General features: G+C 40.1%; 4 protein-coding genes, 1 long non-coding RNA gene and 1 other non-coding gene across 9 annotated transcripts; 2 read left to right on the forward strand and 4 right to left on the reverse strand.

Moving 5' to 3' along the window:
• Positions 1 to 24,404: 24,404 nt before the first annotated feature.
• DCT (dopachrome tautomerase) lies at positions 24,405 to 105,170 on the reverse strand. Of its 2 annotated transcripts, XM_070579060.1 has the most exons (9): positions 105,058 to 105,170; positions 65,998 to 66,164; positions 51,841 to 52,140; positions 49,469 to 49,569; positions 49,167 to 49,333; positions 46,176 to 46,355; positions 44,447 to 44,582; positions 32,803 to 33,004; positions 24,405 to 28,729 (listed from the first exon to the last, which is right to left on the reverse strand). In XM_070579060.1, the coding sequence occupies exons 5-9, from the start codon at positions 49,217 to 49,219 to the stop codon at positions 28,560 to 28,562; spliced, it is 741 nt and encodes a 246-aa protein (XP_070435161.1). In that variant the 5' UTR covers positions 49,220 to 49,333; positions 49,469 to 49,569; positions 51,841 to 52,140; positions 65,998 to 66,164; positions 105,058 to 105,170; the 3' UTR covers positions 24,405 to 28,559. The 2 variants fall into 2 exon arrangements, with proteins under 2 accessions (XP_070435161.1, XP_008531131.2); XM_008532909.2 differs by lacking the exons at positions 65,998 to 66,164; positions 105,058 to 105,170 and adding an exon at positions 60,158 to 60,995.
• On the forward strand, positions 80,696 to 98,738 carry LOC139076505 (uncharacterized). The gene is made up of 2 exons (XR_011528202.1): positions 80,696 to 81,088; positions 97,184 to 98,738. It is a non-coding gene; the product is annotated as an uncharacterized lncRNA (long non-coding RNA).
• Positions 105,171 to 105,366: 196 nt separating the features above from the next.
• TRNAF-GAA (transfer RNA phenylalanine (anticodon GAA)) lies at positions 105,367 to 105,439 on the reverse strand. The gene has a single exon. It is a non-coding gene; the product is annotated as a tRNA-Phe (tRNA).
• Positions 105,440 to 125,093: 19,654 nt separating this feature from the next.
• Positions 125,094 to 144,595, reverse strand: TGDS (TDP-glucose 4,6-dehydratase). Its single transcript, XM_008532905.2, has 12 exons — positions 144,181 to 144,595; positions 141,246 to 141,312; positions 139,917 to 139,985; positions 138,640 to 138,730; positions 134,204 to 134,346; positions 132,975 to 133,073; positions 131,918 to 131,977; positions 130,678 to 130,721; positions 129,922 to 130,087; positions 128,425 to 128,483; positions 127,681 to 127,778; positions 125,094 to 126,556 (listed from the first exon to the last, which is right to left on the reverse strand). The coding sequence occupies exons 1-12, from the start codon at positions 144,441 to 144,443 to the stop codon at positions 126,471 to 126,473; spliced, it is 1,245 nt and encodes a 414-aa protein (XP_008531127.2). The 5' UTR covers positions 144,444 to 144,595; the 3' UTR covers positions 125,094 to 126,470.
• A 2,528-nt stretch (positions 144,596 to 147,123) lies between these two features.
• Positions 147,124 to 175,468, forward strand: GPR180 (G protein-coupled receptor 180). Of its 2 annotated transcripts, XM_070579061.1 has the most exons (9): positions 147,124 to 147,616; positions 150,300 to 150,458; positions 156,991 to 157,191; positions 164,141 to 164,321; positions 164,464 to 164,513; positions 167,247 to 167,404; positions 170,248 to 170,439; positions 172,257 to 172,334; positions 173,318 to 175,468. In XM_070579061.1, the coding sequence occupies exons 1-9, from the start codon at positions 147,472 to 147,474 to the stop codon at positions 173,474 to 173,476; spliced, it is 1,323 nt and encodes a 440-aa protein (XP_070435162.1). In that variant the 5' UTR covers positions 147,124 to 147,471; the 3' UTR covers positions 173,477 to 175,468. The 2 variants fall into 2 exon arrangements, with proteins under 2 accessions (XP_070435162.1, XP_070435163.1); XM_070579062.1 differs by lacking the exons at positions 172,257 to 172,334; positions 173,318 to 175,468 and adding an exon at positions 171,069 to 171,397 and having other exon boundaries at positions 147,333 to 147,616.
• A 65,206-nt stretch (positions 175,469 to 240,674) lies between these two features.
• On the reverse strand, positions 240,675 to 254,105 carry SOX21 (SRY-box transcription factor 21). Of its 2 annotated transcripts, none has more exons than XM_070579064.1 (2): positions 253,222 to 254,105; positions 240,675 to 241,854 (listed from the first exon to the last, which is right to left on the reverse strand). In XM_070579064.1, the coding sequence occupies exon 1, from the start codon at positions 254,103 to 254,105 to the stop codon at positions 253,275 to 253,277; it is 831 nt and encodes a 276-aa protein (XP_070435165.1). In that variant the 3' UTR covers positions 240,675 to 241,854; positions 253,222 to 253,274. The 2 variants fall into 2 exon arrangements, with proteins under 2 accessions (XP_070435165.1, XP_070435164.1); XM_070579063.1 differs by having other exon boundaries at positions 240,675 to 241,858.
• Positions 254,106 to 288,358: the final 34,253 nt, after the last annotated feature.

Consider the following 288,358-nt stretch of genomic DNA (forward strand, 5'->3'; position numbering starts at 1 on the left):
GACATGGAGTGTTGTTTCATGTCTTGAGAGCTAGAAAGATCTAGACACACATTTGTCTATTCAAATATATATTCACAATTCATTTAGTGCAGATACATTTCCACTCCACAGGCACAGTTTATTTGCTGATATAAATATGTGGCCAAACATACACTGTCAGCTCATAAATGGGCCACACAGCAAAGCCAGGAGGATAGAGGCCTGCCTTGGTAGCCTGCTTAGAGGGCTCATGCTCTTGCACACGTTGAAACATAAAGCAGAGCAAGAAAATGGAAATCTTACCCTGTGAGAGCTCGAGTTTGGAGAGAAACAGAAAGAAGACTATCAAACTGGATTCAAGGCAAATGGAAGAATAATTACCCTGAATAAAGTCGTCTGCTCTTCCATAAGAACAGGCGTCCGTGAATCTTTTTAATGAAAGAAAAAATTGGCCTAGGCAATAATAGTTATTCATTCTTACAAAAGATACGTAATGAGAAATTAATCATATCCCCGCCACAATTCTGGGTGCCAGAGCAAGACAACGAGATTCCTGCTCTCAGACCACTTACATCCTAGCAGTGGAGAGACAGACAACACACAAGGAGCTAATAAACGAGATGACTTTAGAAAGTGGGAGGTGCCAGGAAGGAACTCAAACAGGAATGGAATAGTGACTAAGGAGGAGACTCTCCCTTACATTCGTGGTCCAGGAGAGCCTCCCCAGTGAAACTTGAGCTGTGATCTCAGGAAGGAGACAGCCAAGTACAGACCTGGGGACAGAGATTTCCAGGCAGGGCAAAACCAATGCAAAGATGTCAGCCCAGGAAAGATCTTCATGTACTCCAGTGTGGCTGGGGACTGGGAAGTGAGCTGTCGGGTGGTGGGAGATGGCTGAAGAGCTAAATGGGGAAAGCCATGTTGAGCTTAACGGCCAAAGTCATGGTCTTTTACCATCTGGTGAAGCCAAAGCTCTGAAAAGACCCATCTCTAAGCAGCAACCCTGCTGGTGGTACTTGCTGCATTTTAAAGCACATTTTAGCAAGGAACTATGCTAAGATCTGTATGCGCTTCATCTTTATAGAATCTCTATGATGTAGGAATAATAATGCCCAGTTTTATACTGAATAAAATGAAGCACAGTGAGATTAATTAGCTTGCCCAGTCACGCAGGCGAGGCCATGATATGAACTGAGATCTGTGACAACCAAGCAGAAAAGTGGCTGTATGTAAGGGTAATTTGGGCTTTGTATTACAAAAGGCAGTTGAATTATCCAAGAGTGTTCTGAGAATTGGCAACAAGTGTGTGAACAGGAATCCGGAGAAGTCTACTTGCACAGAGGGTGTATATTAAAAGTTTATGTTGAGTTGTAATGCCACTTAGTATCTTTCTGTTTTAATTTTTTTTCAAAATTAAAATCCTGAGTAAATAAACTACTGGTTCTGGATTCTTGCATAGTCTTGAAATTAAAGCCACTGTGAACCAAAGTTTGATGCCTAGGACAGGAACGTGTGCGTTAAATCTGCTTTCCCCTTACTTCTCAATTTAATATTTAATTTCTTTTCTGTGTGTGTGTTTTTTTTCTTTGAGGAAGATTAGCCCTGAGCTAATGTCTGCTGCCAATCCTCCTCTTTTTTGCTGAGGAAGACTGGCCCTGAGCTAACATCCGTGCCCATCTTCCTCTCCTTTATATGTGGGACGCCTGCCACAGCATGGCTTGCCAAGGGGTGCATAGGTCCAAACTTGGGATCCGAACCAGACGGAACCTGCGAACTTAACGGCTGTGCCAAGGAACTGGCCCCTCCCTTCTGTGAATATTTACACATCATATTCACAGAAAGGAAATCACCCACAGCACTTAGCCCAACTCTCAGTGGCTCTTCCCATACATTAGCCATGTCTATAATTTATCCATTCAGGTGGTCAACTTGACCCAAAATATAAATCAAAACAATACAATTAGTCAATTCAAACAGACAACTAGTTTGGCTGCTTTGTTAACTAATTTGACCGTTGCAACAACTTGCGAAGTCTGTGACATAGAAGACCCAGCCAGTCGAAGTCCTGGGGATGTTTTTCTCTGTTAAAATGCAGACCAGAGTGTGGGGCACTCCTGTGCCTTTCTTCTTCGTGGAATTAAGGCTCCTTTTATTGCCGTATTTCACCTCATGCCCCATTGAAAGGCATGGGCCATTTCCCTCCTCACCTGAGAGAACCGGGTTATTGATTACAGGTTTATCCCTCTTAAAAAGGTTCTCTTTAGACACTTCCTAAAGATAGGCGAATATCAAGTTATGGAAAGCTTTATCTACAAAACTCTATTTATTCTCTTTCTTGATATAAAATGCCTTATATTTACATAACGCATTTCACCTTCAAGGGGGCTTTCAAATTCACTTATAATCTTCACCACACCTTCATGAAGTAGGCAGGCATTACTGTGCCTATTGTACAGATCAGAGATGCTACCTGGTGGAGCCAAATTCTTCTATGTTTATTCTCTGCTTTTCTTCTTTTTGTCCTCCTTATCCCCAGCCCCCCCAAATCTTGAGGATTTTAATGGAAATCATTCTGGTTCCTATCAACTCCTCACTAATTTATAGAACGAGCCTGCTAGCTCGGCCACAGAAACTCAGAAGCAAATTTTCCAAGCTGAGTCTGGTGGAATGATGCCGCTACAGTCTTCTGGTTATCTCCGGTCCTGAACTGCATACTGTGAATTAGCATATTCTGAGTTCGTGCGTATGAAAAATTAGATGTTCACGAATTATACTAAGCCAAAGAAGTTTTGCCCAAACAACTTTATTAAAAGCATATTAGTGGCATAGTAAATTTTTCATTGGTCTTTGTTTGTTTGAAACATTGCCTATGAATTAGCATGTTAAGGCTATTTTTCTACAGCCAAACACAAGCCCAGAATCTATGCATGTGTTTGTTTTTGAGCTTGAGGGTCTTTTCTTTTAATGGAATAGGAAACACTTTACATGGAGTCGTGTGTTATCGGACAGAGAGCCTGAGCCATGAGAAATGTGCATGCAAAATGGATTTCTCTGGGAAAGAATCAAACAGACTTCCCCTACAACCCAAACCTTTCTTCCTCTGGAGCAGTCCTCTGGTCCTTCCCCGTCTTGGGCCTTATTAGCAGGGAGGGTGACGTAGGATGGCAGGGAGGAGGTAAAGTGACAAAAGAAAAGACTAGCAATCCAGTACTGTTTGAAACACATGATGTTTCCTACATTTATTTGACCTTTTCTGACCCTTCTTTGTGCAAGCCTCCTCTCAAAGAGAAGACTCCCTGCAGACAATCTAAAATAACGACACTGCACAAGAACGCAAAAAGAAATCGCAGAGCATGGCCAACGAGCACACACAAAGGTTGTCAGCGTCTCTAATCATCAGGGACATGCAAATCAAAACCACCATGAGCTAGCACCTCACACCCAGCAGGGTGGTCACTATCAAAAAAACACAAAAAAAAAACCAGAAAATAACAGATGTCAGTGAGGATGCAGAGAAATCAGAACACTGGTGGTGAGAAGGTAAAATGGTGCAGCCATTGTGGAAAACAGTATGGAAGTTTCTCAAAAACCTAAACATAGAAATGCCATGTGATCCAGTCATATCACTTCTGAGTATATTTCCAAAAGAATTGAAAACAGGATCTGCAAGAAATATTAGCACTCTTATGTTCATTGCAGCACTATTCACAGTAACGTAGAGTCAGAACCAACATAATTGTCCGTCAACAGATGAATGAATGAAGAAAATGTGGGAGGCCGGCCCTACGACCGAGTGATTAAGTGCGTGTGCTCCACTTCGGCAACCCAGGATTTGCAGATTCGGATCCTGGGCAAAGACCTACACACTGCTCTTCAAGCCATGCGGTGGCAGCATCCCACATAGAATAACTAGAACGACTTAAAACTAGGATATACAGCTATGTACTGGGGCTCTGAGAAGAGAAAAGAAAAAGAGGAAGATTGGTGACAGATGTTAGCTCAGGGCCAATCTTCCTCAAAAACAAAAAAGAAAGAAAAGAAAATGTGGTATATACATAAAAGAAATACTATTCAACCTTAAAAAAGAAGGAAATCCTGTCAAATGCTAAAACGTGGATGAACCTTAAGGACATTATATTAAGTGATATAGGCCAGTCACAAAAAGACAAATACTGCATGATTCCACTTATATGAGGTATCTAAAATTGTCAGGTTCTAAGAAACAGAAAGTAGAGTAGCAGTTGCCAGGGCCTAGGGGGAGGAGGAGAAAGGGGAGTTGCTGTTCAGTGAGTATAGAGTTTCATTTTTCAAGATGAGAAAGTTCTAGAGATCTGTTATACAACGATGTGCAGATAATTAACACTACTGTACTGTACACTTCAAATGATTAAGATGGTAAATTTTATGTGTTTTTACCACAATATAAATAAATAAGAGTACATATGCTTTGTTCCCAACAAGCCCAGGGTTTAGTGTAAGTGGGGGACTACAGAACAAATTCGTGAACAGCTGACTATGTAATTGCTGTGATCAGCATTGTGACAAAGGCTTCCACCAAGCACCATGGGAGTAAGGAGAGAGGCAAAGGGGAGCTGTGGGGAAAAGAACTGGTTAAAAACAGAAAAGAAAGGAGATCACAGAGGAACTACAATCATTTTCTTTTGTTTTTTGAGTCACATGCAGGCTCAATTTCTTGACCACTGTTGCAAGGTTGGCCATCTATTTCAGAGTTCTTTACCTTTCTCCTGCTCCAGCATGCAGGACACGTGATGTTCATATCAAGTGGTACTGGTAATTTCCCATGCATTAAATGTAACCCCTCCCCTTTCTCTCCCACTCAAATGAGCATGCCAGAATGTAAGAAAGCAATGGGTATGAAGTTATCAGAGAGCTGAAGATGAATTCACTCCCACTTACAGATAGATAGTTACTCACAAATTCTCCTCATTATTATTTCTAACAAACTATTTGCAGTACTTTCCAATTGATTCCTAGATTAGATTTATAAAACTGCATGCTGTTCCACTTCCCATCTGGGAGAACATATTCCAAAGAGAACAAAGTGTTAAAAGATGCCTCTTCGATTGAAGGCTACCAGCAGGAAGGAACTTACTCCTTGACTAAGTCACTCAGCCCCTCAAGGGTATGTCAGGCTCCTTTTTGCAGGAACACCTATTCCTAAAGATGTTCTTTAAGGATGTTGGGCATGAATGTGTAGATTTACTTTGTCTACAGAATAGAGATGAAGGTTTCTACTGGAATTAAAAATGTTATACGAGACTTGCAAAATCTAGTCAGTGACCTAAATTCAATTCACATATTTATACTATGATATATGTTTGGGAAGATATATAATTGATCAAGAAACATTTGTTTTCTCAAGGAGAAAACAATAAACAAAGCCTAGGAATTGTTCCAAGCCCTTTTCATATAGTAATTAATTTTATTCTAAAAGTAAAATATCAAAAAAAAAAGGTAGGTACTATTATTTTCTTAATTAGACAGATGAGGAAACTGATACACAGACAATTTGACTTGCCCAAGGTCCCATATAGCTAGAAATCAGCAGATATAGAAAAGCACTGAAATCATTACACGCAATAACCAAGATATGGAAACAACCTGTCTCCATCAATGGAGGAATGATAAAGAAGATGTGGTATATATATACACAATGGAATATTATTCAGCTATGAGAAAGAAGGAAATCCTGTCATTTACACTAACATGGATGGGCCTTGAGGACATCATGCTAAGTGAAATAAGCCAGACAGAAAAAGACAAATACTGAATGATATCACAAATGTGGAATCTAAAAGTATTGAACTCATAACAACAGAGAGTAGAATGGTGGTTGCCAAGGACAAAGGGAGGGACCACAAATGGGGAGATGTTAGTCAAAGGGTACAAACTTCCAGTTATAAGATAAATAAGTTCTGGGGCTCTAATGTACAACATAGTGATTATAGTTAATAATATTGTGTTATATACTTGAAAGTTGCTAAGAGAGTAGATCTTAAACATTCTTACCGCAAAAACGAAATGCTAACTACGTGACATGATGGAGATGTCAGCTAAGGCTATGGTGGTAGCCAGTTTGCAATATCCAAGTGTATCAGATCAGCACGTTGTACACCTTAAACTTACGCAATGTTATATGTCAATTATAGCTCAGTAAAGCTGGGGAAAAAAGAAAATAAAAATGCTGAAATCACCAGAGCTGGAAACGCAGCGTGGTTATTTGAAGAGGTGCACGACTCCGCGTAAATGGAGGCAGTGCTCTCCCTGCTATGCAGTAGCTTAAAGGAAGGAGGAAGGCTACCTTTTGGAAATAATGATCTAGTGTGGGCTCCACTGCAGGCAAAGCACATGAAAAATCGTCAATGATCATCTCATTTCCATATATGCTTTTACTCTGCCAAGATTTTAAAAATTGTGTTTCCTGTACATACCCCGGGGTATGGAGAGAATGCTTAGCTCTAGGAGGATATACATAAAGCCATATGTATATGCACATAAATATATATGGGTTAGAGTAATTGATCAAATGGAGACCTAGGGGTTTTTTTCCCCCAACTCCCTATACTCCAAAGAAATAAACAAGGCAAAATATTGACTAGCAAAGTTCTCATTCAATCTTAAGGTCTTGATGACTTCAAGACAAACCACAGTGGCTTTGTGCTGTTTATGAGATCATCTAACCTCTCGACTGAATTACCGCTCTATAATCATAGTCTCCTATTTATTACCCTGTGTACGGCACTCCATTATCTAGAGTGCTGTCAGAAAATACCTTCCCAACTGCTGAATTACCCTAATCACAATTCTTGTCTAACGCAGCCCTGCTCTGGGCTGTGGGGATGGGAGAAGGAGCACAGGGGAGAGGAGAGTTCTGATGTTGCAGTGACAACTAGAAGAAGGTGCTTGACGTTTCCTCCATGCCCTCAGTCAGCGTGACTGCCCATTCACTCTTCCCTTCGCCCTAAGCCTGTATTAACCCAGTGTGGAATATGGCAATTTCCTAAGCCATGGCCATTAAAGTAAATACCATTTCTTCCCATCAGGCTCCGTTTAGCTGCTGTGCTCCTAATGCTTGTTCAGCTCATATTTCATGCCGAATATTTTAAAGATGGTGCTCAGAAATTGCCAAGAAGTGAGACTGTGAGATGCAGCGTTCCCATCCATCAAGGGAAGGAGTAGGCTGCAGGGATGTTGTGTTTTGTATTTGCTTTACATCCATTATGTGTTTCTTGCTGAGTCTGCCTTTTCTACAAATATTGAAGACTGAGCTGACTAATGACTCTCTATGAACACCAACTCACGTTGGTGATTATGCATCTTTGGAAAGTACTTAATAAATACTACTAAAAGACTTTGCTTTACAGTGACAGTAATCATGCCAAATGCGATATTGTGCTATTAGACTACGGCAATCTTGATTAGGTTTCAAGGTAACATCGAAAAGGTAATCCTATATTAGGTTGCCTAGAAAGATGCCCCATAAGCACTTAAAACACATAAGAGGTTTGAGTTCAAATAAAAACTGTGCTACCAGATGGTGACAGTAATTACTCTGTCCCCAAACTCAAATTGTATTTACCCTGCCTTTTGCCTAAGAAGTTGCCGATACAATATCCGGCTTTTCCACTGGAGCGCGCTGCTGCATATTTCCAGCTAGTACACATACATTAATGAATGAGTGATTTTATTAACAGTGGAAGACAAGAATATTTAAGTCATGATATTACACCTACTGCCTAATATAGATCATAAAGGACAAGGATAAAATTTAATTTGCAATAACTCTTTGGAGCCAGAGTAATAGTCGCCCAAGAGTTCTTTGTCAGAGCATCTTGGCTGTTCATTAAATACTCAGCCACTAAATTCTTTTCAACTCTGGCAGCAGCAGCCAGGGAACACTTTGGGAGCTCGATAAAAAGCATTCTCCTAATCTTCAAATTGTTGGAAAGACTCTTTAGCATCTGTTAAAATATTTTTTCCTTCTAATCTGCCTGAAACTAATAGGGAGAAGATTCTGAGATGTTTCTTAATTAAGCAATAAGAAATAGTGAGTGTGGTCTGTGCTGTGTTAATCACAGTTATAAAGCACAAAGAAAGGAAGAGTTAAGTACCCCCAAATCCTCAGGCATCTAATTTCCCTCTGAATATGTCTTACTGCTATTATTAAGAAATCTTTCTTATTTCAAAAGAGAAAGCTCCAAATGTGGAAGAGCCCAAATGCAAGGGTGGGTCAAGACTGTGAGGAATGCGGGAAAAAGCAGCAAATTCCTCCCTTTGGCCTGGAAAGAGGAGGGGGGACCGAGGCAGGTGGCAGTGTAGGGGCAAAGTGCCTCTTGCTTAGGCCCATTGTAATTTAGCCCTATGGCTGGATCTTATGGTAGCTCTATTCTGTTGAGGAATCTCCATACTGTTTTCCATAGTGGCTGCACAGTTTGCATTCCCACCAGCAGTGTGTGAGGGTCCCCTTTTCTCCACATCCTCTCCAACACTTCTTATTTCTTATCTTGCTAATTATAGCCATTCTGACTGGCGTGAGGTGATATCTCATTGTAGTTTTGATTTGCATTTTCCTAATAATTAGTGTTGTTGAAGATCTCTTCATGTGCCTGTTGGCCATCTGTATATCTTCTTTGGAAAAAATGTCTGTTCAGATGCTCTGCCCATTTTTCAATTGGGTTGCTTGTTTCTTTGTTGTTGATTTGTATGAGTTCTTCAAATATTTTAGATATTAACCTCTTATCAGATATATGGTTTGCAAATATCTTCTCCCAATTGTTAGGCTGTCTTTTCGTTTTGTTGGTGATTTGCTTTGCTGTGCAGAAGCATTTAGAACTATCACATAATCCAGCTATTCCACTTCTGGGTATCTATCCAAAGGACACAAAAACACTAATGCATAAAATATTTGCACTCGTACCTTCATTGCAGCATTATTCACAATAACCAAGACTTGGAAACAACCTAACTACCCATCAATGGATGAATGGATAAAGAAGATATACTAGCTATACACAATAGAATACTACTCGGCTATAAAAAAAAGATTAAATCTTGCCATTTGCAACAACATGGATGGACTTTGAGGGCACTATGCTGAGCAAAATAAGTCAGACGGAGAAAGTCAAATAGCGTATGATTTATCTCATAAGTAGAAGATAAAAACCACCAAAAAGCCCATAGACACAGAGATTGGAATGATGGTTACCAGAGGGGAAGGGGGGAGGAAGGAGGGTGAAAGCAATGATTAGGCACATGTGTGTGGTGATAGATGGTAATTAGTCTTTGGGTGGTGAACATGATGTACTCTACACAGAAATTGAAATATAATGATGCACTCCTGAAATTTATATAATGTTATAAACAATGTTACCTCAATAAAAAAAGAAGCAAATTCAGTTCATTTTATTTACAATTTTTAGAAATTTAGTAGAGAATCATTTCTTAATATAGAATCCTGCAAATGGTATGTATTTTTTTAAATATTTGCTATATATTGAGTACTTAAGCTGTGTAATCTATGTTAATGCAAAAACATGTACAGAATGGCTAAAATAGTGATAATACCAACAAAATAAGAAAAAGAAAATAATTTAGGCCCATGGCTTCTGGGCGTGGTCCGGAGAACTGCCTCCTTGCCCAAGCGGGAAGCACAATCATAGAGCTCCGAGATAGAAGGCACCAGGAGGCGGCGGCCCTAACCAAGGGGCGGCTTCACCCAAAGGCATTCCTTGTGACTCCGAGGTCCTCATTCAGCACACAGCTGGTAAACAAAGCAGATCTCAGAGCAGAAATCTCCTTCCCCAAAGCCAGTTTGTGACCCCTCTTTAAAATCACCAAAAAGGTAAGCACCTAGACCCTTAAACCTGCTTTCTCATCCCCTTTCTAAAACAAGGATTCAGAATTACCATGAACTCCTTACTGGCAAACCTGGGGCTTCCAGATAAGCCACGCAACTCCAGCTTGCCATCTCTTCGGGCCATCGACCCAGGAGTTCTTACTACACTTATTCAACGCTGAGATGAACACCAGGAGTTAACTCTGGAACAGTCTTCTATGCTGTTGTATCTCTTTTCTCACTTATGTGAAAAATTTACTCACGCCTTAGTTGACCTAATTTTATGGAATGATTTGTTAACAGTAGCTACCATAGCAGCGACAACAACAAAAACCTTTATCTGCTCCATCGTAATTGTGATTTTCATCCTCATAACAATTGGACGGAATAGGTGTACCATGCCACCCAGACACTGCATATTGTTTATGTTTTCACTTTCATTTGACATTTTATTCCACAAAGAGACCAATATCTATTGGTTTCAAACTCTACATGAAATATTAGAATCAAGTATACAGCTGGTGCTTTTGAACTTTCTCCTCCGTATAGTCAGTCCTCATGATTTGCGGATTCCATCTTTGCAAATTTGCCTACCTGCTAAAATTTATTTGTAATTCCAAAGTCAATACACAGGCACTTCTGAAGTCGTTCACAGACACGCATAAGCACAGAGCAGTGAGAACTTTGAGTTGCTTAATGTGCACATCCCGGCTGAGGTCAAACACAGTGATGCTGTGCCTTCTCATTTCAGTTCTTCCACCGTAAATGAATATGCTTTTCGCAGTCTATTTAGTGTCATGTTTTTCACATTTTTGTGCTTCTTGTTGGTGATTTTGCTGTTTAAATGGCCCCTGAGCATAGTGCTGAAGCACTGTGTAGCATTCCTAAGCTCAAGGAGTCTGTGATGTTTCTTACAGAGAAAAGACATATGTTAGATAAGCTTTGTTCAGGCATGTTGCATTGTTCTTGGCTGTGAGTTCAATGTCAATGAACTGACAATATATATTAAATAAGATGTCTTTAAACAGAAACACACATAAAACAAAATATTTGTATGTTGATGAAAATATTGTGGCCAGGGGCATGCAGGAACCTAACCCAGGGACAATGATTCAGTATTCGCTAATTCAGGGTTTGCTGAGACTCCATAGGACACAACTACCGTAAACAACAAGAATCAACTGCATCATCAAAATTGTTTACTTCATGTGCTCCCCTACTCATCTGGCTTTAACCAAAACTGACAGCTTCTGGGGTGGTCTTGAGGTTCAGGCACGTCCATTTGAAAGAAGATGTTTTCTTCCAGTCTCCTCTCCAGGATCTTAGATTATAGATTTTTTTAAAGTCTTTTGATCTCAGCCACAACTGAAGTTCTCTAAGGCAATTTTCCCCAACCTTCCCCTCCATATACGTGGCCTTGTGTTGTCAGTGGATGAGGCTCCTTGAGTCCAGGGGAACCCTGCCTGAGGGTTTTGACCAGCTTTGGCCCTGCCCACAGCACTGAGGGCTGAGAAAATCAGTATCTTGGGCTGCCTACAACTCGGTTCTAAGGACTAAGAGCAACTGAAATGAGCTATCACAAGGAATACTTGGAAACCTTCTAAAATTTTTCTGGCCTGGGGCCATATGTCTTCGTAGAACAAAGGGAATTGCTCTCCCACCTCAGTCAGTACCCAGAGCTACACAATTTACCAGGCCCACTGAAAAATGAAAATGTTGGGTGCCTTGTGCTGGGAAAAAAGTCCAGTTAGGGGTACCAAAATATAAACCTTTTTCCTTTCTTCTGTTGTCTTTCCCAACTTGTCACGGTGTTTTTTAATTTGCTATTTAATGTTCTAATGGAAAAATATTTACTATAGCATGAATTTTATTAGTCATCTTTATATTGTGTGCTGACAGTTTTACATGAAAATTTAAGAATATTTAACTCGTATGCGGAAATCACAAAAATGACACAATCTGTATTTCATAGCTTGTATGTGCATATATATTTTGTTCTTACCAGAATAGTAAAAATGCTGCACTAAACTAACTGTTTTCATTTCACTTCCTGATGGTCACACATTCTACCAACACTCTCTACCTTCTGAAGGACTGAGAGGAAAAGGAACTATGGGCCGCTTTATTTTTCCTTTCCTTCTGTGTCATGATTTTCAGGGTGAGTGGTTGACTTAACAGGAAAGTAACACGAGTAAGAAAAGATATGCTAAGCTTCTTTGGTCATTTTGTCACTTAGAACATTATCATCTTCTTTCTGCATTTGAAAAAGTTCTCATTCAAATGGAAACACTGTCCCTTGGAGCTATCAGCACCCCCACTTACCAGTCATAGGTGCAACAGGCTTACTGGTACTTGCTTTGGGTCTTGCTGAACTCTCTCACAAATCTTGGGGCCACCAGAATTTTGTGCTCAAGGAACATCACAAATGCTATGCGTGAAAGGAGTGGAGAGGGACAGCAGGATGCATGTTATGCACTTCTCCTCTGCTCATTATGCATATCACATCTGCCGACATGACGTGTTGCATAGTCCCATCAGACTTTACATACAAGCACAAGTTCAAAGATAAAATTATTAAGAATTTAAAGTGATGACAAAAGAGGATTAAAGCGACCATGGGGCCCTTTTGAACATGGGAGCCTGTGCAACTGTACAGGTCCCACCCCCATGAGGCTGGCCCTGGCACCAACCTGGCCTGGGCCATGAACCTGGAGCCCATGTCTGGCTTCTCAAATTACTCATGAAAAGTGTTTGCCAACCTAGACGGTCCAGTCTTGAAAATAAGGACACACTTCCTGGAGAATAATGAACCCTTAAAACAGTTAGTGAGGATGTTCAGCCTGAGTGCGTGCCAGTTATCAAAAAGAAAGCTCTGGGCCTTAACTTGCAGCTCACTGAGCAAATTGCAGAGAGTCACTTAAAAAGGCACTGAGATGATCTTGTGTACAAAAACGAAAACCTGCGATCTGGATCTGAATGAGATGCCACACAGGTGAGCTCAGCTCTGGAGAATACGTACACCTTTAGAAAGAAATGAATATCAGCAAGTTTTTCAAAACCAATGGTGCTTAGAGGGAATGATTTGAAGAAAAGAGGGCATCTCCAATGTCTAAATCTTCCTATTCAAAACAAGATTGAAGTGGGGGTGTTGGTAAGTAGAACAAGAGAAGGAAGAAGGAAAAGATCCTGTTTTAGGGGCAGCCACATGAGTACCTTTGAGAAGGAGGGAAGGTAGAAGATTTCACGTGAGGTGCTGTTATTTGAACTCCAGAGATGAGAGTCAGAGTTTAAACTTCAGAAAATGAGAGGAAGCAGTTGCCAGAAACTGGGAACGCAGGTAGTGAGGGGAGAACAGAAGAAAGGGAGGCTAACGTTGGCAGGAGGCTCTGCAGGGTGGGTGACAGGGGGAGGGATGAGGCGGAGGCCACAAATGGATACTAATTGATGCTTGGCTTTGCAGATTTGATTGTCCATCCAAAACCATTTGTGTATCTTTTATTTGGAATTGATTGCAACACACGTTACATATTTTGTGTATAGTAGTGAACAGATTCTAAGATGGTCCCCGTGACCCCCACCTCCTCGTTTCATGCCACTGTGTCTTTCCTCTACTTGAGTGTGGGTGGTGTCCGCAACTTGCTTTTAATTGAAAACAACAAAGGTGATAGGAAATATGTGACTACACATATCGGATTACATTACTTGAGATTGAAATGCCTGTCTTGGTGAAGGTGTCCCTCCCTTGGTGGCTTTAGGAAGCAAGCAGCCATGTTTGCGGGGCCCAAGGAGCAAGCAAGTGAGGACAGCAGAAGGAAGCCAACCTTTCACCGGTTGAGTGTCAGATGAGACCTCAGCCCTGGCTGAGACCTTGATTGCAGCCCTGTGAGCAGCAGTAGATAACTAATGCATGTATAGAGAACTTTATGAAGCTTACATTGACTTTGACAGGTCATTTCATATTCCTCCTAATTTTATCTTTTCTTCAAACTCTGCTGTCTTTTCCCTGCATGGATAACAAAGTTTTTTTTTTTTTTTTTTCTTTTTCTCCCCAAATGCCCCCAGTACATAGTTGTATGTTGTAGTTGTGGGTCCTTCTAGTTGTGGTATGTGGGATGCCACCTCAACACAGCCTGATGAGTGGTGCCATGTCCATGCCCAGGATCCAAACTGGCAAAACCCTGGGCCGCCGAAGTGGAGCGTGCAAACCCAATCACTCGGCCACAGTGCCAGCCCCAAACAATGTCTTAAATCATCTTTCCTTAACGTTTGAAACAAAATCGTAATATCTTTCCTTTTTTTTTTTTTCTAATTCTATCATAGTGTATGGAGGAGAAGGGACAGGCTCTGTTAAGTCTTTTCAGGGACAAAAATGGAGAAGACAACTCACTTCTGTATAGAAAGCATTCAAGTTGTGTAGAGTCATTATTCTGTAAGTAAATTTTTTCTGTTTTCACACTAGGATAAATGAAATTTGCATAATTTAAAATGAACGGGGGGGGCAAAATCTAGTTGGTTCACTTAAAAATGTAAATTGGGTGCTAAACAATAGAGACTGTTCTTTGTTCAAAAGTGATATCAGGGGTAGCCAAAGGCTAAGGAGGGCGAGGGGGGGTACTTTTGATTTCGTTCTTTTCCCTATATTCCTTGATGCCAATGCTAGTTTCTTATCATTCTATTTTGAAGCCAATCTGATTTTCCCATCTTCTGAACCTAAAAACAAAGCAGACAAGCAAACAAAAAGCTTTACCCCATCTTTGTGTCTTTTAATTCAGAATAAATTGCAAATCAAAGATGAAGAAGACACCGTCCAAGGTTATCAGTGTCCCTCTGTAATGATATAGTGGCTGGCATGATCAACTATCCATCACAGACAAGACTTCTCTACATGTGAGCGGGCAAGCTTTCTCGCAGGCTCGAGTGCTAATTAGAAGAGCTGATGTATTCTTAGGTTTCATTTAGCTGCTGAGAAACAGTGCTAGATTTAGTGTCCCGTTCTGTAACTAAATTATGTCAGGAACAAGTTATTATCAATTCCTCTGCTCCTTTTGCTTCATCTCTGTCCTTTTGATTTTTAATTGTCCTCTGTTTTAGCTTTTATTTACCTTAGTCAGCCAAAGTTTCTGAAGATAAGGGAAAAATCCTTGGAAAATGAGGTGGTCCTCCAATCCTTTTTATAATCACGAAATATGAATTTTAGATTCATTAGTTGAGGTTCAGTGAACGATTACTGAACAACTTCGATGTGCCAGCACCATGGTTAGTGTCTTCATACGTGTTACCTAACGTAGTCCTTTCTACCGACCCGTGAAGGAGGCATTACCACCCTTTATGAAAGGACCTTGAAGTTCAGAGAACATGTATAATTTGTCCAAGTTCCAGAACTAGCAAATGTTAGGAAAAGAACTTAGACCCAGCTTTCTGCTTTTGACTTCAGTGTTCTTTCTGTTATACCACACAGTTTTTCCTCTTTAGCTTAGAGGAGTCTTGAAGATGATTTAATTTCAATGCCCCAGTTTCACAGATGGGCAAAATGAGGCTCGGAGAGGCCCGGTTGGTTATCCAGGTTCACCCTGCCAGCAGATGGAAGACTTGGGGTTAGATCCCCCAGCCTCCTGTTCAGGGCGCGCAGTTCGGGCTCTCCCTATGCTTGCTTTCTTTATGGCCCTCTTGTGGTTTAACCCTTCGCATCTCCCTGATCTCTAGGGCCGTGTTGCAGATCTCGTCACTGGCAACATTTTGATGATCTCTTCCTACAGATGAGTTCCTAAACCTGACATTCCAGCTCTGAACTACCTCCTGAGTGCCAGTTTGCATCTTTAATTTCCTAAATGTCACTAATTCAAATAGTCAAAACTGTAATTTATTCATTCAATTATTTAACCAATATTTCCTAAGTGACTTCTATATGCCAGGCACTATTCTGGGCACTGGAAATGAACAAACATCCCTGCCTCTATGACACTCACTTTCTAGTATGGGGACAGGCAATAAACAAGATGAATAAAAAAGTGACAGTATGTTAGATAATGTTAAGCACTAAAGAGAAAAAATAAATCAGAGAGAAGGATATAAAGTGCCCCTGTGGGGAGTTGAATTTTTTGCAGGGTAGTCAGGAAAGGCCCCTCCAAGAAGGTGACTTTGGGGTAAAAACATGCAAGTAAGAGAGCAAGCCACGCATGTGTCAAGGAGGAGAGTACTCCAGAGAGGGAACAGCAAGTGCAAAGGACCTGAGGCAGAACGTACTATTTGAGGAACAGCCTGGAAACTGGTATGGCTGGCACAGAGTGAGCAAGATAGGGAAAGTGATAGGAAATGAATTCAGAGAGAGAAGGAAAGGGGCAGATTTTGTGGGTCTTTTAAGTCATTGTAAGTTTTTGACTCTGAGGTGTGATTTGAGGATTTTGAGTGGGTAGTGACATGATGACTATGCTGATGTGATTGACAGTATAAGGATAGGCTGAAGGGGGACAAGGGCAGAAACAGGACTTGCTTATTCACTTCTAGAAAAGTGTCGGACACATGGTCAATGCTCAAAAAATAAATTTTTAACACTTGAATGTTGTCAAATCTATTGGTCTTTTACTTTACAATTTTCTAAATGAATGCTGTCTAAATCTAAAAAGATTCTTTCTAAATTTAATGTGGTAATTAGAAATGGCCTTTCCTACCATTACATTATAAAGATATTAACTTATATTTCCTTCTGTTACTCTCATAATTTCATTTCTTAAATTTGAATTTTCATCCATCTGCAGTCTATTTTGGTGGGAGGAATAAAGTCGGGAAGCCAGCTTTATAATTTCCAAAATGGCTAGCTGTTCATCCAAGCTCCATATATTATATAATCCCACTTCCTCCTACTGAAAACCTGGTGAGACTTAGTTCCTATTCTGATATAATTACGAGCTATTAATAAAAACCATTCCTTATGCCTACTTTACATTGATAGCTATACCCAAAAGCAGAGGCATCTATGTACCATATTAGGTGGTCGATTAAAGATCACTAACTAACTTACCCACTAGCACAGTGACTGACCGTTATGTCCTTTAGTTTTCACAACCAACAGTTACTCCTTTCTGATTTAAAAACTGGGAGGAAGAAACAGGGACAGACAAGACAGAAAGAGTCACAAAATTTCCTACAATCTACGTAGCGACAAACTTAAAGGATTAGTCTCACTTCTGCCTTTTTTGTTCCTCAAAATAAAAAAGCAAACAAGACATTAGCAACAAGGAAAACCTTTTTCTTTCCCTCCACCTTCCCACCCTGTGAAATATTTCCATTTTAATTGAAAATGAGAGATGGAAAAAATGATGTAAATAACTCTTTAGGAAAGAAAGCCTATTGTAGTAGTCAAACAAATTTTGCTAAAAGGTTAATAATCAGTATTTACAAAGTTCAGAAGGCTGTGACAATCCTGGAAGAGATTTAGGATCCAAAATTTCAGTTGAATTATATAACCAGATGGTCCACGAGAGGCTGAAATTGTCTTACTGCGTTAGGTTGATTTCTTTTTCTCTGCTCTGAAGAGAAGGATGCCTGAATGTCACCTGGCGCATCCTAGGGAAGGCAAGTCACTGAATGTGGGCCTCTACTGGAGTATATGTGGGGCCCCATCAAAGGTCCTAAGTTTGGTTTCTCTTAGAAATAGGAACAGGTGGTGCTATTGTCCCAGGAAAGAAATGTAACCAGACAGTGGGAGGTCTAAGGCTCCTAAGGGAAAAGTCGCCAGGGCCCGAGGGAAAACTCTCTCCTTCCTCTGCCGGGAAAGCGACAGTGAGTTGAGAAACAAGGCCAGTCCAATGCCAAACCCCATGTTCCGGGGGCAGGTGGTATCCTGAGCCATGCCTGTGTGTGGTGCTGAAAGAGCTGCGCCCCACCGCAGCCTGAGGCGGCGACATCCTGCGCGATTTGGGAAAGGGACAGCATTTTTCAAAGGGCAGCAGGGGGCAGCTCTGCACAGATCTCTTCAGTCAAGAGGGACACAGGCTGATCTGCTGAACTCTTTACAGCCAGTTTCCAAAACCCACCCTGTGGGGTCATGAGAAGTAACAGCAAGGACAATTAAACAATTACCAGTGCCCTTTTCTTCCGGGATAAAGTCAGACTGGAGCCCACAGAAACCCTGGAAGTTCTGAGTAATTCAAGGAGGGGAAAACCCTGAGACAGAAATCCTAGATTTCTTGATAGTGGGTCATATATCATTAACTGGAAATAAAGAAACGAGATTATATCTGGACCCCAAGGTTGCAATCTCAGGCTGCCTGTTACTTTTGGAAAAGGACTTTTTAGTCAGGGTCAGGAATACAATTTCTATTTGTTAATTGAATTGTTAAAAGTGATGAATGATAAAAGGGACAAGTTATATTTGCTTTTGTCTCCTTAAATTTTGTTCAATAAGTATATAAACTCTGGGCGGGGGGGATGCAGTTCACTTTGCTTTAACAGTTAAACAAATAGACATTATATTTTTAATTATTATTATTTGTTTTGAGGAATATTAGCCCTGAGGTAACTACTGCCAATCCTCCTCTTTTTGCTGAGGAAGACTGGCCCTGAGCTAACATCCATGCCCATCTTCCTCTACTTTATACGTGGGACGCCTGCCACAGCATGGCTTTTGCCAAGGGGTGCCATGTCCGCACCTGGGATCTGAACCAGCGAACCCCAGGCCGCCAAGAAGCGGAACGTGCGAACTTAACCGCTGCGCCACCGGGCCAGTCCCTAGACATTATTTTGATATGTTTAATGGCCTACTGAAAAAGAATAGTTCAGATTGGGATTGCCGATTAAAATTAGCCTCAGCCAAACACACTTTACCTGACAGCAGCCGATTCTAATCCTAATGATAGTAAATATTCAAAGATGAATTGAAAGTCTACAAGAAATATATGTTCCCAGAGAGTGAAAAAATATTCTGAAATTTGTCATTACACCTCACCATTTCCACGTAATCTCTGGTGATATGCCTTCAGGATTTTTATTATTCTTTCTATTCTTCTCCGTTGCAATTAAATCCACAGTTAACCAGCTTACATTCCATTAGGCTAAATCTACCCCGTCTTGACTTCCATCTTTGTCCCAAATGTATTAAATTTGTGAAACTTTTCATTAGTCTTTCTTTTTTTGCTTCATTCTTCACCCACTTTTCTAAAATATGAAGGAGTAAACATGAAATTAAATACTGGAATAAGAATGCAATACTGCAGGGAGAAAAACCTCACGACTCTGCAGAAGCCAAACTGTTGCCTGGCAGGCTGCACCCTGCGCAGTGTGGCCCACAATTTCCATTGGTTCGATGATAAGTGCAAATCCAATGTGCAATTTATAAGGCAGGCTAAGGGTATCAATGCTCAGTTTTTGGAAGAATATGTTCCACTATAGTCAAGTACGTGAAAGACAACAGGCAAGATATGCAAACACCAAAAACGACCTCTGGAAGGTTAAAATTATGAATCAAACCTTCGAGCATCTAGGCAAGCGCTGAGCAGCGGGGTGTGTGACTAAGCAGGTGCGGACTCTCTCCCTTTCTCTCAGCTGTTCTGTAAGGCACTGAATAGCTCAAGCTCCACACTAAGGGAGGCGGAGAGTTAGCCAACCCATTCCCTCCCTATGACCCGATCCCCGTCTGTTTCTCTCCCCCTTCAAAGCCAAACCAAAGGACGCAAACTAAGGAAAGGGCAGGCGCTGAGGATCCAAGGTCTCTCTGTGGTGAATCCAACCTGAGTCTGCCATTAAAGTTCTTCGTGTCTTAGAAAGAACTGGAAACTGAGAACATTTTCTCTGGCTTCACTAGCAGAAAAAATGAAACTGGTAATGAAGCAGAAGCACCATGTCAATTGCTTAAAGTTCACTCACATTTAACATTTCACACACCATTTACATTCCAGTTCTCTCTCTACCAAGTGAAAAAGGTAGTGGTGCCCTTTGGGGCTTAGCAGGATGGCCGGCTCCCCCTCCCTTCCCTTTTTTCTTCACTGAGTGGTGAGAGATCTTCGTGCCAACTGAAACCGTCTGTGGCTCAGTGACACTCCCGCCCCCAGCTGAGTACTGAGAAATCACTTCCATCATGAATAAAAGAGCAACGATCCTACACAGAGCCCTGACTGGTTTGTCAGATATCATCACACACTCGGCAGAGCCTACTTTTGAGTTTTGGAGCTGCGACTTCCTGTCTTGATCAATGAGATTCAACCTGCAGCATCGGTTTCACACACCATGCATTCCAAAGAGATTTGACAAATAATATCAACATTTATTGAGTGACTTCTCTGTTCCAGGCTGCTGTTATAGGCTGAATTATTTGTATGTTGACAAAAAAATCAAAAATTCGTATGTTGTACTTCAGAATGTAACCCTATTTGGAGTCAGGGCCTTCAAACAGGTGATCAAGTTAAAATAAGGCCATTACAGTGGGCCATAATCGCATCTGACTCGTGTCCTTAGAAGAAGAGGAAATTTGGGCACACAGAGAAACACCAGGGGTGCCTGTGGGCAGAGGAAAGACCATGGGAAGAGGCAGCAAGAGAGAAGTCATCTGCAAGCCGCGGAGAGAGGCCTCAGAGGAAACCAAGCCTGCCGGCACTTTGATCTTGGACGTCCAGCCTCCAGAACCGTGAGAAAATAAATTTCTCTTGTTTAGACCACCCAGTTGAATTAATGCAGGTAGTGTTCTGAAGAAGTTACATACAGTAGGCTTCCTTTTCGGCTTATCCACGGGGTTGCGTTCCAAGACCCTCAGTGGATGTCTGAAACCTGGGATAGTACGGAACCCTATATATACTATGTCTTTTCCTATGGATACATACCTACGATAAAGTTTAATTTATAAATTAGGCACAGTAAGAGATTAACAATGATAACTAATAATAAAACAGAACAGTTATAACAATATACTGTAATAAAAGTTATTGTAGATCTTAGCAACCTCAGCATAGGATTTTTTTCTCGTTCCTTATTAAGATTCAACCTGTAGCATCGGTTTCACACACCTTTCACCTTTTCACTTAAAGGAAGCGCTTTATGACTTTCTTTGGTCATATCCGAATTGCAGGCATCACTACTCCTGCACTTTGGGGCCATTATTAAGCAAAATAAGGGTTACTTGAACACAGGCACTGTGATACCACGATAGTAGGTCTGATAAGCAAGACAGCTACTAAGTGACCAACAGGCAGGTAGAGAATGGTGCACAATTTAAAACTTATGAATTGTTTATTTCTGGAATTTTCCATTTAATATTTTCGGACCTTGGTTGATCAAGGGTAACTGAATCTAAGGAACACGAAACCATGAATAAGAAGGGACTGCTATATATGAACTCAGTTCATTCTTACAACAACCTGTGTGTGTGGAGCAGGAGGAGCATTATCAATATCCTTTTGCAGATAAGGAAACTAAAGCCCAGAGCTTTTAAAAGACGAAAGTTAGAAAAAAAGATTAGGTGGCAAATAAATGATTGAGCTGGAATTTAAATGTCTGTACTTTGCCTCACAGGCCACGTACTGAACCATTACACTGTTTTGTCCCTCTACGTTCTGAGGAGCCCTTCTTTATGCACCAATATGTTTCTCTTGCAATCTTTAAGGAACAAGGAAACTTCATATTGTATGTATTTTACTATCAAAAAATAAAGTAATTTAAAAAGTAAAATAAAAATAAACTTTCTTAACACGTTTCACTTCCATGCCAGCTGAGGCCAGTTCATATTTCCTCCCCAAGTGCCCCTTTGCCTTTGCAAACAGGCCCTGGGAGCCCTCCCTAACCACTGAACCAGTGCCAGGGCCAACGGGCATGAAAAGAAGGCAGCCAGATGTCAACAGAGAGAATTACGCTCAGATTGTATTGAACACTGACTTGCAACCCGGCTCAGGAAATTCAGTGCTATTCATGGGAGCCAGAACCCTTATCTTAGACTGCCAGAGATCTCACACTGGGAGATAATTAAGGTCAAATCACTTATTGGTGGTTTGAATGGGGAAAAGTAGTGGGCTTTTTAGCTAACATTTTCTAGTGGCATTTTTAGTGTATGTACAGAGGAAGGGAATAAGTTCTAGCAGAGGGAAGCTGACAGATATAAACAGGAAATGAGCTGCAGCGTCCTTGTTTTCTCCTGTGACTATGTATAGTTGGTACATACCCAGAAGTCTCAGCAAACCCTTCCAGAGAGCAGAGTTCCTACCTTGTGACAGCTACAACAAAGGTGAGCAGATTGCTCTGTGATAAAAGCCACTCAATAGCATCATCTCTCCAACCAGCGAAAAACAGATCCAAGGCAGCCATCTAGCTGCAGGTGAGTTCACAGTAATTTGATGTTCTGAGGAACTGTTGTTGAAAAACAATGAATTTACATCCATTATGCCCAGCGTCAACTTCAGAATGATTTTATCATGCCTGCTCTTGTGTGGTTTAGCTGCAAAATGTGAGCTGTGACAGACTGAAGCAGAAAAGGAACAAATTTGCATGTTACTGGGTTGGAAGCCCTTTGATTGTTGGAGAGGCCAGATGATGCTGTCAAGCGCTTGCAGATAGCGGCACCGAGACACCCCAGATCTCTGCTCTGGGCAGCTGACAGCAAATGATTTAGAGTCAGCACGGGATCAAAGAGTTGGGACTATCTGAAGTAAAAGTGTTAAAAACACAGAGAAGCCTGCATCCTGATAAGAGGACATCACAGAAGAGAGAAATGCACAGAAAGAAAGAAAACGACCTTGAGTCTGTAAAATGTTACAAGGCTCAGAATTGTAAGATGTCTGAAATGAAAAGAAAATGTGCAGCTCTAATAAAAGCTTCAGAGCTGGAAAGCTTGGAAGTTGTATCCTTGCTACAATCAAACAAGAGAAAGGGGAGCGACAGATTACTGCACGGATTGTGATCACAATTACATTTCTGTTTTCAGGGGCTGATCATTTGCTTGCATAAGTAGGTCTGTGACTACACGTGCATTTTAGCTGAGCATGCCTCCTTGGTGTGAAATGCAAGACTTTCAAAATACAAATATTCTTTTAAGAAGAAAAAGACTGAGGCTGGCCTGGTGGCGCAGCGGTTAAGTTCACACGTTCCGCATCTCAGCGGCCTGGGGTTCGCTGGTTCAGATCCTGGGTGTGGACATGGCATCGCTTGGCGCACCATGCTGTGGTAGGCGTCCCACATATAAAGTAGAGGAAGATAGGCACCGATGTTAGCTCAGGGCCAGGCTTCCTCAGCAAAAAGGATTGGCAGTAGTTAGTTCAGGGCTAATCTTCCTCGAAAAAAAAAAAAGAGAGAGAGAAAAAGAAGAAAAAGACTACTCAGTGGCAATAGTCAAGTCAAAACTTACTATTTAAAGAAGCAAATAAAATATTGGAAATGAGACTTTAAGTAGAAACGTAAGTAATAAATTTCCTGCTTTGGAAATTGACTTTTCAGCAAAGCGTGCCACATAATAACATACTCATCAATAGGGAGTAAATTAATGACTCTCCCAAGACTGCATCTTCTGGCAGCAGTCTAAGTGTTTCGAATCTGACTCCCCAATTTCTGTTTTTTGGGTTTGGGGACGTTTTTGCCTATTCCCTACTCTCCGTGAAAACAGCTAGCTACTGCCACCAAGTCTGGAATCCCCATTCGGAGAGAAGCACAGAGAAGATGAGTAACAGGCATAGCCAGTTGGAAAATTTGAGCCCCAATTTTTTCACTTAAAACTTCTCAGAATATGCAGACAATGCCCTGCCCATGTCCCCCCTTTAATCTGTACCTGGGCATCTGTACTAGAAGGAAAAGCCTTACAAAAACTAGATAGAGATCATGTTTTCTGTATTATGCGAGTCCCTTTTTCAACCAGTGAATATAAGATAAGCCACTGTGGGCACTCATATAAATATTTGCTTTTAGCGCCATCATACCAATAGTCCAGTCTTGAAAAGTGAATTTTCCAGAGTAAAGGCCATTTTATGACACCTCTCACACTCACACTCAAATTCAGATATTTGTATCTGGTTTCGGTTCACTGATCTAGCATATTTCTAAAAACTCTTCCAAAATTTACCAGTTTCTCATTAACAGTTTTTAATTGAAAAAGAAATTTCCCCAAACTCCAGCTGGAGTATGATCATGTAAATAATATTTACCTAAATTATACCCTAATGTGTATTTGACAAGTATAAAAGAGTTTTGCCCAGCAGCCTGAAATGTTTCCCCAAATTTTTATGGCTTGCTGGTGAACACTTAACATATCAGAATATACTAAAGGAAATTCTAAAAGCCTTAATTATATGATTACTTTGCCTGCACAGGAAATCATTTCCTTCTAAATATTGTGCTTCATCTTCTCTGATTTCTGAATTCATGGCAAATCTCCCGGCATTTATTTGTTTTTTTCTTTGACCCGTGCAATTAACCACGGTAGAGAAAAATAGCTATAAGAACTTTACCACATTGTGCAATGTTCTAATAAAACACAAGAGGGCAGGTTTTGCTTTAGCGTAAGTCATTCCCCTCTGCTGTTAATCAGGATGGTCATTGTGCTCATTACAAATTCAGAAACACTCAATAACATACAAAGTGAATGAGTAATCAGAGTGTGGACTCTGGCAGGAAGTTCTGGTATTTTAATAAAGAAGGACATTCTGCAAGGTGTTATTTACAACACAGAGAACAATTACATTTGAGAAACACCTGTTTTAGCTTATGTTTATAAACCACCAAAGGAGCAGAGAATGGCAGGAAGAGAAAGGACCAAATTCAATCATGTTACATCCAAGAAGTCCGACTTGAGTCAACGTGGCAAATAACACAGGTGCGTTAATGATTTCTGCCAAATAGATATAGTCTTGGTGAGAATACAGAGTGCATATAGGCCTTGAATAGGAATCTTTTGTTTTCGTTTGTTTTGTCTCTTTGTAGAAAACTTTAACTTATCCTATTGCTCAGAATTTTCTTGTGTGTTATTTTCAAGATTTCATTAAACTACCTGCCAAGGCATAATTAAGTTCATAGAGGTTATTTTCAGCTTGAATTGCCATTAAAGATAAAGTCCTGTCATCTTTGGAGAGTTTCTGGAGAAACTCTTAGGTCCATCGGTGTAAGAAGGGCACTGGTTTGCCCGGCTGAATAATGCGCCCACTAACTCCGTCCACTGAAACAAGGCTTTTAAGACATCAGATAGTGGAAGGCTTTAAAATGATACTGTGGGGTCTTAACTTTCTATCTTTGTCCCTATAAATGGTAGAATTAAGGCCTACCAACAATGGGGGGAAGATACACTCAAGAAGAAAATAGGGCTGAAAAGTATCCCCTTGTATTGGGTTGCATAGAGTAAAATTCCACCTAGTATATGTACAACTCAGAATCTGAAAAATAGGTTGTTATTAAATTCATGGTCCAAGTTCTACTTTGAGATTAGTTTATTCATTCAAAAAATATTTATAGGGAACTCAGGATGAGCAAGGCACTGTAGAAACAGGAAGAGTTTAACCTTGGGATTTGCCATTGCATCAAGGAGAGTAATTATCTCCCAGTTGTGGGGAGGAGTGGTGAATTGGCTCTTTTATGCCCCTGTATCAGTGAACCATCAACAGTTTCTGAGTACTTAAAGTGCTTTGAAAGTATGGCAGTGGAGCTGTACAGAGAGAGGTACAATCTGACCTCTCCAAGCTTCAAGAAACTTAAAGTCTAGATGTGGAAGCGGACACGACATAGCCATTGCTTCCTTGGCTCTAACTTCCTTATTCTGAGGGTCTCCAACAAGCTGACTGACCTGGAAGCCTTTCCAGGAGGATCTGTCACTTAGCTGCTGCAGGATCCTTCCTGGTCAGTGACTTAAGTAGCCACCCAACGCCACTCCTACCATACGATCAGTCTTTAGACTAAGGGGACAGCAAAACTCTTCACCTGAAAAAAGGCTGGTGTCTGCTTTTCCCACCTGTATAACAGAATGCCAGGAAGTAGCAATTCCTTAGAAACTCAAAAGAAAGTAGAAACATCAGTTTAAGAACTTATTTTCAAAAGTGAAGTAGTTGTTACGTAGTTTTTATATATATACACATATCCAATATATGTATATTGAATGTCAAAAAGATGGAAATTTATGTCACAAATTAAAAAGCAATAGCCCCCAACAGACAAACAATAATGTGCAAAACAAGGTTTATTTTTATTTTCTCCTTTAATAAGTTTTAGACTTCTTGTTAACGTGGGATTGAAATTATTCATTAAGATTATTATAATTAACAATGTTAAATCCTAAGCAAGACACAAATTAATGTCAAAGAGTTAGAATTAGAAGAGAATTTAATTCACAAAGGAAGGATGTTAAAGGATTTCAGTTCACTTCTGAATGTTAGCTTTGTAAAAGCATTCCTTTTGAAATCAAAATTCATATACATGCAGTTTTTCTAATACTGTGCATAGAAGCATATAAAGTGATCTATTCGTTTTCTTCAAGGTTGAATTTTTTTCCCTATTAATGAGAAGTATAGCCCTACAGTGCTCGGTGATATTGCCTGAGTTTATCTGCATAATATTCAGTGTAAGTAAATACCAACTTTTTTATTCCACATGTTTGTTCTACCTTTAGATTTGTTAAAAGGTTTACTGATCATTGATTTATTATAATGTTAGAAAATGTTAGAAAATTTTATTCCTCTTATATGAACTACAAAATTAGGCAATTATTTCTCTTAGGAAGACATTATAAAACATAATATTTATAAAAAGTAGCATTGCTATATATAAAAGTAGCTAAGTATAAATGATTACTCTTTTTTTCTACCTCAGATAGATCTTGCTTCAAAAAAAATCTTATGGGAATATGATGCATAAAAATTCTGATATACCTGGAAGATAAGCTAGAGGTTGTTATGTGCTTTATAGAATTATTCGTAATAGTTCATCTATAAAAAGTAATTTCCCCTGATGCTTTTAACGCATAATTGATTTATACCTAACTTTTCAGAAACATATCTACCATGCACAATTATAGCTTCATTTTAATATATTTCTCTTTTGGTTTAAAAACAGGATGTAAAAATGTGTTCCTCAACAACCCTGAGTTCAGAGCATAAATCTTCTAGAGTGGAGCATGTTATTGAACCATTGCTGAATTTTCCACGAATAAAGGCAGGAGTTGAGATCTATGTATGTGGTTGTGGCTAAAAATGCCCAAGAGGGGCTTCACCCCCTGAAGAACTCGGGGCTATCTTGATTCTCATCCACTGAACCTACTCTCAGATATACCTGTAGGATTATGAGACTCACTCAAACTCAAATTCAGGTCACATTGGGCTTTTTCATTTTTCTGGCTTTTACAGTCTTATTCCAGCAGATAACACTATCTTAATGAATCTTGCACCTTCTAGGCCCCCCATATATAGAAGGCAGCTCCAGGAGTCTATCAACACTCATTCACTCCAATAGAGAGGGGCTGAAATGAACAGATAGATGGGCCACCTTCTAGAACTTTGGGCTCACTCCTGATGCACAGGTACCAGATAGGAGCAGATGAAATTTGCCTTGAAATCTCAATGACCATTAAGTTCTCAGCAAGCATCATCTTAATAAGTCTAAACCTCTTAGTAAAGACTACCTCATTCTTATATCTCTTGACCTAATGATTGCTTAGCAGAACATAACCATTTAATTCTGAATTGTTATATTTTGTATGGATGGTTTGCTTTTAAATGATAACACTTAATCGATGAGTATTCGTAAGTAACTGTCAGTACGGTGCGGCATTAATGAATCTGAAGTCAACTCTTAAAAATAAGCCAAATGCATTATACGTGAAAGATTTTTCATCTGAGGCTGCCTAGTAAAGGAACTGGTTCAGGATCAGCCAAAGGGAGCCTCAGAGCAATGGAACACTAGTCAAATTGCCTCATATTCAGGATTATCGCCTCGCCAGCCTTCACCAGTCAGCGTTTCCTGGAAATAGTGATTCTATGCTTGTTAAGAGGTTTGTAACAACTAGAAAGCTCTATAATTTAATCCCTCGTCTATTTATTTATCACTATAGGATCAATGTTTATCCAGCTATTGAACCTTGTGATATGCCTACTGTCAGAAATGGCAGACTTGATAAATTCTGTAAAGTCCAATTTACAAAAAAGAACTGAATTTATCATTCATTCATTCATTTATTCTCCATCCTATTTGGAAAATAAGGCCTATTTTCATCTTCAAGAACATTTTAAAAGCTGGAGAAGAAAAGACAGAGAAGACAAAGAAGAAAAACAAGCCTCAGGAAAATTATCAGTTTCGGCACCTAAAAGCATAGATGTTTATAACTAAAATGGACCTTGGAGATTCATGTAGCACCTGCCACCCCCTACCTCCAGCCCATTACAAACGAAGACCTTTGGACCAAGAAAGATGGAACCGTGATCTGGTCCAGGTCTCAAATTACACTGACCCGTAAATTAAAATGAATCCACTCTATCAGGTTTTTTTTAGTGCTCTCAGAACGTGAGGAGGCTTAATCAACATAGGGAATTATTATGTGATACCACAAACCATCAGCTCTACCTTTGTTTGATGGCAGAGATAGCCTCTAGCACTTTAGCTTGAGTTTGCCAAACAAGCAAACCAGACTATAAATAAGCATCTTCTGTCTTTGGGGTCATCGCCACATTTGGAGGAGCTATGCCAAAGATCTTCAACTAAAGGAAGGATACTAAAGTTTGTTCATTGTCAGAGTCAGAACTACAACTTGGCCAGCTTCTTCTCTAGGGTAAGTGTGAGCATCCTAGGCTTCTTCTGTGTATCTCTTGCTTAAATGTGTCTCCATTAGGGGTGTATATCCTTTTCGAAGTCTTCTATACTGAAGGAAAACCAGTAGAGCGAAAAGACCAACCAAAGCCACCAGCATTCCCATAACCACTGACAGGGTTGTGGTCCAACCTGGAGTTTGTTCAACTGAAATTAAAGCAGAAGAGAAGAGTCTATGATTAGGATTTTCATCAGCTGAATACTCTTAGAAAAGGAAAGAATAAACCAATTTGCCTTTCACATGCATTTTTGTTGATAAAGCAAAACTACACTGGGTAGAATAAAATTTATCTTCCCCTTTCTTACCAACTATTTATCATATCCACAACTGTTTTTCTTGAAGAAGTGGGAAATGGAATTCCGTTATTTAAAGACAGTTTATTGCACTTTAAAAATTTCTTATAATAAATACTTATACAGAATAAACCCTCCAAGGAAGTATATAACTACCTTCGTGAGTTAAAAACTCATTTGTAAAATTGCAGGCTAAAATGGTGTCTGGGGAACTGCAAAACACACAACTCTCAGGTAGAGGAATTCTGCCTTTGTCTCTGCCTTTGGATAGGGTGATAAATGTGTGAGAGAGATCAGATGGGCTGTTACAACAGGAGACATTCAATAACAGGAGCAGAGGAAATTTGTACCCATTCAAATAAAATCTGAATCTTCCCCATGATAGATCCAATCCTCTACTCAACTATATTTTATGAACGCTCTTCTACAAAATTAATGGATTTCATTTTTAGTATATTTATGCCTATTTGCCATGTCTTTCACAATTCTTTTATCCTTGGCCAGCTGTTCTTAAATTCACTTTCTCTGACTTGGATTTTTATTCTATACCCTACACTCATCTAGATGTAAAATTCTACCTCTAATTCTTTTCCTCCAATCCCACAGAGGGTCCTGACCCATCCTGAAGGGATTACTCCAAGAAGATTTTAATTTTTATCCTCCTGCTATAACCCAGCAGCATCTGGTGACAGTTTCATTTTCTTTTGGTTTTGGGGGGGGGGGGGGTTTGACAGTCTCATCTTTTTAAAACATAGATTTTTATTCTGCCATTTCTTTGTTTAGGAATCAAATGATTATTTTTTTTAATTGTGGTAAAATGCATATAACATATATTTTACCATCTTAACCATTTGTAAGTGTTCAGTTCTGGGGCATCTGGTGCATTCACACTGTAGTGCAATCATCACCACCATCTAGCCACAGAAACTTTTTCATCAGAACTGAGATGGTAGCTCCCCAACCTCCTACCCCCAAACCCCTGGCACCCCCCATTCTACTTTCTGTCCCTATGAATCTGACTACTCTAGGTATCTCATGTAAGTAGAATCATACAGTATTTGTCCTTTTGTGTCTGGCTAATTTCACTTAGCATAATGTCCTCAATGTTCATCCACGTTGTAATGTGTGACAGAATTTCCTGCCTTTTCGAGGCTGAATAATGTTCCATTGTATGTATACAACACAGTTTGTTTATCCATTCATCCTTCAATGGACACTTGGGTTGTGTTCACCTTTGTCTATTGTGAATAATCCTGCTATGAAAAGAGGCATAACAATATTTGAGTATTTGATTTCAATTCTTTGGGGTGTATACCTAGAAGCAGAATTGCTGGATCATATGGTAATTCAATCTTTAATGTTTTGAGAAACTGCCACACTGTTTTCCACAGCAGTTTCACCATTTTACATTCCCACCAGTAGCACACAAGGATTCCAATTTCTCCACATCCTCGTCAACACTTGTTACTTCCTGCTTCTTTGGTAGTACTTACCCTAATGGGGGCGAAGTAGTATCTCACTGGGGTTTCTGCCTAGCTTTTAAGGCCCTCTGTAATCAGGCCCTTCTCCCAGATCCACCCTTAATTCACAGTAATCTTCTACTCAAGCCTTCCACTACCCCCAGGCTTTCTTCTCACAGTCCTCTATGTAGACAACGTGTACCTTTCACATTTGTGTTCGCAGCCCTTCTTCAGTCTAAAATTCTCTCTTCTTTCTCCCTAACCTACCTAAGATCTACAATATCTTTGAATCTAGTTTAAGACCCGCCTGCCTTCCCAAACCTCTCACCCCATTCTCCAACCTTTGGTTATAGTTATGTCTCCCCAGGCAGGATTGTAAATTTCTTTGTCAAACCAATAAATGAACATGAATTTGTATCTTCTAATGAATTAACACATTCTGGGCAGACTTAGGCTCTCTGTCTATACCTATTAATTGACTGACATCAGAAGAGATGGAAGCATGTCAAAATGCACATTCCAAACTTTTGATTATTATGATATTCAATCCCAGAGAAAAGAGAAAGAGGTTGAAAGAACTATCCTCAGCTGCCCAAAGAAAGGAAACTTCAAATCAGTAAGGAGAACAAGCAGTATTCGAGGCAGAACTAGAACAAAAAGCAGAGGACAGGTTCCAGGGCCCAAAAGATGCTGAAGTCAGAGAGAGAGATGTGAGCTCTGAAACTGTTGTGGTAACTCTGTAGGCTGAGATGAAAGGAAGATGAGATAGACACAAATGAGGAAAAGCCACCAGCAGATAGGCTGTGTGTTTTTCAGCTTCTTGACAAATTAAGACATTTTTTATTGTTTGACCTTTCCTTTCCCGACCTGTCTAAAATTCCTTAAATGGCACGTGGAGCTATACTGGGGCCTAGGCAAATAGAAAAATGTGTGCCCTCATACACACTTATCAAAATATCCTCCCATATTTTGAACCAAGTGGGAAAAGTTAGTAAACAAATTTATAATTTAAAAACATGACTTAAAAAACTTTAATTAAAGATCACACACATAAAGCCTGGTGTAGCCCAAACTGTTGGCAGGCCAACATCAACCTCACAAACCCACCCAGCAGGAGTGGTCCGGGCTCGTTGGAAATAATTGGTCTTGTTACAAAATAATGCAGGGGTATAAAACAAACAGCAACAGCCTGTCTTTATCTAAAAATTTGATAGTGTATTCATCATGGATTTTTGGCATTAATTTTGATTTTTTAAAATATTGTGTTAACATTTTTACTTATCTCGGCTACTGAAGGTTTTGGCCTCCCCTTGACCTTTGTGCTCAAGGCAAATGCTGCACTTGCTCCACCCTAAATCCAGCCCCGCCTTCAAGCAAAGATCTTGAAGTCCTGCTGGTCCCTCCACACGTGGCTGATGCATTTTGATTTTATTGGCTAGACATTTCAAACCACGGCCAGTTTTCAATGAATTCAGATAGAATTGTCAAATCAGGTATAGGAGGAGATACTTCCTCTGTGGAATAAGGTCTCTTAACAACTTTCAATTTTCCAAAACAACAGTCATCTAACCAGTCCCTTTTCTGGTGTTTAACTGGTAGGTTAGAGGGTCGTTTTGCTAAATTTATATATATTCTAGAAAATTGCCAATAAACTTAATCAGATCTGCGTATATAACTTTAAGGTCTTGTTTGCATTAAAAAAAAAAAAGAAAGAAAGAAATGATGCCGGGTCGGGGAGCCAAGGAGTCGAAAGAAAGATTTCTTAGACTCTTAAGATCTGGCAGTAGTGCTCTTTTAATTAGAGAATAGTATGGAATAGCATGGGGACAGGACCCATGGGCAGTCAGAGCTTCTGCTGCCAGCGTGGGGACAGGACCCATGGGCAGTCAGGCCGCTGCATGGGGACAGGGCCCACGGACAGGAGGAGCCACTGCTGCCGCCGCTTCTGCTGCCCCCACTGGCATGGGGACAGGACCCATGGGCAGGCAGAGCTGCTGCTGGCATGTTGCTGCTGCCGCTTCTGCTGCAAACATGAGTGGAGTGTAAGGCTAATTTTCAGGCATGGGTATATGAGTCATCTCTTTACAAGACAAAGGAAAGAACATGAAAAAAAAGTTAAAATGGTATCAGTGCAGGTGGGGTCTGGTCATTGGGTGATCCCATGACTTTTAGACAAGAATCAAATCGGATTAAGTACAGGTCAGAAGCCACCACACTAAATCAGCTACATGAGATTGCCAGACAGCAACCATCCCAAGTTCGTGCCTTCCCCATTAAGAGTTTCTAGAGACAAGGTCATCTCCCTTCCTTCACAAATGCAAATGTCTCTCAAGGGCAAGCAAATTGCACACCTTGGAGCCTGCTTCTCATCTGGAGTTTTAAAAGTAACCAGCCTAAAATCCTCATCAGAAAGAACGCTCCTTTAGAAGATGCATGAATCGCCCACTTAGAAACTGTATTGGTTACCTGGCAGGTCAATGGCGTAGCTGTAGCCAAGTTGGTCTGCGGTTAAAAAGAGTTCCTCATTAGTGACTGGAGGGAAGAAAGGAACCATGTTATACATCCGATTGTGACCAATGGGCGCCAGCTCCTGAGGCCAGGCTTCAGCGGGAGGATTGAATCTTCTCATCCACTCATCGAAAATGGCATCAGTAAAGGAATGAAGGACCTGAAAGAGAGGGGACCATGGCGTTTAACATTGGTCAGTCTGTTCAGTCAGACCATCTGATTGGAGCTTTCTCTGAAATGGAATGGGGTTCTCGAAGGAGGAAGCTCCATATACCCAGTCTAATCTTAGTGACATACCCAGTGGCGTTTTTAGTTTAGTTTTCAAGGATGGATGGCATCCCTCCAAACAGCACTATAAACCCCCTTGTCAAATGAACAAATGAAATTCACGTTGCAGATTTAACATTGATTTGGGGACATCTGAGACCTTCAAAAGTGCGTGTCAATTATTGAGTTCAGAAAAAAGGCAAGTACGATGAGATACACAGTCTAGTCAATATTCAGATGCTTTGGTTTTAAAAGAAAAGAAAGAAGAGGTTGTGTTTACCAGTACTGTAATACAGATGGACTGTAAAAAAAGAGAAAATCTCCAAAATGGGTTTTTAAATTTTCCTCACCAGGAACACCATTCTATATACTCATTTCATAACCCTCTCATTTGAAATCTCAGTGGTATGCCAGCAAAACAAAGTCTAAAATGTTGTAATGTGCATAGTGCTCATTTTTATTTTCTCAAGGAAGCTGTTGAAGACCTTTTCAAATACAGCAATTATTACAAGATTTAAAAGATTAACAGCAAAATTTCCACATGTACAGCCCAATTTTGCAACAGGATGTACATGTCAGAGTCCAGCCCAGGCTCGATGCCTGGCCACTAGAGATCCTTGTTCATTCCTAGACAGTAAATTCAAGGGGCTTAGGGACAGTGGCTGCTTTGCTTTCCCTCTATGGCCCCAGCACCTGTCACCCCAGGGCCTGTAACATGCAGCCAGGGAGGTACTTTTTCAATAAATATTTGTTAAGTGAATTCATTCATCCATTCACCAACTGTACCCAAGTGATAGCACTAGTCAAATTATATATAACTTGTTATCTATTTGTCTATTTCCCCTAACAAGACCCCTAACTCCTAAATGTCAGGGAGAGGATCTTTTGACCTTTGAAGACTCAGGCTTAGCAGGCAGCCTGGACAGTCGATGCTTAGTAAGTATTTGTTGGCTGAAGATAGTGCCGTGCAAAGCGGTGTTATTTTGTCCACAATTCAACCAATCAGGCCCCTTTCTCGTGGGTGCTGTTTCCTCAGCCTGTAATGCTGTTCCCTCTGTTTTCTGGTGTCAGTCTTTCAAGGACCAGCTCAATGGTCCCTGTTCTGAGACATTGGTCCCTGCCTGAATCCATGACTCTTTGCACTTCTAAAGTCCTTTAATTGTGTTGTTCTTCTGGCTTGTATTACTCTTATTTATTTAGTAGATAACATTTTCAAATCATACCCATGGTTCCTCCCCCACTCCCTTACTTGTATGTAGTTGCCCTTATTCAGGCAACAGTGAAAACTTTCTGCCTGTATTGTCTCACGTGGCTACGCTCGGGATAGTAGAAGAAATCAAGTGATTTACTAAAGGGATTTATTTCCTGAACAGACTTTTAAAGCTCATGGCAGAGACAATCACCTTATAAACCAAAACATCAAATTATAAGACCTGGGCTTTTAGTGAGAGAAAAGATTTTTTGAATTCTAAAGCCTTGGCTTTGAGTAACAAAATTTAAGCCCAGAGGGAATAAAGGCCTAGAGTTTATCATGTAAGCAACCACTTTGGGAGAAGACATGATAGTGCAAGTGATGAGTGTTTCCCACAGTGGAGTTCAGAAAAAGTCACCTTTGAGAAGGCGCATCACGTCTGGAAAAGGAGCAAATAACTTTTGGAAAGCATCGGAATTCACCTAGTGCAAAGTGTAAATAATTAAGGAGGGGACAAGACTAAAGCAATTCATAATTTGGAGAGATAAAAGAACAGGGAAAAATAATAAGGAGAGATTATAGGTCTCAGAAGGCCTATAAAACATGATACAATGAATGCTGTAGTGGGAACTCTGTCCAGAGAACCCAGTTTATAGACTGTAGTAAAGAAGGCAAGTGCGTGCCAAGAAGATGCAAAGGATGCAATAAACAAGATGCTATGAGCAAGAACGTGTCCACGGGCTAGAAAGAGAAGTGGTGCAACCAGCAGAATGGGTATTTTTGTTAAAGTTGTGAACATTGTCCCTACACGAGATACCTTGAATCACTCTTGAGAAACTAATGGTATCCTTGTGGATACAAGTTGAAAATGAGCTCAGTTATTATCTCTGTAAAGGCCAAATGTAATTTGAGGGTAATAAAAGTAAAAGGGGACTCTTGTGGCTTTATCTGCTGTAGAGATACCTAGCTATGTGATAGTGTTAAAAATTGAGTGCTTCAGAAATGAGGTTACAAATGTTGGTATACAAACCTATTCTACCTTGTTCCCACAAAATAAACATAGGTACAGGAAGAAAAAAAAGCAACTGAATTTCAAACTGGAGGCATTATTGAAGAAAATGTGATTACATAGGCTCTGAAGGTAAAGGTTTTTTTTTTTTAAACATAGGCAGTAAGCTTCTTTTTTTTTTTTTTTAAAGATTGGCACCTGAGCTAAGAACTGTTGCCAATCTTCGTCTCCTTTTTTTTTCCCCCTGCTTTTTTCTACTCAAATCCCCCAGTACACAGTTGAATGTTTTAGTTGTGGGTCCTTCTAGTTGTGACATGTGGGACGCTGCCTCAATATGGCCTAATGAGAGGTGCCATGTCCGCGCCCAGGATCTGAACCCTGGGCCGCCGAAGCGGAGCACGTGAACTTAACCACTCAGCCATGGGGCCGGCCCCAAAGTTTTTAAATGTAACCCTTGCAGGAGAAAGCAATTAATCAACAAATATTGTGCTTATGGGCATAAATAAACTTAATAAAATATGGGGAAAGCATGCTTATCTTTCTCAAGATCATTGGAAGATAAAGTTACTATTAAACTTAACCTTAACTTAGATGGCTGCACATTCAGATTCCTGCCACACTGGTGACATGAGAAGCGTTTTTGCCCACGGAGGAGTGCCATGGAAACCTGAGGCTGTCTGCAAAGACATTTGTATGTTACGAAAGACCGGCACACTGTGGTTGTCACGAGTCGAGTTTGCATGTTACTGTCCAAGAGATGTCATTCATCATCAGAGTGGATCTTGTTGTGGTAATGTGAACGTGCTCTGGTCCTCAGAGAATTTGTATGTGATCATTTAGAAGTCACATAGTAGACGTACAGTTCCATATGAGAAGTTCCAATTTAAAACTTAAGGTAGAAGGCCAAAGTAAAAAGTTGAGTCACATTTTCTAAATGAGAGAATTCCTAAAAAACCTATTTAATCATGCTTATTATTTTGTGGTAATATTTATTTGTTCTTGCCTTGTTCTGCCAAGGATTTGAAGCAAGGTATAATCAAGATGTTGGTTTCACATTTCCCTAGATAAGCCATACGTCATAGGCAAAACATAGTTAAACAACACCCAAGCTTCTACTTAGCTGACGAAGCTCTGCCACAGGGAGCTGCTTACTCCGTACCTAGCATAGTGAGAGACGAGAAACAGTCACAGAAAAAAGGACATTGGAGCGATCATAGAGTCTTCCAGGCAGTGCTGAGGCAGGACAGTATGTTTTCTATTTTGCTCTAATTTTCTCTTCTTGTCCTTCCCTATCTATGCTCTCCTTGCATCCTAAGCAGACAGAATAGAAGATATTTTTCAGACATTTTGGAGGAGTTACATAAGGAAAGCACTATTTCTGCATAGATTTGTATAATAGCATTATTATTATTAAAATATACGTATGTATACATAAAATGTAACAATATACACTGTATACAAGATATAACAGCATGTATACAAAAAGAAATATCAAGAGCATTAGAAATTCAGTTGCTGGGGTCCAGCCCCGTGGCCAAGTGGTTAAGTGCGCGAGCTCCACTTTGGTGGCCCAGGGTTTTGCCGGTTCCGAGACTGGGCACGGACACGGCACCGCTCATCAGGCCATGCTGAGGCGGCATCCCGCATAGCACAACCAGAGGCACTCACAACCAGAATGTGCAACTATGTACTGGGGGGCTTTGGGGAGAAGACGAAGAAAAAATAAAAAAAGAAGATTGGCAGCAGATGTTAGCTCAGGTGTCAATCTTTAAAAAAGAAAAAAGAAATTCAGTTGCTAAGTCCCTGACGAAGAATGCTTGCAGTTTAAGGATTAAACTTTGAACGGATGCAAACAGATTCTGCTGTTAGTAAGTCAGCTTTAAAAGAAGTGACCAGTTCAGCATACACCTTAAGCAGACAAAACAAATCGAACAGAGAGAACCAGGGTGATGTCAGAGGAGATTCTAGATAAGAACGGAGATATTCCCAGGCTATTCGTGGCTAAGCAATAGCAAAGCTCTAGGAAAAGAGGAACTCAAATCAAAGCTAGAACTATCTTAGATTTGTATATAAATTGTAGTTTACCATTAGACTACTTAATTTCATCAATAATGAAGTATACATAGTTCATCTTTTAATATAGAGTTAGTTCTCAGTAGTGTATGTGTTTATCCCTATAAAGTCTAGAGTTGAAAAGAACACTTTCAGGTGCCATTTAGCAGCTGCCAAGTTAAAAAACCAAACCATCCCCCAGACCCAGCCTACAGAGATCCCGCCACTCTGGGAGACTCTGCCCAAGTAGGTGGCCAGCCACCTTCTCTGACAGCTCAGCTCCTATAAAATTCACCAAAAGTTTATGCTACTTAGGAGTTAGCGACTATACATGTCAGTTATTTAAAAATACATACGTTAATTAAGTGAATGTGGCATTTTAAAAACATGAATGCTTCAAAAGCCAAGCAAAATTATTCAGACCTGCCCTTCACGAATTAGTCTTAATTCCTGTTAACATGATCTAACAGGACTACATTTCCTCAGCTATAATGAAATTAATTGTGAAAGGATCAAATTAAGAATTATCTAAACTGACAAAAGGCAAAACTGGAGCTGGGAGACTTGACATGGGGACATTTTGAGTAAGAAACTGTTTTTCTTTTTTTTTTTAGAGGAAGATTAGCCTTCAGCTAACATCTGCCACCAATCCTCCACTTTTTGCAGAGGAAGACTGGCCCTGAGCTAACATCCATGCCCATCCTCCTCTACTTTATATGTGCGATGCCTGCCACAACATGGCTTGCCAAGCGGTGCATAGGTCCACATCTCAGATCCAAACCAGTGAACCCCGGGCCGCCAAAGCCAAAAGTGTGAACTTAACCACTGTGCCACAGAGCCAGCCCCAGGAAACTGTTCTTATAATCTCTGCTTGGCCACTTACCGGTTTACATCACCTTGTGTTAACCACATTTCTTAGCTTCTCTGAACTTCATTTTTCACATACTTAAAACAAGGAGAGCAGTTTAACATACAGTTTTGTGAAGTTAAAAGGTCATGTTTGCATGACATCCAGCACATTAATAGATGCTCAATAATGTAACGTTCTCCTAACAAAAGTTTAGTGAGCACCTGCTAAGTCCCAGGCACTGTTCTAGAGGTTGGATATGGTGTCAGTGATCATAGTAGCTTCTCATAAGCTAGTGAAACCTAGAAAACACATGTTTATATGAACAGAATATTGGGTTTTCAAGAAAAATAAAATATCAAAAGAGGATGTTGTATTTTGTTACTGACTACACAGACAACAGACCACTTTCACTAATTCTCTTATGAAATTTTAGGGTTTTTTCTCTTTCCAGAAGTTATTATCCTATATGAAGAGACAGATCACAGAAAAGGAAATGCAAATGGTTCTTTGAATGTATGAAAAGAAGCTGAACTTTGGGGCTGGCCCCGTGGCCGAGTGGTTAAGTTCACGCGCTCCGCTGCAGGCGGCCCAGTGTTTCGTTGGTTCGAATCCTGGGCGCAGACATGGCACTGCTCATCAAACCACGCTGAGGCAGCGTCCCACATGCCACAACTAGGACCCACAACCAAGAATATACAACTATGTACCGGGGGGGTTTGGGGAGAAAAAGGAAAAAAATAAAATCTTTAAAAAAAAAAAAAAACTCTTTAAAAAAAAAAAAAAGAAGCTGAACTTCATTTATAAGAAGAGAAATGCAGGGGCCGGTCCTGTAGCCGAGTGGTTAAGATCCCATGCTCTGCTTCGGCAGCCCAGGGTTTTGCCAGTTCAAATCCTGGGCGTGGACATGGCACCGCTCGTCAAGCCATGCTGAGGTGGCATCCCACATGCCACAACTAGAAGGACCCACACCTAAAAATACACATCTATGTACTGGGGGATTTGGGAGAAAAAAGGGAAAATAAAATCTGAAAAAAAAAGAAGAGAAACGCAAATTAAAACTCACTGAAATACCATTTTCACCTGTCAGATTGGCAAAGACGAACAGGTGTAATAACCCACTTTACCAATGAGAAAGAGTGCAGGAATTGTCACTCTGCTGCACAGCTTGTAAGAGGGAAGATGATTCAGCCTTCTGGAAGGCAATTTGGCACGTCTATCAAAATTTCAAATGCATTTATTTAACCTTTGACCCAGCGATTCTGCTCTCTCGACTTACCCTACACGTCCATTTACTGCAGCATTGTTTAAAAAGCAAAAGATTGGAAACCACTTAAATGCACATGAGTGGGAGACACGTTAAATATTTCAAGATAAAGCCACACTGTAGAATACCATAATCCTTAAAAAAGGAGTGAGAAAGTCCTGTATGAACGGATATGGAGTGATTTAGAAGAAGTTAAAAAAACATCTCAGGAGTGTCTATAGTATGCTACCCTTTGGACAAAAAAGTGAGGATAAATAAGTAAACAGGTTTGCTTCCATATTTATAAAATATATCTTCAAGAATAGGAAAAAATGATAATGGATTGCTGGAGATGCTTGATACAGGTACTTCATTTTGCGCCTTTTGCATTTGAACCTCTTCTGTGCATTATACATTTAAAAATTTTTTAACTAAAGAATTTAGGAAACTATGTAACAACCTAAAAATTAAATAAATGAAGTGAAAGTGGAATATCATGTGTAATGTGTGCATTATAATTGCAACTACATAAAACATAGAAGATATGAAAAGAAGCAGAAAAAACTGAGATGGAACTGTGGACATTTTAACATTTTTTTGCCAATATTTCTGTAATTATGTCATTAAAAACCACTAAACTGTTAAAAAATTAGAATAAAACAATGCTGTTTTAATTACTAAAAGTATTAGTCTAATTATGACTGTTCTTTTTTTAAGAAAGATAAATAAAATGGGTCCATTTTTAAGTGCTTCACTCTTGGGGAGAAAAAAGCAATGTCCTATACACTTCTTTTTAAAAATTTCAGTTAAACACATACTAACTCAGAAGTATTTTATACTTGTTACTATGACCCATTAATCTTACTAGTTGTATTGCAGCCTAGAACAGTAGAGTCAGAAGGGGTTTTACAGGATTGACATAGTGTACTTCCTCAGATCTTTGTTTTTAGAAACTCATTTTCTCTTTTCTTGCTTTTATATCCCTAAATTAATGAACCCATCTAATCCAGTTAATTGTCTTTGTTAAGAAATACCAATGGTAATAAGGCTACTTGTATGTCTTACTCCATTTGGAATTTCAGTGTATAAGGGGGAGAACAAACACACCAGCTATTCAGTGAGGATTAACCATGCAACCTATGAATCCCCCAGCCACAGAGGAATGAAAGAATTGGAACTTGCCAAATGCACCTTTCTAAAGGGATAACATCCAAATACACCCTAAGAATAGTATCTTTAGGAATTGGGGAGAAAATTACTAGTCTCTGATATGTTTCTTTCTTGGCAGTTAACTCAACTATTTAACTTTACAATCTATCCTTTTCCCTATTTTTTTCTTTTCTAGGTTATATCTAAATTTAATATTGAAGACAGCACAACTTAGCATTCCTGTGATCTGATCTTATTTTCCAGGACAAATGTGTGCATTTCCTTCAATTACCTTATTAGAATTAGGAAATATTAGAATTTCAGAGATTGGTTCAGAGTTTTTTCTGTATCTTAATGTTAAACTTTCTTTCACTCATTATTGTGATCGCTTACACTTTGTGTCTCTCTTGCTTGAAGAGATTTCATAAAAACAATTTTAATAAATGTTGTATGCAGTGTATGCAACACATTTACATGAATTGCCTCATGAACTTGAAATTTCAGAAGCTGTAACTCTAACTTAAATGCTTTAACCTAGTTCTCAATATGTGAAAAGTCATTTAAGGCTCAAATGGCTTCAACATGAAACTCTTTGTAAACAGCCTACGGTGTTTGTGGATTCTGGAATTAGCGCCAAAACATTCCACCTGTGCCTTCAAAGAAAGGCCGTGGCTTTTTGTTTATTTATACGCACATGATAACACATACCAAAGGAAAACAAAATTTTAAATGTTAAATATGTTGAAAGTAATAAAGACAAGGACAACTAAACATCTGCTATCTTTGAACTATATGTAAGTCATGGAATTCTTCGTCTATAAAGTCATGGCTTCCACCTAAATCAAGAAGAGAAATAATGACTAGAGAGATATCCCTACTGCAGAGCAGGGACATTGATCCCTTAGTGCAGGGGTTGGCAAACTAAAGCCTGTGGGTCAAATAGGCCTTACCGCCTGTTTTTATAAATAAAGTTTTGTTAGAACACCACACTCATTTGTTCATGTTTTCCCTGTGGCTGCATTCATGCTACAGTGGCAGAGTTCAGTAGCTGCAACAGAAGTCATTTGGCCTGCAAAGCCTAAAATACTTGCTATCCGGTCATTCAGAGAAAAATATTGCCAAGCCTGCACACTTAGTGGGCTTCCTCAAAAGGAGGAGATAAGACATAGCAGTCCTTGAGACAAGAGGCTGAAAATCAAATTACTAGCATCACTCTTATTTCCTTTCATAGGCAAGAAAGATTTGGCGTATAAACCTCAACTTGAAGGAGGATTATGCTGTTCTACTCATAATATTTTGGAGTACTAGATAAGGAGTACTGTTACATTTTTCTTTATGATAGATTGCGTGTACAAATTATATAATTGAAAATGTATGTTTTAAAAAAGACTTATTTAGAGACATATAGTATAGATAAATAGATGTATAGATACATAGCAGAGAAGGTAGACACCAGAAATGTTTGGCATAAGCTGATGGCTGAGATGATAGCCAGAAAAAGGAGGTGAAAGATAAAGTTAGAACCACTGAACAAGACAGGTATCCTACAGAAGAGCAAAGATGGCTGCAGAGGCCTCACAGGTAAGCCCCCACCTTATTAAAAGTTGGGACCAATAGTCCACATTTCCGACAACTCCTTCATTTATTGCTACCACACAAATAGGAGGGTAGAAACATTTTTTAGGAAGAAGGAATACCTCCACCAACTGCTCCCATCCCAGGATTTCTTATAGCTCACTCTTACCTGCTTCTACCTATCTGGGAGTCCAGAAAGCTACCGGGACCCTCACACCACCAGACAAGGTTAGAATCCTTGGAAGCTCTATCTCTACCCTTGCTCTTCATATCTCCCTTTTTTGTACCCTGGCTGGAGTGAAAATAACCATCATCTTTGAAATACGTCTGACTTTGTATTTGTCAGTAAATCACCTTAGGGCACAACTGTCTACTATGGAGCACAAGACAAGGAAACTTAACTAGGATTTGCAAATTCAAACCCAACACATAGTTCTCTAATCCGTTCCCACTCACTACCACAAGACACAGTCATATGTTTATGATGACATTTGTATTGTACTTGACAGTTGCCAGAGCAGCATCATAATATCCTAATTTATGACGAGTTGCTTTAATGAGTACAACACTTTTCCCCGAAGCCAGATCCAGCCTGTGACCCGCACTTTGCAGAGTGGGAAACAGAGGCTCCACATAGTTCAATGAGGCTCCCAAGACTGCACAAGTCAGGACTAAATAGAACTGATTTGACTTGTAATCCAGTGCTCTTTTGACTATATCATGTGGCCTCCCAGGAGTCCAGAGAAACAAACTGCTGTAAACTGATGGTTTCAGGATGCATTGTGCTGTGGACTGATTTGTGGCCCCTTCCTCCTCCAAATTCATATGTTGAAGGCCTAATCCTCAATGTGACTGTATTTGGAGATGGGGCTATAAGGTGGTAATTAAGGTTAAATGAGGTCATAAGGGTGGGGCCCTAAGAAGATGGGGTTAGTTGTCCTTATAAGAAGTACACACCAGCGAGCTCACTCCCTTGCTCTTTCTGTCATGTAAGGACACAGCAAGAAGGCAGTGGTCTGCAAGCCAGGAAGAGAACTTTCCCCAGGAACCGAATCAGCCAGCACCTTGATCTTGGACTTCCCAGTCTCCAGAACTCTGAGATATAAATTTCTGTTGTTTAAGCCACACCCAGTTTGTGTTATTTTGTCACAGCAGCCTGAGCAGACTAAGACACACTGCTAAGAGTAACATTAAGATCAGGAAAACTCGGGGAAAAAACCATACAGTGTCTGTTTGCTACAGTGTGATCCAACTGGATAAGAATGTAAACTCTAAATACTGGCAAAATAAAAAAGGGCCAGCAGTGAAATTTCTTCTTGTAATTGCTCTGAAACCATCTATCCAAGACACGACCCTGAAGACAGACGGACTGTGTTAAAATAGTGGATGGTGAGTGAAGTGTCTGTGGAGCAGATACTTTGTTGGGTTCAGCAGCTGAGAAACAAACGTTTCTGTCATCTAAAGCTTCTAAGCCAGCTTCGGTGAGCTTTACTTGAGGAAACAAAGCAGGCTCTGACATCCAGAAGCTGGCCTAGCCCTATCAGCAAGGTCTCGGTGTTCTCCTGTTGGACGTAAACAGGAATGTTACATGGAATATCAACACCAGATAAGGCCACTCTGTGACTGTGATGGATCAGGATAAAACCAAGGCAATTCCATAATCGTGTCTCATCGCAGACAAAACGTGAACATTGTCCAAACCACAAAATACCCAACATGAAGATTAGCCCTTTCTGGCTAATACAAGTGACTGCCGCTGCTTCACCAATTAGTCTGCCCACCCTAGAGAGAAGAACTATTGGGATACCCAATCAGAATTACCCCTGCTTCCTGACAGCATCCAATCCACAGCAAAGCCCTGCTTCCTTAAGCCCTCCCAAAATCACCCAGCAAGAGCCCAAATCCTTTCAGGCTTTTCTAATGCCTGAGACACTCTATTATGCTAACTTATGATACATATTATGCTAAGTTATGACCTAATTTATAATATTATTATGCTAATTTATGAATCCACTTCTGGACTGTAAACTCCTGGCTGGGGTCATTCCAAAGCTAACCATCTCTGCAGCATGGGTTTCTGATGAGGGAACTTCAGATGCTATCTAACCACCCCTATGATGCAGATTAAAGTTAATTCACATAGGCATAAATCCCATGGTTCCCACAGAGAATAAAACACATCCCAAACTTTAATCTTATTGAAAGGCAAATAAATCCAACATATTGTTTAGAAAATTTTCATCTACTCTGAGTCTTTGAACATACCACAAAAATGGGATCATTGGCCGCAGAATGTGGCAAAGCACTTGTCCCGTTCAGGAAAGAATGAACCAAATTATGAAGGCTGAGCACTTGAGAGTCCAGGGTCCCATCCGCTTTATCAAACCCTTCCAGGGCATTCCTGAGAGAAATCAGCATGTCAGCAATAAAAGTCATGGATTAATAAAAGTCTCTTTGGATTGTTTCCAGCCTAGACAACACTCTTCTCATTTGAGTTGGGTAGGAAAATGAGAAGCTCTGTCATAGCTAATTAATTAACAATTCGCCCCAACTTTTAATGATGATCTCCTCTAAGGAGATGGAACTCTTAATCAATGCTACTTCTGTACCTGCTAAGTTGGATTATATCTCTTTTGTGTACTGTATGACAATTAATTATCTTCATTTCTGTCTCCCACGCCGGACTATGAACTCCTAGAGGGCAGTGACTATATATCCTTCAGATTTTTATTGCCAGGGCTCAGTACCATGACCAGCACACAGTCTATGATCATTAAATATTTTTTGAGTTAACATATAATCCTATATTCATATTTCTCAACTAAAGAGACCTGCAGTTTGACTGTAATACATTCAGCATCCTAAATATATCCCCCAATTCCCCTTATCCTTCTCTTTTTTCCCTCTCCCCATTTTCAGGAAATTCTAATTGTCAATTGTCCATACCCTAACTCAGTGAGCTTCAAATTTAAGCATACATTGGAATCATTGGAGGAAAACACATATTTCATGCCCCACTTCCAGAATTTCTGATTCAGTAGGTGCGGGCTGGATCCCAACAATTTGGAGTTCTAACCAACTCCCAGATGGAAGTCTAGGCACTGAACATTGAGAACCACTCTCTTAACTCAAATCTATATGGATTGCACTCTGCTTCAATAACATTTTTATCACAGTGAAAACAATAATACACACTCTATTTCAAGACAGTCTTAAATGTCACCCTTTACCTCAACTTTGAAATCACTCTGAGGGCTGTGACCAACTCCAGCACAGACTCTGAGTCCTGCTACACTTAGCACAACCTCTGCACTCAAGTTCTGTCCACTCTGCCCCTGGCCCCAAATAACCCATCAGTTGTATAGTTTACACACAGTTATGAGAGAGAGAATTCGGTCTGGTAGAAGACCGTGAATCTATCTATCCACCATTCTTTTATGGAGCCCCATCTATCTTTGTTTAAAATCATTTATATCCATACATATTTCTCATACTTCTCAAAGTCTTTTTGGAGGGACAAAATTGTTAGCTGGTCTTGAAATTTCAAGCATTGTGATGTCATTGCTATGCTGTAATTTGAGCTGCATTTACTCTGTAATACTCCTCTGAGATTTTAGACCCCAATATGAAAGTCTATGGCTGACAAATTTTTTTAAGAAAATAAAAAGAAAGAGTATGAGCAAATATTCTAAATGCTGTCTTTAACGAGTTCCCTGGTCCTGAAGACTGTACCTCTATTTTTACAGAAATTAGAAATACAAAAGATGCTTTTGAATAGCTAAGTTAGGAGATGTTAAATCTACACTATTAATTATAGTGGATGGATGATGACTTTCCTAACACTGACCTCTTGTTATCCAGTCCTATCAAGCACTTCTCCATTACTTAGCTTTGTAAACGTCTCCCAAGACCTGGATTTCCTTCCAGGTCATAACAGGCATGAAAATCTGAAAGTGTCAAAAAATGCCAGTCTAGCAGAGTTCAGAGCACCAACCTGAAGCTGAAGGTAGAGTTCTGAAAAAAAGGAGGATTGTCAAACTTCTTGAGAGACAGACAATCTTGTATGTCGTGTAAGGTTGGTAATTTCTCACTGTTTCTTCCCACTTGATTTCTTCTCAACAAACCTTCGTAGGTTCCATTACACAGGGTGACCCGGCGGTTGTAGTCATCTAAGCTAAGATTTGTAAGGAGATTAAAGATAATATGTCAATTCATGGATAGAGAGTGTCATAACTTTGGGCCAAGTAACCCAATCAGGTCATGATAAAATTTTATTACAGCTACCTTACAAGGGTCAAAAATACGTGCTAAAACTACTACCTCTGAAAGTAATTATGGATTAAGGAGTTTCAAAAACCAAGATCCCATAACATATCAATATATCCATAAAGATGAAGAATAATTACCATTCCACTGGAGAGACAGTAAGAATAATTACCATTACAAGGCAAGACGGTGACTCCTGTCATGCGCATTTGAATCTGAAGTAACTGAAAAGAGACCAGGGTGCCCCGTGTTATACTGAGCTAAGCCAGTTTGGTCAGAAATGTCTGTGTAAACTGGGAAAGCGTTTTAGGCAAACGGAAGGCAGATGGAGGTGGTCAGAGTAAAATCAGATGAAACTATACAGAGGAGCGGCATTAGCAGAAACGCTGTATTAGAACATGTTCCAAGGCAGTAGGGATGGTTATGTGGCAAACATGGAGGCTGAGGAGGGGCCATGCCATGAAAGGCTATATCCTACACGTCTGTTACGGCCTGGAATTCCACCATCAGAGCATTATTTCATTGGTAGACATAAAAGTTTAAAGATGTTTCTCTGTGGCTTTTAATGGGTGAGGGCATGGTGCCAGGGATGTGAGAATGGAATCAGCACAAGCATGAGGGTGAAAGAGGCCAGTGCCTGAAAACTAGGCAAAAAAGGCCTCCAAAGCTGCATTTCCCCAGTGTGTTCCGGTGAGACGATCTGTGCAATAAAGGTGCCGGGTCAGTGAGTGCAGTGCAGGCCCCTCTTGAAGAATAGCGATACGCTTACATAAGAAAGGCTCTTTACGTTCTAAAATTAAAAAATCTTTTCAACTCAGCATTCCTTAAATTTATTGGATCATAGAAATCTCTTTTCATGTCCTACCTATTAATACCCCAAGGCACTGTGAGAAATGGTGTTTTATGAAATTACACTAAGTCATGTAAAAAGCGCCTACTACGTCCCTACATATTCTGGAGCACTGTCTGGAGGGCTGTAGGAAAATCTTAAGATGCAGAAGGTGGGACCCCTGCTAGCCAGGCCTAGACCCCTGAAAACACGCGCACACCCAGCCTGGGGGTGTTGGCAATGAAGCTCTGTGCCATGAGTAGTCGAAAGATACAGAAGAGGAAAGCTAGAGTAGTGGGGTTAAAAACAGGAGGATGTCGTAGGAAACAAATGAATAAAGGAAGCCAGAGGAGTCCCTTGAGGAAGCTTTTTCTGCATGTGTTCCGGGAAACAGAAACAAATGCAAGGGATCACTGAGGACAGAACTCTTCATGGGCTGCGGGCTGCTGGTCTGCGTGTGTGTTCTTTGGTACTTCAGAGGCCATTCTCCCCTGCCCCATGCCTGTCCTCTCAACTCACTAGCACCCGTGGCCCAGCCCTACCAGACTGCTACAACAGACTTTTCTAGCTTCAGACGTGATGTCCCCTCCATCTGGGACACACTCACCACCCTCCCCTACATCTAGCTGAGGTCTGTGCCTACTTAAAGTCCCTGGATAATCATCCCCACCTGTTAGAGACTTTTCCTGACTCTCTTCTTGGCTGTGCACATATGTCCATTAAGATACTTCTCACGTTGTTTTGTAACTTGTTTACAAGCAATTTACCTTTGTAAACACAATACGATATTCAAAAGGGAAGCTATATTTTATTCATCCTTGTATTCTCAGCACTATTACACTGATTAGAATATGATCAGTGCTTAAGAAGTGTGGGCTGAATGCAGGAACTACTTCTAATTTTGAAACAGTTGATCTCAAAATGAAGACCAAGCCCAACAGGCACATGAAAAGATGCTCAACATCACTAATCATCAGGGAAATGAAAATCAAAACTAGACTTATATACCATCTTACACCCATCAAAATGGCTATAATCACCAAGACAAAAAACAACAAATGTTGGAGAGGTTGTGGAGAAAAGGGAGCCCTCATACACCACTGGTGGGAATGCAAACTGGTGTAGCCGCTGTGGAAAACAGTGTGGAGACTCCTCAAAAAATTAAAAATAGAAATATCATATAACCCTGTTATCTCACTACTGGGTATTTACCCAAAGAACTGGAAAGCAACAATTCAAAGAGACTTATGCATGCCTATGTTGACTGCAGCATTATTCACAATAGCCAAGACATGGAAGCAACCCAAGTGCCCAGTGAAGGATGATTGGATAAAGAAGATGTGGTATAGATATATACAATGGAATACTATGCAGCCATAAAAAAGGACAAAATCATCCCATTCACAATCACATGGATGAAGCTTGAGGGCATGATGTCAAGCGAAATAAGCCAGAGAGAGAAAAACAAACACCATATGATTTCACTTATATGCAGAATATAAACAAACTCATGGACAAAGAAAATAAATTAATGGTTACCAGGGGAAGGAGGGTGGAGGGTGGGTACAAGGGGTGAAGTGGCATATATATGGTGTATGACAAACAAAACCTCACTATGTTATAAGCTATTATGAGCACAATTTAAAAAGTTAATGAAAAAAAATGATGGCCAAGCATACTTAATTCACAAATGTGGTTTCCATACCTCTATTTTTTTATTAAAGGGCTTATAATTTTTTAAACTCCCATCTTCCTCAGGAAAATCATTTTCAGAAACATCTAAACAGAACCCAACATGCATTTGAAACTTAAATATAGAGTGACTCTCCATCTCTCAGACGTAAGAAAATATGGTGTCTGGATTTCCATTGCAGGTACACGTGCCATTACCTATCACAGACAATTTCCCAGCTGGAGAATCTTGAATTCTGGCTGATCAGCATCGGATCGTCTTGTCTTGCTGCCCCAAGAAGCTGGTCGGTACACACATCACACTCATTCCTCCCAGTGGCAAAGTTCCAGTAGGGCAAAGCAAAGGACTCATTGCCAGTGAGTCGCTAGAAGCAAAGGGCATATCTAGTCATTTAATTCACGCCATCAGGTACAACAAGAAAGCGAGTAGTGCAAAGACTGATATGAGTCTCCAAAATTATAGCAAAATTAAAAGAGCCAAATGTATAGTTTTCACCAACCTGGAGATCTCTTTCCAGCCACAACAAATGGTACCGGTGCCATGTAACAAAGGCAGGTCCTTGGTGTGAGAAGTCGATGGCCTTATATGGGCGCCCTGGTCCTAAACAATTGGGAAACTAATTAAAGATCACAGAATAAAGTTTTTTAAATGTTAAACCTTACCTGGGATGTGTCTACAGAGCCAATAAGTCCATGATGTTTTAGTTGGAAAAAAGTGTTTTTGTCATTCATCTCTCTGAAAACAACATCAACAAAACAATTTCAGAAGCAACTAGCATTTTTGGGATAAATTCTCCTTTATCTCTCAAAAGTTTGATAGTTGACAGAGATCCGGAGAAATTCAGGTCACTTTCAGCTTTAAGAGCCCCGATTATAGGGGCCGACCCCCTAGCACAGCGGTTAAGTTCAAACGTTCTGCTTCTCGGTGGCCCGGGGTTCACCGGTTGGGATCCCAGGTGCAGACATGGCACCACTTGACACGCCATGCTATGGTAGGCATCCTACATATAAAGTACGGGAAGATGGGCACAGATGTTAGCTTCAGCGCCAGGCTTCCTCAGCAAAAAGAGGAGGACTGGCAGTAGTTAGGTCAGGGCTAATCTTCCTCAAAAAAAAAAGCCCCTGTTATATATTTAATTTTCAAGCAACATGTCATTAAGATGCAAGAAGAGTATCCAAAGGAGTAGATCATTGAGACCTAAATGAAATACGTTTTTAAAAGACATTTTCTAACCTAGTCCTTACAAATGCACACATTTATAAGAGAGGGATTAATAATAATAAAGTAACTTCAACTATACTTAGTCCTAATTCAGCATTTATAGAACCAAAAAGGACTTCCACAGATTTTGCCTCAGCCATCAATCAGTTGCAACTACTAGCTGACAAGCATGGCTGCCAAGACTAGACGAGAGAAAAATACATTCAAACCGATTTGGCTGGCCACTGGAACTACCAATTTGAGTGAAACACTTTGGGCAATTTAATGACCTCCTTACTGCCTGTTCCATCCTTCCTCCCTCTTTCATAACAGCTTTTGAAGGCTATGTAGAAACTTTCACTAACTTTAGTTCTTTTTGAAAGTATCTATAATAACTTCAGAGAGATGAACAGACATGAATATAAATTTAATTCCTGGATACGATCAGAAACTATAGTTTTCTTTTCCTCTTGAGAGACAACCCTCTCATAAAGCAAAAATTCCTCAGAGTGATGACAGGAAAACCATGAAGGTTTATAGCCAGAAGGGCCTCCGTAGCTATCGATAAAGAAAGACAGATGCTTACCTGTGGGGCGCATTTTAAAAAGACTCACACTGAGGAAAAAACTGTTCTCGCTGCTGTTGGCTACACAGTCCATTTAAAATGTTTTACTGTGGAACAAAGTTTAAAGTTCTCAAAACAAAATGATGAGGGGGAATCAAGTGGTGGGGAAGGAGTGATAGACATGAGGACAGAGAATTCCTGATGAGAATCCGACTGTTCAAAGGGAGCGCAAGGTCTCCATGCACCCTAACCCCAATGAGGGGCCCCAAAAGTGGAGACTTGTAGGTATAGCCAAGGCTCAGGACTGCACTGAGCAGAACCTGGAAGGGATTCAAGCCCTCCTGCAGCTAACTACTGTCTACAGCTTTCGCTTTCTGAAAATAACTGAGGATGAAGTTGGACCTACAAGATTAATGACCTTCCTAACAGATAACTCTCCATTCCAAGTGCTCCCAGGCCCAACTTTTAGGGTCTGGAAGGGCAGGGCACCATTTTCTCAAGTATCCCACATAACTGGCTCAAAGGGCTAAGCTAAGCTATATTGCTGTGGCTTAGCTTATGCTTTTCCTTGACAATACAACCCCAAAAAACTTGGGGATCCCAGCAGTGCATGGACATCATAAATGAAGGCCTGAAAGTCTGTAGACTAATACCTGTGAGTTTAATGAGCAATACCTTCCAATAAAAACACTTCAACTCTGCACAAAGAAGCTTCATGTGCTTCAGTGCATGTTCAGTTAGTGCCTCCAATTTGAAGAAAGGGTCAGAGAGGCCTTCCATGGCCAGATTTAGAAAGGTTTCCTTCTGGAATCAAAACGGATTTGCCTCCACTTCACCAACTCTTGCCTTTGAAGATTAAGAGCTTCATTGAGAAGAGTTTAGACTTTGAACCCAAAGTACAAACTGCAAATGTCTGCAGCCAACGTACAGGAAGAAACAGCTCCATTCCATCCTAGGCAGTATTTGACTGTTCCATGATTTTCCGAAGCCTAACTCTTCCTTGAGATTGTTCTCTTGTTAATTAACTTACCTGAAATGACTTCCCACCCACTCATCCCCAATCCCAAACCTGTAATAATACACCTTAAGCTAAGGAAAAAACCTACCTAATAGTGTATCTCTAACAGAATAATAATGGAGCCACACAAAGAAATCATAAATGCTGCAGTTGGCAATCTGTGGCTGGGTCCCATTTGGCCCAAGCAGCCCAAGCCAGTGTTGCGTGGTGATCACATAGTCGGGGTGTGTGGTGTTCTTCGCGAGATCTAAGGCACCCAAAAACTGCTCCCTCTCCTGAGGAGTCAAGGAATGGATATTCTGCCGAACAACTGGTGCTTTCTTCCGATCACAGTTGGGGCCGGTCCAGCCAAACTTGCAGTCTCCACAGTTATAGCCAGCAAAGTTTCCTAGTTTATTTTTTAAAAAGAGAGAGAGAGAGAAAGATGGAAAAGGAAATAAGTTTATATAGTTTGGAAGAAATTTCCAAATTTGAACTCTGGGGTAGAATGGAAGAGAAGATGAAGGTGATGACAAGAGGGCAAAGACAGTCAATTTCCTTTCCTTACCCTCCTCTTGAAAGGTTCCTATCTCCAAGGGGACTGAACACTAGAAAGTTCCCAAGAAATATTCCCAGCAAAGAAATAGGATGTGAAATGCGTTACATGCTGTTATGAGCTGAACTGTGTCCCCCTGAAATTCATATGTCGAAGTCCTAAGCCCCAATATCTCAGTATTTGATTGTATTTGGAGACAGGGTACTTAAAGGAGTAATTAAGTTAAAGTGAGGTCAATAGGGTAGGCCCTAATCCAATATGACCAAGGTCTGTATAAGAAGAGGAAATTTGGACACAGTTAGTTACAGAGGGAAGGTCATACGAAGGAAGATACAGGGAGAAGACAGCCAAACCTCCTGACACCTTGATCTGGGACTTTAGGCCTCCAGAATGTGAGAGAAGGAATTTCTGTGTGTCACCCAGTCTGACGTACTTTGTAATGGAAGCCCTAGCAAACTAATACAGGCACTGCTTGCTAGGCTTTCCTTCCTCTCACAGATCATGCTGGAGGGGGTTCTTCCTGTGTCCTCTCCATGCTCCCATCCAGGGGCTGAGCAGCAGCCTTGGATGTCAACACTGCCCCTCTTGTCCTGTGGCACACACAATAAGGCCGACACAAAACAGTTCATTGATTTAGAGAAGGAAGAGAATATACCCCAAGCTAAAGGTGGAAGCAAAATAAATAAGCTGATTTCCAGGAATTTAGGTGAAATCTAACATTAAAAAAGCTAGCTTATTTCACAAAGGAGACAGAGTTAAGACAAAATCAATGGCAGCTGGCAGGTCATAAAGCTGAATTAGCTGCCATAGTGTCAGGAAGTGTAGATCACTGCAGGGTTGCCTGTCGTCTGCACAAATGCCTTTCCTTTATTAACCCCGGCACTGAGCCCTGGTCAGCTCGAGCTCTAAGCACCTTTCTGATTAGCGTCTGAAGTTTAAGTTATTGTCGCTGCCTCTGACTTTTTCCATCTTAGGCTTGATTATTGCTTTTGGTATGATAAGCGCCTCATTACTAGGTGGCAATAAGTTAGAGAGTAAACATTTAAATATTATTGAGGGCCGGCCCCAAGGCAGAGTGGTTAAGTTCGCACGCACCAATTCGGCGGCCCTGGGTTTCTCTGGTTTGGATCCTGGGCGTGGACATGGCACCACTCATCAAGCCATGCTGAGTGGGCATCCCCCATAGCACAACCAGAAGCACTCACAACTAGAACATACAGCTATGTTACTGGGGGGCTTTGGGGGAAGAAGAAGGAAGAAAAAATAAATAAATAAATATATAAATAAGTATTATTGCAGTGAAATGTTAAAACAAAAGGGGATAATGATATTTATCTCCTAAGGGATTAGAGAGGTTATGTAAAGTATTTACAGGGAGGTGACCTGCTCCCTTGCCCTCCTCCTCCATCTGACACTCCCAGACCTTTGTACTTGCTCTTCCTTCTGTCTGCAACACTTTTCCCTCATAGTCTCCCTAAGTTCCTTTTTGCCTGGGTTACCTACTCTTCCTTTAAGGTTCAGGATGGGTCTTCTGCAACGTCTTCCTTGACTCCACATGTCAGAGTCAGATGCTCCCACGCTGTTCTCCCTGTGTTTGTAACCCCCTGTTCCCCTTTCATTGACTTGACCACACCGACTGCAATCATCTACTTGTCTCAGCTACAGGCAACTGGCGCATGCTTGGCCTTGTACAAAATGAATATTTGTTGGATGAATCAAAGAAATATAAAGCTAAATCACCACAAGGTATGCTTTAAATCTCTTACAATTTTGGTTGTCAATTCTACCTCAATAAAGCTGAAATTTAAAAATAGTTAATTAATAAAAGAAAGAAGTATAAAGCATGTAGCAGATAATTCAATAAACATAAAACTTCTTCTTTCTCTCTCTCCTATCCTTGTGGATTAGAAAGAAAAGTGGGCCCTATAAATAACTTTGATAAACTGTAGGTACCAAAATAGAGTAAGTAAAAAATACTATGACCATAGTAGAGAGAAGTTTATTTGGATTGCTAAAGGAAGAGAAAATTTTCCAATAGCATGAAAACAAAATGATTAGCACCTGTACTACGTAAAGAAAATGCACAGCATCCTTTTCTATTAACCCAATGGATTTTTGGATGGCTAAAGAAAACGTTCTTAAAAATATCATAAGTAGGAAGAATTTTTTTTAAAAAGTAGTTGATTTTTTGGGTTCTTTCCTTTTGTCATATACAAAATATTCTATCTATCCTTACATAGCTCGTTATCTGTATTTTCCTATGTTTCAACACCATACGAGAACATAAGTAAAAACTACTTAAAAGGAAAAATTCTACTGGTCTCAAGACTGAAGATCATGTTGCTGAATAGTTTGAGTTAAACATTAAATTTTATATTGATTACCAGAGTGAAGCTACTAAATACAAAATATTAAATCAATGTTTATTGAGCAGTTACTATAGTATTGAAGCTATGCAAGGTGCTTCAGGCTTCATGGAGCTTGGAGTCTATTTATTTTCCCTCAGGGTACCTACTAAAATTGTATACTATCTATTTTTAAAACATCTTTGATTAAAACATATCACCAACTCTGGCAGCTTTTACAGGAATAGTGTATTTTTTGAGGAGTAATCGAACGAAACGCACCTGAAGAATACTAACCATCCAAACTTCCAGCTGTTTGCCTATAGCCACAGCTCTATGACAGGAGAGTAATTCCTTCCTTCAAAATACTAAGAAATAGCACATCTAAATTTTGTAATAATAAATTCAATACATTTCTATATTTAAAGGCATAAAACTTATCTTTGAATTTTGGGGTCTCGTTGTGGAAATTGAGTCGTTCATACCTTAGGCCTTAGTTTTAAGATTCCTGCACTTTCTTTACCACAGTTCTTTTTGGTGGCTAGAAACAAAATTACCAATAAGCAGTTATCTCTCTCCTTCATTTACACAACAAATGATTTATTAACACCTACAACCTAAAGGGCAGACAAAACTAAGCGTGCCTTCCTCTGTTCCTACAGCTTCATGTCCATTCATACAAATTACCGCACTTGGTAACTTTGCACTTAACCTCCCAAAGCCTGTCATTTTAGGATACGAATTCTACTTTATAAGGTCCTTATGGAAAACAAGCATGTTAACATATTAGAGCACTTAGAACAGGGTCTGGTGCATAGTAAGTTCTATATGAAGTGTTATTACACTAGTATTACTAGATACCACTTCTCAAGTAGTACTGATTAGCATTTGTTTCATATCTGTCTGACTCATCCACTACACTTTGGACACATTAAAGATCAAGCTGGGCTTTTTACTTTTTGCACCCGAAGGGCCTAACATAATCAGTGCTAAATAAACATTGGTTGGGTAGGTGATGAAGGAATCCGTGAATAATTGAATAAAAGGCATTAGGCGCTAGAAGTTACAAATATAAATAAGGCACAGTGCCTTCCTCTAGTGGAGATGAATGACGGACATGTGCATGATGAAATATGGGCACAAGTCTAACTGTGGGAGAGTGAAAACAGGAATAAACCAAGCGCCATGGACAGCAGAAGACAAAATGAGCAATTCTAAGTCAGGAGACCAGAGACGCTTCACAGCTCTTTTCACATACCAGAGTTGCCCCCGCAAAGCACTGTGGACGTACTAATAAGAAAGCATTTGTCTGGATTTGAGCTCACCCAGGACCCAGAAATGTAGTCAGTAAAAAAAAATACCTTTTCCAGTGTGTCTCAGAGAAAACACGCCACAGCTCTGCAGTCAGCTCCCTTTCATTGCTGAGCTTCTAAACCTGCTCTAAAGAATTCGTCGTTTCACTGAAGACAATTGCAAAGTGCAGCAACATGAAAGCCTTGCACACAAAATGTTGATTTCTTTAATTTAGATTTTGTAGTAGTTCTTTGCATCAGATTTAACATGAGTTCATTTTTTCTGTTAATACACTAATAGCAGCAGCAAAAAATTTAAGACAGGCTTTTTAGAACAGATTGTGTTATCTTACTGGGAAATGGAGAGAGAAAAAATAAAGGATCCCTAGATGATGCCAGTCTATCATTGAGTATGTCCTTGAGCAAAAATTAAACTTAAAAAGTCAAAGTCCTCTTTCTACAGAGGACTGGGATAAAAACAGAAAGAGATGCCACAACTGGAAGGACCTGCAACTAAGATATACAGCTATGTACAGAGGGGTTTGGGAAGATAAAAAAAAAAAAAAAAAGAACTGAAAGAGGGTGAGAACAGTGCACGTTCCTACACGAGTGGCAAAAGCTCAAACTCCGAAGGCTATTAGACTAAATGAGCTTAAAGACTACCGATTAGTGAATTTACAAGGAGTTCTAAATAGCCTATTCCTTTTAATTAGAGATTCTATTATTTTAATAACAATACTTCATACTCACACAGGGCCTTTCATCTACAGAGCTCAAAAGGATTTTACAAGTGTGGTTTCACCATTATCCCCATTTCAGAGATTGGAAAATGGAGGCACTTAGTCACTTGTACAAACAAGAAGTTCTTAGACAACAGTTAACTACTTGGTGCTCACGTTTTTCAAAAGGCCAAAGACAAAGCTGCAACTGGTATATTCTCTGAAATGCCAACTGGCAGGTAACACTGTAGGGTGAATGGCGAATGCCAAAATTTCCTGAAATTCGCCTCTTTCTGACAGTTAAGTTCAGTAATTTTTTTTGTTTCTATTTATTCCCACAAAGAATAGAGACGTTCTCTCTAGAGAATTTGAGCACATAATTTAGGGTTTTTCTCCTTCAGAGTTTGTATTTATTTCTCTGTATTAGGCTAAAATCTTTTACCAGCTTCAAAATCATGGAGACTGTGGTGTGTTTATTTTCTTTAATTTTATCTTATTGTGGGAAGAACATTAACATGAGACCTGGCCTCTTCACTTATCTTTAAGTGTACAATACCTTATTCTTGACTCCACATACAATGCTGTATAGATCTCTAGAACTTATTCATCTTGCTTAACTGAAACTTTGTGCCCATTTATTAGTAACTCCCATTTCCCCCTCCCCTGGTACCTGGTAACCAGTATTCCACTCTTTGATTCTATGAATTTGACTATTTTAGATACCTCAAACTAGTGGAATTGTGCAGTATTTGTCTTTCTATGACTGGCTTACTTCACATAGTGTAATGTCCTTCAGGTTCATCCAAGTTGTCACATGTTGCAGAATTTTCTTCTTTTTTAAGGCTGAATAGTACTCACTTGTACATATATACCACTTGGCTAGGATGTGGAGAAATTGGAACCCTTATGGACTGTTGGTAAGAATGCAAAATGATGCAGCTGCTGTGGAAAACAGCATGGAGGTGTCTCAAAAAATCAAAAATAGAACTAGCATATGATCCAGCAATCCCACTTTTGGGTATTTATTCAAAAGAATTGAAATCAGGATCTCAAAGAGATATTAGCATTTCAATGTCACTAAGCACTATTCACAACAGCCAAGATGTGGAGACAACCTAAATGCCCATTGACAGATAATTGGTGTGTTTATTTTCCCACTGAATTAACAAAGTTCAGGGTTATCAACAGTCTGGTTGCCAGAAGTTAATCTACCTTTCTTCCTTAATAAATTTTGGGTGACCTCAGAAGAATCCCAAGGGTCCTATTTGCAAAAGAATTATGAAGCTACCAGAAACGAGGGCTTTGGGGCATTCAAGATCAAGTTTCAATTTGAACACTGCCTCCTAAACCATGAAAAAGCTACCCTAGGAAGGCAAGCAGCTCTCTTTTTGAGGAAGAATAAACTGAAGAGTATGTGTCTTGCTCTGGGACATATGACACATCACAGTGATTATTGTGTATACTAAGTAACTTTCCAACTCAGCCACTAAGGACTAAGTCTGGTGCCCTGAGACTGAAGGAAAAAAACCATCTAGTCAACATAAGTGGAGCCATCCAAAGTTAGGATGGGAAGAGCTATGGTCCTGAATGAGTCTAGACAGATCAAATCACTGAGGAAGGAAGGCAAGCCACAGCCCAGGAGTGGGTCTCAGGGGGTAGCCGTGGCCTTGAGAATAGTCGGAGATGGAGATTATACCCACTGAGGAAGCTCTGCTTCCAAGGACTGGCCTGTAGACATGCAATGTCCTTACAGCCTGGACTTCAGGACAGGCCCTGTTTCTGGCCCACTGCCTCTTGGGTATGTTTATCCTCCTCAGGGCAGGGATCCTTTTTATATTTTGAACGCAGGTCACTGTGACCCTAAATTCCTGTCACTTATGGAGGAATATTTATAATCATTCTCTCAGGAAAGAGAGATGGCAATTATCCCTTCTATTCTGCCACTTTCTATTTTTCCATCCCCCCCACCTGTTTTTAAAAGAAACTTGTTAGCAACGTCAAAAAAATAAAGTAGATGATGATAAGAAGAGTTAACAGTTATATCTGTTTCCTAATATCTTCTGCCAAAGGATTCTATAAAATGGACATTCTCAACCTTTGTAAGTTGTGTCACTCTATCTTTGATTGACCTGGAAATCAGTGTTCCAGAAGAATTTTTGAGTCATAGACAAAGAAGTTACTGTGTTGTGTGGTTTCCAATCACAAAGGTAATATGAAATTTACTGCTTCTCAGACTGAAAAGCCATGAGAATACAAGATAATGTCTATAGAAGCAAATGCTCGATTAGCTTAGGAAAAATGGATAACATATATTCACTATGCTATTTAAAACTTGTCACAATGAACATCCAAGGCAAAACTAACAGTTCCTCTGAATCACAGAATTAACAATGTGACTACAAAATGATGATAAAGCCAGAATGTTTTAAAAGTTAAGAAAATCTAGCATCTTTCCTCCATCAACATCACAGTCCTTTTACATTCCCTTAGTTTACTTTTTTATACCCTTATATAACTCAAATATCTCTATTTTCCTCTGTTCCAGCATCATATGAGAATATAGGTTAAAAAAAAAACTAAGAAGGAAAAATTCGTCTGCAGCTGGACATTGTAGAACGCTGCCCACCGGCTTTGGTAAAGATGCCGCTGATGTTTTTTGCATTTCAAATGCCCTCTTAGGCTTCGAGTATTTATCTCGCTGTGCATGGTTGCCGAACACTGGAGGGAGCACTACTGAGGAGGATTTGAGAAGGCTCAGAGGAGCCAGAGGAATAAGAAATGCAGAGAGATTTCAAAGAAACAGGTAATAAGAGAGACCAAGGTATAAAAGAGGAACACAGCAAATTTTGAGATGCCCACATCAAACCCAGGCAAGAGTGAAAAAGAACCTTGTTATACCTCCCTTCCCCAGCCCACTGAGAAAGCTCTGTCCTGCCACGTCTCTCCAACTTTGGCAAAGTTACAACCCAGTCATAACCTTAACGAGCAAGACGCACCCTGCTTGAGACCTGTTCAAATCGTTAGAAATGCTGAGACTAGGACTAAAGAACACCTGCCCTCGACGCCTGTCTTCCAGATGCCAAGTCTCGCCCACCCCCTTGAACTCCTTAGAATGCCCACCCCTGAGAACAAGTGCAAACTCATTCCAGAAGGAGAGGGCACAGAATTGATCTTGAAAGGACTTGCTCTGAGTTTCAAAGCTGACTCTTGAGCTCTTTAGCTTCCTCTTCCAACAAACAAGCCCATGGTATGTTGGCATGAGTTCATACCCAGGCTTGGCCCATGTGATATTTATTTAGCTTCCATAACTAGATGTATAGAGGATGTGAAGAATACACCAAGACATCAGCCTTACTCAATTCACTGCCTACAAAAAAGAAACTTGGTTGGCCTTTCAAAGCCTAGTATAATAGTGACAAGGTCTCATCTCTTCCTTAGAAGAGGCTCCTTTCCCAGCTGGGCCCTCCCTACCCAGCTTGGAGCATGCCGAGTCTGCCCACAGCGGCTCCCTCACCTGTGCACTTGCAGGTCCGGTCGAAGAACTTCCTTGGCCACCGTTCTCGGTCATCCTGGTTTCGCAAGATGTAAGGACCGCTCCAGGGCCTGGTGTCAGTTTGCACCTCTGTGCACTGGCCCCGGCCCTCCTGAGAGCCACAGACATTGGCCGGCTCCATGCCCAGTGGCGGGCAGCACTCCTTGGACAGCAGGCTGTCCACTGTCATGCAGACCCGGGGGAACTGCGCCCAGGCTCCAGGCAGGAGTCCACAGCCCAGGCAGCTGAGCAGAAGCCCCCACCGAAGGGAGCTCATGGCTTTATAACCAGGAGAACTCTCTTGCACTTTCCACTCCTTGCTTCTATCCTGCCTTTCTCCTTGTCTTCCACTCTTTGGCTCTTGAGCATTCATTCAGTTTTTGATTTTGGAGGATTGGTATATTTTGGTATATTTTTGTTTTTTGTTCTTTTCCTCTGCTCTTTAAAAAATACCCACAAAAATCATAGAACGCACGTGTGTACGTGCACATGCACAGACTATTCTATGTGATTCAAACAACTAAAACAAATTTAATTCCATCAGAAGCGCCTCTAACAGCCAGATTTAATGAGGGTAGCGCTTCTCAGCATCTTCCCCCCATTAAATCAGGCTTTATCTAATGGAGTTAATTTACGGAGCGCTCCAGTCACAGGACTTATTATGCTGGTATTTCTAAACCCCTCCTTCCCTCCTTAGCCCATGACTTTAATTGCCTTGAACTCAGTTCAAAAGCCAAACGCCGTGCTGCGGTTATTCTGTCTGGCTTGCCAAGCCACGGGGCCTTGTGGGTTTGTGTAAGGGCTGGGAGAAGCCGTCATTAGGGGGATTAGTATTGCAGAAATCCTCATCGTTAGCACATGACCCAAAGTGCACAGTGAAGTAGATAAAGTTTCTGGCTTTGTTTCAAGAGGGCAAAACCATCTTCATTATCTGGGCTCGCGTGCTCCAGCCAAGCTTGTGACCTCAGACTTCCCAGGGAGTCAATAGATGCACTGAGCTCGTTGTCAAAGGCCCTTTATAGACAAGTGCGCATTGCTAACTACATTTCACTCCTGACTGCTTCCTGACGTGCTAGAAAGACCGCTACAGGAGGTCACACAACTTCAGAAATAAAGAAACATTTATTTAGGGCTGACGTACAAACAATTGCTTTGTTCCACAATTAGGGACCCTTTTCCCTCCAAATAATAACTTACTATTCTCTTATGCAGCAGATTTTTTTAATTATACAAAGTATCACACCACCAGAAATTCAAAATTGTCACTATCTGATTGTAAGGAAGGCAGTGGGACAATTTGGGGCAAGCACTTGCAAGTGACATCTTTTGATTTATGTTAAAGTTAAGCGTTGTCAAGCTTCAATCTAGAAGGCAAAGCCTCCCCCACTGCTTCTGAGGGCAGCGAGGGGAGCATCCAGACCAGCAGTGGTGGCCACTGTCAGAGCATGCATTTACCCCTTCATGGTGGAACCAAGACTGTCTAGGCGCCAAAACGGCCTGTAGAGACAGCTGATGTAAAACTTGTTCAAACAGTTTCAGAGAATAATTTATATGGGGGCATAAAGATTCAGAATGCTATATTCTAAAGCAAAATCCTAAGGTTAAAAATATTTTTCTCTAGCTGTTCCTGTCCCATGTACTTCTGTGTCACCCCCATGATATTAAGTTGTTGTGACTAATTAAATGGCACTTCTCAACTCTGGCTGTGCACCAGTGCCAGTTGGTACCCCAAGCCCATTAAAGCAGAAGCTCTGAGGTTGTGGCCCAGACTTCAGCATTTTGTTTTGTTTTGTTTTGTTTTGTTTTGTTTGGAGGAAGATTAGCCCTCAGCTAACTACTGCCAGTCCTCCTCTTTTTGCTGAGGAAGCCTGGCTCTGAGCTAACATCCGTGCCCATCTTCCTCTAGTTTATACGTGGGACGCCTACCACAGCATGGCTGCCAAGCAGTGCCATGTCCGCACCCGGGATCCGAACCAGCGAACCCCGGGCCGCCGAGAAGCGGAACGTGCGAACTTAACCACTGCGCCACCAGGCCGGCCCCAGACGTCAGCATTTTTTGTAAGTTCTCCAGACCATTCTAATGTGCAGCCAGAGTTAAGAATCACTGGGTCAGGATAAGCCGCAGCTCCAAAAGAAATGTGGAATAGATTCAGCTAGAAGATTCCATATGTGTTAGTTTTCCCAGGCTGCCTTAACAAATTACCATAAACTGCATGGCTTAAAATAGCAGAAATTTGTTCTCTTGCAGTTCTGAAGACCAGACGTCCAAAATCTATGTGTCAGTAGGGCTATACTCTCTCTGAAAGCTCCAAGGGAAAATCCTTGACTCTTCTAGCTTCTGGTGGCTGCTGCCATTCCTGAGCTTTCTTGGTTTTGAGGTCACATCATTCCAATCTCTGCATAGCCACCCGGCCTCCTCCTCTTGTGTCTGTGTCTCTCCTCTGTGTGTCTAAGGACACTTGTCATTGGATTTAGGGCCTACCTGGATAATCCACAATGGTCTTGATAAACAAATGGCAAGCAATAGGATATATTGGAGTATATGAGGAAGCCATTTGGTGTAAACCTAATTTAGTCTAACCCTGTTTTTTTTTCCAAAAGGGCCTGACATGGCCGTTGAGCATGCATTGTATAGATGCTTTAAGCATTTGCTATGTCCCAAAGACAAGAACAAATGGCCTTAAGATAAAGATGCAACTTCTTCCACATTGGCATTTCCTTAAGGATGAGCATCTCTCCCTAGGCTAGGATTTGATTGCTGTGCCCACCCTGTGACCACTCACCTTGAGACAACAGACGGGCTACCTGCTGTGTCCACTGAGACAGCAGACCTACTACCTGCTACGTCCATCAATTGCTGTGCTGATGGGGCAATCTCATGACTATTGTAAAAGGGACATTTCAATCATGTGTGATACATGCTCTTTGATGGTATGTAACACTCTGTTCACCCCCACTTCTTTGTGCCCTTCCTTCCTTGGGGAAGGAAGTCTCCAGGCTGAGCTAGTTCTTAGATCTGGCTTATAATAAACTCACCTCAATTTTCATTTATAGATTGGTTTTGGATTATTTTTGTCAATAATCTCATCTTGAGATTCTTAATTTAATTATGTCTGCAAAGACCCTTTTACCAAATAAGGTCACATTCACAGGTTCTGGGGCATGGACATATCTTTTTGGAGGCCACATTCAACCCACCACATCATGGCTATGAATTTTGAATAATACTGAAATTGCAGTATCTCAGAATTGGAATGGTGTTTTGGAGCTCATTCAGTGATTCCACATGTATTTATCAATCCACTTCATGCCAGCATCATGACACTTTGGGATTTCCTTCTGTTTTGTGAAACCCTAGGGTTCCATAAACATTAGATTCAAATTTTTTGGATATTGACACTGATGGAGTCAACAACTCTCATGTTGGAATATCTCCAGGTCTAGATCCTGAGATTTCTTTCATAACAGCTCTTGCTACATAAATTGCCTAGTCTGGAGCTTTATATGCAGGCTATCATGATGTCCCAAAATTACAACCCTGGTCCTGACCTCAGCTGTGAGTTCTAACTTCCTACTTGACCTCTCTACTTGGAGGTCTAGACATCTCTCCCTCAACCTGTTCAAAGGAGAACTTTCAGTCTCTCCTTCCAAATTTGTTCCGCCATCAATCTTCTCCATCTTAATAAAGAGCACCCCCACTATCCTATAAGAGGCCCTTGATTCTTTTCCTTCTTGCCTCCTTCATATATGCTTCCCACTGCACTTAGAGTAAAATCCAAGGTCCTTTTCCTGCCCTACTCAAAATGTGGTCCACAGATCCATGAACATCTATTCCTGGTCTGCATCAAGATAAGTACAGTAAAGAGAGAAATTGAGCCAGCATGTAACTGTCATAGCAATTTGACATTGCTACAAGTTTCAAGCACATGATCATTGGACTCATCTCATTGAAGACAGCATGGTCCATTTGGGGAGTTGTCAAGCTTGCATAGTGATGATCTTGTCTCACAATCTGCAAACTAGTCATGTTGGATGGCATGTTGGTCTGTGACTGAAAAATTTTTTTAAAAAAAGAAAAAACTTTGAGTTCTTTACCATAGATAGTTTGAGAAGAACTGGTGTATAAGATCCTCCATGACCTTGTCCCTCTCCTGTCTCTCTTTCCCTCTGTTCTGCAATCGCAGAGCACAGCAATTACTCAGTTACTCAAATGTTTCACATTCATTTCTACCTTGGCCTTTGTACTGTTGTTCTGCCTGCCTGGAATGTTCTTGCTCAGAATCCTCCTTGTTTTCAGGTTTCAGCTCAAATGTTAGCTCCTGAGAGAAGTCGTCCAGACCCCTCACTTTACTGTGTCTACCCCCAGCCACCTACTCTCTATCACATTGCATTATTTTTCCTTCATAGCACTTATCACTATCTAAAATTCTCCTACTTAACGGTTTAGTTGCTGATAGTCTGTCTCCTCTACCCAAGTATAAATTCCAGGAGAGCAAGAACCTTAACCATGTTGTATTTCCCCGATGCCAAGTACAGTGCTTGGCAAAGAGAGGCTACTTGAGAGCAGTTAATGAGTAAATAGACCCAATTCAATTTTTTGAGTTCATCAGAAGGGCTTCACCATTATAGTGATTGGCTTTACACAAATTAAATGTTGTTAGTTTGGCTATATAAAATAAATTTAGAATAATTAATACCACCATTATGTTGGAGGTTCCATTTCATATTTTGTTATAACTGCTAAAAATGTTTGAAAATCAGTGGCCCAGTCCAACACTCTACTGTGGTCCCCACATCAACACCACCAATAAATCCCCTCCTCACTATTTCTGACAAGGTATCACCAGTGTCTGATTAAACACCTCTAGTAAGGGGGTTCCTTTAAGAAATAGTTCTAAGGATTAGGAAATTCTTCCTTTTTAATAAATATTTAACATAATTTGAATGTAAATTTAAACGCAAATATTTAGTGAAAATTTCCTCTACCAATGCTTCCACCAAAAGCCCTTGGGGACCCCTTCAGATGCCCTAGAATGGGTACAGTCCATTTTCCATAGGATTTTCATCCTTATTTTTTCTCTTTCAGAATAAATTTCCTCAGTTCCTTCCATTTTTCCTTCATATGACCTAGTTTTCAATCCTCCCATCAGCCTCGTCTCTCTTTTTTTGGAAAATTCAATTTGCTATATGACCTCTTGATGCATGTAACTTAATTCAAGATTCCTGATATGAGCTAAGAAAAGATGACTAAAACATTAGCTCATGAGCTTTGCTTAGCAGTCACATCACCCCATCAATTTTGTGTCTGTTAGCTTAGGCTAAGTCATGCTGCAGTTAAGACCTCAAAATCTTGTTGGGTTATGAAACAAATGTGAAACAGCTGTAGCTATGCTCCACAATGCCATCGTTCCACGACTCAGGGAGAAGGAGCATCTTTTCATTCCTCTTCTCATATTGTTCATCTTGTGGCAAAGAAGGCAGTCATGGGCTACTCTTGAAAGTGCAGCCCACCTCATTTACTTCTGCTCACATTCCATTGGTAAGAGCAAGTCCGTGGCCAAGATTGCTGCCTCTGTCTTTGAGAGGATCTTTAGGAGGATCCCTACAGTGAGGGTCAGCACTGTTTTATTTTTACTGCATTTAAAGTCAATTTAAATCCCTACGTTTCTTTCATATGGTTTTCACATGACTACTTTAAAGTCAAATGCTTCTCCTAGCCCCATTCCCTGTTCTTTTCTTGTGAATTGTCTTTTGGGGTCTGTATTAGTTTGCTAGGGTTGCCATAACAAAATACCATAACAAACAGAAATTTATTTTCTCACAATTCTGAAGGATGGAAGTCCAAGATCAAGGTGTCGGCAGGGTTGGTTTCACCCGAAGCCTCTCTCCTTGGTTTGCATGTGGCCATCCTCTTGCTGTCTCTTCACCTGGTCTTTTTGCCATGCATGCACACTCGTGGTGTCTCCTTGTGTGTCCAAATTTCCTCTTCCTATAAGGGCACCAGTCAAAATGGATTAGGGTCTACCATAATGGTCTCTTTTTAACTTAATCACTTCTTTGAAGGCCTTGACTCCATATACAGTTATATTCTGAGGTACTAAGGGCTATGGTTTCAACATATTAATTTTGGGGGAACACAATTCAGCCCATAACAGGATAACAGGATCTAAACGCAAGAATTTACTTTTGCCTCTATTAAATTAGTGTACCAAACAATATGATTTCTCTCATTCCAGCCTACATCTTAACCACACATTTGGTTGGCCTGTCATCATTGTCTTCATAACCCAATTCATGAGTGAAAATGATAAAGAGAGTAGAGGTATATGGCAGGACCCTGGGGGCATGCCACTCAAACAGATGCTTCCAACTCTGGGGGTTTCAGGATGGACTTCAGGGAGCACTTGAACATCCTGAAATTGTATAGAGAATGTAGCATAGGACTTTTTCTCTGAAGAAAATTCACAGATTTTTGTTAGCTTCTCAAATGGATCCATGACCCAGACTTTGAGACTTCAGCACAGATAAAACCCTAGAGTTCCCAAAGAGAGAACTGAGAGAGACACTATGGACACCATTGACGCTTCCAAAGTATCTATGGCCATTAACCACCATTCTGCTTGTCCACAGTGGAGGAATTTATATAGTTTCTGCCCTTTTCCTAGGATGGCAGAGACCCAGAGGCTTCTCATACTCACCTTGGCTTTGGGGAAAAGGCTTAAATGGTTAAAGGGAAAGGCTTAAACCAGGCTGCCACCTCATCCGCCTTGCACATCATAAGCACTTTAAAAATATTTGTTGAGTAACTGTCCTCCCAAAGTTCACAATCATCCCCCGCAAAACCAGGGCACTCTTTATTTATCCCATGGAAACATCAAGTTTGAGGTTTCATACCTTGAAAGAGCAGGAGAAACAAAATGCACCAGGAAATAATAATAGTAATGCTTGACAAGTGAGAAAGGGTTGGACGAGTATAGATTATTTGACCTGGAGCAAAATTTCTAGGGAGTGATCAAATGATTTTCAAAAAGATGAAGAGATTTACTCTGGATTTGGCAGGATCTGGCTCCAGGTTATGTAGATGTTGTGATTCTTTCAATGTCATTGGATTTTGTGGTGTTTTTAGTTCCTACGTATTACTTGATTCTGTGATTTTAGGAGTAAGAAAGCAGCCTAATGTATTCAGTCTCTGCTATGCTCCAGGCAGTGGGCTAGGAGCTTGGTATATATCGTTTCTGGTTACTTATTCACTGGGTGTTGTCCCCATTTTACAGGAGAAGAAGTGGAAGCTGTGAGACCTGTGATGGAGCTGTGTTTTCCTGACTCCAAGGTCATGCTCTTTTCACTATACTGCATTGCCAAGTTTATCACCTTCTCCAGGAAGCCACCACAGTGCTTCATGTGAAGGGACAGAGGAAAAGACATTTCTTTATCTCCTTCTCTGTGCCAGGTACTGTGCTAAGGTTGGTGTCCTTAGCTGTTATCCCACCTAAATTACAATGAACCACCGCTTGTAATTTAAATACTTTTCATTTAAATGAATTGTTTTAACATTGCTACCCTAGATGGAAGCCTCAGCTGGTCAGAAGAGAATTAAGAAATCCTCATTCTGACAGAGGAAACTGGCTGAAGTTGAGACTGTCTGGTCCCTCTCAGCCTCACATTAACTGAATCACCTCTTAGTATCAAGCCATCTGCCCACATTAAGGCACGTTGTGGGAAAATACGTGAAACTTCTAAGGCATTTTTTTTTATCATCTAACACACCGCACAGCATCCTTTTTATGAGGATCCAGGGGAGAGATTTCTCTCGGGGCTCACTATCCAGAAAAACTGTGCTTCCTCACAGCGACTACCTCGTCCTGAACTTTCGGACCCTGGGAATCTTAGAATAACTTTTCTTTCTCTGCCTTGGTCACTTATGAAGCTTAGAGCCAAATTTGCAGCCTCCATGACGAAAAACCAGTTCACACAGTATCTAGTGTGATATTTTCCTTCCTTATGTTTTGGGATTCTGGGATTCTTATTTTACCCTTTTGCAAAGTTATGTGTTTCTCCAGCCTATCTCAAATCTCTTGAAAAAGGAGGCAGAGAGATATATACATGCACACATATATTTCTGTTTAAGTCCAAAGGTAGTAAACACCCAGCCAAGTTGTTGTTTGTAAGCACGCCAGGACTTAGAAAAGAATTCAAGAGTTCCTGAGAAGTACTCAAAGATCCAAGGATATAAGCCAACAAGATCTCAGATCATGAGCATGGCTATAATTAAATATTGCTTTATTTACAGAAGGAAAATCTTTGCTAGAAAAAGAAGAGCAGAATCTGGGAGGAGATATCTCATGGATGTACTAAGACCATTCATTGCCAGTGGAAGCCATAAAATCAAGGACTATCCTAAGGAATGTTCTGAAACCCTGTAAAGAGAGGCAGCTGTGTATCATAGAGCTAAATAATCTGAAAGTAGAAAAAGTGACTTATTAGAAAGCAATTCATTTTACTCTCATTTTACAGTGGAGGCAGAATCTTAATGAGAAGAGATGTTCTGCATACTTTCATTTTACATTTCAGCACCTAGCACCATCTTACACATAAGAAGGACTCAGTGTGTGTTCACAGGACTGAATTGAATTAAATACTTTAGAGAATTTGTCAGTGGATGATGCAGAGTGGGCATGCAAAATTTTGGAGATAGGATGCCAGCTTGTGCCTTCCCTACATTCAAAGGAGGAAGAAACGGCTCAAAGCCTGCTGAAGCAATCCAATGGGGTGGTAAACATTTTAGAGCTGCTGGTAAGATTAATACAGAGAAATCATCTGCATCTTTCTTCTGCTTGTCAGCAAGTTGCCTGCTCTTTTCTCCATGCCTCTGAATGTGAAAATCCTCCCTGTGTTTAGTCCCTGCTAGACACCTCTGTCTGATGCTTTTTGATCTATTCTCTGCTGCCACATCATGGGGAAAAGAGATTATTTTTCCCCCTGTGTCCGAATTGTTTCCTAAATGCTGGGAATCTGTCCTGATAAAGGTTTTGCTTTCTACATCTAAGAGCTTTTCTTTTCTAGTCGTGTGAATTGTTCTTCAGAGGAATTAAGGGTTAGGAATGGGCTGTGTGGTTCTGGTATTCAATTGGATGCCTTTTTTTCCTACCTGCATGCATTTTTTGATAGTCTACCCTTAAGGTTGTGTTTATACATCAAACACGTCTTTTGATTTCAGATTTTGTATCACCTTTATACTCATCGCAATTCCTTGTTATGCACATTTGTGCCCTCTAACACTTATTTTATCATTTTGGTTTCATCCTCCATTCTGGTAAGCGGTATTCAATTTGCGTTTTTTTATGTGTATCCCTAAATTTAATGTCTGAGTTGAGTAAGTAATATAGCTACTCCTCCTTCAAGATACGGATCTAAGGAAGGAAGGAATCACTCTTCCTTCTGCCCACTTCCGATCAAACCCAGCAAATACCATCTATACATTTGTAAGAGGTCGTGTGAGCTAAAAAATGTAAACTTTTCTGGATAATTTTAGTACTAACAGATCCACTAGAGCTTATGAATGTGCAATTAAGAGTGTTCAGGGTCTGGAAGGATCACCAAAAATGTACTTCTCACAAATCAGGGCAGACAGCTGCCTTCTAAATGTAAATTTTACTGTTACGAATTTTTCATTCTTAAACAGTGTTCTGGCGTAAGAAGGAAACAGACAAAAGTAGTACGAAACAAGACAATTTCTCGGACGTTTTGGTTTAGCTTCAATTATAAGAGAAACTTACAACAAGTTACTATTTTTATAGTCACAAAATCGATTGAATTTATGAACACCAACTGTCTATTTATGCCATGGAAATGGATTTCATCTTGAGTGGGACGATTCGAAGGCCAAGTCAGAACTCAGCAGAAGATGCAGAAATGATGGAGGAGTGAGCAATGTTTTTTGGTGGAAACACGTTTGTCCTCACTGGAGACCTGAGGAAATACAAATTTGTAAGTGAACAGGCAAAGTCATGGTGCTTATGGGGACTGGGCACTAGGGAGGGTGAAAGCTAAAGAGTAAAGCACATTAGAAAAAACACCTACATTCAAAAAAAAAGAAACCTCCCTGTATGTCTTCAATTTCCACTCAGAATTTGTCTGAGTTGCCTAAGATTGCACAAATGGTCTGTTTGCCATGACTACTAAATGGAACTGTTAAAAGATAAACTGAAGCATATTAAAATTTTTAAGAGTTTATTTGAGCAAACATCATTCAAATTGGCTGGCATCAAACCAGAAGTGGTGAGGAGCGCTCCACCAACAGGAGCTATGGGCAAGGTTTTTACAGAGAAGATACAGAAGCAAAGCAAGCAAATTATTCAACTAGCTATAGCTTAAGTAGTTGCATTATTTGGGAAAACCTAGTTGACTGTGATTGCTTGTTCTTAATCTTGAGGCGTTTACAGGAACTGACTCTGGCTCAGGTTTCAGTTTGCTTACACAGACTACCAAGGCATTAGAGCCTCCTCAGTCTAATGGCCTCTTTGTTGATTACTTTAACACAAAAGTACCAAAAACTGGGTATCTTAAACAACAGAAACTTATAGTCTCACAGTTCTGGAGGCTAGAAGTCTGAGATCAGGGTATTGGCAGGGCTGTGCTCCCTCTGAAAGCAACAGAGAAGGATCTGTTCCATGACTCTCTCCCAGCTTCTGGTAGTGCCTTGGTTTGTGGCAGCATGACTCCAGTCGTCACGTGGCGTTCTCCCTATGTGTGTGTCTCTATGTTCAAATTTCCTCTTTTTATAAGGACTCCAGTATATTGGATTAGGGGTTCACCTTACTCCAGCATGACCTCATCGTACGTCTAATTAGGTCTGCAACAACCCTGTTTCCAAATAGGGTTGCATTCTGAGGTACTGGGATTAGGACTTCAACTTAGAAATTTGGTGGGAGGGGGACACAGTTCAACTCATAACAGAGAGTAAATGGTGAAATTGGGCATCAAAACTCATAAGTTCAATCTCTTTTCACAACCCAGGTCACCCTCAACACATCCTCAAACATTTGGGTTTAGAAGGAGAGTTGGTGTGGGTCATGTGGGTGGAGAAGAGACACTGAAGAGAACTCGAGGAGAGACCATCATAAGCCTTAGCTGCTCTCTAGTGACACAAGGAATTATGCTTTATCTCATTGGAAGTTCAAAATTGGATGGAAGGGCGCCTACTTCCGTAAAGGTGAGCATTTATCAGTCAGTACCAGGTGCTCCTACTATCCTACAGTTAGTACCATCTGTAGTCTCTTTGAACCATATCATCTCATAAATTACAGATCTGGATGAGAAGTTAAAAATCATTTAGACCAATACTCTGAGTTGAGAAAACCAAGGCCCAGCCAGAGTCAAAAATAACTTACCCAAGACCACGAAGCTAGTTAGCAACAGAGCCTCGGTCTCCTGATTCATAGCGCTATTTCCTGACACAAGGCAACCAGGCATGAGAAAATGTGAGATATCTCTTTCCTGATAAGGACACTTTTTTCCTCTCATCTTTGTCTCAAGCAGCTCGTATTTAAAAGTCACTCAATTCTTGTCTTTCTGTCAACTAACAGTTAGAGATGAACAGATAGAAAGTGCTCAATGATACTTATTAAATACATTTATGAATGAGAACAGGGAAGCACCATGCCTTTAAGGATAAACTCCTCAGCTGAACAGCCAGGTGGTCTCCTGACTTACTTGCCCCTCTTCTCTATGGAAAGGTGCAGGGAGCTCCTTCGCTTCCTTCTGACTTGGGAGGTGGGTTGGGCTCTTCCTAGGGAAACCTTCCCTCTCTTGCCCTCTTAGATGTTTCCCTTAAGCTGTACTCTTAGGGTCCCCAAGTGTGTCTGCTCCTCTTCTTGCAGGAGAAATAGAAGCCTCCTTGTATATGACATCATGGTTGGTTGTGGCTGGAGACTGCACTGACTTCTGGTTGCCCCGTCAACGCCCCTTTGAGACTGTGCGTTGCTGAATGATCTCCTTCAATGATGGGGGAATATTCCTTCCATCGGCCTTCCTCCCACCCCTACAAACATACTATTCAGGGGTTAAGTTTTTCTGTTCAGAGTCCCCACAGCCTGACAACTAGAAACTGCTCCTTCATATTTATATATTAACTTCATCCGAGAAAATAATCCAAATGTAAGGTGATTGCCAAGTAACCCTTAAAGGAAATATTTAAATATCTTATGATGTAAAGAAAAATCTATCTTACGGTATGCCTTTATTAAAGTGTGAGAGAAAGAGTCTATGTTGCAGAATCCTGCCAGGAAAGGGAAAGGTACAGGCCGTATATGAAGTTTGCTGAGAAGATGGAGCTGTCTCTTCTTCATTTTTCTAGATTTTGTCCTATAGTTTTGCAAGATATTATGATTAGGGGAAATTGGGTTAAGGGCACACGGAATCTCTTTCTATTATTTCTTACAATTGCATGTGAATCTACAATTATTGCAGAGTAAAAAGTTAGCTGTCAAAAAGTCTCTAGAATAACGGAGTCAGCAAGCACACTGGTAGACCTGCAGTTGCACTGCACTGAATCGTTTTAAGGCCCTTCCTTGTTTTTGCAGTTCACTGATGGAAGCACCAACACAGTCATGCAGAATGACATCCATCGTTGGAATGGGTCCCACATCCTTGAGAACCAAGAGCAGCACATTTCTTCTTCTCTTTCAAAGCCTACTTCCTAGTTGAAACCTTAAGCCACCCCCCACACCTTGACCAACCCCGTCAATCAGTAAACTGACTTGGATAACTGGTCAGCTGTAGAGGGATCTTTCCAAGGGAAGAGCATTGCTATTTTGATCATCTTTATATCCAACATCTAACACAGAGTTAACCCCTAGTAACTAAATAATAAATGTTTGCTGGAGGAATAAGTGAATGAATGAATGAATGATAAGCAATGACTATTGTTGTCTTAAGGTTCAAGTTAGTTGGGGGTGAGAACTGTTCCAAATAACTTGCTAATTTCTTGCAAATCAAAAGCCGAAATTTGAGACTGAACATAAACTTTTCCCACGCTATTTCTGATAACAATACACACATTCATTTTAGAAAATTTGAAAAACACAGAAAAGTACAGAGAAGAAAATTTACATCACTCATAATCTCACCATCGAGAAGTAATTCTAATTAATCTTTTGCTGTTTATCATTCCAGGTGAATGTAATTATTCATTCTTTCAATAGTCTTTTTAATCAAATTGGAATTATAGGATACACATTTTTATAATCCACCTTAATCCTCCATTTAATCATATACTGAAAATGCTATTTCATAATTTGCAGATGTCAAAGTACAGAGCAAAGGAAGGCTGAGAAATTCACTCAGTCAGAACCATGTCCGTCGTATCAAAACATGGCGGTCATAGAGAGCGGGAGCATCGGGAGTCCGTTGTTTTTGGAAGGTTCTTTATATCAGACCGTGAAAATGCTTCATGCCTGTCTTAAAGAGAGTGAAGAATCTTTTGCAACATGACTCTGAAGAGAAGAATAGTTTGGGTTATTTTCATAACTAATACAGTATATAAGGAGATATTTGGTGAGGAGGTATTTGATATTAGGGCAAATCTCTGGCTCCATATCATTAGTTACCATCCTCAGGAGATTTGCCAGCTTCTTGAAGTTTAACTTCTACAGAATCCAGGGGAAATGCTGGCCCCCCGAATGTGCTGAGTGAAAGAAGCCAGACAAAAAGAGCTCATACTATGTGACTCCGTTTACATAAACTTTCAGAAAATGCAAACTAATCTCAAGTGACAGAAAGCAGACAAGTATTTGCCTGGGGACAGGGTGGCAGGTAGGGGAGTGAGGAAGGAATTACAAAGAGGCATGAGGAGTATTCTGGGGGTGGTAGATACATTCGTTATCTTGATTTTGGCAATGATTTCACTGGTGTATATGTATGTGAAAACTCATCAGATTTTAGATTTGAAATATGTGCAGTTTATTGTATGTTGATGATACCTCAATAAAGCTGTAAAAATAAAATAGAAGCAACCAAGATGTCCTTCAATAGATGTATGGATAAGCAAGCTGGCATATCTGTAAAATGGAATACTATTCATCAATAAAAAGAAATAAGCTATCAAGCCATGAGAAGACATGCGGGGGACCTAAATGCATATTGCTAAGTGAGCAAAGCCAATTGGAAAGGCTGCCTACTGTCTGATTCCAACTATATGACATTCTGGAAAGGGTAACACTGCAGAGACAGTAAGAACATCACTGGTTGCCAGGGGTTCAGGGAAAGGGAAAGAGGAACGAATAGGTGGAGCACAGAGGATTTTTAGGACAGTGAAACCACTCTGCCTTGTCCTGTAATGGTGGATACATGCCATTATATATTTGTCAACACCCATAGAATGTACAATACCAAGAGTGAAACCCCATGTAAACTATGGACTTTAGCTCATAATAATATATCAATATTGGCTCATCAGTTGTAATAAATGTACTACCCTAATGCAAGATGTTAATAATAGAGGAAACTGGGGTGGGCAGAGGGGAGGAAGCATATGGGTGCTCTCTCTACTTTCTGCTCAATTTTTCTATAAACCTAAAATTGCTCTAAAAAATAAAGTCTATTAATTTTTAAAAAAATTTTAAGGTGCCAACAGTAATAAAATTAGGAGATTCCACCTAAAAGTTCAAATCTCAAGCTCATTCTGAAAGACCAGACGCTCCAGCAACTTTGAGTTAAACCCAACCCAACTCCCCAAGTCACGGCTAGTTCTTCCTGCCCCACGTACACTGCCCACCTGGCCCCTGTAGATCTCACAGCTGGGGACACCTGCCTTCCGGAGTTGACACCCCAGGGTCCCGGCATCTGTTAGGCCCTAGGAAATGTTTTCTTAGAGATCTATTTTTATTCCTTTGTTACTTCTACCCAGTCTCCATCCTTTTCTTTGGGTTCTGGAAGTCTCTTTTAGGTGCAGTCCTGGCTCACTCATTTCACTGGGGGTTCCCTGAGATGAATTCTTTCTCTTTATCTTTGGAGAGTTGCTACATGGGGTCGTACTCAATAACGCCTGACTGGTATTATTCATTGATCTCCCCTTCCTTCCCTCATTCCTCATGTACACCACTCTCTGCTGTGCCTCATTCCTCACGTGCACCCACTCTCCCCTGTGCCGCAAAATTAGGGCATCCAAGTGTGAAATCTTGTTTAACTCTTTGCTGTCTGGCTTCTTGTGGGTCCTCCCCAGCATTAACCTAACATTTACCCTCTTGTGAAGGAATGATTCATTTTGTTATAGGAAGTTTATAAAGTATCAGAGGCCAAAGAAGAAAATCATTCATCCATTATTCCTTTACTCAGAGATAAGCACAGCTTACATTTTGACATTGATACTTCCAACCCTTTTTCAGTACATATATATAATTTTAAACAAAATTGTGATCATATTACAGTCTGTATTATAGTTTTTTCTATTGAACTATATATTATGTACATTGTTCTCATCTGATTTTTAAAGGGCTACATAGTAACTCACTGCACAATAACTAATTGTGATGTTATCATAATTGATTTAATGGATTCCCCTATTTTTGGACATTTAGTATTGTTTATAGTTTTTTGCCTGTACTAATAATTCTGCAACAAACATCCTTGTCGATTAATCTTTGTACTTGTCTCTGATCATTTCCATGGGTTAAATTCTTAGAAGGACTGTTGTGTTAAAGTACATGTTTATTTTTAGTGATTTTGTCAAATGTTCCAAAATTGCCTTCCAGAAATATTGCACCATTTCCACTCCCAAAATCAGAATATATAAGTACCCAGGAAATAATTTCATCTTTAAGGCAAAAACTTAAAGAAAAAATGTGTTTCACATATCATCAGAGTTTAAATTTTAGTGGGTTTGGGAGTGCCTGTCAAAATACCAGATGCAAAAATTCAAAGAGAAAATAAGAATATAGTATAAGAACTTGACGTAATATGTCACAACACTAATATTATAATATTTCTGTTGAATGTTAATTGTTACCCAGTCTCTCACTATATTAACCACTCCACAATGGCAGAGGATAGAGGATATGACAGAATCTCAAAGGGAGAGGCAAATATGATTTAACTGGAGTACTAAGAAGTTTAACGTGATCATTTCATATTTCCATTATGAGGAACTTCTTATAAATCATTTACTATGGCACCTCTTCTGAATTCATGCAAAGATTACTCTGCAAGGCCTAGTGACGCTGCATGTTAAGTCTGTTGTATAAAAGAAATCTGGGGTCTTCTCAGAAAGGAACAATATACCTGCATGCCTCTGAGCATTGCCAATTGACTCTTCCCTCTGCCTTTCTCATACCCTGTCATTCTGTTGTCAACATTCACTTATCTTCAATGACATGTTGCTGTTACCCAGCCCTATCTTCTGACCTCATTCTAAACCCTATAAAGTGCAATCCAGATTAATCAACTCAGAGCTTAAGAGGTGTATTCTATACTAGTAATTTTTTGAACAGATGCCTGTTATCAACATTTCTACCCATCTCAGAGATCTTTCAAGGCACACACAGAGCTCATTGATCTTCAAGTATGGGCAGGTGGTAAGGTACATAATTTGGAAGTGCCAGGCATAGAGACAGGAGATGTGAAGGAGAGAAGATATTTATGTATGGTGTATTTTGGACTTGATATGCTAAGCATCTCTTTTCAACCGCTAAAGCACTAAAATTGCACTATTGCGTGAAATTTGGTTGGCATTCAATTATCAATATAGAACCAAAGTCCCACTGCTCCCTACTATTGCTCAGAGATTTCCAAAGGTCGCCAATTCAGTGTAATGACTGGTAGTATACCAGCCAAACCATCCCAGGCTGGTCTCCTGACAATCTCAGATCACCATGATCCCCAGGGCCCTGAGCCAGACAGGCTCCAAATCCCCTATGCCAAATGTTGTCTTGTGTTTGCCAAAACATAGGTGGATGTTCTAAATTATAGTTAGAGCTGGGTCCCCAAGTTTTACAAATGAAAACTCCCAAGTCTTCTGGGAAGGAAGGATTCAAATTTGCAGAGATGTTAGAAGATCTGATTGAAGAGAGTAGTAAAGACCTGGGCCAGGCCAGAGCCCAAGAAAATCATCCAGAACCAGAATGGTCTCAAGAATGGAGCCAACAGATTTGCCCATGGCTGGCACTTTTTTCTTGTTTGCCTGCTTGCTTCTGAATATTCCTCTGACAATGCGTCCTGTGTAATTTTCTCCCCATTATATCCATCTTCTCCCCTGGTAATTTTTTTTTATTATTATTATTTTTTATTTTATTATTTTTTTTTTAAAGATTTTATTTTTTCCTTTTTCTCCCCAAAGCCCCCCAGTACATAGTTGTATATTCTTCCTTGTGGGTCCTTCTAGTTGTAGCATGTGGGACGCTGCCTCAGCGTGGTTTGATGAGCAGTGCCATTTCCGTGCCCAGGATTCGAACCAACGAAACACTGGGCCGCCTGCAGTGGAGCGCACGGACTTAACCACTCGGCCACGGGGCCAGCCCCTCCCCTGGTAATTTTTAAAGAGAAGTAGCAGACCCTAACATAACTAAAACTAAATTTCACTGCAGCCTGCCACAAGAAATCAAAACAATCTCAACTGTTAAGCCAGGGAAAGGTATGGACTATCTACCTCCTTTCTTAGGGCTCAGCAGAACCTCCTTTCTTAGGGTGCAGTCCTGTATCTTGGTGGCCCTTTGGCTTTCTTCCTGGCTATTCACTCATTGATTCACTCAGCTGACACACACAGAGAGCCTGGGATGTGCCAGGTCTGATGACAGAGAAAAAGACACAAACCATACCAAGTGAGATGGCAAGATCCTCAAGTGGAGGCACTTGGGAAGTGCTATGGGAGCCCAGGGGAGAGGCAGCAACCATCCTAGGTTTTGCTATTCTCCGCCATCATTTCTCTGCCTCCTATTAGTGGTATATTAGTTTTGCTTGAAATAGCCAGTCAAAAGTGAAAATGCAGTGAGCTTGAAGCTTAGGCAATATGAAGCACAAAGTGTTCCCTTGCAAAAGACTGAGGAGTTATTAGCTTTTAATGCACATCTTCTGGGGTATTTCTAAGACTATCAGATAATATAATAGTAGTTCTGTGGACAATATCCCAGTCTTGTGATGCGTCCAGTTCTCAAAGCCTTTGACGAACAGTGCATTTCTCTTTGCCAGGACACACTCCCCACCCCCAACTCATATATCAGGATTCTGTTTCTATGGACAAATTGTTTTCTTGGAGCAGGTTGAGGTGGTATTTTTAGTCTTTGATTTTATGATATTGAGATTGTTCATCCTTCTTTGCACAGGGAAATAAGCAATCTTTAGGAAATCCCAGTAAAATATTTAACCCCTGGGACTGAGGATCACTTTTTCTGTCTTTGCTTCCTTCGAGTTGGTGAGATCGTGCAACTGACTTCCCTGCAGAAGCCTGAGGCAAATGCAGTTTCCTTCAGACAAACATATCCAGTCCTTTCTATGGCGCACTCCTGCCCTGTGAAACCCTGTGCTTCGTGTAGACATAGGTGAACCTCAGAAGCAGATCTGCATATCATGTGGCTAGAAAAAGTCACCATGAGGGTCTAACCTGCAAGTTCACGGGAAGAAATCCAGAATAGCAGGCATCAATGCACTTCTGGATATCAGAATTCAGAGCAACATAGATACAAGCATTTCTGCAGGCTCTGAGAAGCATGGCCTAGTGGACTGTAGAGGACAGCCAGGAGAAACACACATCTCTGTGCCCCTCCCTGCCCCCACCCATGTCCAGGGCCTCCTTGGAGACCCACAAAGAACACACTGGGTATGGAACCGGGTTGTGCCTGCTAAATATTCTTCAGTCTGTCCCTGGAAAACCTGCTGTGATGGTTAATGTTATGTGTCAACTTGACTGAGTGCCCAGATATTTGGTGAAACATTATTCTGAATATTTCTGTGAGGGTGTTTTTTGGATGAGATTAACATTTAAATTGGTGAATTTTAAGTAAAGCAAATTTCCTCCATAATGTGGGTGGAGCTCATCCCATCAGTTGAAGATCTTAGTAGAACAAAGATTGACCTCCCCTGAGCAAGAGAGAATTCTGCCAGTAGTCAGCCTTTGGACTTGAACTGCAACATCAGCTCTTTCCCGGGTCTCCAGCCTACTGGCCCACGCTGCAGACTGTAGACTCGCCAGCCTCTATAATCACATGAGCCAATTCCTTAAAACAAATCTCTCTCTCTCTCTTTCTCTCTCTCTCGCTCTATGTATAAAACCCTGACTAATATACCTGCTCTACACTTTTCAGTGGAGAAGATTCTAAAATTGTAAAAACAAGGTTACCTTTTGGAGGTCTAAATAAGAGCCACTGTCCTCAAGAAGCAGACACAGGATGGAGGACAACAGCAAGACAGAATCGTAAGTCTCCTTTCCCCCCAAGCAGGGAGTAATGTTGGATGAGTCAGGCCCCAAGGTTGGTGTATGGAGGGCCGCATGTGGGTAAAATGTGCGGGGAGCCCCAGCAGACACCAAGCGCCCTGCCTAACCCCTCGGCGGAGAAGGCAGGTGGACCCAGCACAGCAGGAGGGACTTGGCTGATTCTCGGTTCAATCCCCCAGTTAAAGCTGTCAGAGAAACATAAATAAAGAAATCGGAGCTGACCAGAAAGCCTCTGGGAGCTGTACATTCATCCTCTTGAATAAAATTTAGCATAAAGAAAACTGAAAGCAGAAGGATGTTTATTCCCATTCCAGAAGCACTAAGAGCACTGAGGGAGGATTTTTTCCCTCTGAAGCATTAAACAGTGACTGTTGATGGCAATATAACAGAGAGAATAATATTCTCTTCAGGAAGTTCAAAAGCAAAATTGGCTGTTTGAATGAGGCTGCCTAACTTTAAACAGACCATCTCTGGGTCTTATTGGATAAACAAGCAAAGTGTACCATCAGTGGCTAAACATCGTTCCAATTTTACACCAGAAACAAAAAATGAAGTTAGAAATCATTTGACTCCTGGATCGAACTTCAAGATCCAAGAAGTAGAAAATACTAAACCAACCTCCCCCTTACAACCCTGGCCCACCCTGTGTCCCAGACCTTCAGTCTTTCCACAGCAAATGATCACGCCCCACTGTGCTCCAGCCCGAAGCAGAGCGGCCTTCACTTTCTAAATATGTCCTCATTTTAAAAACAATTCAGATAAGCAACAACAAAAATTAAACAGCACAATCCACCGCTCAGAGATAACACCATTAATATTTGGTGGCTACCCTTCCAGACTTTTTTACCACTGCCAACCTTGAACAAGTTATTTTTAATTTCTTTCTTTGCTGATAATTGTTCCAAAAAAGTTTTAAAGCAGTTCGGGTACATTCATCTTTCTGTGCCTCTATTTTCACCATTTATAAAATGAAGACGGTGTTCCTAATTCCCATCTGATCAGGTTGTTGGTAAAACTACACAAGTTAACACACTAGTAGATAGAAAGTAAATTGACCTTCTGACCCTCCATCTGTCCTTCCTTCCTTTGTTGATTCAATCATTGAAAAAAATGTAGATTAAGCACCTGCTGTGTGCCAGGCACCTCACTAGGCTCCAGGCTCACAACAACGAGCAAGGAGAGAGCCATGGTTCCTGCACTCATAGCACGTGCAGACACTGAGACAGAGAAAGTACAGGGCTAGAACGCACGGCAGGAACGCCAAACCTGAGTGAGGAGGGAGGGAGAGCGTCCCAGGCATGGGGAACAGCCTATTACACAGGCCCCGAGACAAATGGACGCCATGCGGCTGATGCAGGGAGTTTAAGAAGGAGGATTCGTGGAGGAGGCTGGAGCCACCAGCTGGAAGAGATGAGGAGAAATTCTCGCCTAGAACCTCCAGAGGGAGCGCAGCCCTGGGATGCCTCGACCTCAGACTTCTGGCCTCCACCACTGTAAGAGAATGAATTTCTGTCTTTATAAGTCAGCCAGTGTGTGGTCATTTGTTACGGCAGCCCTAGGAAACTAATACAAGTATGTACCAATTATTATTTGTTTTAATTGCTCACATAATTATCAACTGGAGGCCCTGGCTTTCATAATTAGAATCATTGACAAGCTACACGTTTGCTTTTTACTTATAGAACGAGTGGTGCTGATTGTGCATAAGTGAGGTAAACATTTTCTTTCTATCTTGCTTGTTTACGTCTTTGCTTGGTGAACTCATTTATTAAAGTCAAAGCAAAAATAAACGTTAGTCCATTCTAATCCAAAGTCAGACTTGCAAGATGTGGAATTAATAACATGCTACTGTAAAATGGTACAATCCTTCCTGTTTTTATAGAATGTGATGCTTGTATTGCATTAGTGTAATTAATCTTCAGTCCAAATCATCTGTTCCAAATTTACACTCCATTTTCAATGCTTCCAACTGTTTGGAAAGCACCATTCTGCTTCTGTTAGCTTCACTGCAGGCAGACGCTTGTCTGTTAGCTCAGGCAGAGGTTCTCAACCAATGCAGCGCACACCCTTGGCGGTGCTGAGACATTTGTTTTTGTTCCAGGGGGTTGCTTGTTACTGGAATTTGATGGTCAGGAGCCAAGACTTTCCCACTCAAAATGCCCATAAGCAACACTGGGTAAACTGCTGCTAGGGATTTCCGATGCAAAATTTGTGACATGCCAAACTGATGCCATTTGTCTTTGGATGTGTGAAAAATAATCAAAGTGACTTGTATTGGCTTCCTCTCTTTGCACCCTAGGTACCTAATGCATAACTCCCTTATACCTTTTTCTCATCCAACTGTGTGTTCGCACGTCCATCTTCCCATAGTCTCTATGTTATATCAGAGTTGAGACATGCTTCCTTCATCTTTGTATCCCCAGCACATGTCAGCAATAGAATGCGTGCTCAATTTGGTTTGATGAGTGAAAGAATGAAAACTTGGTAAACCAAAATTTTTGGAAAATGTTTATAAGAATGAATTATTCCTTTTGTTACAAAAACACTCTGTTATCCTGTAGGCTCTGGTTTAGTCTCAAGGAAATAACACAGGATTTGGTATCCTGGTCTAGGGTTCTTGACATGTCAGTTCTACCAGTATCTTGCTAGTTCTTCGTTTCTTCATCTGAAAAATAAGGGGAGTTAGGAGTTTAATCTGCATTATTCTAAGGTATTTTTCAGCTTCAGAATTCTGCTTCTTTGTTAAATACAGATAATAGCACATCAATATTAGACACCATAGCCCTATTGCCAAGAGCAAATAGTTTCCAAATTCTCTACTAATCTTCTAACAGCAGTCATTGTCTTATTCAGTGTCAGAGTCTAGACTTGGCCAAACATCCATTTGTAGAAGCTACATTTCAGAAAAACAAATATAGCTAGTTCTAGAATGTAAGCTACATGGTCATGTCTCATCTTGGGTTCCATGGAAGGGTATTTTTCTTGTCAGCTCTGGAGGAAGAAAGGGAGGATATCAAGAGATGTTTTATGTAATCAGAGTTGAAAGAGACTGAGGATAGTACAAAAGTGGAGGAAGGGAAAATGGCAAAAATGATGGGATGTCACTTTGTGATTTGGTTATAAAAGACGGTGACTTCCATCTTGCTGGCAAACTCTGTTGCCTTCTCAGTATGAACAATTTGATGAAGCAATCTGCCTTGTTGACAAGGCCTGTGTGGCAAGAAATCAAGGGCGTCTCTAGCCAACAGCCAGCAAGAAACTAAGGCTGTCAGCCCAATAACCCACAAGGAAGAAAATTGTGCTGAAAACAACATGAGCTTGCAAGTAAATCCTTCTCTGGTTGAACCTTCAGATGACTACAGCCCAGTCCACACCTTGACTGCAGCATGTTAGAAACCCTGAAACAGAGGACCCAGCTAAATCATGCCTGGATTCCTGACTTTCAGAAACTACGAGATAATAAATGTGTGTTGTTTTAACCTTCTAAGTTTTGGGGTAATTTGTTATGCTGCAATAGATAACTAATATATTTGGTATCAAGAACTCACATATAGTTTGTTATCTGGCACCAAAGAGCCTAAATGCCAGTGACTATCTTTTATTCTTCCCTCTGGTGCTCACTTTGTGGATTAAAATTCAATTTGGTCACCTAGCACCCAGATCTTAATTTCTAAATACCACTCTCCATTAAAATGAAATAGAGCTCTTCGGGAAACAGTTGATTCGAGGATTGAGGCAGAAAAAAACAAAAGCAGAGCCTGAAATATTTTGTGGTGCCAGAAAGTAAGGAAGTACTCAAAAAATGATGGGGATGTGTCAGAAGGACACGGGAACCAACCTGAAGGAGCCCCCAGTGGTCCAACCTGGAACAAGCTGAGCAAGAAAATAAATAATGATAGTGATGGATTATAACCCACAGAATAAAATAAATATTCATGAGTCTATACTGATACAAGTAAATAATTGAATCAATAAATAAGCATGGGAGAAAGGACAGTAGAATTTAATTAATAAACATAGAAGGAATGATGAAATAAAAAATAAATATCAGGCAAATTCCACAGTAATCATTCTTGTATGATGAAAGACAATGTATTTTACATAGGGGAAATATCTTCTTAGAAGATATTAATTATATAGGGGAAAATAGTAAAAACCAAAAAGTGGAGAAATCTGTAAGATACCCCTTAACCAAGTGATCAAATTTAACATCACCAATGATAAGACATAACATATCGGCATCATGGACCTCTTGATATCATGCACTGAGAAGGGTACAGTATCACTTGATAGTATTCTTGCCAAAAAATGCCTAACTTCAATCTACTTATGAAAAAAGAAATCAGACAGATTTCCACCAAGAGCTTTACTATTATCCTACTGTATGGTTCTCTCTGGGTCTTGCTTTCTTTATCTAGAAAATAAGGAGGTTGGACTGGTCAGTAGTCTCAAAAGTGTCAAAGTCATAGAAGACAAAGAAAGACTGAGGATTGTCACAGATCAGAAGAAACTAAAGAGACCTGACAACTAAATGCCATATGGGATCAGAAAAGGGACATGGAAGGGAACACTGGTAACATTCAAATAAGATCTCTAGATTAGTTAATATCATTGTATCAATATTAATTTCCTGATTTTGATCATTATGCTATGGTTATGTCAGATAGCAACATGAGGGTAAATTGGGGGTAAGGGTATGTGGGAAGTCTCTCTGCTCCTTTTTGCAACTTTTCTGGAAGTCTAACGTTATTTCAAGATAAAAAGTTTAAAAATAAAAAACTCCACCTAGTATTCTAAGATTGGAGTTCTGATGGTTTTTGGCCTCACATCACAACTTAACGGGTGCAAAACCTTTGATCTAAGCTACAAAAGAGTCTCTCTTTGGTAGGTATTTACTAACCCATATCAAAGGACACCCTGCTTTTGAACAGCTGGTGGAGTTTGCATTTCTGTTATATTGACTATTTTTATTTAAACCCCATAAGACATTAGCTCAGTTTTAATTAATCCCTTCTAACTTTATAGAGTCAAGAGTCTACTGGTTTCACTCTCTGTCCTTCACATCATTAGTGATACAAGGAATTGCTCATCCAAGTCATTAGCAAAAGACAAAATGTACACATCAAGGCCCTTAGATACTGCTCTTTAGACATGTTTTTACATGTTTCTCACATGAATTACATAGTCAAACCTCAGTAATCTGCGAATATGCCCAGAACCGTACATGGCACGCTCCATTTCATAATGATATGAGGAAAAAGTGATTACTACTAATCATTATGCATATTATGTCGGTGGTAGAAGCTGTGTAACATTGCCCTAATTATTTGTTTCAACAATTAACATTTTATTCTTACTACCTATCAAGCACTGAGCAGACCACTTATGGATTATTTCCTGTACTCCTTCAATAGCCCTGTGAGGTAGGCACAGACGAGGCTGCAAACATATATTCACTAGTAACATCTGGCTTCAGAGAAAGAGCTGGGTGGGTATACACTGGGCCCTGTGGAAGGTCTGTGCTTGCGAAGTGACTGAGTTGCCACATGCCGTGTCCGTTATTTGATCAATCTCCTTTTATTTTATGCCTTTTAAATCAGATTACTCTGTTAGCACTAGCGCAGGGGAGGGGAAAGAAAGCGTGGAAGGAGGGAGGGAGGGAAGGAACGAAGAAATGAAGGAAAGAAGGAAAAGTATGTGAAAGCGTGTAAGGAATCGCAATGTCACAAAAATGGAACTTTCAGTTTGCTATGTTTTAAATTAGAGAAGTTTCAGGCTGGAGGAGAAAGACTCAGGGGAGAATGAAAGACATCTTCAAAAATATGAAGGGCTGTTTTGGGAAAGGAGGATTAGAATTGTGTGTGCTCTAAGAGGGAAGTTTGGGGAGACATATTTCAGCTCATTATCAAGAAACTCTTTCTAGCAGGGAAGTCCAATTCCTGGTGAGGCTGCCTGAGGACTTGGTGAGCTCCTGGTCCTGAGAGGTGCCCCAGACAAGGCTGGGTGACCAACTCTCAAAGAAGAAGAAGAAAAGCTGGGCATTGGTACTTAAATTAGATGTCTTTGAAAGTCTTTTCTAGCCCAGAAGCTCTGTGAGGAATTCTGAGCTTCTACTTTGCAACTGGATCAGATCCTTCTGAGAGACGGTGATTTCCAGCTCCTTGTTCCTGGTGTCAGAGCTCTAGTCTGCTTCTGTACTGAGGGTAGAGAAGGAAACCGAATAGGTGTTTGCGAATGACAGGCTGACTTAGACAACCACTGACTTGATGTCAGAATCGTTCAGAGCCAAGAGAGATGTACATGAGGTCTCAAATTTGGAAGACTTTTACCTCTGTAAATTCTCTCCTTGACGGTCCTTGTCAGCCTCTACCCATAAGCGGAAGGCCGTGCAGTGTGGTGAGTAAGATATCAGCTCTGGAGTTGGCCTGCCTGGGTACAAATCCTGGCTCCCATCTCCCAGCTATGGCAGTCATTGGTTCTGTTCACACAAATATTTCCAGATCCTTTCTCCTGTATGGTAGGATTAGACATCCCCCCATGGCTGTGGCCATGTGACTTGTTAGAGACAGTGACATGAAAGCTGCAAAGCCAGTGTGAGATTTGCAGCCTGATCTTAAAATGAGCACACTGTAGAGGAGAGCCCCCAGCCACTCATGACTGGCATGCAGAATGAGTGAGAAGCAAATCCTTGTTGTTTTAAGCCATTTAGATTTTGGGAGTATAACCTCTGCATACTTTAGTCTACCCTGACTGATACAGGGGTTCTGAGCCAGTTACTTGACATCTATAAACCTCACCCTCCCCATTCATAAAATGGAAGAACAGACTCATCTCATAGGCATGCTGCGGGAATCAAGTGAGAGTTGGGCTCAAAAATGAGGTTACCCAGAGAGACTGTAGAGAGAAAGATAAGAAACAGTAAGGGCAGTATCCACAGTGGGCCGAAATATAAGGCAATGATACGCAGCAAACCAAGCTTCTTGATGCTGCCCACCCACTCTCTAACTTCAGGAACTCCTTCATCTTACAGAACAAGACTCGAGCCCAGATTCAGTTGGTTCCAGCAATTACCCCGCCTCATGTAATCTAGTGCACTATTGACCATGCTTGTATATGGAATAGGATCTATTGCCTGCTTGTGCCTGGCAAGTATTGTGAGCCTTGATTAGCTCAAAATAGGAAGAGATGATGGTCAGGTGTGGGTGGGTGGAGAGGAAAGCTGGCAGAATTAGGGCTTGAGGTACAAGCTTGGTAGACTATTTTCTACATTAAATTTAAACCCTTCTATAACTGCTGCCCAGGAGAGAAATATGTCTGGTGGAAACCACATGATTCAAATTAAGTGAACTAAACAATGCTTCTTTGTGCTAGAGATTTTATGGTTTGTCTCATTTGCAATGGGGGGGGGGGGAACTTTTTAAAGGAACAAATTTTTAAAAGCAACCCATGCTTACCAACCAAGTAATTTATAAGATTATTCAAGGAAAGGCAAAGTAAACCAATATCAAAAGTGTGTTCTGAAAAACAAAGTTTGTACAAAGGTTTACCATTGCAAGTAAGATATCTCAAGGTATACTAATTACGTGGTTTCTAACCATTCTCCCTGCCCTTCCCCCGCACCCTTGCCCGCCAAATGTAATCATTTGCTAAATCACAAGACGGTAATTGGTGAAGTAGGGGATTGAGGAGAATGGCTTCCAGACAATTTCTCTTCCACTCTGAGTTTTATTCCACCCACCAAAAACATCTCCTCTTCTAACTTCTAATCACTTTTCCTCATTCTTGGAAGACTTTGACAATTGATCACTGCAATTTCTGCTATTGTCCAATGTGACTTCAAGGTCCATGTGAACACCCATCCAATATCTGGACTCTCATCTCCTTGACTTCATCTCTGATAAATCCCTCCTTGCCTCTACCTCAGAAACCATCCTTATGGTCCTGTTCTTGGCATTAACATGACCTGAAACTGTATCACTTCCAAAAAATGAGAACTCTGTGTAATTTTTGAGGTGAAGTAGTAAAAACATGTACAGTAAAAATCCAATTCTGTAACCACATCCTCCCATCCTTCCTGTTTCTTTGCTCAAATACTCTGTAGTGGCTGAACAATGGCCCCCAAAGATTAGGTCCCAATCCCTGGAACCTGGAACTGTTACATTATTTATGTTTGGTACCTTTATTTGTCACCTAATGTTAGCTTAGTCTTGTGGGACTGTAGGACCCTTGGCTTATTTTGCTTTTTCTCTGCCTTCTCCACTTTCCCCATTGTCTTCATTTCCCTCCCTATCCATCCTAAATTCCACTGTCCATCATGATAACATTGCAAATACTTATAATTCCCCTGCCCCTCTCTCTTTCCGTAGCCAGCTGACTTACTCTCCACCCTGGATTGACCTAACCATTGGCCATCTCTTTGCCAGCACCTGAGCAACTAGGTGTTGTTGCAGAAAAATCATAAAGACTAGGCAGATTGACGCCACCAAAAATTGTTGGTTGTGAGACTAACTGAGCCCTCCGCACTGCTTGCTCTCAGTCACGTTGCAGACCATACATATACAACTGCCAACCCAACTTGGAGGTCACAGAGGCGCTTTAAATCCAGCGTGTCCAAAACCGATCTCAGAATCTCGTTCTCCAAACCCACTTCTCTGTGTTCCACAGTTTAGGAAATGGCAGTAATACCATCCAATCACTCAAACCAGAAACCTGGGCGTCATCCTTGGCACTTTTCTCTTCTCATCCCCTTGGCCAGTTCATCCCAAATGCTGTTGATTTTGCTTTCTAAAGATTTCTCAAAACTGCTCACTTTTCTCTACTTTTCACCAATGCTATGTTGAACTCACCATCGTCCATTGCCTGAACTTGGACAATAGTCTCTGAATGGATTTCCCACATCCATTCTTGCTCCCTCTGGTTGGTTCATTTTTCATGAACAGAGTTATTGTTTAAAATACAAATATGATCATTTTATGTCTCTGCTTAAAACTAAATATCTGAATACGTTCCAGTTCCTCATAGAATAAAGTCCCAAGTCCAATGCATGACTCAAGTCTCCCTCATGATTTGCCTCTTCCTTTCATCTTGCTTCCTGCTTCTCCTTAAGCCCTAAGCTTCAGTCTTGCTGGCCTTAGTCAATTCTTAGACTGAAATTGAAATATTTCAATTCAATATTTGGAAAGAATTCCAAATTCTTTCCAGCTTCACAGTCTTTGTCCACACTCTTCTGTTTGGATGGAATGTCCTTTACCCTTTGTTCCATCATTACTCCCTCCTGTAGCCTGGTTATTTCTTACGTATCTTTTAAGTTCCAGCATAAATGTCATCTTTTCAAGGAAACCTTCCCTGACCCTGTCTCAGTCAGAATTGCTAATTGTACACTCCTGAAGCCCCCTATGCTTCGCCTTCACAGCACATACCCAGGTGAAAATTATTAATTATGGTAGCTATTTGTTAAATGCATTTTACTAGATTGTAATTTCTACAAGATCGGGAGCATTGTCTGTGTCATTTCTGGTGAATTGCCAGCACCTAGAACAGTTCCTGGACCCTAATATGTGCTTATTCAATTTTGGATGAAAGGAAAAAAAACTAAGAGCTTGAGAATATAAAAGATGAGCAAGGCCTGACTTTGCACCCAAAGAGTTTGCATTTTGACACTTGCTCAATTCTCATCTAACCTAATCCCATCTTAGAAAGAAGAAATGATTTTACCTCGAGAGACACATTGAGACACACATCTAAGAAGTTTAAGATGGAAAGAGTTGCTTGAGTCCTGGCCATTGTAATCTGTTGTGTGGGTTCTGCCCTGCTCAAGGGAACATAGTCAGGAGGTGGGGAGGAGCTAAAGTTCATCCCGCTTGACTTTCCAAGCTACGTGTCTGTGGGGACTGCATCAGCTGAAGATGGGCCTTTTTTTGAATTTGCACAAAGTAGGGTAGGGGCTAGTCATTTCCTTGATTTACAGGATGAGGGCCAAAGATGTGGGCCCTTGGTGATTACAGTGATGTCCAAAGAAATGGGATAGCCTGAAAGTCGACCAGGTAGTAAAGGAACCAAGAAAAAGCCCAATGCTTGGGGCAGGCCCATGAATCTACTAAGGAGCAATTCAAACAGTTGACTGTGAGGGAGACAGAAGAGAAGATCTAAATATGCACTGAGCTCTGAGACGGCAATTATGGACACCCAATAGAATCTGGAAGTGGGTCCCATCTGACTTTAAGATGTCTCTCAGATGTCAAGAAGGCTCAAATGGAGCCTCCAAAAACAAATCTTGCCATTCAACATTCCCAATAATCCCAATGTTAACCCCTCTATAGCTTTCAGATATTGCACCAGTCGCTGCAAAATTACAATTAGAATCAATACAATGAACACTCAGTCTGTAAAACAATTCAAAGCTCTATTCCAGCAAGAAGCTTCATTTAAGCTGTAGGAATAAAAAGAAAAGACAACCCTTTGTTCTCTTCATTTCACAGTCCTGCAAATGGCCTCTTAGTCAAAACAGCTCCTCTAATCTTTAAGTTTTAATTAGCTGCCCACAATTCATAAAGTATCAGGAATTAAAATGCTGATACCTCATTCTCCTGAGGAATGGCACACAATTAACCTTTTTTTTCTGGTCAAAGACAGAAACTGAGAAAGGGTAATGACAAAATTAATCTATTCTGGTGGCAGGGCCTGCCGTAGTGCTGGAAAACAGCCTCCGACCCCACGTCAAAGGAAGAAACCATCTCGAGCGTGGTGAGAAACTGCGGATTCGTGGTGGATAGCCTATTGTATTTGTGACAAGTTATATCACAAAACCATGGTGGGCCCTCAAAATCTTACATAAATGTTAAATGATTCCCCAGAATTAATCAACCTAACCCACCTTCCTTTTTCCTTGGGAAACAGATATATGCATAGGCTTTTAATAATGTCTGAAGCTCTGGCTTTCTAGTGAGGTGGGCAGAGGAAGAAAAGGCTGAGAAATGCACACTTTCCTGGCTTGATCTCGAGATCAAAACACAAGCCTGGCAGCAAAGTCAGAGGGAGTTGCTGGTACTGAGTTTACGCCTTTCTAGAATAACTATTCCCCCCAAAAGGCAGATTCTGCTTTTTTTCCTAGCGATGGCAAATTACATGGTAAATATTTAATAGGATTAGCCACATCCATTTAAACTTAGTCAAAATCTCATAGAGACAGAATACAGTCCAAAACCTTTCAACATATGTTCTCAATGAAGACATCAGGAGACAATGGGTAGGATGGAGGCTGTAGAGTCAATCTGCCAGCTTTCAAACTCCAGCTTGGCAATGCACTAGCTGCGTGATCTAAAGCAAGTTGCTTAACCGCTCTGAATTTTTGTTATATACCTCAAAATAAGGACAAAAATCTGTGTTGTAAGGATCAAACAGAGAATGCTTGTAATATGCTTAGCACAGAAACTGGCACTTCACAAGAGCTCATTAAGGTTAGCTACTATTATTGTCAATAGAGGAACCCAAATGTCTCTAATGAGTACAGAGAGAGAAAGATACTATTTCATGTTAAGAACTCTTTGGTAATTCCAACTGCTGCTGTTTGTTTTTCAGGTAACAGTTTTACTGAGATATACTTCACATACTATACAATTAATCCATTTAAAGTATACAATTGAATAGTTGTTAGTATATTCAGAGTTGTGTAACCATCACAATCAATCTTAGAACATTTTCATTACTCCAAAAGAAACCCCATACCCATTAGCTATCATTCCACAATCTCAACATTCCTCCCAGCCCTAAACAATCACTAATCTATTTTCTGCATCTATAGATATGCCTATTTTGGACATTTCATATGAATTAAATTGTATAATATGGATCTTCTTGTGACTGGCTTTTTTCACTTAGCATAATGTTTTCAAGGTTCATCCATGTTGTAGCACATGTCAGAACTTCATTTGTTTTTATGGTCGAATAATATTCTATTGTATGCTACTCAAATAGACTACATTTTGCTTATCCATTGCTATTTTTCTTTGACAGAGTAATTGCAAATTCAATGCTAAATAATAAAAGCATAATAACACAGTAGCGAACTTCTTCAGTATAGAGGTGTTTTCTAGCCTACAGGGTGTGTTGACATATGTGATTTCATTTGAACATGAGCCATTTTACTTGCAGCTCACAACAATCCTGGGTGGCAGGCACTGTTTTTCATTGCATACCATGATCCCAGGGAGGTCACAAGTCTTCGCAAAGATTGCACAGCCACACAGTTACTGGCAGAGCTGAGACTTAAACCTTCTGAGTCAAGTCCCAAGGTTTTCCTGATACGGTTGACGGGTGTGTGAAAGTCCACAGTGTTAGGCTACACTTTTCGTGTCTTGGAGGGAGCTGAGAGGACATAAAAACTCTTTTCTTTGACCTCCATTTGCCCCCAAAACACAATCGCTAGCAATTATGTAGCCACAGGTAGGCAATCTTGGCTGTTCAACTTCAAAGCAAAGGCATCACAGCTTCTACTGGGGCTGACCCGCCCCGTGAGGAAGCAAAATAACAGTCCCTTTGCTAAACGTTCCATCTTCCTATCCCCCTGCTAAATCTCTATTGAAGTTTTGCAACTACGCCATTTCTAAGCAGCACCATTTTGATCAGAGACACATTTGCCCTCGCCTCATGGGGGCTGGATCGGTTCTTTCTTCCATCTTTAAATGTCCAGCTGAACCCCCTACGCTTTGCTGCAAACATGTACAATAGCCTGCTGCCTCCTACTACCTAAATTGTCCTGCTCCCTGGCCTGGGATAAATGACCCCAAAGTATTCTACCTTTCAGAAGATGTTCTGAGAACTTCATTTTTTTAAAATCATTTTTCATTACCTCCAATCTCAAATCAAAGTGATTTGTTAACAGTAACCATTCATGAACCCAAGTATACGGATGTGAATATGAAATCTGGAATCCACTTTGGGAGAGGGGGAGCAAAAGGAAGAAAAAATGTTTTAGAGTCCACCTGTGGATTTAAATTCAGTAAAATGAGCTCATACCGTCCCCTTTACACCAGAACAAGATGATCTCCCTCCAGACGGTGCCATCCAGGGAAGATCCTCGGCTGCAAAACTCTCAACCAGCTGTGACCCGGGCATAGAACGTTGGACCATATGGTGCGTCAACAAAGAACCGTCAGGTGCGTCACTTCTCTCGGAAGCTGTGATCAAGCCAGCAAAGCTCCTCACAAGCTCAGTGGGCTGTAGCACATTCAGAACGGCTCGATGATTGAAAGCAACGCTGTACAAAGCCTGGCAAGGAAGCTGGGGAGCCGCCATGCTTGCGGCCTTCTGTCTGCTCAGGGTGAGAAGGATGTGTGACCAAAGACACCCGGGGCCAGACTTCGACCTTCCTCACAGCCTGCCAGCTCTCAGCAGTCCTTGGTTAGCCCAGACCCTCACTGGTGCCATTTCCCTGTGGCCTTGGGACCCTTCAGACAGGGGGCTCAGAGTCCTGTGCATTGAGGTGGGAGATTGCAAGCTGAGCCTGCATTACTGTGCTGGATGCTTTGTGACTTTTTCCTTCCACAGTAAGAGAGGGATTTTCTTCCATTTTAAGCTCCTATGCAGAATCGGTTGCTTTCTCCCCCACAAGAAACAATAGAATCTTCTCTTGGTTCACCCTCAGTGGCTGTTTCTGGAGAATCCCACGAAGGCTTTGTTATGGGTTGAATTGTGTCCCCCCAAAGTTCATCTGTTGATAGCCCCAATATCTCAGAATGTGACCCTGTTTGGAAATAGAGTTGTCGCAAGATGTAACTAGTTAAGTTAAAATGAGGTCATTAGATTGGGCCCTAACTCAATATGACCGGTGTCCTTATAAAGAGGAGAAATTTGGACACACACACACACATACAGTGAGAACGTCTTGTGAAGACGAAGGCAGAAATCACAGTAATTCTTCTACACACCAAGGAACACCAAAGATTGCCCACAAACCTCAGAAGCTAAGCAAAAGGCACAGAACAGATTCTCCCTCAGAGCCTTCAGGAGGAGCTAACCCTGCTGACACCTTCATCTTGGACTTCCAGCCTCTAGAACTGAGACAACAGCTACCAAGTTCGTGGTACGTTGTTATGGCGGCCGCAGCAAACTAATCCAGGCTTCTCTGCTCGGCTTTTGGAATTACTTCTCATCTCATTTTACATCCCTCCCTCACATCACAGGGAGACTTACCTCCTTCACTCCAGCCCCCTTTCCTGGGGGATGGGGGTGCTCCCTTTGCCTTTGCAGGAGTTTGTGCCCAGGTGGAGTGTATTATGTTAAATGTAACTCTAGAGGCCTGTGCACAACTGAACCACTGAAAAGATGTTTCCTTCTAATAAATTCATTCCATTCATCTCCTTGCACTAAATTCTCAAGAAGATGAGAATATTTTCATCTGACAGATAATTGACATAGTAATAGAGCAAATACCTGTTTAGAGCGTAGTATGTGCCAGCCTCTGTTTTGGTTGCATATATTAGCAATTTAATGATCACAACAATCCCACGAGGGAGATACTATTATTTTCATCCCCATTTTACAGGTGAGGAAACACGGGCTGGGAGAGAGTGAACGACTTCCACAAGGTCAGCAGCAGAGCCAGGGTTCAAAGCCAGGCTGCAGTCCGGCACCAGAATCTATGCTCTGAACCACTAGGCTAGACTGCATCTCACAGTCAGAACGAATAGCATTTGTGTGGGTTTTTGAATATTCCAGGTGTCACTAATCTCTGCCACCTAGGGGTCCAGCCCAGTGTTCTACATAGGGGATGATGACACGCTTCCATTGCACTCCCAGTGGGTTACTTTATACCACAGGACTAGCAGAAATGGGGGCCACCAGCAGTTCTCCTGTGCAGAGCACAGCAACACTCAGCCCCCCGAGGGCACTCGAGTATCTGTGGCAGCGCCCAGCAGAACTATGGCAGGGCCCGTGAGGCCAAGTCAGAGAGGAAAGAACCCTGATAGACCAGAGTTCCAATGGTGGTGCCCAGCAATCTGAGATTTTTTGTGAAAATGCATGAAACACCCCCAAGCAGGTAGGCAAGATTCTTTCTGATTGCTGAGGTCTTCAATAAATGGCTGGGGCAAAAGCCAGAAAACTCTGATTTATTACAAATACCATGACCCCATTTATACCCTCAGGTTGGGAGTACATGGTGAATTGCAAATAAATGCGAATAATATATCAGTACTTTTAAGTGGCATAGCCCAGCCTAGGTTGACCTCTTCCAGGGAAAACACCTTCTGCCACCCCACAGAGGCTCTGTGGAAACCAAAGTCAGTTCAGCTCCCCATCATGGCTCCCAAAGAGGTGTTAGCTAGAAATAGTATAACCCTCAACTCCAGAGAAGAGATCGACTGCGCTTCCAAAATGGTGTCAAGAAGCAGCTCAGGAGCTAGTAAGTGACACAAAACCCTTCTACATCTAGAGAAAATGAGCCCTTATTTAAGGCCTAGTGGACCAAAGTATGTGCACAGAAATGTGGCAGCTACCAAAGGCCAGTGGTGGATACAGACTAGGATCCAGGGTTGACAGGTCCAACCTCAAGGATGGCATGTACCAAGGGGTCTGGACCTGATGATGTAACATTGACATTGGACAGAACAATGTTCTGGGAGCTGCCAGGGCCTGTGATGTCAGCAACCACTCTTCAAAGGGGACCTCCTAAGCATACCCACTGAAGACCAACGCTTGCACAGCCTCACAACCCCACAAGGATGAATGAACTGATAACTGGCGGATTAAGCAAAACATTTCCATTACATAGTCCTTTATCTGCGGTTTTGCTTTCGATGGTTTCAGTTACCTGCAGTTGACCACAGTCCAAAAATATTAAATGGAAAATTCTAAAAATAAACAATTCATAAGTTTTAAATTGAGCACGGTTCTGAGTAGGCAGGATGATGTCTCCCTCCATCCCACCAGTACACGAATCACCCCTTTATCCAGCGTCTTCATACTGTGTATACTACTGGTCCGTTAACCACTTAGTAGCCATCTCAGTTGTCAGACTGTCTCAGTATGGCAGCACTTACGTTCAAGTAACCTTTATTTTACTTAACAACAGCCCCAAAGTGCGAGAGTAGTGATGCTGGCAATTCGGATATGCCAAAGAGACGCCAGAAAGTGCTTCATTCAAGTGAAAAGATGAAAGTTCTTGACTTAATGAGGAAAGAAAAAAATCACATGCTGGGGTTGCTAAGATGTACGGTAACTTTTATTACAGTGTGTTGTTATAATTGTGCTATTTTATTATTAATTATTGTTGTTAATCTGTTACTGTGCCCAATTTATAAATTAAACTTTATCATAAGTATGAATGTATAGGAAAAAACATAGTATATATGGGGTTTGGTGCTATCTTCTGTTTCAGGCATCCACTGGGGTCTTGGAACCTAAGCCCCCGGATAAGGGGGGACTACTGTATTAAGACATGCTTCTATTTGTGTTGGACTGTTTGGTTTCTTGATAGCTCTCTGAATACAAAACTAGCTCTTAATCTCTCAGTTACCTCTGCAAGGTTTTCTAGAACCTGTTTATCTAGAAATTTATTTAAATCTTCCGTGTAAAAATAGCAGTCAGAACATCTTAAGTAACTTGAAAAATACAGAGAATGCTGTTGTTGTTAAGACAACCACGTATTGAATGTCAACCATGTAATGTGTGACTATGATCCCACTTCATGGGTTTATGACCTAAATTAACCTAGGTTAATGCCCTGGCAGATCCTGGTCCCCCAAATTCTCAACTTGTCTCTGTTAGACTAAGACAAACTCATGCTCTTTTTGGTACACTAACAAAGAGGTCTGGCTTCCTGCTGTCCTCTTCTGCTGTGTTGAAGAAGGTTTAGAGCATTTTTTCTGCCCTCTTCTTTTAATTTTGCAAGTGAGAAATTTTTAAAAATACACATAAAAAAGAAAACACTGAAAATCATCCATAATCTTAAATTAACCACACAACCTTTTTAGTCCTTCCGAAAGAGTTGCTTATTGTCAAGTCAATAGATGTCAAGAAGCATTTCTTGAGAACCTAAAATGTTTCTGGCCTGGGGCTAGGCGATATAAGGTATAGAAAAGGAATAGGAACCTCGGTAGACCCTCAGAAGCATTCATTCTCCTGTTGGGAATATAATAAAAACAAGTACAGCCAGGGACTGTGACATGGTGGTGAGCCACCATCAGGAGGATGAAAAAGGGAAGAGACGTATTTTTACTCATTGAATAAATATGCATTGAACACCTACCATGTGCTCTCTGCTATGCACATAGATCATGATCCAAAGGAGATGATAGCAGCCAGTCAGGAAAAAAGACCAATGAAATACAATAAAATCTGACCCAGATGGATATCTGAATAAGGTGTGGGAGGACAGAGAGAAGGAGAGCCTAAGCTTTCCTGGGGAGCCAGGAGGAGCTGATACTTCAACTGCTTCCTGAAGCAAGAGAGCTGCATGCTGGAAGCTCGTTACTTCTTGAGCACTCAGTATGTGCCTGGTGCCAAATGCTGAGCACTTTTCATGGATTACCTCTTTTAATTCTCACAGAAGCCCTGTAAAATAAGCATTTTTCTTTTTCTCTATTTCACAGATGGGGAGACTGAAACCGAGAAGAGTTATAGAAGTTATGAACATGACACAGGCAATCAGTGAAGCTGGAGCTCAGGCCCAGGCAGCCTGCCTCCAGGGGCTGTGCTCTTGAGCACTCCCCACGCCATATATGTACACATAGCAGCATCACCTTGGTTTCAGCCTTCTCCTCTGCCTCCTGCTGGACCACGTTTCCTCCTCTTCATCCACTGCAGTCAAAAGATCGTCCTCCATCTTTATTACATTGTGAGAGTTCAAGGCTATAAACCGTAGACAGTTGGAATGAGTCTCAATTCAAAATCTTCAGCCAGGTTGGCTGAGGGTTACAGGTGCTCACTCCACTGCTGATCATGAATGCAATTGAGAACTCAGATTTGAAAGGAATAAGGTTGCATTCAGGCTCTCTTGCAGTTTCTCTCTATGCCTGGGACAAAAGCCCTTTTCTGAGGATTCCTGCCTTAACATGCTAGATCAATCATCTGAGTTGCCCATCTGCCTCCCAGCCTCACCCCCACCACCTCAGGGGAGAGGACTTGACTGCCCCGACTCCAGCCTGCCTGGCTTCTTGTGTTGTTCTCTGTGCCCTTTTCCTCTTGTTCTGAGAGTCCAGCCTACTCCAGCCTCTCAGGGTAATCAGTTACCGCCCTCCAGCTATTCCAGGTCACCTGACCTCTCCCGCATTTTCTTGTTAGAAGGTGGAAACTCTGAATTATCTCTTCCTGAAATCAAAGCCATCTTTTGTGAAGAGCTAGCATTTTGCCATAAGGAAATGAGCACACATTCAAAAAAGAAAACACAAGATGGGACAGAATCACATGCCCAGTGGAGAGTGAGCTCTCTGGGGGGTCAAAATGAGGAGAGCACAGTATTAGCTTAAACTACAGGAAGAGGTTTCATGAGGAGGCCAAACTTGAGACAGAACTCGAAAGGTGAGTATGAATTGAGGAGAAACTAAAGGAATAAGATGTGGACTAAACAGGCCTCTGATTATATTTTTCTCTGAGAAATTTACCAACTTGACATAAGAAAATGCTTGAAAAAGAAATATTTCTATGCTGCTGTACACCTGTATTTCATTCCTGCCTACTCAACAGTTGAACCTACTCAACAAATCATGCCTTCATTTTGTAAAAGGAGTAAAATCAAATTTTTCTATAACAATTGTTCCTAGAATAAGAAATCAGACCATTACCAAACAAACACACAGCAAGAGAGATTGGATGGTGGTTACCAGAGGGGAGGGGTGTAGGGAGGAGGGTGAAAGAGGTGATTAGGCACATATGTGTGGTGATGGATTATAATTAGTCTTTGGGTGGTGAACATGATGTAATCGACACAGAATTCAAAATATATTATGATGTACACCTGAAACTTATATAATGTTATAATCCAATGTTACTGCTATAAAAACAAAAATTTAAAAATGAAAAAATCAAAATCAAAAAAATTAAAAAATAAAAAATCAGACCATTAAAGTTAAAGTTTATAGATTTAATATTAAAGTCCTTTGTAATCATATCTTTAGAATTTGATTCAATTAAAAAATGTAAACATCATGGCTACTGAGTGAGATTATCCCTGAATACTTTACAGGATACTAAATATGGTTTAAAAGTTCAGCCCAGGGGCCGGCCTGGTGGTATAATGGTTAAGTTCACAGGCTCCACTTCAGTGGCCTGGGGTTCACAGGTTTAGATCCTGGGTGTGGACCTACACATCGCTCTTCAAGCCACGCTGTGGTGGCATCCTACAAACAAAAAAGAGGAGGATCGGCACAGATATTAGCTCAGGGACAATCTTCCTCAAGTAAAAAAAAAAAAGAGGAAGATTGGCAACATGTTAGCTCAGGGCCAGTCTTCCTGACCAAAACATAAAATAGTTTTTTAAAAAAGCTCAGCTCAGATTTACAATCAGTTAAGAAAAAAAAAGAGGAAAGTAGGGTGTTGTGTGAAAAGCAGAAGTAATATAGATCTTTAGAAAACAGCTTTATGACTATAGGCATAATAATGATACTGTTTGTGTAAAATGATATATACAGACATATGTGCTTGTATATATAAAAATTATAGGATACACTTGAAGCTACTAACATTGGTGGCCTCCACAGAGGAAAACTCTGCACAGAGGTAAAATGGAGATATTCTTTTTATTTATACCTCCTTCTCACCATGTGCTTCAATTATCAATTCTGAAAAAGAAATTAAGTTTTTTAAAACATTTTCTCAAATTCTCATCCCTAAAATGTGAGAATAGACTCTGATTTGGGAGTGAGAGATTAAAAAAGAAGATAGGGTGGGAAGGAAGAAAGAAGTTGTGGAATAGAGCCTGTGCTCTGGGAACTAACGGATGCAGAAAGAGGAAAAAAACCTCTGTTCACATTGTCCTCCTGTTCTAAGGATATTTTTCCTGGGAGTGGGCTCCCCAGTTAAGAGACTCCTAGAAAAGTAGAGTCAAGGACTACATAGACTTTGTGAAGATGAGACAGAGTATGGGAAGATTCAGATTTCAAAGAGAACTGCACTAATGTGGAGAGAAGAGGGCTTTGTCCTATCTCCACACATGGGCCACTGCAGCTGGAAAGGACTCCAGGGGCAGAACTCTGGATTTTAGGAAATCACCTGCCTCATCTTTTATCTTCACACAAGTAAAGGTATAGAACTATATGCATATTCATTTCCTGAATAATTAATTTCATGGACTACCGCCTACTATCAAATCTCCTTCTAGGCAATCATGAAACTTACATGAAACAAACTGGCAGGGGTGCACGCCTCCTCTTTAACAGGACACATCAATGTTATTTAAGCAAGTGCATTACTATGGAAACATTAACTCAGGTCTTCACACCCACCAACAATTCTTGGGCATTCCATCTTTACGTGCCTGTTCCCTTTATTCAAGGCCATCAAGAATGGAATAGCAATTTTCTTTACTGAATTCTCACCCCACATAGCTTTGTGCTTTATGCATTCATGCATTCACTTCTGCATGTTTCCATTTGCCTGAAACTCTATTGAAGGACCCAGATTTTTATTTTTCTAACACTGAACCCATCTTTGAGCAGACATTTGCTTTGAAAAAAAAGCATTTAGAAGAAAAATAGTTTACTTGCAAAGAAATTTAATAAGGGAGTCCAAGTTTTAAAAAGACTAGCTTAAAAACAATACAAAAACAAACAAGAAATTCTGGAATAAACCCCCCCAAAATCAAATCACACCAGCATCTACACACAAGATGAGCGATGTTACCAAGTGTACATTTAGTCTGTTCATGATCAGAAAACAGTGATTCTGTCACAGTGTTTTATTTACCAAGGTCATCACATATCTTCAGATATCAACATTGAAATTGTCATGGATAAAAATTATCTTTGATGCAGAGTCAATAACTTTGAGGAAAGGCTCATGGCTTCATTTTTCATTTATTATGGGGACTCTAACCAGACAGGGGGATCCTCTGGGGGGCTGTCTTAATCTATATCAGGATGCAGAGTGCTTTTTAAAATTTTTTCTAACTAGAGTACACACTAACGCATCACAGAGGCAGGGACAGGTGCTGGTATTCCTCCTAGACACACTTAGTGTTAAGAAATAATAAGATCCATCCCAACCACCCTTTTTATGGTCTCTGCCAGCAATGTCCACACCTCACACTACCCCACCCCCTTCCTTCCTGAACTATCAACAGCAACAACCACAAAGAAACCACAACTCAGTAGATTTTCTGAAAGTGTCTGAAGGATGGCAGATTATGCCGCCCCCAATCATGCCACTTTGCCATAAGGATTATTTTAAGCTGAAGGCAATTGAGAAGAAGCAGATACAAGAAAAGCTCTCTGCCCCCTCCCCTCCATTTACCTAAAAACAGGACATAAACTTGTAAAGCTGTCTCCTTCTCTACCAGGAAGGACAGAAGTTAATCACGGGAGACAACTCTAGACCCGAATCAGCCCAGAGACAGCACCAGAGAAATCTACAGAACAAACTTTGCTAACTAGCTCTTATCTTCCGTTAGTTCCCCCTAACATCTGCCTTCCCACAATTTGCCCCCCAGAAGCTCGAAGTCCTTCTCCTTTGTCTTGTCACTTCTCTACAAATTTACTTTTCTTCTATTAAGATGCTCTGTAAGCCCAAGTTCTAGCCACCTCTTTGAGTTACGCATCACTGAGCCCATGTGTATGCACACTGCACATATTAATAAATTCTACTTGTTTTTCTCATGTTAATCTGTCTTTTGTCAGCCTAGTTTACAGGGCCCCAGCTGAGAACCTAGGAGGGTAGTGGGGAAAAGTTTTTTTCCTTCCCTACATACCAAAGCAGTCCTCTTAAACACATACAAATTTATTCAACAGCAATTCTCTAGTTTATCCAATCTTGACTGACACTTTTCTGTCACAAAACTAGGTCAAATATCTTATCACAACTCTCTTGCTATCTAACATAAATCTCTCCTGCCTTCGTCTAAATCTATTTCTTCCTATGGCACCTCCCTGGAAATTATATACTCCTGAGAAATAGTAATTTGAACCACAATCAAGTTACTCTTAGTTTTCTTTTATTTTGGCAAATCTATTTCATATCCTTTTGTCATTGTTTTTAAAATAAATCTCCTCTTCCTTAATCATGTTTTTGTTCTTTGTTAACCTTTTTCTCTCAAGTTAATTAAAACTGATCAAAAAGCTCTCACATGGATCTCACTAATGCAACATATAAAAGAACTACTGCTTTATTTTTTTGGCTCATGTTCCATTTTAAGACATCTCAGAATTATGCTGGCTTTTCACAACAGCACTCCTATGTAGCATTTTTTTAAATTTACATTCAACTATGCCTCCTCCCTCAAAAGGTTATTCACAAGTTTAATGGGATTGCATATGAAAAGTGCTCCTCAGAATGCCTGGCACATAAAAAACACTACAGAAATGTTGACTCTAGTTATTCTTGACACTTTGGACTAGAGAGTCAATGAAGTTTGGAGCAGGAGGGGTTGCTCAAAATGCTCTGTGGAATATATGAAGGCAGTCAATAGGCACATATTTGTGCATCCTGATTTAAGACAACTCATTATATGAAAATTGGAATTTATGGAACTAATATGTGACCAGGTGTCTGTTATAAGAAGACCCTTGCCTTTGCTCAAATGGTCCTGCTTCATTCCCAGGCTATCAACTGGCCTTCTCCCAAACATTACACCCCAACAGTCAGGACCTGCAAACAACCCTCCAAGATTTTCAGTTAGATAAGTGAGCTACACTTAAACATGGTAATCCAATCTGAAACCATGTATTGAGGATGATTGTGTAGGATCCATACATTCCTGGAATCTCAGGCAAATCCAAACAGGAGTTGTATTTCTGACCAAGGTTTAACAGATAAATCTGAGATATGACAAATGATATAACATGAAACTAAACAACTGTAAAGCATTATACATTTAAAAGACTAGAATTATGACCCAAGACTAATAAAATAGGCATTAATGTATGTACACATTGACTGCACAAAAGACCCCAATGAATTATTAAATGCTCATCTAGTTTAATATATATAACAATTATAACAGCTTCACTATATCATAGTTCTGGCCTAAAATGAATATAGTGTCCAGAATAATTAAGAAATAAAGAGTCATTTAGCAACATGCTTGCACATCACCTTAGAAATTTGTTAGATGAGCCAGATGTCCCAGGTTCCCTTCTAAAAGCTTTCCAAGGAAATTTGAGATGCCTTCCCCCTTCCACCCCAGATAGATGGCCTGAAGCAAGAGGCGACATTCATGACCTTTCTGCTGACAATAGAGCACTGCAATGAGCATTAACTCTTATGAATGTTTAATGTTGATAGTGTTCTTCCCACTGAAAGCATTTCTTTTCCAAAGTAAGCGCTGACTCCACACTTTCACCCCTCACCTTCTCCTCAGTTACAAAGAGCTACCCCGGAGCTGCAGACAACTTGTGTTCAGTCTTTCTCAGCCTTCACTCCTGGGAAGTGATGGTGTTTGACATCTATCAGAGCACTTCACACGTCAATGAAAGGCAATAAAGATGATCAGATTACATCTTTAGACTTTACTTCTTAAGGTAAAAAAATATATATATGTAAATGTATGTTATATAATTATTTTTAAAATTATATATATGTAATTTTTTTAATGCTGACTACTTTCGTCACAATCATTCCTCCCTCCCACAAGGCCAGCAAAACCCTTTACAACCACACTCCCAGTGGGGGCCTGCCCCAACTATCCCGTTTCAACTTCCTCTCTTCAGACTTCTAACAAGTATGTGCCTCTAGTCTCCTGGATACCAAACATGCCTACTCCAGTAGCAAATCCATGGTTTTACGATGTCTGTCTCTTAGGGTAGTCAGGCCTCAGGCTGTCTGAAATGAAGTCACTCACTTTCAGCTCGCACACCATTCTGCTTCCATTTAAACAAGCGGATAGCTGGTTGAGCTCCAGTTGGGTCTATTTGCTATCCAAGAAATCCTCCTCTGAGGGTCCAGTCAAGACATACTTCCCCACAGAGCCCTTTCCAATTAAAAAGCTTTTGGTTTCCCTCATTTTTATGCACACAGTTAACCAAACATCCCAACAACTATTAATATATAGTAACATTGAGGAGCTGGCAGATGTAAGATGACTGACACACATTATGTTTAATCCTTGCAATCCTACAAGGATTGTTACGGTAAAATGAAGATAATGATATGCGCTTCATGAGGTAGTCATGAAGATAAAATCATGCCTGGCACATAGTGGGGAGTCAATGATTAATGTCCAATTGATGAGTGAATTAACCTGAGAGCACACAGTACTTCATAAGCGTGAGTTGCCTTTTCCTTTCAAACCAATAGAAGCAGAAGATATGCAAGACCCAAGGTACAAATCCCACAAGTGACTCATTCAACTGCAGACCAGCAACTCACCACCCCACTAAACTGCAGATTCTGTTTTCTAGTGATTCCAATAGATTGAAATTTCTTCCTCCTTTAATTCAAATCTACATCCTTGCAACTTCTACCCAAGTCCTGGCTCAGCTGGCACGAGCCACACAATTTAGAAGCAGGGTCCGGGCCTCCACTTTCTGTACTGCACACCAACAGCCTAGGAAAGCTCATACCCCTGCACATCCCACCCGCAACACACAGTGCGAAAGCCAAAATTCTCAGAAAAATTAATTTCGAGCAAGTGTCTAAGCTTTATTTCAGACTTCAGGAAAAAAGACAGTAAAAGGAAAAAGCTTGTTCACAAAAAGTCTTAGGAGAGGGCTCTTTTAGAAAAAGAACGTCTAAATAAGTGGATCTCAAACTATAGCTGCTTCAGAATCACCTGGAGGGCTTGTTAAAACACCTGGTGCTGGGCGCAGCCCCAGTTTCCAATTCACTAGGGTCTGAGGTGGGGCCCAGAATCTGCGTTTCTAACTACTTCCCAGGTAAAGATGAGGCTGCTGGTCCGGGGACCACACTTTAGGAGCCACCAATCTAGACTCTAAATAAAGTTGTTTAGGTGCAAGACTGATACAGTTTACAGAGCTGTAAAGCTGCCGCGGCTTGACCCATCCGACAAGTAACCTTGGTCAAGCCATCCGAGCCGCCCCGCGTGCGCCCCCAACCAGAAAGACTGCGCTGCCGGTTCCCTTCACCGGCAGGGCCAGATGGGGGCCATTTGATTAAACAGCAGGGTTTTGCTTTTCAAACTCGGACGCTTTGGGTAATGAAATTCGGGATGACGTCGTCTTTCTCGTCCCCCAAGGCAGACCGACTCCTCTCTCACACCACCAGCCGCCAAGGCAGCGCCTGCCCGCGACCAGCGCCCGGCACCCTCTCACCCCCGGGCGCGCCCAGACCCGTGCCAGGGGCGCGCGCTGCGTCTCACCGCCCGGGGGCGCGCTCTCGTGGGCCTCGCGCGGCCGGACTTCGCGGTTTTCGCGGCGGAGCAGGGCTTCGGCAGCCCCGAGGCTCCGCGCCGCGCATGCGCAGCAGCACCTCGCCGCCCGCCCATTAGGCGCCCCGGAAGCGGCGGTGCCAAGTGGCTGCTCTCCTGGGAGAGACTGAGAAGGGTTTTCTTTTTCTCGCTCGCCCTTGAAGTCCCAGTTTTCACTTGCGCTGGCTTTAGTAAGCCAGGTTACTGTAGGCAAGGAGTCCTTGGAAATTTGAATCCCTTCAAATTGAAAAAGGAAGGCCCTGCCGAAACCCGGGATCGAACCAGGGACCTTTAGATCTTCAGTCTAACGCTCTCCCAACTGAGCTATTTCGGCGCCCTTTTTTGCTGCCTTTGGAGTAAACTGTTATTGAAGTCTTCATATCCGTTTCCTCCCCACAATCGCTGACGGTTTCTTTCTTGTATTGAACGGTTACATCAGAATTCTTCTGCCTTGCTTTTTATAAGCTATGATTAGGTGCACTGTATACGTTACTTTCTTCAATATAATCCGAGTTTCTGACGTAATTAGCAACAACGGGCATCACGAACGAGCCCGTGTGTCGGCCTCTGGGGTCGGCGGCCGGTGGCCTGGGCGCCTACAGCCCCGCAGAGCTGGGTCCGGAGCAGTGATGGAGGCCGCGCGGCGGGGCTGGGCCGCTCCTCTGGAGGCGGGTTCCATCCTCCCAGGGCTGGTCCCCGCGATCCCGGGGCAGGGTGGTGCCCTTGGCGAGCCGCCTGCGCAGGCGGGGTAGGCCCTTCCCGCTGTGGCCGCACATCTCTGTCGCGATTGGGGTGAAGGAGTGGACAAGGGTATGGAGGCAGGATTGCAGCCTCCTTGAGATCCTGGGCCCTCGAAATGCCCCCTTCGCCTACCACCACTTTGCACGGAGCCAGCCTGGCACACTGCAGGCGCTCCATAAAAGCTTGGCGAGTATGAACCACGATTATCTGATGTCAGTACTACTTCCTGCATCAGTAGACAACTGTTTCTGAAGCATCCGCTACGGGCCAGGTACAGACATTCTGCAATGCCCAGATATCCTGTTGATTATATATACGTATTTTCTCTCTAGTTAAATTCTAATTCTCTGAAGGCAGCATGATTATTGTACCGCCCTGTTAGCCGGCTCCTTGGAGCTTTGCGTTTAAGTGGAAGCTTCAGAGCCGGTTTTGAGGGATTGATGCATGCATTCGAATGTGAAAGGAAAAATAAAAGATTGAATACTGGAAGTGTTTGCGATATCTAAGGTGGAGAGTCGCTTTCTGGGTTCCTTTGTTGCGTGAAATACAGATAAGAGAAGAATTTGAAATTTAAAAGTCATTGGCTAAAGAGAAGAAAGAGAGCAAAGAGAGCTTAGAGATGGACGTTGACCTGTGAAGGATTTCCGGGGCATGGAGTGGAAGGAGGAGAAATTTGGAGCAGCAGCCTGGCACAGGTGATACATAAAGGCAGGATAAGAAAAGAGGACTTTGACAGGCTTTCTCGTGTGTCATGAATGTAGCTCCCTTTCACATTCTCCTCAAAACACGGCAGGAAAGACTTGAACCCGGATGACTAGGAAAGTGGCTGGTAGGTTTTGATGGGATTTGGGGTGAGAGTAGGGGAAGAAAAGGTCCAGGGTCTGAGGGGAAATGGAGGGAAAAGATCGGGAGAGAGAAGAGAAGAAAGAGCACGACAAATAAACTTCACGTTTCACAATTTAACGTGATAAGATCCTTGGGGAAATTACGAGATGATAAAAACCACATTGTGATGATCATTTGTTAAGTAAACGTGGATTTCAGAATGTAGGGGATATGATGTATGTCGTGGATTAACTGGGTGGCCACACAAACCAGTTTGCCCAGGACAGTCCCTGTTTACATCTGTTGTCCCAGAATCCTGTCATGGCAGTACCCCTTTCACTTTTAAAAGTATGCTAGAATAGTTGGAAAATAAACGTTGTGATCACCCCATTTATAAACTGTGAAAAAGAGCCACAGCTTGGTGCTACATAATTATTCATTCATACACTACATAATGAACTCTACTAGTTTCACCATTGGTGATAAGATTTTTAACATCAACTCCATGTTTGTTGTTGCTGTATTACAAAGGAGACTGAAAGTTTCCAGAATTTAGTGTATCATAGTTCCCAAACTGTGCAGATAAGCACCCTGGGGCACTGCAGTGCAGAATATTTTCCATTTTTGAGGGAGACACAGTTATACTGGACATCTGTGGGACACTGCACAAATCACTAGGTAGTTCATAGTTTCAGCAATAGAGCACTCCTCATTTCTGCCAGTGACATCATCTCTTAGCTGGGGTTTCAGCAGTTGTGATAAAAAGCAATTGCCCATGAAAATAAATGTACAACAGGAAATAGGCGGGCCAATGTCTAATCTGCTTCCACAGCTGGAGAAATTGTGCACTATGCAACAGGTGCACACATCCCATTGGAAAGCAATGATGGTTGTTTAAGAATGAAATAAAAATTTAACATTTATTTTAGTGCTGGCCGCGTGGCTGAGTGGTTGAGTTCGCACGCTACACTGCAGGTGACCCAGTGTTTCGTCGGTTCGAATCCTGGGTGCGAATATGGTACTGCTCATGAAACCACGCTGAGGCAGCATCCCACATGCCACAACTAGAAGGACCCACAATGAAGAATATACAACTATGTATCGGGGGGCTTTGGGGAGAAAAAGGAAAAAAATAAAATCTTAAAAAAAAAATCATTAAAAAAAATATATAACTTTTCTTTTAATTTATGTGTATAATTTTTTCCAAACAATTACCAAGTTGTTGGACATAAATACTTAATAAGTTGTTTGGGCCTGAGTACTTAATAAAAGGAACCGTTCGATACTTCTTTTGGCTTGGGGGCATTGGAAAAAACTACAGAGACACTAAGAGCATTGTGAACAGAGAAAGTTTGGAAACCTCTAGCTCAGTGCCTTAGTGTGGATAGCAGGAATGAAAATATTACTGAGTTTGGGAGAAAGTCTGGCTTTGCTCAGCAAGATTGCAGAGGCAAGACGAACCATCGGAACTTCTTCAGGGGCCAACTGCCAAGGGCTAAAGTGAAGTGAAAATCTTGGCACCCACATCACAGCAAGGGCTAGATGACAAAGAAGCTGGCATTCAAATGAGGATAAAGTGTTGAAGAAGACTCCATGTGGTAAAGCTTTGCGTAGGCTGCAGGCCTGTGTTCCAAATTAGCCCAAGGATTTTGGCCAACTCCAGGGTAATTACCTATGACAACTGTGAAAACTAATTATGAGAACTAACTAGAAGACCTGAGAATAGCACAACTAAAGAGAATATGTTATATACAGTTATAGTATCTAATAAATTTTTGAACTGGTATCAGTTGATAATCTGTCCTTAACTTTGTTCCTGAGACTCCACAGCACAAAAAAATAGTACTTATTTTGATTTGCCTCTGATTTTAATCAGTATTTCTCAGAAGTATTAAAAAGATGGGAGTGTGTCAAACGGACATAGGAACCGGTTTGAAGGGGCTCCCACTGACCAAATCTGGGACACTCTAAGCATCAAAATAAATAAGGAGAGTAATAGATGATTCCCCCTTTGAATAAAATGAAAATCCATGAGTACAATATTGGGGGGGAGGAGACTGAGGGTTCTGGCTTATAGCTGAATGAACTGTGCCAAGTGATAAATGTGGAAGGAGTGCTGGCATTGGAAATCACCATTTTCCAAACATCATAGTAAAGACTGGGTCAGTCAAGAATCATCAATGGGTGCTAAGTCTGGGGGAAAGTTAAATGTTTAGTAGGATCATTGCATGGTCTCGAAGAGTCTCACCAAGGATTGCTTAATAGTTGCAAGGGGAAAAAATAGAAACTATACAGTGGCTTGATCTAGTCATCAAGATTACCATCACCAATGAAGGGCTTTCAGACATCATGGTGCCTCCTAATGTGATTCCTGGAAAAGACAAAATGTCCCTTAACTAGTGGTCCAGCCAGGGATATATAACCTGAATTTAATCATGAGGCAACATTAAACAAATCCAAAATAAAGGTCATTCTAGTAAATAACTAGCCTGTATTCTTCAAAACTGTTAAAGTCATGAAAGCAAAGAAAAGCTGAGGAACTGTTCCAGATGGAAGGAGGATAAACAGACATGACAACTAAATGCATTACATGACCCTGGACTGGCTCCTATTCCGGAGGGGAAATGCTTTAAAGGATATTATTGGGACAATTGAAGAAACTGGAACATGGACTGTAGATTATGTAAAATGTCATATCAATGTTAAATTTTCTGAAGTTGGCCACCAAAATTAGATAAGAAAATATCCTTGTTTTTAGGAAATACGTACTGAAGTATTAAGGGATAAAAAATGTCATATCTGCAATCTAGTCTCAAATGGTTCAGAAAAATAAATAAATAATATGTGTGCAAATACACACACACACACAGAATATAAAAAGGTGTATGGAGAAAAATATTAAAAGTTGGTAAACCTGGGTAAAAGATATACGGCACTTCTCTGTACCGCTTTATAACTTTTCTGAAAATTGGAAACTCAGAATTTTTAAAAAATAAAAAAAAAATTTGGTGCTCTTCTGGAGCCAGACAATTTCCTTTAGAATCAGAGTAAGTAACGCGAGAGATGGAAGAGAACTAAGGGTTTATTTAGCCTGATCCACAACTCTTACATATCAGGAAACTCAGGCTCAGAGACACCATGAGTAGTTTCTTAAGGTTATCATCTTAGCTGCCAGAACAAAGTTCAATAGATGGGGAGCTTAAACAACAGAAATCTATTTTCTCACAGTTTGGAGGCTGAGAAGTCCAAGATCAAGGTGCCAGCCGATCTTGGTAAGAACTCGTCCTGGCTTACAGACGGGCGCACTCTTCCTCTTCTTAAAATGCCACCAATCCCATCGGATTAGGATTAAGACCCCACTGTTCTGACCTTTCTAACCTAATTACCTCCTAAAACTCCTATCTCCAAATTCAGTCACAATGGGAGTTAGGCTTCAACATATGAAGGGGGGTGGGGTGGACACAATTCAGTCCACAGCAGTTTAAAACAATTTATTTGGTGCAGAATTAACTGCTGACCCATTCAGCATAATTTTTTTTTTTGAGAAAACCTATTTCAATTAAAGAAAAATGACATTAGAGTCTAAATCTGAAAACTGGAATCTGGGGTCAGGACTCAGCTTTTTCTTGTAGATGCTTTTTTATGGGCATGTATATGCATCTTGAAGTTCTCTGTGTGTAGAAAGTAATACCTTTGCTTGATGATGTAAAGTGATTTTTCAAAGTTATATATTAAAGTTGTAACTTAGGGGAGAAGTATAAAAAAGTTAATAGATTGCAAATATCATCAGTGGGCTGAATTGATCCAAAAGAAGTTAATTTATTTAAAGCCATTAAACCACAAGTCAATAAAGACCTTATTGTTTTTTGTTTTTGTTGAATCTCATGCATCAATATAAAGCCTGTGGGTATACTTACCAGGCCAGAAACAATTAAGTAAATTATACTCAAGAACAACCTACCAAGCTTTTCGTATGTTCTGATCCAATACTCCCACATCCATCAAACAAACGCCTAACTAACCATGTGGATTTTGCACAATGCCCTAAAGGCCAGAAAACTTGGATTCCAGAGCTGGAGTTTCAGAGGCTTGGGCGCTCATTAAATACTTGTCAGCTTAATTGCTTGTCTCTCTCTTTTGATGAAGTGGGCCAGCCTCCCAACTATATCCCTGCACCATCTCTCAAGCCCGCCCCATCCAGCCATTAAGGGATAAGGCCTGATTATTCACTCAAAGAAAAAACACGAAACAAAGTTAACCCAGGAGTTTCCTAAATCCCTTATTTCAAAAATAAATGCCAGAAAGAAGAAATACATCAATCTCTTCCTTTGCCCCATTGAAGACACACTAGATGGCGTTAAATGACTAGAGGCTCAGAAAAGAGGCCAGAACACAGAAGCACCTGTGCTATTTGGCCCTGATTCCCCTCCAACCTCCCAGGTGCCTCTCACTCTTGTCTTTCCACCGCTTTCAGCCACTTCTCTAGTCCTATTTTTTGTACTGTTACACTCCCAATTCCATGTCACCCCCCCCACCCCCCACCGCGTTGACCAATTCCTGACCCACCTCACTTGTACCCAGGAGCCTTGGTGACAAGTCAGCTCTTCTCCCCTCTTCCTCCCTGTCCTCCTGGAATACACAGGCCAGAGTTTTTCTAGAGGACTTTTGTGGGTGGGTGGGATGGAGGGAGAGGAAGGGGATAGTGAAGCTTTGCTGCTTCCTGTGGTCAGGACTCAGGCAAGACTCTGCAACGTGAGGCAGAAGCCTCGTCGGACTCACTCTCCTCTATGCTGCAGCTGGAGCTGTAAGGGCACTTTTCCAGGGGTCTCCTAAATTAGAACAGAAAGCAGGGCCCTCACCCCAGATTCCACCACTCAGCTATCCAGCCCATTCCCATCACTTGGAATGGGAAGAGTTGACTACACCCAGTTTTCCCCGACCACATAAGGCTGCATATGTTTCAGGAGGGGCTGCACTCCACCCCATCATTCTCTGTCTTTTCCCATTGATAGTCCAGTGCCCGATTCTTCCCTGGTGGGCAGGAAGGAAGCCATCACACCACAGACAGAAGCACTGTATTCAGACTGCACATACTGCCCTCTTAATAACGATTGTCTGAACAACTGGATAAGGAGGAATGCTTTGATTTGGGAAGGACTGATGCTTCCTTGCTTGCCCCATAAGGGTAGCAAGAAGTAAAATCAAAGTGTTGTTCCTTGTCTCAACAAGAAGTAAACACTGGCATTGAATCACATCAGTGTTTACGTAATATTTACAAATGACCTCAGATCAGCTGGGACAACAGCCTCTGCTCCCATGTGTGAATCAATGAAAGCGCAGAGAGGTTAATGATTCCCAAAGTCACACCATTATTTGGTGACAGAGGTGGGACTAGAACTCAGGTCTCAGCTCTTAGGCCAGAGTTGTCACACTGCACCATGCTTGTCCCTGTATTAGACCAGCCTTATCAAAATACAGCAGCTTATTTAAATCTATGATCCACATGCACTTTGGGAACATTAGATTTTTGAGGCAAATGGTTTTCTTGACCTTACGCAGAGCTGAATTTTGCTGCTTATGCTAACCTGGCTTATTCCCCCAGCACATGAAGAAATTCTATGCCAACGTTGCTCTGAGAATCTTGAGGTCTAATCGCTTTCAGTTCACTCTTTCCTAATAAAACCTGGGTTCAGGAAAGGACCCACTAGGAATCATTTATACTTCAGTGTAGGAATAAATAAGTCCTTCAATTCATTTTTATGGGCCTCCTGGTATACAGGAATATAACATGCATAGCATCACCTATAAAAGCTTCTTGCCAAAAATGTTTGACCTGAAACTACCCAAGCCTCTATGTAGACCTAACTTCCAGTTTATACGAAATTCAGAAAACGGAGATAAATTAGATGACACCATGAAGAAATAACTAGACAAATCCAGAGGATGAGACATTCTCTAAGACATCTGGCCTGCTGTCTTCAAAACATCAATGTCAAGGAAAAAAATAAAAACACCAAAAAGATGAGGAGACAGCTCTATGTTTAAGAGACTAAAAAGATATAACCAATAGTAATATGTGGACCTTTATTGGATCCTGGCAAAACAAACAAACAAAAAGCTATGAAAGAGAAAATCAACCCTTATAGCAAAATGTGAACAATTGTTGAATCCAGGTAGAGAAATTTATCCTTCAATTTTTCTGTATGTTTTAAACTTTTCACAATAAAAATCTGAAAAAAGAAATATGTTTTATCTTATGCATCCTAGAAATTTCTGGATTTTAATGCTATTTTTCACTAAAAGTTGAAGAACTTAATTCCTTAGGAATGGGATTTCAGGTATCAGAATGCGATTAGGGATATATTTTTTTAGAACAGAGAGGTCCTTCCTGGAATCCATAATCGGTCTAAGTAGCCCCTTGCCCATCAATTGCTAAGGTTTGTCCCGTATATACCAGGACCATATTTTTGGAATCACCAAATCAAGACATGTGGTCTGACAAAGGATGTTTTCCCTACTTCTGCTTTTAATCGCATGAAAGCCTTACAAAGGCATAAAAATCAAAACACGTGTAGATATGATTTTTCTGTTTAATAATGAATCACCTTTTTTGAAAAATAACACAACTAAATGAAATTATGCTGTTTCCAGAAGATTTCGAACACGCTTTCCATACCTTATAGTCAACTCCAATGTGATTTACAGCAAAATCTTTCTTTAACTTTTTACAAGGTCAACTTAATAATCTATCATGACATATATTGGGGATAAAAACGTCTTCCTTGTCTTTTATTCTTAACTTTTAATTTCCTTTTTGAAGCAAGCTTCCAGTTTTGACCTTCACAATTACTAAGGAAAATCAGATTGCAGTAATTAGGATATTGCAGAAACATCATCTAAAACTGTGGTTTGATTAGTCTATTAAGCAACCACAGTGTCAACTCCTGAGAATTTTAAACTGATTTAATTTTAATACGTGGTGCGCTATTCTATTTTATGATAGCTGAAACATTTGCAGAGTAAGTCAGAGGCAGCATACTTATTTAGAATGTTATAAGGGAAAAAGGGAAACCTGCAGAGTAGCAGATTAATGGAAATGTGTATTTTCTGAACATTAACAAATAGAATTTTCACTTGAGGGTAACATCCAAGTAGCTAAAATGAACATTTTACTTTGGAGGCTTTTTTTTCCAGGCAAAGAAAAATTGCTTTATATTTTCACCTAAGCTTATTCTATCAAGAAAAAAATGTGAAGGGCAGAACTCCAGAACCATTAATCAAAATTTTAAAATTTGCTGGAAATAGACATTTCTCAAGGGCTTATTTGGCCTATTTTATTTAATATTTCTCATCTCTGTAAATTTTATTCAGCATTTTAACCTGAAAACCTGCTTTCCCCCCCTCCTACCCCTGTAGTTAATTCTTACAACTATCTTCATTAAGTGAGCGATGTTTTCATTCCAAGTCAATGGATGGGGGACTAAGCAAAGAACAGAACTGTTCTTAGACACTTGATTGGAGGGTGTCCCAAGTGCTTAGAGCCACAGGAGGAAGACCATGACAGAACTGCTTCCTTTGCACCTGGAAATTGACCTAATCAAGGCAGGATGATGAAAAGGGGGCTTCCCACTTCCTGCACTTACGATAGAAATATTTCATAGGTAAAATAGAATATTTTCCAGCATTGGGCAAAACTGATTTTTTTAAAGAATGTGTCAATTAGAACATAATGAGTTTAGCTATAAACACAACAGTATTAGAAATACTAACTAGTAAAGCTAAGATCAGAGAACAATTATTCAAAGGTAGAAGTTTTTATAATGAAGCATCAAAGTGAGCATTAAAGATCAGTCCTTCTAAACAACAACAAAACTTCAGTGAAATCCCTAGCAAGCACAAGACTTGCAAAACATTTACTTCTTCCGTAGAGGGTGAGGTTCAAGGAAAAAAGTGAGCTGTATGTGGTCAGTGGTGTGTGAAAAAGCAAGGGGTTCGGCCTGGAGTGGGGATGGAGAGCAGATATGTGTGTGGAGAGAGAGGCAGAGAGAAACTGAGAGAGCAGAGACAGCAACACACAACCTGTTGCTTTAAAACCCCACAAATGAATAGAAATGGCCAGGCTCACTGGTCTTTTACGTAAAACCCAGAAAAAAAAAAGTAAGTGCTGGGAAAATGAAACATGGGAATTATGGTCATCATGATGCAAGCTGATGATACAGGAATGAATGAGATCTCCCAAGAGGGCACGTAAATGAGGAGGCAGAGGAAGTAATGCTTCAGGGCAGTGTTTTTAAACTGGGGGTGATTTTGCCCCTCCAGGGGACATTTGGCAAAGTCTAGAGGCCTTTTTGGTTGTCACAACTGGGGAAGGAGGTAGAGTCCAGGATGTTGTTAAACCCATACAATGCACAGGACAGCCCCCCACAACCAAGAATGATTCAGCTCAGAACATCAATTTAGGGAATAGGCAGAATAAGAAGCCAGCAAGAGAGAGACCGGGAAAGTGATGAGTGAGATGGGAGAGAGTGGTACTGCCGAAGGCAAAGGAAGAAAGCGTTTTAACAACTGAGGGATGAACAGGGCCAAATGCTCCTGCTGCTAAGTGAGAATAAAATTGCCTTTGGCTCTCTCATTTAAGAGGTTATGAGTGCTGATGGAGAAAACAGACTTGGTAAAGCAATGGGGGCAGAAGTCAGTCTACAACAAGGGCCTGAGAGATCAGGAGGTGAGGACACAGGTGGCTGAGTGGGGACATAGTTGGTAAACAGAGGAGGAAGACAAGACAGGAGGCAGGGAACAACTCTGTGTTCAAGGTGAGGAGACTCCTGTTTCCTCTACTTTTTCCTGTGAAATAAAAATAAAAACTAACATTTACTGAGCACTTATTATTTTTATACCAGCATGGTCTGAGTGTTTTACGTGTATTGCCTTATTTAAAACTCACAATAACTATTATTCCATTTTACAGAGGAGGATATCAACACAGAGTTGAAGAAATGTGCTAAAGGTCACAGAGGCCTGAAGTGGTGAACTTTGAACTTGGAAGTGTTGGGAGGTTCTCCTAAGCTTGGCAGGGCTCATGGTCGCCCTATGCAGGTGTTGCTGCTGCCACCTTTCAGTTGCCCAGCCTGATGGCTCAAATGCAGCCTCCAAAGTCCGAGAAACTGGTCATCAGAGCCTTACAATGCCAACTAACCCTGGTGCTCACTCTATTCATCCATTCCTAGTAGGAGAGCTAATGAAATAACACTAGGATGCTGTCACTTTCCAACCAGGTTAGAATGGTGGGTTTACACTCCCCAGGAACTCACCAGCTGTAGGATTCCATATGACTAATCCTTGCTCAGTCCTCCAAGCAGGAGACAGCCTGGCAGGATGTCTGTCTGGACATGGTTGCCATGGTCCTCACCTTGGCGATCCTCTCCCAGAATCTCCTCAGTCAGGGAAGGGTGGGAATCCACAGGACTGAGGGATCTAGGGATCTAGGATTTTGCAAGCTCAAGCACACCTGCTCAAGGGGTTAGTCAAGAACTTTCAAAGGTGAGCACCAGTTTTCAGGGTTACTCTGGCCTGGCAAACACAACTCCAGCACTCATGCTTTTAACCATGGCATCATTTTGCCTCCTTCTACAACAGTGCTGGGAGAATTGTCTGAGAACGAGCGAGACCAGAATGGGATCAGGAACTTAACACTGTGACGAAAACTGAGAGCTCCTTCCCTGTGGCATATAAAAGGGAGCTAAACAGGGACAGATGAAAGCATTGCTCACAGTTTTGAGACCCTATCTGTTGGTATGGGGCCTCAAATGTTGGTAGTACTGATACTGTATGTAAAACTTTGAAATTTTCTTCAGCAATATCCTATAATACAGGTGCAGAATTAGAGAAAGGTCAGGTTCATTCAAGGTTGGACTAGGTAAGGATAATGCTTGGAACACGGTAGGAATTCAGCAATACAGAAGGAAGGAGGCAGCAAGAGAGCAGGCAGCAGGATTAAGAGTGCTAGGAATGAGTTTACACCAGTTTGGACCACTGGAGTCCAGACTGAGTAGGGGGAGTAGTGAAGCCAAGTCAAGGATGATGAGATGGACGGTTGAGGCTCATCTGATTGGGATCCTAAGTGGAAGCCCGGTTGGATGGACCCTGAAGCTCATGTCAGGGGAGATGACATCAAAGGTGATGCTCCAAATAATGTTCAATCATGTCATTAAAAAAGATCTGCTTCAAACACCCCAGCTGAAAAACCACAACAATATAAATAGGCAGTTCAGACAAAAAGAAACACAAGTGACCAATAAACATACACAAAAAGCTTAAGCTAGCTTAAGCTAGCTTATAGAAGTGCAATAAAACAATAGAATTTTCACATCTTTCAAATTGGCCCAGATTAAAGGGTCTATTAATGCCCACAACTGGACACAGGGCAGGGAGTTTCATCTGTAACTTTGCAATTTTAAGTGCTTGTGCCTTTGGACACAGAAACAGCATTTCCAGGCATCAATCCTTCAGAAATACCCTCACCTGTGATAGGGTAGGTGTGTACAGGGATTTCAATGCAGCATTTTTTCTATAGTTGTAACAGCTGCCACTATAAATCACGGCCTTCATACCTGCCTGCACCTTCGTCTTGGTAGTGGTAGGGTTTCTGCTCTCATATTCCTGTGACTCTTCAAAATTCACTTCTCTCCTCAGTTGCCTCCCCTATCACTCTCAAGAAGAAATTGCGGCCATGGTGCATTTCCTCATGTGCCTTCCCCAAAGTCTCTATATCCAAACTCATCTCAACACCTGCCTTTACTGGTCCAGGAGGATGAGGTGAACTCTACCCATCTCACTCCACCTTAAGGTCAGTACTTGCCCGTGGAGCCCATCGTCTCAGACATTGTACCCCATTAATTACCCACTTCTGACTATCATCAATCTTTCCTTCTCTACTCCCCAGTCTTCAGTTTAGAATAGTACACAGTCCATTCCATGCTAAAAACAAAATAAAGCAGCTTCTGAAAACCCTTCTGAAAGGAAAACCTCAATTTCCTTCTCTACGCTCAACTAGTACCACACTCAGACTTCTAGCCGCCAAATGTGTGTTTTTTTCCACACCAAGCAATTCTCTAATTCTCTGTGGACACCAACTGGGTATTCTACAGTTCAATTCACTGCGGAATTACCATCAGACCCCACAGGTTAAGGGCTCAGTCCCACAAGACTGCCCCCACTTCAGATGCCAATTGTAAGTCCAGGTTATCACCTGCACCTCTGACAAATAAGCTCTAAATCTGAGGTTCCCACCAGCCCCTCCTTGGGCTCAATAATTCGCTAGAATGGCTCACAAAACTAAGGGAAAGACTTTACTTTGGTTTTTGAGTTTATTATAAAGGATACAACTCAGGAACAGCCCGACGGAAGAGATGCATAGGGCAAGATACAGAGGAAGGGGCACAGAGCTTCCAAGCCCTGTCCAGGTGCACTCTCTCCCAGCACCTCCATGTGTTCACCAACCTGGAATCTCATTGTTCAAGAGTTTTCATAGAGCTTAATCTCCAGGACCCCTCTCCCCTTCCTGGAGGTGGAGGGATGAGATTGAAAGATCCCATTCTCTAATCACTTGGTCTTTCTGGTGACCAGCTCCATCCTGAGACCATCTAGGGGCCCCACCCTGAGTCATTTAATTAGCATAAACTCAACTCTGATCTAAAGGGGCTCCTTATGATTAAGAGACACTCCTTTCATTCAGGAAATTCCCAGGGTTCTAGGAGCTCTGTGCAAGGAACCTGGGGCAAAGACCAAATATATTTCTTATTATATCACATCCTCCTACAGCTTCCTTGACCCTGCCTCCTCTTTAGGGCTGGCCCTCTCTTGATTTTTCTCAGCTCCTCAGGTCTAAATTGCATTTCTCCATTCATCACTCCCTAACCGCTGCTCAATCTTTATTATCCAGATGCCTCTCCTCTCCCCTACACTCTACTAAAATGACTCCAGAAAATTTGCCTGCACATTGCCAAAACCAAAGGATGCTTTTTAAATCTTTGCCTTCCTGAACTTCAGCTAGATACCTGCTTGCTATTGAATGTCTATCCCTCTGGCTTCTGTGCTGTTATTTCCTCCTCTGTTGTTTTTTTTTACCATTCCTTATTCATCTTCTCACTGCTCCTGTGCCTGCAACTAACGCCTTGGTATTTCTCATGGCTTGTCTATGAATCATGCCGCCCACCATCAACCTTGTCATTTTATATGCTCTCCTTGGGGGGATTTAATCCACTCTCAGGATTTTAGTACCATTTAACTCCCATATATGTATCTGTAGATCTCAAACCCTGCCCACCAATTTGAGCATCTGATTCATGTGTTTGACTGTTTCTACAGATCTCTAAAGCTCAACAGATCCCAAATGTAATTTACCGTTCCTCTACTCTTTCCAGTTCAACACTGAAAACGTTAAAATACTGCCCAAGTCAGGAAAGTGCACCTCTCACGTATAATCAATCAACAAGTTCTTTAATCTGCAGAGTCCTCACACCTGTCCCCGACGCTGCCCTTTGCAGTGAGGTGCTTCAGGCCTTATCATCGACTGCCTGATTTACTGCCACAGTTTCCTAACTTGGATCCCTGCAGGAGCTCAATCTTGCTTCCTTAAATTCATCTTCCATACTGATGCCAGAATAAGCTATCAAAAATGTAATTCTACAGTCAATAAAGATGGCAAAAGATCTCATAACATGTAAAAACATTCATGATATATTGCTTAGTGAAAAAAAGCAGGCTCCAAAACAGTATATCCATTATGACCCCAGTTTTGTTTTTTTTTCTTTTGAGGAAGATTAGCCCTGAGCTAACTACTGCCAGTCCTCCTCTTTTTTTGTTGAGGAAGCCTGGCCCTGAGCTAACATCGTGCCCATCTTCTCTACTTTATATGTGAGACCCCTACCACAGCATGGTGTGCCAAGCAGTGCCATGTCCACACCCGGGATCCGAACCGGAGAACCCTGGGCTGCCGAGAAGCAGAACGTGCAAACTTAACCGCTGCACCCCCGGGCCGGCCCCCATTTTTGGTTTTTAAAAATGTTTATATATGTTCCAAGAAATGAAATGAAGAACATACATCTAAATATTAACAGGGGTTATCTTTCAGTGGTAGGTCATGGGTGATTTTCTTTTTTTTATTGATTTAGTTTTCCAAGCTTTCTGCAATAAGCACATATTATTCTGGAATTAGCAGCCAGATAAATCTCACAAATCTAACAGTGTCAATTTCTTCCTTAAAATTCTGAATTAGCTCTCTGCTGGCAGGATGAAGCCCACGAATTTTTTCACAGCAGACAAGGCTGTCCACGACCTGGCCACCACATTCCTCTCCAGCCTCATCTCCTCTCTAACCATATAAAGCACTGGTTCTCAAACATTAGGGTGCATCAGAATCACTGGGCCCCACCCTCACAGTTTATGGTTCTGTAAGTGTGGGGTAGGGCTCAGGAATTTCTAACAACCGATGCAGATGCTGTTGGTCTGGGGATACATTTTTTAAAATTATTATTGTGGCAAAATATACATAACACAAAATTTACCATATTAACTATACGTATATATTTTTTTGTGAGGAAGATTGGCCCTGAGCTAACATCTGTGTTAATCTTCCTCTATTTTATGTGGGGTGCCACCACAGCATGGCTTGATGAGTGGTGCTAGGTCCATGCTGTGCCTGGGATCCGAACCTGCAAACCCTGGGCTGCTGAAGCAGAGCACACAAACTTAACCACGATGCCACTGGACTGGGCCCGACCATGTTAACTATTTTTAAATGTACAATTCAGTGGCATTAAGTATATTTTCAGTGTTGTGCCACCATCACCATTATCCACTTTCAGAACTTTCTCATCATTCCAAACAGAAACTCTGTACCTATTAAACAAAAACTCTCCCTTTCGCCCTCCACCCCTCCCCTGGCAAACCTCTATTCTACTTTCTGTTTACGAATTTGTCTACTCTAGGTACCTATATGAGTGGAATTGTACAATTCCATTGTTTGTATATACTACATCTTATTTATCCGTTCGTCTATAGATGTACATTTGGGTTGTTTCCACCTTCTAGCTACTGTGAATAATCCTGCTATGAACATTGGGGTACAAGATCTGTTTGAGATCCTGCTTTCTATTCTTTGGGATATATAGCTAGAAGTGGATCATATAGTAATTCTATGTTTAACTTTCCGAGGACCCACCATACTGTTTTCCACAGTGACTGCATCATTTTACATTCCCACCAGAAATGCATGAGGGTTTCAATTTCTCCATGTTCTTACCAACACTTGTTCTTTTCTGCTTTTTAAAATAATAGCCATCTTAATGGGTGTGAAGTGGTTCTCATTATAATTTTTATTTGCACCTCCCTAATGAACTGGGGCACATTGTGAGAATGATGATCTGTAGTTCCCTGAACAGACAGTATTATTTACAACTTCATGCTTTCACTCTGCTAGTCACTCTGCCTTGAATCATCCTTGGTTTCCTCTATAACTCTGGTTCATCCTTTAAGTCACAACTCAAATGTCATCTGTGAAAGCCTTCTCAGAACCTCTCGGTTGGGCTAGTTGACCTCAAAGAACCCCTGAGAGGCTCAGGCCCCAGGAGCACCAGGTGCTATGCAAGGTGGGCAAGGCAGAGTGGGGAGAGTAAAGCACTGGACTAAAAGCAACTGATTTGGTTGAAAGTCTGTACAGGGAGCTGATGAGCCCCAAGAACACATCCCCCATGGCAAACGGCCAAGTGGCAGCTACAGAGGTCCCACCACTTGGATTTCCCTATAAGACTGAGTTTGCCATTCAGCTGCCAAGAGTGCAGTTACCTGACAGCCTCAGCCTACAGAGCCTGCAGTCTCCACCTCACTTCTTTCTGAGCAGCCTCCAGCCCATGACTGAGCATAACGGTACACCTGGCATTTCTGTCCAGTGTGGGACTTTGCAGCACTGACCACATGCTGGATAACAGCTATGCAGCAGACCTAGAATGCAAGTGATATATTCCACCAAATATATGACACCATCAGTTTTAAGAAGCATGATTATTTCATATACCACTAAGAAAAACACAACCTAAAAATTATCCTAAGACATAATAGATTTCCTAATTTCAGAAATGTTGAATAGTGAAGAAGCGTGGGTCTTGGTATCAATTAAACACAGTAGTTCAGATTGGAAGATGGAGGGCTCCAAGAGTTAAGTCCCCAAGAATGAAATGAAATTCAGGTGGACGCCAGCCCTGTAGCTGAGTGTTTAAGTTCCTGTACTCCACTTTGGTGGCCCAGAGATTGCTGGTTTGGATCCTTGGCATGGACCTACACACCATTCACCAAGCCATGCTGTGGTGGCATCCCACATAGAACTAGAATGACTTACAACTAGGATACACAACTATGTACTGGGGCTTTGGGGACAAAAAAGAAAAAGAGGAAGATTGGCAACAGACATTAGCTCAGGACTAATCTTCCTCAGCAAAAATAATAATAATATATATGAGAATATCTTTAAAAAAATGAAATCCAGGGATTATCTGAAATATTTGAGCATTTAGGAAGGAACTTATTAACTACGACAGAACTGATGGAAAAATTAAAGATAGCACTTAGAAAAGAGAAAAGAAAAATGAAACAATTACTAACTCCAGGAAAAACCAAAGTTAAGAATTATAATAATAACACTATTCTTGACTCTATAATAAAAAATACATATTTAATTACAATATAAAATACTAACTCAATTTAATTAAAATTTAATGTGGTTTTACCGTTTTGGGAAGATTGGAAGAGAATGGGAAGTTGGGGGGATAGCAAGAGAGGTAAATTCTCATCTATTATTACAAGAAGTTGATAATAAGAGCAGTATAAACATGCCACTTAAAAACATAAAAAGAGATGTCAGAATGGGGGAATATGATGGTGGAAGAGAAGGCTATGCAGAAAAGGAAAATATCAAGGATGACTACGATGACTACCAGGTTCCATTTATTAAAATAGGGACCACCAGGGCCTTAGGATCATATTGAGATTGAAGTGCTCCAAAGGCATCAATTTGCAAATATCAAGTAGGCAATTGGATACATGAGATTTCAAACTGGAGATCAGAAGCTCAGAAAAGAGATCTTCGCTAGAGATAAGAAATTGAAATTTGAAAAGACAAAAAAAGATGGTAATTGAAGCCATGGGAGTAGACGGCATTTCTCAAAAGGGTTTTAGAATTCCTGTGGTAGGGGTGGGATGGAAGCCAGATAGCAGCAAGTTGAGTACAAAGCAGGTGAGGAAAGGCAGACAGCTTTCAAAGGCCCCTTGGAGACTAAAAGCTTTCAACATAACTCAGCCAATTTCTTTATTTTTAAGGTTGCTCTTAACTTTAAGACTTTATTTTTTTAGAGCAGTTTTAAGTTTACCACAAAATTGAGAGAGAAGTACAGAGATTTACCATGCATTGCTTGTCCCCACATACGCAGAGCCTCCCCCATTATCAACATCACTCACCAGAGCGGTACATTTTTTACCAAGGATGAACCCACACTGACATATCACAATCACCCAAAGTCTGTAATTTACCTTAGGGTTCACTCTTGGTGGTGCACATTCTATGGGTTTGGACAAAGGTAGAATGGCATACATCTAGCATTACGTTATCATACAGGTATTCACGCTGCCCTAAAAATCTTCTGTGCTCTGCCTATTCATCTTTATCCTCCCCACCCGGCAACCACTAATCTTTTTAGTGTCTCCAGTTTTCCCTTTTCCAGAATGTCACATAGTTGGAATCATACAGTATGCACCCTTTTCAGATTGGCTTCTTCCACTTAGTAACACACACTTCAGGTTCCACGTCTTTTCATGGCTTGACAGCTCATTTCTTTTTAGGGCTGAATATTTCACTGTCTGGATGTACCAGTTTATTTATCCATTCACCTACTGAAGGACATCTTGGTCACTTCAAAGTTTTGGCAATTACAAATAAAACTACTATAAACATCCTTGTGCAGGTTGTCGTGTGGACATGTTTCAACTCTTTTGGGTAAATACCAAAGAGTGTGATTGCTGGATCATATGGTAAGAGTATGTTTAGTTCTGTAAGAAGCTGCCAAACTGTCTTCAAAGTGGCTGCACCATTTTGCATTCCCATCAGCAATGCATGAAAGTTCCTATCGTTCCACATCCTTGTCAGCATTTGGTGTTGTCAGTGTTCCAGGATTTGGCCATTCTAATGGGTGAGTAGGGGTATCTTGTTTTTTTAATTTGCATTTCTCTGATGACATATAATGTAGAGCATTAATTTGTTTTTACACTTTTTGTATAAAGCTTAGTGGTTTTTTTTTTTAGAGTTATTGATAGGTTACAATCTTGTGAAATTTCAGTTGTACATTAATGTTTGTCATTCATGTTGTAGGTGCACCACTTCACCCTTTGTGCCCACCCCCCACCCCACCTTTCCCCTGGTATCCACTAAACTGTTCTTAGTCCATAATTTTAAATTCCTCATATGAGTGGAGTCATACACAGATTATCCTTCTCTCGCTGGCTTATTTCACTTAACATAATTCTCTCAAGGTCCATCCATGTTATTGCAAATGGAATGATTTTGTTCTGTTTTGCAGCTGAGTAGTATTCCATTGTATATATGTACCACATCTTCTTTATCCATTCATCTGTTGCTGGACACTTAGGTTGCTTCCACGTCTTGGCTATTGTAAACAGTGCTGCAATAAACATTGGGGTGCATAGGACTTTTGGGATTGCTGACTTCAAGCTCTTTGGATAAATACCCAGCAGTGGGATGGCTGGATCGTATGGTAGTTCTATTTTTAATTTTTTGAGGAATCTCCATACTGTTTTCCATAGTGGCTGCACCAGTTTGCATTCCCACCAGCAGTGTATGAGGGTTCCTTTTTCTCCGCAACCTCTCCAACATTTGTTGCTATTAGTTTTAGATATTTTTGTCATTCTAACGGGTATAAGGTGATATCTTAGTGTAGTTTTGATTTGCATTTCGCTTTGGGTTTTTTTTTACTGTTTTTTCACTACACGTTCCTAATGTCTGTCGAGGTCATCTCCTGAGATCAGACGAACAATAAAGGTAAATCATATTGAGTATAGGGGCTGGCCCCGTGGCTGAGTGGTTAAGTTCTCACGCTCCACTGCAGGCAGCCCAGAGTTTCATTGGTTCGAATCCTGGGTGTGGACATGGCACTGCTCATCAGACCACACTGAGGCAGTGTCCCACATGCCACAACTAGAAGGACCCACAAGGAAGAATATACAACTATGTACTGGGGGACTTTGGGGAGAAAAAGGAAAAAAATAAAATCTTAAAAAAAAAATCATATTGAGTATATTAAAGTTGGAAACAAAAGTACATACCAAAATATGCGCAAGAACAAATGACAGAGAACAAATGACATAGAGCGTTTTTATTTTGTCATCTACTCCCAATGACCAAACTCCTCCAAAGACCATTTGCTTTCAGTTGGTCCATTTTCCACCTGTAGCTTCCTAGCCGCCCTGAGTTCTCACCTCCACTCCTTTATCCCTACTCCTCATCTCCATTTTCTCTAGAGCCACAGGCTACCTCCAAGAAGCATTTTCTTCCCTACACAACTAAGACCCGTGGAGCATCATTTCAGTCATGCTCACTCTCAACTCTCTAGTCATCTCCCCCACCTGGCTTTTCCTATGCCCAGCTCTGGCTCAATCTATTTTTACATATCTCAAAATTCTGAAATTACAGTGTTCAATTTTAGTTTGTGTTTCATTCCCGTTTGGCAAATGCTCTTACTAATTTTAAATCTGCTTACTCTTTCCCCAATCTTCATATCCTCAAGGCCCTTACTCCACTCCTATCCCCTCAACCACCTCTGAGTTTATAACCCTGCTTCCTACTTCACAGAGAAAATAAGTCATCACTCATGCACTGAACCAGAAAGCTTGGCATAATCTTGACTCTTTCCCTTTTCTCAACACAATATCCAATCAGTTACATTTCCAAATCATCTAAAGTCTTTAGGGAAGAGAGGAATTAAGAATAAATAATCAAGTATTTTAAAAAATTTTCTACAGCAAAATAAAAACATACATTACTAAAAAAAGCCACATTGTACATTAAATACATTAAAATATTGATAATTTTATAAATAAAATCATTTTAAACAGTAAATACATGATAAAATTTCTCTCATACAAGGTTACTTATATATAGTTCAATGACTGATTTTGAAAATATAAAAACTATATCCTTCTTTTAAAAAAACATTTAACTTAATTTTACAAAATTATCAAAAGTTAAAAAGTGCTAGATATGCTTCCATTTTTAAATTACAGCACAACATCAGACCTTAAAAAAAAGATTAATTAGGGCATAAGGCTCAGCCTATATTGCCTAAAAATGAAAACTTCAGAGACTTTCTATGCAGTGGGAGAGGCTGGGAAGCTGACTGAGTGCAAGGCCAGTGAAGGCTGTCCCCTGCCCAGGGTTACTACCTGTCCTTGCTCTCAGAAGCAAGTGACTCCTCCTTCCCGGCCCACTCCTAGGGAGGAGTCTTTCTATGCCTACTCGTTCCTCATTTTCAAAAGACAAGGTTTCTGAAAGAATTTTGATATTTAAATCCTATGCCAATACTGAAATTCTTCTAAAGATTGAGGCATTTTGCATTGACTTTTATACAAAAAGTCATGATCTTATTCCAAATGAAACGAGGATACTTCATTTGGTGACTTGATTTCATACCACTTGTCGAGGTAGGATAATTTTCTTCTTTCTCTGAAAACAGCTCTGACTATACAAACGATGGTTGTACTGGAAAGGGCTCTAATGCCTTTTCTGCATTCTTCCAGTTGTGAAAATTCTCTCTGTACCACTCAACTGAAAGGAAAAAAAAAAGACAAAAATAAAAAATAAAAAACTAAAAATAGGATAAACAACATTTACTGAGTTCATACTAAGTAAAAGTCTTGCCCATCAGCTTATCAGCAGGTAAGAGTTGCCTAATGATGTAAACAATCTAATTTTAAACCTACCAATGAAGTTAATCAGAAAATGTTTCAGCACCTGAAAACTTAGATTTAAAAATCAACTTATTTTTAACTTCAAAAGTCCTTCAATACTGAATTTGCTGGTATAAGTGTTTAAGACATTCTGATTCTAAGGAATTCAGGAGGAAAGGGAGATAAGTCATTTGCACTGGTTTTACAGTTATGGAAAAAAGTATAATATTTTGTTCACGTAAATGTAGCAATACTACATTATAGGCATAGTGAGATAATACGAGCTTCCTTCTGTTAATATGTGAAATTATTTTATGTCTCTACACTATAACATTTTTAGTTAAAAAAACGATAAATTATCTTTGTATTTGCTTTTAAAATTCAACACAAGTACTTTGTATTTCAAACTCTTAATCAAGACTTTTTTTTCCTATATTTGGGTATATCCTTTAGCATGAGTACATTTCTAAATAGAACTTTAACATATATACACAGACTTTATATACACTTATTTTAAGGGATATTTCTGCATAAACCAAATTTGTTACCTATTTGTTTGTTTCAATATAAAAAGACTCAAGGCATTCAAAGACTGTAAACTGTCTCTATTTCATCAAATCTAAGACACCCCGATCGTAAGATGGACCATTATTTTACATACCGCTAAGGAAAAGTGCTTACAATAATAATTATAAGATACTAGTGACTGTAAAACACACACTTTTCAAGGAGGTGAAAAAATATATATCTGAAAATCAATGAAAGAGGTATCTGACAAATGCTAATAAGATATAAGGAGACTAATCAGAAGTTAGTCTATGAAATTCAAGAAGCTTAGGAAATATATTGCTATTGCTAGAAATAGATTAGATGTTACAATGTGAAAGAAAAGTGAAAATGATTCATCACAATATTCTGCTGAATTTGTAGTGTTCTAAAAATAAATTTCTTTTCTTTTAAATTTTCCTGAATCCCCCCAAAAATGACCAATTCATAACATACTTGTTTTCTTTATTCCTTCTTTCCAAGGCACTTTAGGTCTCCAACCTAAGCCATGTATTTTTTCTGACTTCATTGGATATCTCATGTCATTGGTAGGTCTTGGAAAACAAAACAGATTTAAAATGACGTTGTGGATGTACATTTACAAATTTGAATACTAAGATAAATAATGCATGTCCACGCATCTCTAGCATAATTCAAATTTTTTCTTAAAAAAATTTTCCCTGAAGACAAGCTTGTAGAAAATTTGTAAAATAAAATATATATTAAAAAAAATCATCTATAACCCCAGAAGCCTAACCGTCTCTGTGGTTTATCCTTTTATTTCAGCCACAATCTAGGTATGAATACAGTGCCTCATACCTAAATGTTTGATGAATGAATAAATAAATACACATCAACTTATTAGGACTCCTGTGCTTCACACCCTGGGTGGAGTACTTTATATACATTACAATTAAACTTTAAAATAGTTTTGTGAGCAAGATATTATTTTCCCTATTTCACACTTGAGGAAACCTCAGACTTGGACAGGGTCAATAATTTTCTTTAAGTCACACAGCTAGTTAGTAATAAAACACTTTAATATACTTTATTCTGATGACATCTATAAGTAGAAAAAAAATACTTTAGGAGAAAACTCAAAAGACATAAACTAGTTTCTGGTTAAGTCCATGTATTTTATAATTCTACAAATACCTAAGATTTCACAACCTTTCCCCCGTGTTTTAACTTGTTACTCACCTATCATTAACATAATCAACCCAGTTTTCCATTTCAGACTCTGAACTGGTCTCTTTGATCTGTGAAAATGGAGAAGGCTTTTGAGTCAAATTATAAAATGAGACCAGAGAACGACAATGGTATTCAATAGCTGATTCCAAAGAGAAGAAAAACCACCTCCTCTAAGTAGGGGAGATAGCTAAAATGAACAGCATTTTAGTAACACTTTCCATACTTTATAACCTAAACTCCATCTGAAGCTCAGCGAGATTACACAATGTATAAACTATGGGAGAAAATAAATTCTTTTGGCTTTTTGTTATTAATCAGTGTGATATTATGATTTATAATAAAAAATATATACTTGGTCTTCATCCCTGTTCTTAGCACAGTGCTCCTAAAATCCTTGGAATTTCCTAAGTGATGGAGAGATAAAGCTGTCTTGTGCTATTCATCACAAGCCCCTTTTACCACACCAGAGTTTGTTAATGAGTGATTTCTGGAAAACCCCTAAGGATGAGGGCTGGTTGCCAGGGGAACCATTCACGTGATCTGATGCATAGAACTCAGCCCCCTTCTTCCTACCTCCAGGGAGAGAAGATATGGAGATTGAATTAATCGCCAGAGGCCAGTGATTCAATCAATCATGCCTACTTAATGAAGCCTCCATAAAAGCCCCAAAGGATAGGGTTTGGAGAGCTTCCGGGCTGCTGAAAAATGCAGCTGCTGTGAGGGTGGCACGTCTGGAGAGGGCATGGACACTCCACACCCCTTCCTTCATACCTTGTCCTATGTATCTCCATCTGGCTGTTCTGAGTTACATCCTTTGTAATAAACCAGTGATCTAGAAAGCAAACTGTTTTCCTGAGTTCTGTGAGCCACTCTGGCAAAGCACGTCCAATTTATAGCCCGTTGGTCAAAAGCACAGGCGACAATCAGCTCCTGTGACTGGCATCTGAAGCAGAGCACAGTCTTGTGGGACTGAGCCCTCAACCTGTGGGATCTGATGCCATCTCTAGGTGGATAACATCAGAATTGAGTTAAATTGTAGGACACCCAGCTGGTGTCTGAGAATTGCTTGGTGTGGAAAACCCACAGGTTTGGAGTACAGAGCATTCTGTGAATAGTGTAAAGGAAAACAAAAGTTTTTCCATACACTCGGTTTCCCTTTCTACTGAATCCTGAGATTTGAAATTGATGTTCATTAATACATACAAGCATTCCAAACTATAGTTATTTATATATCATTGTTCCTTGATTCTGGACACACAATTTTATATTTTTGAAATTGAAGCATTTCTTATAATAGGTATATACATTTAATGTATTAGGATTTTTTGTTCCTAAAAAGCTGTTACTAAATGAGTGATACAGTTTCAAATAATGACATATCTTAGCATACATAAAATATACATAATTATGAATTTCATTTTTTACTTGTTCACTTTCCAATTGAGTAAACTATAAATTGTTGATTTTGAATTTGGAAAACACAATCCTTTCACAATATATACATACCAGTTGTATTAGTTCTTTGGCAAGCTGGAGAACAGACATTTCAAAATTGGTTCCGATGTTATAAATTTCACCTGGTTTCCCCTTTTTGAGGACAGTGAGAAATGCTTCTACTACATCAGTAGCATAAAGGAAATTTCTTGTTTGAAGCCCTGACCCATGAATGCAGCTAAAAAGATGAAATGAAAAGGACTCATAAAGTGTAAAAATGTACGCTCTCCCAAACCCGGGTACGGCAATGCCTGAGTACAATTCCAGAGAAGCCAATGCCCCTGGCGATCCTAGACATCTTTTACTGAAAATACAAATTCTTATGACTCTTCTAAATTTTATCCATGGTTCTTAAACGATCTCCAAACCTCCTGAGGGTACTCAGTAGGAGAGTGGAAAACATAAGTGACCCCTGCGAAATATTTATTCATCAATTTTATACCTTAAATTCACTTTGAAGAAATATCTACAGTTCTATGAATTAAACAAATTCTTTGAAAAAGTAAAACTACATAAAAATCGATGTCAAATTTTAATGCTGTTACTCAGAGTTCCAGGATACATTATTTAAGAATTGAAATTAGAAAGTATATTATAAAGATGAATTACAGATTATAATTGATTGTAGAAGGAATTCTTAAATTTGTTGGGACACTCAATTCTATTGCCTCCAACTCTAAGACTTTTATGATTTTCAAGACAGACTGTCACCAAATACTAGTAACATAGCAAAAAAACATGTGGGTACAAAGGTAAATAATAACATACCATTTCCTGTTGTGTTGTAGTAAAGATATAAATTTTGGAATAACCTAAAAGAATATTTAAACATCATTTCAGACTTTGGAAATACACTCATTAATATGAATCTGAACTCATCATAAATTAAAAGACTATTATTAAGAAATATAGATAAATTCTAATTCTTCCTATCAGGAGTTCAAGAAAAAACCTATTATAATTTTGTTAAGTAAAAGAACTCTAAGCTTCTTATTTCACAAAAACAAGTTATCTGCTATATAAATATGAAGATAAAATGACATATACAGTGGAAACACTCAGAAGAAGTCTTCACGAACAGTCTGCTCCCATCACAAAGCTCACGTTTGTGCTGATTTTATAAGGGCAGGGATCCTATCTCACGGCTTTACAAAGAGCACCTATTCAGTAAGTGTTGGTGAAATTAATAAAAAGTAAATTCCAGTGCCATGGATTCAAAGAAAATTTATGTTAAACAGGGTGAGATAAATTACTAAATTTATACTCAACCTGTTAAAGATACTCCAAAAATTAAGCAAAGTAGATATTAATACCAGCAGATCATGATATGGCCCTTTCCTTTGGGCAAATAGATCAATACAACTGGCTGCCAAGTGAAAAACCCAGTCCCTAAATATAGGCAGAGAAAGCAACAGTTACTTAAAATTGGGCTTAAAAATACAGAACTAACCAGCATTTTCAGTCTTTTAACTGCATTTCTTTATTCGCTACTTGTACTACTTTCTGGAAGACATTCTGACCTGCAATTATAAAGAGGGAACTCGGGGACAGTTAACGAGCTGACTGTAACACAAATTTATGTACAAGCTCCCTGCATCACACTCTAACTACCTTTTACATCTCTGTACAGTCTGACGTACTGCTCTGACTGCTAACCAGGAGTCTTAACCAGCATGACAGTAGTGATGGGAGTACTCTATAGTGCTTTAGAATCCTGCAAAGTACAAGGCATTTTCACATATATGATCTCATCGGAGCCTTCAAAATCCTTTCTAAGTCACCCTTCAATTTAAAGATGAAGCTCAGGGGCTTAAGTTCATGCCAACTGGTATCAGGTTGAGACTTAAACTCAAAATCTGATGAGAGTTGCATATGGCCTACACAGCATTTATAATTATGTACAATTAAAACATAAATTATTTTAGACAAATAACTGAAGAAAAGCTATTTTAAATAATGAGAAGTTATGATCACTAAAACACACCATGAATTCAGAAGTAAAATGTACCTTTTCTGGATATTGATGTGGTCCATAAACATTACTGCTTCTTGTGATGACAACTGGAAACTTAAAGAGTATTCAACATTAAGGTAAGGGAAAGGTCCGATAACAATTATCTAAAGGCAAGCAGTTTTAAATATGGGTGCTTTTGGCTAAATAATTCCACACACCTTAAAGACAGAAGCGAAGGGATTTTTTTCTAATGTAAGGGTCCTGAAAAGACAGGAGAGGATGAGATTCAGATAAGGCAGAGGTTGCAAAAGGAAGAAGAGGAATATTCTCTTTACTGGGACAAGGGGAGGACGGATATAGATGGAGGTAGGTTTGTAAGTCTGATAGCAGAAACTAAGGAAATTTCCACCTGATTACTTCAGAGACCAGTTCTAGGACTCTAGGTTTGGTTAGATGTTAAACTTCAAGTTGGCTTTCTCTGTTGTACCAACGCTTACGAATAAAAAGAGCTACCATGAAAGGGGAAAGGACCAATGCTACTGGAACACAAAAGGCAAGCGAATCTTAAGTAATTTTCTGGCTTGCCTGTCTGACCCCGTCCCTAATAACTCCACAAGAAGACTGGGGGAAGCCAAATGTAGGGATTTGAGCTGATGATTTATAGTGAGTAAGGCTCCCACATTGACAGTGTAAGAGCCAGCAGGCAAGTCTACCTCCCATTCATGAGGAGCCAAGAGAGGTGAATCATGCAGAAGGAGCAGGTGGAAGGGAAGGGAATGTGCCCTCCCTCTGTCTTCCTTCACTCAGAGGATTCCTGGGAATCAGGATATTCCAACAAGGCTTTTCACTATAGCTGTAACACTCTACCTATTACTAAAGCAGGAAAAAAATATACACAAATTATTCCTTTAAACGATGAACAGAACAGGAAGAAGTAGGCCCTTCACTGTCTACACAATGTAGGAAATCAGTTTTCTTAATTCCTTAATATATAACTTTTCTCAATCTATGTCTTCTACTCTAAAAGAGAAATGTTTCTAATGCTAACTTGGAGTTTTAATACCTAGGTCCAGAGAAAAATGATTTGAGAGTTTCTGAAATCAGTTCTTACCTTATATCGTTCCCAGTAAGACTGTACAAAACACTCAGCGGCTGCTTTAGATGATGCATAAGGATTTGTAGGTTGTTTGGGTGAAGATTCATCAAATTCCTAATTTTAAAAAGATATATTTAAAAAAGAAGTGTTAGGCATACTTTCTAAGTAGAAAAATCAGTAAACATATTACAAACTTGAAATGTTAATCACTACATTTAAAAAAACATTTACTGAACCCTGACTATGTGGCTGCCATTTTTCTAACCACTTTCCATGTAGTAACTTCTTTAAAGTTCACGACAACCCTTTAAGGCAAGCAGGGAGAACACTAAGTGCAAAGGCCCTGAGACAGAAGCATGTCCAAAGGAACAGCAAGGAGGTCTGTGTGAGGGAAGAGAAATGGAAGATGAGGTCAGAGAGCTGGAGGGAGGAGAGAACATGCAGAAGCGTGAAGGCCACTGTAAAAACATGAACAGGTTTCTGGCAAAGTAATGTCATGATCTGACTTATATTTTAAAAATCATTCTGGCTACTGTGTCAGATCTGATGCAGGGTGACAAGCATACAAGAAGAAAGAAGTTTAGCTCAGAAAAATTGCAAAGTGAGTTGAAAACAGTTACTTCTCAGAAGTTGGATTGGGGATTAAGGAGAAGTGGTCAGGGTCTGCTTTTTCTCATGAGTTTTTTCAATCTACTTGATTTTTTTCACTATGTATGTGTTTTGGTAAAATAAAACAGAATGAGGTCATTGTAAACAATGACTATGAAAAATATAGACGAGAGAATGGAGTCATCTTTTCGCACAAAAAGTATATTTACAAATGATTAAAAAAGGAGAACAGATTCCAGTTTCTACAGTAATTTCACACGTGCTCCTTGCCCCTTGAAAGTGCTTTCCTGAGGGGAAGAGACAGGTGAGCAGGCAGTATGCTGCAGCCTAACTGACATCTGCCGTGCCCGTGGGAATGCCATCCATCATGTGAGACTGGGAGGAAAAGGTGAGACCTGCTGCTCTCTTACAAAATATCGTCAGTCAAATTACATATAAATCTGTACCAAGACTAGGTTAGTGTTGCCAGTTGGTGGCACATTTGATCTGAACAGAAGACACAATGGAATAACATTTGGCGAGTCCCAGAAGTGTGTCCAATCAGAGGATGAGAAAAGCCCAGAGTAGGTTTTAATAAGACAGATTTGTATCATGATGTGTAGTGAGCAGGTGAAACACACATTTCCTAAGCTTACCTTATCGAGACTGCCTCCATATACTTCATCTGTGCTGACGTAAATAAATTTCTCCACTCTGGCTTCATGAGCAGCACTTACCAAAACGTGAGTGCCATAAACATTAACATATGTAAACTCAAAGGCACGTACAAATGAAAGATCTAAAACAAGAGAAAAAGCTAGAACAATTCCACCCAAGGGACATAACAAATACCAAATGGTAGACTGAGTTTTAAGGAGTAATAATGATTTCTAGTGGAACTGAAAAAAACAAAACAAGACAGACTTTGAATTCTAGAAAAAAACAGAGCTGAGAATAGATACATGGAGTTAAGTGTCTAAGGACCTTGTATTATTTGAGAGGAGGGCAAAGGTTTTGATGGACTTTAGCCCCTGATAAGCTAATTACACATGTTGTAATTTTTAGGGGAACCACTCAAAGCACACAAACAGACTATATAACTTCCAACTAGCAGAGGAAGAAAAAGGATAAAAAAAGTTCCTCAGTCAAGTCTTTAAAAAAGCAAGCATTTTTTTAAAAAGCATTTTTTAAAAAGGCAAGGAAGAATTTTTTTAAAAAGAATTTTAAAAGAAACAAGCAAAGAAACAGAACAGGTGAGAAAAATAGAAAGTACACAATAAGGTGGTAAAAATAAATCCAAATATATTAATAAACTAAATGCTCGGGGTAAAGATCAAGGATGGTGACACTGGATTAAAAAAACAAAATCCAAACACAAATTGTTTATAAGATATACAGCTAGACCATAAAACCAGAGAAAGGTTGGAAATAAAATGATAGGAAAAGACATATTATGAAAATAATAACTAAAGGAAGGTGACAGAGCTATACTAATTTCAAATAAAATGCTCTTCAAGGCAGTATACATCACTAAGGAAGAAAGATCACTTCATATGAATAAAAGGTTCAATTCACTAAAAATACACAGAAGATTTGAAGAATATGATTAACCTATTTAACCTAATGGATATGTAAGGAACAACGCACCCAACATTTGCAGATTACACATTCTTTTCAATACACATGTAATATTTATAGAAAGTGACCATACATTGGGCCAAAAAGCAAGTTGCAGCACAAAGAACTGAAATCATACAGTATGTTATCTAACCAATAAAATTAAGCTAGAAATCAATAACAAAAAGGTAACAAGAAAATCCACACGTTTGAAAATTAAGATATACACTTCTCAGGAACCCATGGATTGAGAAGAAATCAAATTCTTAAAAATAAAATATAATAAGAATAATGCACATGAAGACTTGTGGAATTCAGATAAATCAGTATTTAAAAGTAAATTTGTAGACTAAAATGTAAACATTAGAGAAAAGCTGTAAATTAATAAGCTAAATATTATCAAATATTATACAAAAGGTAGAAAAAAATAGAAAATAAACCTAAACAAAGTAGAAATAATGAAATAATAAACATCAGAGTAGAAATTCATGACATAGAAAACAAGCATATGATGGAAAAGCTCCACAAAGTCAAAGACAATTTTTTGGAACAACAAAAGGGTGGGATGGTTTGCTTTGCTGATATCAAGAATTATTATAAAGGTACAGTAATAAAGACAGTGTGGTAATGGCATAAGGACAGACAAAGACCAATGGACAGAACAGGAGCCCAGATATACTAGCATGCATAAATGGGCACCTCATCTACAATAAAGGTGGCAAGGAGGAAAAGGTGAGTCTTTTCAATAAACGGTGTTGGGTAAAACTAATATTGATATGGGGGAAAAATCTGAATGTAAAAGGCAAAACAGTAACTTTTATAAAAAGAATATAAGAATATCTCCATGACCTTGGTGGCAGGAAGAACTCTTACCCAGAACACAAAGAGCACTGACCCCAAGGGAAAAGGTTGATGAACAGGACTACACAGAGATGCAGACCTGCAGTGACCAAAAGACACCATTTAGAAAGTGAAAAGGCAATGGAAAGACTGAAAAAAAGTAATGGCCAAAGGTTTGGATCCAGAATAGATAAAAGACTCATAAGAATCTGTAAGGAAAAAATTGACAACCCACTAGAACATGTAAAGAGACTTTCCAAAGAAGATAGACCAAGGACAAAGGGAAGAGGACAGTCCAATAAACAATTGCAAACGTTTTTAACCTCATTAGTAGTCAGGGAAAAATAAAATAAAACCTCAAAAGACTGACAACAGCAAGTATTGGTGAGCATCTCATAAAGTGCTGGAAGGAGTGTACAATCACTTTATCATTAACCAAGTAGAAGGATTTGCTCTACCAGATAGGAAAGCACTATATGAGTCAATATACTGTGTAATCAGCCCAAGCATAAACAAAAAGAGAAATGAAGAGTTGACAAACAGATACTCATATAAGGATACTTAATATATGACCAGGCCATGGAAACTGGTGAACTTTTCTGTAAGTGGTAGAGATCCAATTGGTATCCAAATAGAAAAAAGTGAAATCGGACTCCTATTTCATACTGCACATAAAAATAAACTTCAGATAGATTACAAATCTAAATGTGAAAAATAAAACTTTTCAAAGATAACACAGGAGAATATCGTCAGGATCTTGGGGCAAGAAAGAATTTAAGATCCAAAAAGCATTCACCATAACATAAAAGAAAAGATACATAAATTCAACTACATGAAAATTAAGAACATCTGTTCATCAAAACATGCCACAGGGGCCTGCCTGGTGGCACAGTGCTTAAGTTTGCACACTCCGCTTCGGTCGCCTGGGGTTCGTGGGTTCAGATCCCACGCACAGACCTACAGACCTACACACCAATCATCAAGACATGCTGTGGCAGCATCCCACAGAGCAGGACAAGATATTTTAATACACATAACAAAGGACTAGCATCCAGAACATAAATAAACTCCTACAAATCAATGAGAAAAAGGTAAATAACCCAATTTAAAAAATGGGCAAAGATTTCAACAGCATTTCACAAAGAAGAAATGTAAATTACCAATAAACATACAAAAGGTGCACAGCTTCATCAGTAATCAGGGAAACAGAAATTAAAACCACAATGAAATACGATTACACACTATTCAGACTGACAAAAATGAAAAAATCTGATAAAACTAAGCTTTGGTGAGATCTGGAGCAAGAGGTCTCACATCTTACACACTCTTGGAGTGGAAACTGGTCCAGTTACTTTGGAAAACAGTTGGACATTATCTCAATGTTGAAGTGTGAAGATCTATGATTCTAATTAGATACTGAGAGAAATGTGTACTAATGTGTTCCAAGATACATGTCTAAGAACATTCATGGTAGTGTTGTTCAAAATTGCCCAAAAGTGTAAACAATCCAAATGCCCATCAAGATAAAACAGATACACAAATTGTGGTATATACTTAGAATGGAATGCTGTATGTCACTGAAAATGAACAAATTATACCTACACCCAACTACAGGGAGGAATCTACAGAAATGAAAACGTTAAGACCAAAAAACCTACATGTTATTTTATATACACATTTTTATAAAATTTTAAAACAGGCTAAACTAACCTATACTGTTGAGGGATAAATACATAGACAGTAAAACTGTTGAGAAAACCGAGTGAAATTATAACTTTAAAATCCGGTTATAAAGCCCTAGTAATATTACTATTAAAGAAGTTCAGCGACATTCTATCTGTTGTTTAAGTGATGGCTACGTGGGGATTCACATTATTATTCATTTAACTTTACTTCTAAATTCTTCTGAATGTATGTTATTATTTCACAATATAAATGTTAGACAAATTATTAGAAGATATTTCAAATATACAAAACAGTAACAGATAATAATGTAATGCTCAGAGGGCCAGCTCTGTGGCTGAGTGGTTAGGTCTGTGTGCTCTGCTTTGGCAGCCCAGGGTCTGCCAGTTCGGATCCTGGGCATGAACCTGCAACTACTCATCAATCCATGCTGTGGTGGCATCCCACACAGAAGAACTAGAATGACTTACAACTAGAATATACAATATGTACTGGGGCTTCGGGGCGGAGGAAAAAAAGAAGAAGATTGACAACCGATGTTAGCTCAGGGCCAATCACCCTCACCAAAAAGCAAAAAAAACCCAAACAAACATAAGGGAATGCTTAACTGTGTAGTACCACCCAGGTTAAGAAAAACACTATAAAAAATACAGTTGAAGCCCTATCTCCCCAGAAGTAATCACTATCCTGTATTGGGTTAAACTCAAAGTTTTAAGACAGCATTCAAAGTAACACGTCAACCTAGACTAATAAAACTGACCTGAAATGTGCCACATATCTTGATGACAGAGTGACCACGGGCTTGTTTTTCTGGTACAGTGTGGTATATGCTCTTTCAAGACATATATTAAGTACCTACTTGTTCAACCTCATTACTGGACTTCAATTTAGGCTAGTTAGCCACTGGAAAAAAAAATTTGTCCATCATAACTGTAATATAAACAATGCTTACCTACATGCGTTTGTGCAGCAAAATGTAGTACTATATCTATTTTCTCTGTTTCAAAAAGCAGTTTCACAAAGTGAGAATCACATATGTCACCCTATATAAAAAAGCAAACATGAAAAAACTAAGTTTCATTGAGCACTCCCATTCATAATTACCATTTACTATATAAGCCAAAAAAAGATAAGAAAAAAATTAATTCTTCCTGTCACCACCCTGGTTTAATAAATAGAGAATATCTTGAAAATTCAACTGAGGGGTCAAGAAAGTATAGCAATGATACATTTCTCCAGCATCTGAGGATATAAGATATTCAATTCAAAATATTTTTTGGCAAGTAAGCATCTAAAACAATATTTTATTAAGCACCAACTACTATTAAGGACTGCGCTAGCTTTTTTCCATAAGATTCTTGCCAACCTAAGATCATTGTGTTAATAAGAAAATTTTTAGACATATTTTTAAAAGTTTGAGACAGCCATTACTGAAATATATTTAAAGCAAGTAACAACTTGAATTACATTTTGAAAAATGTATTTAACCACAACTAAGTAAACTTATGAGTACTTTTGATGTTATATGTACATTTAGGTCTTCTAAAAATACATATTCTCGGTGATTCTTTGGTGACTGAAGGAAATACTTTCATATAGAAGAGAATTATGAAACATTTGCTCACTATAGTCTTTAAGACTTGTGGTTAAAAAGAGAATTTATAGAATCTCTTTAAAAGAAACATAAATCATAAGACAGCTTCATCTGACATTAAAATTTCCCTTTGCAAATTAATGACCTGGCTCTCTGGTTTATACTTTGGACTCTTCTAAGAGTGGGTAGTAAGAACCAGCCTTCCAGAGCCAATCAATCAACCTTCATGGAGAAGACTATCCCACGGGCTGGATGGTGGGCATTTGGCTGTTGGCTGGCCTGAGTAAAACCCCGCTTTATAGTAATCTCTTTAAATCCCAGCATGACCTTATTAAGAAGGCTATTGAAGCCCTAAAAGTCACAGACCACGTAAGTCCAATCAGCTACTCATATCTGCCAAGGCACCAAAAATCACATGTAGCTTTAAGACATGGTGTCAATCTAAAAGTAGTATTCTCTATAGCCCGTTGTACTTCTGGAAACTACTAAGGCTTTAATAAGCGGGCTTTCCAAGTCCATATTACATAAGTTCGTAAACCCATATTACGCAAGTTTGTAAAGTAGAAAGATAAAATGCCTGAATGACTAAAAAGGCACAGTATAATAATTACATAATTATAAGAGAACTTTCATACCTGTATAAATTTGTAGTTTTGTTTGTTAGAAATGGTTTCAAGATTCTTCAAACTTGCACAGTAATCCAGCTTAAAATAAGTAAGTTGGGGAGGGTGGAGAAACAATACAAAAAGTGAGACTGGCTATTCCTATAAAAATATCAATTTATTTTAAAGACCATAGATGTTCTGATTACAATACAAGAACATGTCTTCTTAAAGCGTTTGCCCTTTGCGTTTTTAGAAATTTCTGATATCTTAAAACTAAGTGTAATTTTATCATCTTTCCAAAATACAAAAAAATTACTTTTTATAAATCTCTTCTTTAAAAAATTTTCCTGTCCAGAATTGACTCCAGCCACTGGTGGCTAGCAAAGTTTACCATTCCTTACTGAAAAGAAATCAGTGAATAAGACAATTATGTCTGTGTTATGCATATTATAACTCATTCCACTGTTTCCTGAGTTATCTGCTGGTAAATTGGTGTACAGATGGGGGAAAAAATTACTGTCGATGATAGTAAGGCAGGCAAAAATTCATAAGACTTACAGGTTATTCTTTGTCTACATATTTTTATTATTACATTTTATAAAATTAAGGTAACTAATCACATCTTATGTTTAAAGTCAAAAATCCAGCAATTACCAATCACAGCTTTCCGACTCCCCACAGAGACTCCAATTATTACAGAAAAATTCTCAAAACTATATTAATTTAACTGCATTTTAATTTTAAAAATATATTTAATCTTAAAAATAAATATATTAAAAAAACAGTCATGTGCCACAGAATGTAATTTCGGTTAATGACGGACCACATATATGATGGTGGTCCCATAAGATTAGTACCATATAACCTAGGTGTGTAGCAGGCAATACCACGTAGGTTTGCAAAAGTACACTTATGATGTTTGTACAACGATGAAATTGCCTAACAAGGCATTTCTCAGAATGTATCCCCTTTGTTAAGTGAAGCATAACTGTATAATTTTCCAGGAGGTGGGGATGATAAAACCAAATAATAAAATGATAAAATCAAATAATCAGAGTATCCCAACTCCAAAAAAGGTTAATAATCACAGGATTACACTCAATATTGAATTTAGGGTGAAGAGATTTTCTTTTGGTAAAAATACTGCAGTTAAAAACTTTACTTCATGGGCCATCATAGTAAATGAAAAAGTTTCAGAAGACTTTTACGTAAGGCTGAATATAGCACAAACATGATGATATACGCCCTTAAGTTGCTAAAATGACTAAACAAAAAATTAAAATATCAGCATGATAGGATCCTAATATTTTTTAAAAATGTAAAGTTTCAGTACTTAAAGCTCATTTTTATAAAACTCACCTTGTCTAGATTTATGATCATATAATTTGGATAATCTTCTACTAAAGAAACAATCATATGTGACGCACTATAAGAAAAAAGTGTATCTTGTTAGTAGAAAATTTAACCTTTTCCCTAAATTCTTGAATGTTGCCCTAAGCTGTCGAGTGTTAGAAAACTATTCAGATACCTTTAAATTTCCACAAGATATAAATAATATAACTACACTGAATATACACACACCCACACTTTCCACTAACCTTCTCAACAGTATTGATACACAAAGTCTTACACTCCTTTTACACTATGTAGAAGACAGAATTCACTGGTCCTAGGTATAAGAAAAAATCAGTTTAACCAAATGATGCTGCCCATGCATGCTTTGAGTGTGGGAGGAAAGCAGGATGATAAATACAATGGGCGATGGTTAGTGCAAAGGAACTGAAACTATAATGAGCCTTTTCGGCGACTGTAGGCATAACTATGTAAAAATTAAGTCAGTACGAGCATAGTGAGCTGTCTATGTTCACAGCAACCCTACTGCAGTTGCCATCTCTTGGTACAAGAATTTGGGGGTGTAAACCAGAATCCTTGGTGGGAGGGGGGAGTGGGGTGTCCTAGACTAAAGCTAGGTTTCCAAGGCTAATGACAGCTGAAACCATCCTGAGTTGGATACGCATAGTGGCTCCTGGGTTTCAGAGGACCCTGAAGGGCAACCAGAGGCATATCTCAGCAGACGATACAGCAGATTTTATCATATACATCAAAATGTTGGGCTCCCAGGAAAACGAGCAGCCCCTGACCAAATTATGAACTCAGACTTTGTACCTGGCAGCCCTTTCAAAGCATTCTCTAGGAACCCTTCCTGGACGAGCACTCTCACACTAGTACCACCCTTTTATGCCCACGCTCCTCTTCTCATTAAGTAAATCTTGCCTGCCTGGCAGCCTCCTCTAAGCCACTGTCAGCTTAGAAGACGTGATTTGATGTGCTAATGGGTGGGAGGATAAAAAGATCCCATGTTCTTCTTCCACTAGACATTGGGAGAGTTTCCCATTTGTACTCCTGCATTCATCCGTTCAACAATTACTGAAGACCTTTATAAAATAAGCTAGGCCTTCTTCCAGGTGCTGAGTGAACAAGAGTCTGCCCTCATCCACTTTACATTCTACAGTAGGGATGCAGGCAATAAGCAAGTGGACACAAACATGCAATATAATCTCAGGTAGCGATAAGTGTGTTAGTTGTGGGAGGGGCTATTTTCGATAGGTTGGTGAGGTAAGGCCTCTCCGAGGAGGGGATGTTTGAGTAAACATCTGAACTGAGTGATGCAAACAGCCTAAGCAAAGGGGAAGCAAGTGCAAAGGCCTGAGGACAGGAGGAAGGAGCTTCGTGTGTTCTAGGAACTGCAAGAGGGTAAGTGTGGCAGGCACAGAAAAGCAGATCAGGTTGGAAAACAAGGCTTGGTCTTCTAGATATGGTAAGGAGTTTGGATTTTATTCTAAGTCTGACAGAAACCATTGGAGTAAAACTACGCATTGATTGACTTAAACGCTGACTCGTGTGTGAGGAACAGACTTCAAGAGAACCAGAGTGGAAGCAGTGTGACCAATCAGAAGGCAACAGTAGCACTCTAGGCAAAAGAAGACAGGAACGCGGGCTAGGAGGGAAGGGGCCCGGCGTGAGAAGTGGTCGCCTTGACATATACTTTGGAAGTAGTGACAGGACTTGCTGCCTGAATGTGGGTGTGAGAGAGCAAGAGGCATCAAACGTTTAGTACAGATCGAAATGATGCGGGATCGGTGAGCCGAGGAGTCGAAAGAAAGATTTCTTAGACTCTCAAGATCTGGCAGTAGTGCTCTTTTATTTAGAGAATAGAGATAGAGTAGCATGGGGACAGGACCCATGGGCAGTCAGAGCTTCTGCTGCTCCTGCTGCTGCCCCGAACTGAGGGTTAGGGCCAAATTTAAGGCATAGGTAAGTGAGTTATCTCTTTATTAGTGCCCGTTTGGTCTGGCCATTTGGCGGTCCCATAACTTTAAGACAAGAATCAAACCGGATTGAGTAAATGGCAGAAGTCACCGCTCAAATATTATCTTCAACTAAAGACAAAGGAGGATTTTGGGGTGAGGGTCAGTTACATGAGGTTGCCAGGCAGTTTCCAGAGATAAGGCCATCCCCCCTTCCTCCTGGCTCAGAGGGGGAGTCATCTCCACAGATAGATGTTTCCCTTAGAAGTGTAAATGTTTTCCCAACAAGGGGGAGGCATCTTCACAGATAGATGTTTCCCTTAGAAATGTAAATGTTTTCCCAACAAGGGGCAAACAAATTCCAGAGAGGGAGGCATGGAGATTTCCTTTACAACTGCAATTGTCTCTGATCAAAAGGGCAAACAAATTCCACTCCTTGGAGCCTGCTTCTTATCTGTAGTTTTAAAAGTAACCAGCCTAAAAATCCTCATCATAAACTGTTTTAAAATTAAGCAGCCTAAAAATCCCCATCAAAAGCACGAACAGATGATTTCTAAAAGTCAACTGAATAAATGAATGCCCTATCATAATCCAAAAGTCATTTTTTGGCGCCTATATGTACAAGGCCTGTGTAGGAGGATGGGGATTGGGGCAGTTGGTGAGAAGCCTACTGCAATGTGGGCGCGCTCAGAAGAGTGACAGGTGCATCTCAGGCCAAGTCGGAGGGCGGACAGTACCACGGCGCTTTTGCCTTGGGAAGGAGGCGTTTTAAAGAAGTGGCAGTTTCAAAGGAACCTACGCAGGAGGTTTCAAAGGAACCTCCTCTACGCAGGCGGGAGAAGGTAGAAGGATCTCGGCCGTGCCTTAAGACCCTCCCCATATCAGACCCCCAAAGTTGGTCCCAAGTTGCCAAGGGCAAGCAGAGTCGTAGGAAAGGGTTGGGGTTTCTGGGGAGCCACTGCTCGGCCAGCGGCGCCGTTACCTACATGAAACCAGCACCCCCGGTCACCAGGACCCGCTTCGCAAAGCTGCTGGGAGGACCCCAAGGCTCTGCCTGGCCCTCAGCCGACATCTCCAGCTCAGCAATGCCTGGCACCGTAAAGAGCCAGGTCTGTAGACCGTAGGGAAGTTCCACCGCGACTTTTTGCGACGTGTCTTGCTGCCGCGACACGTCAGTCGGGCAGGCAGCGGCAGCTTCCGGAGCGCGGACCGACGTGTCCCCGCCCACTGGCGGGCTGGGCGGGGCCATCGGGCACGCCACTGGGCGCGAGTAGTGCTCTGCCGGTGTCTGTCTGGGAAGGTGAAGTTTGGGACGTTTTTGCTCCGAGTGTCACCAGCACGAATTAGGCTTTACTTAGGTACACAAAAACGGTCGGAGCTATGAATGATTACCTTCCTTTCATTCTTGTACTACAGCGATCTCCAAAGATTACTCACCAGTTGAGCTGAGAACTCCCGGAGAGTTCTCTTGCAAACTGTAGAGATGGGAGGTTGAAATTGCAAAATGAGCTTTGACTGTTGTTAACGTTACTACAGACAGCGCAGGCTGCTTTGAGTCCTGGTAAAGATGTTCCCTAGATACTATCCTCAGATCTTTTCCTAGTATTCCTCTTACTCGCTCTGTCCTAGTCTCCGGGTCCTCCTTGCTCTTCCTGGGAGGCTCCTGACATGCTACTTCCTTTAGGCCTGGATGTCCTTTCCCCAGATATCTGCCTAGATTTTACCCCTACTTCTTCAATTTTCAGCTTGAAATGTCATCTTATTAGTCCTTCTTTGACCACCCCAAATGAAATAGCAAACTCTACCCCAGCCCTGCCAAACCACTTTACCCTTCATATTTTTCTCCATAGCAGTCATCAACATTTATGTTGAATTGTTCATTGTCACTGCTCCATGGGCAAGAATGTACAAACATGGAATGAGGACCAAAATATATTGTAGTGGATACTTACAGTTTTATCTGACTAGACCCTCCCACCCTTTGTGACCTCCCCAAATAGACCCACCCTACGGCAAGCCACAGTATGGACATCTGACTCACCCTAAGCAAATTGAAGCCTTTTCCTGGGATTTGCAATTGGACTAAGATTCTAGCATAGTCTAGTTGCTCCCTTTGACCTCTAAGGACCTACAAACTTGAGACTTCTTGGTGGCCATATTGGGGATGGGCAGGGAAGAGAGGAAATGAGGACTTCCATTTTTACTTCATACACTTTTTTTTTTTAAGGAATATTAGCTTTAAGCTAACATCTGCTGCCAATCCTCCCCTTTTTGCTGAGGAAGATTGGCCCTGAGCTAACATCTGTATCCATCTTCCTCTATTTTATATATGGGATGCCTGCCACAGCATGGCTTGACAAGCAGTGTGTGGGTCCTTGCTGGGGATCTGAACTGGTGAACCTCAGGCTGCCTAAATGGAATGTGCAAATGTAACTGCTGTGCCACAGGGACAGCCCCTTTACTTCATACACTTTTGACTGGATTTTTTTCAGCCATATGAATTACTTTTATAATTAAAACATAATGCAAAATTTAAAAAATCTCATCACTAAGCCAGAGAACCACAAACACTATATGATTTCACTCATATGTGGAAGATAAACAAATACATGGACAAAGAGAACAGATTAATGGTTATCAGAGGGGAAGGGGGTTGGGAGGTGGGCATAAGGGGTAAAGGGGCACATTTATATGGTGACTGACAAATAATAACAGCCAACTGACATTTCACAATGTTATAAATTATTATGACATCATTAAGAAAATATCATATTAATACCTCCAGCTTATTCTTGGTTTACCAGAGATACTGAAAATGCTGGCTATATAACAGGAAGTGTTCCCCCGAGGTTTCTTTTTCTAAATTGTAAGGTCTGTTGTGAGAATTTGCTTTTATGTAATAAAAGCTGGTTGTCGAATAAAAAGATTTCATATACATTTATTGATGAAATAATTTTGAGCTTCTACTCTCATGAAGACAGACATAGTCTCTGACCAGTTGGAGATTACAATATAGTGGAGGATTCAAATAAACCAATAGACATTTACAATACAGTGTGGTAAAGTGCCTAGGTAGGGAAGTAAGGGATTTTGGTTACAGGGGCATCTAACATAGACTTGGGGGTTTGAGAAAGGCTTCTTAAAGTGCCTTGGGAAAGAAGAGGAAAGTAGAAGGAAGGTGCTGGGCGAGTGGAGCTGTAGACCAAGCAAAGCATTCCAGCCAGAGGGATCTACAAGTGCTCTAGGCCCAGAGGGGAGAACTTTGAGCGTTCAGCCAACTGATAGAGGCTTAGTAAGCATGGAAATTTGAAAGACTTGAAAGCCTTATTCTAAAGAGTTTGAGTTGTGTACTAAACCCAACCCAGAGCCTTTGAAGGAAGGTGATGCAGTCAAATTGCATTTCCCAAAGCTTTCTGTGGTTCTAGGGTAGAAATGGGCTGTGTGTTGCCAGTGGGAGACAATTAAGACCGGAAGCAACTCAGTTGCTATAGGCCAAGTAAGAACATGGTATCAATACGGCCTGGATACGATAGTGGCGGCTGCTTCCTATCATCACCGCCCAGGAGAGCCCCTAATAAACATCTGTTTCATTGAATTGATTGGATTTACGAGTGTAAAGGGTGGGAGTTGCTACAATTCACAGCCGTCTGGGCTGCTGGATGACGACTTGATTCAAGAAGACAGTGAACCTAGGAGGGAAAAATTGGTTGGAGGTACCAAGAGAGGTCATGCAGTAAACTGTGTACATGTACAATTAAGTGTCTTAGAGACATTAAAGTGGAAACATCCAGCGGATTACATAAGGCGTTTGCAGGGGTTTTCCTGTTGTCACCAGAAACGCTGCCGTTGTTCCACTCTTAGTTCTTTCTGAATCCCAGACGTCCCACCAAAGCTCTACAGGCACTGGCCGGCTCTCCTGCGCATGCGCAGTAGCACCAGGCGCAGGGACGACAAGGGCAATAATTTTTCCGTAACCTGAAGCAACATCCTCCTGATTCTCCATAAAAAAGGCGGGAACTAGCCAACAGGCAGGCGAATGATGGGACGCACGCATCTGCACGTCCCGCCCACTTCAGCCTCTGATTGGTGAATATCTTTGGCCCGTGGAGGAGGGGAGCGCTCCATTGGCTGTGAGTGTCCTGGGGGCAGGTCCGCGGCGACGCCGGTCCCGCTGCCCGCTGCCCGTTCTCCTCTCTCTCCTCCCCCAGCTGCCGACGTGGGGCAGCCGGCCGCAGGCGGTTAGGTGCAGCCGTGTGGGTGCGCAGCACAAGGCGGGGATGGGAGGGCTGCGGCTGCTGGCGGTGGCTCTCACCTGCTGCTGGTGGCCGCCGGGCAGCGAGGGTAAGACCGTGCGGGGCACTTTCAGCAGCGCCGCGGCCCGAGACGCTCAGGGCCAGAGCATCGGCCACTTCGAGTTCCACGGTAGGTGCTGAGGCGGGGAGAGGGATGGGGACGCGGGGGCCTGTCCCCCGCCTCGAGTTGTGGGGTCTGGAGTCGGCGGCGGCGGGGCCAGGACTTCCAGCTCACTGGGCCTTAAGCGTCCTCGGCAGCCCTCCCCCCACCGCAGCTCCCCGGAATTGTGGGGTACGTGTATTGCCAACTCCACTATTGCTGCTCCCTTCACCCTCGTCAGCACCCTCCCCCGATTAGTGACTGTGTGCTGCGCCTAGAAGATCATTTCCCCAACCCTCCCCGTGCAAACGAATGTACACGACTCGCCTGCTGCATCTTTCGAGATCCTTCCCTGAAAGAAGCATCATCTTTGCTCCCTCCCATCTCAGCCTGATTGTACACACTAAGGCTCCGTATTTACGCGTCCATTAAAGCTTCCGAACTTAGGTTTCCTGGGTTTTGGTTTTGTTTTTAAGATCGATTTGATAAAACCTACTTGCAGCAGACAGGTTTTGGAAACCAAATTTTATAATAACCTTGTCACTCTTGCTAGAGCAGTGTGGTTACTCTCTTACTAAAGGAGTGGCTTTTCTATGGACCATGAGGCCTAGGATTAACTTGACAGAAACACATGTCAATGTGTCTTGGAAGCTTCGTAATTTGTGCCCTCTCTGGCCCTTCTGAAATCAGAATTGCATTTGAGTCTTACCTTCTGGTCTCCCTCAAAGATCAATAATTCTTCAGTGAATGAATTTGCAACTCATTCTAATTTTTACTTTATTTGCATCCTCAAAATTAAGTGATTTTCTTGGTGCATACTCTTGATACTCTTGAGTAATACTATATTTCAAATAATTATTTGTCTTCATAAGGTTAGAATCCTTGGTTCATACAGTCTTTAGCATTGAAAGATGCAAGATCAGAATATTGTCCTAGAGAGGATTCTTAGGAGAAGATAATAGAAATGAGAAGCTGTTTTGTTTTGGGAAAGGAATTTGAACTATTAGGAAATTGCAGAATTGGTGGTATAAAGGGAGAGGAACCGAAATTCTTTCTTTTAATCCGAAGTTTTTAAAATAACTGAGAAAAGGAGATGCAACCCAGTTTTCCAAAATCCGATGTGGAACGTACTTTGGTGAATGAAGAAGAAATTCTAGAAACAGAGTTTTATGATTTTTCAGGTAACATTTTCAGTTTCTTAGTCAACTGGCTGTAACTATACTTGAGTATTGACAGTGATAGTAATGTTGCCACAATAAATGGTACAATCTGGACAGTGCTGGAAAACTTGGGATTATGGAAGCTGTGACATGGATTATTACTCATCATTAGCAGAGACAACCCCGATATTTTCTGATGATTACCTGGTAAACACAGAGGAGAAATATATGTAGTAAATCCAGATTTCTCAAGAAAGATTGAGAAATAGTGTTCCAAGTATATTAGCTCCCTTTCTCCCTCTCTCTCTATGTATATGTAATTATTATTACCAATTTTCAGTGAATTCGAATTCAGTAAAATTAATAATTCTGAAACTATGCTGAAATAATGAACTCTAATTCAGAATGCTATTTAAGTTTAATAGGGCCTTAAAGTCACTTTTAAGACTTTGAAAGTTTTTGTGTTTTTTTTTTTTTAAAGATTGGCACATGAGCTAACAACCGTTGCCAGTCTTCTTTTGCTTTTTCTTCTCCCCAGAGTCCCCCAGCTCATAGTTGTGTATTCTAGTTGTGGGTTCTTCTAGTTGTGGCCTGATGAGCGGTGCCATGTCTGCACCCAGGATCAGAACTCAGGAAACCGTGGGCCTCTGAAGCAGAGCGCGCGAACTTAACCACTCAGTCACAGGGCCGGCCCCCAAGACTTTTGATAATTTATAGTGTAATCAATTTATGTAGGAGACTTAGACATTCTGTGATGCATACTATACATTTAAATTTATTTAAAATCTTTAATCAAAGTAATAATTATAATAACAAAAGTAAAAGCAACAAGAACAGGAGAATAGAAGGTCTTAAGATGACAAATGGAAAAACAGTCTCCTGGTTCACTTCTCCTCACTCAGAGTCCATTTCCATAGAGGCAACTATTTTTTGCCTTTTCTCTTCTGAGCCTTAAGTGTAGTTGGTGTGTGCAACCAGGCTCATTCTATAGTAGTCTTAAACATACCTTGTTCTGAAAAGTTCCTTTGTAAGTCACAGCTGTCAAATTTTGTGTCACGTGTAAAATGTCTACCCCAAAATTCATTCATTTAAACTTTCTTGCTATTAGCTATGATTATTTTTTATGTGAAAAGTATAATTAAATATTAACAGCCATGTTATATTAAAAAATAAAGGAAACTTTGGCAGGAAATTTCCTATAGATAGTTTATGAAGAGATGTTAAAGACATGGAGTGATTGTAAAATGAGGCGAAAGTCTGTTACACTGAAGGTCCACGCACAGCAGATGCTGCTGTTTACTCAAGTGAAATGTCAGTTATCAGCTGAAGTATAAGGAAACACAGCACATTGATTTGGATAGTTAATGTGCGTAACCTCTCGACTTGTGTCTTAATGGGATATTCATTATAGCGTGATCTACCCAGTTAAATGAGATTTAAGAAAAATTGTGCTGTTTAAATTCCCATTTTGAGAAGTAGAGCTGTTGAATTTTCTTGCCCTCTCAGTTCCATACAAGACCAAACTAATTGATAATTTTTGTTTTAATGTCCAGGTGACCATGCTCTCCTGTGTGTCAGAATCAACAACATAGCAGTAGCTGTTGAGAAAGAAGCTAAACTCTACCTGTTCCAAGCCCAGGAATGGCTAAAGCTGTGGGAAAGCAGTCGTGGTTATAGCTGTAGTGAAAGATTATCCAAAGCTCAGTTGACAAGTGAGTATATCCTCTTTTTTTTTTAATGATTAGAGACATTTTTTTCTTCAGTGTTGAAATATAGTGTTTTCATACCAAGATGTTGCGTGACACAGCACACATCACACTGTAATGACACTTGTCTTAGTACATTTTAAGCTGAAGTTTAAGGAAACTAACCTCTTCCTTGACCAAAAGATAGAATGTGTTTTCCCCCTTTTATCATTGACAATTTTTGAAAAAATATCCAGATAACTTATAAAGGTGTCCTTTCCTTCATTCGTACTTTTTGCGGGTCATGTCATTCATACCAGTATGGCAGGTATATTTTGACCCAGTGGCAGCGTGAAGTGAATGATAATATTTATTGAATGCTTATTGTCTGCAAGCACTGAGCTAAGCACTAAACATGTATTATCTCACTTAATTGTATAGTTTAGCCAAAGTGATACTATTTTGCAACATGTTATTGGAACACAGGACCTAGTCATATGGTGACACCATATGTCATTTTGGGATGTACCAGCATCACATTATTTGTAATCCTCTAGGTTTGCCTTTAGGGAGGCTCTGATTTTATTTTCCTGGTTGTCTGAATCCTTGAGCTCTTCCGTTCTCATCAATACTATCCCATACGTGAGAGTGTTAGTCATCCTGAGGGAGTTCAGATCTTTTTTTTTTTAAGATTGGCACCTGCGCTGACATCTGTTGCCAATCTTTTTTTTCTTCTTCTTCCCAAAGCCCCCTTAGTACATGGCCGTATATTCTAGTTGTGAGTGCCTCTGGTTGTGCTATATGGGACGCCATCTCAACATGACCTGATGAACGGTGCCATGTCCGCGCCCAGGATCTGAACCGGTGAAACCCTGGGCCGCCAAAGCAGAGCGCACTAAGTGAAACACTCAGCTACAGGCCGGCCCCTCAGATCTTTTTAATACAGAATTGAATAGCATTTGCCATGCTACCCATTTTACGTGTTGGAAGTTCATTGGTTGAAGGAGATATTAGGAAAGTGAAGCCTCCACGAAAAAATATAGGAATCATCCCACCTCTTTTTTTTTTAAAGATTTTATTTTTTTTTTCTTTTTCTCCCCAAAGCCCCCCCGGTACGTAGTTGTATATTCTTCATTGTGGGTCCTTCTAGTTGTGGCATGTGGGACGCTGCCTCAGCATGGTTTGGTGAGCAGTGCCGTGTCCGCGCCCAGGATTCGAACCAACGAAACACAGGGCCGCCTGCAGCGGAGCGCGCACACTTAACCACTCGGCCACGGCTTTTTTCCCCTATATTTCCTCAGCCATGTTCTGCATATCAATGAATCTCTGAATCTTCTTTTAGTCTAGTCAAATAAAATGTGTGTCATTACTACACATCGACTCTTCCTAGTTTTAGCAGCTGCCTTGTTCCCTCATAAGGCAGATAGCCAGAATAGGAATAAGAGCAGAAGTCCCCAATCCTTGCCACCCACTGTGGGCATCTTTTGTCGAGATTTGTGAGATGACACTGACAGTATGCTGAAGAAGTCTGAATGACTAGATTCAGATATCAAACAGTTAGTTATATAAAGTTATTTACCTCAACCCTGAATTTCAGAACTTACCTTGGAAATTGGTGCAAATGCTCGTTATCAGTTATCTTTTCCTTTCTATACCAATTTGGTCATCTAAGTGTTCCACGTATGTATAAAAAGTTCTGGCCTTCTGTTCTATTATGATGTCCAAAACTGAACTCACCATCTTCCCCATCCAAAGCTGGTCCTCTACCAGTTTTTCCCGTTTCAGGAACTGGCACTACCATCCATCCAGTAAACAAGCTAGAAACCAAGAAGTCTTCCAATGCTCCCTTCTTTGACCTCTCTCTCCCCTTCCATTCTATCAGTAAATGACTTCTAAATATCTTGATTTCATCTTGTCTTCTTTGTCTCTACCTCCAGCATGTTATTCCAGGCTGCCGCAGTCTCCTACCTGTACTATTGCAATAGCCTGCTACTTGGCCACTGCGACCATGCTGGTCCCCCTCTGTAACCAGTGATTCTTTGGAACAGCAGATTTGACCATGTCACGTTCACTTCCTCACCACACCCTTCCCACTTCAGTGGTTCACTCCTGCTCCTCGGACAGACACGCTTCCTTAAGCTGGTCAGCAAAGCCATCATAGCCAGGCCACTGCTCACCCTCAGCTGCATCTCCCACGTTGCCCCTCCTGCCTCGTCTTATTTGCAAGTGCGTGTTGACTGCAGTGCTACGCTGGGCTTTTGCAGGCTTCTCCTGCGTGTTCTTCCTTCCCCTCTTCGGCTCCTCCCTCCACTAAGTTAACACTCAAGTTTCTATAGCCTCTTGTTTTCCTCCACAGCACTTACTGTAGTTACCACTTTACGTTTCTTTGTTTCTTATAAAATCAGTCAGTGAGAGCAGCAGAGCTCCTTCGGTCTGTTCATTCACTTAGCATTTCCACTGTTTCATGTTCTATGCTGGGAACTAGTGATAAATCAGGGACTAGAGTACTGACACTTTCTCAGTCCTCAAGACCAGAAGGGGTGACAGGAATGAATCAGGAATGAGTGAATAGAGGTGAAATTTTAGTTGTGTTAAGTACTGCGAATGTTAGTAATTCATAACTGACAGGAAGAGAGAATGAGAATTTACGAGACCCTGGTGTTGAGACCCTGGTGTTGAGCTAACTGAGGATTTGTGGGGTGATTTGTCCTAGAGTTTAGTGCTTAAGTGCTTATTTGGTGGGTAGGTTGTTTGCTTCATATTTGACACCTCAAAGTCTTTTTCTTTCTCCAGTAAAAACTTATTAGACAGTTTAAAGCTTTGACTGTAGGCATTTATTTGTCTTCTATCACAGTCAATATCATAACATAGATTATATACACTTGTAAAAACATAATTTTTGAGTCAGTGATACCCCTTCAGTCACAGAACTTCTGTATACAGGGAGACAATGTGGTGCAGTGGGAAGACCGCTAACCTGAGAATCACCGCTAGTCGCTTGGAACGAGATCATGTTGTTCTTGTTGGATTAGTTTTCTCTAAGGTTCCTGAAAGTCCTAAAAATGCTATGATTCTAATTATAATTCTTTAGGATGGAATTATGTTAAGAGAGGGCTGTGACTTATGAGACCTCTTGGTGTTGGTTCTTTTTCTATTTTCTCCTCCTCTTCCCTACTCTGCTGTGTGCAGGGAATTATTGAAACAGAACATCTCAGGAGACAGGAATTTTAGAGGAACCAAGATTGTTGTGTTAAATTTTGGGGCCTGAAATAAATTAAGTACTGGTGATATATATATCACTTTCTACATATTTCAAAAATTCTTTTTCCAATAACAAAGTCTGAGTCTTAAGAAAATCAGTATTGTCTAACTCTTATGTATTAGTTGTCATATTTATAGTATTAACATTATTGAGGAGCTTAGGTGTATTGAAACAAAAAACATATTCTTAAATTCATGACAGTGTAGTAGTAACATATATTTTAAAATAATTCCTTGTAGAAAGTGCATTTTCTGGCCATTAATGAGACTTTCTAAAACTAATAGGCTTTTACCTACTTGGTAATGAGTTCATTAAGTGTGCCTGACTCCTGTGTAAAATCTTGCTGCTTCCACAAACTGTGAGAAGACTAGCAGATTTGAAAAAATCTCATAGCGTCAAATGTTGCTTGACTCATTCTTCCAAATTAATGCTCGAGAAATTATTTTCTAGTCTTCTTTTTGTTCTCTTTCACTAATGACATAAAACATCAGATTTAAAAAAAAAAAATACAAACTATTTTGTAAGTTTTTAAAGCAAGTAATCAAAATATTTAAAAGCACTGAAAATAATGAGTTCTATGTAAAAAAAAATTTAACAAGGAGATTCAGGGTAATCTGTCAGATTACAAGAGCTAAATATAATTTTGTATATAAAGCATTTTAGATATTGTCTTTTTACATCATATGCGTGTATTTTCTTTTGTACATTTGGTATATTTTGTAAATCATTTAAAGGTCTTACCATTTTATTCTGTGTATTTTGGTAAACAGTATTCATTTCCTTTTATAATATGATTGGGCAGTTAGCCATTCAACACCATTCTCTGCAATTCAGGTTTTGTTAATATTTGAGATTCTAATTACATCAGCATAGAATATGCATGCTGTGCTGTAGTTTTTTGTCTCAAAAACAATGAACACACAGTTTTGTCAAGAGGCTTGTTTCCCAGGCTTGCTAAAAATGGCAGCAAGACAAAAATTAAAGGACATTATCACTTTATGAAGCACACTTTTGTTTCTGTTTGATGTAAATCTGCATAATTTAAAATGAAACATCAAAAAATATATTGGTAAAAATACAATGGTTAATTTTTGTATTGTTTTAGCTAAGACAAAAAGTGCAAGGGATAAAACAGCAATACAGCAGAGCCTTTACATAATGAGGTCCAGATTATGTAATTGCAAGCTACACATTTCAGAAGCCTTATTTCTGAGCTACTTATTGATCATATATTAAATTCTTATTAAAGATCTTCAAATATTTAACAGAAATTAGTCTTTGCTACATTTTTCCAGAAGCTGTACAGTAAAAAAAAAAACCAGTATAAATGTCAGCTAACTTCAGATAGCCAAAAAAGCAGTGCTGTGGTATTGTTAATAAAATCATTGTGTCAAATTTAACTACTAGTCAATGAGATTCTCGATTGTAAAGTCCAAGTCCTCAAAATTTGAATCCTCACCAGATGCATCTGTATCTCATCTATAAAGACAACCTATACATAACATTTTCCCAATTTTTTACTAGGAAAGTTTTCAGTCATACAGAAAAGTTGAAAGTATAGTACAACCAACATCTATACATCCTTGGCTTAGACTCAGTAATTGTTAATATTTTGTTACATTTACTTTATTTTTGTGTGTGTGTGACTTTTTTTTTAACTGAGCCGTATGAAAATAAGCTGTGGATGTCATGAACGTATTTCAGCATACTTCTTTTAAGAGTAAGGCCACTCTTCTCCGTAACCACAATACCATTATTACAGCTAAGAAAACAAATAATTTCATAATGTCCTTAAAATCTCTTCCCATATGCAAATTTCCACAGACCTCAAGAAATGTCTTTTATTTATTAAAAAGTTTTTTTTTCTTCAGCTGAGAAAAAGATCAAGACTAATTGGCATGCTGTGGGGGGCAATCTAGAGTTGGGAATTGTGCCCATCATAATCTTATGTTTTAGGAATACTCTATTAGAATCAGACTCTACATAGGATTTTCATATACTGTTTCATTTGCTCCTCACAAGAACTCTGAGCTAGATAGGGCAGGTATCTTAATTTTACTACTGAAGAAACAAATTTAGAGAGGTTAAGTAATTTATTTGCTGAGTCACAAGGTTAGTAAGTAGTAGGGCCAAGACTTGCTTGTCCGACTCTTCTACTCTTTATTATACACAGCATTTGAGACAGTGCTGTCTTACAACTGTGTGATGGTGTTAGTGAGTGCCTCTTAGGGCAGAATCATACTTTTAGATCTGGAAGGGATCTTAGACATCATTTAGTGTTTCTCAAAGGGGTGCTATTGGCGTTTTGGGTGGAAAAGTTCTTTATTGTGTAAGACTTCACCTTGTATTGCATGAGGCTTAGCACAGTCCCCTCCAAGTATCTCCTCAACTATTGTGAGAACAAAACTGACCCTACAAGTTTTCAGATGCCCTGGAGGGGAACAGGATTATGCTGGCTTGAGAACCACTTATGAGTATAACCACTGTGTTTTAAAGAAAGGAAAAGGAGAATTAACCTTTATTCAGTAACTACTGTATGACAGATACCATACTAAGTGACTCATATAACGTAGTCCTTGCGTCAGCTCTTTGCTCTAAGTATTATCTTCATTTTACAGATGAATAAAGTGAGTGTCATTGCTTATGTAACTTGCCTAAGGTCACATAGAAGGTAAGTCCTGGAGCCAGGATTCAAGCACAGATCTGTAAGATACCAACATTCCTGAATCCGCCCCACCCCCCGCCGTGCAGACCTGACCCAGCATGATAACTCTTATAGATTTTGGGGAATCTTTTGAAGGTATTTGTCAGTCAGAGTTTTTAGATATCGTAATTTCTTAAGTTGAATGTTCCATTTTAAGTAATTTTCAAAAATAGCACTGTGATGGTTGCATAGCATTGTGAATGTACTTAATGCTACAGAACTGTACACTGAAAAATTGTTAAAATGGCAAACTTTTGTGTTGTGTATATTTTCCCATGATAAAAATTTTAATATCACCGGCCTACTTGAAAACGTAGGAAATATTTAAAACTAAAATTCAGAGTTTCTGTGAAACCATTCTACTCATTTGTGGTGGTTCATAGTACTTTTATAGTGATTCCTTTGGTTAAGATAGGTTATTTTTGTCTGCTTTATGATTTACAGACCTTATTCCAGTACTACACCAGGGTGTGCATTTCCACAGCAATAAGAACTAAATAAGAGAACTCTAACTTCAAATTAATTATATGACTAAAACCATGAATACATTTGAGAGTTTTGCTTTGAAAGTGCTATTTTCTTTCTCTTTAAAGTGACCATGAATCAGACTGAACATAATCTGACGTTGTCCCAGATTCCGTATCCACAAACGTGGCACGTGTTTTATGCAGACAAGTATACGTGCCAAGATGACAATGAGAATTCTCAGGTGGAAGATATCCTATTTGAAATGATGTTACTAAATCCGGATGCCGAAGGGAATCCATTTGATCATTTTAGTGCTGGAGAATCTGGTAAGAATATATATTTAAATATATGTCCTAAATACCGAAAAGGTTTTTGCACAAATATCTTCATGTTGTATTTTTAGAATATTAAAAATTAAAAACAACTTATGTATTCAACAGTAGGGAAGGCTATGCTATTGAGTTAAAAAAGGATACTAAATTTTTTATTGTATGATTGCAAGTATCTTAAAAAATGCAGAGAATAAACAGAAAGAAGTACAAAAATATTAACAGATTGTTTCTGTATGTTGGGTGGTAGAATTATGGATAGTTTTATTTTCTTCTATACATTCTAAATCTTTTTGTTTTTATGATAACCTAGCATTATTTTTATAAACAGAAAAATGTTGATAAATTAAGCAATGTAAATTGGAAACTTAATGATTAAGATTAGGAACTGCACTACTTTGTATGACTATCCTTTCTCTAGGTGTTTGAGCAGATTTAGGCATTGCCTTCATTGGAGCTTGCAACCGTTTTAGGAGTGATCAAAGTTTATAATGCTTTCCAAAAGTCAGATTTATTCCCGTAAAATATTTCATCAAAATTTTAGGTTGACTGTGTACTATACTACTGAACTAAGACTCCCAGCCCAAACAGAAATGAATGACTTCTTGTGAATCATGATAGACATGCTTATAAAGTATCCTAACATTTGTAAATTAGCATGTCAGAATCAGAACTAAGATCTGTAGGCTGTCTGTCAAAGAAAAGGGCTTCTTGAGTTCATTACCCATTTGGAAGGGTCAGACTGCTTAGAGGAAAATTCAATCCCATTACATCTCATTGATCATCAAGGTGGGTGGGTGGAAGTAGGGCAGGAATTGAGTGAGGTCACATTAGACTAAACCCATTGTTTAGTTCAATTGCCCATTGTTTAGTAAATTGCCACAACTAGGAAAGCCATTCAAGGAGCATGTGTTAATGGACAATAGATCACAAGTAACTTAATGTATGAAGAGATAAACTTTTTTTTGATATTCTTTTGTCTGAAAATATATATACATAGTGACAAAGTGGGGTACTAAACATTTTCAAATAGTTAATTCTAAAATTTCTTGTGTCAATGTAATGACATAAGGGTAAGCTACTCAGGTTGTTTTTGAATACAGATGAATTTAAAGATTAAATTTCACTTAATGGTACTTTGGATCAGTGTAGATCATTCTTGGAAGTTAATTCAGTCCTACCGTTTCCTTTATCTTTATAAAAGATGTTGATATTTATTTTCTGTAGTTTGGAAAGACATTGATGAAACCCGTGTCTACTGATAACGTTGGATGGATGGTTGGACTAAATTGCTTTTAAGGTCCGTTTTAACAATAAGGCTTCATTATTTCATGTGACACATTTTTAGGACTGGTCAAGGCTCAGCGGGAAGTCATGCTCTGCTGCGATCACTGTACATGCAAAGTTTGCTGCTTCCAGTGGAGTCCAGAACCAATAACCCTTCCCCCTCCTGCCTTCCAGGCAGTTGGCCTTTGGCTCAATAGAATACTTTAATTATTGTGTGGATCCATGAGACTCTACAGGATCCTGATGTGCTTTTTCTTGCCCCCTTATTTAGGCATCCCATTTCTGGTCTCTTTCCTCTTTCCTAATTTGACATCCTAATCTGCCCATATGTATTCGAGTATTTTCTTCAATATCCTAAATTATGGCTAGCTTTTTCTTCAGGGTTCACGCTACCCATTCTGATTCAGTTCTTATTCCTGACTCCTGACCTACCTTCTCCTGTGACAGATTTTGATAATACGCTTATACTTATGATTAAAAATCTGTCTTTTTTGTACCAGAATGGGGAAAGTTACATTGGTCATGTCACCAATAATATTTAAATGAGGGACAGAACCTCACTATAGTATGTATTTTCATTAAGCATGGGATTTTGTGCAAGGCCAATCTATGGAGATTGATTATTAAAAAGTGTCTTGAAGTACTCAGAAGTATTCAAATTTATTATGTGGCCGGCTTAGTTCTTTAGGATCAGATCAGTTTATTGATGCCTAAAAGCCATAAAATATGATTAATTCTACATTGCCATAAAATGTGGTTAATTCTACATTGAAGTCTAGATTGGGGGTCTCAGCCCATCACTGTGAATGCGTCTGGAGAGCTTTAAAAAAATAGATGTCCATACCAGAGACTCATCTGTGTTTGGTTTTGGAGTGGAAGCTGGGCACTTGTAGTTGGTCAAAGCCCTGAAGGTGATTTTTAATGTGTGGAACCGCCGATCTAAAAGTCCGTGTTCCGCATTGTTTTGGTGATGTGTTGGTTTTAAAGGGGAGCCTTAAGAGGGATTCTACCTGCTCTGTAGCTTCAGGTGTGGAATTTGTTTCCAGGAATAATCCCCAATCAGTTCCTTTTAGAAACGTTTGCTCATTTGTCTGATTTTCTGCCCCGAATAGGAAAAATTGGTTTGCTGTGCTTTCTACTGAAAATTGACTGTTAAACCATATATCCGAAAGGTTTGGATTAGAATAACCTGGTGCAAATAGCTGCAATTAATGTTATGTGTTATTCTGGTTAAATTTTATAATTCGTATTCTTTCAAACCAATTAGGGATTTTATATCTACCAGACTTTGGTTAATCCTATATTTTACAGACTTGATCTAGATTTTAAAAAAACTAAGGCAAGTTTGATGCCATTTGACAAAATACTACATAGGAATATCATGCTTTAAGGTAGAATAAATAAATCTGCTTCTTAAAAAAATTAAAATCCTCGTTAACTGTATCTATGCTCTTGTTAGAGACCAAAACAAGTACCCAGAATTCTGAGAGTTAAAGCATTATCATTAAAGTAGACTGGTTTTCATTGGAATAATATCACAGGCTCTGTCACATCTGCCGTCTCACTGTTTTTAAGATTCCAGATATGTTCTTTCTTTTCTCTTGTTCCTTTTTAGCTCTGTCGTCCCCAAAAATAATGGGTTGGATCTTCCATTTAGCTCTGGTAACATGTTGGAATGCTTTTGGCTTAAAGTATTAGAAAACTCGAATACAAGTGGTGTAGACAATAAGGAAATGTATTATCTTATATCACAAGAATTTCTGAGGCGTTTTCAGAGTGGTTTATTCAGCATCTCTCTGCTGTTCTCTTCTCTGACTGTCAGCTTTGTCCTTAGGCTAACTCCCTCACGTTCAAAGACAACTGCAGCAGTTCTGGGCGTCACCTGTATGTACAGTCATGCGCTGCATAATGATGTTTCAATCATCAGTGGGCCACATATATGATGATGGTCCCATAAGATTAGTACCATACAGCCTAGGTGTGTAGTAAGCTGTACCATCTAGGTTTGTGTAAGTACACACTATGATGTTCACACAACAACAAAATTGCCTAACGGCGCATTTCTCAGAACATATGCCCATTGTTAAGCAACTAATGACTGTAATGGCAAAATTCAGTATCTTTTTTTAAGAGTAAGAAAACCTTTCTCAGAGGCTCCCTCATCACATTTCACTGGCCAGAACTGAGTCACATGCCCTTGTTATACAACATCATAAGAAGAATGTAAGCAAAGATGTCAGAAGGAAGATAAGAGTAGACCAATATGTCAAAGTAAAGGATTAAGCTTACTTCTTATTGCCAAGGGTCTTGGAATTTCTCTGATTGATTTAGACTAATCAGGAAAGATCTTGAGACACTTGAGGGTGAGGTAGATATTGGGGCTCTTGGATAGCAAACATAGTGGGTAGGCAAGAGTGTTTGAGGTGCTGCCCCATGACGCAGTGACTCTCCCCTTTCCTTACCCTCTTTTCTCCCGTCTCCCTCTTCCATCATTTAGCTGGAGCTAAATTTTTTGAAGCTGTTCTGTAAGTTTTCTTCCTGCTGAATTTTGCCAATGCTTCTTCCCATTAAGCCTGCCTTAAAATCTATAGATTTCCTTATGACCTAAGTGTTTGCCACCTTTGCATGCTCATTTTAGAGCATTTTTCTGGGGCTGGCCCAGTGGCAAGCACTTAAGTTTGTGTCCTTGGCTTCAGCCGGGGGTTTGTTGGTTCGGATCCCTGGCACAGACCTAGCACCGCTCATCAAGCCACGCTGTGGCGGGCATCCCACATAGGAAGTAGACTAGGAAGATGGGCACAGCTGTTAGCTAAGGGCCAGTCTTCCTCAGCAAAAAGAGGAGGATTGGCAGCAGATGTTAGCTCAGGGCTGTATCTTCCTCAAAAAAAAAACGTATTTTTCTTCTTTTGTGTATAGGTAGGATTTAATACCTAGTATCTATCTGTTTTAAAATTAGATTTTAATTTCAAAATGAGCAAACATAAATTGCTTTCTTGTGAAGGGTGGTGGCAGAACAAAAATAAAGTTGATAGCTGAAGAGAAAAAACGCTTTTTTCCAGAGGTGATTTATGTGAAAGAACACTGAGTGCAGAATCAGGGTTTTATCTTTAAAGTGTCTTGTTGACAGGATCAAGGTAAGAATAATTTATGCAAAATTCGGTGAACAAAATGCCTGACAAATGTCATAGTTCAAGTTATTTAATATATTATCTGAATGAAACAATTTGTTGGTTATAATGTTATCTTTTTCTGGAAGATATTTAATTTTGAATAATCTGAAAACATTTTTTTTGCTGATGACATATGTCTTATTTTCAAACGTCTCTTCCTCCTATATTATTCTGATTACTCGGTAAATAGTCTGAGGATTTTCTTTCCATGGTAGATTTGTAACCTAATGGAGTCTGAAACTTTGTCTTGTAATGGATATTCTGTGAAGTGTTATAAATAAATAGAAGTTTAAATAGAATGCCATGTTGAATTCTTTATACTAAAAAAAAGATGAAAACTAAGATTCAAAACACAGGACAGTGTAAAGAATTTTACTGACCCCCAGTTGTAACACGTTTAGCTTATTTTCTGTCTTGTTCCATTACTATAACAATCCCAGGCTGCTTGTCCCTTTATTTCTAAAGCTGGAATATTTTTCTACGTAAGAAGTTTGAAAAAAAAATATGCCTCTTCTATTATTTGGTCTTCTCTTCATGAAGTCTAAGCATGCTTTTTCACCTGGACTCGAGAACTGGACCAGCGACATTAACATACGTAGAGCAGGAGAGACACCCAGTGGCTGAAATACTTCTTACCTCGCTCTCTTTTTTTTTTCTCCTAACCGTGCCAAAAACATGTCTGATATTGAACTGTTTATTGACTGTTTTTCCTACTATTTGTATCTTCTGGATTGCTTTTCCAGAAAGATTTTCCATATAATGGCAATATTCCCTTCTCTGCTGTTGATTGGCGTTTACCCCGAGTGGGAAACTGGAGCAGGTTCAGTGTTGACAATCAGAATGCAAGTGATTGCAGCTTAGACTGTTGATCCAAAGACTCAGAGACAGCTCTGTTCATAGCCACTGTCACTATATTCCAGTGTTTAGATAGAATATAAAAGCCCTAATATTAGGGACTAGCTTTAGATGTAACCAGGTAAATCTAAGCCATTAAACTCAAAACTAGCCCTCTGGTTTATTATAAAAGTTTTCTGGGGGCCGGCCCAGTGGCACAGCGGTTAGGTTTGCACATTCTGCTTCGGCAGCCTGGGATTTGCCGGTTTGGATCCTGGGTGCGGACATGGCACCGCTTGTCAAGCCATGCTGTGGCAGGCATCCCGTGTATAAAGTAGAGGAGGATGGGCACAGATGTTAGCTCAGGGCCAGTCTTCCTCAGCAAAAAAGAGGAGGATTGGCAGCAGATGTTAGCTTAGGACTAATCTTCCTCGAAAAAAAATTTTCTGAAATTTCTGAAAAATGAAGACACAGTCGAGGTACTTGGGTAATGCAGAAAAAGGGTGTTTGTCTTGAGGATGCATGAAGACTGTACTGAAAAGCTGCTAGTAGGAACTAGAGGCTCATTAATGACTACCACCATTTTTAATATAAAATCTGCACATTTAGTTTGTTCTTGTCTTTCCCAACCAGCTCCCTTCGCTCATTCAAAGTTTCTTCTTACTCACAATTTTAATTTTATCGTGGCCTGACTTGACTTCTTTGGCCTGTCCCGATATCAGCTCCTTTCACCTTCAGTTTCTGTTGCCTAATTCTTTCCACATTTTATGGTTTCATTTCCTGAGAGAATACGATTGGCCTGACTTATCTCTGAGAGCTAAATTCTGCTGTTGGCCGGGCGGGTGTTTGGATTGGTAGCCATTTGGTCAGGAGTTGCAGTTCCAGTCGACTGGGGGGGGGGGAGTCAGGTGGTCTCCATAGGATTTCCTCTGTGACAAGAGCTGCAGACAGTTTATTTCAGAGGGGGACTCTGGTCGTCACAGGGGTTTTGAAGCTTTGTCCAAATGGGGATTTAAGGTAATGGTACATTCCAGAGCTGTGGTTCTCACGCTCTCGCTGCATCAGAATCAGCTGACGGCCTTGTTGAAACACAGATGGCTGGGCCCACTCCCACAGTTTCTGATTCCGCAGATCTGGGATGAGGCCCAAGAATGTGGATTTCTAACAGTTCTGCTGCTGCTGCTGCTGGCGGCTAGGGGATCACCCCGAGAACCATTGTCAGGCTGTATTAAACTGTTGTTGACTGGCTAAACCTGTGCCTAAACTTCTTAAAAGGGAAATCTACTTTAGGGGTAAAAAGTAGTAAAAATTGATGTCTAACTGAATGCTGAAATCATTGTTTTAATGCACTACTTTGAAACAAAACTGTGATCTTATTGTTAGTCTTTGGGCTTATTCCCTGACTGCTGTGCTTTTTTATAGATTGACTTTAACTGGTTTAGTTTAATCTGCCTTCTGATACTTGAAACTTTATCCCAAAGTAGAAAATTGTTTACATTTTAATAATTTCCCTTTTTTTCCTCTTACAAAAGTGAATGTTATGACTCCAATTAAAAAACAAGTTCTAGAAATATATTGACAGGAAGATTTGAAAGCAACCCAACACTATGACTGGCTTTGTTTTACTGAAGCAAACTCCTTTCTTCTTTTCACAGGGTTACATGAGTTCTTTTTCCTCCTAGTCCTAGTGTACTTTGTGATTGCTTGCATTTATGCTCAATCATTGTGGCAGGCTATTAAGAAAGGAGGACCCATGCACATGATTTTAAAAGTTCTGACAACTGCATTGCTGTTACAAGCTGGTTCAGCTTTAGCTAATTACATTCATTTCTCCAGGTAACTCAAAACCACTAAAACTGTGTTCATCATTACGTCTAATTAATCCTCATTAGTCTCCCAAAATTATGCTTGCTTTGATTATGAACAAGTTTTTTCACAGTTATAATTTATACTAATACTCTCCTCTTCAATTCCTCAGTTACTCCAAAGATGGAATAGGGGTACCTTTTATGGGAAGTTTGGCCGAATGTGAGTATCTTTCTGAGCAATTTTTTAACATAAACTTGCTATCTCCTTCTTGTTTGTTTTCCTTTTTTGTAAATTATTTTTTGTCATAATACATTTTTTTCTATTCAAGCTTCGTTAGAATTCGTCTTGCCTACAAACAGGGTTATAGATTTGGTTCCTAGTATGTTCTGTTTAGTTTCTTCTTAATAATGGGTAACATGCTCTTCATTGTTTTTAGAGCATATTTATATGTTTTCTTATTTTATCCTCAATAAAAATTTAGTAGGTATGCTTACCCTTATTTTGCAGGTAAAGAATGTGGACTCAGTGACATGAAGCCCATTTCCAAATGTCAGTCAGCTATTGAGTGGTAGAGCCAAGACTCAGACCCAAGTTTTCTGACCCCAAAGCTGAAGAGTTTTTTCCCCTGTTTTTATCCCTTTTTTGACTCTTTTTCTCTATTTCTGACCCAGAGCCGTAGAGTACACCAATAATTGAGCTGACCTCACAGCTTTGTTCTTTTATTTATAAGAGGAATTCTTATAATAATTTTTCAATTAAGCATGATGGGAAAAAGTATTTAAAAGTTCCCATAATTGTGACTTTTTAAAGAAAATCAGGTCATATGCTATTCTCAATTCTGGAAAATAGTTAAGATTTGCTCTAAAAAAGCAGCTTCTGAATATGAAACAATTCCAGAATTTTCTTTTCCTTACATTTCTGTATTTCTCTTCTAGTCTCATCATTCTTTATTAGGATAGCTTATGGTAATTTCTGTAATCATCTTAGGACCCACTTATCCTGATCTTGCTGCCTATTTTAAGATTCTAAACTTCTAGAACCTTTCATTTTCCTAGTGAAGAGGACATGTACTAGTCACCTCTCGGGCATGAACAAGAGTTGCTTTCTCCTTTTTGAACATTATCTGGAGCCCTGATTTCTCCCAGTCTTTTCTCATAGGTGACTCAGGATATTTAATAGAACCATATAATTCTAAAGCTGGACAGAACCTTAGAAATAATTTAGGATATGCATTTTAGAGGAGGAAATTGAGGTCCAAAGAGGCAAAGCACATAGAAGCCCATCGGTGGCGAGCTCCACTACAGTCAAGGAATTTTGCATTTATGTGGCTGTCTGCTATATACAAAACGGTGTTTTAGGCTGTCTGGCATCTTCACTGGAGCTTTGCAAGCAAAAGTCTTTTTTTAAAAACTACAGTAAATCAATGTTGCTAATTTTGGTAGTTCTGACAACAGGTTTGGTTAAATGATTAAAATTTCAGGATTTTTAATCAAATCCCACAGAATGGGATTTTTGTGTGTTCTGTGTATTTTATCTACAATTAGTTATTTTTCAGCAACAGATAAGCAGTGTTCTACCTATCCTCACAGTTATGGTAGTCTATCAGTATCTGCTTTACTTGGTTTATAAAGAAATAAGCTAGAAAATAAGGGATCTTTTTCCTCCCAGTATTTGTTTTTGCTAATTAGCAACTTATGTGGGAATATTCCCTTGGCTAACTTCTTTAAGTAATTGAATATGTGTTTGTGAAATGTTTAATAAAAATAATTGGTGTCACAGTCATTTAAAATCTATGATGAAAGAAAATTGTGCTTGATCTGAAAGTCCGTGACATTTTATGTCATTCCAACGTAGTGACAGTTTATTATGAGAGTTCGCTATTACACATATATAAGCATAAATGTAAAGTATCCAGTTTCAATTTTTATGGGAGTCTGAGGAAAAATATGTCAAAATATATCTGAAAAGGTATATTATTAATAGATTTTTGGCTTGTAACTTTTAAATCTAAAGATTATACCATAGGTAGTTTTATCTGTTTCTCCAAAAATATCTTTGTATAAAAGAAGTAAAAATTGTAGACATCAAAGTTATGGATGTCAATTTGAGGAAAGCTTTACTGTGTTAAATTGCGATCATATATTTATTCCAAAATCTACATGAAAATACACTTTGATGAGAAAGTGATAATCTTTTTTTAAAAAATCAATAAATACTAGCTTCTAAGATAAATATGCATGGAACTTGAAGTATTTATAGGTGGTTGTATTTTTGTGTTACTGAACTGCATGAAGGTGGTTTTGTTGCATCCTTGTGAAAGTAGCGGGCTTCTCCTGCAGTGTAAGCGATGGCCACCTGGTGGCACATCACACTAATGCATAGAGCATTTCATTTGTCCTCGGGACCCTGACACTAAAGGCAACATAATTGGATGTTACAGCAGCTATGCGTTTTTATTGTCATGCTATTTCTTATTAACAGTTTTAGAAAATAAATTTACATTGTATAGTTCAGCCATCAAAAAAAAATCAATGACCCAGAAATAAAGCACTAGTATTCTCTACATGGCAGAAATTATATTTAAAATTCATTTATTTTAATAAGCAGTGAGTTATAGAGAACAGGATTATGTAGTTAGAAAAGTTAAGAAAAGTGGGAAATGCAAAGAGGTTTAAAGTTGACCTTAATAAATATATGATATGGGAGCATATATATGTACGTTTATATATTTATAGGAGTATTGTCATTTTAACTATTTTCTTAAATGTTTATGAATTTAATGGCAAAATTTTAATTCTTTAGACTTATACATGAATATCTCTTATTAAATTTCATCAGCTTCTCTTTGAAAGTGCTTATCTTTTTGTGGTTAAAAAATTATATTCTTCACCCAAAAAGGACCATATTTGTATTATGAAAATTTGGCTGACTTTCGTTTTCATTTCCCATTAGTTTTTGACATCGCTTCCCAAATTCAAATGTTATACCTGCTTCTGAGTCTATGCATGGGTTGGACAATAGTCAGAATGAAGAAGTCTCAAAGCAGACCTCTCCAATGGGATTCTACTCCTGCATCCACTGGCATTGCTGTGTTCATTGTCATCACACAGGTGAGGGTTGATACTCAATACTTCTGCTTTGCAATATTCAGAAATGCAGACTTGAACATACCTCCTTTCAAAATGGAAACCTGGGATCCATGAGGAGTTTGTGTCATTTTAAAGTATGAGTTTAAAGAGTGGTAGATCAGATAACCTCTTAATCTTCTGAGTGGTGGTATATGTAGATTGCAAAATTTAATTATTTACCTGAATTTGACCTTTTTAAAGCTATGTTTAATATTAGGTTAGATTCTCATTTCCTACTTAATAGCTTTCTTTCATATTTTCTAACACATAGTAAGTACTCAACATTAAATGAGTGAATCAATGAATTTGAGATTTACCCATTGGCAAGAATCTTTAGGTCCAGTTCTGCTACTATATACATGAAAGAATTCTGGTGAATACCTGAGATCAATGAAAAAGCAAAATATAGAATAAAAAAGAATGGGATCTAGCTTTTGAAAACAAATACAAAAACAAATTTTGCCTTTTTGAAAGGTCTTCTATGCCTTTTCTTTTTGTTTTCCTCGATAGCAATAATACTGATGTTATTCTAGGATCTCCATATGCCTATTGCAGTGGATTTATAAAAACTAAGAAGAAAGGTATAAACATAAAAATTTATACTGAGTTTGTGACCATCATTAGCTATAGATGAAAGTGAAATATTTACCTGAGCTCTGTAAAGGACATTATAATCTAAGTCTTAATGCATTAAATAAGTTGGAAAATCCATCAGTGAAGGCCATGGCCTATGCTTTCTTCATCTCTGTAGCCCTCGTGTTTATTTCATGCAGTAGGTGGTGAGTGAAGTGGGTGTACTGAATATAGATGATTGATCTGAGAAAGAGACCATATCACAGGTGGGCTATTTAGAAAGGAGATAATGCCAGGAAGGGAGGGCTAATGAGAACTGAATTACAAGTGATTAAAATAAGGGCAAGATTCTTCCAGCTTAGTATTTTTGATTCAGGACTTATGGAGAGTAGTGTTAATATCAGGTTGGATTCTCATTTTTCAATTAATGGCTTTTTTAAAAATTGAATTTTCATTGTAATTTTAATTCATTTTCATAGACAAATACAAATTGAGAATTGAGATTATGGCACTACTCTAAAGTTTATGTGAGCATTTATAAAGAATACATTAGTCGTGGCTCTGGTTATCAACAACAGCCCAAACAAGGTGAATGAAACAGGCACCCAGAGACTACTAAATACACATAGATATTCCACAGGTCACATTAGCATAAGTATGTGAAAATATGAGAATTCGAATCTGTAAAAATATGAATCACGAGAAATGGCAGTTCTCTTTTTTTTGGCTTTATTCAGATATAATTGACAAATAGAAATTGTGTATGTTTAAGGTGTACAACTTGATGTTTTGATATATGTGTACATGGTGAAATGATTACCACAATCAAGCTAGTTAACACATCCATCACCTCACATAGATACCAGGATATGGTAGTTCTGTAATAGTACTTGTATGTTGTAGAAGTTAAGTTTAGACACGTAGGTTAGGAAATCAAATGTAATTTGGTGGAGTGGAGGAATAACACTTTCAGTAATAGAGAGCAAATATTCAGCCTAAGGGGGCTGGCCGTGTGGCTGAGTGGTTAAGTTTGTGTGCTCTGCTTCAGCGGCCCGGGGTTTGCTGGTTCGGATCTTGGGCACGGACCTACACACTGCTCATCAAGCCATGCTGTGGCAGCATCCTACATAGAAGAACTAGAATGACTTACAACTAGGATATACAACTATGTACTGGGGCTGTGGGGAGAAAAAAAACAAAATAAAAGAGGAAAATTTGCAGCAGATGTTAGCTCAGGGCCAATATGCCTCACCAAAAAGCATACCTTTAAAAAAATGTATATATAGTCAACGTAAGAAGGAAATTCATGTGTACAGGATGACAAGGAGTTCACCTATCAAGAATGATAGTAGGAGTAAAATTAGAGTAGAAGATTTGAGGATGAGAAAAGGAAGAGATTTCTGGTAAACCCCATAGAGCCTGAGAATTGGATTTAATAATTGAGTTTTGTTCTAAATTCTTTGGAAACCACTGAAGACTCAATTCTGAGGGCTGAGTTGGCAGATGAAGGAAAAGCAGAGGGATACTGACATGTGATGGTAAAAACATTGCAGTAATTTAGGGGATTGGTGTTTGGTAGAGGTGGAGGGGACGTGGACACTGACTTCTACTGAATAGCAATAAACAGAACAGCTCAATGTGGAACTTGCTGAGCTTTCTTCTGTTGCAGTAACAACATGGGAGAAGAGGTCAGCAAACAAGCAAAGAGAGATAACCATGCCCTGGGGGCTTATAGTAAATATTAAAAATATCCTCTCCTTCACCCAGGGAGGTTACTATGGAACAAGGGTGGTCTGAAATCAACAATTTTGACTTACTGTCTGGATTACAAAAGATAATGAGATATTTCAAAGTTATCCTGAGACATGGGTTTGCATGCAGAACAGTTTGATTCCTAATAAGGGGTTGAAGTAAGAAAGATGATTTGGAAGAAAGTTTATATTTATTCTCTTAACCATTTCAACTGATTTTCATCCTTCGAGCTGTCTTACTTGAATTGTGGTAGCAGTGGCATTTTTTGTCTTTTGCCTGTCGTCTCATTTGATAAGAACCCCTTTTCTCTAGCTTAGGGTGTCAGCGAGGGGAACACTGCCTGTGTTCTGTTGCTTGACAGCCTTTAGAGTCTGATCAATCCTAGAACCTCTTAGGAATGTCCATATACTGTTTAAGGGGATGTGTAAGAGTTGAAAAAAGTACTTTGTTGTAAGTAGGTATGGGTTTTTTTTTCTCTAAACGTAATATGTTTTTTGCAGAGTATTTTGCTACTTTGGGAACAGTTTGAAGATGCCAGTCCTCACAGCTACCATTCGCACCACAACTTAGCCGGGGTCCTCCTGATCATTTTAAGAATCTGCCTGGCATTGTCATTAGGCTGCGGACTCTACCAGATCGTCACGGCGGAACGAAGTACTCTGAAAAGGGAGTTCTACATCACGTTTGCCAAGGTACGGCTGGGTTAGAAAACGGCTTCTTCTGATCAGCTTAGTTCTGCTTCTTTAGGAGTTAATAAGCCACCACGTACTAACGTTTATTAAATTTTATTATGCTCCAGGTACTACTGTAAGCCCTTTATGTGCTTCAGTTAGTTTAATCTTTGCAACCTGTGAGACGTAGATATTATCCCCATTTTACAGAACCCGTGGAATAGTTGTTTCCATATAATCTTTGGCAGGTCAATTTTGCCTGGCTCATAATTTCTTTATCAATAGGGATGTTACGTTTTTTTCTGTAGTATCAGAATTTAAGAATTTTTTTGAATTAGAATATGGTATGCATTTCTCAAAACAGTTATTAATTGACTTTGGAATTTTCCTCTCAGAATTATGTAATGTTCTTTAACGCACTGTGAGGAGCTATCCTTCAGCATAAGCAGATGGACCGGAAGGCTGAGTACATCTTATGCTCCAGCATTTCCCCGCATCCATATGAGATCATGTTCACTTTGTTCCCCCCTCTATGTCCTTCTTATGCTAGTGAGATCTAAAAACAAATTTGAGTTTTTCTGTACCATACCCATTTAATAAAGGGGAAAATCGGGAGCCTCCCTCCCTAGAAGGTTCTGTTTTTCCGTCAGATTGAGAGTTCATACCCCTTCATCTTGACAACTCAACACAGTGTTCTGATAAGCTGTTCAGTCAGCGCCCCCTCGTCCCTGGCTGTCCGAGCGGTCCACGGCCACTGTGGAAGCGGGGCCCAATGCCTCCTTTACTCCTGCTGTGCAGCTTGTCGGAGCTGCAGCCCTGGGAACCCCTCAGGCTTCTGAGTCCCAAACAGGCAAGAAAATACTGTTTTGCTCTTGAACTTTTCCCAGGGACAGTAGTGCTTATTGTTTGAAAAGTTAGTATATATTGAAGGTGTTTAGAAACTAAATTTTTTCTTTTATGTTTAAAACAATACCAAACTTTTTTCTTGAACTTAAAAAAAATTATGTGTTTTAATTGAACTTTTGAATAGGTTCATACATCCAAAAATGTTTAAAGAATAGCAAAACTTGTTTCTTACCTCTCTCCCGTCTACTCAGTTATCACCTACTCGTAATTGCTGCTACTAATTCCTAATTTCTCCTTCCAGATAATTTTTAATATATATGCCTACATATTTCCCTCCATTTTTATATGAATAGTGCATGCTAAACACATTTTTCTACGTCTTTTTTTTTGCCTGTGTCTTCAATATACTAAGCATCTCAACAGCTACTATTTATTAACTTATTTTATTTCAAATTTAATTTTGGAAAAGAGAATATGTTACCATGGTTCCAGGAAAAATATAAAAGAGATATTTGAAAAGTATAGTGTTAAAAAGTTTCCCATTCTTACTCTCCGACTTCCACTCTCTTCTGTGCTAACCCTCAAACAGGTAACCACTATTAATCAGTTTTTGTGTATTCTTACAGAATTTCTTTGTGTATCTACGTGTAAACGTGAATGTACATTTTTAATTTTTTCAGAAATATACATTTATACCTTTTCTCAATTATTTATTTGTTACTTATATTAATGTATTTGTACTGTATCAAAATGTGTGTACATAAAAAGATTTAAGATTTTAAATACTCCAGAATATACCCATTTAATTAGAAACAAAATGTTAATGTCACAGCCACAGCAAATGTATTTCTGCATTTTGTTGCAAGTTCTACTCTAAAAGCCAATTGAGATCAATCAAGACCTCCTAAATATACTAGAAATGTTTTTTATGTGGTATATTGTGAAAGTAAAGATATAGCTGCACTTACTTGACTTATTTTCATTCATTTCAGGGCTGTATCTTGTGGTTTCTATGCCATCCAGTTCTTGTATGCATTTCTGTCATTTTTAGTGAATACCAAAGAGATAAGGTAAGTAATATACATGATTAAAATAGCTTTTTGTAGTCTGTATTGGGAAATTATTAAAGAAAGAAAGACCTGTTTATTCATTCAGAGGTTTCTTGAGTTCTTTAAAATAAAACTTTGAAACAAAATATTGAAACAGTAATTATATAAATTAGAAGTTTAAAATACAAAAGAAAAATTTTAAGTTTAGTTTTTAAGCAAAATGATGGAAAATAGCTTTTGTTATTCTTATTTTAGCCAATTTCATAATACTGTTTTATAAATAGAGAATTTGTAACACATCTTTTTGTTAAGAAAAAATTATTAAAATGTTTTGCTACGTAATTGTAAAAATTAAGATAGATTTGTAAAAATTGGTCTAGTTGCTCCAACAGGCTACAGACTGGAGCCACGCTCGAGTCTGCCACATTCTGTGTGCGTTGATACCTACCTTCTTTGGTGAACAGCTCCATCATTTCAAAGGGGAGTTCTGCCAGGAGCCCTTTCCAAGCAGTGCAGTATGTGCTTGAACACACCAATGAATGTTGGGCCTGAGGTATTTATAGTGGGTACATAGATAGGAAGCTAGTCTACAAAAATAGAGAAGCGACGAGAATTTTCGAAGGGGCCTTTAGAATTCTCTTCAAGATTCAGGTAGGGGCATGGTTTATTCCTGTTACTAGATTGGCCAGGAACCTGATTTTTCTTATTACTTTCTGTAGTGTGTGCACCCTGAGGAAAGAGTGGTTTAGCAAATTATTCTTTTATGTCTTATTGTGGCATCTGTAAACTGACGCTTAAAGGAATTTTGCCTTTGAACAATTACAGTTCTGAACATTAGTCCTATTGAAAATTTCTTTGATAAAATGCACCCATGGTAAATGTGGAGGATAGAGTAGTTATATAACAGATATATGTTTATATAAAATATGTAAGTTCATGATAAATTGAATATAATTTCTCTGTTTCTGCATGTAATAAAAGCATTCCCTTTCTTTTCTTTTCAGGTTATTACAATAGGTGTCATCCTTTGCCAGTCTATTTCCATGGTTATTCTCTACAGACTCTTTCTATCCCACAGTCTATACTGGGAAGTTTCTTCGCTTTCCTCTGTAACACTACCACTGACCATATCATCTGGACACAAAAGTCGGCCTCACTTCTGATACTTGATTTTCTCTAAAGGAAAAGTGAATCTATTGAACAGAGTGCAATAAGGATCCAAATACAGTGACTTTTTTTTTCATACTTTTCGTATGAAAAATTGAACAGAGAAAACAGAGCATGTTATTTATACAACTGCATTTAAGCAGTATCAAAACTGAAAAAGGTTATAAATGAAATGTTTTGAAATAAACTTAATAAACTTTCAAGAAAGAGTGTTGTTATAAGGTGTTTTATGCAATTTCCATATGGAAATAAAGATTAAAAAGAATTATATGATATTTTGGTAAGTGATTCACCAGTTAGAATGCCTCATCTTATATCAATGGTAACTCAGGTTTGATAGTCTTATAAAAAGTAATCAGTTAAATGATTACTGCTTATACATATCTAAACTAAGTCCAGTTATGAAATCAGTGTAGTACACTGATTAAAAACTGCTTCCTTTTATGCTGTAAGGAAATGCATTTTATATTGGAGTGTAAAAGAATTGCAAATGAAATTATTTCAGAAAATGAATATAAAATATATTCGTGGTTCAATGAATAAGCCTTTGTTTATTTGTGGGTGGGGTTATTCTCCACTTTCTTCTATCACCTTTGGCTCTAGTTCAGGTCTTAGCTTGATTAGCAGAGGGTTTTTGACGGATATTCTATGACAAATACAACTTAGACACATTACGTGGGCTGTAAGGACAAAGGGTTTTAAAATCCTGAGCACTTAGGTGAAGGGAAAGCAGGTTTACATGTTTAAAAAGAAAGAAGGAAAAAGTACTATGTGATATGGTACTAAAATTTTAATCCTGATATAATTCATTTCTCTTACACTGAATCCCCAATCATAATTAAGCCGTATACACAGATTAAATTAACAGAAGCATTTCACATAAATATTGGTTTCAGTCATCAACTACCCATGAATTCCTGCCCAAGGATACTTAATCAGGATTAAATTTTCTATGAATAATTGAAAAACAAAATACTCACTGGATTTGTTATAATCCGTGTTGGCACTGGATTCTAAGTAGTTGCCATCTTGAATCCTTTGTAATAAAGCCATATTTTTTGTGTATGTGATGCCCCAGTATTGAGTACGCTAGGTAAAAAATACTCTATGAAGTGCCTATTTAAAGAATTGCTAAGTGGTTGTCAGTACCTGCTGTATAAAATGAGTATTCCAATTAATAGTCTCTGATTAGTAATTATTTTGTTCCTGTTTGTCCAGTTGTTTAGACCTTTTCGTTTTTACCTCTGGCTTATTTAAAAAATATTTTTTTTATCTGCTTTCAAAGGTATTACATGTTTACGCAAGAAATGGTACACTGATCTGGCAATTAAACTTTTTAATTAAATAGTTAAAATAATGTAGCACAGCTTAAAAATATCTGTGGCTTCCTCTTTGTTTCTTCCCTTACACCTAGTCTCATGGGAAATGAATAGTATTCTGCTTCATTTTAAAGGCAAAATGTACGTGTTTGTGGCTAGCAGAATGACAGAGCGACAGAGTTCAGCCTGCTCATTACGTCATCTCTCACAGTTCTTTGTAAATTATTTAATAAATGAGAGCCACAGGTTGTGACTCGAAAGTCTGAGGGATATTTTAGGTTTACATGGTCTGCCGAGTGGTCATGACCTTTCTTTTTACCACATCTCAATAATAACCCCAGTTATTGTCTGTGGTGCAACTGAGGTGCAGTTAAGCTGAAAGAAAAAAGTGAAAAAAGCCTTTTCATAAATGTTGTGAACTTGCGACAATGGGAAAGGAATCATCTTTGTGTTACCTTAAACAAAGAACATAGAAACTGTAATTAACATATATGACAAATATTACTGTGCTTGCATTTTTGAGACTTTACCAGGTTTTGTTTTTACTTTGTTTTTTAATTTATGGTTGAATTTGCTGATAATTTATTTTGTTATTCAAGAGCCATTGTTAAATGAAGGAAAACAGTTGTTAATGTGTAAAACAGTTGTTAATAAAGTTTAGTAATCAGAGCTCAAGTTTATACTTAAGTCATGACACAGCATCCCTCTTTTTCTCTTTCTGAATGTTTACCTGGAGATTTGTCACCACAGACTACAGAAAGATAAGTGTATACTGCGAACTCTAATTAAAGATCAAAACTTTTCTACTTTTCTTTCTCTGTTAGATAATGCTTTTTTAAAAATCTGTTGTTACTTTTTTTCTTTAAAAAGATGAATGGTCTGTCCAGAGCTTTTTTCTTTTCCCCCTCCAGAAGCGTTTTACTTCTTCACTTACGAAAGTATAGAAGATGTTTATTTCCATCGCCATGGCTAATGTTAGCTCCTGCCTACCTGAGTGCCTCCTGTGCATCAGGCCCTTCACACCCACCCCCTAGCTCTGTCACACAGACCAGGCCCCCTTAACTGAGGGCGAGAGAGACTCTGATTCCCCTCAAGTCCCCTGACTTCTCTTTCATTTGTCTCCTCTCCCCTCATGACTTAATGATGAAGCCGGCAAGGAGTTAGCCATGATTAAGTAGCTAAGAACTAAAGCTTTTTCCTTTTTGCGATTACTGATTATAGCCTTTAGCTGCTTAACCTGTCTCTTGTTAACTGTGCTGCTTAGGCAATATGCTCTCTGACTCCCACTAGGCTCCTATAGAGAACATCTCCCTGGAGCCTGCGTCACCACGGTAATGGGTGTTTGAGCTATTTTTCAGGAATTAGAACTCCTTGTCCACTTCAGGCCAGTTGAGACCACCAGCTTATCAACTGGGCCTGTGGAGATGTCTGGTAGGCGACCTTTGGTGACATCAAGAGGCTAAAACCTCCACCCTCAGATCATGCTAATGCTGCCATTTTGTGAACATGGGTCCTATGAAGAGGCGTGAAGTCTGACTACGCTTGCGCACATCATCAATTACCTCACCGCCTCACCTCCAATCACCTCTCTCCACGTTTCAGACCACTTTGCCCCCTATCCCATAAATATCCCTGAGTCCCTGTTTTCAGGGAAGCAAATTTGAGGCTCATGCTCTCACTTCCTCACATGGCTGCCTTGTGAGTAAACTCTGCTGTAATCTCGCCGTCTCGGTGTTTGGCTTTCTGGGCGGCGGGCAAAAACGAACGTGGTTTGGTAACAATGAGTACCTATTAGGAATGTCTGTTTTTAGTGAGAATGAACGGCTATCCATAGTTAATTCTGGCTGTTGATTTTAACATTAATCCTGGAAAATTGTGCTGAACCGGAAACGAGTGTGCGTGTCTGTAAGTGTGTACCTCAGCACACTTCAGTATTTGAACCTTGCTTTCAGTCAGACCTTATCGTTAGCAGGGAGAGAGAAGCCAGGCAGAAGAGCTGGCTTTAGGAACAGTTTTCATGATCTCAAGGAAGGTAAGCCAAGTCTGAGTTGGTCTAAAGCCAACGCTAACATAATGAGACTAGAACTTGTCCATCAACGTGAACGTTGGCCCCTTCAACATGCTTCCCTTAGGAGGCTGTGTATGTTCTCTGGAAATCTGAAATTATTTGTGAAACGGTCTCTTTAAATAGCTTTCGTGGTGTCAAATCTTTGAGGTTTTTTGTTTGTTTTTGAGAAGCGATGTGATACTCAATTTGAGACCAGATCTGAAGAGATAATACTGTTTTTCTTTCCAACATGAATTCGTGAATTGAAACTAAAATAATGAGATTGATTTTCTTTTGAGATCTGAAGACTAGGGTGGAAGCCTGCTAGCCTGAACTCTTACAGTGGTTCTCTAAGTAATACTGCTGCTTCCCATAGCTGGGCAGCCTTCTCTGCACAATTCCAGGGGCATTGTGAACATTGTGCTCTAGGGGCATCGTTTACATAGAATACCAGGATGGAAGTGGCCCTTTCTCCACAAAGCAAAGGGAAATCAACTGGATGATGGAGTTCTTTGTGCTACCTCTATGCCTTATTTTAAGTTTGAAATTATTTTAAAATAGAGGTTAAAAATGTAAATCAGATCAAACTGCTACTGCCCTGTTAAAAGCTCTTTAGTTGCTTCCCACTGCACTTAGGAAAAAAGTGATCTATGCTCATTTCCACATTCTACAGGGCCCCACACAATCTGATCCCTGCCTCTGTCTTTGATCTCATTTCGTGCCACTTCCCCTCTCACCATACCCCAGCCTCATCATCAAAAAATGCTTCATTTATGTCACTGCCTCAGAGCCTTTGCATTAGCTGTTTCTTCTGTCTGGAATATTCTCTTGCAAATCTTGGCATGGTTGCGTGGCTGAATCCTCCTCATCCTTCACGTTCTCAGCTCAAATGTCTTTCAGAGACCTCTGATCATCTGTGGTGAATTTATATGGTGCCGATTTAGCTAAGCTGGAGATTCTTCCTAGAATTCTCCCTGCATAGTTCCACGATAGTGTGTGTCACAAGAGACGTTTGGTGCGAGACTTATAAGGCAGAAGTAAAGTAGCCAGATCCAGATTCTTTTTATAATTGAAAGGTCCACGCAAGGCATGCACTGTTGCTGCTCACCCACGTTGTTGCTTATCTGCTGACTCATGTTCTTGGTCTGTGGGCCAACGACCAGGCCCACAGGAACGCCAGCTCCTGCTGGATCACCTCCTTTAGCTTCTCTGACTCCCGGGCCAGGTGTGTCTGTATTATTCCATGATGAAGGGTGCCAGGTTCTGCAGGAAAGTCCCATCATTGAGGATGGAGGCTTGAAGGCAGTGAGAGACTGGCATGGGTTCCAGTCCATCCTCACGAGTTCCACTCAGCTCCATGGGTTCTGCTCATCCTGGCAGCCTCCAGTGTGTCCTTGCTTCCCCCACATCACATCCGTCTTCCCTTCCCACATGCCAGACACAAAAGGAACAGCCTCCTATAATCCCTACAAGAAATCCCTTATTTTATATGTTAAAGATGTGTGTGTGTGTTAAATCCTACTGCTTCTCCTTTTCTGATCAGATGCTGACTATTAAGCCATGCTGTCTAATGCTGCTCCCCCATCCTAATCGTTCTATCACATTATCCATTTTCTCTTTATAGTACGTACTGCTTTATCTTTGCCCATTGCCTCTCTCCCCAGTGAGAATGTAAATTCTAGGGCTGTTTGGCCATTGTCTGTATTGTTCACTGCCGTATTCCCAGCACCTAGAACGTTCCCTGGTGCATATTAGATGCTCAAAAATATTTTTGAATGAACGAGCGAAAGCAATTCTGAAAAAAGAGTTCCAGCCATGTGCTTAGCAATATAACATTAATTAAATAGTAGAACCTCTCGCAGTGACTTCAATAATGCTTTGCCTGTTCTTTGTTCAATTATGGAACTGAGAATGTATAAATATCTTGAGTAGTTGTTATAAAGTCTAACCTCTAAAACTCACCAATTATGAGAGGATTCCTCTAGTTGTCAGAGAGGCAGTTTCCTTCTGTTTTATATAGTTCAGTATTAGGACCGCGTGTCTGATTTCTTAGCCCACCACAGCTAAAAGCACCAATTTAAAAGAAGTTTGAGTCAGCTAGGGGAAGGAATGTTGAGGGTAGTCAGAAGCAGCTGGGAGCAGACAGAAGAACTAAAAATGACAACACTCAAATCATAGCAGCTTGGGGTCATTCAGTGTGGGTGAAAACAGCCCTGTGGTCCCAATAGACTCAGAGCTTTTTTTTTTTTTTTTTTTTTTGAGGAAGATTAGCCCTGAGCTAACTACTGCCAATCCTCCTCTTTTTGCTGAGGAAGACTGGCCCTGAGCTAGCATCCATGCCCATCTTCCTCTACTTTATATGTGGGACACCTACCACAGCATGGCTTTTGCCAAGCAGTGCCATGTCTGCACCTGGATCCAAACAGGCAAACCCCGGGCCACCAAGAAGCAGAATGTGCACACTTAACTGCTGTGCCACCGGGCCCGCCCCTAGAGCTTTCTTGTTCAATGTGATTCATGACAACTGCCCTTAGTAATCAAAAGATTAAATTATAAATTATGTTCGGTATCCTCAGAGAAATGTGCAAATACATTGTAGTATTTTATTTGTTAAACAGGTAACATGTGCACATTATACAAAAATCAGAAGGTTGAGAAGGGTGAAAAAGTCAGTCCCACTCCCAGCCACTTGTTTCCTTTCCCTTGATCGAACCTCTGTTACCAATTTCTTGTTTAGTTTTCTAGAGGTGGCTCCATGGATATACAAATATACATAGATATGAGATACAGATTATAGCACACTATACAGATTATTTTGTACATTCAGCAGTTTATTCTGTGTTCTACCTACAGAGTTGTCCCATTCATCAATTGCATAGAACTCCATTATATGGATTATTTTAATTTTTTTAAAATCAGTCCTCTGTTACTGGACATTGTTGGTTTCCAGGCGTTTACATTACAGGTAGCCCCTAAATCCTTGAAATAAAAAGTTTGCCTGGCCCTTTTCCCCTCCTCTCAACATCCCCCTTCTGTCAGCCCCCGGCCCCCCTCCCCCACTGCAGGTGACTCAGGATGAGGGCTGAGGGCTGGCCACACCAGAAAGACAAACCATGTGAGTAGAGGATTGAGGCTTTAAGTCACAGTGATATCAGCCTGACCTGGGAGGGAAGAGGGGCTGGGGATTAAGTTCAACCTTGTGGCCAATGATTCAATCAATCACGTCTAAAATGAAACTCCAACAAAAACTGCAGATACCGAAGCTCAGGTGTGTTTGTAGATTTTTTTTTAATACAAGTGGAATTATCAGTATTTTTTAATGGCTTTTGTGTTCTACCTGTGTCACAGGTAGAATAGCCTTACCTCTTTGAGATTATGTTTAAATCCACCATATTTTCTTCTAGTAGTTTTATGTTTTATTTTTTATGTGTAAAGTTTTGATCCACTTGGAATTTATTTCACTGTAAAATATGAACTAGGGATCCAACTTAATTTTTTTCAGGTGGTCGTCTACTTATTACAATATCACATGTTGTGTAACCTACCTCTTATTTACTGATTTGTTACTAATCTATTTCTGGACTTTTAAGCCTGTTCCAATGAACTGTTGATTCATGATATAGTACCACACTGTTTTAATTATTATAGCTTTAAAATATGCCTTGGTCTGGTAGGGAGATTTTCCTGTTAGTGTTCTTCTTTTTCATAATTTTTCTGATTATTCCTGCCAACTTTTTCATATGAAATTTAGAATCAATTTTTCTGACTTCAAAAGAAAAACAAATCCTGTTTACTATTTTTAGTGGGATGAATTAAATTTCCTATCAATGTAGGGAGATGTTGGATGTTAATCCCACAGATGGTAGCTCATCCTTTTGGTTCCTTAGCCAAGCATATTATCAACTGTCTGAACCTTTGGTTGCTTCCATAGTGATACAAGAAATGATATTAAGTACCTTTCTCTTTCCTAAATGCAAGCACATATTCATCAATCACTTTTTAAGGACTTCTTTATATGGATCTTGTACATTTCTTGATACCCCTGGATAGTTTAATGTTTTCTTTCATTATATCTTAGCATGTGGCTGTTGTTTTACATATGAGGACTGTTGATTTCTGTATTTTAATTTTTCTCCCCATCACCTAACTGAATTCTAACAGTTGGAATAATTTTCTAGTTGGTTTTCTTGTATTTTATAGGTAAGCAATCATGTCATCTGTATATAATGATCATTTTTATTCTCTCCTGTCCCTTTTTTACCTCTCATTTTTACCCCCTTATTGCTGGTATCTCCAGAACAGTCTTAATTAGTTTTGGTAACATGGCAGTAAGATTTCTACATTCCACATGAAGTGGTTCCAGGTAGACTTTGACAAGTTAAATATGTATATTGTAATGCCTAGAGAAATAGTTTTAAAAAAACTATACAAATATTTTACCAAAAATACAATAGGAAAACTAAAATGGAATACTAAAAAAATGTTCAAATACCCCCAAAGAAGAGAGGAAAGGGGGAACAGAGGAATTGAAAACAGAAAGAAACAGAAAAAGTAGTCGAAAATGTACAATAAAATTATAGACTTAAATCCAAACACATCAATAATTACATTAAATGTAAAAGTTCTAAATATGCCAATTAAAAGACAAAGATTGTCAGAATAGATTTTCTTTTAATGTCCAAACTATATGCTTTCTACAAGAAAGTCACTTCAAATATAATGATATAGGTAAGTTAAAATGAAGTTATGGGAAAAGATATACAAACAATAATCAAATGAAAGTTGAATGACTTTATTAATATCAAAGTAGACTTCAAAGTAACAAAAACTACCAGGGATAAAAAAACGATGAAAAAATAAAAGGATCAATTCACCAACAAGAACTTACAATCCTAAATGTATACACCCAACAGCAGATCTTCAAAATATATACAGCAAAAACTGACAGAACTGAAAGAAGAAATAGACAAACCCATAATTATAGTTGGAGACTTCAATATTCTTCTCTCAGTCATCAATAGAATGAGTAGAAAATCAGCTAGAATGAAGAACTGAACAATCACATTGATCAACTGGATCTGGTTGGCATTTATAGATCATTCAACCCAACAGTAGCAGTGTATACATTCTTTTTAGGTGTATATGGACCATTCATCAAGATCGACCATATCCTGGGTCATAAACCATAACAAATATAAAAGAATTGAAATTGTACAAAATATGCTCTCTGACCATAATCAGTCACAGAAAGATAACTGAAAAGTCTAGAAACACTTGAAAACCAAACACTTTTAAATTAACCAGGGCTTACCAAATATATTTTGAAATGACTGAAAATGAAAATACAGCATATCAAAATATAAAGTAGCTAAAATATTTCTTAGGAGGAAATTTGTAGCATTAAATTCTTATATAGAAAAGTTTTAAATAAATAATCTAAGCTTCCAACTTAAGAAAATAAAAAAGAAGTGAAAAATAACCCAAAAGCAGCAGAAGGAAGGAAATAATAAAGATGAAAGCAGATATCAATGAACTTGATCACAGAAAAACCATGGAAAAAAATCAATGAAACCAAATCTGGTTCTTTGAAAATATCAATAAAATCAATAAACCTCCAGCAAAATTGACAAAGAAAAAATGAATGACAAAAACTACCAATATCAGGAATGAAAGAGGAGATATCAGATTCTGCAGACACTAACAGGACAGTAAAGAAATACTGCAAAACAAACAAATACACTTCTACTAACATAAATATGACAATTTAGATTAAATAATCAATTCCATGGAAAGTGTATGTCAAAGACTATGACTACTTACAAGCTACTAGTTAACCTGTTAGCTACTGTTAACCTGTTAGTTACTGTTACCGCTTCATGGAGGCTGCAGAGCACATGAGACTCCTAGGTCGGAGATGAAGGACGTTATTACTCATAGAACAGCAAACATCATGAGCTTCATGTTGTTTGCATTGATTACACATATCTTCTAAGTCTATGGAGCCAATGCAAGTGGGACTAGATGGATATTATACATGCAATGGATTCATATATTCCCCAAGGAATATGGAACTTGGTGAATTTCTCTCTTTTATAACTGGCTCTGTGGTGAGTGGGAGACATTACCTCATCCTACTCTCTGCAAACACGGCCTTGAGCAAGGCCCCAGATAAAAAGTGATTAGAGCCTTGCATTCTTGGCAGACCCAGGAGGAGTAGGTAGGGATGCATAGAACCCGTGGTGGATCGCTCCTTCCAATACCACACACTACCAAAACCCACTCAAGATGAACTAAATATCCAAAATAGTCCTGTAACTAAAGAATTCTTGTTTAAAAGCCTTCTAAAATAGAAATCTCCAAGCCCAGATGGTTTCACTAGTGAGTTCTACCAAACATTTAAAGAAGAAATAACACCAATTCTATACGATCTCTTCCAGAAAAATATAAGAGGAGGGAGAGGAAAGCGCAAAGGCAATTCAGCGGAGAAAAGAATGTCTTTTTGACAAACAGGGTTGAAACTATTGGACATCCATATGCAAAATAAATGAATTGCAACCTAAACCTCATACCTTATACAGAAATTAACTCAACATGAATCATAGATTTAAGTGTAAAACATAAAACTTTTAGAATACAGAGGATGAAATCTTCGTGACTTAAGGTCAGGCAAAGAGTTCTTAGCGCCAAAAGCACAAACCACAAAGGAAAATCTTGATAAATTTAACTTCATTAGAATTAAAAACTATTCTCTGCAAGACACTGTGAAGAGAATGAATGGACAGGGCCAGCCAGGTGGTGCAGTGGTTAAGTGCACACGTCCCGCTTTGGCAGCCTGGGGTTCACCAGTTTGGATCCCAGGTGCAGACATGGTGCCACTTGTCAAGCCATGCTGTGGCAGGCGTCTCACATATAGAGTAGAGGAAGATGGGCATGGATGTTAGTTAGCTCAGGGCCAATCTTCCTCAGCAAAAAGAGGAGGATTGGCAGCAGATGTTAGCTCAGGGCTAATCTTGCTCAAATAAAAAAAAAAAAGAGAGAATGAATGGACAAACTACAGTCTGGAAGTAGATATTTGTAAATCACTTATTCAATAAAGGACTTTATATAAAGAATGTATAAAGAACTCTTAAAGCCCTATAGTGAGAAGACAACCCAACAGAAAAAATGGACCAAAGTCTTGAATAGGTACTTCACCAAAGAGAATATACAGAAGACAAATTAGCACACGAAGAGGTGTTCATTTTTTCTTTTTTAAAGATTGGCACCTGAGCTAGCAACTGTTGCCAATCTTTTTTTTCTTCTTTTTCTCCCCCAATTCCCCCCAGTACATAGTTGAATATTTTAGTTGTGGCATGTGGGACGCTGCCTCAGCGTGGCCTGACAAGAGGCGCCATGTCCATGGACAGGATCTGAACCAGCAAAGCCCTGGGCCCCCGAAGTGGAGCATGGCAACTTAACCACTTGGCCACAGGGCCGGCCCCAAGAGGTGTTCAATAATTAGCTGTTAGGAAAATCTAAGTTAAAATCATGCTGAGGTACCACTACATACCTATTAGAATGGCTAAAATAAAAATACTGAAAATACCAAGTCCTGCCAAAGATGTAGAGCGACTGAAACTCTCCCACATTGCTGGTGGGGATGCCAAATGGTACGGCCATTCCGGAAAACAGTTTGTAGTTGCTTATAAAGTTAAATAAATTATCATATGACCCAGCAATCCCACTTCTGAGTATTAACCCTAGAGAAGAGAAAACTTATGTTCAAACAAAAATCTGTAAACAAATATTTATAACAGCTCTATTGACAATCGAGAAAAACTGGGAACAACCAGATGTCCTAGATTGACAAAGTGTGATATATTTATACAAAGGAATAGTATCGGTAATAAAAAGAAATGAATTATTGATTCACACAACTTGGATGAGTCAAAGACATTATGCTAAATACAAAAAGGCAGTCTTAAAAGGTCATATACTGTATGATTCCATTTAGATGGTATTTTCAAATAGACAAAACTGTAGTGATAGAAAAAAGATCAATGGTTGCCAGGAGTTACAGGTGGGAGGAAGGTATGACAATGAAGGGGTAACACCAAGGAGTTTTTTGAGGGTGATGGAACTTTGTATCCTGATTGTGGTTGTGGTTACAGCAATTTATACATGTGTTAAAATTCAAAGAACTGCACATGAAAAAAGTCAATTTTACCATCATAATTTAAAGCATAAAATAATTTTTTTAAATGGATGTTGGATATTGTCCAATGCCTTTCAACATCCAAGAATATGATGATATGATTTTTCCCTTTTGTTCTGTTAATATGAGTACTATTAATAAATTTCCTGATGTAGAACCATCATTCAATATATTTTTGAAAGTTTTACCATCCAAAATGGATGAGATTTTTTTAAAGTATGGGATATTTAATAGGGTATAAACTTTAGACTGTTGGAAGCATGAAAATATTTCAGATTCTCTCATTCCTCGAGGTTGTCTTTAAGGACAAGACTCATATGTGTTTGTTCTAAAAAGTGAATTTAAAATCAGTTGTATTATTTTGAATTTTTGCTTTGTGCTTCACTTATATTTCATATTTATTGCCACTAGATGCTTTAGAGTATAGCTGACTGGGTTTAAAAGGTGCTGAAATCTTTCATATTTAGAAGGCATTATGATCTACTGGAAAGAGCATGGACTTTTGGAAAGACAGTTGGATTTCAAATCCTGGCTCTACCATTTTTCAATGATTTTCTCTTATGTAATTGGTTTTGGGAGCAAACAGTGACTCCTTTGCACAGAGAAGGAGTCTTACTGAGTAGAGTGAGGAGTGAGATGTGAGAAATGGCTTCTCTTATTACAAACTCATGGGATTGTTGTAAAGATTGTGTGTGGTACTTGTGCCCACTCAGTACAGTGCTCTTTATTTATAGACCTGAAGGTTGTGTGCAAAACTTTCAGTGAACCTGAGGTTCTTCCTAATCTACTCATCCATGGAGATAATATTTAAATGTCCCTGAGATGAAAGTGTTTGTTTTAAATAATCATACATATGTGGTTAGAACCAAAAGTAGGTCTGATTGGAATATGTTCAAGATTCTGTCTAATTCACACACGACTACATTCCAATTTACACCCACACAAAGTAAACTTTTAAATCTCTTGCCTAGCTTGTGAGCCTTATAGCTCTTTTGGAAGATTAGTTTTTAAGACTGACTTAGAACTTAGAGTTCTAAAAGGGTTTTTTTCGGGGGCGGGGGGTGGACTTTTTTAAGTGGAAAGTGGTTTCTTCCCAGATATACCAATTGCTATGACTGGAGTTCCTCATCAAATTAGTAAACTGTAATCTTCTTTATTTCCTTTTGTAAGACATGAGGTTTTATAGGAATAATGATATTCAATAGTTGTTCAAGTTTAATGTTTCCAAACAGTCCTTTTAAACCCCTGTAAATTCTATTTTTGATTGTTCCTCACAGCATGTTGAGTGCTTCGTAAAGCTAACCTGAGAATTCAAGATGGAAAGCATTCCTGGCATAGTAAGGTCAGGCTTTAAACACGATAGCAAAAATTCCAAATAATACAGCTTCTATCTAGGTTTCAAGATCACAGATCTCTCACCTTGTTGAATATAAATTCCCTTACAGACATCAAGGTTTCACTCCCTGCTCTTCAGCTTCCAGGAACCCATCTCTCACATCTGGCCACTCCTTGCTCCATCCAGTATGACCCCTTCACTCTGTGGAAAGAATCACTGTTTGTTTTGAACCAGATGTTCTCCCGCAGGGCTCTGCTTGAAGTCGGTAAGGCAATATTTCCTGCCCTTTGTCTTCTTGTTTTTCATACTTCTACTCTTTATCATAATGTTGTTTTGGTGTTTCTGGTTCTTGATGATACACCACTGTCAGCTCAAGCTTATGCTGAGTTTCAACAGCTGTGACATGTCTAAACTGCATTATCTTGAAAGTGTTGGCACTAGTGAAAAATAGAAAGGAGCCAAATTAATAAAACAAAACATTTCACAGGGTTCCTATGGATACGTCCTGACACCAGGAAGCACACATTGGGTTGAGTTGACTCATTCAGCCTGTAATAGCCTCTCCTATCTGACTGCATCATTTGTGTACACACCGTATAAATATGTGCTTGAGGAGAATTGGACCATCTGATGATTGCGATCCCGTCACTAAAGGTGTGACTTTTTGCCTGTAAAATCCATTCTTAAATGGGTTATTGTGTTTGAAGTGATTTATTGCAATCTTTAGAGATAAAATATGAATACTGTACGAGGGGTGTGGAAACCAAGGTGCAAAATGGTATGTTTTATGTAGAGGAGTAATCAGAAAATAATGAGCATGCATTCTAAGAAGGGTAAAGTCACTCCAGTGGATTGAAAAGACTTCCTTTTATTGCAAGTTGAACCGGTGCAGAGCTGGACTCAGGCAGTAATAAAGTGGCGCTACATTCCTTTGCATCTGATTTTATGAGAGCTTTATGTGTCAGTGCGACTTTCCTCTTTATGTATTCATATTTTAGTTTTAATATATTTGCTTAGAGTTTGATTTTTTTTTAATGAGATAAAGCTTCAGGGTGAAAATGTAATTGCTACTGTATAGCGCCTGAGTTATGAGTGGCAGGGGAGGAGTCAGGAAAGGAAGAATGTATTCGGAAGTGAAGAGCAGCTTGTGTTTCATTTAAAAAGGAAATGCTTTTTATTTCCATATATAGTGACTTTTTCTCTGGGTGATTTACCTATACCTAACCTTTTCTATTTCGTTCTTCGTCTTTTCCTTTATACTTTCTAAGAGCTTGCCTATAATGTATATTGGAAATATTTTTCCTCATTTGTGATTCCTATTTCAGTTTTGTTTGTGATTTTTTTTTTGACATCGAGAAATTTAAAGTTTTCGTGTAATAAAATATATGAATATTTTCCTTTGGTGTTTCTGCCTTTAGTGTTCTTTAGTACCCTAAGATTACATATACAGTTATATTTTTATTCACTAATATCATGGTTTCTTTTTTTTATTAAGGTAATATTGGTTTATAACAGTATATAAATTTCAGGTGTACATCATTATATTTCAACTTCTGTGTAGACTACATTGTATTCACAAACCAAAAGTCTAGTTGCCATCCATCACCATAAATGTGCCGCGTTATTCATTTCGCCCTTCCCTCATCTCCTTCCCCTCTGGTAACCGCCAATCTGTTCTCTGTATCCATGTGTTTGTTTGTTGTTGTGATATGAGTGAAATAAAACAATATTTGGCTTTCTCCGTATGACTTATTTCACTCAACATAATACCCTCAAGGTCCATCCATGTTGTCTCAAATGTCAAGATTTCATCTTTTTTATGGGGAGTAGTATTCCATTGTGTATATATACCACATCTTCTTTATCCATTCATCTGATGACGGGCACTTCAATTGTTTCCAAGTGTTGGCTATTGTGAATAATGCTACAGTGAAGAAACGGGTGCATATATCTTTCCCAAATTAGTGTTTTGTGTTCTTTGGATAAATACCCAGAAGTGGAATAGCTGGATAATATGTTATTTCTATTTTTAATTTTTCAAGGAATCTCTGTACTCTTTTACGTAGAGGCTGCACAGTTTACATTCCCACCAGCAATATACCAGGGTTCTCTTTTCTCCACATCCTCTCCAACACTTATTTCTTGTCTTTTTAATAATAGCCATTCTGATGGGCATAAGGTGATATCACATTGTGGTTTTGACTTGCATTTCCCTGATAATTAGTGATGTTGAATGTCTTTTCACGTGCCTGTTGGCCACCTGTATATCTTCTTTGGAGAAATGTCTGCTCAGATGCTCTCCCCATTTTTCAGTTGGGTTGCTTGTTTTTTTGTTGTTGAGTTGTATGAGGTCTTTTTATATTTTAGAGATTAACCTCTTCTCAGTATATGATTTGCAAATCTCTCTCTTTTTCCAATCAATTTTTAAATCTATTTGGGATTCACTTTGATGTAAAACAATAGTTCTCATCCAGAGCTATTCATTAGAATTACATGAGGAAAAAAATTCATGCTTGGATCCCATACCAGTGTAATTGATTTCGAATCTCTGAATGGAGTCTGGCCACGGGATCTTTTAGAATTTCTGTGGTGATCTGTGACGGACAACCAGAGTGAAGAACCACTGTGTAAAGAGTCCGGTATGAATCCAATTTTTGTTTTTTCAAATTGTTCCAATCTACTTCACAAAGATTTTCTTGAAGACTATTTATTGATATGCAAATGGTCATGTTAAAATGAGCATAGGTGAAAAAATAGTGATATATGCTTTATATATGTGTGCGTGTGTACCAATACTCTGATTCCAATTTTACACTAATGTATATAGTACTATGTAAAAGACTGAAAAAATACACCAAATCTTAATGATGATGATCTCAGGATGGTGGGACTTAAATTTCCCTATTTCTTCATTTTTGCATTTTCCAAATTCTCTACAAGGAGCAAGTATTACCCTTTATAATGAGAAAAAATTAGTTGCAAAAGAGCTTTAATTTTTTTTATTGAAGTAACATTGGTTTATAATGTTGTATAGGTGTCAGGTGTACAAAATTATAATTTTACATCTGTATATACTACAACGTGCTCACCACCAAAAGTGCAGTCTTCATCTGCCAGCTTATAATTGACTCCCTTTACCTATTTCACCTTCCCCCGACCTTGAACTTTAATATTTAGAAAAAGATTAATTTCTTGGGCCAGCCCAGCGACATAGTGGTTAAGTTTATGTGCTCCGCTTCAGTGGCCCAACGTGTGGACCAACACATCACTCATCAAGACGTGCTGTGGCAGCATCCCACATGTAAAATAGAGGAAGATTGGCACAGATGTTAGCTCAGGGCCAATCTTCCTCGCCAAAAAAAGAAAAAAAGATTAATTTTTTAAGTGATACATAGAAGATGCTGGAAATGTTTCAATTGTGTGTGACAATATTACTAGATTAAGTCTATAGCTTGAAAAGGTGGCTTGTTAGACAAGGACAAATGCGCTTGCATACATAAGTTTAACTATTTTTGCTGCAAATATTTTTACAAATAAATATTTGTTTTATATACATACATTGATTGAAATTATAACCCATTTTAAGTTTTTAAAATTTTTCTTTTTAATATTCACTTATCTTTGAGAATGTAAACAGTTTGGGAAAGATTGATAGAAAGAATCTATATATTTCAATATTTGATTTCTTTGGCCAATGAGGAAATCATAGCAGCCAGTATGGTTTTATCTTAGCTTGTGTTAGCACATTTCCTCATTTTGCATAGGGAAATCAATTTAATAATAAGATCTTGTGTTTATATAAGATTTCTAAAGACATTAGAGACTAAAAACCTTAGACAACATTCAGTCCATTCTCCTATTTACAATTGACAAGAGTTTTTGAAGACCGTTTTTTCACTGGAGCCTTACAAAAGTCCTGTATTAGGTTGGCAGCATTTTACGATATTTAACTGAATCTAACATTCCATTGCTTTTAAGACTCACCATTAATTTTACTAAGAAAGAAAAAGTGTTGCTAATCAAATTATGACATAATGCTTTCCACACACTGACTATTAGATGCATCCAATTTCAAGATCTTAAAAGTTGAAAAATATATGCATCTCAGAATCAATAAAATGCAGGCAGTATTCTCTTCAACTGAGAATACAGAAAGATGAGGAGACTTTCTTGTCCAATACACTCAGGATTTGAACTTTAATATTGAGATTGTTCTACACCATACGAACCACTAAGTTGTAGACGTTATAACTGAGATTAGTGAAGAAAGTTTTCACGTGATAATTTGTTAGGAAACTTATTTAGGCCAAATGATGAAGGTGTATGGTGGGAGACCAACCTGAGAAGCGTCGGAGACCACGTCTTTCTATCAGTCCAAGTGGCTCTCCAATTACCTGTTTAGAGACGTTTGTTTCTGCCATATTAAGCATAACATCTTATAGCTAGTAAGAGTTCTTCTGCAACAGCTTTCTGAACGACTCAGGCACCTGCTTTGCCATAGCTTTGGCATCTTCCCTAAGTGTTAGAGTGGAGTGAGGAGATGTGAAACGTTTTATCCTAAATATTTGACTGGTTAGATCTGAGCAGAGTGGCAATTGTATTTCTTAGTCCAATCTCAAAATCATAGATTTGAGAAAACATCTTAGAGATACTCTTAAAACAATTTCCTCATTTTACAGATAAGGAATCTAGAGCCTCCGGGGGTAAACATTTTGCTGAAGATCACATGGTCACATAGAGGCAGAGCCAAGACTAGAATCCAGGCCCCCAGCTCCCAGTCTAATATGCCTTTTCCACTGTTTCATCATACTCCCAGCATTCAGGGATGTGATGAAGATTATGGTTATTAAGTAATGGTAAGTGCACTGAATTTGTAAGCTATGTGCTTATTTTGACATATTTGTTTTATAAGTATTTGCTTCACCTACTTTGGGAAAAATCTAAAAAAGAAACCAGCAGTAATGACTTACTTATAACTAACAGAGTTAAAGGCATTGGCCAAGTACACCTTATTTAATGTAATCCTCTCAACAACCTTGAGAGGAAAGGCGTTCAAAAAGATTAAGTAATTTACTCAATGTTACACAGTTAAGTGACAGAATTGAGAGTGAGTCAGGCTCTAAAGCTTATTAAGTGCTACACTCTACTCCCTTCTTTTGATTAAAACCAACTACAAGTGAAGTATTTTGTACTTCATAGAAGATGGACATCCTGGGCCTCTCATGTTTGCAAAAGATACTTTGACAGACTTGCCAGAACATTCATGTCCCCAGTGGGAGAGGGGTTGGAGGGAAAACACTTTTTGGGAGAAATCTTTCATGGATGCTGTTGTGTTGTACTTGTGGGGAAGAGGAAGAAAAGGCATTCAGTTTTCCCAGGTCAATCAGCCATATAGGCGGATTTTTATTGGTAGCATAGCCTCTTTCTCACCATCCAGATTATCACTCCTTACTATACTTTTCTTGAGGCATGTTAAAGAAAATAAGATTCTTTCCTTACATTTTGTTATTGTATTTTTAAATTGTATATTGACTCATCCCATTTTGTAATTTTTAAGCATTTTTTAACTTTTGCAAATATATAACCTTGTATTACATAAAAAGATGTTGACCATGGCCTCAAAAATAAGTGTGTCATTAGGAAGAGCTGTAAAATGCGTCTCTCAGGAATAGTATGTAGCATTAACATGTAGCGCTCTCATCACAGTTTTTTATTAAAAAAAGTTTTTAATAAAATTCTAAACTTTGAATCAAACTTTGTCATGTTCACACATATTCCTGAGTGATTTTATGTACAAATGACAATGTAGGATATAAGGCTGCTAATCTATTTAAATAGACTTGGCAAGACCCTCAGGACAAAGAGGGATTGTGTTGGTTATTGTTTTTAGCTCAAAAGAACTATCTTTAAATTGTTCATTTAATAGAATTGACTTTTTTTGAAAATTATATTTATTAGTGTTAGTGTATAATTTTAAAGATGTAGCCAAAATAATCTTGAAAAAGAAGAACAAAATTGGACCCACATGACTTGATTTTAAGACTTACTATGAAGCTACAGTAATCAAGATGATATGGTTTCGGTGTAAAGATAGAAAAACAGATCAATGGAATACAATATAGAGTCCAGAAATTGGCCCACACTTATGTAGTCAATTGCTTTACAACAAACGTGTCAAGGCAATTAAATGAGGCAAGAAAAGTCTTTGCAACAAATGAAATGGCTGCAACAAATGAAATGGTACTGAAATGGCTGGATAGATGTATGAACAAAAAATGAACTAATGAACCTGCACCCGTACTTCATACTACACCCAAAAAATTCATTTGAGAGGAATAATAGCCCTTAGATATAAAAGCTAAAACTGCAAAACTTCTATAAGAAAATTTTGTGACCTTTGAGTAGGCAAAAAATTTCTTAAGACACAGAAAGCACTGAGCATCAGAGAAAGAGAAAGATGACAGAATTATATCCAATAACTCAAATTTATTATAGTAAGAGCAATTTAGGTTAGACTTTCAGAAAAATCAAAACTTTTTCATTTCAAAAGACATCATGAATAAAATGGATGGCAAGCCACAGACTGGTAGAAAATATTCACAATATGTATATCCAAAAAATGACTTTATCCAGAATAAATAAAGAAACCTTCCAAATAAATAAGAAAAAACCCAACCTAATTTATAAAAGTGGGCAAAAATCTTGAATTGACAGTTCACAAAAAAAGACATGAATGATCAATAAGCACATAGAAAGATGGTCAACATCATTAGTTATCATGGATAATACAAATCAACACCAAATACTACTTCAGATTCATTGGAATGGCTGAGATTAATAATACTGACAGTTTCCAAGTGGTGAGAATGTGGAGCAGCTCAAACTCACACACCTTGCTGTTGGGAGTGTAAACTGATACAACCAGTTTTGAAAATTTATTGGCAGTTTCTTATATGGTTAAACATACATTGAACCTAGGACCCACCAATTCCACTCCTAGGTCTTTATCTTAGAGGAAAAGACCGTGTCCACGAGACATTTGAGTTGAATAACAATGTACCTAGCAGCTTTATTCATAATAGCCAAAACCTGGGAACTACCCAAACATCCATAAATAGGGAAATGAATAAACAAATGGTGGTGTATTCATATAATGGAATATTACTCAGCAATAAACGGAATGAACTACTGGTATATACGACAACATGGATGAATCACAAAAATATTATGTTAAGCAAAAGATGCCATACAAGAAGGAGTATGCTCTCATTCATGTGATGTTTTAGAACACACAAAACTAATCTGTGGCGATAGAAACGTCAACAGTGAAAATTGGTTAGAAGAGGACACAAGAGAACTTTCTGGGGTGCTAGGAACCTTCTTATCTGGATTGGGATATTGGTTATGTCGATGTATATATTTATCAAAATTCACCTCATTGTACGCTTAAGAACCATGCATTCTACTCCATGTAAATTATGCCTAAAATTTTTTTAAAATATGCCCTTGTATTCATAGCTAGGAAGGTAGCTAAAAAAAGTTGTTTCACATAAGATGGGGGTGTAACTGAGTAGACACAAGTACAGAAGCAAAATTCGTGTTGGACTGCAATTGAATGTGACTAAGCAATGGAGGAGACTTTGCTCTGCAAGACCTCATTATATTAAATAGAAGCGTTACATGGAAGAGCCGGAATGCAGTGTTTTTTTTAATTTGAGTTCATAATAGTTTATACATCATTGTGAAATTTCAGTTGTAAATTACTTCTTGTCTGTCACCACGTAAGTTCTCCCCTTTACCCCCTGTGCCCACCCCCCAACCCCCCTTCCCCTGGTAACCACTGAACTGTTTTCTTTGTCCATGTGCTTGTTTCTATTCCACATGTGAGTGAAATCACCTGGAGTTTGTCTTTCTCAGTCTGGAGTATTTTGCTTAGCCTAATTCCCTCCAGGTCCTTCCGCACTGTTGCAAATGGGATGATTTTGTCCTTTTTATGGCTGAGTAGTATTCCATTGTATATATATGTGTGTGTATATATATATATATATACCACATCTTTATCCAATCATCAGTCGGTGGGCGCTTGAATTGTTTCTAAGTCTTGGCTATTGTGAACAGTGCTGCAATGAACACAGGGGTACATATGTTAGTTTGGATTATTGATTTCAAGTTGTTTGGGTAGATACCCAGTGGTGGGATAGCTGAGTAATGTGGTATTTCTATTTTTAGTTTTTTGAGGAGTCTCCATGCTGTTTTCCATAGTGGCTGCACCAGTTTGAATTCCCACCAGCAGTGTATGAGGGTTCCCTTTTCTTCACACCTTCTCCAACATTTGTTATTTTTAGTCTTAGTGACTATAGCTATTTTAACAGGTGTAAGGTAATATCTTAGTGTAGTTTTGATTTGCATTTCCCTGATGATTAGTGACGTTGAACATCTTTTCATATGTTTATTGGCCATCTGTATATCTTCTTTGGAAAATTGTCTGTTCATATCCTCTGCCCATTTTTTGATTGGGCTGTTTGTTTATTTGTTGTTCAGTTGTGTGAGTTTCTTATTTATAATGGAGATTAACCCCTTATCAGATATATGATTTGAAAATATTTTCTCCCAATTGGTGAGCTGTCTTTTTTGTTTTGATCCTAGTTTCTTTTGCCTTGCAGAAGCTCTTTAGTCTGATGAAGTCCCACTTGTTCATTTTTTCCTTTGTTTCCCTTGTCTGACAAGACATGGTATTCGAAAGGATCCTTTTAAGTTCAATGTCAAAGAGTGTACTACCTATATTATCTTCCAAGAGTTTTATGGTTTTAGGACATATCTTGAAGTCTTTGATCCATTTTGAGTTTAGTTTTGTGTATGGCATGAGATTACAGTCTACTTTCTTTTGCATGTGGCTGTCCAGTTTTCTCTATTTCTTCTTGATTCAGCTTTGGGAGGTTGTAAGAGTCTAAGAATTTATCCATTTCCTCTGGATTGTCCATTTTGTTGGCATATGGTTCTTCATAGTATTCTCTTATAAACCATTGCATTTCTGTGGTATCCGTTGTTGTTTCTCCTCTTTCATTTCTAATTTTACTTACCTGAGCTTTCTCTCATCTTTTCTTTGTAAGTCTGCCTAGGGGTTTCTCGATTTTATTTATCTTCTCAAAGAAACAGCTGTTTGTTTCATTGATCCTTTCTACTGTATTTTTGGTTCCAATAGCATTTATTTCTGCTCTGATTTTTATTATTTCTCTCCTTCTGCTGACTTTGAGCTTTGCTTGTTCTTCTTTTTGTAGTTCAATTAGGTGTAGTTTGAGATTGCTTATTTGGGATTTTTCTTGTTTGTTAAGTTGAGCCTGTATTGCAATGAATTTCCCTCTTAATATGGCTTTTGCTGCATCCCATATGAGTTGGTAAGGTATGTTTTCATTTTCATTTGTCTCCAGATATTTTTTGATTTCTCCTTTGATTTCTTCAATGATCCATTGCTTGTTCAATAGCATGTTGTTTAGTCTCCATATCTTTGTCCCTTTCTCAGCTTTTTTCTTATAATTAATTTCTAGCTTTATATCATTGTGATTAGAAAAGATGCTAGTTATTATTTCAATCTTCTTGAATTTATTGAGGCTTGCCTTGTTTCCAAACATATGGTCTATCCTTGAGAATCTTCTGTGAGCACTTGAGAAGAATGTGTCTTCTGCTGTTTTTGGATGAAGTGTTCTATATATATATGTCTATTAAGTCCAACTGGTCTAGATTTTCATTTAATTCCACTGTTTCCTTGTTGATTTTCTGTCTGGATGATCTATCCATTGATGTGAATAGAGTGTTGAGGTCCCCTACTCTTATTGTGTTATTATTAATATCTTCTTTTAGATTGGTTAATAGTTGCTTTATGTGTTTTGGTGCTCCTGTGTTGGGTGCATAGATATTTATGTGTTATTTCTTCTTGATGGACTATCCCTTTGATCAATATATACTGCTCCTCTTTGTCTCTCTTTACCTGTCTTGTCTTGAAGTCTATTTTGTCTGATATAAGTATGGCAACACCTGCTTTCTTTTGTTTGCCATTAGCTTGGAGTATCATCTTCCATCCCTTCAGTCTGAGCCTGTGTTTGTCATTGGAGCAGAGATGTGTTTCCTGGAGGCAGCACATTGTTGGGTCTTATTCTTTAATCCATCTTGCCACTCTGTGTCTTTTTATTGGAGAGTTCAATCCATTTACATTTAGGGTGACTATCAATATATGAGGGCTTAATGCTGCCATTTTATCACCCGTTTTCCAGTTCTCCTGCACTTCCTTTGTTTCTCCTCCTCTGTACTTTGGTCTACCAATCAAGTTATGTAGTCTTTTATGTTGTGTTTCTTTGTTTTCTCCTTATTTATCATTTGTGTCTCTCTTCTGCTTTTTTGTTTAGTGGTTGCCATGAGGTTTGTATTCAGAATCTCGTGTGTAAGATAGTCCCTTTTCTGATGGCCTCTTATCTCCTTAGACTAAACCGATTCAGCCCCTTTTCTCTTCCCCTCCTGAGTTGTTTTTCTTACATCTTATTCCATCTTGTGTTATGAGTTGCGGTTAAAATGACAAGATTATCGGGGCTGGCCCCGTGGCCGAGTGGTTAAGTTCGCGCGCTCTGCTGCAGGCGGCCCAGTGTTTCGTCGGTTCGAATCCTGGGCGCGGACATGGCACTGCTCATCAGACCACGCTGAGGCAGCGTCCCACATGCCACAACTAGAGGAACCCACAACGAAGAATACACAACTATGTACCGGGGGGCTTTGGGGAGAAAAAGGAAAAAATAAAATCTTTAAAAAAAAAAAAAAAAAAAAAAAAATGACAAGATTATCTTTGTTTTTGGTGTTTTCCTTCCCTTTGTCTTTAACGCTATACTTGAGTATTTGTTATCCTGCTCTGATTCTGTCTAGCTATTTATCTCCTTACTCTGTGCTTTGTAACCCCTTTCTCCCTTTTTTTTTTCCAGATATGAGGGCCTTCTTGAGGATTTCTTGGGGGGGGGGGGTGGTCTTGTGGCTATGAACTCTCTTAGTTTATGTTTGTCTGGGAAAGTTTTTATTTCTCCATCACATCTGAAGGATGTTTTCACTGGATAGAGTATTCTTGGCTGAAAGTTTTTGTCCTTCAAAGATTTGAATATGTCATTCCAATATCTCCTAGCCTGTAAGGGTTCTGCAAAGAAATCTACTGGAAGTCTGATAGAGGTTACTTTTAGGTTATTTTCTTCTGGCTTGCTTCCCTTAGTATTCTTTTTCTGTCGTTTGCTTTTGCCAGTTTCACTACTATATGCCTTGCAGTAGGTCTTTTTACATTGTTGTATTTAGGAGATCTGATAGCTTCTTCCACGTGGATTTCCATCTCCTTCCCTAGGTTTGGGAAGTTCTCTGCTATTATTTCTTTGAACAAGCTTTCTGCTCCATTCTCTTTCTCTTCGCCTTCTTGAATACCTATAATGCTTATGTTGCATTTCCTAATTGAGTCGGATATTTCTTGGAAACTTTCTTCATTTCTTCTTAGTCTTAGTTCTCTCTCCTCTTCTGTCTGGAGCATTTCAACATGTCTGTCTTCAATTATGCTGATACGATCTTCTATGATGTCTGCTCAAGCATTCAGGGAATTCATATTTTGTTTTATTTCTTCCATTGTGTCTTTCATCTCTAATATTTCTGACTGATTCTTCTTTATAATTTCAATCTCTTTTGTGAAGTAGCTCCAGAACCTGTTGAATTGTTTCTCTATATTTTCTTTTGACTCGTTGAGTTTTTTGATGATAGCTATTTTGAATTCTTTGTCATTTAGATTGCATATTTCTGTGTCCTCAGGACTCATTTCTGGGTACTTGTCATTTTCTCTCTGGTCTGGAGATCTAATATGATGTTTGATATTGCTATAGGGAGTGGCTCTGTTTTCTCCCATCCTGGTGTTATTTGGTTGCAGTTACCACCTATTGCCACTGGGTGCGGGCGTCAAGAGCCATGTATTCTGAGCCCTCTGTCTTTAGCCAAGATCCCAGGTGCTGGAGCCAGTGCTGGGTGGGTGGGGAGAGGGTCACTTTCTTCTGCATGCTTTCAGGGTTTTCTTGCTCTGCCCTCACTATCTGCTCTCCAGGGGTGTTGGCTTGATAATGTCATCCCCTGTGAAAGCTTTCACCTTGGTAGAGGGCTTCCCTCTAGGGTGCAAGGGCCCACAGGGCATCCTTGATGTTCCCACAAATGAACATTCCCCCCCCCCCCATTCCTCCCCTCTCAGAGGCCTCCTGTGGCCCCAGATCACAGTCTTTAGGGGAGGGAGCGAAGTTTTCTCTTACCCCATTCCACCTCCTCCGATGGGGGCTCCAACCTCTCTGCCCTCCGTCATATGGCTGTGTGGGTCTCTCCGATGTTTTTTGTGTTGTGTTTGGGTGTCCTCTGTTGGAGTATGAATGTCCTTTTTGTTGTATGTTGGAGGGGAGAGATTACTGGGGAAGCTCACTCTGCCATGATGCTCCAGTGTTTTGTTTTGCTTAGTCTAGGTAGGCTAAACTCCCTACTGAAATGTCAGGTTTGATTAGATTTTAGTATCCTGAGAGTGCTATGGATTTATTGAAGATGGTAGAAGAAACTTAGTTAAAACAATGTGAAGTCGGTTCTATGAGGAAATGTGAAAGGAGTGACAGTCACAAGGATTCAAGAAAAGCTCCAGGGGGCTTCTTACAAACAAGCAAACTGTATTAATAGAAGGGAAAGTATATGGAGGAAACAGATCTTTTATATTTCACAGATGACAGAGTTATAGTCAATAACTCAAACTTACTATAGTAAGAGCAATTTAGGTTAGACTTTCAGAAAGAATTTAGTGGTTGAACATGCTCAAAACCTGCTAAAGGTCAGTCACAGGAGCCTTAAAAGTTCAATGTTGGTGGTGCTGTTGCAAGCACAGGAGAATTTCCAGCCACTTGAGACCCCTCAGGGACCCAAACTGGTGAATTCAGGACATCAGAGAGTATGGGTTAATGGGATCACGTAAAGGAAACCCCAAAGTCAGTACACATCCTCATGCATTTTGGCTCTCATGAACTATGGAAGAAAAGAAGGTGTTTGCTAATTTTGTTGTTGTTGTTGTTAATAAGAATCCCCTGACTTTTGATCTTTGGGTTCGACTCAACTGTCAGCTCCTCTGGGAAGTCTCTCTGGCCCCCCCGCCCCCAGGCTGGGTTAGGTATCCCTCCTTTATGCTCCTTCCTGTAGTTTCTTGCCTTACTACACAGCATTGCATTTTCCAAGTTTCTTCCTCCTCTCCACACTGGGAACTTCTTGAGGTCAGGAACTGTATTTTACCACCCTTATATTCTCAAAATTTAGCAGTAGGCCTAACACATAATAGGTACTCAATAAATATTTGTTGAATGATGGCCACTTATCTAAATAAGTTTGTCTACAGAACAGTGATCTCCTACTGGCCACATGCAGCCAGTATGGAGAAAAGCTCTCATGTTTTTTTTTTAGTTAGAAATTCCTTTTTTAATAAACTCTATTGCAAAACTAAATGCATAGGAAAATTAAAAGAATTTAATGGGAGATCATTAAAAAATGTAATTGAGAAATTATTACAAACAAAACTCTATGTCCACCAACCAGATGCTACTGTACACAAATGTATACATTTGTGTATATTCTTACAGATTTTTCTTGTTAGGGCTAAATATAATATAGATATCACAGACACATTAAATGGGATACTGCTGTAATATTATCTCAACACCTCCAGTATGTATTAATTTTAAGCATTAGTTAAAATATCTGAATATTATTCCATTGTGCAAACACGCCACAACTTATTTAACCAATTCCTAGACATTTGCTTTAGACATTTGGATTTTCTTCAGTTTTCTTTTGTTATAGACAATGCTTAATGATTCCTTCAAGATTTGTAACAGCAAGCAGCTTTTTTCACCAAAGGAGAAGGTAGAAAAATGGGAATACATCTTCACTAAAAGCTCCACTGGACTGCATTGGACCTGTTTTTATTGGCACTCTGTCCAGCCCATGGTGGGCACTTGTGAATTTCACATGACAGCAAAGAAGAAAGAAAGGACAGGTTTCCATGATAATGGTCCTTCCCCTTTGCAGGTGAAGTGCTACACTTTTTATCCAGTTCTGCCCTTCTATTTCATGTGTGAGTTAATTTTCTTCCTTTCCAGTGCACTCATTTATTCAAAGCACAAATTTAATAATATTCCTGCTTTTTAGTCTTTAGTTTGTTTTAGTTTCCTCAATATTAGCTTGTGATCTTAACTCATTGTGCCTTTTAAACTTTTCATGCTGTGTTGTACAATGCCAAGTTTAGGTGGAAGCTTCATAAATACTATTTGATTATGTTAGCGAGTTCTACTATGTCTGCTTTCATTCATGAAGTCTTAGTCACTGCCTGTTATGTGCCAAGCAGTGTGTTAGAGGTCAAGGCACAAAGGAATGAGAAAGGAGACAGAGGCTGTGTCCTCAAGAAGGTTTTACCAATAAAGGCATGGAATCAGATAATGGCATTACGTCAAGGTAAGTACCAAGGGAGTTCTGTGCAAACTTTGATGGAAAGATTGTAAAAGAAGGTGACTACAAGTTTGGGGATGGTGGTGGTGGGGGGTATTTGTTGAGGAAATGAAGGGTGAGGTGAAGATATTAGGCCTTGAAGAATGAGGGAGGAAGCTTGCCACGTGGCCCAAGAAAGGAGGGACATTTCAAGCAAAGTGGTATATTATGCAAAGTGCAGAAGTTTGAATGAGCCTGCATGGAGAAATACAAGTCATTTGGTAAGGCCAGAGAACAGGGTATGAGTTGGAAAATGCCAGAAGATGAGGCTAGCAAGGTGGGTAGCAGCCAGATCAGGAAGCATTTTGAATATCAGACTAAAGAATACAAGTTTTATTCTAATGTATTTTAGCAAGAGGGTGACTTGATCAGTTTTGTGGTAAGACAATGCTGGCCTCAGATTCAAGTATTGGTTGTTGAGGTTTGACTCCACAGTCAGAGAACCTACTGCAACAATCTAGGTGATAAATAGTGCAGACCTGACAGAAAACAATGGGAAGAGGAATAAAAATATATTTTGGAAATAAGATTGTTCGAATAGTCATGATCAAAGCCTGGGTAAGGATGATTCCCAAGATTTTTGCCTTGAGAAACTGGGTAGAGGATGTGTTAGTTTTCTATTGCTGTTTAACAAATCACCACAGACTTAGTGGCTTAACGCAACATACATTTATTGTGTCAGTTTCCATGGGTTGGGAGTCCAGGCATGGGTTAGCTGCCCGGGGTCTCACAAGATTGTAATCAGGATGTCAGTTAGGCTGTGTTCCTTTCTGGAGCCCAAGGTCTTCTTCCAGGCCCATGTGGTTGTTGGCAGAATTTGGTCCCTTGCACTTGGAAGACTGAGGTCACATTCTCTTGCTGGTTGTCAGCTAGAGACGGCTGTTAGCTCCGAGAGGCCATCTACAGTTCCTTGTTATGTGGCCCTCTGACAGGTCCTCTCCCAACATGGTAGCTTATTTCTTCAGGGCCAGTCCAAGAATCTCTCTGACTTCCTGACCCTCTTTTAAAGGGCTCACCTGATTAAATAGGCCCACTCAGGTTCATCTCCCTTTTGATTAACTCGAAGTCAACCGATTAGGGGCTGTAATTACATCTGCAAAATCCCTTCACCTTTGCTACATAATGTAAGGTAATCATGTGAGTGATATCCCATCATAGTCACAGGTCCTGCCCACTCTCAAGGGTATGAGTCATTAGAAGGCATCCTAGAATTCTGCCTACCACAGAGAGTGCGTTATGAATGGACATAGAAAATACAGAGGGGCAATTTTATTGGGGTTAAATAGTGAATTTAATTTTTGAAGTATTGAATTTGAAATGCCTGTGTGTCATCCAGATGTGGAATACTGATTTGGTGACTTTCTATGTGGTACCTAGGGCCTTTGGCACACATTCCACTTCAGCACAAATAGTGCAAAATCATCTTCTGAGTAACTGTACTCATCCAGTTGAATAAAAGTAGTAATGCATGAATAAAAGAATCTTAAAATTTCTTTGCATCATTATAATCTTAACGTAAATTTTCAATTCCATATATTTAATTTTACTTATAGTTTTGTGTGTGTGTGTATACATACACAGACGCCTCAAAATAATATAAAGTTCTTTCCCATGATACATTTGCTTCGAAGTAGTGTTAGATATTCCTATGAAAGATGTTATGTACCAACTACTCGTTTTACATATTTCCTCAACAGTATACATTTATTTCCCCATATTTTCTGTGTTCTCTGGCTTCAGGACAGAAACTGAAACACATTCTTTCCTATGCTTTGAACTCTAAGAAGCAGCATCCGTGTAATGATATGTTATTATGTCCTGCTACAGAGTAGGAGCTCATGCAGTAAAATGCAGTGTATGTGATCCCTGATATTATATAGTTGATGTCCAAGAATATTGTTTTATTTTACATTTACAGCATGTGGGTTGTCATTTTATGGGAAGAGTCTGTGTTACAACTACACAATTGTCCCACAAAGGTTAAAACAGTTGCCAACTGAGAGTAGGCACTGCCCGAAGCCTTTCAGAGTACTCTTTAACGACGAGAAAACATCAAACAAGATGGTGGATGGCTTCATTAGCAGGCTATTTGAATAGCATTTTCTCACTTCAAGATAAAAGTGTTCTGAAGAGTTTGTTTAGGTCCACTAATGAATATTTCATCCGTGATGGAGAACGCACACAGGGGAATGCTGCTGGAACAGCCCTTCCATGAACTCACCCACTCTTTGTGTTCAAGTGGTACCTGTGTCTAGACAGGATGGGGCTGCATATTTGAGACCACTGACTTTTCAAACATGGTTTTCTTGTTGTTGTTTGGTTTTGTTTGCCGTGTGAAACAACTGAATTCTCTCTTGCAGTCTGATTATGGTACTTATGTGAGAAATTAAATTAGATCACTATTTATTTAGTAAACACCTAATTTTAGGATTTTTAAAACTTTCCTGGCAGGCCCAGTGGCGCAGTGGTTAAGTGCACACGTTCTGCTTTGGCGGCCCAGGGTTCGCCAGTTCGGATCCCAGGCATAGACATGGCACAGCTTGGCACGCCATGCTGTGGTAGGCGTCCCACGTAGAAAGTGGAGGAGGATGGGCACAGATGTTAGCTCAGGGCCAGTCTTCCTCGGAAAAAAGAGGAGGATTGGCAGCAGCTAGCTCAGGGCTAATCTTCCTCAAAAGAATAAATAAATAAAAGAAAATAAATAAAATAAAAAATAAATGCATTCTTAAAAATAAAAATAATAAAAATAAATAAATAAAACTTTTCCTCCTAAAGACTTTTATTAGGCTGAAATTTTACAGGAAATGTAAAATTAAAATGTTTACAAATAAGTAGGTTTTGCTGTTTTGTATGATGATTTTAATTTATGAGTTAAAAAAAAAATCTTTGAAGTGTATCAGCCCTTACATGTTCACAAGATCTGGAAGATCAAGCCCTTCATTTGCATTTTTGTATTTTCTTTAGCTCAAAATAGATTTGATGAAAAAACAAAATTTGGCACAAGATTAATCTATAATAGGATTTTATTGCTTCTGTTATTTAAAAAGACCAAACAAACAAGGTTATGCTTTGAGGTGTGATTAGTACAGCAGCTACTTTTCAGATATGTCTTGTTTCGTTTTATTTTGTGTTCACTTACTGGATTCCACATTTGTGGGATGGTGTGTTACAAGTATACAATTTAGTTCGCTCTCCTTACATCTACCAAGAAGCACAAAATTTAGTACTATTTGCTTTTGCCAGATTACAACAAATGAGTCCTCGTAGTTACTAGGTGTGAGGTCTAATTTATTACAAAAACTAAGAGGTTTGCCTAAAAATGTATCCAGTAGATTTTTGAATTGTAAGAAATTTAAGGTTATGATTGAAATGCTAAAATTAAGTTACTCTTCCTTGCCTTAGAAATGTATAACATAGGGGCTAAATTTTGCTCTGTTAGATGTCTACATAAGTAAGGATGACAGAAGTCAGTCCACTTCCTGTCGCATGTAATCTACCTGGAAATTGTTCTGTTTCTTAACATCTATCTTGCTTACAAGAGTTGAGATCAGAATGACTATTGACTTCATTTTCCATAAATGTCCAGTTTAATTTTTCCCTTGATATGACTTTTGATTTTGAATTGTTCACTTTGTTTCCCATAACATTATGGTCACAACTTAAGATTTCTTGAGTACAGGCTGAGAATTAAACAAGGTTCAAGACTGGAAGGTAAACTTGGTCCTTGGATTTATGATCTAAATTAGGCATACACTTCAAAGACAAGCTGTTAAAACATGTAGTAACTATATAAAATTCATGACATGAAGAAGCTGTGTCAATCGTATATATGTATTGGGTATATCTGTGAATTATATACATGCCTAGCTCTCTACACACTCAGCCTTTATCTTATTTATATATGCATATATGTGTATATATGAGTTTATATATGTATGTATACATGAACAAATAAGATAAAGGTTGAGTATACAGAGAGCTAGACATGTGTATACTCAGTGATCACTCCAGCTCCACCACTTAATCATGTAACTTTGGACAAGTTATTTAAATTCCTATACTTTTCTAAATGTCACCCTTCAGGCATTTAATCCTAACTCCCCACTAGTCTGCTGGGTAGGGTTGATAAAATCTTTTTCATACCAACGAGGACGTGACAGGTTGGGCATATGTTTTTACATGTTGATGCCATTGTAAGCCATCATCAGGCTCTCTCACAAGACATTCGTTAATCCAAGACTAAATAATCACTGCTCTGATTTCGTATCACGTGTTTTACCTGGACAAAATATGTGGATGTGTGAACAGAGCACTTAGCTGACTAAATTTGAATATCCAAAAGTCATGTTTTTTTACTTCAGACCCCAAACTGGAAAACACAACATTGCCAACATTACATATCACTAACATTAGTAGAAGAGAAATGAATATCTCAATAATGTTTTGAACTAGTTGAAAGTAAAATATGGCAATTTAAATTTTTCTTTAGGAAAAGAATGACGTCTTTAAGATAACTTTCTTTGAAGGAGCTTAATTAGAACTGTAAGAGCAATTGAAAACATTTTAAAATGATCAACTATTAAAAGCAAGTTTTTAAATCCGCATTAAATGCTTTGAGAACCAACATTCTCTCCGAGGGAGAAGACGTAGAGTGTAACCTAGAAGAAGTTAGGTGAACCCTGGAGCCCCCTCGCTGTTCCCCAGACCTGCACATGGCCCGGCCCCGGCCCTTGCCCCAGACACAAGTCAGGAGGGACATGTGACTCAGGTTGTGCCTCAAGTTCACCCAATGAGACTTGATTTCACAATTTTAGTTGGAAATTTTGGGGAAAGAAGCTTTTGTTCTGTTTTTACTCTGAGACTTCTGAGCTAATGATGTGTGTGCTTAGACGTGCCGAAGGTCGTCACATAGGTCCATGGACTAGACCTGCCTGAGAGTGAATTAAACACGGAAGGAGAACTGAATGGAGGAAGGGATCGATGTCTGGATCCAGCCATGCCAGAAGCCAGCCAAATTCCCTGGTGTCTTCAGTGATATAAGCCAATGGGTAACGATCTCCATCCTCCACCCCAAGTCGTGACTTAAATATGATTTATTCAAGAAACATTTATTACCCACCCATGCTGGGCTTAAAGATGCAGCGATAAACATGCTCCATGAATGTTTGCTTATTTTGATTTTGATTTGAATGATCTTAGTATTGACAAATTACGGTTTTAGCCTCTAATAATCTTTAGTATAGATGCTTATAAATGAACTAACAGTTTCAAACTTCCTCAGAAGCAGTTGGTCAAAATATTTGTTTAGCATGTTAAAAATATTAAACCAATACTCTTATATTCTGGTACAGAATATAAAGAAGACATGGTCCCTATTGTGGAGTTGTTCATTTCATCATCTAACAGAAAAGGTAACACAAATGCAGGGGCAACGCCCTCAAGCTCCTAAAACTGACAGTACACACCAGAGCAATATATAGTTCAGTGAGAGAGAGAGAGAATGAGCAGGCATGTGTGCAAGTCCTAAGAAGATTTCGGATTGAGTAGATGCTCACATCTAGATGAAACAGTAAGGGGCTGGGGCAGGCACTGATTCTGTGGGGCCTGAAGCTTATCCAGTTTGAAGCGCCCTCCTTAAGAGAACTAATGCAAAATTAGGCGTAAGGCCTTAGCAATGGTCCATGTAAGCTATGGGCCCTGAAGCCTAAGCTCCATTACTTTCGTGGTGAATTTGCCTCTGCAGGAGAGGTATGTCTACTTGCAAAATCCTAAGTTGTGGTTCAAGGAAGAGCAAACAGGTTTAACTAACTACGATCTAGTGTGTAGGCAAAGGTGACAACTGCATTACTGAATGGTTGATGGAAAAGGCCAGTCCTTTTGGAGGCCTCGAAGCTAAGGAGATTAAGTTTCACGATAATGTAGCTGGGAACCAGAGAACATTTCTGAGAAGGAAAGTCGCATGGCTAGGTAAATATTTCTTGCCCCTGAGGTTAAGATAAATTAATAAATAAATAAAAGGAGGCACTGGGGCTCTTAGAGCTATTTCTAGCAAAAAATGATGATTTCATGGATCAGGATGGAGACTACAGAAACTGCAAGGAAGGAAGGAAAGGAAGCCAAGTCCAAAAGTTATTGAAGGAAATAGTTTAAATATCTGGGAGAAAACCAGACTTAAAAGTCTACAAGCTTGCAAGGCTGAAGTCCAAGGAGGTTGGCAGTGGATTCATTTTTAGATGTTACTTTTTCTAATGTCGTAAGCTTCTTGTGGGTCAGCACTTAGGGTTTTAGGATTATTTTGCACTGTTTTTTGTAGATGCACATTTAGTAAACATCTAATATTATTCTTCTCCCATATTACAGTGCTATAGTCTGAATGTTTGTGTCCCCCCCAAACTCATATGTTTTCATCCTAACCCCCCACATGATGGTATTAGGAGGTGGGGCCTTTGGGCAGTGATTAGGTCGTGAGGGTGGAAGCTTCATGGATGGGATTAGTGTTCTTATAAGAGACCCCAGAGAGATCCCTCACCCCTTCTGCCATGTGAGGACACAGTGAGAAGTCAGCAGTCTAAAGAGGGTTTTCACTAGAACCCAACCATCCTGGCACCCTGATCTTGGACTTCCAGGCTCCAGAACTATGAGCAATACATTTCTGCTCTTTATAAGGCACCCAGTCTGCGGTATTGTGTTATAGCAATGCAAACAGACTGAGATATCCAGTAATATAAGAAATCTTGATACCGTCCCCATCTGAGCTATGAAGGGGTGACACTATATAGCCTTTTCCATGATAACTGGCTGAGCTAGATGCCCTTTTACACTGTCTGGAAAAGGAGTATGACTGGGAACATGGGCAAAGGGAATGAAGCTAGCTTTCAGTTGACAGGCCATCTCCTTGTCTTGATGTTCAAAGTTTGAAATATTTAGGTGGCCTCAACTCAGTTATGGCCAGCCTTTTGTGTAGGCAGGGACCCAGAAGGGAGCAGAGGAGAATGTCAGTTTACCTCACTTGTAAACACTAAAGGAAACAGGATTTCCCACCTTTGTGTGCAGAGCAAAGAAAAGGATGAACACTGGATGGCAATGGTGACCAGGCATTTTCTTAGTGGTTACACTTGAAAAACATATAGGATTTTTAAGTCATTTAAAGGTAATTCTATCCTAAAGGATTGAAATAATCCAGTTTGGGCCCAACCTTCCTGAAGGAAAGGCACAGACCATTTCTTACTGTTAACTCTTTTTTTCTTATATTGAAAAGACTGAACACATCACCCTCCTGGTCTATTCACTGATTTCAGTGACGAGAGTGTGAACACCAGAAATCTAGGTTATTCGTCAATTTTGAGAAAATCCTCGTGATTTAAAGCTGACTTTATGGTTGGATTTAGTCGATCACTATGTGAGAAATTAGGCACTGTCTCCGAGTAGGAAAGGAGGAATTCGGTGAAAGCTCGTCTCAACTCCAGATAGTCCGACTTTGGTTTTTTTGGAGTCTCTTTGCTATGAACCTATAAACAAACCAAGCAGGCAGTTTTGGAAAGGAGAGCATTCATAAATCACAGTAACAGGAAACAGACCACTAGGGGGGATTGTTAAGCCATTTTGTGCAAAAAGAATGACTCTAAACTTTTGAAGATGACTACAGTTCCATTCTTCTAAATTGTCATTAGTCAACTTTAAGCAGGCGCAGCACACCAGAACTGGAATTCAATCTCTGTCAGCAAACTCGTATCTCCACCGAAAACGATCAAATGCCTGTAAACATCCCTTTCTTGTTTTTAATTGCGAAAGGATTAATGCAGGCTTTGAAGAAATAGCTGTTCCCACTACCTGCTTCCAGAAGCAGCTGTTCCCACAGCATCTCGGCAGGTGCAGCCCAGAAGCTGGGCCCTGCCCTTATCATGTAGCGGGCCGTATATTTGCAGAGTCCAATGTGTGCTCAGCTCTGAATTAGTCAACTTTGTTATCTAAATTCTCCTAAACCCAAAGCTTAACAAGAAAATAGCAGAGAGTAATTCCCCCACAATGATTACAGAGGACGGGGATCAGAGGGGAATGCGAGAGGCCAGACTAAATGAAGCATTTTTCAGACAAAGAGGCAAAACTCTAGATTTGAGAGAGAGGGAGAGGAAGAGAGGCTAAAACACACATATGGGGATTGTTTAAAGGAAACGCCAGTATTTTTAGAACTGCTTCTCCAGTGGATAAGGTATTTTGCTTGCAGTGTGTTGATAATCATTTTCAAATCAGTAACTAAGAGTCGCTCCCAGCCCTCGGTGTCAGGAAGGAGACACTTGGAGGATGAGTTGGAAGACAGTGTGGTTGAAAAAGGCGAGAGAAGGGGCTGGGGGTGCCTCCGAAAAGCTCACGATTGTTTCAGTCATTAAACACTGATATTTAATTTAGGTTTAGTAATCCAGGGCACTATTATTTGGGCCCAAGCAAAAAGGGAAAAAAAAAAGAAGAAAATTAAATAAGTATAATAAAAGAGCGAGGAGGGGTGAAGCTGCTTTGGGCAAAGACGGGCAATAAAAGAGTCTTTATAACTGCTGGATGGTGGAATATGCCTCCCCCCCACCCCCCCGCCAAGCAGAATGTCAAATTCTGTCCTCCTTTTTCTTCCCTCTTAAAGCATACTAAAAGGAAAATTCTTCACAGAATCTTAAAGAACTTTTTTGACACAACAGCTGCAAAATCTATTTTCTAAACAAAGATTTATACATATTTATATGAGCTTAATCCAGATTTTTTTAAATAAATCATCCTCAGAACTGCAGAGGTAAACTATATGTAAATACCTCAAGTAATAGGCTTGTAGTGCAAATCACATCATTTTATCTTCAATTTTGCATTCGTTTTTCTGGCTTAAAGGTGCATCAGAGATATGCATTTTAGCATATTCAGAACACGGGGCGTGAAATTAAATGTTTGACAGAGTGAGAAAAATATACAGACTTTGGAGATGCCTTAAAAATAGTAATTTATGCAGATCTAGAGGAGTGAAATCATTTGCAATGGAGTGACCCTCTCTCCAGGAATTTTGTGCTCAGTGTTCTTCCCTAATCTCCCGCTGTATCTTCATTTTTCATTGAACTAGCCAGTTTTCTGCGAAGCCGTCTTGTAGATAAGGGGAGTGCTAAAGAGAAGAAAGAGGACGCTCGGTGGGTCCGTTTCCATTGCACTCTTACCCAAGGCAATGGGCAGAATTTAACGGATTCCTTCCAACATATGTTTTTGCCAGATAAGTAAACAGTGTGTGTCGGAAATGAAAAAGCATTTGCAATTTAATGACATTACAGCTCTCAGCTTAGGCTGGCGTGCTGCGAGGCGAAAAGCAGAAAAAGAGAGGAGAGTAGAAAGAGAAAAAGAACAAAGTTCATCTTCCCTTTTGTGCATTTTTATCAAGGAAAATATTACTTCTTTCCCCCTCTTGTTCTCTTTTTCTTTTTCGTCTTTTGGCTTTTTTGTCTCACTCATTTACATTTTTTTTCTTTCCTGCCTTTCTGTCCTCTGTTCCCTTTTATCTTTTTCTTATATTGCCACTGACTCATTTCTTTTTTCTCTCCATTGTGTCTCCCTATTCATCGATTTTGGCCATTCAGTTTTACCTTATAAGAAGCTGTTTATCCCACAATGTATCTTTTTTCCTGTGTTGTACTCCTAGTGCTATAGCTCATAGTCAACAGGATTGTCGGAGGGATTATAACGTTTCATTTCAAAGCACTACAAATCTGCTCTCTTGCCTTCCGTCTCTGCTCCTATTTCCTCTGATACTTGTCATTTTATTTCACATTCATTGCGGTCTTTAGTTTCACCCTCAGACATCACAGCACCCTGATGTCTAACCACTGATCTCACTATCTTTGCATTGCATGTTGGTACTGCAAGGTTCTAGAAACTTAACTTGAAATGGCAGAACCATTCTCTCACACCCTCAGTCAGGTTTAGATGGGTGTGGACAGTGAATATGGGGTCAGAACTGGTCCTTCCAATGCCTGAGGGCCAGGACAAGGGATCCTGTAGCTGAGGCTTATAATGGGCCATCTTCCAATAGAAAACGAGCCCCAAAATACTGCAGCTACATTTGCCGCTACTTTTCCTTTGTGTGAGGGTGATTACTGAAAGATGTGTATATTTGAGATCAGTGATTGTGTAATTGACTGTGCATGTGTGTGTTTGTGTGTGTGTGTTTGTATGTGTGATAAGTGTACACAGGAGGTCGAGTGGAGTTAAGGCAGTGTACTATAAGTCTGAATACAGGCATATAGAAAGACAGGACTATCTTTCAGCTTTGATTCTGCCTTAAATTTCAGAGGAAAAAGTTGAATGGAAATACTTCTCCCTACTGAGCTCCATAGCATTTTTAGTTCTAGGATTATTTTGACTACACCTCTTACAAGTGGAAATAAGATTTTCCACCTGGTCTCCCTTTTCTGACGGACTAGTTAGATGACCAGCTGACCCCATTCAGGAGTAAGGAGTGTCTCTGAGTCATTTTTGCTGCCTTAAGTTGTCAGTCTGTCAATCTAAAGCAGTTCCTGAAGAAACAACTTTTAACATGAAGGTTAGGATTCATCGTTGCCTTTTTATTTTTGCAAGACAGTGCACATATTTTCAATATTGTTATCATGTACATTTGAATATTGTTATTCCAGATGTTTAACATAAATTCCATTCCAAGAATGCACTTGAAAGTTACTGGTTAACCTGAAGGTTGAGCATAATTGAAAGGACCCATAATCAAATTGCAAATCCTATCACAGAAATACTGTACAGACTTTAAAAAGATGCTTAAATAAAATGCTCTTGTCTAAAGACATGTGCATGTTTTTACCATAAAATTACATCTTCCACATCTTCCAGATCCGGCACTTGGTAAGTAAAAAGAAAATCTATTTGGACATAAGGATGTAAAGTAGCTGGAGGTGGTAATTTAATCAACCAAGGATATATTTCAATGTTTTTCTGGTCTTCTAGGCATTAGCACTTTAAATTCATTATGTCGGTTTGACAGATATATGCAGCCTTAAGGATCTAAAAATGAAATCCTAGAAGTATAGCCTGCTAGAGGATATATATTGAACTTAAGAGATTAAAATGGTATAACCATTGCAACAGAATGGAACATATCGCGTTTCTCATTTTTTTCCCACTAAGCATGAGTATTTTGCAGATGTAAAATACAGTCTTGTCTAATTATAAAACCTGGCTCAAGAGCCAGAGCTTTCTAACTTTTATACTGATGAAGTGGATATTAGAAAGAAAATGTTGGCTTCACATACAATCTGAAGATGAAGAAGTCTTCCATTTGGGATTTTCTGTATCAGTAATTTATTAAGGAAAATGACACAAGTAGTTACATGCAGCCTACTGTTAAGAGGCAAGCATCATGCATGCTTTTCCTATTTATGGCAAATAACAAAAGAGCCAAATTATAAAGCAGGTCTTAACGTAACTGGGACATTAAATCTACTATATCATTATGCCAATTTAGTAACGTTAATGATCTGTAATATTAATTCATCATCCTGGAAAATGGGGATGAGTTGCCATAATTAACTATATTAAGCCACAATTAAAAAGTCATCCAAGATATTGTAAAGATTCTAGTGATGATAAGGGTGTTCGTTATATTACAAATCTTTCTGACCATGTAAATTTTGAATATGAGACTTTGTTACAAACAGCCCCTCACTCTGAAGTGAGATATGTCAAAAGAGCAGCCACCCACGGAGGCGGTGGCACCGACTAGACGCCTTATCAGCCGTTTCCATCGCCAACTGCAGTTTAACAGTTTCTTACAGGGAGAACCAGCTTTGAAAGAGGTACAACCTTTTAGCATATCTACTTTAATTCCTCACAGGGAAGCGAAAACACGCTGTCTAGTGAAATTCACATATGTCGGACAGACTATCTACTCCCCTGAGATTAGGGTCATCTTTGAAAGTCACATTTCAAACTGCATAAATCGAACATTTTGATGTTTTAAAATGGAGGTCCTGTATCATCTAAGCTTAAATCGAAGTTGCCTATCTCCGGATGTCTATAAGCTCTTAATTCTTCCCACCTATTTGAAGTCCTTATTGTGGGTGGGAGTTTTTAAGGCACGGACAATATCAAGTGTAAAGATAAATGGGACCATGAAAGGGGTGAGATGCAGCCAAGATGACAACTGATTTAACTGTCCAGTCGAAGGGACTCCCTTTATCTTTGACAAGATAGATCAGCCGGTGATAAAGGACTGTTTCCTCTTTCACCCCAACTTCTCTTTACACCCACTGTTATTATCCTCACCATTAGTGTTCATGAGTTTTTCCTCCATAAAGCAACACTTAGTAAGCTGCTCTCTCTATGTAAAAACACCCCCTGCGTGCATTTATAATCAGGGACTGTCATTGCTGTGGTAAGCTGAGTGAGAAAGGAAGCACACACGTGCAACTGAGAGTAATTTATGACAACTAAAAGAGAAAGCATATCACCACCTTGTTCTAAAGAAGGATTTGCATTTGCAGAGAGTCATAAAGGCCTCCTGTGTGTATTGGTGTGGCTCTGTTTTTTGCCTATTGAGCCTAAAGCTCCACTGCAAAACCAAAATCACATTTGACACAATATTGTTCAGCATTGCATCAAGATTTTCGAAGAGAAGGACCTGCAGTGAGCCCCCTCAGCAGATTTTTCCCCCACACCATGTGCCTTTCTATCAACATTAATATGTGCCTTTGTAAAAATACACGTACACTCAACACTGATTTCTGTAGTGTGCCACATACCGGAAAAGTTTTGACAGCAGCATCGATGTACACTCTTACTTACAGGGGATGAATCATTTGACAGTCTCAGTCTTACTGATTTGAGTAGTGACGTTCCATTCCAACCTTCCCACTCAACAGGACTCAACCACTTGTACTCAGAGAAAAATCTCTGCTACATCTTTGTACCCAAGAAGCCCTTTATTCTTAATAGCTAAGACTAAAAACAACCTAAATGTCCTTCAGTGGGTGAATGGTTAGACAATTGTAATACATCTATACCATGGAAAGCTACTTGGAAATAAAAAAGAATGAACTATTGATACACACAATGAGTTGGATGGATCGCAAGGGAATTGAACATCTAGCCAAAGAATAATCAGTTCCCTTCATGGAATGCTGGGCGCTTCATGACCGTTGGCCAAAAAGAAGCCCCTTCAAATGTAGTACTGGATGGAGACATAGCAGTTACTGCTTCTGAAATGAGAGGGCTTCACAGGAGCCTTTTTTCTGATAGACACTGCTAGAAGGGAAATAGGTCTCTTATATAACCCCTCTGGAAATGTGGAGAAATTTACCAAACCAAACCTAATTTCACTCCCACCCCTCTGGAACAATTACCACCAAGAAGCCTGATTTATCCTTCCTCAGGAAATTAAGTGTAGGGATATATAGGTAAAAAGACACAGTTCTCTAGACAAGTTTACAAAAATCCTGGTACTAGCTTGGCCAAGATGTTGGAAAGGAGAGGATCTTGCCAAATCTTCATCCGCGGATGTACATGGGTCTGGTTCTATTCTGTGTATTTTGAAGATGCATTCAAGGATTCAAAAGAAAGCCAGATATGGGGTACTTTTCTGAGGCCTTCAAGACACTTTCCACTCTACATGAACTGGAATCCTTGTCAAAACCTGTTAAAGCAGTAGTTCAGCTAATGACTACTGCTAGTGTATTCACAGTCACAAAAGAACACACATGCATTACTAACTGCTTTGTAGGATCCTTGTTCTGAAAAGACAAAAGTCAATCTCTCAACCCTCCCATTAGGCATTTCTGATCATCCTCGCGAAGGTGGCCAGTGTCCCCAGACCTGACTACTCCATTTAAAATGGCTCTTCCTTTATATAATCATGCATTGCTAACCATGTGGATAGCTTCTGAGAAATGCATTGTTAGGTGATTTAGTCATTGTATAAACATCATAGAGTGTACTTCACAAATCTAGGTGGTATAGCCTACCACATACTTAGGCTACATGGTACTAATCTTATGGGACCACCATCATATATGTGGTCTGTCATTGACCGAAACGTTGTCATGTGGCACATGACTGTACTTACATGGATTCTTCTCCAAGGGTTCATGCCCCTTTTAGTCCACGTAGGCCTTTGTTTGGTGAAACTTCCCCACAGACCAACAAAGCCTCCAAAGGCAAAGACCTTAGCTCCTATTTCCTTTGTAGTACTGTTCACTCAGTGACTCCCCAGTGTTTGTGAGTGGGTGGAGAGGAAGTTATTAAAAGAAAAGAGAGCCCCTAGATGTGCTGCCTAGTTAAGAGCTGCTCTATGGTTTTCATCTCATGTGATTGGGGCCTTGACCCCATAGTCCCACTGTGTGTGGGAGCGAAAGTGACATTTATTGGCAGGTGTCGGCTAAATCTATGGAGAACATGGCATAAAGACAGCACAGATTAGGGCCTGAGGATCTTACTCTGGAGTGTTAGAAAAGCTGCCTCTTCCTCTGTCTCGAGTATGTGTGAGCATGTCTCACCAGGTCTTTAAGTGTTCAGTGGTGATGGACGCATGGGTCTGGGAGGAACTTAAGGAGTATTTGTCCAATCCCTGCATGAGTGCCGAGACTAAGAATCGAATTATCTGCCCAAAGCCACCAGCTATCTGGGGAAACCACAACTGGAAGGCAAGACTCTTCCTTTTACTTAGTCTCCGGTGCCTTTTCACTGCCTACATAGGCCCTCTGTCGTTATAAGGAAGCTTGACTTGTCAAAATCAGACTTTACTTGTAAAATCAGTCTTTCTGAAGACTTGTTCCTTTCTTTTTGGTCAGTGGGTCAGGAAAATGAGTAGTAATAAGCTCCCCATGACTGTCTGCTGTAAGAGCATCTTGTGTTATGTCATCTAGTGTGCCACTTGCCTCCTGTGATTTTCTACATAAGGTGCTTTTAGATTCAAACATCAACTCGTCACTAATCATAATTGAGGTTAAGAAAATCAGGCTGGTAAGCTTAGCTTGGTTTCCTTTTTTTTAAACCCAGAAGTATTTGGATTGTTGTTCAATTCCCCTCTGTTCTGAATTGAACTGTGTTCCCCCAAAAGATGCTGAAATCTTAACCCCCAGTGCCTGAGAATGTGACCTTATTGGGAAATAAGATCTTTGCGGGTGATCAAGTTAAGATGAGGTCGGTAGAGTGGGCACTAATCCAATATGACTGTGTCCATGTAAAAAGGGGAAATTTGGACAGACAGACACACTCAGAGGAAGGAGGATGTGCAGACACAGGGGGGACGCCATGTGAAAGCAGAGGATTGGAGTGATGCATCTACAAGCCAAGGAGTGCCAATGATTGCCAGCAAACCACCAGAAGCCAAGGGAGAAGGAGGGAACAGATCCTCCCTCACAGCCCTCAGAAGGAACCAAACCTGCCAACACCTAGATCTTGCACTTGCAGCCTCCAGGACTGTGAGACAATACGTGTCTACTGTTTAAGTCACCCAGTTTGTAGTACTCTGTTGCAGCAGTCTTAGGAAACTAACACACCTCCCAAAAGAAATATGAAATATAGATTTTCTTTTGTGGATTGCTTCACGTGTGAGTTTGTTCTGTTTTGTTTTGTTTTTACTGAAGGCAGTTTTGAAGTCATAGGTCTTAGACGTATTTAGAGAAACGCACCAATGATGATCTTAAAAGGAAATAAGATTTAAAACCTTTGGTTTGTAACTATTTAAACTCTGTTCTTCAGAGCGTCTTTGAATTTCCAGTACTATTTCATCTTTATTTCTAAATTTGATTTAATGAGCAACTGTAGAATTTGTCATTGTGCTTGGCTTTTAACATTGATAGACCCTCAATGTTATTTAGTAAATTGTTTTATTTCAAAATTGTATTTACTTATATCAAAGTTATTTAGTAAATTTAATAAGGCTTTATTGACCTTTTGTTTGAAAGTGCTAGAAAATATTTTGTGTGGCACATACAAGGCAAGCCAAGAGATTTTGTGGCAGCTAGAGTTAATTTCATTATGTTTTAGTTCTTTGCAGAATAAGATAGGTTGGTTTTTCTCCCATTATTTTCTAGATTATTTCAGGATTGGGGAAAAAGATTTTATGATATTATTTAATTGTATATTAACAAAAAGCTACCAGGTAAACGCTAATGAATTAGGAACATATGGTAAACAAACTCTTTGACGTTTGTATATGCTTTCTGGGGGCTGGGGAAAATACGATGGGGGAAGTTGTATAATGATATGATTTCTAACACCAAGTAGAAAATTGTAAAACAGAAGCTAGTATGTTTACTTGACTCAAAGATCTGAAAAGATTAAATTATATGTGCTACTCAGAGAAGTTTAAGTGAGACTACCTAAGGGGGCTGAAATGGACAATGTTTAATAAGCAAGAGTTGAGTCACATGCCTCTGCAGGGCCCTCAGACTACCAGTACAGTGTGTCTCCCTAGACAGCATCTTTCAGGACCCTGCACGTGCCGGGACAGCCTCAGCCAACTCAGGATGAAATAGCCAAGTGGAAAGCAGAGACTGAACATATACATGCCTTATCCACTAAAGCCTCATTTAAGCTTGTCTTTCAAGAAAATAAGCAAATCTTTCTGGAGTTTACAGTTCATGTATTTGCTGAGAATGTTTCTCAGATCTTTGTATTAATTGAAAAGTTATCATATCGAATTGAAATTAACCTCTGATGAGCGTGCTGCAAAATTTTACTTCGAGTAAAATCAAAGACATGAAAGAATGATATCTACAAGTCATGCAGAAATCTTGGGCTCCTGGCTGTCCAGCCTCAGCTCACCCACTCCCCTTTCCATCACCTCATGCCAGCCACTTCACCTCCTCCAAGTGGCCAAGCCCTGGCCCGCCTCAGGGTCTTCTCACTTGCTTTGGCTCAGGTGCCCACCTGGGATTGCCAGATAAAATACAGGATGCCCAGTTAAATTTGAATTTCAAACAACAAATACTTTCTTAGTAGAAGTATGTCCAAAATATTGCAAACGTATACTAAAAAATTATTTGTTGTTTATCTGGCAACCCTACCCCACCTCATTCATCACCTAGCTGCCTCAACTTTAACCTTCAGGTGACTTAAATATCACTTCCTCAAAGATGCTTCCTGAAGGCCCTATCTAGCTTATTCTGTTTTCTCCCTTCAGACCACCCCATTCTTCTCCTTCATGTCATTCACATCAATTTGTCACTATATTTTGATTTTTGTGTTTATTTGATTCAAGGCTGTCTTGCCAGTGAAGGAAGGGACCATGTCTCTTTTGTTTGCTGTTATAATACCCAGTGCCTTGAGCTTATCAAACAATAAATGTTGGATCATTGAATGAGTGAATGAGGAAGGGAAAGTCTTACTGAGGAAAATTCCTTGCCTTGCTTTATTTCTAGTTAATTTATTTCAGCTAATGATTTAAACAGATTTACAGAGAAAAAATGAGATTCCTCAGGAAGTTAATGGAATTTTCACAGAATATGTTGAGAGTGATGTTAAAGTACCTCAGATCATGTGGTACGTAATTGCATCTTATAAAGTAGATGTCCAAAGAATCACATATTAACCATAGCTTCATCTAATTCAAATAACTTTGCTAATAGACCTGCTGTTTGTTATAAGGTAGAATTCTGAATAGAAGGGTTATTAGCTCCAATTCAGTTGTTAAAATGGTCAAGTTGAAACAATCATCATTCTGATTCATTAATTGAAGAATGAGCTGCAAATATTTCTTTCAGTTGGACATATAAGCTCACCAAGTACATGGTAAAATGTGTTGTGTAACACATAGTAATTTTAAAAAAGAAAATAATTATAATATTTCATGGAGAATGTTAGGTTGACCCCAGCTGTAAAGAACAAGCAACCAAAATGGCCTACATTTTTAGAGAAAAAGATAACTTCAAAAACATATATATACAAAAACAACAAAGATTTTCTCATAGTGTTTATAATCTAGCAAGATGAATATTTCTAATTGAGAATCCAAGATCAAATTCTGATGGATTTGTGGATTTTCCTGCTTAACAATCATCACCAAACGTTGCTCTGCAGGTGTTGTTCTAAGAACAGTTTCAGAATAGACAGTTCAGGGTCGGATCAACTCAGATGAAGTGAAGAGAATGGTTAGACCAACAGTTAGATGGGGCATTGGCATGAGTTTAATTTACTGCAAGATGGTTCAGTTTTACTTTTTTTTAGCTTTGTAGCCATGTGACTAGACTTATAAATCATTTATCATCCAACAGTTGCAATTGTACGTATTTCCCCTTTTTTAATAATAGCAAAACCAACTGTCAGATAAATAAAAATCTCTCACCTTAGTCTATTGTTACAGAATAATGGCCTCATCATTGATTCTATCCTATTTTATAATTTTTTGCTAAAATCAGAAGCTTATACAGTAAAAGATAGAAATGTATGTATCAAAATCTCCAAACAACCTCGCTTCCACTTTTTTTTAAGCTGTCAGCCTCCACTCAATGTACTACTTTAAGGAAATAAAGTAATAAGTAAGGAAAAATTGTGAACACACGTCATATTATAATTGCTGGTTATTTATTTAATATTTTCTATAGCTTTTAGTTATATGTATAACTAAAGATAATACTTATACTTGGCTTTTAAGTACATTATTAAGATTAGATTGTATTTAGACCACAATCTGTGGTTCATACAGCTAAAATACATAAAATCCCAAACCTGTATTTTTGTGTTCTATTATTATGCTTTAAATATGGCAGAAGTGCATTTTTCCCAAATATCCATCCAAAATGCAAAACTTAGTGAAATATGATGGCACTGTGTTGTTTACGCACTAAAGATCTGGTTCAGAATTCCAAAATGAACTCGAAAAAAATTGTATCCCCTCATTTAACAGAAGCTGTCTAGTTTTCTTGCGTATTGCTTCGTTTCCATTTTGTGGAAACACTTGTGCGGTCTCCAGGGTCATCTACCTCATCGCCAAATGGTCTGTGGACAGAAAAACTTCAACCACAAATAGAGGCAAAAAATCTTCAAGACTACATGATATCTTTCACATTTTTTAACCAGACAGTTTGGCTTTTTGTAAAATAAGCTCAAAGCAAATTATCACACTTTTTGAGGTGTGATGGAAGGCATTGCGGGGGTCTGCCACTCCTGAACATACTGACAGGTGGCCTGGTATCACAGAACACAAGGCCAGTCTGATGTTTCTGGGTACGCGCCTTTGCCATGACAATAAGCTGCATTTGGTGCAGGATTCCATGTGTCTTTTCTGTCTAAGTTGCAAAAGATCAATGGAAGTCTTTTTTCAGCAATTGTGGCAGCCTGAAGGACATGTCCTTTGAGCTTTGCTTTGTAACTTTTAACATCCATTTACTTTTTAGTGAGTATGTCCAAGGATCAAATTAGGTAAAGTACTTGGTACAACTCACTCAAGGAAGTCGAGTACTATTGACTTAAGAGTATTTTAAAAAATTCAATAGCTGAGATGTGTGCCTATGTAAGATGTAAGAAACTCAGAGGAGGGGTGTGTGTGTGTGTGTGTGTGTGTTTGAGATGAAGTTTCTACGCGTACTAATGAGCATTTAGCAGACCAGTACTTTTACTTGGAGACAATTCTTTAGCCTCATAGGGAGGAGGCAGTATTTTTCTTTGCAAATTAACAAATAAATTTGATGTGACTGGTGATAATGTTTTTGCTGAAACTAAATGGCTGCTTCCAACACGAGTATATGCTGACTGGTCTTTTTTAGTCTAATTTATTGATTAGCAATACATTCACATGGTTCAAAAACAAACAATGTAACACAGCATAGAGTGAAAGGTCTCGTTTCTGTCCCCCTGCACTCTGTTCCCAATCCCTCATCCGTACTTCTTTTGTTTTCTTCCAGAGTTTTGAAAATGTTCTTTATATTTGAAAAATAACATATCAGCGCTTTTGAAAATATACAAGGGTAGAAAGAAATCTTAAATCGTGATACAAAGTATTGGTTGAATTTTTCAATTTCCTGACTGTCAGATCATGACTAGCTCTAGTCTTTTGACTCCTAAGTTAGGATTTTTTGTTAAAATATTTAAAATCATACACATGTCTGTGTGAACTTAAAATAATCATTTTTAAGGTGGAGTGAAATGAATAAAGTTGGAGTTGTTTTATTTGGAAAGTTTTTAAGTGGAATTTCCTCACTAGGTGTCGCTCGTGTGCCTGGAGGTCCAGGAGCTGGTTGCCCCTGGTCTGCAGATGCACGGTTTGCCGGTTAGCACACAGTTACCGTGGAGACCTCCAAGGTCACACAGAAATAAAGGCCTCTATATTTTCTCTTCTCTAAAGAGTGATTGTTCTACTCATATTTCTGCTCTGCGCTATTTATGACCTTTGACATGGAGTGAAATTGTTGTGGTTTCCTCTTTGGACCAGGAGGTATGTTATGTACGGTTTGTTCCTGGGTAAGAAAGTGTCATGGCCACTGTTCTTTTGACCTGGGAAAACTCACCTGGTAAGCTGAATTTTTTATAGAGAAGTTCCCTGTAGCACGTGAATGATCTGGAAGATGGCTTCACCCTTTCTCTGAGGACGTTAATGTCCATCAAATAATACTAAGCTTTTAAACATGCTTTGGTGGTATTGTTGTCTTTCTTAGGCATTGACGTGGCCTCTCTACTACGAAGGAATCAAAGTGCTTTATCAGTCTGATTCTTACACCCCCCCCATGAGGCAAGTAGAAAATTACAGATGCGCACACAGTAATTACCTAGGTGTTTCCCTTTGCACTCAAGCCTGTCAGGAAGTCAAGAAGTCCAGCAGCAGGCAATAGGGGAAGAAAAAAAATGTATACTAAGATAGAAGAAGGTTACAAATATACTAGTTAACTTTTTGTTAGATATTATTAGATATTTATTAGATCCTGCAACAATTAATTTTTCATACATTAATTCACCAGATATTTACTGCTCACCTGCTATGTGCCTGGCACTATGCTGGTTGCCATGGATGCAAAGATGGGTTAGACTAAATCTGTGTTTCAAGCCTGATGGGAAAATGAACTTTCATCCAGAATTCTCTATCTTAATCAAACTCCCATCATCCTCATAGGAGTTACTCTGACTCAGCTCCATGTCTTTTTTTTTTTTTCTGAGGAAGATTAGCCCTCAGCTAACATCTGCTGCCAATCCTCCTCTTTTTGCTGAGGAAGACTGGCCCTGAGCTAACATCGTGCCCATCTTCTTCTACTTTATATATGGGACACCTGCCACAGCACTGGCTTGACAAGCGGTGCCGTGTCCACACCCAGGATCTGAATTGGCGAACCCCAGGCCGCCGAAGTGGAATGTGCAAACTTAACCACTGTGCCAACAGCCAGCCCTCCATGTCTTTTTATATACCACTGTCTCCCACTTTCTCTCATCTGCAGCAAACTTTCACTCAAATTTACCTTTTTAAGATGCCTTCTAATTCAAATTGCTTCCTTAAGCCACATACTCTATTGCATTTATAATTTGTAAAAGTGTTTATATGTCACCTTAACCTGGGGACAACCTCAAGTCCTATGAGTGTCAGCTTCCCTGCTCAGAAGGACTTCAAGGTCTCGAAATCGATGTCTTCTGGGTCTCTTGCACACACAGTGCAACCTCAGGTCTCATGCCTGAAATGTTGGTTTTCATGTTTTATTAGGAGAAATAAAGAAAAGCATGTTGCAGAAGACCCTTCGGGAAACACAGGACAAGCAGGTTGGCCGTCATCAGCTAATCCTTGGGGGCTCCTCCAAGTGACAAGCTGTCCATTCTGGACATGGGTAACCTGGGGAAGCCTCTAGCTGGTGCCCAGGGTGATGCCAACTATAGAGGTGATCATTTGTGCTTCTGGCTTCCACAAACAATGCTAATGCACGAGTCGCCTCGATTTCTGTTCCCCAGTGAATCTTTTTTAAAAAGAAGAAGAAAAGAGGAAAAAAGAAAACCCAACATCCTCAACTATCTGGTGTTGCTTTTCTTTTCTTCATGGTTCTTCCCTGAAGGTGGGAGAAAAGTACGGGAAGACAGGAAGAGGCTTTCTCTCCTCAAATGACTCTAAGGAAGATTTTTCACTCCCATCGTGATGGTGTGTGAGGTTTTGAGTGCTTGATTTTGGGACTTCATGGAGATAAGGAGACTCCATGGGGACAACTCCTGCAGGGATGGTGAGTTGAGGTGAAGTATAAGAGGGAAAGGCCTCCAGGTGAAAGGCACTCCCAGCTAGCATTGAGCAGGGAAGACACTATATGGTTGGTTTTATTTTTTCAAACCACCAAAGCCTCTTCAGGGCAAGGTGCCTGCATTCTAATTGGAACTACAACACAACAGAGAATCAGGGGAATTACCTGATACTGCTCCGTGCCTGGTGCCTTACTCCCAGGGGAGTCTAGCATAAATGCAGAGAAGGGAAGAGCTACACACTTCTGAACACTAACATGGAAATTAAAACTTAGGTGATAACACAGCTGTGCCTACCTTCCCTTCAGCCTCTCCACCATTCTACAGCTGTGCGCAAGGGTTTCCTTCATCATATTCCTTCACCCTTATGAGTGGAGAGTAGTACCATCTTTCCCTGCAAATGATTTTCTCCAGCACTTCTCCTTCTTTATTTACGTCTCTGTGGAATTGGGTTGAATTTAACTGACCCAACTCATACAAAATAATTTTCCTTTATAATCTGACATGCCAGTGACCCATATAGGTTGTCCCAGATAAAAAGGACCATGATGGACACACTACAGCAGTTATTTCCTTTGGTCATTGAACTCCAAATGTCTTATAACCAAATCATACCATAATTGGTATTTTTGGGGGATGGCAGGTAGTGAGTGGTGGTGGTGATTACGAGAGGGAGATATAAACACGGACACAGTTCCTGATCTTAAGACACATATAGTCAAAAGAGACAGAAAACACAGGCAGTCCAAAAACTAAACAGTGACTCATGATAGGCTGTGATTCGGGGCATTGAGTGTTCTAGGAGCTCTGAGGAGGACACAGTTGCCCAGGGAAGAAACCCCACAAAAGACAGAGGAACTTGACATGGGCCTCAAAGAATGAGCACAGACCTCAATTAGAGACTGGACAAACCATTCCAGGTGGATGAATAGAGTGACTAGACTGGTGTTAGTGGAGTCTTCAAAAACTGTGGGGAAATAGAGGGCAATAAACTGGAAATGTGGATTGAGGCCAGATAGTGGAAGGAAACTAAGGCGCTTGGACTTTATCCTGGTGGTAATGAAGAGATAATGAAGATTTTTAATTAAGGGTTTGGCATGATTAAATGGTGTTTTAGGGAGATTACTGTGGCAGCAGTGAATTGGAGGGGGAGAACAAGTAAGCGATTAGTTAGGAGCCTATTATAATCATCCAGGCTTGAAGCGGCAGGGGGCTGGGGGCAATGGGAATTGAGAGGAAGGGTGGGGTGTGAGAGATAGTGCAAGGGAATGCCCAGCAAGCCTCGAGGATATTCGGTTGCAAAGGAAAAAAAGGTTTTAGTGAGCATGGGTACCACAGACGGTGAGGGGAATAGGGACGGGGAACCATTGCGGAGCAAGAGAGAGATTGGAGCACTGAGTGGCTGGACTTTGGGGTAACTACAAGTTATCCAAGTTCAAATGTCCAGCAGGTAGGTGGAGATGCAAGACTGGGCTCTGGAGGGCAGCAGGCGAGGGAACTAGACCTCTCTCTTTACAAGTCAATCTGACTTCTTTCCCCAGCAAGAACTGAAATTCAATGACTAAGTGATTATGGTAAAACATGTATATTTTAGGATGTGTCCCTACACATCAACAGGAAGGAAGAATCCAGGTCATTCTTTGAATATTTTAAACTTCTGGAAAAGTACTTTTTAATAAATCACCCAAATATTTCAAATGAATACTTTTTAAAGCTAAATTTCCCAAATAATATTTCTAAATGTTCAAATTTCTTCCTTCAGGGAAGCTGAGCCTTAGTGTCTAATAGAGTTCAATTACAGAATAATTTCCGTGTTGAATGTGGTGGTGATTGCACTATCTACATGGAGCTCTGTGACTGCTGCGTGACTCCAGATGAATGTTATGAGAGCCCTCGTAATCCTTGCAGGCCCTCTGCCTAATTCTCTCATGCAAATTAAAGGGAAGAGAGGTTTCCAGACTTCATTTATCAGGAAAGTGCATCCTTCTAGCAAAAGAAATCAGCAAGAAGAGGTACACACGTCCTTTAATGTGTGCTGTATGATCATGGCACGTGGCCACCTGGAATTCTACCAGACTAAATGCCAACTGGCCCTTTCCTTCAAAAAGTAGCACATTATGGATCAAAATGTGACCATGGCGGGAAGAAAACAGATTTGGACTTCATCCTCGGACGTGTGAACTTAGCTGCCAAAATCCTCCCCACTAAGACTCAAATCTTAGTGGTCATTGTTTGAGGTTTGCTATGAAATTCAAGGGACCAAACAACCCAGTCAAATCAGCCACTATCTGAAAATCAAGGGAAAAACATTTTTGTAATCTGAAAACCAAATACTGGAAAACAATTGGCTTCCAAATCTAGAAGAATGATTCCTCTTAATTCACAAATGCATTTGAATAGTGCTTGCCCTTGTGTGAGACTTACAGGGGGAATTTGAAGGCTCTGTTGTCATCTGTGGATTTAGGAGTTCCATGGTGTTTTTAATGTGGGGGGAGTCTCAAGCAGAATCCCAGTCTGTCAGGGGAGTTATAACCACTATGTCTGGTTATCTTCTGGCCACAAAGAGCTTAAAATTCTGTCCACTGTCATGGATTCCATCAGCAGAACTTGTACCTGCCCTCATCCAGAGGTAAGCTCTGCTGACTGCTCCAGGAGACTTTGTCAGCACCTTGAGCCATTTCTAGTTGGACTAGGGAAGTGGTGATGTGAGTTTCTCTCCTACAAGAGGAGAGCTTTTAACTGAAGCCTGGGCTCAGCTGCCCAACCCCGTGGGGAAACCTGGAAGTGGATATTGAGATATTTTGGGAATCACCATCTCCTCATCACCTACCCCACCGTACTCAAGATGGCTTGATCTGAATTTAGCGAACACTCCAATTTCTCAATCCTATGCGTTAAATTGAAGCAATTAACAAAGAATACCATCTAGGAATTCTGCTTTATTTGTGATCAAATCTTCTTGCTGGCAGATAACAGATACTATTAAGTAACCAAGAAGTTTACTATACAACGCAGCCAGACTGCATCAGGTTGGGGAGGAAATCCTTCCTCCTCCAGCCCTCAGAAGATAACAAGTTATCAGTAGAGTGTTTTTGAATACAAGGTGGTGGGATTAGAGGACTTTTAAGGGCCGTCCCAACTCTGAGATCCTATGTCTTTTGATTAGGATGAATACACTTGCAAACTGTGCACATTCCATGGGTCTATACTCATGGACCTCCCCAGTAATGGCTTCAGCCCTTAATTTTGGGAAGCCCTCATTGGTAAATGTCTGCTGGATGCTCCAAGCCTCAAAAATTAGTGGGAAACACACAGAAACACACACACATTTAATTTAAATTTTAACTGAGTTGACTGCAAATTTTCTGATGTATATAAGATTTAACTTTCTCCATATTTAAACAATAGCTTTTAAATTCTGGTATTAAAGTACATACACCTGTATATGTTTTAGCTTGCTAATAATCCTAAGCAACATATAAGAATACCTTATGTAAAGAAATCTAATCTTGGTTAATTCAAGGTAACCAAGGTTGATAGTTTGGTCTTAGTTCTCCTTAGGCAAAGAAAGACAAAGGTCAAAAAATAATCTTTTTCAGCTGTTCTTGGTTGAAAATTAATTCTGAATTTCTCTTTTATTAATATGTTGCCCTTTATTATGTGTCAGAAATAGAAATGGTAGAGGGCTGGAATGTGATCTTGATATATGACTTTACTGCTCTTTCTACTAACTGCTGAATTATTATCATTTCACAGAAATTACACCTGAAAGGGAGGAATGTGTTTTTAAGTTGCACGATTCCAAATGAATAACCTTTGCTAAAGTGATTAGTGATTTTTCCAAGTGATAAGCTTGAAAATACTCAATTTCAAGGATCTATACAACCCTTTCTTTCTTCCTCTACTATAGTCACACAGTAAGCAGAAAACACAAGGAGGATGTCTACAGAACCTGAAAAGCATTCAGTTTTACTAGGTATCAGGAAAAATAAAAACACTCAACCAACCAGCAAGTTACTCTGGTGGAATAAACAGCAGAGGGTAGAGTGGGATGAAGATACTGTTAAATAATTCAATTAACGAAAATTAATTCCCCAGTGCCTCTATACATTGATTGTATGAGAGTGCCACTCCATGGGCAAATTTAACTTCAGGAAGTGACTTAGGCACTGGAAAGAATAGACCACAATATTTCATCAAATACAGAAAAAACAAATTACCTCAGACTCAGGAACCCTGAGACCACTTTCTAAAAGTATGTGCTGCTTGGAGGGGAAAGAAATTACTTTCTCTAGGAATGTTGGTGGCAGATGGTGTGGCAGGGAGTGGGCGGTTGGCTTCCCAGCTCATTTACACTCATCTTGTTTGGGGACCTTATAAATACCAAATTGGCAGCCTCTGGGCACACTCTACTTGCTCCTGAAGGTGAGTTCATACAGCTGCTGTGGACTTTCTTTTGCCTTGTTTTGAGTTTGAGTGAAGATGAGGTGACTTTTGTGTCTGCTCAAAACCCTTGGGAAGCATTTATGAGCAGGTTTGTCAAAGTCAGCTGTAGGCTTGACTTGAAGACACGATGATGGCTTCCAGTAGGCCTTGAGTAGATTTCCAGAACCATTTGAAATGGTTCCAGAAACCACTTGAAATGAGTGGATTTCAAACGGTTCTGGAAATCCACTCATATTCCACTTTCTAGTATTTAAGAATAGACCCTAGTAGGTTGTTTTATCTCCTTGTGTTCCAGATTGGATCCAAGACAGAAAAGCCACCCTGTGTCCTCCTTCCTTTTGCCCTTCTGGTCTCTAATTTCTGTATAACCAGGTCTGTGCTCAGCCGCTGGAGAAAGGCAAGATGTAAAAGTGGTTAAGACCATCAACTCTGAAGACTGACTGCCTGGGTTCAAACCCTGGCTCTACCACCTATAGCTGTGCCACCTTGGCCTAGGGACTTAACTCTCTGTGCCTCAGTTTTCCCATCTGTAAAACAGGGATTCATTCATTCATTTACTTTTACAAATGTTTCTTGAATGTTCTAGGCACAGGGGTGAATAAGACAGACTTTGTATGTGGAGTTTCCCTTATAGCAAGGAGAAAGACAATAAAAAAATTAGGATGTATCAGATAGCCATAAGTGCAATAAAGAGAATTAAAATAGGTTTATGTGGTAGAGTGACAAGATGGCTGTTTAGAAAAGACCTCTCTGAAGAGATGACCAGAATGAGCAGAAGTAAGCCATGAGAAGATCATGGGGAAGAGCTTTCCAGGCAGTGGGAACAGCAAGTACAAACTCTAAGGCAGAATGATCGTGGTGTACTCAAGTTAGAGAGAGGCCAATGTGGCTGGAGCCTTGTGGGCAAGCAGGAAAGATGATGAAATGAGGCCAGAGACAGGGGTGTTAGTGCCAGGTAGTCAGGGTATTTTATTCTGAATATAACGGAAGCCACCAGAATGTTTTAAGCAGGGAAGACATGATCTGATTTACATTGACTGTGTTGTGTGGAGAATAGATTGACTCAGATCAAGAATTGGAAGCAGAGAGACTAGTTTAGAGCAGTGGTGACTCCAGAAAGTAGAGAGTGGAGCTGGAGAGAAGTGGGTAGATGCTGGATACATTTGGAGATAAGAGTCAAGAAAAGTTGTTAATGGATTTGGCTCTCAAGATTAAAGAAAAGATGACTCTCAGGATTTTGACTTGAGCAACCAGGTACTGTAGATGATAGTTTCATTTATTGCCAGGAGAAGGACTTGGGGGAAGAGCAGGTCAAGGTGGGAGAGGATCAAAGGTCTTGTTTTTTGACACGATGCTTGAGATATATATTAGATGTGCAAATAAAGAGAAACGTCAGGCAGAACGTTAGATAAACGAGTCTGAGTACTGGGGAAATGTCTGGGCTGATGATTTGAGGACGCCAGGAATATGTATGGCATTTAAAGCCATGGCCTGGATGAGATCAGCTCGACAGGGACTGCAGTGGGAGAAGATAAGACGATGCAATAGAGGAATGGGGGGAGCAGTAGCAGCCATGGAGACTGACAGAGAGGGAGGAAGAAAACCAGAAGGATGTGGTGTCACAAAAGCCAAGAGAAGAGTTTTCAGAAGGAGGAAGCAGTCAACTGTGTAAAACGCCGCAGACGGTTGAGTAATACAAGCTCTGAGAACTGACCACTGACTGGATTTACCACGTGAAGGTTGTTGATAATCCCTAGCGTAGCGTCTGTGGAGGGGTGAGGACAAAGCTTGTGTGGAATGGGCTCAGGCAGGGGCAGATCAGGTTTATTATAACCAGGTCTGTGCCTGGTGGGTGGAGAAAGGCAGAACATTGTAGTGGTTAAAACTCACAGCCTCTGAAGACTGACTGTGGGACCTGAGGGCTCTACGACTTGGGGGCTCGTTTCAAGTAAAATAATGCAGAATTAATACAAATTAGGAGTAAATGTAAATATCTATTTAGAATGAGAAATCATAAAATAAATTATAAATTTTAAAAGTCTGACAAATCCCACACACAACAAAATACAGAAAAATAACAATATTTTTATTAACTGCCAGATGCACCTCTATATTTTCCTTCTTTTTTGTCTAGATATTTTTCTTTATATGACAATATATATCATCTATGTAAAAATGTATGTATATCATCTATGTAAAAACATAGGAAAGTCATCTATATAAAATATATATTCTACATAAAAATATAATATATATGTTAACCTCTCCATTTATCCTCCGCACCCTATAAATACATATTTTATACGTGACTAGAGTTCGCTGCAGTCACTGGTGGCATTTTGAGTACTACTTGTTAGGAGTATAGAAATCTGAACTATTCTCCACTGTCATCTGGAAGCAAACCAGAGAGGTTGAACCAAAAAGTTTCAACCAAAGCCTGTGAAATATGCTGAAAATCAAAGATAGGAAAAGTCTTCTTTGGTATCCTATTATACCAAGGTTTACCTTACCCATTGTTTTTCATTAAAGAATAATTAACATACAATATCCTATTACTTTCAGGTGTACATCATAGTGATTCGATATTTGTATACATTACAAAATGATCATCGTAAGTCTAGTTACCATCTGTCGCCATTCAAAGTTATTAGAATTTTGTTGACTATATTCCCTGTGCTGTACATTACATCCCCTTGACTTATTTTATAACTGGAAGTTTGTCCCCTTAATCTGCTTCACCTATTTGGCCTACCTCCAAAACCCCTCCCCTCTCTGGTATCCACCAGTCTGTATCCTGTATCTTTGAGTCTGTTTCTGTTTACTTTTGTTTGTTGTTTTTTAGATTATACATATAAGTGAAATCATATGGTATTTGACTTTCTCCCTCTGACTTATTTCATTTAGCATAATACCCTCTAGGTCCATCCATGTCATCACAAATGGCAATATTTCATTCTTTTTTCATATTCTTTTCCATAATGGCTTTGCCAATTTACTTTCCCACCAATAGTGTATGAGGGTTCCCTTTTCTTCACATCCTCACCAACACTTGTTATTGTCTTTTTTTTCTTTTTTAAATACCACTTTTATTTGCATTATATAGCGTTCACATTAGATTTCATTTTTTTCTCCCTTGGGAAAGATTCACCCTAGCTAATATCTGTTGCCAATCTTCCTCTTTTTTTTCCCCTTCCCAAAGCCCCAGTACATAGTTGTATATTCTAGTTCTAGGTCCTTCTAGTTTTTCTATGTGAACTGCCACCACAGCAATGGCTACTGATGGGTGAGTCGTGGGGTTCCATGACCAGGAACCAAACCTGAGCCCCCGAAGTGGAGCACACAGAATTTTAACCACTAGGCCATCAGAGCTGGCTCTGTTTTTTGTCTTTTTGATAATGGCCATTTTGACAGGTGTGAGGTGATATCTCATTGTGGTTTTGATTTGCATTTCCCTGATCATTAGTGATGTTGAATATCCTATCGTGCATGTTGCCCATCTGTATGTCATCTTTGGAAAAATGTCTCTTCATATCCTCTGCCCATTTTATTATTGCTAATAAATGAATTTCATAAAGTAGCAGGATACAAAATTAATATACAGAAATCAGTTGCATTTCTATACACTAATAATGACCTATAAGAAATAATTATTAAGAATTGTTAAGAAAACAATCCCATGTACAATTGCATCAAAAAGAATAAAATACCTAGGAATGAATTTAACCAAGGAGGTGAAAGACCTATACTCTGAAAACTATAAGACATTGAGGAAAGAAATTGAAGACAACATAAATAAATGAAAAGATATACCATGTTCATGGATTGGAAGAATTAATATTGTTGAAATGTCCATACTACCCAAAGCAATTTACAGATTCAGTGCAATCCCCATAAAAATACCAATGGCATTTTTTTCGCATAACGAGAACAAAAAATCATAAAATTTGTATGGAACCACAAAAGACCCCGAATAGCCAAAGCACTCTTGAGAAAGAAGAACAAAGCTGGAGGTATCATGCTCCCTCATTTCAAACTATACTACAAAGCCACAGTAATCAAACAGTGTGGTACTGGCATGAAAAGAGACACATAGATCAATGAATAGAGAGCCCAGAAATAAACCCATGCATGTATGGCCAATTAATCTATGACAAAGGAGGCAAGATTATACAATGGGGAAAAGACAGTCTCTTCAGTAAATAGTCTTGGGAAAACTGGACAACTACATGAAAAAGAATGAAAATGGACCATATACAAAATAAATACCATATACAAAAATAAATTTAAAAAGTTTTAAAGATCTGAAAGTAAGACTTGAAACCTTACAACTTCTAGAACAAAACATAGGCAGTCAGCTCTTTCCTATTGATCGTAGCAATATTTTTTTAGTCCAGTCACCTCAGGTAAGGGCAAAAAAAGCAAAAATAAACAAATGGGATTACATCAAACTAAAAAGCTTTTGTGGGGGCCTGCCCCATGGCATAGTTCCTGCACTCTGCTTTGGCAGCCCATGGTTTGCAGGTTTGGATTCCAGGTGTGGGCCTATGCACTGCTCATCAAGCCATGTTGTAGCAGTGTCCCACATACAAAATAGAGTAAGATTTGCACAGATATTAGCTCAGGGACAATCCTCATCACCAAAAGAAAAAAAGCTTTTTCACAGTGAAGGAAACCATCAACAAAACATCTGATAAAGGGTTAATATCCAAAATATATAAACAATTTACACAACTTACTATCAAAAAATACCTTACACTATTGACATTTGGGGCCAGATATCTTTGTTGTTGGAAGCTGTCTCGTGCATTGTAGGATGTTTAGCAGCATCCCTGTGCTCTACCCACTAGATGCCAGCAGACAACCAAAAATGTCTCCAGACATTGCCAAATGCTCCCTGGGGGGAGCAAAATTGTCCCCATTGAAAGCCACTGTGTTATACTAAGAATGTGTGGTCCTTGGTTGACCTTTTCCCACTGTGAATTTGTGGTCCTGGATTATTTGCCTTTATCACAGAGGATTTTTTTGGTTTTTGCTCTTTGACAGAGGTTTGACTTTTATCAGTTATGCAGGGATGAAAATGCCATGGCATGCTTTCCCCCTCTTTGCATCCCAGTTCTGACCTAGAACCTCTCCCTGGAGCCAGAGCCCTCAGCATGCCGAAAAACTCAGAACTCTTGGAAGACAAATCCTGGCAAGACACACTAGTCCACAGAACCTTAAAGAGCGAGGAGGGGTTGAGTCTGAAAGGCCTCAACTAATGGATGATGAGGACTAAGGAGTAACTTGTGGAAGTTGAACTAATTAGTTAAATTTTTTTATAACAAAAGCAAGCATTATTTTAGACAGAGAGTACATTTAACAAACTTGTTACTCCAAGAAGTGGTGCAAGTTGAAAACATAAATTAATTTTAAGAATTGTTTAACAGATGTATGACTAATGTTAAGAGATAGAAGATGATAGGAACATTGGGAGGGAGCGTCACTAAACTTTCTGATGTAAAAGAGACAATCAAAAGTAAATCAAATACCACTTTACACTCACCAGGATGCCTAAAGTCAAAGAAACAAAAGAACAAGTGTTGGCAAGGATGTGGAGAAATCGGAACCTTCATATGTTGCTGGTGGGAATGTAAAATGGCACAGTCATTGTGGAAAACAGTTTGGCAGTTCCTCAAAAGGTTAGACATTGAGTTTACTCTATCACTCAGCAATTCCATTCTTAGGTATATATGTACCCAAGATAATTGAAAACGTATGTCCACACAAAGACTTGCACACAAATGTTTATAGAATATTCATAATAGCCAGAAAGTGGAAACAACCCAAATGTCCATCAACAGATAAAAGGATAAACAAAATATGGTATATCCATACAATGGAATATTATTCAGCCATAAAAAGGAATACACGCTATGGCATGGATGGACCGTGAAAGCATTATGCTGAGTGAAATAAGCCAGCATATTGTATGATTTCATTTCTATGCAATGTACAGAATAAGCAAATCAATTAAAACATAAAGTAGATTAGTGGTTGCCAGGGAATGGAAGGAGAAGAGAATTGAGACTGACTGCTAAGAGGTATGAGGTTTCTTTTTGAGGTAACAGAAATGTTCTGGAATTGGATAGTGGTGATGATTGCACAACCCCATGAATATACTAAATGTCACTGAATTGTACACTTTAAAATGGTGAATTTTATGTTATGTGAATTATACCTCAATTAAAAAAAATGCAACAACCAAAACCTAGAATTGGAAGGATTCCTGGGAATCATATGGCACAAATTTCAAGTTTTCCAGTTGAGAAACTTTGAGGGTATTTTCCAAGAAATTATCTTTAAAACTAGTTTGAAGTGGATTTCTACTTTCCTTAGAATGCATTGGGACCCGAGAAGGACAGCTGGCATTAAAAGCAATATGATCCCTAGAACAAGGCAATATAGACCACATCTGTAGAGTCATCATTTAAATAAGCAAATCTTTATTGAAAGCCTACTAAGTGCCAGGCCTTTTTCCAGGTGCTGGGGGTGCACAGGAACTAAAGAGACAAGAAATAGTCCTGCCTCCATGGAACTTCTATTCTAATATAAGCCCTTCCTGAACAGCACATTTGACAGGCCGTGTTGTCAAACTAGTGCACATTTAAAAATCAAAACCAGTTTTCATAAGGAATGGTTGAATGAACCGAGCATTTTCACCTTCAGAAAGAGAAGACTGAGGGAGAACACGATAACTGCCTTCAAAAGCTGTTTGGAAGGGAGAGTCGTTTCATTCTCCACTGCTCTCAAGAGCGGAGCTCGCATTACAGGGTAAATGTTACAGAGGTGGATTTGGGCTCTCATATACAGGAAGGGAGAAAACTCACATTGTTGTGTATCTACTCAGCAGCAGGCATTCTTCTGGATCTTTTCACCTGTGTTATCTCATTTAATCCTCACAATATCCCTACAAGGTGCAATGATTAGCCCCCTATTTTTAAAGAAAAAGCAATAGAGGCCTAACAAGGTTATCTAACTACCCCAAGGTCACATGGCTGGTCAACGGCACAGGTGAGAGATGTTTTCATGCTGACTCTTGCCTCTGTGCCATGCTGTCTTCCCAACAATTAATGCTTTCAAAAACGTGTACATTTGTGGAGGGGCGGCCTGCATGGGATGCAAAGGTGGACTGGATGACCCAAAACTTCTTTCCAGAAATGCTTCGACATCTCACAGCATATTCTCCCACTGTAAAGTCTCATTTGGCTCACTTTGTAAAGACAGTTAAAGTGGTAAGATGAAACTAATAATAATCCACATGTTGTATGGGTCAGATAAGATAATGTATGTGTAGAATCTAGCACAGTGATATCAACAATATTCAACGAATGTTTACAGAGAATCTGATGTGTGCCAGGTCCTCTGATGTGACACCAGCTTGGTCTTCATGGAGCTTACAGTTTGTCTGACAAACAGGACACTCCATAATACGTAAGGTCCGACCTTTTCCCCTAGTCCCAAACCCACGTCTCCTCTGTGTAGGGGAGCCTACCCTCCTCATTTCATACTCATGTATTCAAACCAAACTCAAAATTTACTGGGTGCCTCTGTGTGCCAGCCGTGTTCTAGTTGTTGGAGATAAAGCAGTGAACAAAATGGACAAAGATCTCTACTTTATGGGGCTTGCTTTGGTGCTTACAGTAAACAAATATACATAAAATATTTACTGCTTTTGAAAGTGAAAAGCGCTGTGGAGAAGAAGAAAGTTTGGAAATGGAATAAGGAAGTCCTGGGGGGTTGGGAGGTTGCGCTTTTAAATGGGTGGTCAGGAAGGGCCTCACTGAGAAGGTGGAATCTTGGGATCAACTTCAAGGAGATGAGGAGTGAGCCATGCAGATACTAGCGGGAAGGGGGAGGAGGCCTGGTGTTGGAGTCACAGCAAGAAGGGCAGTAAGGGAGACGAGGTCAGAAAGGGAATGGGGAACCAAACCGTGCAGGTGCGTGGGCATCGTGAAGATGCGGCTCTGCTCTGAGTGAGACAGGAAGTCATCACAGGTCTGTCTACTGTGTTGGGAACAGGCTGTAGGGGAACAAGTGTGTGAGCAGGGAGACCATTTTAGGAGGCTGGGGCAGGCAGAATGATCCCCTTACATGTTCATGCCCTAATCCCTGGAACGTGGGAGTGTGTTACAATACGTGGCCATAGGAACTTTGTAGATGCAATCAAGGTTATGGACTTTAAAACAGGGAGATTGTCCAGATAGGCCCAATCTAAACACAAGAGCCCTTAAAAGCAGAGCGTTTTCTTTAGCTCAAGTCAGAGACATGCAGCAGAAAGAGAGGTCAGGGAGATGCAATGCACGAGAGGGACTTGATCTTCTGTTGCTGAAGGAATTGTGACAAGCAACTGAATCCTGCTGACAAAGAAGTGGGAACTCAATTCTCTCCTCAGAGCCTCCAGACAAGAGCCCATGCCAGTTGACACCTTGGTTTTGGTCTTGTGAGACTCTGAACAGAGAACCTAGCCACAGCCCCTGGAACTCTGACCTACACAACTGTGAGATAATGAATGGGTGTTGTTTCAAGTTGCTAAATTTGTGGTGATTTGTTGGGGCAGCAATAGAAAACTAAAACAGGGCTTGTTGCAAGAATCCACATGAGTGATAGTGATGGTTTGGACCTTTGAAACTAGATTGCAGAGGATTTCCTGATGGATGAAATGTCAGTGTAGAGAAAGGGAGAAATCAAGGGTGACTCAAAGGGTATTGGCCTGAGCAACTGGAAGAATGGAGTTGCCATCACTGAGGTGAGAAAGATTAAGGGAGGAGCAAGTCTGGGTGGGATGATCGAGAGTTTGGTTGCAGCTATGTAAAGTTTGAGATGCCTATAAAACATCCAAGTGGAAATGTCTAGGAGGTAGTTGGATAGATAAGTCTAGGTATTGGGCTAAGTCTAGACTAGAGAAATAAATCTGGGCAGCATGAACATTTAGATGATTTTTAAAGCCATGAGACTAGATGACATTACTGTGGTAAACGGAATTCTAGTATTACCACCCCCCCATGATATAGCCCTTTTAAAATCTCCTCCCCTTAACAGTGGATGGAACCTGTGAATGCGATGAGATTTCACTTGTGTGATTTAGTTACAGTATACGGCAAAAGAGATTTTGCAAGTGTAATTAAGTTACTGTATTAATTTGCTTGGGCTGCCAGAACAAAATATCACACACTGAGTGGCTTAAACAAAGAAATCTACTTCCTCACAGTTCTGGAGGATAGAAGTCTGAGATCAAGGTGCTAGCACGGTTGATTTCTGGGGAGAACTCTCTTCCTGGCTTAGACACAGCCACATCTCGCTATGTCTCTACATGGTAGAGAGAGAGAGCTCTCTGGCATCTCTTCTTATTAGGGCACACTAATCCCATCATGAGGGCTCCACGATTATGACCTCATCTAACCCTAATTACCTCCCAAAGGCCCCATCTCCAAATACCATCACATCGGGGGTTAGAGATTCAACATACGAATGGGAAGGGGAGGCACAAACATTCAGTCCATAACAGTTACTACTCAGTTGATTTTGAGTTAATTAAAGGGAGATAGTCAAATGAGCCTGACCTAATCCCATGAGTCCTTTGAATCTGGCTCCAGAGGGCAGAGACAGAAGAGAGCAATCCGAAGCAAGAGGGATTGCATGCATAAGAAATTCTCCATTGCTAGCTTTGAAGTTGGAAGATGAAAGCCATGTGGCCAGGAATATGGGCAGCCTCCAGGAGCTGAGAGCAGCTCCCTGCTGACAGCCAGCAAGAGAATGGGGACCTCAATCCTACAATCTCATGGAACGGAATTCTATCAACAACCTGACTGAGTTTGGAAGTAGATTCTTCTCCGGAGCCTCCAAATGAGAACTTAGCCCAGCTGACCCCTTGACTTCAGTTTTTGAGACCCTGAGCAGAGGACCCAACCACACTATGCCTCGACTTCTGACCTAGAGAACTGTGGGCTGAAAATGGGTGTCATTGTAAGCCACTTAGTTTGCGGTACTTTATTAGGCTGTAATAGAAAACTAATACAATCACCAAGGGAATGAGTGTAGACAGAGAGGTGGAGTGGCCCAAGGGCTGAGCTTTGGAGCACCCTAATGTTTAAAGACAGAAAAAGAGAGAAAACAGACAAAGGAGATAGGAAGGAGAGGACAGGAGGAAAGCCAGGAAAGAGTGGGGTCCTCGAGGCCAACTGAAGAAAGTGTTTCTGGGAAGAGGGAGTACTCGCTGATGCCAAAGATTGCTGCCGGGCCAAGAAAACAAAAACTCCGAGAGGGCAAGTGACTAATCCAAGCTAACATAAATGGAAATTTGTGGAACCTGACCTTCTGGCTTCTAGTTTTGTTCTCTTTTATTCACACCATGTTTTCACCAATACAATTTTTAAATTTTTAAAATTGAATTGAATTGAGAGACAAGATATTTCAGCTTCTGTTTATTTATTTACTAAGACAAATTCATAAAAGTTTACTACAGCATAAAACATTACAATTATCTGAATGTAGGTCTTACTGGACACTCCTTTCTCAGGTCTGAACAATCGTTGTCAATCCTCTGTGTGCACCAAAATCATCAGGGGAAAATTTTAGAAACATAGATGCCTGAACTCTAGGCTTAGGAAATTCTAACTCAGTAGCTCTTCAGAGAGGCGTGAGTGCCTGTAATGGTTCAAAAGCTCACAGTGATTCTGATGGTCTGATACAGGTGAGAAACACTCTCTTAGAACATTTCTTGTAGCGGGGGTTCAGGGAGAGAAGAGCAAAATCTGATGGAAAAGGCTCCCTACCTACCTCTTCATTTTTTTTTCCGAAGAATGAGTGAATTCTGGGTTTTATAGGAAATAGAGCGAAGCAAAAATTAATTGTTGTTATGAGGGATCTCCCCATACCTCCTTTATGAGGATTTGTATCTCCCTGTTCAAGGAAATGTTGGAGCAGTGTCTCCATGTTATAAAGTGAAGAAATGACTTCTTAGGTCCTTTGGAAGAAACAGGTTAGATGTTCACCAATCCTCTTTGTCTTGGCACACCAGTAAATTGTATTTCCCAGTATTCCTTGTAATCAGTTTGGCATGTTGGTCGGGGGACTATGGGCTAAAGCAACCATTGTTCAGGCTTGGCCATAAAACTGCCTGCAAGAGCCATGGGCTGTCTTTGCTTGTCAACCAGCTGAATGCAGAGAATCCAGAGGGCCCTGGGTGATGGCCTTGCAACAAAATGGAAGAAGTCTGGGTCCTGAGTCACTACTTAGAGAGGAGCCACATGTCCTGCCTTGGACTGTGACATGCATGAAAAACAAACTTTTATTGTGTTGAGCCACTGAGATTATGGGGGGTTTTCTCATGGCAGCTCACATTAATCACCCCAACTAACATAGGTTCTTCTTGTGTTGTGTGTTCAATGATCTCCTGCTATGCCCAAGAAGATACAAACGAGAAAGAAAAGATGTGACCTCAGAAGATTTATGACTTAATCAGGTATCTAAATGCTAAAATTTAGGCTCCTCTGAAGTAGATCTGGCATTTAGATTTGAATTAACTGAAGAGCTCATAGCAAGACCACCAGACTACGTGTAGTAAGATTGGAAGAGAAGAGAAAACTGAGAGTGATTAAAGCTAGAAGTGTTTCCAATTGTTTGCAGGTCCAGAGGTATTAGAAGATACTCCAACACAGAGTAGAGTAAATTATGACCAATATTTGTTGAGGGCCAGAGTCTGAGCCAGACCCTGAGGGAGGGGAAGGGGGCCATCCTGATATAAAAGGTAAGAAAGACACCTCTGCTTTACACACAATTGTGGTGATACAGACACATATAGAGAAATACTAAATTCTATTAAGCCAGTAAGTGCCTAATCAAGGACAAAAACAGCAACAACAGAAATACAATGAAAAATAGAAGGGAAAGAAAAACTCCACATGGCATCAAAAGTAGGCAGGGTGTGAGATCTAGAAAAAGATGAGATTTGAGCAGATTTTTGAAAGATGCATAGGACTTTGGAGGAGGGACAAAGGTAGAATTACCACACAAGTTCCTGAAAGAGAGTCATCTAATGGGACGTGTGTATAAGAGTGAATGTGTATGGGAAGGACAGAGATGAGATGGGAAAGATGGGAGGGAAAACTGAGGCTACATAGTTTGGGCTTCTTCTTCTTCTTCTTCTTCTTTTTTTTTTTTTTTTTTTTTTTGCACAAGCACAAGCAATAAGAAACTCTTCAAAGGCCTGCACAAGTACAGTTTCAAACCCTGTGGTATGGTTGTGGACCTGCCAGAAATCCCCAGTAGCAAGAGACTCGCCTGGAAAGCTGAGAAATCAGAGAGGAGACAGACATGTTTTATCAAAGCCTGAGATGAAAGGCAGGGCTGCAAGCATCACGAGGCTTTCCCGAATTTGGCTACACCTGCAAAGCAAAGGGAAGTCGTTTCAATTATGGAAGGTAAAAAGACCACTGGTTAAGTCAGGGGTGGTTCAGTCACATTTGCTTCCAGATAACATTGTCTCTTAATACAAAGGAGCCCAGTTAGTAATGTTTTCTTTTCAGATTGAGGATGTTTAACATAAACCCTATTGAGGTAGTCCACAGCACAGTTCATCAAATATTTCTGGCTCTCCACCTTCTGGGCACATGGTAGGACTGTACTCCTGTGCCCCCTTTGAGGTTTGGTGTGGCCAGGAGACTTACTTGGGCTAAAGAAATGTGAGATGTGATTTGTATAATTTTTGGTGAGAAACTTTAAGGGCCAGTGTATGGTTGTTATTGCTGTATTCTTTTGCGGAGGCAGTCAGAGAAACACAGGTCAAGATGGAATCTCTATCAGCCTGGCTGAGCACACTCCCCCTGCTAACCCATGTGGGAGTGAAAATAAACTTTTGTTGTGCTAAGCCACTGAGATTAAGGGTTTGTATGTTATTTCAGCTTATTCTTGCTCATACTGACTGATAAATCTATATTGCCAGTTATGAAGATATGTAATTGACATTATAATGTTTTCCTACTAAAAATGTTACAATAATATCAGACGACAATAGCAGCTTGTTGGAAGATTGGAGAATGTCTTAATCTGTTCCAGTTGCTATAACAAAATGCTATAGACTAAGTGACTTAGAAACAACAGGAATTTATTTCTCACAGTTCTGGAGGCTGAGAAGTCCAAGATCAAGTCCAGTTTCTGTGTCTGATGAGGGCCCACTTGCTGGTTCACAGACAACTGTCTTCTCACTGTGTCCTTCCACGGCAGCAGGAGCAACGGAGCTCTCTGGAGTCTCCTGGCACTAATCCCACTCATAAGAGCTACACCCTCATGACCTAATCCCTTCCCCGAGTCCCACCTCCAAACGCCATCACATTGGGCATTAGGATTTAACATACGGATGGGGACAGGACACAAACATTCAGTCTATAGCATAGAATATTGAACGAATTCCTTTCTTTCCTGATAAAGCTTGATAAGAGGTTGTAGAAAAGTGGAACCAGGAAGGGAGAATGGCAAAATGTGTCCAGTGTGGTAGCAGAAAATCAGGTGAGTGTGGTACCCTGGCACCCAAGTAGCTTCCAGGAGGAGTGACCAACTCTGTAAAATGCTATAGATCAAGGAAGATGAGAACTGATTGTTTGATTTAGGAAGTCACTGGTGACCTGGATCAGAGCAGGTTTTGGTGGAGGGTGTTGGGGGAGGGGGACAAACCCTAAATGGAGAGAGTCTAACAGAGAAGAGGAAACAGGGAAGTATAGACAGGGAATACAGACATTTTTGCTTTTTAATGAATTCACCATAAAGGGGAGCAGAGAAGTGGAATGGTAGCTAGAGGGGAAAATGGGGTCATGAGAGTTTTTTTTAAAGAGAATAGCATTTTTTTTTATATGCTGACAAGAATAATTCAGTAGGGAGGGAAAATTTTGACACTGCAGGAGAAAGGGGAGAGATTTTCTGGAGCCATATCCTTAAGTACATCACATGGCAGATTAGTTATCTCTTGCTGCATAACATATCATCCCAAAATCTAACGGCTTAAAACAGCAAACATTGATTATCTCATGATTTCTGTGGGTTAGGGATCCAGGAGCGCCTTGTTGAGGGCCTGTGGTTCAAGGTCTCTCCCGAGGCCACGACCAACATGTCAACCGCTGCTGCCATCATCTCAAGGCTCAACTGGGTGAAGATCCATTTCCACATCACTCACTCTACTGGTGGCAGGCCTCAGGTCCTTGCTGGCCTTTGGCCAGACATCAGTTCCTCACTGCATGGACCTCTCCATGGAGCAGCTCACAGAATGGCAGCTGGCTTCCCTCAGAGCAAGAGTTAAGAGAAAGAGGGGAGAGGCAGAAGTCATTGTTTTGTAACTTAATCAGGAAGTGACATCCCATCACCTTGCCATATTTTATTTGTTAGAAGTGATTCACCAGGTTCAGCTCAAACTCAAAGGAAGAGGTTTATACAAAGGGACGCGTGCCAGGAGGTAAGGATCACTGGGGCCATCTTAGAGGCTGCCTACCAGAGAGGGGATGGAATCTAGTGCCCACATAGAGAGGCTGGCCCTAGCTGGGAGCAGAGATTGTTCATCTCTAGTCACAGGAGAGAAGGCAGTGTTTATGGCCACACAGAAGCTAACGGTAGGTAGCTGTGGGGTGAGGGGGCGAGGTGAAGGTATTTGCTCAGTAGCACTGAGTACCCTGGAGAATGGTGGAGAGAACAAGAGGAACCAGGGCTCATTTTCTTTTGTTCCTCTGTTGCATCCTTGGGCATAGCCAGAAGGATCGAAATCCAGCACAGCACAGCTCTCTACCCTCTCAAATCCTTAACAATGACGCGTTTAAAGCACTACACCAGTTTCCTAACACTTTTACTTACCTGGACTCAGAAAAATGTCAGAAGACCCAGGAGGAACTAGGAGCAGGAGAAGGAAACAAGGAGATGGGGAGGGAAGAAAAGGTGAGGCATCAGCTGAGGACTCTGTTCACCAGCTGGGTTTTCATGCATGGGGTTCCCTCACTGCTCACAAGTCCTATGAAGCCAGAAGCCTTCGCCATTGAACATTGGTGGTTCAGGGGAAAAGGCGTTTTAATGGTTTGTTTCATTAAAGCAGAAAAGTGAGACAAACTCTTTTTCCTTTACTGACAGCATCCCCAGACCCCTCTGCCAGCAGCCACCACAGAATGGCTTTCAACTTGGGGGGGGGGGGTACACCAGAAACAGCAAATTATCAAGGAGCTTCTGTTTTGATTTTCAAGGATGTCAGGGGAAATCTTATGTTGCTAAGATGGTGGAAGGTTCCTTCCTTTGGTCTGTAGTGAGGGGCAGCGAGGCGAAAGAAAGAGTTTAGGCTCCGGGGCCGAGCACATATGGTGTGGATCTCAGCTCCACTACTTACCTTTGGAAAGTCCCTCCGGGTCTGTAAACAGGAAATACTTGTCTGAAGGTTAGACACATGGCTTCCAGGGGGCGCCATTCACACAGAATACAACGCGAACCACGCTTCCGGCCTTGCGCATCTGAGAGGCTCACCTGGCACAACACAGCAGCTCAGGAAAAGCCGTTGTCATTACGGGCTCATCCCCAGCCCCTCCGAATGACTTAGGGTTCTCTGCCTTGCTATTATATAGACAAAACTTCTCCCAGATGCGTTCTGTCCAGCTCTGCCCCTCTCCCTACCTTTTAGTCCAGAATCCCAAGTGCCTTCTCTTCGCCCACTCCTGACTGTCTTGTGAGAGTATTTTTCCATCAGGGAGCTCCTTAGCTAACGGAACCATCCGGAATTCTCCAAACCTCCTTCAAGACGTGCCCTGTGCTCCTAGAACCACCAGCCCCTGCTCTTCCTGCAGAGAAAAGAGCTTTCCGTTGCGGGCTACAGCTGCCTTGACGTCCTCTTCCCTGGCAAAGGTGGCCCAGGATGTAGGCTGCGCCAGGGGGTAAATAGATGCGTCACGCCCACGGCGGCGAGCAAATCATTATTTTCAGGGAACACTTTTCGCGAAAGCCTGCAGCCTTGCGATCTTTGTCGGAACTTGGGCTGGATCTTGTCTCCAAAGCTTTAGCAGGAAGGCAAACCTGGCTCTTTATCTCATGGACGGCATCCTCGTGACCTCGGCCAAGGGCTAGCGAGAAAAGCTCCAAGAAGCGGTCGCCATGCGCAGAGGCTCATCCTCCCCCACTGAAACCACCCGCGAGGCCCTTTGCGGTGCGAAGCGCTTCCCCGCGGCTCGCGGGGGCTCCACCCCGAGCGCGCACCACCGGGAGAGCCCCGACGCAGCCTTTACTCTGCCTACGCTCACGGTACCGGCGAGGGGACAGCCCTGGGTGCCACGTGGGGCGCTGGCGTCTCCCAGCTGCGGGAGTCTGAGACTTGAGCAAGGCCTTAAGGTCCCCCGAGGCCTGGATCCACGCTAGTCCCCGAGGGCCTGGGCCAGGGCCGCCAGCCTCGGTCTCCTCGCTCAGTCCCAGGGCTGCGCTCCGGCCGCCGGCGCCCAAGTCGTGCCCGGCCCAGGCCTGTCACCCAGTGTAGGCACGAGAAGAGATGGGCCCGGGGGCCGTGGGCGGGGGCGGGCGGTGAAGCCGCCGAGGCGTACGCGTACACTCAGCGTTGTCACTTCTCACAGCCTCCAAAGACCAAGGCGCCCCGGCTCCAGGCAGACAGAGGCCCAAGGGCGACTTTTCCGAGCGGGAGGTGGCGGGGGCTTTGGGAGCGTAGTGGGTGGGTGATTATTCCCCACGGCCGCCCATCCGCCCGCAGACATCAGAGAACACGCTCGTTGAGCGACCGCGAATCCACAGCTCGACGTTTTCTTTCCCAAAGTGGTCACGACCTCCATCTGGCGCATCCGAGGACACCTTCAGGGTCCCCTAGTTTTGCGCAGAGACTCGTGTTGGGTAAAGCTCGCCCAAAACTTGGGGAGTGAGGAGGGCACCTCCAGGTCCCCAAAGTCTGCATCCCACTAAAAGAAGTCGAGGCAGTTTTCTAGAAAGAAAGGAAACGGTGTCCACAGACGCGGGGAGTGGGTGCGCGTGGATCCGTGCCACCCGCCGTGCGCTCGGGCCCCCAGGAGGAGGGTGTGCACCGAGGTGTGGGGGCGCAGAGAGACTCCGCGCCGCCTCCGGCCAACCCCCGGTTCCCGCGGGTATGGGGAATTCCAGACCCACCTGTTTCGGCTCCCCGCGCGCCAGGGAAGCGAAGGGTAGCGGGTGGGCGCTGCCGCCGCCGGCTCATGTTTATTCACGCGGCCTTAAACAGCCTGTTCGAATACGTATTAATCAGTCGCTCTGCTTACTCGAGTCTAGGTTTGCAGGAGAAAGCTGAGTCCCTAAAAAGGGAGAACAGCAACTTGGGCTCTAGAAGCCTTGGTCTGGGGCAAAGCAGTCGGCGCCTTGGTTCCGCAAGCAGCCCCAGTGGGGCAGTGGCTGCCAAGGGGCATTGAGTCGATTAGCCGAGGGCCTTATTTATGCCCCCAGGCTCTCGCCTCACCATTGGAGCTGGGAACAAGCTCCCGAATCGTCCTAAGGGTCTCTCAGGGGCAGATTTCCTAGGAAGGAAAAAGAGCTTTAGCTTCAGTCTCTCCCTTGCACCAGCTCCTCTTCTAAAGTCCTATCATATTAATTCCAGTCAAGTTTATTTTTCTTAAATAGGTCCCCATGAATATATGTTTCAGTCTGCACAAAATATGTTTTCCACGGTGGGTCTGCGAGGGTTAAATTAGCTGGCCCCAGTTGCAGAGACTCCTCGTTCTAAAGTGGCTCCTGCCCCAGATGGAGGGGTCGCCGAGGTTGGGAGGAGGACTTTCAGAACCCTCCCTCGCCTCCAGATCCCCCGGCTCCACGCGGAGCCTGCCAGAGCCCGCGTGGTTATCATCTCCCACTTCCTTCCCTCCCCAGCCCCGGCCAGGTTCTTCTCTCAGCTGGGGCTGGACGGCGGCGGTGTTGCAGAGGAGTCGGGGTTGGAGGGAGTCGGGAGGTCGCGGGTCCTCCACCTCCTCCTGCTGTTGGGCTTGTCTGACCTCTCATCAGCCCTCCGCAGCACCTGCCCCAGGTGTGGGACCTGAAGGCAGGAGGGAGTGTCAGTAGTGCTGCAATTCCATTTTTTCTCTAGTGCTGATTTTTTCTTTTATCCTCCCACCCTTCCTTCCGTTTCGCCCGGCACTTATTTTTCTTCTGCTTCCCTGAAGAGGTTCTCCGTCTCCTTTCCGGGGCTCTAGGAGCGTAGTCTTACTCCTTAGCACTGAGCAGGTCTATGCAGGCACGGTGAGGCCATATAGGCCACCATTCGGATGATCCAGTTTGAAACAAACGCCCTTACCAAAACTTCAGCTAAGTGGGAGAGAGCAGGGGAGACTGCGCGCAAACGTTTGTTAGACAGAATTCTCGTGGTTTGCGCGCGGTCCTAATCCCACACAATTTCCCCTGATTCCTGATGCCGCGCGTGTAGCTCTCCAGTCCGGTGGAATCTCGGCGACGACTCTCAAGCCCGGAGTTTACCACGTGGCGATAAATAAACCGGGTCCGCTCCCAACTCGGTGTGTGCGCGCGCGTGCACGAGCTTTTAGACAGGAAATACCCACAGGGCAAATGGGGAAAGAGCTAAAGGCTTCCCTGAATTCAGTGGCAGTACCTGCGGGGGACTCTGGGGAGGACAGACTGGGCTCCCTGCGGATGTCACGGTGGTGACATTCTAGGAAGCTTGCCTCGCTCTCGCCTCCCCCCACACCCCTGGGTTCCTGAGAGCCCTTTTAAAAGTATTCCCTCTTCTGCAAACAGACTTCTCTCCCCTCCTGACCTTATGAAAAGATGGCACCAGCAGTGGAGACAACTGATCTGAAAAGCCTGTCTCGGTCTCTGTTATCCTGGGCTGTGCCTCTCCTTTCGGGATTTCAAGCTTTCTGCGAGTAGCTAATTGCCTTGGGGTGATCCCGAAATAAAACTGTGCAGGCGGGGTGGGCAGCGAGGGGGGCGCTCAAGTGAAATTGACAATCCAGTAATATCATTCCGTGAAGAGAGTCTCAAGACGTCTTCGTAATTTCCCTTAAGAAATCTGGTTTTACTGGTCGATCTCAGTAGGATAATTCTTTGTCTGGAGGCTCGAAAATGAGTAATAGGCCGTGTGTCTCCAAGTCCTCGGCTAACAGATAATAAATACACTCAAGGAGAGCAACGAGGTGTTTACAATTAATATCTAAACTTCTGCTGTTTGTCAAGAAGTCCCTAAATAACCCCTCCCCCAATCAAGCGAGGAGCCCAAAGGAGGTAGAAATCAGGTGGAGACATCTTCAAAAGGAATTAAAAAGCCAAAGCTGACTTTATTTCCTCCAGTCAAGTGTGAATGATGGGGCGGCCGAGGCAAGGGTGACGGAGTCTACCTGACAAACCCTGCGGCGAGGGGCTGGGGTGAGAAGTGGGGGGAATGGAGGGGTGGGGTGTCACATTGCGCTCCTTGCCTTGCGAGTACCACTTCCCTGCTCTGCGCCGACGCAATCCAACAGGTAGCCGCCTCCCCACAAATGCCCATCACCCCAAATCGCTGTGCGTTTTATCTCCTCAAAGTGACTCCCAACGGGTTTATCCGGATAGAGCTCTTCGCAAGTTTTTCAGATTTGTCCATTTCTAGGAATTTGCATGTTTTAAGGGAAGCTGAACCGCGAAGGCTCAGGTTACACTTTAAAATCTGCGATGCTTCTGCGCGCCCCCCGCCACTTGGTAAGGCTCCATTGCTTCTTTTAAAAGAAGAAGAAGAAGGAAAGAACACTGTTTTGAGAGTTTGGGATTCTCCCCGCCCCCGCCTCCCCCCCCCCCATGCACTTTTGTCACAACAATTCAGAAGCAGTTGTCATTGCTTCTCAAAAACCTAGTTTCCCGCCGGCCGTCTGGAGGGTCGCAGAGCCCCTGCTCAGAGTGCCCTCTGCGCCTCCGCGCGTTCGCAGGGACTTCACGGCTGGGCCATCTAGAATTTGCATTCATCATTTAAGTCAGGGGCCCCGCTGAAAGCTACTGGAAAGTTCCACGGCTGGGTGGCCCAGCAGCTGAGTAGGCCTGGCAGTCAATCATCAAAAATAAAACAATTGATACCGTTAGCTGCAAAGGCCCCTACGGACGCCTGCCTCCAGGGCAGTGCAGGGAACCCGAGGACCCCAGATCTCCGCGGGTTCGCGCCCTGCCTCTGGGGACAATTCAGCCAGGAGGGTCCCTGTCCCATGGGTTAGCCAAAGACGTACAGCCAGGAGGGGAAGGGGGGCAGGGACCAAGAGGAGAAACAACGGAAAGAGCCAACCTTTAAACGTAGTCTAATTCTTTAAGGAGGTGAGTACAACGTTTCTATGCAGACAGGTGAGGCTCCTCCGGGTAGATTAAGGGTGAGGACAGAGATGGAATGGGGGGGGGCAGTAGTTGCTCGTCGCTTGTTTGGTCTTCACATCTTTTCTAGCAGCCCAGGTAGGCTGGAGGCAAAACCCTGAGAAGGCGATGGCGACCTTCCCGCCTGGACCAGTTCTCTAGAAAAGGGAGGAGGGGCGGTGAAAGGCAAAACTCGGCCTTGGTATTGCCCCTCCCCAACACCCATAGGAGGCCCGGGTTCCCCATTAAATTTACATTTATTCACTCATTCCACAACTATTCATTCAGCACCTAGCATGTACCAGACACTGTATTAGGCTCTCAAAAACGCAGTATAAATGGAAACCGAGAGCCTAAGGATTGGCTCCCTGGACTGTTTTAAGATCAGCAGGCATCTTGGAATCGCCAGACTTGCCGCTCCACAGATTCCAGCGCTGGGCAGTCGGACACAAGGAAACATAACTTCAGCATAACTTTTACTTCTCCTTTCCTTTTTTCTTTTTTGGAGTAGCAAAGGACCATTAATTAGAAGAATAATTACTGCTACCCTATATTATCCCAACCTGTTCAATTTCTATCTGGTGCAGACAATGCTAATAATGGCAATTATTGCTTCTATAAACATCCCGAGGCAACACACTTCTCCCGCAGTGTGTGTGTGTGTTTAAAGAATATATATAAAAAGTTCCCCCGCTCATTTGCATAGCTTCATCTTTACCTTTTCCCATTCAGCCCTTGCAAAAAGCATATCTATTCAAAGCCCTTGCAAAAAGCATATCTATTCAAAGGGCATTTAGTCCATTTCTTTCTTGGCCGGTAAACCTATTCATCAATTGTTCTGCCTTGTAGATCGCATTCTAATGCTAATCTAGCGTGTTAAATATCTTTTTGTTCCCCTTTCACCGTTTTGTCATTCAGTTTATCCAGTTTTGGTCACCCATTTTATTTATTTATGCGCCTGCTCCTATTCAGGGGCTCATGTATTTTTTATTATGTTGTTTCACTGTCACGCAGTGTCAACTTAGTCTATTCAATGGGGGCTACTTGAAGGCCGGAGGGACAAAGCGTGTACACATTGCACCGCTATTCATTCCGGCCAGCTGGATCGGCTGAAAAAAAAACCTTGTGAAAAGAAACGCCTCACAATGGACACAGAAGAAGTGCACAATGCTAACAGTTTTCCAAATACCACTGATTGGTTTCTTCACAATGAGGAGAAAGCCGCCGCTTTTTCTTAGCTCCACTTCAACAAACAACACTCTCACAAAACCTCCCAACCCTGCGTTTTGTTCCCGGACAAAACCTCCTCGACTGTCTAAACGCTCCCACTGAAGGACAAAAAAAAAAAAAAAAAAAAAGAAAGAAAGAAAGAAAAAGAAAGAAAGAAAAGAAAGGATAAAAAAAAAAAAAGCTCTTTTTACTATTTCCCCTCCTTTTTTTTTCCCTGCAAGAGAGAAAAAAGAAATGGAGGGGGGAGGGATTGTCAGTGAATTAATAATATCAGTCTTTTAAAAGAAGAGGGCTGACCTTTGAGATGCACTGGGCTGAGGGAGAAAGAACGGGGGAGAGATTAATAAAGTTTGGACGGCGCTCTCCGCCTCCGCTGCGCTGCGGGCGCAGGAGAGACGCGGCCACTTCGGGCGGGCGAGTTGCGGGAACTTCGCTCGCCCCGAGGCGGCGGCGGCGGCGGGGAGCGCCCGCGCCGAGTCGCGCTCTGATTGGCTGGCGCTCCGGTCCCTATCTGTTCCGCGAAGACGGTGGAATCTTCTCTCCATCTTCTGCGCCCCTCGCCGAGGCAGTCCCGAGCCTGGGGGTGAGAGGGAGATCCACGCTTTCTTGTTCTAGTTTCGGGGGCGGTGTGGGGGTGGGGGGAAGTTGTCAAATGAAGTGACAATAGCAGCCAGCTCCACTGCTCCCCGGGAGCCACCCCGAGCCCGGCAGGGTCCCCCAGCTCCGTCCTTACGGCTCAAACAGAACCATTCCACCTGTTTGCGCAAAGCCAGAAGGCAACACACGCCTGGCCCCTCAGATGTGAAGCTTGTTTGAAGCCCTTAGGCAACTGTGACCCCCTAAGAAATGTGGCTTTTTTAAACCTTAAAAAGAAACGAAAACGGAAGAACAAGAAGGAAGGGAAAGAAGGAAGGAAGGAGAAAAGGAAGGGAAGAAAGAGAGAGAGTGATGGGTAGACAGAGAGAGAGAGAGATCTCGAGCCAGCAACAGCTCTTTGCCTCGTCCTAGCGCTATATTTGTGGGTCCCTCTTAGGCACACATCCGGCCCTTTCTCCACGTCCTCTTGCCCCAGAGTCGCTCCCCCTTAATTCTGCACAGTCTAACTTGGCAGGAGGCTTGCTCCAGGCGTAAAACCCGCCAACTTGTTAGCAAGCCCGCTGGAGTCAGAGTGGTGATAAACGAGTCACCCCTGTGGCCCTGTGGACTTACTCAAACAGCCGCACAATCTGCTGGCGATGTGACCCTGCGTGCTCACCCCTGGCATCCTCCCCCCTCTCCTTCCCCATCTTTCTAGTCTTCTTCTCATTCATCAACACTCCGGAGCATTGCTCCCAGAAAAGGCTCATCTTTGGGAAAAAGGGAGGGGCGGGCAGTCTTCAGGCCGGTGGGGCCGAGCTGGAAGCCTCAGGGAGGTAACTAAGATTTAGGGCTGGGGTGATTTCCAGCGAGCCGCAGGAAGTTCCGTGTTGAGAAGTGATGGGCTGCTACAAAAGGGAAAGACGAAGCCTTGAAAGGATTTAATTAACCGTGTCAGGGATAATTACCCCTGGACAGTCCAAATTAGTTTTGCATAATCGCTCAGAACCATATGAATTAACTTATAATATTGCAAAGAGCTCGGGGAATAACAGGATAGGGATCGTTTTAATTAGTGAATCGGGGTCAAAACCAGCAGAGCCTATTTCTCACATTTCTAAAACTTTTCATGGTTTTTAAAATATTATTCCGTTGGGGGAAAACAATGACTTTAAAGAGTTAGGTCGCTTATAAAGACGTGCAGCTCCAGAAACGGTCTGTCAAAGGGTAAACTAGTTTAGGACTAGTTGAGTCTTGTATCTTGAGAATTGGTATCTCAGTTGGGGGGGAATAAAGATCACCCTACAGTTAATTTTTTTTTTCTCTGCTATTCTTCCTGGTGCCCTATAATTTCTTTTCTAAAATTAAAATCCTTTGTGATTTCAAAGCTTTCTCCAGTGGAAACTTGTCCAGCCCTGGAAATTCAACCCTCTCTATTAGAATTTGTTATACTTCTGTTTTAATGCCATTAGCATGACAGAATAAAGCCCGAAAGAGGCCAAAAGTTGTACATTGTCGTTAGCAGTGGTTATCCTTCCAAACAAAGTCTTAAGGTGTAAACAAGGAATATGCCAAAGATACGCAAACAAATTACACCGATTTAAGCGGTGGGGCTGTCCTACTAACAAGATAAAGTGGTCAGGCAACTTTCCCCTCTTAGAATGTTACTGGAAACTACTGAAATGCTTTGAACAGTCTGGATGTTTTCAATGGACTCTGTTCTACTGGTTCATGAATGCCTTTTTTTTTTCCAAGATAATACAACTACTTGGGTTTTTTTTTTTTATCTTCTTTCCTATTCACGATTAAAAATGTGATAAATCAGGTTTTTGGCTCTGAATAACAATGGCTTGATTTAGATTTCCTAGTAAATCTACTCAAAAGCGAACAAAGGCTGCCTTTGGGGGATACCTTACGCTTCACCTGGACCAGGCACGTAGGGCGATTCAGATAGAAATCTCGTTAGGAACTCAACAAGCAATAGAGGATTTTCTCTTTTCCCTGGTTCAGGCTTTATTTAAACTCTTTGTTCAAAAAAAATGAACAGAGTGATAGTCGGATTCTAATTTACAGATATAGTTTAGACGTCTAATATTAAATTAGATCACACAAGAAAACCATTTACACATAAAGGTTAAAACCAATACTTAAACTTTTAAAAACTTTATATTACATAAAGCCAAAAGGAAACTAAATACATGTTAGCCAACTTCATTCACAAACATTAGTCAAAATATATACATTTAAAAAGAAACAAAAAAGCTATAATTGAGGAGGGTTCTTTTCTCTAAAATGTGTTTTATCATAACTTGCAAATGAATTGCAAGTGATCTAAAAAATAAGCTAATTGGGGAGGGAACTCCAAAACACATTTAAACAGTTAAAGTTGGTGGAGAAATACTAGCTGAAAATGAGAGACATCTGTCGAAACAATTCTGGGTTTCTTTTTTTCAGTTTTGCTAAATAATAAATATATAATTACCACTCAGACAAAAAAGTCTGATTTAATCTTAGATAAAACTGCGATTCTGAAATAGTCCCGCAATTTTTAAAAGTTAACTTTGACATTTGCTCAAAATGCTTTAGAGTCTAAAACCGACTCAAATTTAGGGCAACGCAAATAACACATTTTCAAAGACTCAAAGTTTTCACGGACATATACACATTTACATCTTAAGGTGAACTGAGCCATAAGCGGAAAATAGGAGCCGTGTCTTTTTCCTTCCTGTAAACCGTGTAAGAAATCCAAGCAAGCGGACTCAGGGAGACTTCTAGTAGTTTTGTTTTGTTTTTTTAAGGGAAAAAATCCAATTGACAGCTTTTCATCTCACACATATTTCTTGTTTGCCTTCCTTGCTCTTGAGAAAGAGCCCTTGTTCTGATTTGCATATGGCGTGATAAACAAAAGAAACCGGGATCATCTCACATACAAAAGGCCAGATTCGAGCCGGTCACTGGTCAAGAACGGATCCGGTCTGGGGTTTCTGCTTGAGAGGACTGCGATTTGCAAAGTTCAAACAGTAAAACACGGAGCAAGGCTGCTCAGAGCCGTCCCGCTCCGAGAAACTAATGACACTGCTCAGCTTTTCCCTTGTGCCAGCCATTGCAGACCTAACATTTGAACAGCGTGCATGCAACGCAGACCAGGAGAGGGGGGCGGGGAAAAGGAAGATAATGAGGAAAAAAACCAAAACCGACAATAAACTTCCAACAAACAAAACTGGAAAGCCCAACATGTCAAAAAGTTACTCCTCCGTCTCTGTGGGCCAAAACGCAACAGGTTCCGAAGTGCAAAGCAAACACCAACTGCTGCCGGATACAACCGCCCTCTTTAAAGTTGGCTGCCGAAGTGCAGGTCTGAAATGATCCCGTGAATCCACACGCACACTCGCCCGCGCACTCGCGCGCTCGGCCACTCGCGCCCCGACTGGCATCTCTGCCTCTGCCTGGCACCTATACATCTTATGTACATACAAACCGGGGCCCCTGCCGCGGGAAGGCGCAAGGGGAGGCCATAGAGCTCGTACCTATACATATGTACACGTGTGCACACCGGTCCTCGCAAGGCGGCCCCGCGGGGTCATAGCGCGGCGGCGTAGGCCGCGGGGTAGGGGTCCAGCTGAGGCTTGCCCATGCCCGGCAGCAGGATGTAGGCGAGCGGCGGCTGCAGCCCGGGGCTGGGCCACGCGCTGCAGTTGCACGGGATCATGTAGCCCGGGTTGCCCGGGCTGGGGTGCGAGTGCGTGTGCCCCCCGGCGGCCGCGGCCGCCGCTGCAGCCGCTGCCGCCGCGCCGTGGAAGGCGCCCGCGCCGGCGGTCGGGTAGCCCAGCGACGAGGCGTACGGGAGGCCGGACGACGACGACGAGATCTCTGCCATCTTAGAGCCCAGGTCGAGCAGCGAGTAGGGGCTGCCGGCTGCGGCGGCTGCAGCGGCTGCGGCGGCGGCGGCGGCCGACTGCGGGAAGAAGACGCGCGCGGCGGCGGCGGCGGCGGCTGCGGCCGCCTTCTCGGGGTTGGCGAGCAGAGACTCGGGCACCAGGCCGCCGCCGGCGCCCGCGTGCAGCCCGGTGCCCGCCTTGAGCGCCGGGTGCTCGGCGTCGGCCACGCCGCCCAGGCCGTAGGGCACCGGGAAGGCGAACTTGTCCTTCTTGAGCAGCGTCTTGGGCTTGCGCCGCGGCCGGTACTTGTAGTCGGGGTGCTCCTTCATGTGCATGGCGCGCAGGCGCTTCGCCTCGTCGATGAACGGCCGCTTCTCGGACTCGGTGAGCAGCTTCCACTCGGCGCCCAGGCGCTTGCTGATCTCCGAGTTGTGCATTTTGGGGTTCTCCTGGGCCATCTTGCGCCGCTGAGCCCGCGACCACACCATGAAGGCATTCATGGGCCGCTTGACGTGGTCGACCGGCTTGGACATGCTCTCGCTGTGCCGCGGCTGCAGCCCGCCGCCACCGCCCGGGCCGTCGCCCTCGGCCCGGAGAAAATCAATGTTGGCTATCCGCGGGGACCCGTTCGGCCCGCCTGCGCTCGCCGCACCCCACTTTGCGCCCCGGCGTGGCTCCCGCCCGGGAGGAGGGGGCTGGGGGACCAGGCCAGGGCCGCGCCGCGCTCCCGGCCGCCCTGGTCTCTCCGGCCAAGCGCTCGGGAAAATCCTCTCCCCGGCCCTATAACTTCTCGGCGGTGCCCCCACCCCACGGTGACAGTTTGCCCTTCGCTTTCTTTTTGTCCTTCCGCTCCAGTTGCGGTTGTTGGCGAACTCCCGGCAGGTAGCCGCTGCCCGGCAAAGCTCTCCCCCTCCTCGGTCTTTTTCTCTCTTAAATGCACAGCGGCCCGGAAAGTTGCGTCGCGGAGGCTCCACCAAGTTGAGCCGAGGACCCCGCCGCCGCGTGCTGCCAAGTGCCAAAGGGGGCTCTCGGCGGCTGGAGTGTTTGGGTTCTCCTCGGTGACTTTCTCATTTGACAGTAGCAGATGGGGGTGAGGGGAGGAGCGGAGGTGGCCCCCGAGGAGGAAGAGGAGGGGGAGGTGGAGGAGGGTCCGGGAGCACTGCGGGAACGCAGAGCAGGGCACTGGATATAAATACAAATATAGCAGCACCAGCCGATCTTCCTGGCTAGGGGCAGGGCGCACTGATAGGAGCCCCCCGCCAGCCCCGCAATCGGCTGGGTTTTTCGGGGGGAAGCCGTCCGCGCCACCAGCACCTGCCTCGCGGGTCTTCCTCTCCGGCTGCCAGGCAGGGAAGGAGGTGGAAGGAGGCTGGAGCAGCCTGGCGTTGCCAGGCCTCAGAGGAAGTCCTCCCGGCTCGCCGAGGCGCCGCGTCTCGCCGTCCCCGGGGCCATGCTGGCTCCTCTCGCTCCGAGCACCTCCAGGCGCGCCGGCCGACTGGGCTCCCGGCGCACGCCGGGCGTGTAGAGTGGCGCTGCCCCGGCGCCGGGCGGCGAGCTTGGCCCGGCCGCGTCCCCTCTCGCTGCGCTCGGCCGCCGCCCGGCACTTGCAACTAACTTCGCGCAAGTTTCCTGCGCCGGCGCCGCCGCGCCCTGTAGTCGCGCTCTCCTCGCGGCGTGTGGCCGCCTGTGCGCCGCGCCCGGGCTCCTCTCTCGGCGGCTCTCCGGACAGAGCCGAGCAGGCGCGGAGGCGGAGGTGCTGGAGGAGGGGATTTAAGGAAAACGCGCCATCACCTCAGTTTGCAGGTCCGCTCTGGGGCTGTTCCCGCCTTCCCCACTCCCGCAGCGTCTGGGCCCCTTCCTGGCCCAGGCCGCCGCTCCAGAGGCGACAGGAGCCCTGTGCACGGGCTCAGGTAAATGTTGCTACCTGTGTGTGCACGCGGCCGGAGCCAGTGCTGGGTGTGCATGTCCAGCCGCGGCTGAGTGTGTGTATATCTGGGGACTTGAAGAGGAGGTGGAGCCGAGGACTCCAGGAGGGAGGAGGGACCAGCAGAGCCTCCTCCCGCTCCCACACCCCCAGGACCTCGAATTAAACAGGATCCCCTCCACCTCCTCCCCCCCCCCCCCACACTCCTCCTCCCACCTCTTTTCACTTGAGAGCAGGTTTAGGCGAGTGGAGAGCTGGGAGCGCGCCGTGCAGTCTGCGCACTGTTTGGCGTTGGCAACCCTTGGTGTGATCCCTGCTACCCTGGCCGGCCGAGCAGCGCTGGTCGCCGCTCTGGGATCCTCCACCCTGAGGAAGGAGGCACGCACCAGGAGGAGAGCCTCGGGAACATCGGAGGAAAAGGGGACGCGCCCTAGAAAATGTTGGAGACTTTTCTCAGCAAGAAAGTGTTCCTTTTCCTTGGAGGTCCAGATGTTACTTGCAGCAGATGCTTCCTGCATTTTCTTGCACTGGTGATGCACCCAGTCAGAGGTAGTGGAGTGAAAAATAACAGAAGGGACTGAGCGTGCTCTTGGCAACCGTTTCGAAAAGGAGCTAGCCCAGCCTGAGAGTAGGCATCCTTGACTGACTGACTATTCAGCTCTTTAAAAATTCTTGGTGTTTTTGTCTTGTTTTGTTTCTATTTCTGGTCGTCAGAGCCATCTATAAGCTGATCTCTTTAAGGTACAGTTAACTTACAGTATCTCACTTAAATGCGCAGATAGGGTGAAGGTGTTCAAAATCAATAAGAAGTGTAAAACGTTTCTCTGAAAGAAAATACCCGTCGCTCTATACTGAAATATTTTTATCTGTTAAGCAGTTTTCTTTAGTAAGAGCAGTCTTCTCCTTAGAATTGACATGATGCAAAAATCAAGCAGCATAATTTTGTTTGCATATTTTTCTCCCTGGTTGGTGTGCTGCAGCACTTTTATATCGTGATCAGTCGGTGGGGTTCGATTCACAAGTTGGCCTGCCCTTCTGGGAGACCTGCCTGCCTTCTTTCTCGGGCAGTTTGGATTTGACTGAGCCATGTGTTGTGTGCAAGTAGGAAGTTCTGTAAGTGGTCAACTTTTTAAGGCTTCCCTGTGATCTATGTTCTACTCATACACAGACACACAGGCCCAAAGCTTTGATTGTAATTATGAACTTAGAACTGGTTTAGGCCATCAGATTTATTTAAAGGTTAGGCTCATTTTATTGCTCTTTTTAATAAAGGAATAGTGATTATTGCTTTAATTTTAGTTGCTGTGAGGATATATAGAAATGTGAATCAGCAGTGAAATGTGTGGCAGTCTGTATGTTTCTTAAAATGTCATATTTACAAATGTTTACTTTGTATCAGTTAGGCTCTTGGATTGCTGAAGCAATTGGACTGATTTCTCTAGAACCATATTCTTTTACAGGCTCTATAAGACTGTCATTCACAGACTCTGGGTGGAGCAACCTTAAAACACTAGCGGGTATAATTACATAGACTAGAATATTAAGTATACTGTTTTGTGATGATAAACTACAAAATTATCATCCTTGAGCTTTTAACCTACTACTTGTATAATAGGTTTGAGACAAAAATATTATACACTGTCATACAAAGAACATATGTAATAGGGATGCAAGATATGAAAAACTGTTATTCACTGAACATTGGGAATAAAGTTCAGTCTAATCATGAAAATTATCTTGACATATACAAAACGATATGGATTGAGGAAAGATATTTTATATTTATGAGTTAAATTATAATATATTCTTTTCAAATTTAAGTTTAAAAATCTATTGCACTAAATTATTAACATGGAAAGAAATGTTTGTATTTGTGATTGAAATGTATGCTTATATATGCAATATCTTACAAAAAATAAAATACATAAGCTTCCTTGGATATAGTTTTGTGAATTGTGCAATATTGCCTGCTTAGTGATATTCAATGAACCAAATTTGAAAGTTCTAAAGTCCAAGAATGTTGAACTGTGGAAAACAAACGTGCTTTCCACACCTAAAAAGAATACGGCTGTTTGTATGCTTGTCTGTCTATTCACCAAATAAAATTTCACACATTTCAAAATAGGACAGATGTGGTTTCCCATTTCGGTTTTTAAGGGATCAATATTCCTGGCCTACACCCTTCCCAACCAAGGCGAGGCCCTCATAGGAAGCTGTGCAGGAAAAGAAGACAGCATGCCACTGTTATTAACCAGCTTCACACCTCTCGCCTGAATCGAGTTGAGCTTTTCACAAAGTAAAGTTTTTGTGCCATTCTCTTCCTTATATACCAAAATGTAAATTCAATTTTAATTTCCACAGATCTTAAATTTGAATTGATAGAATGTTATATTTTTGTTCTTGTACACTTTTGACCTAAAGATGAAAAATACCAAGATATGGGAAAGACAATAGCCCGTGCGAGTGAATAGTGAAGGAAAAATAAACTGAACGAGATAATTATAAGTTCGATGGACTTTCTATTGTGAACTCCTGATTGTGAGCACCAGAGACCAGTGTACCATGATCAGTAGAGTCTGTGTGGGCTCTGTCTGTGCCTGGTGGCCACAGTAACACCCCTGATCACAAATATATCTAATCAGAAACTGAGGGACAGGCACTCTCTCAGAAAAAGTTTGGGGGTCTCTGTAAATTCAGTTTCTTCTTTTTCCCCTTAAGTCCTCCCTGGTAAATGGTCTTTTTTCCATTCTAAAACTTTCACTAGGAGGCAGCAATGAGGTTGCTGGGGAATAAAAAAATATCTTGGCAACACCAGACTGACTGGCTTTCTTCCTCTTTCTCTCTCTCTTTCTCTTCCATAAAAGAGAGGAAAATGTTTGAGTCCCAGTGGAAGACAAGAGATCAGAGTGAACTAAATCATTTTCCTCCATCCTTTCTGTCTCCTCTCTCTCACTGGATTTTCACCAAGATGGCTCACAGTCATATTTTTCTAGAACCCTGGAGGTAGTAAGCCACGGCAAAGAAAGCAAAGCAATGGGATACTGAGAGGTGACCAGATGGAAGTGACTGGGCAGTAAAGGTGAGGCCTTCCAAGCGCAGAGGTCAAGTCATGAACCTAGAACACCGAGAGCAGGCAAACAGAGTTAGAGAGCTTTGGGTTCTGGTCTTCAGCAAGTGCAATGAAAGAATTCATAAGCTTTCATTGCCGTGTAGAAAAGTAATACAGCCTGTTGGTCCTGTTAAAGAGGAAATGAGCAAACTGCGACAAAACCCAATGTTAGGCTTTTGTCCCAGTTCTCTAGCCTTGCCCCTCTAGATCCCTAGTTGTACTGTCAGAGTCACTCCCATCAGCCCCCAAAAGGGGAAAAATCCCAAACACAGAGCTCACATAAAGCTGGAGAGACAAGAAGAGGAGTTGAGTCAGTCATGGCAGGGGTGAACGGCTTCAGGAGTGGCCCTTTCTGGTTCTGCTAAACTGCCATCTTTTTGAGATTTCTGTCCCTTTGTGCTCACTGCTCCTGCCATCCATGGACACTGGGACACTGGATAAATGATAAGCAGCCCTTTCCTCATTCCTCCTTAGCAGTCCTCATGCAGGCTGGCATTTTCAAAAGGAGCTTTACCTAGACGACACAGCAAGAAAAACAAAATAAAGAACAGCTCCCTCTCACCCCCTTCTTCACTGCCCCCCACCCCCAAAAAGCACCTAAGGGTAAAGAGACAATACAAATAATCTAAAATAGACAATTTTACGAAGTCCTGATTTCAGATCCCAAGAATCCCATAAAAGCAATGGAGAGATTTATTTCTCTAAGGAGAAGTGCTTTTTCAAGTAGGAGAAAGCTAGCTGTGAACAAACCGGAAACGAAGGAGGAGAGTTGGACAGTTGGCGTATCATTTGGTCTGTGTGATGAAAAATCCTTCCGATCCACAGCGTTCGGATAAGGAGACTGGGTCCTGGTGTGGTAGGGTTACTTGTAAATTTCATCACCATGCATGCGCTGGTTGATTTTGAGAAGAAACCTGAGAGAGGGCGTACCCCTGGAGTATTCCAGCAGGGTGGTGAATAAGCGAGGCTTATGGCTTTACAAAGTCCCTCTGTCTGGCTGTCCTCCCTTCCAGCTTCCAGATCGTCCTGCCCAGCGTGTTACCTGCTCTCAGATTCAGTTTCCTATCTCAGGATAGGTCTGCTGGAGAGCTCATTTGCTGAGCAGTTTGGTTATTTTATAGCTATCACATGTTGAGTTCTTAAGATACCATACCTTTTACATAAATTATCTTGTTTAATTTTTAGGAATACTCTGTGGAGTCAGAGTTACCTCAATTTGCAGTTGAGTAACTGAGCCTTAAAGCAGATGAATAAGTAACTTGCCCAAAGTCACAACCAAAAGTGGATGAACTGGGATTTGAAGGAAGCTGATGATCTTCATCACTACCACTCTGAGTTCCCCTAGAGGGCTCAGCCCCTTCCTGGCTCAGATTCTCAATTCCACCTACTTCCTCAAGGCTTCTATGACTCACTCGGTGCCCCACTCCCTCTCTGAGGGAGTGCCCAATGGCAATCACTCCAAGAAGGCGTTCCAAACCCACAACAACAGCACCCCGATCACCAGAGGCAGTCTCTCAAAGTCGGGTCCTGGCTGCTCGGCAGCGAGGCTGCCCCTGGCTCTGGTGGTTGTCAGCGCAAATTTGGTCTCAGCTGCGATCCTCTAACCCTCACTCCATGGGCCTCCCGCTGCAAATACTGAACAATTGCTGGCCCTGCATGAAACTGGTCTCTACTCTTTCTGTGATAGCTCAGGGCAGCTAAAAGAGAATCTTGCAACAATGATATCTTATGCTCCCTGCAACCCTAGCTTCCATCCTACCCTCTCTCCTTGCCTCTTTCCTTCCCTCCCTCATCCCTCTCTTTCGTAAACTCCAATACCCAAAATTGGTTTAATCACAATTCCTGATTCATGATACACCCTCATAATTGCTCCATCAATGGTCCATTTATTTACTTGTTTAATAATATAACAAGTACCTATGAATCTACCACCCAAAGTAAAATCTGCCAGTAAACCTATAGCAAAACAAGTGATCTCCCTAGTAATCTATATGGTTACCTCCCTTAACCCAATGCAATTATTTTCATTCCCTTGATTTTTTAATTTAGATATATAGCTCTTCTCACTTACATATATCCTTTAAAAGTACGTTTTTATTTTAATTTTTTTAACTTATAAACGTTTTTAGAAGTTAAAACTTTTGTATATAATCTTTATTGACGAACTTTTTTCATCCAGTTATATTGTTTGGATTCCATATGACTGACTGTCACTGTGTTTATTCGTCATAGCTGCTATCTAATGTTCATGGGTGTAAATGTACCACAGTGCATTTGCTGATACTCTCCTGTTGATGAGCATAGAGGTTGTTTCCAGTTTTTAACCATGTGTACTGACTACTATAGGTATTCTTGTTCATGTCGACTGTTGTACACCTGCTAGAGATTTTACAGGCAAAAGCTGTGAAAATGGGAAACTTGCCTAGTGCTGTACCGTTTTCCCACTGTGTCCCCTTGTGTTTCTGTTCACTTCCGGTTTTTCTCCAGGCATTCAGAGAGTTGTTTTTTATATTTTGTCCCAAGTTTATGGTTGTTATCTGTGGGAGGGTTGGTCTTATGGAGCTGCTCTTCTATTTCCAGAATCCATCTGAAATTGATTTTTGTGTCTAGTATGAGGTTTGATCTCTTTGCATATGGTTCCTCCATTTTCTAGAACCATTCATTGAAAAGATTGTTTTTTATACTGCTCACTAGCACTGCCTTCACTATAGCGTGAGTTGGTTTCTGAGCTCTCTATTTTGCTTCATATTTTTCAGTTTTTCTATTTTTGCACTAATATTGCACCATTCTAATTCTGGCAGACCAAGTCCTCTCAGCTTCTTATTCAAAAGTATCTTGGCTACTGTTGGCCTTTGTATTTCCATATAAATTTTAGAACAAATTGTCAGATTCCAAATAGTCTTTAAAAACCCAAATATTTTTATTTTTTGAATTGACGTATAAGTAACATATAATATTATATTAGCTTCAAGTGTACAACATAATGATTTGATATTTATATACATTGTGAAATGATCACCACAATAAGTCTAGTTAACATTTATCACTGTGCCTAGTTACAAAAATTTTTTTTGTAACGAGAACTTCTAAGATTTACTAAAACCCAAATATTTTTAATTAAGATTTTATTTTTTTCCTTTTTCTCCCCAAAGCCCCCCCAGTACATGGTTGTATATTCTTCGTTGTGGGTCCTTCTAGTTGTGGCATGTGGGACGCTGCCTCAGCGTGGTTTGATGAGCAGTGCCATGTCCGTGCCCAGGATTCGAACCAACGAAACACTGGGCCGCCTGCAGAGGAGCAGGCAAACTTAAACACTTGGCCACGGGGCCAGCCCCAAAACCCAAATATTTTTAAAAAGTCTTTTAATTAAGATTGCTGTGAATCTCTAAGTTGATTTAGGGAAAATTGACATCTCTACAATTTTAGCACTTCTAATCTGTGAACCTAGTATCCTTCCATTAATTTTGTTGTTCTTTAATTTCTCTGAGTAATATCTTATAGTTTTCTGGTAGAATTCTACTCATCTATTATTCTTAGGTTTTTAAAACCATTTTTGATACTATTATAAACAGCATATTCTTAAGATGATATCTTTTTTAAAGATGGTATCTTTTAAATAATTTTATTTTCTGGTTGTTACTGGTACATAGACATATAATTGATTTTTGTATATTGACTTTGTAAGTATCATTTTTGTAAAACCATTTTTAATTCAAATAATTTATTTGTAGGTTTTTGTGAGTTTTCTACAACAAAATCATATCATTTGTGAATACTGAGAATTTTCTTTCTTCCTTTCCAATTCTATACATTTTATTTCATTTTCTTGCCTTAGTGCACTGTCTAGACTCTTAAGTCCATTGTTGAACAGAAGTCATGATAGTGGGCATTCTTGTCTCTTTCCTGACCAATGTATGGCATAGTGGGGGGAGGGTCATTCCACTCTTTTAAGAGCTTGGGGCTTTTAATGATCTAGTCCAGCCCTGGTCCCACTGCCACCCAATCACACACATCTACATGTTTTTCTGGGATTCTGCTTGGTTATACTTTTCTTAGTTTGGACAGTTGGCCAACCAAGCCATCTAGTCTTTATCCCTAGAACAAGAACCCCACCTGACTGGGTCCATGAACCCTACATACTGGAGGAAGAAGTCCATTGGTATAAATTGCTCCATCTTCCATTCCTTTATCAGCCTATCAGCCTAGCAGAGGTTTTGCCAAATATATTTGCTAACCACTTGCCTGGATATTATGTTAGACTATTTGCCCCACCCTGTTTTTATGCCACTGTGTTATTTGCATCTTGCAGTAGGACCCATAGCCTCTGTGCCTGCACCATCAGGGGCTAGGTGGTGGGGCCAGTTTTCCCTAGTTTCTTCCGCCACCAATAGGGAGGGTGACTGCTAGGTTCAGCCTCAGTGCTCAGTGTGTGGAGGACAGGCCAAGCCCCCCAGTCACTCCACGTAGTCCATGCCTAAATGAGGGTTTATTTTTACCCAGAAGCACAATGCTCCCTTTCTCTAGAGGCAGGGTAAAATAACCCATGAACAAGCGAACGCCATAATTTCTCCTAATTTTTGTGATTTGAATGTAATAAGAGGGGACAAGGCAGGAATCCAGAAGCATTAAAGACCGGTGCTTAGTCTGATAGCAATCTGCACCTAATCATTCCAGCTGCCTGAAAAGTTGACTCATGACCTTAGTGGACTTATCACACCCCTGGTATTTGAGAGCACATTGTATTTTAAGGCTTTGTTTGCACACTAAAGTGTTTCTATACACTAACTTCCTAGTTGACGTGTCCTTTTGTCCATTATCAGCCTCCCATTTCACATTCCAGTCAGTTGTCAGGAGTGGCCAGACTCTATGAGCATAGACAAGCCTGCAGCGTCGCTTTTCAATGCCCTTTTAAAATGATCTCTGACATTATGCATGTACATTGTCTAGTGGCAAGTACATCTAATGCCATCAAAGCCCTGTATTTGATAAATTTTGTCATTGTTTATTTACTTGAGGCAAAAGAGGGCTTTCGTTGTATCACAGGGCTTGCTTTTTAATAAATATCTGCCTGTACTACTAGGACACATAGGAGTGAGTTAAGAGGCTGGAAACAACCTGACAAGAAAATATTACCTGATAGATTCATTAATAATAATTTGGAGTTGTTTCTTCTATAAACATACCTTCAAGAGGCTGAGTTGTGCACTCCTGGCTTTGTGCAGCTCCAAACGCTGGACCAACTATTATTCTAGTGCCAGTACCTCTTGGTTGCAACCGTTAACTCATTATGTGTTTCCTTACTTAACTTTAAACATCCTAAGGGCAGAGACCTTATCTTATTGATCTTTATACCTCTGCAGCTAGCAAGTCCCCTGGCATCCGATAGGCGCTCAATAAGTTGTTGGTGAATGAATGCATCAGCCACATGCTCTAAGACTGTGTGTGCACAGCCAAGGAGAAAGGAGAGGTTGAGGATTTAGCTGCATGATTCAGGTACAGGATTATCAGGAAAATCTTAATTAATTATTTATTTAATTAATCTTATTGAAGTCTCCAGTAGGGCTGGAAATGAGATGACTTAAATAATGTGTCTGATACCCCAAGCAAAACTCCCACGTTCTTACCTTCTATCATCAGGATATTTCATGTATATTCTTCTCGCCTCATCCCCTGAACAATATGGTCATTATTTAAAGCCTTAATCTTAAATTGCTATTGAAGACATATCTGTAACAAAGACAGCAGCTTTTAAATTTCAACTATAGAGGTGGTTTCCCCTCTGTTTTTCAAAGCTCCTTGACTAAAAAATGAAAATTTATGGTAAAATTAAATCACCATATACGTTTGCATTTTTATAGGATGAATGGAATACTAAAAGGACTGGTGGTGGTACATTTCCACTGTATTTGCTAAAGATCACATTGTTCCTTCAGTGCTTTTACTGTGAATGATACAATTTTGATTCTAAGAGTTCTGTAGACCTGGGGCCGAGAATCCTCAGGGAGATTCTTAGGAATGCCAAGAGTAGCCCTTTTCCAAAACCGCATTTGAGTCACAAAACAGGAGTGTGGAAAGAGGGCAAATGAAGGCGGGCTTAAAGATTTTGTTCTAAACTTCGGCTATGGACTGAATTGAACTGTGTTCCACCAAAATTTGTGTGTTGAAGCCCCAACCCCTAGTGTGGCTGTATTTGGAGATGGGGCCTCTAAAGAAGTAATTAAGATGAAATAAGGTCATAAGGGTGGGGCCCTGATCTGATAGGATTAGTGTCCCTGTAAGAAGAGACACCAGAGAGCTCACTCGTTCTCTCTGCATGCACTCAGAGGAGAGGCCTTGTGAGGACAAAACCACGGTCTGAAAGCCAGAAAGAGAGAAGCATGCTGGATCTCCCAGCCTCCAGAACTCCGAAAAAGTCAATTTCTGTTTTTTAAGCCACTCAGTCTGAGGTTTTTCGTTATGGCGACCTGAGCTGACTCGGGTTCTACACATACGCTGCAGTAGTGTTTGATATTTTCCATCAAAAATTTATTTCTGTATTATTTTTGTCACAAAAAAGCCAATAAATATAACCCTTAGCCACTGACAACTTCACTCCACCTCACCTCAGAAATAGAGGTTTTCATTCTGGCATAGAAAATGTCCTTCCTTATCCTCAAAGTATGCTGGTTCCATTTACAAGTACAGAATTGTTTAGTGGCATAACTGTGAGAACTGGTAACTTTTTAAAATCTTTTTTCTTAGACAAGCAGAGGTCCAGGCTTCTGAGCTGGTACTGAGGAGGTCTATCTGGGAGTCTGAGGCAGACGGACTATGCAAGGCTTAGAGTGATCATCAGAAAGCCCAAATTTGTTTGTGGGGGATGGGTGAAGAAAGCTACTATAAGCAGTCCCACTGCGCTACCTTTAAAGAATTACTGTGATTAAGTCTACATGGAGTTGGGATGATTGGCCAAGGATTAAGTGTGTGAATCTTTAATTTTGTGTTACCATAAGAATTCAATTGACTGCTTCCAGAACCCTGTGCTCCACGGCTGCAGTCTTTATGGTAGATTAAAGTTTGAGGCAAATTCTTTGTTACCCCTTCATTGAGAGATAAAGTTTAATGACTAACCCTATGAATCTGGGCTTGCCTTAATGACTTGCTTGATCGATAGGACACAGCAAAAGTAGCATTCTGAGACTTCTGAGTCTAGGTTGTAAGAAGCCTTGCAGCTTTTGCCTTGGTCTCTTGGTCTCTGGAAGTCCTGAGCTGCCATGTGAAAATTCCAACTACCCTGAGACCACCAGTTGAGAGATAGGCTTTGATGGATAGCACAGTGGATTCAAGCTTTCTGGCCATGCCCACCAAGGTGCCAAACACAAGAGTAATGCTGTCTTGGATCCTCCAGAGCAGCTCATCCACCAACAGAATGTGACCACATGACCTTTGTCATGCCCTGTGGGACAGAAGAATCCCCAGCTGAGCCCTGCCCTAATACCTGACCTACAAAATCATGAGATATAATAAAATGCTTGTAATGAGCCACTAAGTGTCAGGATAGCTTGTTCTACAGCAATAGATACCTTCATCTGGACCTCAAAGTCCAGAGTTATAATAATTACCTAAACAAACCAATCCACTACTTTATGAGTTGATCCTGTTGAAGATTCCTTAGCTCCCTTCAACCTGGAGAAGCCAGATTTAATATATCACATCAAGGAGGACAACACAGCTTGTAAATCCTGCAGGGGGGTACTTTCTCTTGGTGCAAAGGGAATGGCTCAATAGCTGGAGAAATTCTGTAGTTGACAGCTTCCTCCCCACAGCCACCCTCTAAACCCTTCATCTTATGAAATTATAGATAATTTTGGAGGGCGGAGGAGAGAGAAGCTAGGAGCCCCTAGGCATAGCTGGGACCATTCTGTTCTAATCTCTTCTGGTTTCCAGTAATGGACCTTTCTTTTCAATCTTGAAAAACATTAGCCTTTTCTCACTTACTGCCTAGATAAAATTGTTTTCTCTCCTAGATTTTCTGGAAGTAGCCAGTCAGGCATAAACTCTTTGCTTTCCACAAGGAAAGAGACAAACTTTCTATTGACCACGTATGTCACTTTTCACCTGTACCACTGTAGTTTAAAGGAATTCTTTAAAAAAATCAATGCTCCAAACCTAGAGTATAAGAATATCTTAATTAAAAAGATGAACTCACAGACTTCTAATATTTTATATTCTCTGGTAATATTTGTCTATGTCATGAAGATTCTAGAGTCACTAAACATACCCCTAGTTTTAGAAGTTATGTTCAGGATTATATTTGTTTTTCTTTTAAAACTCTTAATTTCTTATTTTATTATTTTGAAATATTTGTGAATAAATTATCTTCATTGGACTGAGAAAATCTGCTATTTAATGAGAGCCAGTTGCACATCTAACACTGATACTGTTAAAAACAAAAAAAATTAGAAGCAGAAGCCATCGCCAGAGGACACAAAACTTTACTGACGAATCCGCATGTAACAATATACTTCAATGATGTTTCTTTGGTGGGGTTCCACCTCTTTGCTTTAGCCATGAGACTTTCCACTTTCATCTCTTTTCAGGGATGTGTTCCTTAAGGAAAATATTAGTAATGTCTGCAGAAATGGATTAGGAAATTCCATAGCTGACTGGACTCCTACTCAATCTGATGAATCAGTGGTTTTGTGGTTTCTGACATCAGCAGAGCCCATCAATTAAAATACATGCTGCAATTAATGAGTTTTTAATTATAAACACTCTGAATCGGACACTAAGATAGAGAATAAGCAATATGTGTTAAAAAGGCAGGTAGGAGCAGCACAATATAAGGAACGCTAACCTGGAAATCAAACGTTCAGCATTAGAGCTCCACGTTCACTTCGTACTAGCTAGAGCTCAAATTTTGGAACCTCAGTCTTTTCATCTGTAAAATGGAAATAATAATGCTTGTCTTAGCTAGCTCATAAAATTGCTGTGAAGATAGAATGAAAGGAGGCAATGCAAATAAATGGTGAAGTGTTATTTTTCAGAAAAATATCTAACTGGACAAATCAAGAGTCGAGACAGAGGGCGGGGGAAAGATGGCTGGACATTAGGACCAGTAAGGTGAAACCTCTTGAGGTTGAGCTGGCTGGAACTGTGAATGCTACTTTTCCCGAAAGGATGATTTTTTAAGGCACATTATAAACCTTGGTTACTCTGTTTCCTCCACAGTCACTCTGATTGTCAACACCCTTCTCTTTCACCTCTTTCTGGAACTCAGTCATCTACCAAAGTGAACCGTCATGTCATGAGGATTGTTATTTTTTATAACTTCTTTGAAAAGATATAATCACATACCATACAATTCTCCCATTAAAAATGTACAAGTTGATTTTTTTAGTATATTCATGGAGTTGTGCAACCATTATAACAATCAATTTTAGAGCATTTTTATCACCACAGAAAGAAACCTTCTATTCCTTAGCAGCCATTCTTCACTATTCCCTAGCTGCCTCCCTCCACTCAGCCCTAGGCAACCACTAATCTACTTTCTGTCTCTATAGATTTACCTATTCTGGACATTTCATATAAATATAATCGCAGAATATGTGGTCTTTTGTGAGAGGCTTCTTTCACTTAGCATGATGTTTTCAAGGTTCATTCACGTTGTACCATGCATCAGTGGTTTATTCAGTTTTATTTTTGAATAATATTCCATTGTATGGATATACCACATTTTATTTATCCATTAATCGGTTGAGGGACATTTAGGTTGTTTCTATAGTTTGGCTATTATAAGTAATATTGCTATGAACATTTAGGTGGAAGTTTTTGTGTGGAGATGTATTTTTATTTTTATTGTATATATGCCTAAGAGTGGGATTGCTGATCATACGATAACTGTATGTTTAACTTTTTGGTGAACTCCTCATTTGTAGAATGATAGTAATAACTGTCTTAGCTAACTATTCAGCTATTTTCCGAAGCAACTGTATCATTGTAAATTCCTATTAGCCGTGTGTAAAGCTTCCAATTTTCCCACATTGCTGTCAACACTTGTTATTATCTGTCTTTTTGATTATAGTCATTCTAGTTGGTGTGAAATGGTATCCCATTGTGGTTTTGATTTGCATTTACAGGATAGCTAATGATGTTGAGCTTTTCTTATGTGCTTTTTGATCAATTGTATATCTTCTTTGGAGAAGTGTCTGTCTAGATTCTTTGTTCGCTTATAAAATTGGGTCATCTTTTATTATTGAGTTGTAAGAGTTCTTTTTGAAACAGGAGGCATGATGTTCCAACCTTGTTTTTTTCAAGACTGTCTTGGCTATTTAGGGTTACTCATATTTAAATATTAATTTTAGGATCTGTTTGTCAATATCCTCAAAAAACCCAGCTGGGATTTTGATATATATTAAGTTGAATCTGTAAATCAGTTTGGGGACTATTGCCATCTTACCAATAGTAAGCCTTTGGAAACATGAACATAGGATGTCTTTTCATTTTTTGGGTCTTCTTTAACTTCTTTCAATAATTTTTTGTAGCTTTTAGCACACAAATTTAAGTTCTTTTGTTAAATTTTTTCCTAAGTACTTTATTCTTTTTGACATTATTATAAATTGAATTGTTTACTTAATTTAATTTTCAGATTGTATGATGCTAGTGTATAGAAATAGGATTGATTCTTGTATATTGATCTTGTATCCTGTAATCTTGCTGAGCTCATTTTTTAGTTCTAATAGTTTTTAGTGGATTCCTAAGGATTATCTATATACAAGGTCATGTCATCCTCAAATGGAGAAAGTTTTACTTCTTCCTTTCTAATTTGGGTCCCTTTCATTTCTTTTTCATGACTTACTGCCTTGGCTAGAACCTCCAGTACACTGTTGAACAGATGTGGTGATTTTCAGTCTTTCACCATTCAGTACAACGTTAGTTCTGGGTTTTCCATAGAGGCTCTTTATCAGGTTGAGGAAGTTTCTATTTCTAGTATATTCAGGTTTTTTGTTTTATTATGATGTGGTGTTAAATTTTGTCAAATGCTTTTCTGCATCTATTAAGATAATCATGTGATTTTTGTCCTTTATTCTATTGACATAGTGTATTACATTAATTGTGGAACCAAACTTGCATTCCTGGGATAAATCTCACTTGGTCACGATCTATAATCCTTTATGTATATTGCTGGATTCAGTTTTCTAGAATTTCATTGAGGATTTTTATTTATATTCATAAGGGATACTGATCTATAGTTTTCTTTTCTTGCTATATCCTTGCTTGGTTTTGATATCAGGGTAATATTGGCTTCATAGAATGAGTCAGGAAGTGTTTTCTCCTCTTCTATTTTTTGAAAGTGTTTGTGAACAGTTGGTATTAATTCTTTAACTGTTTGGTAGAAATCAGCAGTGAAGCCATCCGGGCTTGGGCTTTTCTTTGTGGGAAATTTTGATATTATTAATTCACTCCTTTTATTTGTTAAAGGTCTACTCAGATTCTCTATTTCTTCCCAGATGCATTTGTCTTTTTAAGACTTTTTGTGTCTTCCTAAACTTTTTTGTTTCATCTAAGTTGTCTAATTTGTTGGCATACAATTGTTCATAGCATTCCCTTATAATTCTTTTAACATTTATGATCTATTACTACTGTTAGGATGGAAATAACATTACTCTCTTATTCTTGATTTTAGTAATTTTAGTCTTTTCTCTTTTTTCCTTGGTCAGTTTAGATAAAGGTTTGACAATTTTGTTGATGTTTTTAAAAAGACAATTTTGGTTTTGTTGATATTATCTATTATTATTGTTTTCTAGGCTCTCTTTCACTAATTTCCATTCTAAACTTTGTTATTTTTTCTTCCTTCTTATTGCTGTAGAATTAGCTTGCTCTTCCTTTTTCTATTACCGTAAGGTGGAAAGTTAGATTATTGATTTGAGATCTTCCTTCTTTCTCAATATAGGCTTTTATAGCTATACATTTGCCTCTAAGCACTGCCTTAGCTGCAAGCCATTTTTCGATGTGTTGTATTTACATTTTTATGCATTATAAAGTATATTCTAATTTTCTTTGCAAGTTCTTATTTAGAAATATGTTATTCTATGCTAAGTGAAATAAGTCAGAGGGAGAAAGTCAAATACCATATGATCTCACTCATAAATAGAAGATAAAAACAACAACAAACAATCACATAGAGGCAGAGATGGATTGGTAGTTACCAGAGGGGAAATGGGGAGGGAGGAGGATGAAAGGGGTAATTAGGCACATGTGTGTGATGGATTGTAATTAGTCTTTGAGTGGTGCACATGAAGCAATCTACACAGAAATCGAAATATAATTAGGTACACCTGAAATGTATACAATGTTATAAATCAATGTTACTGTGATAAAAAATTTTAAAAAGAGAAATATGTTATTTTATTTCCATATATTTGTGAATTTCCCAATTTTCCCTCTGTTAGTGATTTCTAATTCCACTGCATTGTGGTCTAAGACATCTTTGTGTGATTTCAATCTTTTTAAAATTATTGTGGATTGTTTTATGACCTAACATATGGTATTCTGGAGAATATTCCATATACATTTGAAAAGAATGTATATTCGGCTGTTATTCAGTGGAGTGTTCTACAGATATGTGTTTGATCTAGTTAGTTTATAGTATTGCTCAAGTCTTTTGTTTTCTTGTTCATCTTCTACTTGTTCTACCCATGATTGGAAGTGGGGTATTGAAGTCTCCAAATATTATTGTTGAATTTTTTATCTCTTCCTTCAATTCTATCAGTTTTTGTTTTATGTATTTTGGGCTTTGTTGCTAGATACATATATTAGTTGTATAGAATTGTCATATCTTCTTGATTGATTGACCTTTTTATCATTATATAATGTCCATGTTTATTTCTATTAACATTTTTTCCTTTAAAGTCGACTTTGTCTGATATTAATTTAGTCAGTCCAGCTTTCTTGTGGTTGCTGTTTGCATAAAGTATCTTTTTTTCAATCCTTTTATTTCTTACATATTTTAATCTTTGGATCTGGAGTGTGTCTCCTAAATACAACATACACTTGGATCTTGGGTTTTTTTTAATTCCATTCTGACAATCTCTGCCTTTTGATTGGATCATTTAACCAATTTGAATTTAATGTGGTTTTTTTATATACTGGGGTTTGTGTCTGCCAATTTACTTTTTATTTTCTATATATCTCATGTCTTTTGTTCCTCTACTCTTTCTTAACTACTTTTTTTTGCACTAAATGTTTTCTAGTGTAGCATTTTAATTCCTTACATTAAATTAATTACCAATTGGGATGAGGCTAAGAGATGGTGGTGTATGTGTATAAATCTACCACAACTGTTGGGTGAATAATTCGGGTATTTTCTATTAATGGGAAAGGAGATATTATTAGGTAAATAATAAATAAGAGAGAGCACTATACCCATGGTGTGAAAAAATACAGAGAGGAAATACAGACTTTATTATATGAAACAGAAAATTCTGCTTAAAGATTGAAGATATTAGGATTGAATGTATTGAGAATTAACTTAAGAAGGAATGTTTGTCTGTGAAAAACTGACATATAATTTATAAAAGCTACAAGAACTCAAATTATTAGTTGATGCAATTATTTTCTTAGAGCTGGTATAATTTATCAATGTCTATGGAATTATATGGAATCTCCAAGGATAATATTTCAAAATTAGACGTAGATTCTAGATCTGCTTCTGCCATTATTCCCTCACTCATTTATTTATTCATTATGCTTAAAACACCTTGTAACTTGTGTTACAAAAGTAAACACAAAGTCGTATACGACTTTTCTTAGACAAGCTATTTAATTTCTTTATTCATAAAATAAAGGGATAGGATTTGGTAATCTCTAAGGATATTTTTCCTGTTCTAAAATCCCATGATTCTAAATGGCATAGTTGAAGTAATTATTCCTTCATTAATTCAGCTAATATTTATTGATTATCCACGAGGTGTGAAGCACTGTGTTAGGAAGAGTGAACATGGTAGACATAATTCTTGCCTTCATGAAAGTATGGGACATTTCAACACATAACAATGAGAGCAATGGCTTTCATGAAGGAGAAAGTATAGGGTAGCGTAGGGATACAAGTTAGGATTTTCTAATCGACCCTGGTGGGACAGGGGATATTTCAAAGAAGGTTTTCCTGAGGAAATGAAATTGATGCTGAAACTTGAAGGATGAATAAGAGTTAACTGAAAAGAGACAGTTGAAAAGAGGATGGTGTGGGAAAGTTCTAGAAAGTGGTAAAAACATGTTCACAGCTCAGGGACAAGAGATAGCCAAAGGGGTTTGAGAAACTTATAGAAGTCCAGTATGGCCAGAATTCAAGGCAGAAAATGGATAGAAATGAGGCTGGAGGGGGAGGAAGGAAGATCACAGAGACCCTTATATCAGCCACTTAAAGAGGTTGGTACTTCACCAATTGACAATAGCAGGCTTTCTAAGCTGAATCAGCTTTATCCTTAAAAAGGTAACTCTGGCTGTGGAGCAGAGGGGAAACTGGAGGTCTATGAAGTACCCAGATGGTCTGCACTACGGTGTGTGTGAGGATGCAATGAAGTGAATGCTTTGAAACATATATAGAATGTTAAGTGGATAATATTTGCTAATAGATTGGATAGGAAAGATAATTAAATAACTAATAAATTAAAACTTTAATCTGTGCCTAAAATGATTTAATGCAACTTATAAAGATTCTTACAACTTACCCAGACAGAATATATTTACATGCTTTCTAAAATGAGGACAAGGGAAAATAGGAATAAAAAAAGTTGTAGCCAAGAGGAAGATTAGTTCTTGGAATGAAAGCCCTACATTCCTACTTTTTAAAGAAATGAATAACAAATTTGGGAAATTTGGGCATATTTATGATTATCTTAAGAACTGAGAAGCAAGAAAGTATATTTGTTTGAGGAGATGAGTTTTAATAATAGTATAGTTGGTTTTAATCTCAACTTGCATTCCAAGTGTGTAGGAAATTCTGCTTCTCTTTATTTTCTATGAGTGAACTTGTCTAGGCTTTGAGGGCAGGCAGAATGTAGAATATTTAACATCAGTTGTTCTGGAGGTCTCATCAAATTCCTCAGTTTTATGCAGAAACATTCGAACCTTCAGACCCAGGGGCCCTCTGTGACTTCCGTGCTATGTCTGGGAGTCAGGAATCTGAGTTAAGTACGGGACCTCAATGTCAGTCAGATCTCATTAGGAAAACAGAAAATTACACCAGGTTTTTCAAATAGGAGGGATTGACATGGAATTTGTTATGCAGGTGATGTAAGGCTGAAAGGGCAAAGACAAAGGAGTCTGGGAAATGAAATTTGCAGAATCCCAGTTCCAGCATCATAGGTAGAATATAGAAGGGTGGCTTAGCGCTGAAATATACTAGATAAGTAACTGGCTTACTGGGGGACCATGTTCCTGGCAGCCTTGCCACCCCAGGTCTCATGGGTCTGTCTCCTTCCTGCAACTCACTCTCTCCTCCGACCTGTGGTCATTCCTTTCTGCTACTGGCCTTTCAAAATCTCTCAGATCCTACTCTAATTCTGTCCTTCCTCATGATCTACCACAATAAATGATGTGCATTACAACCAAAGCCTGACTCACTAACAACCAAAAGATTAGGTCTTCTTTTCTTGAAGACAGATCTCCCATGAGGTGAGGGAAAATGTTTGCATTCTGTTCTTCTTATACAGAAAAAAAAAAGAAGAAGAAAAACAAGGAAGTTACCTTCTGTAATAATAAAGCAGAAGAGCCAACGGTGGCCACAATCATAATACTGACTGTGGTGGGCTGAATAATGGCCCCCAGTGATGTCCAAAACTTAATCCCTGGAGCTTGTGGATATGTTACCTTACATGGCAAAAAAGGGCTTTGAAGGTGAGATTAAGTTAAGGACTCTGAGATAAGGAGGTTATCCTGAATTATCTGGGTGGGCCCAGTGTAATTACAGCAGTCCTTCTAAGAAGGACACAGGAGGGTCAAGGTTAGAGAAGGAGATGTGACCTCAGAAGCAGAAGTTGGAGTGATGCAGGGCCAAGAGTCAAGGAATGTAGGTGGCCTCCAGAAGCTGGAAAAGGCAAGGAAACAGACACTTCCCTAGAGATTCCAACAGGAATGCAGCCCCCTGTCACCTTGATTTGAGCCCCTAAGACTCATTTCATACTTCTGACCTCCAGAATGGTAAGATAACACTTTTGTGTTGTCTGTGCAAGTCTGTGGCAATTTGTTGACAGCAGAAATAGGAAACTAATCCACCAACCATTTATGGTGTGGCTACAACTGAGCCTCAGGCCTTGATTGGAGCCTGCACAAGCACCAATTACATTAATTCACTCAACAACTCGATGAGGTTGAAGATTATTCTTCTCATTTCACAGGTGGGAAAAATGAGACTCAGAGAGATAAAATGAATAGACCTTGTATACTGCCTGAAAACTATGGTCACTATGGATGGAGCTGCCCTTTGGAGGCTGCGTGTCTGACTCTAAAGCCTGTATGTACTTCCAACCATTATGAGAACAGCCTCCCTGCTAGAGCCTATTATCAGAGCCTCAGGAAGAAGTCCTCCCACACGGCCTTTAAGGACTATTAAAGGCAAACATTTCTGGGTCTATGTGTACATATTTGCTTAGTAGCAATTAAAGCAGCAAAGTGCTAAACATATGGGTTGAAGTGACACCTTGAAACTTTGCTTACAATATTAATTTTTGAAGATCTTTTTGAAAGAAAGGTAGTTGCAAAGGTAAATTTTAAGCAGTGTGGATGGATCTATGAACACAGAATTAGTAGAAGCTAATAAAGTTTAACCTCATTTTTGTAGACTGACAACATACTTCTTAAGAATACAAGTCTGCAGAATATTTCTTTAGAACTTGTAGGAAATGAAATGGTATAAATCAGGAAATTGATAAAGACATTGTGAGGATTGCAGGCTTAAAAAAACTATTTTTTAATCCAAAAATGTGTGGATGTGTTTAGAAAACATAGACAAAAATCAAGAATAAAATAAATATTAATTACTTATAAGTATGTTCCAAAATTAATACAAGATAAAAGATTTTGAGATTTGTGATGGACACAAATTTACCTAGTCTACAACATAGATGTATGTAAAAAATATAGTTTTTTTATTTGTTTAAAATCAGTCTGGTTTTCCTAATGAGCCCTCATCTCGTAGGATGCCTAGTCCACTTTAGACATTTGTTTGAATCAATAATTTAAACAATACCTTCAGATAACACTCTACCTTCTGAGATAATTACATATGTTCTCACTTCCTCTGCTTGTCTCTAGAATGTGTCTGGATACGCTGGAAAGCAGGGCTCATAAGTTCTCATAGTAGATGAATGAAAGGATTCTCAGTCTAGGTGGTATCCTTCAATCTTCACTTGGGCAAAGAAATTTGAAGAGGCACTTCATAAAGAGAAATCCAGAAGGCCAGTATACACATGAAAAGGTGTTCAAAGTCATTAGCACTCAGGGAAATACAAATTAAAAATGACAATGAGATGCCACTGCACACCTACTACAACTGCTAAAATTTAAAAGGGTGACAGTTAAAGTATTAGAGGAGATATGGAGTTCTGGAACTCTCATTCACCCTAGTGGGAGAGTAAATGGATTCAACTACTTGGAAAATTTATGGTCGTGTCTACTAAAATTAAACATATACCTACCATATGACTGAGCAGTTTTTCTTTTAGGTATTTACTCAACAAAAATAAGTACATACGTTCACTAAAAGACATGTTATGAATGCTCATAGCAGCATTATTTGTAATAGTTCAAAACAGGAACAATCGAAATGTTCAACAGTAGAATGAATAAATAAATCTTGATATAGTCATAATATAGAATCCTACACAGCAATGAAAAAGAATGAACTGCTGCTGCCTGCCACCACTTGGACACACGTTACAGACATAAGGTTGAGCAAAAGTGTTCAGCCACAAAAGAATTCAGACACATAAAATTCCATGCTATTTGATTCTATATACAGGAAATTTCAAAGCTAAGATATAGTGTTACAAGTCAAGATAGTGAGAGGTGGGAGGGGATATTAATTGGGAGGGTAAAATGAGGGTTTTAGGGGTGCAGGTGCTGGTCATGTTCTATTTCTTGAGCTCTGTGGTAGTTACACAGATTGTTTATTCTGTGACAATTTATGGAGTTATACGCTTAGAATTCATCTTCTTTCCTGTACACTTCCAAGGAAAAAGTTAAAAAAGGAAATAACTAGTGTGCCTTTGGAAAAAATAATAAAAAACATTTCCCATCTTCAGAAGCAATAATTCCTGAAAGCATTGCTTGGGACCGTTTAGCATAAGGTGGCATCTGAGCAGTGCAATCCTGGTACTTTGAAGATTACAGCAATAACTGAGCCAGTAAAGGTACCAGGAAGTGGATAATAAGTGCTCACTGAGCATCCTTTAAGGACTATAAAAGGTCAACAGTTCTGTGACCTGGGCTTGACCCCAGGAGGGGAAGCTGACAAAGAGAGAATGAGTTTTGAGGTTGGAAGGTGGCTTTAAGAGCACGTTAGGGTGTAGAGTGTGGAGTCAGTCTGGCAAAGGTTCCGGGCTAAGCCAGGAGCAGGGACAGGTGCTCTTAGGTTAGTCCAGCTCTGCTCAGCTAAAAGGGCTTGGGTTGGGTCAGTAAAGTTGAGAGTTTGTTGTAATGTACTTGATCATGCCATCTAAAATTGCACATGTAATACTACCTACAGAAAACCAGACAAAGAGAATGCATTATCCATAATCAATATGTAATTTGGGGAGTGTCTGGCTGTTGGGAAGCACTTTTTTATAGTTCTTTCAGCTACCCTCATGGGTATTACACAATGAGTAACTCATAGGAAAGCACCGTGTCACATGGCTAGAAGGGGTAAGGGGTACGCAACAGTACTTCCATGGTGATGTGGTACAGAGAAGAGCATCTAATACAGAGAAGATTCACACTGTTCCCTGCACAGAAAGAGCTTAGTTTTGTGTTTGATTGCAGAAAGTGACAGCACCTCTGTCTATTAATGAAAAATTTTGTCTTCTCTGAAAATTATAATGAAAAAATCTTGTTGCCATATGTAATATGTTTTGTTAATACAGTTGTGACATCTGAACCAATTATCTTTCTTGTATTTTCTAGAGGGATAAGTTTTCTGCTTCTTAGAGTGTTAAATACCTAAGAGTTTGGGCAAAAAACCCAGATGTCTCTTTACTTGAAAAATTGTTCACTGATCTAATTGCCATAAGGGCCCCTTTGGCGTCCTGTTCTCCCATTCCTTTAACTTGAAGCTTAGGCACTTAACCCCCACCAGTAGGTTCACTTCAGCTCCAGAATCTAGAATAAATTCTACTCCCAGGCGAATATCAAAAGCCATTCCATTTTTTGGCTTTTGATTCTTCTCCAACTTCTGATTCTCAGCAAGATTTATAACAACAGCAACAGCAACAGCAACTGTAATAGCTACTTGTTATGGTTGAGTGTTTGTGTCCTCCCCAAGTTTACATGTCTAAGCCTTAATCACCTATACGATGCTATTTGGAGGTGGAGCCTTTGGTAGGTAATCAGGTTTAGATGAGGTCATGAGAGTGCAGCCCCCAAGAGGGATTTGTGTCTTTATAAGAAGTAGAAGAGATGGGAGCTGGCTCTCTCATCGCCATGTGAGAATACAGCAAGCAGTCAGCTATTTAGAAGCCAAGAAGAGAATCCTCACCAGACACTGAATCTGCCGAAAGTTTGATCTTGTGTTTCTCAGCCTCCATCACAGTGAGAAATAAATGTCTGTTGTCTAAGGTGCCCAGTCTATGATATTTTGTTATAGCAACCTGAACAGACTAATACCCTAGCATATACTGATCTGCAAGGGGATTCATCATACATTCCACTAAAGTCATGCACACTAAGGGCTTTCTTTTTATTGCATTGAAGACAGATAAGGATGAGGAGAGAGAAGAATTTAAAAAGATACTCAGACAGGCTTCCCAAAGTTGAGTTTCTCAAAATGACGTCTTACGACAGTCCCGCTGTCGGGTTTCTAGCAATGGTTATCTGCCAGTTTTAGTGATTCTTCAGAACTTTCCTCATGGATCAAAACTCAACCTTTTTCCATAGTACCAGTGCTGCTATTTTGACTCAGATAACGAATATTTTTTGCAAGAAGAGGGTGATTTCTTTATTAATGGTCAACCAGATATTATAATTTATTTCTACTTATTTTAGCACATGTATATTCTTCTTCTTATTCCACTCCTCCTCTTCTTCTTCTCCTCCTTTCCCCCCTTCCTCCTCCTCTCCATTATTGATAGCTATGTGTTGAAATCTGTGCTAAAACTTATACTTGAGTGAGTTCATTTAATACTCATAACTACTCTAAGAAGTATGTACTTTTTCTTTTTACAGTTTTTTTCTCATTCTACACATAAGGAGACCCAGACTCTGAGAGTTTAGGTAAAAATTCTAAAAGATGGGAGGGAAAACACAGTTCATGGCTGTTTATATAGGAGAGCTCTATGTTCACCCGTCTACCAAAGCCTGGACAATGAGATAATGAGCTACAGCCTTTCTTCTTTTTTGACTCCTTTGACAGAACTACTGACTAGGAGATGGTCAGACAGCAAACAATCAGGGCATGCACCAGATGGTCACATGGGAAATTTTCCTTCCTCAGGGCATAGGCATCTCAGGGAAGGTGAAATGAGGCATTAGATATGAAACCCTGTGACACTTTATTCGTACTGCATTCAGGATCTCAGAGACAGAAGATATGGTCATCTGTGATGTGGTGTGGTATGGACAGCATGATGTGATGGACATCACAGCTTTCTTCAGTATAGCTCATGGCTTCCACCCTTGAGAGATTGGCAGCCAGATCGTCCTTCTTCAGAGACAACAATATACACCAAATGCTGCTATGTCCATAAAGGGAGACACTTTTTCTTGCCAATCTTTCTCTCTTTGCTTGAGGGAGATTGTCCCTGAGCTAACATGTGTGCCAGTCTTCCTCTATTTTGTATGTGGGACACTGCCACAGTGTGGCTTGAGTCTGCACCTGGGATCTGGCCCTTGAATCCCAGACCACTGAAGTGCAGTGTGAACTTAACCACTGTGCCACCAGGCAGCCCCAAGGGAGATGCTTTTAAAGATAGAAATACCCTACACATAGTCTCAGAGGTTAAACTGTTCTAAGGAGGGATGTGGAAGCCTTAAGTGAGGATTAGTAGGCAAAGGACAGAGTAATCTCGTGTTCTATCCACAAGGATTTGGGGTGGTCTACCAGAGTCCCTAGGTGTTTGTGAATGTTCTAGAGAAAGCTGTGGGTGTGAATTCTTTAGAAGGTGTTAACCTTTAACCTCACAGCTAGTTCATGTTCTCCTTGTTCATTAAACTGTTTCATATATTACCAGCAATTGTCTGGGGAAAGCTTTGGTTGTTCAGAAGCAAAGAGGCGTGGTCCTGAAGCTGGAGGGACGCCAGAAATGCATCTGATGAAGATGTCAGAAGAGGAAAAAGCTGAGTACTGGCTTGAGGTATGGCAGCCACACGGCCCTTGTGCTTCTGTGCCCTCATGATTGACCTGGAAATATTCACCCGTCCTACCTTTCCTGTCAGCACCACAGGATTCTACTTCTGGCCTAGAAGATTGTCAAGAGTTTTGGCAATTGTTTATTTTTCATCCTCGTATTATGAAAATCTTCAAACATAAACAAAAGCAGAGAAAATAGTATGATGAGCCCACTATTCAGCTTCAATAATTATCAACATCCTGGTATCTTTTTAATCTGGTTGTCCCATGTCTTTTTACAATATTTTAAAGGAAATCCAAGAGATTGTGTAATTTCCCTGGTAATACGTCAGGACACATCTCTAACAGATACAGACTCTTTTTTTCCCCAACAGAACCACAGTATCTTAGCACATTCAACAAAATTAACAATAATTATTCGGTATAAACTAATACCCAGTACATTTTCATTTTTCTCTCAAAAAATTTTTTTTAAGTTGTTGATTTGCTCAAATCAGAATCCCAACAAGACCTGCGTTTTGTATATGATTGCTATGTCTCTTGAGTGTCCTTTAGTCTAGACAGTTTCCCTTCCTCTTGTCATCATGTTGCTTGTTTGTTTTCATGTTGCTTGTTTCTTGGGTGGTTTGTTTGGAAAGGAAGTGGGACTGGTGATGAGAATCAAGCAATTTGCTGACATAACTGAGTTCTTTTCCCATTTTTAATTTTATATCTTTAAATATCTGATAAATAAAATTATTTTGGGGCTGGCCCCGTGGCCAAGTGGTTAAGTTCGTGCGCTCCGCTGCAGGCGGCCCAGTGTTTCATTCATTCAAATCCTGGGCGCGGACATGGCACTGCTCATCAAACCACGCTGAGGCAGCATCCCACACGCCACAACTAGAAGGACCCACAATGAAGAATATACAACTATGTACTGGGGGACTTTGGGGAGAAAAAGGAAAAAAATAAAATGTTTAAAAAAAATTATTTTGCCTATTCACATCCCAAATATTATGCACTTTGCCATCATATAGCCACTTTACTTATGAAACAGCACGTAAAACATTGACCAGCTTAAACTAGTTTTGCTTCCTTAAAACAGGTTGTTGATTAATGAGACCTTGCTCAATAACAGAGACAGCACTGCGCCTGTACCAGACAGACACACAGCCACAAGATGACCCCAGTCTTCAGTAAGGAAAATCTGGCTTCCAGCAACCCAAGTAGCTTGATTGCCATATATAGACTGATTCAAGACTAGCCAATCAGCTTACATGCAGCTTACTAAGCTGCAGCTTAGTAGCCCCTAACTCCTTAAATGTTTGCCCCAAACGTTGGACTGGGGAAACAGATTTGAGAGCTTTGCTTCCTATCTCCTTGCCAGTCAGCCTAGCAATAAAGCTCTTTCTTTTCTCAAATGCCCCCGCCATCTTGGCTTCTACGTGCATCAGGGAGTGAGCCCTTGCTCACTAACACTTAGACTTCAATTAGTGTTGCTATACTACTTTTGAGACCCAGCTCAACAGCTACTTGAAAGGTATTTTTTACATTCTACAAACAAGTTTTGGTAAAGTCTTTGGGTGCATTGCCACATCTTGAGTTTATAACTTTTTTCTTTCAATTTCCATGTAGGTATTCAGACTTTTTAAAAATATATATATAAATTATACAGTGTAATCATGTTGCTCTTTATTGATCCAAATTACACCAAATCGTGTTGATGTATCAGTTGTCACTGTTTCATATTTTCTTAATTTGATGACGCTGAATTCTCTCTTTAGATTGCTCAGAAGAATAGTGTGAGCAAATAAGAATGCAAGGCAGATGGTCTCTGAAACACATACATGTATAAAAGTATTAAATGGAACTCCTGCTAAATTGATGGTATATTTAGATTTGATATAGAGAGATGCAAAAATTGAGTTTTTACTTATTATTTTTGTTTCTGATGGGGAGTCACTTGTGTACTAAACATGGAACGTGGCTATGATCTGCAGAGACCAAAATCCTTATCCATTGCCTCCTTCACCATCGTCATAAACACACGGCCATTTTATTCCAATGTGTACTATATGTCTACCCCCACTTTCATAGCCAGGATCTATTTCTGATGCAGTTAGCATTGATGATTTTATTCCATTTGAGAAGTTTTCAGGCCATGAACTTTTCCTTCTATTAAAGGCAATAACATTATCCACTAAAGTAGTGAAACCAACACAACAACTGGATGTTTGACTTTCACACATTTGGCTTTCATTAGGTACAACATTACTGATCAAATACCTATAATGTATATACCATATATATGCTACCAGGAATACACTTGTAAAACATATCCAGACTTCCTTATTTATGGGGAGTTGAGAAAGGGATCACAGGAAAGCAAGGAGCTGCAATTCAGAAACGTGTTTCTCTTTGGCACTTTCTTCTTTGTCTACTTTCTGTATGTTTCTGATATGTTTGGACAAAGGGTTGTAACCTGCATCCTAGTAGGAAGGGCAGTGCTGTTGAAAGCTGATGAAATGATGTTTGTTACAACTTCATTCAGTTGTGGGGTGGGAGGAGGGTTAAAGGAAGAAAGAGAATAAGAGAAGGCTAAAAAGAGGAGAGTCAAGAGAGACTATGGATAGGGGCTGGCCCCGTGGCCGAGTGGTTAGGTTCGCACGCTCCGCTGCAGGTGGCCCAGTGTTTCGTTAGTTCGAATCCTGGGTGCAGACATGGCACTGCTCATCAGACCACGCTGAGGCAGCATCCCACATACCACAACTAGAAGGACCCACAGTGAAGAATATACAACTATGTACCGGGGGGCTTTGGGGAGAAAAAAGGAAAAAATAAAATCTTTAAAAAAAAAAAAAAAAGAGAGACTATGGGTAAACAATGAGACAACAATGGAGACAAGGAACATGAGGAAAATAAAGCACTGTTAGTATGGAATTGAATTTCAGGAAGAAGAACTCAAAAACTCACCAACAAAAGTTCATAAATTGCAAATGTTGGGTTTGATTAAAAGATAATTCTTGCTCAAATCATAACAGACTTCTCTTTATCTTATTCTCCTATTTTAAAGTCCCATTGTGTTCATTAGCTCAGCTTTTCCTTGTTCTTAAAAAGAAAAAGGTCAAATAGTATTTTCATTGGTTACAAGGTTATTTTATTTTGTGGATATTATTTTATAAATGTAACCTTGGCTATCTTTTATTATTATTATTCACATCAAGTAATAAACCAAAATATTAAAAGGTGACTTCTTACTATTTCACATTATGTTCTTTCATTTTTACTATTTTTTAGGAAAACATATATGCACACAGATCCTAACGCGTGAGTAAATCATTTTCACCCTTGCTGACATTAAGGACTTGGTCTTGCACTATTTAAAAATATTTAGGTTATTATTTATAAATAATCTCTTCTTTAGGTTTAATCCATGATTTTTTAATGTAAAAATTAAATAATAATTTGTATAGACTATAAGTTAGAATTGAATCTTTTTCACTGAGCCAAGGATATAAAGTTCAGTTTATGCATTCTTGAGCTATTCATAAGCCAGTTTTCAATACCCTTGTGTTATAGAAGGATTAAATTATAGCTTTGCAGTAGATTAGGTTTCTTTGTATTATTGTATTTATACATCTGGTTGGTCTATTATGCATTTTCTCCATAGTATCTTATAAACTGATTAGGACATAACTCCTTCTCTATTGTGTTCGTAAGAGCCCACCATAGCATGGATTTAAAAAGCAAAATTAAATACCCAATATCTCTGGCTTAGAAAATCATTGTTTCTCAATTGCTGCATTGTAATTCTGTCTATAGATCTACCCACCTACACTGAGCTTTAAAAAGAAAATGCAATTAAAGACACAGATTGCCGTGAACGAAGAATTATATTCTACCAATAATGATGAGTAAACTTTCCCCATTTCTGACCCCGGAGAGGCCATCTTTGAGCTTGACTATAGAAAGGCTTGGATGGTACTCTTATGTCTTAGTACAATACATAATATATAAGTATGTTCAGAGATCAGTTGACATTTCTTTTGGCTTTAAGAAGCTGAGCCTTTGTGTCCTAAAATTATAGGCACATAATCCTTGAATCTGCTGTGTGGCCAAAAAAAAAAGTCAAGCATGCTTTTTTTGTTTGCTGAAGGGTGGATATACAATATCAAAGTAAAATGTTTCGTATTTTACTAAGTGATAAAATGTCATTCAAGTGATATACTCTTCACCACTTAGCAGTTTCTGGCTTTCATGTTTGAGAAAAACAAACTGGAAGGACTGGCTAAATCCAGCCAGAGGTAAGGGGGCTTTGCAAGCTCTTCTCACAGTGTTGAGCTTCCGGTTACAGTCTGCCGAAACAGGGACGCCTGGCACATCATAAATACTCCTAAGTTTGTTGCCTGATTGACTGAGAGGAGCATCCAGAAGCATTCAGATTTGTAGACTGGAAAATGAAAGTGACCAATAACTTACATTTAACACGCTTTTGCTTTCTATGACCTCAAATATCTAATTATAACTGTCCCAAAGGCCTTTTAGACCAAACGTTGCATACACTTACATTCTTAGAAGGGAAAAGTAGGGGTTACATTAGCTTATGTTGCTTTCCTTGGCTGCATAGAAACTCTGGAAAATTATGATTAGTGTAGAGTGGTATAAAAGGAGGGTTGCAGATTAAGTAATAAATCACACAGATTATTTTGTATCTCCTCTTTCTTCCTCCTTTCTCCTCTCTCCCTCATTTCTTCTCCTATAACCTCTCTTCCCACCTTATCTCTGGTCTGCCTTTGACGGCAGGAGCTTCTCTACCTGTGAAAATGTGCATTGGACCATGACCTGTACGGTCCCCAGAATTGTTCTCGGGGTGAGAAACCTTCATGGGGGTTAGAAACAATTAACGTTTCCATTTACAACTAGACCCAAAGCTTTATGAGCGGCAAAGATGTAAATTTATTTTAACCTTAAACCTAAAGTATAATTTTTGTATGTGGGAAACCAGTAGCAGGAGACTAGTGTGATTGGGAGATACATTTCAATTAATTCTTCCACCAACACCTTATCTCTTCTGCATCAGAACCTTTTATAGTGTTAAAATTAACAATTATGCAGCTGATGGCTGGCTAAATCCACCAGGGGACCTGGAGAGAGCCTCAGATAACACGACACATATAAATCATTCAGGAGAACAATTCATGAAAGAAAAGTTATCTGTGTTTGGGATGACATTGGAAGAACCAAATAGGAGTCAGTTTGAAGAAGGGACCTTCAGTCCCATTGTCCAGCTTGCCTTTTTCTTTTTTTTTTTCTAATTGTGTCATAATATACATTTTTAAAATTAATTATCCATTAGTGGCAAGATAAATGTCTCTTCTTGTACTAAGGAAATAGTGGCCTCAGTGGTGAAAGATTATTTCACATGAGTAGTACTCTTAAAGAAAGCTGTTACCAGATAACGTGGCAACTGTTCTTTGAAGAAGCACAATGAAGGGTGACAGGCAAGCCCATGTTTACCAAACTGAAGAGAGGACTGGCAGATTGCAGGCCACTGATCAGTTACATAGGCAGAGGGAAGCAGGTCTGGAATGATGTTACACCAGACCACGTAGATCACCAAGTTGTAAGTACTTCAGAATATAACAACCCATGAAACTGGGTCCTAGGGATTACCAAGCACTATTTTCAGGGGTTTTTTCCACCACAAAATGCTTTGCAAGTACCTCTAGAATTGGCTTTATACTTAAACCTTCAGTCGCCAGAAAAGATGTTTATTTCAGGCTGTTTTGTAAATATAGCGTTCTTGATGCAGGGAAAATATATACACATACACACATTCTGGAATAAACTGGAATTTAAAAGGACCAATTGACAAACACTAGTCTTGCAAGTGATGTTTTATTTATTTATGTTTTTCTTTAAATTTTATTTTTATATACAATTTATATACAACGTCATTGATACTTAAAAAAAATCATATCTGTGCGGTTTTGATTCATCTTTCTTGGCTACTGGTTTTAAATTTTAAACTTCACTCATAGTCAACAGAAACATTTAACTTGCTGTTTCCACGTATGGAATAGTAACTAGGTTGAAAGCTTTACTAAGCACTGGAGTGACAAAATCGTCGTATAATTTTCATTTCTTTAAAGTAATTTATTCTTTTCCCCTCACTCCCACATCTTGCTACTAACCTGCAGAAGAAATACAAATTATGAGAGGAGAAAAAAAGATAGGGGTTTTTGACAAGGTTGAATAACCATGTCACAGTTTAGTGAACTTTTGACTATTCGTTATTCTTTAGTGAAGGATGAATTATAGTTGCCTTAATATTTATTTGCATCCGAGATACCTGGATAAAAATTTATTGTTTTCTTTTTGTAGTCCATTAAATTGCACCTAAAAGCATTTATGATGACACACAATGTTTTTAATTATTTGCTTTGATGAGCCTATCAATTATAATTAATATGGTTTACAATTATAATTAAGACAAGGTTACAAGACTCCTGCAGGTTTTGTCACTGAAGAATGGTGAGGCTGGGGAGACCCTGTCAGAGCGCTTCTCCCCTTGGCCCAGTGCAACCTCCTCCACAGAGGTCTTTCTGGTCTTACACTCTATTCAAAGACGATTTAAAAAAAAATATCTAGATGTTATTCTCATATCATAAAATTCACCATTTTGAAGTGTGCCATTCAGCGGGTTTTATATATTCACAGAGTTGTGCAGAGTCGTCACTCTAATTCCAGAACACATTCCTCACCTTAGAAAGAAACCCTTCCCTGTTAACCGTCAGTCCCCACTTCCCCCAGCTCCCAGCCCTTGGCAACCACTAATCTTCTTTCTGTCTCTATGAATTTACCTATTCGGGACATTTCACATAAACGGAATCATACAATATGTGGCTTTTTGCATCTGGCTCCCTTCACTACGTGCTATTCCCCGTGCTAAAGTAGGTGAAGATCAAAAGGAAGAAAACTTTTCTACCCTCATGGAGGTCATAATATGGTAGGACAATCAGGCTAGAAGAATGTACGCTATACACAGTATGGGTAGCACATTTTCCTCCATTCTGTCGCTGATTTCTTTGGTGTACTATTTATAAAAACAAAATGATGGCCCCTATTATGTTATTTCGAGGGTGACACTGCCTGCGCAAACCAGAAGTGGAAGCAGCCTACGCTTCATCTTTACTTTCCACTTTATGCTCCGTTTTTACGCACAACTTCTCTTTATTTCTTAGTCAAAGGTCAAGAGCACGTAAAGACCTGGGACAGGTTAGTGGGTCACTTTCAAGCTGCCTTTAAACAGTGGGCAGACTTGCTTTGCGTCCTGTTCACAGGTTAGTTTCCTATCCACTCATGGAGCATAAAGATGCTGCTATATGCGCTGCCAACATTAGCACACATTATAACACATTCCCCCTGGTGCCATCTTTTTGTATGACTGAAAGCCAATATTCTGACTTTAACTCAAAGCCGTCCCTTAAAAATCCGCACAACCAAAAATCCTCTCTTGCTTCCTTTAAAATGTTCTGTGAACATCTTTGATAACCCAAGTCAATTTAAAATTATTTTCTTTACTCATAAAAGTTATAAAAATTCTCTATAGGGACAGCCCAGTGGCATAGTGGTTAAGTTTGTGTGCTCCTCTTCAGCCACCTGGGGTTTGCTGGTTCAGATCCTGGGCGTGGACCTAGCTACACAGCACTCCTCAAGCCATGCTGTGGCAGCATCCCATGCAGAAGAACTAGACTGACTTACAACTAGGATATACAATTACGTACTGGGGCTTTGGGCAGAAAAAAAAAGTTATAAAAATTCTCTGTAGGGCTGGCCCAGTGGTGTAGTGGTGAAGTCCGTGTGCTCTGCTTCGGTGACCTGGGGTTTACTGGTTCAGATCCCAGTCGCAGACCTACACACCTCTCATCAAGCTATGCTGTGACGGCATCCCACATACAAAATAGAGGAAGATTGGCACAGATGTTAGCTCAAGGACAATCTTTCTCACCAAAAAAAAAAAAAAAAAAAAAAAAATCTGTGAAAAAGTTGAAAAATAAATTATGCAGAAGAAAATAAGAATCACCTATAATCCTGCCACTTAGAATAAACTAATGTTGATATTCTGTATTTAATTTTACTCTTTTTGTTCACATATATTCTTTCAAATTCAATAAAAACTATTAAATGGCTCTAATGTGCAAGGAGGAAATGAGTGGTAGATAAGAATAAATCTCTTGGAGTTTGGAAATTT

Source organism: Equus przewalskii, chromosome 16 (assembly GCF_037783145.1).
Source record: "Equus przewalskii isolate Varuska chromosome 16, EquPr2, whole genome shotgun sequence".
Lineage (NCBI taxonomy): Eukaryota > Metazoa > Chordata > Mammalia > Perissodactyla > Equidae > Equus > Equus przewalskii.

What these genes read in the sequence shown, in the direction of transcription:
- DCT (XM_008532909.2), bottom strand. Translation starts at nt 60,548, where the DNA reads ATGAATGCTCAAGAGCCAAAGAGTGGAAGACAAGGAGAAAGGCAGGAT. An exon ending in AACTCTACCTTCAGCTTCAG is followed by an intron (nt 44,583 to 46,175) that starts GTTGGTGCTCTG and finishes GATTTCTCTCAG; the next exon opens with GAATGCCCTGGAAGGGTTTG. An exon ending in CCAATGATCCCATTTTTGTG is followed by an intron (nt 33,005 to 44,446) that starts GTATGTTCAAAG and finishes CCTCTCTTTCAG; the next exon opens with GTCCTTCATTCCTTTACTGA.
- TGDS (XM_008532905.2), bottom strand. Translation starts at nt 144,443, where the DNA reads ATGGCCCCGCCCAGCCCGCCAGTGGGCGGGGACACGTCGGTCCGCGCT. An exon ending in TGATCATAAATCTAGACAAG is followed by an intron (nt 139,986 to 141,245) that starts GTGAGTTTTATA and finishes ACTTATTTTAAG; the next exon opens with CTGGATTACTGTGCAAGTTT. An exon ending in TGCTGCACAAACGCATGTAG is followed by an intron (nt 134,347 to 138,639) that starts GTAAGCATTGTT and finishes CTCTTGTTTTAG; the next exon opens with ATCTTTCATTTGTACGTGCC.
- GPR180 (XM_070579061.1), top strand. Translation starts at nt 147,472, where the DNA reads ATGGGAGGGCTGCGGCTGCTGGCGGTGGCTCTCACCTGCTGCTGGTGG. An exon ending in CGGCCACTTCGAGTTCCACG is followed by an intron (nt 147,617 to 150,299) that starts GTAGGTGCTGAG and finishes TTTAATGTCCAG; the next exon opens with GTGACCATGCTCTCCTGTGT. An exon ending in TGTTCATTGTCATCACACAG is followed by an intron (nt 167,405 to 170,247) that starts GTGAGGGTTGAT and finishes TGTTTTTTGCAG; the next exon opens with AGTATTTTGCTACTTTGGGA.
- SOX21 (XM_070579064.1), bottom strand. Translation starts at nt 254,105, where the DNA reads ATGTCCAAGCCGGTCGACCACGTCAAGCGGCCCATGAATGCCTTCATG.